At 43.1% G+C, this 245,841-nt stretch overlaps 13 protein-coding genes, 2 long non-coding RNA genes and 1 pseudogene across 32 annotated transcripts; 10 read left to right on the forward strand and 6 right to left on the reverse strand.

Moving 5' to 3' along the window:
- Nucleotides 1-10,751: 10,751 nt before the first annotated feature.
- dao (D-amino acid oxidase) lies at nucleotides 10,752-16,302 on the forward strand. Of its 4 annotated transcripts, NM_001165281.1 has the most exon segments (13): nucleotides 11,030-11,040; nucleotides 11,311-11,357; nucleotides 11,987-12,182; nucleotides 12,491-12,605; nucleotides 13,311-13,387; nucleotides 13,589-13,654; nucleotides 14,071-14,125; nucleotides 14,586-14,690; nucleotides 14,778-14,844; nucleotides 14,847-14,860; nucleotides 15,052-15,169; nucleotides 15,384-15,482; nucleotides 15,620-16,269. In NM_001165281.1, coding segments are annotated over 9 exon segments (744 nt in total). In that variant the 5' UTR covers nucleotides 11,030-11,040; nucleotides 11,311-11,357; nucleotides 11,987-11,988; the 3' UTR covers nucleotides 15,103-15,169; nucleotides 15,384-15,482; nucleotides 15,620-16,269.
- Nucleotides 16,303-16,304: 2 nt separating this feature from the next.
- svopa (SV2 related protein a) lies at nucleotides 16,305-34,905 on the reverse strand. Of its 2 annotated transcripts, XM_014161186.2 has the most exons (16): nucleotides 34,643-34,905; nucleotides 30,675-30,835; nucleotides 30,320-30,405; nucleotides 30,034-30,132; nucleotides 29,731-29,802; nucleotides 29,353-29,477; nucleotides 28,453-28,516; nucleotides 27,991-28,116; nucleotides 27,773-27,901; nucleotides 20,618-20,691; nucleotides 20,301-20,377; nucleotides 19,334-19,438; nucleotides 19,070-19,181; nucleotides 18,785-18,866; nucleotides 18,218-18,307; nucleotides 16,305-18,087 (listed from the first exon to the last, which is right to left on the reverse strand). In XM_014161186.2, the coding sequence occupies exons 1-16, from the start codon at nucleotides 34,675-34,677 to the stop codon at nucleotides 17,872-17,874; spliced, it is 1,653 nt and encodes a 550-aa protein (XP_014016661.1). In that variant the 5' UTR covers nucleotides 34,678-34,905; the 3' UTR covers nucleotides 16,305-17,871. The 2 variants fall into 2 exon arrangements, with proteins under 2 accessions (XP_014016661.1, XP_014016662.1); XM_014161187.2 differs by lacking the exon at nucleotides 27,773-27,901.
- A 17,581-nt stretch (nucleotides 34,906-52,486) lies between these two features.
- LOC106580306 (ubiquitin carboxyl-terminal hydrolase 30) lies at nucleotides 52,487-61,435 on the forward strand. 3 transcript variants are annotated; one of them, XM_014161167.2, is made up of 13 exons: nucleotides 52,487-52,602; nucleotides 53,212-53,321; nucleotides 53,432-53,614; nucleotides 53,793-53,896; nucleotides 56,861-56,959; nucleotides 57,092-57,137; nucleotides 57,223-57,317; nucleotides 57,431-57,490; nucleotides 57,719-57,805; nucleotides 57,921-58,001; nucleotides 59,408-59,630; nucleotides 59,878-59,986; nucleotides 60,125-61,435. In XM_014161167.2, exons 1-13 carry the CDS (start codon nucleotides 52,532-52,534, stop codon nucleotides 60,369-60,371), a joined length of 1,515 nt encoding a protein of 504 aa, XP_014016642.1. In that variant the 5' UTR covers nucleotides 52,487-52,531; the 3' UTR covers nucleotides 60,372-61,435. The 3 variants fall into 3 exon arrangements, with proteins under 3 accessions (XP_014016642.1, XP_014016644.1, XP_014016643.1); XM_014161169.2 differs by having other exon boundaries at nucleotides 52,517-52,589; XM_014161168.2 differs by having other exon boundaries at nucleotides 52,519-53,096.
- Nucleotides 61,436-61,475: 40 nt separating this feature from the next.
- alkbh2 (alkB homolog 2, alpha-ketoglutarate dependent dioxygenase) lies at nucleotides 61,476-64,397 on the reverse strand. Of its 3 annotated transcripts, none has more exons than XM_014161173.2 (4): nucleotides 64,013-64,397; nucleotides 62,439-62,728; nucleotides 62,158-62,356; nucleotides 61,476-61,896 (listed from the first exon to the last, which is right to left on the reverse strand). In XM_014161173.2, the coding sequence occupies exons 2-4, from the start codon at nucleotides 62,710-62,712 to the stop codon at nucleotides 61,587-61,589; spliced, it is 783 nt and encodes a 260-aa protein (XP_014016648.2). In that variant the 5' UTR covers nucleotides 62,713-62,728; nucleotides 64,013-64,397; the 3' UTR covers nucleotides 61,476-61,586. The 3 variants fall into 3 exon arrangements, with proteins under 3 accessions (XP_014016648.2, XP_045559126.1, XP_014016649.2); XM_045703170.1 differs by having other exon boundaries at nucleotides 62,158-62,353; nucleotides 62,439-62,769; XM_014161174.2 differs by having other exon boundaries at nucleotides 62,439-62,769.
- Nucleotides 63,171-75,271, forward strand: unga (uracil DNA glycosylase a). The gene is made up of 8 exons (XM_014161172.2): nucleotides 63,171-63,194; nucleotides 63,750-63,836; nucleotides 64,391-64,597; nucleotides 64,686-64,781; nucleotides 64,956-65,053; nucleotides 67,820-67,908; nucleotides 73,724-73,902; nucleotides 74,013-75,271. The coding sequence occupies exons 1-8, from the start codon at nucleotides 63,171-63,173 to the stop codon at nucleotides 74,151-74,153; spliced, it is 921 nt and encodes a 306-aa protein (XP_014016647.2). The 3' UTR covers nucleotides 74,154-75,271.
- A 694-nt stretch (nucleotides 75,272-75,965) lies between these two features.
- pxmp2 (peroxisomal membrane protein 2) lies at nucleotides 75,966-79,675 on the forward strand. Of its 2 annotated transcripts, none has more exons than XM_014161177.2 (5): nucleotides 75,966-76,193; nucleotides 76,677-76,799; nucleotides 76,910-77,072; nucleotides 79,108-79,227; nucleotides 79,312-79,675. In XM_014161177.2, exons 1-5 carry the CDS (start codon nucleotides 75,985-75,987, stop codon nucleotides 79,378-79,380), a joined length of 684 nt encoding a protein of 227 aa, XP_014016652.1. In that variant the 5' UTR covers nucleotides 75,966-75,984; the 3' UTR covers nucleotides 79,381-79,675. The 2 variants fall into 2 exon arrangements, with proteins under 2 accessions (XP_014016652.1, XP_045559127.1); XM_045703171.1 differs by having other exon boundaries at nucleotides 75,985-76,193; nucleotides 76,521-76,799.
- Nucleotides 79,676-80,190: 515 nt separating this feature from the next.
- isg15 (ISG15 ubiquitin like modifier) lies at nucleotides 80,191-81,428 on the reverse strand. Its single transcript, NM_001141230.2, is given in 2 exon segments — nucleotides 80,191-80,876; nucleotides 81,314-81,428. A coding segment is annotated over 1 exon segment (471 nt). The 5' UTR covers nucleotides 80,868-80,876; nucleotides 81,314-81,428; the 3' UTR covers nucleotides 80,191-80,396.
- A 6,683-nt stretch (nucleotides 81,429-88,111) lies between these two features.
- Nucleotides 88,112-93,697, forward strand: LOC106580309 (serine/arginine-rich splicing factor 9-like; annotated as a pseudogene).
- A 6,349-nt stretch (nucleotides 93,698-100,046) lies between these two features.
- Nucleotides 100,047-111,873, reverse strand: LOC106580310 (uncharacterized). The gene is made up of 4 exons (XR_001322861.2): nucleotides 111,765-111,873; nucleotides 105,408-105,538; nucleotides 100,279-100,329; nucleotides 100,047-100,194 (listed from the first exon to the last, which is right to left on the reverse strand). It is a non-coding gene; the product is annotated as an uncharacterized lncRNA (long non-coding RNA).
- Nucleotides 111,874-117,548: 5,675 nt separating this feature from the next.
- Nucleotides 117,549-128,736, forward strand: rbm19 (RNA binding motif protein 19). The gene is given in 22 exon segments (NM_001140504.1): nucleotides 117,549-117,669; nucleotides 118,543-118,725; nucleotides 118,873-118,968; nucleotides 119,214-119,252; nucleotides 119,407-119,614; nucleotides 119,701-119,954; nucleotides 120,267-120,326; nucleotides 120,467-120,617; nucleotides 120,699-120,905; nucleotides 121,002-121,132; nucleotides 121,230-121,354; nucleotides 121,501-121,597; nucleotides 121,700-121,810; nucleotides 121,935-122,135; nucleotides 122,304-122,516; nucleotides 122,633-122,693; nucleotides 123,111-123,190; nucleotides 123,296-123,351; nucleotides 127,624-127,737; nucleotides 127,852-127,963; nucleotides 128,078-128,198; nucleotides 128,291-128,736. Coding segments are annotated over 22 exon segments (2,739 nt in total). The 5' UTR covers nucleotides 117,549-117,633; the 3' UTR covers nucleotides 128,374-128,736.
- A 59-nt stretch (nucleotides 128,737-128,795) lies between these two features.
- Nucleotides 128,796-141,952, forward strand: LOC106580305 (putative phospholipase B-like 2). The gene is made up of 12 exons (XM_014161166.2): nucleotides 128,796-129,069; nucleotides 130,125-130,218; nucleotides 130,326-130,484; nucleotides 130,652-130,752; nucleotides 130,957-131,171; nucleotides 131,369-131,463; nucleotides 131,544-131,704; nucleotides 132,571-132,666; nucleotides 132,782-132,853; nucleotides 133,022-133,174; nucleotides 140,857-141,019; nucleotides 141,163-141,952. Exons 1-12 carry the CDS (start codon nucleotides 128,864-128,866, stop codon nucleotides 141,331-141,333), a joined length of 1,686 nt encoding a protein of 561 aa, XP_014016641.1. The 5' UTR covers nucleotides 128,796-128,863; the 3' UTR covers nucleotides 141,334-141,952.
- On the reverse strand, nucleotides 137,994-148,621 carry LOC123729148 (uncharacterized). Of its 2 annotated transcripts, XR_006760897.1 has the most exons (4): nucleotides 148,491-148,621; nucleotides 138,612-138,789; nucleotides 138,372-138,469; nucleotides 137,994-138,249 (listed from the first exon to the last, which is right to left on the reverse strand). It is a non-coding gene; the product is annotated as an uncharacterized lncRNA (long non-coding RNA). The 2 variants fall into 2 exon arrangements; XR_006760898.1 differs by lacking the exon at nucleotides 148,491-148,621 and having other exon boundaries at nucleotides 138,612-138,882.
- Nucleotides 148,622-148,762: 141 nt separating this feature from the next.
- Nucleotides 148,763-176,062, forward strand: LOC106580304 (ATPase MORC2A). 4 transcript variants are annotated; one of them, XM_014161161.2, is made up of 27 exons: nucleotides 148,763-148,942; nucleotides 149,649-149,821; nucleotides 151,563-151,616; nucleotides 151,914-151,948; nucleotides 153,158-153,226; nucleotides 153,365-153,455; nucleotides 153,652-153,760; nucleotides 154,080-154,239; nucleotides 154,337-154,448; nucleotides 155,381-155,506; nucleotides 159,098-159,177; nucleotides 159,460-159,542; nucleotides 159,626-159,711; nucleotides 159,810-159,950; nucleotides 160,048-160,202; nucleotides 165,753-165,881; nucleotides 166,343-166,448; nucleotides 166,553-166,772; nucleotides 168,034-168,300; nucleotides 168,439-168,687; nucleotides 169,106-169,231; nucleotides 170,743-170,800; nucleotides 171,008-171,146; nucleotides 174,463-174,636; nucleotides 174,754-174,847; nucleotides 175,006-175,194; nucleotides 175,291-176,062. In XM_014161161.2, the coding sequence occupies exons 2-27, from the start codon at nucleotides 149,754-149,756 to the stop codon at nucleotides 175,357-175,359; spliced, it is 3,189 nt and encodes a 1,062-aa protein (XP_014016636.1). In that variant the 5' UTR covers nucleotides 148,763-148,942; nucleotides 149,649-149,753; the 3' UTR covers nucleotides 175,360-176,062. The 4 variants fall into 4 exon arrangements, with proteins under 4 accessions (XP_014016636.1, XP_014016639.1, XP_045559129.1 ...); XM_014161163.2 differs by having other exon boundaries at nucleotides 148,766-148,863; XM_014161164.2 differs by lacking the exon at nucleotides 169,106-169,231.
- Nucleotides 176,063-177,772: 1,710 nt separating this feature from the next.
- On the forward strand, nucleotides 177,773-189,879 carry aidb (AIDB protein). Of its 2 annotated transcripts, none has more exons than XM_014161098.2 (15): nucleotides 177,773-177,874; nucleotides 178,542-178,833; nucleotides 178,942-179,165; nucleotides 181,695-181,794; nucleotides 181,972-182,089; nucleotides 182,321-182,463; nucleotides 182,659-182,808; nucleotides 182,882-182,976; nucleotides 183,055-183,154; nucleotides 183,294-183,434; nucleotides 183,665-183,757; nucleotides 185,057-185,164; nucleotides 188,811-188,979; nucleotides 189,290-189,356; nucleotides 189,613-189,879. In XM_014161098.2, the coding sequence occupies exons 2-15, from the start codon at nucleotides 178,570-178,572 to the stop codon at nucleotides 189,725-189,727; spliced, it is 1,887 nt and encodes a 628-aa protein (XP_014016573.2). In that variant the 5' UTR covers nucleotides 177,773-177,874; nucleotides 178,542-178,569; the 3' UTR covers nucleotides 189,728-189,879.
- Nucleotides 189,880-190,034: 155 nt separating this feature from the next.
- LOC106580303 (mitochondrial sodium/calcium exchanger protein) lies at nucleotides 190,035-207,896 on the forward strand. Of its 3 annotated transcripts, XM_014161159.2 has the most exons (15): nucleotides 190,042-190,556; nucleotides 196,261-196,413; nucleotides 198,425-198,477; nucleotides 199,015-199,072; nucleotides 199,241-199,346; nucleotides 199,435-199,602; nucleotides 199,859-199,975; nucleotides 200,487-200,555; nucleotides 200,655-200,785; nucleotides 201,001-201,142; nucleotides 203,040-203,161; nucleotides 203,260-203,413; nucleotides 203,523-203,603; nucleotides 203,748-203,812; nucleotides 205,719-207,896. In XM_014161159.2, exons 1-15 carry the CDS (start codon nucleotides 190,359-190,361, stop codon nucleotides 205,905-205,907), a joined length of 1,806 nt encoding a protein of 601 aa, XP_014016634.2. In that variant the 5' UTR covers nucleotides 190,042-190,358; the 3' UTR covers nucleotides 205,908-207,896. The 3 variants fall into 3 exon arrangements, with proteins under 3 accessions (XP_045559132.1, XP_045559131.1, XP_014016634.2); XM_045703176.1 differs by having other exon boundaries at nucleotides 190,035-190,556; nucleotides 196,271-196,413; nucleotides 200,487-200,785; XM_045703175.1 differs by having other exon boundaries at nucleotides 190,038-190,556; nucleotides 200,487-200,785.
- A 331-nt stretch (nucleotides 207,897-208,227) lies between these two features.
- tpcn1 (two pore segment channel 1) lies at nucleotides 208,228-240,562 on the reverse strand. Of its 2 annotated transcripts, none has more exons than XM_014161158.2 (27): nucleotides 239,836-240,562; nucleotides 236,133-236,269; nucleotides 226,240-226,416; nucleotides 226,037-226,150; nucleotides 225,698-225,828; nucleotides 225,513-225,601; nucleotides 225,279-225,313; nucleotides 225,097-225,155; nucleotides 222,417-222,516; nucleotides 222,218-222,334; nucleotides 221,977-222,101; nucleotides 221,827-221,875; nucleotides 217,238-217,301; nucleotides 217,092-217,136; nucleotides 216,894-216,950; nucleotides 216,119-216,172; nucleotides 215,954-216,026; nucleotides 215,737-215,844; nucleotides 215,551-215,622; nucleotides 215,371-215,460; nucleotides 214,651-214,766; nucleotides 212,258-212,304; nucleotides 212,055-212,123; nucleotides 210,330-210,426; nucleotides 210,095-210,234; nucleotides 209,892-209,972; nucleotides 208,228-209,652 (listed from the first exon to the last, which is right to left on the reverse strand). In XM_014161158.2, the coding sequence occupies exons 1-27, from the start codon at nucleotides 239,927-239,929 to the stop codon at nucleotides 209,548-209,550; spliced, it is 2,445 nt and encodes an 814-aa protein (XP_014016633.1). In that variant the 5' UTR covers nucleotides 239,930-240,562; the 3' UTR covers nucleotides 208,228-209,547. The 2 variants fall into 2 exon arrangements, with proteins under 2 accessions (XP_014016633.1, XP_014016632.2); XM_014161157.2 differs by lacking the exon at nucleotides 239,836-240,562 and adding an exon at nucleotides 236,585-238,537.
- Between the last annotated feature and the right edge of the window lie 5,279 nt (nucleotides 240,563-245,841).

Below are 245,841 nucleotides of genomic sequence, written 5' to 3' on the forward strand. Positions count from 1 at the left end.
GAGAGGACAAGTGCCTGGATTAGGACCTACGCCGCTTCCTGTGTGAGGTAGGGTCGTACTCTACGGATGTTGTAGAGCATGAACCTGCAGGAGCGGGTCACTGCTTTGATGTTGGCAGAGAACGACAGGGTGTTGTCCAGGGTCACGCCAAGGTTCCTTGCACACTGGGAGGGCGACACTGTGGAGATGTCAACCGTGATGGAGAGGTCTTTGAGCAGTTCCGTCTTGTCGAGGTTGAGCTTGAGGTGTTGGGCCGACATCCAAGTTGAGATATGTTTTTTATTTTTATTTAACCTTTGTTTAACAAGCGTGAATCAACAAGCAGTTACAGAGGGAGAGAAGTTCTATTTTATTTATTTTATCTTTATTTAACTAGGCAAGTCAGTTAAGAACAAATTCTTATTCACAATGATGGCCTAGGAACAGTGGGTTAACTGCCTTGTTCAGGGGCAGAACAGATTTATACCTTGTCAGCTCGGGGATTCAATCTAGCACCTTTAGGTTACTGGCCCAACGCTCTAACCACTTAGCTACCTGCCACCCCATCTGCCAGGTACGCAGAGATGCATGTCACAACCTGGGTGTCAGAAAGGGGAAAGGAAAAAAGTAGTTGAGTGTCATACGCATAGCAATGATAGGAGAGACCATGTGAGGATATGACTGAGCCAAGAGTGTGCATAGCCTGAGACGCCCAGCCCTGAGAGGGTGGAGAGGAGGATCTGAGGGTTCACAGTGATGAAGGCAGCAGATAGATCTAGGAGGATGAGAACAGAGGAGAGAGAGTCAGCTTTGGCATTGCGGAGAGCCTCCATGACACAGAGAAGAGCAGTCTCGGTTGAGTGACCCATATTGAAGCCTGACTGGTTAGGGTCAAGAAGATCGTTCTGAGAGAGATAGCGAGAAAGTGTATCAGAGACAGCACACTTAAGTGTTTTGGAAAGAAAATAAAGAAGGGATACAGGTCTATAGTTTTTGATGTCAGATGAGTCGAGTGTTGATTTCTTGAGGAGGGGAGCAACTCGTGCCATTTTGAAGTCAGAGGGGATGCAGCCAGTGTTCAGGAATGAGATGAGGGAAGTAAGGAATGGGAGAAGGTCTCCAGAGATGGTCTGAGAAGGGAGGAGGGGATGGGGTCGAGCGGGCAGGTTGTCGGGTGGCCAGACCTCACTAGTCGCAGGATGTCGTCTGGAGAGAGAGGGGAGAAAGAGGTCAAGGTGTAGGACAGTTTGTGAGAGTGAGACCAGTGGACTCAATAGGCTGAGTGAATGAGTTGTGGATGTCATCAACCTTTTTTTCAAAGTGGTTGAAAAAGTCGTCCGCAGAGGGAGGAGGGAGGGGGAGCGGTGGAGGGTTAAGGAGGGAGGAGAGGGTCGAAAAGAGTTTCCTATGGTTAGAGGCAGAAGCTTGAAAAGGTAGAGAGGAGGGAGTGAAAGGATGATAGGTCCTCCAGAAGTTTAGCTTTCCTCCATTTACGCTCAGCTGCCTGGGTCCCTGTTCTGTAAGCTCGCAATGAGTCACTCTGCCACAGAGCAGAAGGGGAGGGCCGAGCCGGCCGGGAGGAAAGGGGACAGTGCGGAAAGGGAGGAGAGTAGGGTTGAAGAGGCAGAATCAGGAGACAGGAGGATTTAGCAGAAGGGAGAGATAATAGGATAGAAGAGAAAAGAGTCGTGAGAGAGAGAGAGAGACCAAAGATTACGAAGGTGCATAACCATGTGGGTAGGGGCTGAGTGGTTAGGGTTGGAGGAAAGGGAGACAGAAAAAGAAACAAAGTAGTGATCAGAGAGACCTGGAGGGGGGTTGCAGTGTGATTAGTAGGCGAGCAGCCTCTAGTAAAGATGAGGTCAAGCATAGTGCCTGCCTAGCTAGTCGGAGGGGATTGGGAAAGGGTGAGTTCAAAAGAGGCATGGAGTTTAAAGAGAGTTGGAAGGAAATTAATCGAAGGCAGACGTTGGGAGGTTGAAGTCGCCAAGTAATAAGAGCGGTGAACCATCGTCAGGAAATTAGGTTAGCTCATTGAGGAACTCTCCAAGGGAACCTGGTGGGCAATAGATGACAATAATGTTAAGCTTGAGTGGGACAAGTGACAGCATGGAATTCAAATGAGATGGACAGGTGAGAGGGGGAGAAAAGAGAATCTCCATTTAGGAGAAATTAGTAGACCCGTGCCACCACTGCAACGACCAGATGCTCTCGGACTATGAGAGAAAACACAGTTAGATGAATAAAGAGCAGCTGGGGTAGCAGTGTTCTCTGTGGAGATCCATGTCTGCTTTTGAAAGTTCTCCAATAAAAATGTATTTATGTAATATTAAGAACGTGCAGTGCAGACACATATCGTTCATCAAGGGACTGAAGGGCAGCATAGGCTGAGATGAACTCAACATTCTCAAACGCAGATCGGCAGTTCCAAACACTGCCAGAGACCCGGAATTCCCCCCCCACAAAATTATTAAATCAGATTTTATTGGTCACAAACACATATTTAGCAAATGTTATTGCGAAATGCTTGTGTTCCTAACTCCAACAGTGCAGTAGTATCTAACAGTGCAGTAGTATCTAAAAACAATTCAAAACAATACACACAAATCTGAAAGTAAAATAATGGAACTTCGAAAATATATAAATGTTAGATTGACTAATGTCGGAGAGGCATTGACTAAAATATAGTAGAATAGAATACAGTATGAGACCAGTAAAGCAGTATGTAAACATTATTTAAACGGTATTAGAGTAGGCCAGTGATTCCAAGTCTATGTATATAGGGCAGCAGCCTGTAATGTGCAGGGTTGCGTAACCGGGTGGATGCCGGCTAGTGATGAATATTTAACATTCTGATGACCTTAAGATAAAGCTGGGACGGAGAGACTGAAAAACAGCTTCTGATGCACATGTACTGACCTCGCCTTCTGGATGATAGCGAGGTGAACAGGCCGTGGCTCTGGTGGTTGATGTCCTTGATGATCTTTTTGGCCTTCCTGTGACATCGGGTGCTGTAGGTGTCCTGGAGGGCAGGTAGTTTGCCCCCAGTGTTGCGTTAGGCAGACCACACCACTCTCTGGAGAGCCCTGCAGTTCCGGGCGGTGCAGTTGCCATACCAGGCTGTGATACAGCCTGACAAGATGCTCTCAATTGTGCATCTGTAAAAGTTTGTGAGGGTTTTTGGGGCCATGCCAAATTTCTTCAGCCTCCTGAGGTTGAAGAGGCGCTGTTGCGCCTTCTTCACCACACTGTCTGTGTGGGTGGACCATTTCAGTTTGTCAGTGATGTGTACCTCGAGCAACTTGAAGCTTTCCACCTTCTCCACTGTGGTCCTATAAATGTGAATAGGGGTGTGCTCCCTCTGCTGTTTCCTGAAGTCCACAATCAGTTCCTTTGTTTTTTAGACACTGAGTGAGAGGTTATTTTCCTGGCACCACTCTCCCAGGGCCCTCACCTCCTCCCTTTAGGCTGTCTCGACATTATTGGTAATCAGGCCTACTACTGTTGTGTCGTCTGCAAACTTGATGATTGAGTTGGAGGCGTGCGTGACCACGCAGTCATGAGTCAACCAGGAGTACAGGAGGGGGCTGAGCACGCACCCTTGTGGGGCCCCTGTGTTGAGGATCAGCGAAGTGGAGGTGTTGTTTCCTACTTTAACCACCTGGGGGCGGCCCGTCAAGAAGTCCAGGACCCAATTGCACAGGGCTGGGTTCAGACCCAGGGCCCCGAGCTTAATGATGAGCTTGGAGGGTACTATGGTATTGAATGCTGAGCTATTGTCAATGAACAGCATTCTTACATAGGTATTCCTCTTGTCTAGATGGGATAGGGCAGTGTGCAATGCGATGGCGATTGCATCGTCTGTGGATCTATTGGGGCGGTAAGCAAATTGTAGTGGGTCTAGGTTGTCAGGAAAGGTAGAGGTGATATGATCCTTAAGTAGCCTCTCAAAGCAGTTCTTGATGATAGATATGAGTGCTACGGGGCGATAGTCATTTAGTTCAGTTACCTTTGCTTTCTTGGGTACAGGTACAGGAAGCAAGTGGGGACAGCAGACTGGGATAGGGAGAGATTGAATATGTCCGTAAACACTCCAGCCAGCTGGTCTGCGCATGCTCTGAGGACGCGGCTAGGGATGCCGTATGGGCCGGCAGCCTTGCGAGGGTTAACACGCTTAAATGTCTTACTCACGTCGGCCACGGAGAAGGACAGCCCACAGTCCTTGGTAGCGGGTCGCGTCGGTGGCACTCTGTTATCCTCAAAGCGGGAAAAGAAGGTGTTTAGCTTGTCCAGAAGCAAGACGGTGTCTGTAGACCCTGCCACATACGTCTCGCGTCTGAGCCGTTGAATTGCGACTCCACTTTGTCTCTGTACTGATGGTTTGTCTGTTTGATTGCCTTACGGGGGGAATAACCACACTGTTTGTATTTGGACATATTCCCAGTCACCTTGCCATGGTTAAATGTGGTGGTTCACGCTTTCAGTTTTGCGCGAATGCTGTCATCTATCCAAAGTTTCTGGTTTGGGTAGGTTTTAATAGTCACAGTGGGTACAACATCTCCTATACACTTCCTGATGAACTCAGTCACCATATCTGTGTATTCATCAATGTTATTCTCAGAGGCTACCTGGAACATTGTCACAAGAATCTTTATCCCAACGGTTGAACTCAACTATCACTCAAGCTTTGTCTATTTCCCCAGAGGTCGTAAATCTCCGGTTTAATAAAGAATTAGACAAAGTCTCAGATTCTGCAATAGATCAATACTTTATTCAGAGAGTACTCTGACTTCAAAATGAGAACACAATCCTTTTATAACATACACACGCACAAATGAACTCACATTAGTAGAAACTCCACCTCTCTTTAGGTGGGCTGTATTTTCCACAATATTAACACATAGTTTCTCATCATCTTCTGCAAGCCTAGCCATTTCTAACAGTTACTCCCCTACCTAGGTTGGGGAGGCCTCTTTCCTGTTATTGGTTTCAGAGTTGTCACAAGTCGACAGTTCAGTTGGCCTTGAGTGTCTCAACTATACCTAGCTCATATTGCGAAATAGTAACACAATGGTCTAGTCACACAGATTATTGAATTATGACTCTTAACACATTTCATACAATTATATGGTTTCAGGGCGGAATACTTTAGTCATTATCTTAAACATACAAATTATTCTATCAAACATATACCAGTCCGCGTGATCAAAACAATCTTGAAGCATAGATTCCGATTGGTCAGACCAGCGTTGAATAGACCTTAGCACGGGTACTTCCTATTTGTGTTTTTGCCTATAGGAAGGAAGGAGCAAAATGGAGTCGTGATCAGATTTGCTGAAGAGAAGGCGTTGAGTAGCAGTGACCATGTTTTACAGTCAATGTCATGGTAGAACTTCGGTAGCTTTTTCCTCAAATTTACTTTGTTAAAATCCCCAGCTACAAAAAATGCAGCCTCGGGATATGTGGTTTCCAGTTTGCATAAAGTCCAGTGTAGTTCTTTGAGGGCCGTCGTGGTATCGGCTTGAGGGGGAATATACATGTCTGTGACTATAACCGAAGAGAATTCTCTTGGTAGGAAATTCGTTCGGCATTTGATTGTGAGGTATTCTAGGTCAGGTGAACAAAAGGACTTGGGTTTCTGTATGTTATCACAGTCACACCATGAGTGGTTAATTATGAAACATAAACCCCCGCCTTTCCCGGAGAGTTCTTTATTCCTGTCTGCACGATATACTGAGAATCCAGATGGCTGAATGGACGGGGACAGTATATCACGAGAGAGCCATGTTTCTGTGAAACAGAGTATGTTAAAAGCCCTGATCTCTCTGGAAGGAGATCCTTGCCCTGAGCTCGTCTACTTTATTATCCAGAGACTGAACATAAACGAGTAATATTCTCTGAAGCGGGGGATGGTGTGCACGCCTCCTGAGTTGGACTAGAAGTCCACTCCGAAAACTTCTTCTCAGTGTTTTGGAGCAACCTCTGGAATAATTTCAATTGCCCTGAGGGGTACGAACAAAGGATACAATTCGGGAAAGTCATATTCCTAGTCGCAATACTAGTGAGTTAAATTTGCTCTGATATCCAAAAGTTATTTCCGGCTGAATGTAATAACACAAAAATAATTCTGGTCTAATAATGTAAGAAATAACACACAAAAAAAAACACTGCAAAGTTGCGTAGGAGTTAGAAGCAGAGCTGCCATATCTGTCAGTGCCAACTTACTTATGGGTTGTGCTCCCAGGGTACACTAAATTAGAAGGGTTGCAGCCAAGGAGTGGGGAGCATCTGTAAAGCCTCCAGGGAGAGGTGTGAACAGGTATAGAAAAAACACACATAGTTGACAAAGCTACAAAAGAGCTAAATTAGATCATCTGTAAATAACTAGGTAAGATACTCAAGTGAGAGAGTGGTGTGGAGCCTTCCTCGAACAACTCCACAGAACCCTCTTTGTTTTGCAACAAAACCGCCGCTGAGAAACAAGGGAAGATTGAAGAACTAACACTAATCGCTGACTGCCTAGGAGAGGTGAAACCACTCTCCCTCCAATAAAGCCACTGATTACCAAAATAAGTCACAAATTGCCCTGCCCCTTGATCCTGGTTGATGTGTCAACGACTATCTGCAAATGATGAGCAGTTCACACACCAAGTAGGCCACTGGGAAGACAGTCAGCACTTAAAGTAGATTGCCCAAACTTGCAAAAAGACAGTACTAGACCACAACAGATAAAGACATACTTATCAGATAAAGATATACTTATCACTCCTGGAGATATTAGGAGTCCTCTAGCTATAGAATATTAGCCTATGTCAGTCTGACAGCGTTATAGGGGAGTGTGGGGTAAGTTGTGCAAAATGATTAGTTGCGCCACCCCTTGATTTATACAATGACTGTATATATGAATGGACAAAGTAATTGATCACGTAACATCTTTCATTCCTATGTGAAGACTCAATAGCGTAATGAAGGCAAATTAGGTCGGTTGTGATTAGGGGTGTGCAGACATGTAGTCATAATCATATCCGTAAATTGACAATTGATAGTCGGATCGGATGAACTCGTGATCGGAAAAAAACGTTGTTTTAATATGCCTAAGTAGATGTTGGCAAAATACCAATCTCCCGGCACGTTTATAGACCAAACAAACTGCATATTAGGAGCCGCGGAAGGGTGTGTGTCTTCAACTTGCAGCAGGCAGACAAGTTTTCTCACAGTCAAAATGTGCGTCTGCATTTCAGCTTTTTCCCTACCCATGCCCCGCTTGTTAGATATTATGCACATTGATATCTTGATAGCAAATGTCCTTGCAATTTGATTTATCATAGTTATGGGCTAACAGGAATGATCAGACCGAAACAGAGAGTGATCGGGTGAAATTACGAAGTGCGGGAAAAGAGAAATGCAGCTTTACTCTATCCAATCAGAGCAGCAGGATCAACGAACAGCCCGCCCTTCTCTTACAGACAGGCAAATTAGCCAGTTGAATTATTTAGACCATGTAGCACCTCAGTTGACTGATTGATATAAAAAGATGCGTGCTGGCACCCGTAAATTACTTTTTTTCCAAACACAGATAATTACAAAAAATACTGGGATCATAATCATGTACAGAAAATTGCCCATATCCCTTATGATACTAGTTTTGTCCAACTACTCGGCACACTTCTAGTTAAGACGGCATCTCATGGAGACATAACTGCACAGTTTGAGCTACTTCAGGAAGTGGCGTTGCAGGCTAGCTCAGCGTTGCCCCCTCTCATTCAATAACTCAAGTCGAAGGACGATCTGGGTACTGCAGTCCGCCATCATCAACTAAATGATCCTTATAACTTCTTCTGTGTGTGATTTTAAAATAATCGCTTCAAGGACAAACATCTTGTGTAATAGAAGCAATTTTTGATACCATGATTGTCTTCTAAAACATGTTTTGTTTACATGAAGATTGACCACGGAAATTGCTATTTTTCCATTCATTGTAATGGATGATCCTGTTTTCTGCAAACAATGCCTGCAGTACCACGGTCGGCCTTGAACTTCCGTGGCTTCAAAGAGAGTGGGTAGTCGTTCTCCCCTGGTTTTACACATCAGTTGGGGTCTCTGTAAGCTACAATATAAGGTCCTCAACCTAGCATGAAAGTGCATCTTTGTAGCTGTGTGGGCTAATATAGTCAAAATGGCTCCACATACCCCACAATACAAATTACAGTGGGGGGGGGGAAAAGTATTTGATCCCCTGCTGATTTTGTACGTTTTCCCACTTACAAAGAAATGATCAGTCTATAATTTTAATAGTAGGTTTATTTGAACAGTGAGAGACAGAATAAACAACAAAAAATCCAGAAAAACGCATGTCAAAAATGTTATAAAATGATTTGCATTTTAATGAGGGAAATAAGTATTTGACCCCTCTGCAAAACATGACTTAGTACTTGGTGGCAAAACCCTTGTTGGCAATCACAGAGGTCAGACGTTTCTTGTAGTTGGCCACGAGGTTTGCCCACATCTCAGGAGGGATTTTGTCCCACTCCTCTTTGCAGATCTTCTCCAAGTCATTAAGGTTTCGAGGCTGACGTTTGGCAACTCAAACCTTCAGCTCCCTCCACAGATTTTCTATGGGATTACGGTCTGGAGACTGGCTAGGCCACTCCAGGACCTTAATGTGCTTCTTCTTGAGCCACTCCTTTGTTGCCTTGGCCGTGTGTTTTGGGTCATTGTCATGCTGGAATACCCATATAAGACCCATTTTCAATGCCCTGGATGAGGGAAGGAGGTTCTCACCCAAGATTTGACGGTACATGGCCCCGTCCATCATCCCTTTGATGCGGTGAAGTTGTCCTGTCCCCTTAGTAGGAAAACACCCCCAAAGCATAATGTTTCCACCTCCATGTTTGACGGTGGAGATGGTATTCTTGGGGTCATAGGCAGCATTCCTCCTCCTCCAAACACGACGAGTTGAGTTGATGTCAAAGAGCTCCATTTTGGTCTCATCTGACCACAACACTTTCACCAGTTGTCCTCTGAGTCATTCAGACGTTCATTGGCAAACTTCAGACGGGCATGTATATGTATTCTTGAGCAGGGGGACCTTGCGGCGCTGCAGGATTTCAGTCCTTCACGGTGTAGTGTGTTACCAATTGTTTTCTTGGTGACTATGGTCCCAGCTGCCTTGAGATCATTGACAAGATCCTCCCGTGTAGTTCTGGGCTAATTCCTCACCGTTCTCATGATCATTGCAACTCCACGAGGTGAGATCTTGCATGGAGCCCCAGGCCGAGGGATATTGACAGTTCTTTTGTGTTTCTTCCATTTGCGAATAATCGCACCAAATGTTGTCACCTTCTCACCAAGCTGCTTGGCGATGGTCTTGTAGCCCATTCCAGCCTTGTGTAGGTCTACAATCTTGTCCCAGACATCCTCGGAGAGCTTTTTGGTCTTGGCCATGGTGGAGAGTTTGGAATCTGATTGATTGATTGCTTCTGTGGACAGCTGTCTTTTTTACAGGTAACAAGCTGCGGTTAGGAGCACTCCCTTTAAGAGTTTAAGAGAGAAAATGTGTTGGAGACAGTGTCAACGTTTAAACTTATCAGTAGATAGATTTTAATGATGGGTCCCGATCCCAATTTTGAATTGCCCACTTAACAGGTTATTTGGTAAAGATCTGTTGATGCAGTGTTTGGTAATTGTGTTACTGAGACACAATCTATTCCTGTATAGTTAAATGAGCCCCCAGTTAAGAAGACTAGACACTACTATGTTTATTGTTATTTATGTTCCGCACCATTCTTGTTTCTCACTTCAGTCTTTCATCACACTTATCTTCACAGATGGTGTTAAAGCACTCCGTACCAGTGATAGTGGTCCAAAGCCACTGCTCCTGTGTTGCAGGAAGTGCTCTGTGTATGCAGACCATGGAGATGAAGAGGGGGCTAGCCATGGAGCCAGTGGCTGTACAGGAGTACTGCACACTGAAGAATGTTAACTTCTTTCCGTGTGTCTTCGTAATGCACCCAGATGCTCCGTGGTTAGGAACCTCTCCAGATGGAATCATATTTGATCCCAGTGTAAGACCACACTTTGGATTCTTAGAGGTCAAGTGCCCAAATGTACCAAGTTATGTTGACTGCCCTTACCTGAAGATACAGAATGGAGAGCTGAAGTTGAAGAGATCTCATGCTTACTGCTGGCAGGTGCAAGGTCAAATCCTTCTCACAGGTTGTAGCTGGTGTGACTTTGTCATCTGTGCACAGGAGGACATCCTAGTTGAAAGGATATATAAAGATCTACAGGTTTCAAAAACTATAAGAGAGAAGGTTGACCACTTGTATTTTTACCACTACTTGCAGAAGTGTCTATCTCGCACCTGAATGGATCCCCTGCATGGGGAAATCTACAGTAGAATAGATTTGTTTAAAAAAAATGTATTTCAGCAAATGTTCAACAGTTCAGTTAATCAATTACACATCTCTAACGTTGTATTCAATCTTGCATTCTGGCTATTCTGTGTTTACTTGATTTTTTTCCCCCACCCCTGTTACACTTTGCCTAATTAAAGCCAATACAAACTCCACACAAACTGATATTCACTACAACACAAATGATTGATAAACAAATAATTATTTTGCTGCTAGCAAATAAACACATGTACGTATGTCCGGAATTTGAGAGTGCTCAAAGCGTTGTCGAACGCCTCTCTGAATAACGGGGTGTGGTTTTGGCTTAACTGCGTTGGGAAAAAGAAAGACGCATAAAAAAAATGGCTCAACATTCGCCTCTCTCCCCTACAGGCCTTATGGGTTCACGTACGGTGAAAGTTTTAAATGTAACATAGTAGAAGTATATGTCATTTTTTTTCATTCTATTAGTTTTAACAAAATATTTTTCTACAGTCGGGTCAAGGCTAATGGAGCCGGTCAAGGCTAATAGAGTGGGATTTTTTTTCTTCTTCATATTCAAGCCTTTATCTGCCATGTAGAGCCTAGACGACTTCTGTACCTTGGACCGACCATGTGACGCTACATTTGGAGGCGGATTGTCAGCTCGAGGGCAAGGCAACAGAAGGTAAATCCAGTTTTCCTGCTGTCTCCATTTTATAATGATTTCTAGTTTACTTTTACATTTCTTGAATTATTTTTTCACCTTCTTTTCTTACATTCTGAATCCAACCAATCGCCATTTCGAGAATGTTTCCTTTTCCAAGTTGCAGCAAAGCCATCAAATATCGAGCAAACAGACACTTCACACTGTTTTTAACCTGCAAGTAGCCTACTTATTAATACCAATCTCTACAGGCTATATTGCTACTTTTTCAGTTTCCAATGTTGTTTTCAGAAGGATTTGTCAGTGTGGACACGTGCAGGCTTTACTTTTTTAACTAGGTAAGTAAATTAAGAACAAATTCTTATTTACAATGACGGCCTACCGGGGAACAGTGGGTTAACTGCCTTGTTCAGGGGCAGAACGACAGATTTTTACCTTGTCAGCTCGGGGATTCGATCCGGCAACATTTCAGTTACTGGCCCAACGCTCACTAGGCTACCTGCCGCCCCAAGGCTGCAGCAATAAAGCTGCTGAATTTGATTGCTTTGCAACTATTATGTTCAACTCTGGCAGCCGTAGTCTGTTTGTTTATAGTCTATTTGTGGAATAAATAAATAAAATAGTTGCTCAGTCAATGTAATGCAACTACACAAACCCTCATAGAGGTATGGTCTGAATATGTGTAATGTTTTGCATAATGTTTTTGTTGTTGTTGTTTTGATAGATATTTATTTTCAGTTTTTTTCCACAATTTTTCACAATTTCAGGTTACTTCATACAGTTAGATGGGTCAGAGGGTCAGGTACACTTAAGGACATGTAAATGTTTGTTCAAAGTTATATGGAATGGTAGCAGATTCTGAGCAGAACCAAGGTCACAAAGAATGGATGCAAATCAGAAACAAAAATAAGTAATAATAACAAGAAAAGCAGCAACAACAGTAAACTGTTGTGTTTGTTATTTCCAGACATGCGTGTGGCAGTGATCGGAGCTGGGGTCAGTGGCCTGTCCACGGCTCAAAGCATCTATGAGCAGTACCACTCCATAGTCAGTCCACTGACCATTGAGGTGTATGCGGACCGCTTCACCCCACTGACCACCAGCGATGGCGCTGCAGGATTCTGGCAGCCATACCTCTACGACAAGGGCAATGTCCAGGAGACGTGAGAGGGCTTTCTGCTTGGCACTATGAATACCAGTGGAGGCTGCTGAGGGGAGGACGGCTCGTAATAATGGCCTGAACGGAGCAAATGGAATGACATCCAAACACCTGGAAACCATGTGTTTGATATATTTGATACCGTTCCACTGATACCGCTCCAGTCATTACCACAAGCCTATTTTCCCCAGTTAAGGTGCCACCAATCTCCTGTGATGAGTACATTTTGTGCACGCCTGTAGTCAGTGACTCAATAGAATGTTTTATAATTGAATGCTTACACTGTATCATTCTGTATGTGTTATTTTGCAGTAAATGGTGTAAGGAGACGTTTGACTACCTGCTGAGCTTCCTGAGCTCCCCGGACTCTATCAAAATGGGGATTTTCCTCCAGTCTGGCTACAACCTTTGCAGTGAGCCTGCACCAGTGAGTATTAGTGTATCTACAGCTAAACATCATGCCATAGATTCACCCTCAGATAACAGTTAACTGACCCATACCTCATCACTTACATGGAGGCAGGGCCTAGCAGTTAAACATTTCAAGATTTTTATTTAACTAGGCAAGTCAGTTAAGAACAAATTCTTATTTACAATGACGGCCTACCCCTGCCAAACCCAGACGACACTGGGCCAATTGTGCACCTCCCTATGGGACTCCCAATCACAGCCGGATGTGATGCAGCCTGGATTCAAACCAGGGACTGTAGTGAAGCCTCTTGCACTGAGATGCAGTGCTTTAGACCGCTGCGCCACTCGGGAGCCCAGTTGGTATAAAGTCCATCTACTTCTGTATAAGCCTTTTGCTGAAGTAGATGAACTTGAGCCCAGGTTCCTGTTCCACCATCTGTGTTATTACAGTGTAGCAATGGTCTATCGTAGCAGTGGCTTCGCTCAGTTTACAATGTTTGTATTTTCTGAATAGTCTGAATACGCTAAGCCCATCTCAATAGTCTACTGTTCAGCATTACAAAGACAGGTCCATGACATAATTAGAAGACATGGCAACTGAGACCACACTGTATGCTCTCTGTAATGAAGCCTCTGCATTACAACTGCAAACCAGCACAGTCATGGATTGTAATGAAAATAATGAGTAACTAATAACTATATTCGATCTCTTTTATTGCAGGATCCCTCTTTTAAAGATAGTGTGCTGGGCTTCAGACAGCTTACCAAGCGAGAGCTGGAGCTGTTTCCTGGATACTGGTACTTTGTTTGGACATATTTGCTATGTTTTTTTTGCATTAGTCCCGTTGGCTGTTGTCATATGTCGACAGGAGTCATGCAACCCTATACAGCTGATGACTTTAGAATGAGTCTGGTCATGCAGCATGTGCCCCTATCAGTTGTCATTGTTTTTGACCCTCACTGTCATTCTCCCCTTGTTTATGTCGGGGGGCCTTTTAGCTATGGGTGGTTCAACACTGCTCTCATGGTGGAGGGAAAAGGTTACTTGCCTTGGCTGATGGACTGGTGAGTGATTTACTTATCTTATCCGTGATATCCAAAAAAAGTGTTGATAGTTCACACACAGGGCCATATGATCAAGCGTTTCCATTTCGTAAGTTAACCATCTATATTTTACATCAATCTATGACCAGTTTAGTTCATTACAAAATATACAATTTTAAAGCAGTTTAATTTTTTACAAATGGTCAAACACAATTTGTTTGAGAATAACTTTATATTGGCACAGCTGTGGGATAAACTGGGTTGATCTAGTGGGAAGGGGAAGCAAAAGATAATGTGTTATTTATATCTTATGGTGGTTTCATCATCTCTCAAGGTCAATATTATGTTTTAGCACCAAACCTAACATCATATAAATAGGTGCAATTTGGGTTCCATATATTACTTATTTTCTATATACCTTTATGTGATGTTTCTAGGTTACAGAAGCGAGGTGTAAAATTTTACCAGAGGAAGATAGAGTCCTTCAAAGTGGTGAGAGTTCTAAATGAATATAATGAACAGTGCGAGTTTGGAATGTTCTAAGACTCCCACCTCACAAGGAGTATGACGATAGAAGGTGCTGTATTTTCTGAGGCCCTCACTCTGTCCTTGGCCTCTTTTGTCCAGATGACAGTAATTGTACTATGCGTATTTAATTTCCATCTAATCCTGGCATGTGTTTTTCTTACCCAACGGGAGTGTCTTACACAGTACAGTGCATTCATGCTCAGAGTGCAGCTCAACCATATTAGTTTTACTCAGTGTTTAATTTTGAGAAATATCCTGAAAGTATTCATATCCAATATTCAGTCATTAATATCCTACAGACCACCCCAGAGAGAGGGAGAGCTTTGGCTTTCATAAACCCCTGTTCATGAATATCAGCAGTGTTTATTTATTTTTAATTCAACCTCCCGACTTTTCTTCCTTCCTTCTTGTCTGTTGAGTTCAGCTTGCGGAGAGTGGGGCGGACGTCATCATCAACTGCACAGGAGTGAGGTCAGGGGACCTCCAGCCTGACCCTGACCTCACACCAGGCCGTGGGCAGATACTGAAGGTCAGAGTGCAAAGGTTGAAAGGTGAATTTGGTAATTACAAAGGGGACATGGCTGATTATGTTACTCTTAATCTGTCTGTGTTTCAGGTGGATGCTCCATGGCTTAAGCATTGGATCATCACCCACAATTTCACTGCTGGAACCTACAATTCACCCTACATTATACCAGGGTAAAGTGGATAAAATATCAGAAATTCCACCTACTGCAGGTGTCAATAAAGCAGTTATTACACATTGTTCAAGTTGTTGCATATAATTACAGCATCAAAGTATACATTTGTCTAAGTATTCAGCTCCTTGTGTTTTTTTATTTTGGAATACAGTGAATTGAAGACCAATAACTTCTGCCCTGTCTCTGTAGGAGTCGTTCAGTGGTTGTTGGTGGGTGTTTCCAGCTGGGGAACTGGAGTGAGCAGAACAACTCTGAGGACCACAAGGAGATATGGGAGGGGGCCTGCCAGCTGGAGCCCAGCCTCAAGGTCAGAGGTCACAGACCTTTGAAAAGATCCCTGGTCTGACAGACATGAATAGAGGGGTTATCACAGCACCTATGTTTAAATGGCTCAGCCATCAAACCAAATCAATGCTTCTCATCCAGTAGACAGAATACAAGTACAGATACAGAATAACTACATTAGCTAGCTCTTCCCTGTCTGTTTATTCATATGGCTCACCTCCCCTCTGACTCCTCAGCATGCCCGGATAGTGGAGGACTGGTCAGGGCTCAGGCCTGTTCGCAGTAAAGTCCGACTGGAGAGGGAGACCATGCAGTCTGGACCAACCACATTTGAGGTGAGTCACCAAGAATAGACTGGTTACTACTTCTTCAGTAACCAAGATGTATTGTCTGGCTATTAGTGTTCGTCACCCTTTAGGCTACAGATTAGAAGTACATAGACATAACACTGATATTAATGTGCTGTTTTCAGGTGATCCACAACTATGGCCATGGAGGGTTCGGATTGACCATCCACCGAGGCTGTGCCCAGGAGGCAGCTCGGCTCTTGGGGGAGATATTGGAGCTGAAGGGCTGGGGGCCCAGGTCTCGTTTATAAACTAGTGGTTTATTACCTAAACAGCATCTCTCACATGACTGTATGGGACCATTTTAAAATCAGAACGGTTTGCGAAGGAACACGCATAGGACACTCCTGGGGCCTTCAGACAACAGTGAGGTTTCATTCATATTTGCAAGAGAACAACTCTAAATCAGAGTTTAGGTAGTGGAGTACCTGATTAACCCAAAACCAGCTAACTTGGAAAACAAAGACTACCAGCCAGCCTTAAAATGGTTTCATTCCATCCATCAGGATTGCTTTTATTGAATGCCAATTTCCTTTGTTGTGTAGTCATAACTATTAGCTAATCGATTTAAATCTATTTTGAAAAGTTAAGATTTTATATTGTAGTTAAAGAGATGCTAATATATAACATATTGAACCAATAAAATGTTTTCCAAAAATGTGATTTGCAAATCTTATAAATGTGACATAAAAATAGGAGTGCAATATCAAACTAAAATGTTAAGATAGAACACGATATCTTATTAATAATATTCTAAAACTTATGAAGTTTGAAAATGAATGAAGAAATAAATACTTCCACAATCCAACATTCTGCTTTTTTGAAATGTAATTTATTGTTGTATCATACACATTTACATCCAGTGTAGTGAGAAGAATCTGTGCACAGACATTTTTAATGCGGTACTAAATTGCAATGGCAGACATGTGGGAAACAGCTTTCTGGACAAGTCCAAGGTTCATTACCATTTTCAACAACAACTTGTTTCATGTGTTACTTTTACAAGGGGACAAAGACCATCCCCGCACCACCTCACCAACAAACAACAACCAAACCAGGTATTGGTATAGTATATACAGAGATGACTTTTGTCCAGTAAGCAAAAGCTGTGCCACTCTGATAAATTGTTGTATGACGGTTTGTGTGTGTTTTGTATTATCAGTATTGTTGAGTGTTCTGTGTTAAATATGTAAATTCAGGTTAACATGATGTTTAGTATTCACAGCCAGCCATTGAGGTGTACCCTGAAAAACCATGTGATTGTTTGCTTTGAATAATTTCACCCATGTGGAGTAAATACTACTGTACCAGACTGACAACTTTAGGTGAATAAGAGGTGAAAGTATAGTACGGTTCAAAGATTTCAGTAGCACTTCAGTTTCATGGCATAGAAAGCCTTCAACATGCACATATAAGCATTGTAACACCTGGCATGATCAGTACCCATCTGCAATTTCCCTAATTTACATCAACTTTGGTCACCGTGCAACAACAGTACAACCCCGTTCAAGTCGGACTACAATATGAGTGCTAATAAATGCTTATACCAGCTGCACAGAGAGACTTTAGGTCGTCATTTTGATTGCCTCACTTATGCGTTTCTAAACTGAAGTGTAACTGAGATTTGTGACCCCACACCTCCTAGAAGTGCCTCATGTCAGTTGACAGCAGGGTGATTACAGTGGCTGATGGTTCCCGTGGTGATGGGGACGTGCAGACAACCCAAGATGTACAGATTTGATTATGTTGAGTGGGTAATTACGGTAACATTAGATAGCAATTCGTTACATGTCATTGTTTTCATTATAGCTTTGCACAAGATAATGGACTTTTTGGGATGTTTCAAAGCAGCTGCCCTCTCATTAGTCAAAAGTCCTCAATTTGTCCCTCATCCAAAAACAAGTAGTAGGACCTGAGTATGATCTCTTAGAGGAAACGGGTTAATAGAAACAATGCAGCAAATCAACGTCCTCTATCACACTCTTCTACCATTGCACTCGCTGTTCTTTTCTCACAATATGACTGTAAAATTCAAATACTGAGCTGGAAGAATGGCAATCCCACCCTGATTGTTTTTCTCCCTGCCACCATCCAGTGCAACTTTGAATACTCCATTGAGCTCTGTCTCACTCAGAGTGAGGTTATCGTACATTAGCAAAAATCATGATAGTGGTCGAAGATTAAAATCGGAGAGAAATGTTTTTGAATAACATTTTGCTGGCAGGCTCTCTCTCAAGCCACTGTGGTGCCTATATACAAACCAGTAATGACACATTTGAGTTGAGAATGGACAAGGGCTTCTTGCCTAGCTTCCTTCTCCTTCATTGCCCCTCTTTTCCACTCCAGCCTCCATCCTCCACCACCTTCTTGCCTGTGTTCAGTCCTCCTGGGACCCAGAGTCGGAGTGTGGGATGCCCCCAGAGCTGTTGCCATGGGCCCGGCCCATCATCTCCTGGCCCCACTCGCGATGGCTGGACTCCTGGAGGCCCCGGCCAGTGGTCTCAATGGGCAGAGCACAGGAGGCGATGGCAGCCAGCATGCAACAGATGCTATACACTGACAGAGTCAGGTACACAGAAGACTCCAACATCACCTGCAGGAAAGAGAGGAGGAATGCAGTAGTAGTGTCTCTCTGTGAAGGCTTGACTGTCTTTCAGTACACATTAAGTACAAAGCAAATATACCTTATATTGGTTGTGGTAACCTTTAAAACATTTTTTTACCTGTGCAACAAAGGGTGTGATGAGGGCTCCCACTCTGGCCATTCCACTGCTAGTGCCCAGACCTAACGCTCTGGTTGCTGTTGGATATACCTATGGAGTCAGGAGAACACCATAGGAATACATCACTCATAAACATTCAGGACAGACACTTCAAGTGGTTTACGCAAAGGGGAATGTCTATTTTACGCCTTATTTGCATTTACAGTATGGTTTAGTTTGTACCATATTGACGCTTATTAGAAACCAATGGGGAAGAAGAGTATCAAGCAAAGAACTAGTCCTTCGTTTAGTCACAAATCTATCAAAGAAATACAACTGAACAGAAAGCTGATGTCTGAAATGTAGTATAATCATGAAGCCATAAATAACCTCAAGACATAGTTATACAATAACAGAGGAAGAGGCAGAGCTACAGTGTTTGATCTGGTTATATATCAAAGTCGTGTTTGTCCACCTCCATCTACCTGTAATTAAGGCCAAGTCACTTCAGCTTTGTTTTTAGAGTATGAGCTGACGTTCTATAGAGTCAATAATGTAGCCATGGGGTTCCATGGCCAATCACCTCACCTCAGGGGTGTAGACATAAGCAGCCTGGAAACCTCCTGCAATGAAGGCCCTGGCGATGAATATCAATACTGTCAACCAGGTCCTGGAGCAGAGACAACAACACTGTTAATAACAACAACAACAATACTGGTAATAACAACACTGTTAATAACAGCACCGTTAAACGCAACACAGTTACTGTGTTGTCAGTTGTGGATCCACCACAGTGTGATGTTTGTCATGTTAAACTTGAGAGTAGTACATTACTAATACTAGTAGTAATAACTCCGTAATGGATGGTCTTACCTCCCTACACAAGCGTAGAGTGGAACAAGGCAGAGAGAGAAGACAAAGAAGCACAGTGCCATGGTCTTCCTCCTTCCCAGCCGATCGATGGCCCACAGAGTCACCAGTAGGCCTGCCCAACATTAATACATCAACCAATCTATTCAGATATTTTTATCAATCAGAACAATTTACAACCTACTTCACTTCACAGTACACTGCTCCCCATACAGCAATTATTGTGTTTAGCAATATACTGACTGAGTTGAGTTTGAAGAAGTATACCTGGGAATTCAGACAGGGTGGTCCACAGCAGATCCTTGTAGTCGTCTGAGGTCAGGTATTTACACTCCAGGCTACACCTGGGCTCCCTCTTACTACCTTTTGACTCTAGAGGGAGACATAACACAAGAAACACGTAATGCACCAGTTATCACTACAGACATCCAGAATCACAACTCCTGAAATGGCCTTGAGACTTACACTGAGTGTACAAAACATTAGATACAATTGCTCTGGCCATGACATAGACTGGCCAGGTGAATCCAGGTGAAAGCTATGATCCCTTATTGATGTCACTTGTTAAATCCACTTCAATCAGTGGAGAGGGGGGGAGACGGGTTAAAGAAGGAATGTTAAGCCTTGAGACAATTGAGACATGGATTGTGCCATTGGGAAAGACAAAATATTTAAGTGCTTTTGAACGTGGTATGGTAGTAGGTGCCAGGTGTACCGGTTTGAGTGTGTCAAGAACTGCAACGCTGATGGGTTTTTCACACTCAACAGTTTCCCGTGTGTATCAAGAATGGTCCACCACCCAAAGGACATCCAGACAACTTGAGAACTGTGGAAAGCATTGGAGTCAATATGGGCCAGCATCCCTGTGGCACACTTTTTGCACCTTGTAGAGTCCAAGCCTCGACGAATTGAGGCTGTTCTGAGAGCAAAAGTGGGTGCAACTCAATATTAGGAAGGTGTTCTTAATGTTTTGTACAGTCAGTGTATATGCTAATGTTACCTAAGGTCAACGGGAGCTATTCTTGGTTAAAGCATGACACAAACATCCTGTTTTTAGTTGTTAAGATGACATGTTAATTGTGTGTCGGAAATGACCTTGGCCTGTGTTGTTCTCCCATTACACTAAGAATTAACTGATTAATAAGATTGTTTGGCCTCAGCAGGTTAATGCTGTCCTTGAGAGTGTTTGTGTGAGTGTTACTAATGATGTCAGAGGAGAGGAGCAGTGACTCACCCCCGCAGGCGCCCCCCTCCTGGAAGAGCTCAGTGGTGAGCAGGACCAGGCCATAGTAGGCAAATGCATTAGAGAACCTGAGACAGATAAAACACAGTGCTCAGTCAATATAAGGATTCCCATAAGGAAACTGGGTTAATTAAAGATGCAACTCTTATGAAGACGTTTAATCAAAGTATGTAACCGAGCAGTACTGGTTATGTTTAATAATGTAGGAAAGTTGAAATTAGTTATCAGATGTGATTTACTATCTTTTAATTACCTGTATTTAGAAATTAGGAAATTCAAACTTTTTCTTTGTTAAAAGGGTTATTTACCAAATAAACCACAGCAGAATTGTGGTCCAGCGAAAATGCGGTGAGAAAAGATCCTGGATCTTCCCACGGTCCTCCTGATTGAAAAACAGAAAAGCAACATGACAGATAAATAACTGAAACAAAACAAACTACAACCATTTTAGTACACCCTATTTTCATTAAACGTGACCTGGCCGTGTCTGGAACTGCGAGGAGTAACAGAGTAACCTACGTTGCTAGCTACCATGACAAAGACCAAAGCCGGCGGGAGTACCGTTGAGGACAGTGGTGTCTCTCTATCATTGGTGAACGATCCTTTAAACGAAACTAAAAGAGTTCTACAAACAATTGTTACAACAACAAGAAAATAGATTCAAGTATTTTGTCCAAATACTGGTGGATTCAACTAATAAAAGAATGGACAATCTGACCAGAGAGGTCCAGGACCTGAAGAACAGCTTGCAGTTCTCCCAGGGTCAGCTCAATGAATTGAAACAGGAGAACGGCAAGATGAGAGAGGACATCAGTTCTGTGTGTGAATCCATGATAACAATGACAATCAAGGCAGAATAACATGGTTGTGGACGGAATTGCAGAATCTCAACATGAGACCTGGAGGGAGCCTGAGGAAAAAGTGAGGGAAATAATCTCTGAGAAATTGAAGTTGGACCACAGGAGATTGAGGTGGAGAGCGCCCAAAGGACTGGAAAACCCACCACCGGCCCAGGTGACAGACCCATGCCGATAGTGGTCAAGTTCCTGAGGTTCAAGGACTGTCAGGCGTGTGCGTACTTGTGGTGAAGTCAGGTGTAGGAGAGCAGAGAATTGTGAACAGGCGCACACTTTATTACGGCAGGAGAGATATACAGATGGACGCAGCTGCGTCAAAAACCTCCTCCAGCCAACAAGGCAAAGTGTATAGCGCACACAAATGTCACACAACATAAATGTATAGCAATACAAATAAGCTTTGTGAAAACACACGGAAAATAACAAACGCTTAGCCTAGCGCGTACAACACGTAACACACAAATAATTTCCCACAAAGACATGAGGGGGAACAGAGGAATAAATACATGTAGTGTGATTGGGGAATGCAAACCAGGTGTGAATGGAACAAGACAAAACCAATGGATAATTGAAGAATGGCGCGGCAATGGCTAGAAAGCCGGTGACATCGACCGCCGAACGCTGCCTGAGCAAGGAGAGGGGCTGACTTCGGTGGAAGTCATGACAGTACCCCCCCTTGACGCGCGGCTCCAGCGGCCCGCCGACACCGGCCTCGGGGACGACCCGGAGGTCGAGGCGCAGGACGATCCGACCGGCGACGGTGGAACTCCCATAGAAGTTCAGGGTCCAACACATCCGCTACTGGAACCCAGCACCTCTCCTCCGGACCGTACCCCTCCCACTCCACGAGGTACTGAAGACCCCCCGCCCGATGCCTCGAATCCAAGATGGAACGGACGGAGTAAGCCGGGGCCCCCTCAATGTCCAGAGGGGGCGGGGAACCTCCCGTACCTCAGACTCCTGGAGTGGACCAACCACCACCGGCCTGAGGAGAGACACATGGAACGAGGGGTTAATATGGTAATCAGGGGGAAGCTGTAACTTGTAACATACCTCGTTCACTCTCCTCAGGACTTTGAATGGCCCCACAATCCGCGGACCCAGCTTTCGGCAGGGCAGGCGGAGGGGCAGGTTTCGGGTCGAGAGCCAGACCCAGTCCCCCAGTGCGAACACCGGGGCCTCACTGCGGTGACGGTCCACGCTGGTCTTTTGGCGTAGCGCGGCCCGCTGAAGGTGACCATGGGCGACCTCCCATGTCTCCTCCACGTGCCTGAACCAATCGTCCACCGCAGGAGCCTCGGTCTGACTCTGATGCCACGGTGCCAGAACCGGCTGGTACCCCAATACACACTGAAAGGGGGAGAGGTTAGTGGAGGAGTGGCGGAGCGAGTTCTGCGCCATCTCTGCCCAGGGCACGAATGCCGCCCACTCCCTCGGCCCGTCCTGGCAATAGGACTGCAGAAACCTGCCCACATCCTGGTTCACTCTCTCCACCTGCCCATTACTCTCGGGGTGAAAACCTGAGGTGAGGCTGATCGAGACCCCCAGACGTTCCATGAACACCCTCCAGACTCTCGAAGTGAACTGGGGACCTCGATCAGACACTACATCTTCAGGCACCCCATAGTGCCTAAAGACGTGTGTAAACAGGGCCTCCGCAGTTTGCAGGGCCGTAGGGAGACCGGGCAGAGGGAGGAGACGACAGGACTTAGAAAAACAATCCACAACGACCAGGATCATGGTGTTACCCTGTGAAGGAGGAAGATCCGTCAGAAAATCCACCAACAGGTGTGACCAAGGCCGTTGTGGAACGGGTAAGGGATGTAGCTTACCTCTGGGCAGATGTCTAGGAGCCTTACACTGGGCGCACACCGAGCAGGAGGAAACATAAACCCTCACGTCCTTAGCCAAGGTGGGCCACCAGTACTTCCCAGTCAGACAGCGCACCGTCCGACCGATCCCCGGATGACCTGAGAACGGAGATGTGTGGGCCCAATAGATCAACTGGTCACAGACAGCAGACGGAACGTACCGACGCCCGACAGGACACTGGAGTGGAGCGGGCTCAGTATGCAACGCCTGCTCTATGTCTGCGTCCAGCTCCCACACGACCGGCGCTACCAGGCAGGAGGTCGGGAGAATGGGAGTCTGATCCATGGGCCGCTCCTCTGTGTCATACAGCCAGGACAGTGCGTCTGCCTTTACATTCTCGGAACCTGGTCTGTAAGACAGGGTAAACACAAAACGGGTAAAGAACATGGCCCACCTTGCCTGACGAGGATTCAGTCTCCTCGCTGCCCGGATGTACTCCAGGTTGCGGTGGTCAGTCCAGATGAGGAAAGGGTGTTTAGCCCCCTCAAGCCAATGTCTCCACCCCTTCAAAGCCTTAACCACAGCCAACAGCTCTCGGTCCCCCACATCATAGTTCCGCTCCGCCGGGCTGAGCTTCTTCGAGAAGAAAGCACAGGGGCGGGGCGTTGGTGGTGTGCCCGAGCACTGAGAGAGCACGGCTCCTATCCCAGCCTCGGACGCGTCCACCTCCACTATGAACGGCAAAGAGGGATCCGGATGGGCCAGCACGGGAGCCGTGGTAAACAGAGCTCTCAGGTGCCCAAAAGCCCTGTCCGCCTCAACCAACCACTGCAGACGTACAGGACCCCCCTTCAGAAGTGAGGTAATGGGAGCAGCCACCTGGCCAAAACCCCGGATAAATCTCCGGAAATAATTGGCAAACCATAAAAATCGCAGCACCTCCAATACCGTGGTGGGAGTCGGCCAATTACGCATGGCTGCAATGCGGTCACTCTCCATCTCCACCCATTATGTGGAAATGCGATACCCTAGGAAGGAGACGGCCTGCTGAAAGAACAGGCATTTCTCAGCCTTGACATACAGGTCATGCTCCAACAGTTGTCCAAGTACCTTGCGCACCAAGGACACATGCTCGGCGCGTGTAGTGGAGTATATCAGAATGTCATCGATATACACCACTACACCCTGCCCGTGCAGGTCCCTGAAAATCTTGTCTACAAAGGATTGGAAGACTGATGGAGTATTCATCAACCCGTACGGCATGACGAGGTACTCATAGTGCCCTGAGGTGGTACTAAACACCGTCTTCCACTCGTCTCCCTCCCGGATACGTACCAGGTTGTACGCACTCCTGGGATCCAGTTTAGTGAAGAAGCGCGCCCGTGCATTGACTCAATCGCCTTGGCAATAAGAGGTAGCGGGTAACTGTACCTCACCGTGATTTGATTGAGACCTCGACAGTCAATGCATGGGCGCAGACCTCCATCCTTCTTCTTCACAAAAAAGAAAGAGGAGACAGGTGAAGTGGAGGACCGAATGTACCCCTGACGCAGGGATTCGGAGACATATGTAACCATAGCCTCCATCTCCGCTTGCAACAGGGGATACACGTGACTCCTGGGAAGTGCAGCGTTTACCAGGAGATTTATCGCACAATCCCCCCGTAGATGGGGTGGTAATTAAGTCGCCTTCTTCTTACAGAAGGCGAGAACCAAATCGGCATATTCTGGGGGGATGCGCACGGTGGAGACCTGGTCTGGACTTTCCACCGTAGTAGCACCCACGGAAACCCCTACACACCTCCCTGAGCACTCTCGCGGCCACCCCGTGAGAGTCCTCTGTTGTCAGGAAATGGTGGGGTTATGACGAGCCAACCAGGAAAGGCCTAATACCACGGGAAACGCAGGAGAGTCAATGAGGAAGAGACTAATTCTCTCCTCGTGACACCCCTGCGTCTCCATGACCAGGAAGATGGTGGCTTCCCTGATTAGCCCGGACCCTAATGGTCGACTATCCAGAGCGTGCACCGGAAAAGGTCTAACCACAGGAATAATGGGGATCGCTAAACTAAGGGTGAACACTGTCTATAAAATTCCCAGCTGTGCCTGAATCGACGAGCGCCTTATGCTGGGAATGCGGGGAAAACTCAGGGAAACAAACAGGTACAAACAGGTTGACAACAGAGGACTCTGGATAAGAGTGGTGCAGACTCACCTGGGGTGACGCCAGAGTGCCCTGCCTGCTGCCTTGACTCCCAGAGGGACCAACCCGGCACCGACCGGCAGTGTGCCCTCTGCGGCCACAGATGGTGCACGTGAAGGCCCCTCCTCCAGCCTCCCTATGCACAGCCCCTCCCAGCTCCATGGGCACCGGAGCAGGAGTGCTGGAAGATGGAACTGACAGAGCCCCCTCTGGACGTCCACAGGTAGCCAGCAGGTTATCCAACCGGATGGACAGATCCACCAGTTGGTCAAAGGTGATGGTGGCATCCCTGCAGGCCAACTCTCATCGGACGTCCTCGCGCAGGTTGTATCAGTAGTGGTCGATGAGGGCCCTGTCGCTTCATCCCGCTCCGGCAGCCAAGGTCCGGAATTCCAGCGCGAACTCTTGTGCGCTCCTCGCCCCCTGCCTCAAATGGAAGAGCCGTTCCCCCACCGCTCTCCCTTCGGGCGGATGGTCGAAGACGGCCCAGAAACAGCGGGTGAACTCCTCGAAGTGGTCCAACGCCGCATCTCCTTCTCCCCACACGGTGTTTGCCCAGTCCAGAGCTCTCCCCGAGAGGCATGAGGCGAGGGCGGACACTCTCTCCCTTCTCGAAGGAGCTGGGTGAACGGTGGCCAGGTATAGGTCCAGTTGTAAAAGAAACCCCTGGCACTGTGCTGCCGTCCCATCATACTCCCTGGGAAGGGAGAGACGCATCCCACTGGGATTGGATCCGGACGGGACGGGTAGAGGTAAACCCGGTTGTGCTGGTCGAGGCGCTGGAGAGACTTCCTGTCTCTCCCAGCGTTCCATGGTTTGGACCACGCGATCCATCATGGCACCGAGATGATGTAGCATTGCCGCGTGTTCCTGGACACGCTCCTCGACTCCTCTGACCGGGGTACCTGCTCCTGCTGACTCCATGGTAGGTGGGAAATTCTGTCAGGCGTGTGCGTACTTGTGGTGAAGTCAGGTGTAGGAGAGCAGAGAATTGTGAACAGGCGCACACTTTATTACGGCAGGAGAGATATACAGATGGACGCAGCTGCGTCAAAAACCTCCTCCAGCCAACAAGGCAAAGTGTATAGCGCGCACAAATGTCACACAACATAAATGTATAGCAATACAAATAAGCTTCGTGAAAACACACGGAAAATAACAAACGCTTAGCCTAACGCGTACAAAACGTAACACACAAATAATTTCCCACAAAGACATGAGGGGGAACAGAGGAATAAATACATGTAGTGTGATTGGGGAATGCAAACCAGGTGTGAATGGAACAAGACAAAACCAATGTATAATAGAAAAATGGAGCGGCGATGGCTAGAAAGCTGGTGACGTCGACCGCCGAACGCAGCCCAATCAAGGAGAGGGGCCGACTTCGGCGGAAGTCGTGACAAGGACAAAGTAGCTGTTCTGGAAAGAGCCAAGAACTTGAGAGGAATGTATATCTTCCTCAACAAGGACTATTCTGAAGCTGTGCGCCAGAAGAGGAAATAACTTATCCCAGCCATGAAAGCTGCCAGAGCGCATGGGGACATTGCTTACATCCGCTATGACAGGCTCATTGTCCACCCTCCTTTCTAAAAGCCTGGAAGGGATGAGAGAGCCAAGCCTATGGGCTCATATCTTCAACCCCGCAGCACACACAGACACTTACACACTTAAATGTGTATATTTTTATCTTGTTTGTTCTTTTCCATATTATGTCTATCTCTGATAAGCTACCCAAGAATGGGCTGAAAATAGCCCATATTAATATATGTAGCCTTAGAAATAAGGTTCATGAAATCAATAACTTGCTAACATCAGATAACATTCATATATTAGCCATTTCTGAGACTCACTTAGATAATTCATTTGATACAGCAGTAGCAATACAGGGATATAACATCTATAGAAGAGACAGAAATGCTTATGGGGGAAGTGTTGCTGTATATATTCAAAGCCTTATCCCTGTAATGCTTAGAGAAGATATTATGTCAAGTGTTATTGAAGTGTTGTGGTTGCAGGTTCACTTGGCATATCTAAAGCTTTTTATTTTGGGGTGTTGCTAGGCCACCAAGTGCTAACAGTCAATATCTAAATAATATGTGTGAAATGCTTGTAGTGTATGTGATGTAAACAGAGAAGTCTACCTTTTTGGGGATCTGAATATTGACTGGTTCTCATCAACCTGTCCACTCAAGTGGAACCTTCTCACTGTAACCAGTGCCTGTAATCTGGCTCGGGTAACTAATCAACATACCAGGGTGTTTACAAACACTACAGGAACAAGATCATCCACACGTGTCAATCATATTTTTTTCATACTATAGAACTTTGTTCTAAAGCTGTATCCGTACCCATTGGATGCAGTGATCACAATATAGTGGCTATGTCCAGGAAAGCCAAAGTTCCAAAAGCTGGGCCTAAAATAGTATATAAGAGATCATACAAAAGTGGGGCGGGGCGGGGCAGGGCAGGGGCGGGGCAGGGCGGAGCGGGGCAGGGCAGGGCGGGGCGGGGCAGGGCGGGGCGGGGCAGGGCGGGGGCGGGGCAGGGCGGAGCGGGGCAGGGCGGGGCGGGGCAGGGCAGGGCAGGCTATACCTGTCTTGCAGCGACGAGTTTGCCAAGGGGCATGGGGGCTCCGTTTTCCTTGGCGATGCGCTTCAGGGTGTTCAGCGCTTTCTCCTGGTTCCCTGTCAACACATCATAGCGGGCACTCTCTGGCAGCCACTGTTTCCAAAACCAAAGGGTCAGTCGTTCAATAGTGTAAAAAAACAGAATTCAAGTGAATTGGTAGTAGCTGTTACTGTCATACTCACAAAAGAGAGGATAGCAAAGATGAAGAGCGGAATGGTAGAGAGGCCGAGCAGCCAGCGCCAGCCCAGAGTGGGCATCACCACGATGGCCAACAGCACCTCAAACACAGTGCCCAACGCCCAGAATATCTGCAGGGGCACAGCAATAGGTACAGGAGAAGGTTGGCATGATGAGTTCCCTGGCACAGTGAAGAAGCTTCATTGATCCAGCTAAGAGTGGAGACCTATCCTGCTCCTGAGGTGCCACAAACCTGGCATCAAGAGGATCACTCACAAACAAGTGGATCAATGTGCATCACACCGACCTGCTAATGTCTCAAATCAATTAAGGACTTGACAGAGTAGAAAGTGGACCTCACAGGACAGCAGAGTTAGAAGGGTAGGGGAAAGGAATTGGGTTGGACAAGCTACAGACAGAAGGTGGAACTGCATACAGTATATAGGATAGTGAAGGATAAGCCATACCTCTATCAGCAAGATGCAGGTGGCTCTGGACCTCATGGGGAGAAACTCTGCATACAGTGTCACCCTGAAGGGAGAAGGACATGTCACTATTATGCCACTTCTAGAATTTTATTTTTTTATTTAGTCACATGCACAGTTGTAGTTGCAGTGTACAGCGAAATTCTTAAGCTCCGAGCTCCAGCAGTGCAGGTGTGAATGAAACAATAAAAATAAAAATAAAAATATATATATATATATATATATATATATATATTTGCTTACAACTGTGACAATGAGAAATATCAATGTCCCTAAGGGGAGCAGCCAGGGTTATATTATGTCACGTCCTGGCCAGTATAAGGGTTAATTGTCATTGTAGTTTGGTCAGGACGTGGCAGAGGGTATTTGTTTTATGTGGTTCGGGGTGGTGTTTTGGAAAAAGGGCGTTTGATTTAGTATTTCTGGGTTTTTGGTTTATGGTCTATGTTTATGTATTTCTATGTGGAGTCTAGTGAGTGTGTTTCTATGGTTGATTAATTGGGGTTGGGACTCTCAATTGAAGGCAGGTGTTTTCTCTTTGCCTTTGATTGAGAGTCCCATATATTGGGGTGTGTTTGTCATTTGTGGGAGATTGTTCTTTGTCTAGCATGTATGAGCCTGAGAAGACTGTCAGTATATCGTGAGTTTGTTTTGTTGTTTTTGGTAATTATTTTGAGTTAATAAATGTTCAAAATGAACAAAACTAGTCCTGCTGCATATTGGTCCTCCTTTTCCGACGATGATTTCGCCATATCGTCTGACGACGAAATCCCTGACAGCCTACTTATAACTGGGTAAATAACATAACCCAATCCTTTACTATGAACTACTACAGTATATACTGTAGCTATTGCTATAATGCCAGAGAGAAGGGACACGTACGACTGTGGTGCTCCTCCGATGCCAAAGCCCACCAGGGCACGGAGGAAGAGTATCCAGCCATAGACGGGGGCAAAGGCACTCAGGACACCATAGAACATGGTCCACGCCACACTCATCTTCAGACCCTGTGTACACACAGACATACACACCCACATCCACAGCTGTGAGCTCTGACACTGAGAGCAAAATACCCCAACTATCTCTACCACGCATCACACTGTCATGGATCTCCCCATCTCTTCCCAATACATTGATATAAAACTGATGTCTCATGAAAGCCTGTGTCTGTTCTGTTGTGAAATTATTAATCAATATAGCTGTCTGTTCTGTTGTGAAAGTCATAACCTCCCCTATAATAAACCCAGTCGTTGAACTTACAGTTTTTCTGCCATATTTGTCGGATATGTTCCCCCAAATGGAAGAGCTGATCATCATTCCAATGAACACCGCCTGGATAAAAGAAACAGAGGGACTAGATATCACTATATGTAGAGGCTTTATCTCTAATGAAAGTGACACTGTAAGACTGCATTAACATCAACAGCTACTGCTATTAAACTCATCACTACCACTACTAGTCCATCCAATCACCACCAGCTTCTCAACAACTACCATTAGCCCACCAATCTAGTCATCATTTAGTATTACTTGTAGTCAGTGTAAGAATGTGTCAGGCATTACCGAGGTGAGTAGCGCCACCCACAGGCTTGGCAGCCTCCATTCACAGTGCAGCTGTGGAGCTAGGATGCTCAGAATCATCATCTCCATAGCATCAGCCATCTGAAAAAACAACAGCCATAAGGACCAGTGTGGAAGGAAACAATGAAGACACAGTGAATTTTGCTCATATACAGTACATTAAATCCACATGTACAGGTTTGTAATACAGAACATACACAACATGTTATGAAACTGTTAGATTTTCCTATCTGACCAGACTAGCCCTGTCTAACACTTGGCTGCTCACCCAGGACAGACCAGTGAGGATGGAGAGTTTCCACTGGAACTTCCCAAAGCCAATGGCCTCCACAGCATCCTCCACCATGAAAGTGTCTGGGGAGAACAACTCAAGTAAGAAATCACATAAAATACAGATGATGACTTGCAAGTATGGATTACAAGTTACTATAATAAATGTGTACAAAATGAGTAACTGTAGTCAATCTCATAATAGATAAAGCCACTTATAAAATCCCAGTGGTCCCCAGGCAGGGAGGGGATAGGTGGACGGAGAGAGGGGGAAGGTGGTCCATGCATATGGGAGTTGTTATGAGTTTGGATGGGAAAGTGAGAGTGGAGGCTGAGGAGGGACCCAGTCATACCATCAGTTGGATTAGCAAACTCCCGAGGTACTGGTGCACCATCCTGAAGTGCCACAGACTCCATGTAAGCCTGCCTCCCATCGATCTGGACCTCCTGCTCTCTGCCCCTGTCGTCATCCTCAGAGCGTGTGCTATCACCCGTGCGACGGAACTTGACCACGCTGCAAGAGAGAAAGCCAGGAAGATCAACTTTGATCAGTTGCCAGTCTACCGTAAGGAAACAGAGCTGAATGAAGCGAGAATGAGAGGCTGTTGCCTAGGTGATATAGCTGTTCCTATGTGCTCTCTGTGCTTTGTGACTGGGTGGTGAAATTCATCAGTGGGTGAGATGTGTCAGGGAAACAGAGGGAAGTTACACACTGCTGTTCACAACTGAGAAACTTGTGTGACTCCTAAAAATTGTGTGTAGATGGCAAATAGATTGGATTTTAGGAAAAATATTAATTCTCAAATTAAGATAATACTTAAAACACCTGTATGTTATCTGTACATGGAGTTTATAAACTCCTCATTTTGTAAAATAACAGATTGCTGTCATGCCCTGACCATAGAGAGCCCTTGTTTCTTTATGGTGTAGTAGGTCAGGGCGTGACTAGGGGGTAGTCTAGTTTAATATTTCTATGTTGTGTTCTAGTTTATATATTCTATGTTGGTGTTTTGTATGATTCCCAATTAGAGGCAGCTGGTAATCGTTGTCTCTAATTGGGGATCATATTTAAGCAGCTATTTTTCCCACCTGTGTTTGTGGGATATTGTTTTTGTGTTTGTGCACCACACCACGTAGTAATGTTTATTTGTTTGTTTATTTGATTTATTTGTTTTTGCTTGAAGTTTCACTTTGGAATAAAGATGTGGAACAAATGCTACGCCTTGGTCCCGTTCTTACGACAACCGTGACAATTGCTGATAGAGGGTGGAACATTGTAAAAGGAACATTGAGGCAGACCACCTTTTTTTTTACCTTTATTTAACCAGGCAAGTCAATTAAGAACAAATTCTTATTTACAATGACGGCCTGGCAAGAGGCAAAATACAGTGAATGTGTGCGTGCAGGAATGTGTGTGGTGTACGTGAAATAACACAACATGCTTCCTTACATAAGGCAATGCAAACAGGTGACAACTAGAAACAACTACATGTCTCAACAACCTGTTCATCTATTTGTCCTTTGAACTCCTCCAGGGACAACAGGTTCTGGAGTGTCAGGTTGGCTTGGAGAGAATTCCAAGACCAAGGGGTTGAGTAATGAAATTACCTTTTTCCATGCGCAGTTCTAATTTTTGGGACTGCTAGCATAAAACAAGATTGAGTTTTTATTTGCTTTCATTTCGAGCTTGAAGAGAGGATAAATTGATAAAATGGCAGTTTTCCTAAAATGGCCTTATAAATAAGAATGTACCAGTGTTTGAGCCTGCTTGTTGCTGGTGATGTCCACCTGACAGCACTGTAGAGATCACAATGTTGAGTTAGACATCTCTGATTGGTTTCAAAATAAAGGGCTGCATGATTCAGAGTCAAGAGTCTTCAGTGTAGAGCTTGAGGAGGGCAGATACATAGTATCAACATTGTCCAACACAGAGAAAAGTACAACGAATCCACTATTTTCTGGGGGCAAAGGAAAAACCAGCTTTGTGCCGGTAATAAAACCCAATACGCAGCTTAAGTTTCTTGACAAGGATCTCTATATGGGTGGTGAAGCTCAACTTCTCACCCACCCAAACTACCAGATATTTGTAAGTTTTGACTTGCTCTACAGAATGTCCTTCCAAAGTAGTAATTACATGGTTTTCAGAGTGTTCAGTATTGGAAAATATCATGCATTTTGTTTTAGAAGAATTAATCGTACAGATTCTGTTGAATGATGTTAAAAGCTGTTTGAGATCTTTCAAAAGCCAAAGTCAAACTGCTGCCACTTGAATAGAGAACAGTGTCATCTGCATAAAAATCTACATCAGCTGTTTCAATATGTCTCCCAATGTTGTTCATATAGATAAACAACAGGGGACCAAAAATGTTTCCTTGAGGCATATCTGAGCACAACTCTACGGTGTATGACTTAAAGCAATCTGCCTTAACACGCTGGGTTTGAATTGACCAGTAGTTCACAAACCACTCCTGAGCATGACCAGTGATCCCAATGCACTTCACACTCTACACTAAGACAGTATGGTCCACAGTGTCAAGTGCCTTTGACAAGTCTATGACTACAGATATACAATGTAGCTTCTTATCCAGAGCACAGTGAATATCATTAAAAACCTTAAATGTTGACTAGGGACTCCAATACCTTTGCGAGAACAAACCATTTAGATTTGGAATTAAAGTTATTTAGTAGAGTCGGATCACCTTTCAAAAGAGATAGGACAAATGCTGATTTCCACAATTTGGGGATTTCATTACATTCTAGGGTGAGGTTAAAGATGCACGTTAAAGGGGGAGCAATTATGTCTGCAGCTAGTGGACAGGGGCCTAGAGCATCAGGGCCAGGGGATGTTTTGACATCAATTGCTTTCAGGCCTGTATGCACCTCTGAGACAGAGAAGGGTGAGAAGGAGAACCAGTGATGTCTTAATCACTGTAATTACTACACAGATTTGCCAAGGGCAGAATAAATACAGCTGGTGGCCCAGTGAGGAGCCTAGAAATCAACATGCCTTGTTTCCTGTACTTCAGTTTCTTTCAGTTCTGTACAGAACAATCCCACATTTATCCCATATATAGATTTGGAGAATGGAAAATGGACAGATCCTGTAAACCTTTGTGTTGGTGGCTTGACACTTTCTGCAATAATGTTTCAATGTGGCCTAATTGCCTCAAAAATCCTCTCCTTTAACATAATAGCTTTAAGATATACAGTATGTATCCTGTTAGGAAATATTATTTGGGGGTTCACACTGCGGAGAAAGGCAGTTCTGAGCATTAGAACTCAAGGTTTGCAGCCACAGTCACTTATTACACAATTTCAGTTCTTAGTTAAATAGTAACCAGGCCTACTGCCAAGTCACTGCTTTACTACCATAGGAACAATTATAAAGAGAATGTTATGCCTTAATTTTATTATACATTAAAAAGGAGAGTCTCAATAGGAACTTTGTTGGAAATTGATAGTGACAGCCAGGTGTGGACATCTGTTTGACTAGCTAAACTAAAGGCTTTACCTAAACTCACTGTACCTTCAGTGAAAAGCATGTTAATCTTTTTAACACTAAACATAAATTAACATAATAGATTATCATGCACAACAGATGACATTGTAGTATGGATATTCTAAATCATGGTCATATTTGTTGCTACTAAATAATGAGTAATAGGCAGCCCCTATACAATAATTGGTAGGCTAAATGCGTGGCTATTACCGAGCAGAAATATTAGGGGAATATGTTTATTTTAATTTTACATTTGCTACATGTTGTGTAACATATTATGTTATCCAATACATACTAACAAACTGGTGCAACTCATGGATGATCAAAATAAAGACATGATTAATGATGTTGTCACAGTAGTAGCTTCATATACAGTAGGCAATGATGTGAATGAACCATTTTACAAATATGCACACTGTCACTACCAGTAAAAAATACCCTGAGATACAAGGGAAAAATAGATACAAATACTAGCCGACCTTGTTGTAGCACCCATATGAGGAGTTGGTTTATGGTTACTGTTTACCGGTCATTGATGCTTTCAAACAAAACGCACCGTCAGTTCCTCGACATGCCACATTGTATTCGCGTAGAGTGGCGTATTGCACGGTGGCTATCTCAACAGAGGAATGCAATGTTGCACATAATATTGTCAAGAGACCATTCTGTCAACCAACAGCTGTGAATCAAACGATCACGAAAATGTGTGCTAAGAAAGGCTGTGTCTGTTGGGTCGGTTTAGCAAATTAGCCCAGCTACGATCAAATTAGAAATTAAGTGTATTTTTTATGTATATACATATATCTTGTTGAGAATACTCACGGGAGTTGTCTTAACTGGAACAAATCATCTTCCATTTTGGTGGTGTTTATTGGGTTCCACAGTGAAGTGTTTCATTGCCGTTACATTGTTATCATAGCGAGGCGAGATTTCAGCACCACGGGCTTGAGGAGAGCGATCCGTTCTTGTTCTCAGCCGAGAGCCAATGAGGAGCGGGGTATTCACAATTTCAGCTTCCAGTGTCGTGTCACAGTAGTGTGCCAGTCAGAGAGGACGGGTGTATCCCTCTGCCCTGGCGTTGCTGACATATACCAGATCTTACAACGCCTGGATAGGTATTTTACGTATCAGCTAACCACATCATATGTTATAGCAATCTGTCAGTCGATGACACGGTCGAGACGTAGCACGCAACCATTGGTTTATGCATGCAACGTCTGAGCAGGGGAACGCGACCGGTGTGTTCACTGCATGGTGCAACACAACTGATGTCTTAGTCTGTTTGATCGCAAATTAAGAACTAAATGTATTTCAAACTGATTGAAGAAAGACACAGGGTAATCACAACGAAGACCACGTTACTGCATAGGCTGCAGTTTGTGAGAAAATGCCAGATCCGCTGCCAATGCAAGGATTTACTATAGGGATTCGATCATTCTTTTCATAGTTTAAGAATCAATGAACATCTATTGACCCTCAGAACTAATCTTTCTCTAATTAAGATGCAGATCTCTAGTACTCTACAAGCTCAGCTACTTCTGCTTAATCCTGAGTCAATGTGCAAATAACATTAGACAAATCTTTGTCTGTCAGAATGACCTTTATTCGCCATGTATATTTACACATACCCATAATTTGCCTTAGTGAGGTGCTGCCAGCAATAGACAACAAACAGAATCCAGACGCATGTCCACATAGACATCATAAAGAATAGACTATAAAGAACAGTAAACATAAAACATTGGAGTATAGGCTGATTACAGAGGGAATATATACTTTACAGAGAGGCTATATCTATATAAGCAGAGGAATGTGTGTGTGTGTGTGTGTGTGTGTGTGTGTGTGTGTTGGGGGGCTGTCATAAACACACACACCTGTAGTGAGGGGACACTGACACCCTCTCTGTCTTTCAAACCAATACACATATCACAAATTCTTATTTACAACGACAGCCTACCCCGGCCAAACCCGGACGACGCTGGGCCAATTGTGCACGCCCTATGGGACTCCCAATCATGGCAGGATGTGATTCAACCTTGATTCAAACCAGGGATTGTAGTGACACCTCTTACACTGAGATGCAGTGCCGTAGACCGCTGCACCACTCGGGAGCCCTAGAACTCTCTCTATATTTGTCTGTCTGTCACACACACACACACATATATATGCAGAGAGAAAATAAGAAGGGACATTGTCACAGGTCTGTGATAGGCTATAGGCTGTAAGCTTTTTGATCCCTTCACAATGATTATGGAATCAATCCTAACAATTTTTTATGCTAGTCAGGTTTGTATTTAAGATGTTATTTAGAACATTTCTGTGGATAAAGTAGAATGCTTTTTTAGCATGTGACAACCTGTGTAATACATTTTAGTCACCCAGGCGCCATTTTAAAATGAAAGCGAGGCTGAGGTGGGTACCCCCGGAAGTCGCTAGTCAAAACAACAATGCACTGGATTTATATCGATACATGGGCAGATGTTAGACTTTTTAAAATGTATTTTTAATTTAACTAGGCAAGTTAGTTAAGAACAAATTCTTATTTACAATGACGGCCAACCCCTAACGACGCTGGGACAATTGTGCGCCGCCCTATGGGACTTCCAATCACGGCCGGTTGTGATACAGCCTGTAACGTTAATCGAAACAGGGTCTGTAGTGACACCTCTAGCACTGAGATGCAGTGCCTTAGATCGCTGCGCTACTCGGGAGCCCTGTCTGCCCAAGGCAGTCAAACTAAGAGGTTACTGTAACTGGATCGAGGGTTACATTCACGATGTACAAGGTAAGATTATGTATTTGTACTTTTTTTTGCAGCTAGCTAGGTAGCTAACGTAACTTTGTAGGTTGAAAAAGGTGTAAAGTTGTTATTTTACATCGCTTATTTGACCATATTACTGAATGTTTTCAGCTATTCCTACATACAACATTTGTAGTTAAGTATTTAGTTAATGTTTCCTGTTGTTGTGCTTGCCATCTTGGTATAAGTATGGTTTCAGTCAGGAGGAGTGAGGCAGGCAGGTGTAGTTTGACAGCAATGTCACACATTGCCCTCACATTATTCGTACATAATTCAGGTAGATGCGGGTCAGTTAGGAAAGTAGGTGTCAATTGAGTAATTCTGTTTCTATCTGCAAATTAGGATAATATTACTTTAGGAACAAACGGATATTCGCTTGGATGCACGACTCTAATGGTAAGTGTGGAGGTATCAGTGTTGCCAACTAATTTTCAGGATAAGTTGCTAGAGGCAGGTTGATTTGTTGCTAAATGACGTTGTGATGTCATTACGTTGAATACACAATAACGTTACAGAAATTGACTGGCCATCTCGGATTTGTTCAGGTCCAGACTCCCACTCTTTTCTGTACTTCTGGCTGTACAATTTTGATTGAGACATGTTGATTGATGTTGTACGTTCTGTTCAAGATCAAACATTCATGACCAACTATATTTATTGGGTTTGGCTCGTCGAACCCGTACTACTGCTGCCGCAGTCAGCCAACAATGATTTGCAATGTACTGAAATTGCTGCTGGCCTGCTGCTGACGTCGCTTACAATGCACTTTTGCAGCCAGGCACGTGTGTTGTGACTAAGTGTGTGACAGAGAAAATCGTTTTTGTGTCATTTAGAGGGAAAATACGAGCATTTTAGCATTTGAGTCACTTTTCAAAAGTTCCAAATAAATGTTTTAAAGTAGCTTAATTTGTTGCTAGGTGCTGTTTGGAGAAAAAAAAAAGTTGCCAGGGTAGTCTGCTAAATCTAGCAACAAAATTGTTAAATTGGCATCACTGTGTTTGTTTGACGATATCCGATCCTCGTTTGCTAAGTCAAACGACACCGCTGGTCCTGCTCACACTGCCCTACCCTGTGCTTTGACCTCTTTCTCCCCTCTCTCTCCAGATGAAATCTCGCGTCTTGTGACGGCCGGCCGCCCAACAACCTGCCCACTTGACCCTATCCCCTCCTCTCTTCTCCAGACCATTTCCGGAGACCTTCTCCCCTTCCTCACCTCGCTCATCAACTCATCCTTGACCGCTGGCTACGTCCCTTCCGTCTTCAAGAGAGCGAGAGTTGCACCCCTTCTGAAAAAAACCTACACTCGATCCCTCCGATGTCAACAACTACAGACCAGTATCCCTTCTTTCTTTTCTCTCCAAAACTCTTGAACGTGCCGTCCTTGGCCAGCTCTCCTGCTATCTCTCTCAGAATGACCTTCTTGATCCTAATCAGTCAGGTTTCAAGACTGGGCATTCAACTGAGACTGCTCTTCTCTGTGTCACGGAGGCTCTCCGCACTGCTAAAGCTAACTCTCTCTCCTCTGCTCTCATACTTCTAGACCTATCTGCTGCCTTTGATACTGTGAACCATCAGATCCTCCTCTCCACCCTCTCCGAGTTGGGCATCTCCGGCGCGGCCCACGCTTGGATTGCGTCCTACCTGACAGGTCGCTCCTACCAGGTGGCGTGGCGAGAATCTGACTCCGAACCATGCGCTCTCACCACTGGTGTCCCCCAGGGCTCTGTTCTAGGCCCTCTCCTATTCTCGCTATACACCAAGTCACTTGGCTCTGTCATATCCTCACATGGTCTCTCCTATCATTGCTATGCAGACGACACACAATTAATCTTCTCCTTTCCCCCTTCTGATAAGCAGGCGGCGAATCGCATCTCTGCATGTCTGTCAGACATATCAGTGTGGATGACGGATCACCAGCTCAAGCTGAACCTCGGCAAGACGGAGCTGCTCTTCCTCCCGGGGAAGGACTGCCCGTTCCATGATCTCGCCATCACGGTTGACAACTCCCTTGTGTCCTCCTCCCAGAGTGCTAAGAACCTTGGCGTGATCCTGGACAACACCCTGTCGTTCTCCACTAACATCAAGGCGGTGACCCGATCCTGTAGGTTCATGCTCTACAACATTCGCAGAGTACGACCCTGCCTCACACAGGAAGCGGCGCAGGTCCTAATCCAGGCACTTGTCATCTCCCGTCTGGATTACTGCAACTCGCTGTTGGCTGGGCTCCCTGCCTGTGCCATTAAACCCCTACAACTCATCCAGAACGCCGCAGCCCGTCTGGTGTTCAACCTTCCCAAGTTCTCTCACGTCACCCCGCTCCTCCGCTCTCTCCACTGGCTTCCAGTTGAAGCTCGCATCCGCTACAAGACCATGGTGATTGCCTACGGAGCTGTGAAGGGAACGGCACCTCCATACCTTCAGGCTCTGATCAGGCCCTACACCCAAACAAGGGCACTGCGTTCATCCACCACTGGCCTGCTGGCCCCCCTACCTCTGAGGAAGCACAGTTCCCGCTCAGCCCAGTCAAAACTGTTCGCTGCTCTGGCACCCCAATGGTGGAACAAGCTCCCTCACGACGCCAGGACAGCGGAGTCAATCACCACCTTCCGGAGACACCTGAAACCCCACCTCTTTAAGGAATACCTAGGATAGGATAAAGTAATCCTTCTAACCCCCCCTTAAAATATTTAGATGCACTATTGTAAAGTGGGTGTTCCACTGGATATCATAAGGTGAATGCACCATTTTGTAAGTCGCTCTGGATAAGAGCGTCTGCTAAATGACTTAAATGTAAATGTAAATGTGTTTTATTCGTGTGCTAGGATTCCATGAACTGCGATCCACAAATGGAAGGTACTATATGTGTTTCAAATTTACCCAATTCCAATTTTCATCTGGAATAATAAAATGGTAATGTAATCCCTTAAATTACATCGCTTTTTACATTTTGTACAATTTATTTTTACCCCCTTTTTCTCCCCAATTTTGTGGTATCCAATTGTTAGTAGTTACTGTCTTGTCTCATCACTACAGCTCCCGTACGGACTCGGGAGAGGCGACGGTTGAGAGCCATGCGTCCTCCGAAACACAACCCAACCAAGCCGCACTGCTTCTTAACACAGCGCGCATCCAACCCGGAAGCCAGCCGCACCAATGTGTCAGAGGAAACACCATACACCTAGCAACCTGGTCAGCGTGCACTGCGCCCGGCCCGCCACAGGAGTCGCTAGTGCACGATGAGACAAGGATATCCCTGCCGGCCAAACCCTCCCTAACCCGGACGACGCTAGGCCAATTGTGCGCCGCCCCATGGGCCTCCCGGGCGCGGCCGGCTGCGACAGAGCCTGGGCTCAAACCCAGAGTGGCACAGCTACTGCGACCACTGCGCCACCCGGGATGCCACAAATGACATCCCTTTATGTTATTTTCAATTAGATATAATAGACCATAATTGAATAATTTTGACCCCACCAGACAGTTACAATACTTAGCAGTATTTTCTTCAAACCCCTCACTAGTGAAAATCCATAAATCTATGCAATAACCAAACCTTAATTTCAGGCAAGTAGCCTTTTTTTTGCATTGTTTTGGGTTCTGCTTTGATTTAGCCTAAGTTAATGCATTATGGAATTGTATGGACAATCCATATCTGTTCTTTGTGTGTCCCTTATGGAAGGTTCTAGTAGTTGAAACGCGTTGCAGTTGTTCGTCCTGATGTTCTAGGCTGACTGCACCCATATGTATTATTTTGTAAATATATTCTGTTAATAGTTAACTAAAGTTTGTCGCAACATCCCGACCGCCTACTCTTCTTCTTTCTTTGGATTACCTGCCATTTAGGAGTAAACCTTCCCACTGCCTTCATCTCACCTTATGGTGTGTTGAAATAAATATTATGTCTAACGTTACTTGTCTAACTTCCCTGGGCTAGGTCCCACCCTAGTCAACAGCCAGTGGAATCGCGTGGCGCGAAATAATGCTATAACTTCAATTTCTCAAACATATGACTATTTTACACCATTTTAAAGACAAGACTCTCGTTAATCTAACCACATTGTCCGATTTCAAAAAGGCTTTACAGCGAAAGCAAAACATTAGATTATGTCAGGAGAGTACCCTGCCAAAAATAATCACACAGCCATTTTCAAAGCAAGCATATATGTCACAAAAACCAAAACCACAGCTAAATGCAGCACTAACCTTTGATGATCTTCATCAGATGACACTCCTAGGACATTATGTTATACAATACATGCATGTTTTGTTCAATCATGTTCATATTTATATCAAAAACCAGCTTTTTACATTAGCATGTGATGTTCAGAACAAGCATACCCACCGAAAACTTCCGGTGAATTTACTAAATTACTCATGATAAACATTGACAAAATGCATAACAATTATTTTAAGAATTATAGATACAGAACTCCTTTATGCAAACGCTATGTCAGATTTTAAAATGGCTTTTCGGCGAAAGCACATTTTGCAATATTCTGAGTACATAGCTCGGCCATCACGGCTAGCTATTTTGACACCCACCAAGTTTGGGACTCACTAAACTCAGAATTACTATTAGAAAAATTGGATTACCTTTGCTGTTCTTCGTCAGAATGCACTCCCAGGACTTCTACTTCAACAACAAATGTTGTTTTGGTTCGAAATAATCCATAGTTATATTCAAATCGCTCTGTTTTGTTCGTGCGTTCAGGTCACTATCCGAAGGGTGATGCGCATTTCGTGACAAAAGATTTCAAAATATTCCATTACCGTACTTAGAAGCATGTCAAACGCTGTTTAAAATCAATTTTTATGCGATTTTTCTCGTAAAATAGCGATAATATTCCAACCGGGCAACGTTGTATTCATTCAAAGGCTGAAAGAAAAAAATGGAGAATTCTCGTGAACGCGCATCTCCAGTGTCACTGTCCCCAGGCTGACCACTCACAAATTCTCCTGCTGTTCTTCGCCCAGAGACAGCAGACACCCCATTCCACTTTCTGGCGGCTTTAGAGAGCCAATGAGAGCCTTAGAAAGTGTCACGTTACAGCACATATGCTGTATTTTCGATAGAGATGCAACAGAAGGACAACAAATTGTCAGACAGGGCACTTCCTGTATGGAATCTTCTCAGGTTTTGGCCTGCCATATGATTTCTGTTATACTCACAGAAACCATTCAAACAGTTTTAGAAACTTCAGAGTGTTTTCTATCCAAATATACTAATAATATGCAAATATTTGACTCTGGGCCCGAGTAGCAGGCAGTTTACTCTGGGCACGCTTTTCATCCGAACGTCAAAATACTGCCCCTTATCCCAAACAGGTTAAAGTTGGTTGCCAACCGCCATATAAAATCCTCAGAAGAAGAAGAAGGTGGAAAGGTGATACCCTGGTGCCATGGTAATAATAAATCATGGTGTATAGTTTATTCAGTGATGTACAGGACTGGACTTTGAAATGTTTGTAATTCCAGTTACATGATTGAAGCTTAAAATATGTCTATAATTGAAGTTAGCCTATTTGATTGAAGCTTGAGCTTTTTAATGAACTGTGAAATTATTGACGCTGGAGACATGTATTTTGATAATTAAATAGTCTTGTTTGAAAAGCATTTGTCATGGTATTCTTCTCAGGTAGAACAGTATATCAATCTATTGTACATCACAGAAATACAGGGTTCTCCCTTAAGCATTACAGTGGCTGTGTACATTGAGGGTTAGACAAATGGATAAATGCTTACAATAAACAATTCTTCATTCATTCCCATATAGTGGAAGTGGGTAGGGCCACAAGATAAGTGTTCTTTAAAAAAGTAGCCCTTGGAAAGTTGAGTACAGCACATACAAACCACAGCTGGTTAACTGAACTGGCGAGTGTCAGGGGGATCACGCTATCAAATATGTCTTCTAAGCCTGGCAATCAGCTTTCAGGGTGTCAGTCTTTAACCCCAGTGTACAACATGATGAACCTGGGATCACACTGGAAACTGAATGGTTGACTTCTTCGTGAGTCATTCTCCTTTGCCAGCCAATCTATTTCATCACGCACTGCCTCCAGCTGCTCTTCTGTAGGAAGGGGCTTCTGTGTAATCATGCTTTGGGAATAGCAGCTCTGCAACCTGGTTGGAACTGAAGATAAGCTGTCACGATATTTGTGAACTTGTATTTTCTGGTAATGTAAAAGAAGTGGGGATAATGTAGGATAATTAGCCTAATATTATAACAGAGATCGGCAGGTGTAAAATAGTTTACCATTTTTTAAATGTCAGTCAATGTGAACAATTCAGAATATTCATTACTGTAACAAAACATGAACTACAGAAATACTCACCATGGATCACCAACTAACTCCGCAGTGGGCTCATCTGTCTATCTTTTCAGCATTGACAGGGGCACTGTAAAAAGTGAAAGCAAATGTAACTATAATGATAGTGTAATTTCATAATCATTAGCATTTTAAACTAGTAGCTCAATTTAACTTACATTAACATTATACTTCTAAGAGGCCTCCTGGAATTGTCTGTTACTACACAAAAACAAAAATAGCCCTGTCAGGGTCCTCATCCAGCTGCCCTCGGCAAAGGGTTTAGAGCACACTTGTGTTTTACATTATATAAAATCATGAATACAGTGCATTCGGGAAAGTATTCAGACCCCTTCCCTTTTCCCACATTTTGTTACGTTACAGCCTTAGTCTAAAATGTATTAAATATATGTTTTTCCTCATCAATCTACACACAATACCCCATAATGACAAAGCGAAAACTGGTTTGAAGATTTTGCTTTTAAAAAAAAAATAAAACAAAATAGAAACACCTTATTTACATAAGTATTCAGACCCTTTGCTATGAGACTCAAAATTGAGCTCAGGTGCATCCTGTTTCCATTGATCATACTTGAGATGTTTCCACAACTTAATTTGAGTCCACCTGTGGTAAATTGAATTGATTGGATATGATTTGGAAAGGCACACACCTTTCTAAATAAAGGTCCCACAGTTGACAGTGCATGTCTGAGCAAAAACCAAGCCATGACGTTGAAGGAATTGTAAGTAGAGCTCCGAGACAGGATTGTGTCAAGGCACAGATATGGGGAAGGGTACCAAAACATTTCTGCAGCATTGAAGGTCCCCAAGAACACAGTGGCCTCCGTCATTCTTAAATGGAAGACATTTGGAACCACCAAGTCTCTTCCTAGAGCTGGCTGCCTGGCCAAACTAAGCAACCGGGGGAGAGGGGCCTCGGTCAGGGAGGTGACCAAGAACCCGATGGTCACTCTGCCAGAGGAGCTCTAGAGTTCTAGAGGGACTGGGAGACTAGTCAGGATCAAGGGAAAGATGAGCGGAGAAAAGTACAGAGAGATCCTTGATGAAAACCTGCTCCAGAGCGCATAGGACCTCAGACTGAAGGGAAGGTTCACCTTCCAACAGGACAACGATCCTAAGCACACAGCCAAGACAACGCAGGAGTGGCTTTGGGACAAGTCTCTTAATGTCCTTGAGTGGCCTGGACTTTAACCCGATTGATCTCTGGAGAGACCTGAAAATAGCTGTGCAGGGATGCTCTTCCTCCAACCTGACAGAGCTTGAGAGGATCTGCAGAGAAGAATGGGACAAACTCCCCAAAAACAGGTGTGCCAAGCTTGTAGTGTCATACCCAAGAAGACTCTAGGCTGTAATCGCTGCCAAAGGTGCTTCAACAAAGTACTAAGTAAAGGGTCTGAATACTTACGTAAATGTGAGTTTATTTATACATCTTTTTTTATACATTTACAAAGAAATCTAAAAAACTGTTTTTGCTTTGTCATTACGGGGTATTGTGTGTGGATTGAGGGGGGGAAAAACAATTTAATCAATTTTAGAACAAGGCTGAAACTTAACAAAATTTGGAAAAAGTGAAAGGGTCTAAATACTTTCCAAATGCACTGTATGTCAAACTTTTAGAATATATTTACCAAGTTACATTATGTGCTTTGGACATACACTACATGGCCAAGAGTATGTCGACACCCAATGCATAAACGGTTCTGTGTTTCCAAATTTGTGGCAACAGTTTGCGGAAGGCTCTTTACTGTTTCTGAGTTTATGGAATAAGCTATTTTCGCTTTAAGTTGACTTAAATGGTGCAGATCTCAGTTCCTTAACGCTTACGTTCACTGCTCCTACATTTTGACTCATCCTACTACAGTTTATACTTTTATATAATCTTTGTTGTTTTGTCTTTGTGTCACGTCCTGACCAGCAGATGGAGCTAGTGTTTTAGTTTTGGTCAGGAAGTGGCATGTTTGTGTTGGGTATGTTTGTATTGTTGATTGGGACTTCCAATTGAAGGCAGGTGTGTTGAGTTGCCTTTGATTGGAAGTCCTATATAGGTGTGTGTGTTTTTCTTTGGGGTTGTGGGTGGTTGTTTTGCACTGCGTTTTTTAGCCTGCAAACTGTTGCTGCTGTCGCGTTTATTGTTTCCTGTGGATGCTTTACTCCTGTTGTTGGGTCATTAAAAAATGAGTATTCACATACCTGCTGCGCCTTGGTTCATTTCAGAAGACAGCCGTTACAGAACCACCCACCAAAGGACCAAGCAGCAGAAGAGGAGGAAGCCACAGGAGAGAAAAAGGGAGGAATGGACATGGGAGGACGTCCTGGACGGCAAGGGAGCCTACACCTGGGAAGAGATCCTGGCCGGAAGGGATCGCCTCCCATGGGAACAGGTGGAGGCACTCAGGAGAGCGGAGGCAGCTGGACAGAGGAACCATCGGGAACGTTACGCTGGAACACGGTTGGCTAGGAAACCCGAGAGGCAGCCCCAAGATTTTTTTTGGGGGGGCACACGGGTAGCTTGGCCAGGCCAGGGAAGAGCCGTAAGCCAGCTACCCCTGACTACAGGGAGGTGCAATTGAGGTGGAGGGCGCCATGTTACGCTGTGGTACGCACCATCTCACCTATACGGACGCACAGCCCAGTTCGCCCAGTACCAGCGCCCCGCAGGTGCCAGGGCAAGGGGAGCATCGAGCCGGAAGGGGTGACGCCAACCCTGCACTCAAGACCGCCAGTGCGCCCTTTCGGTCCGGTGTTTCCCGCTAGACGCACTAGCATGGAGGTGCGTGTCTCCAGGCTGGCACATCCAATACCAGCCCCACGCATTAGGAGTCTAGTGTGTCAGCCCATCCTCTCCAGTCAACAGTCACCCGAGCTGCCCGCCAGTCAACAGTCACCCGAGCTGCCCGCCAGTCAACAGTCACCCGAGCTGCCCGCCAGTCAACAGTCGTCAGAGCTGCCCGCCAGTCAACAGTCGTCAGAGCTGCCCGCCAGTCAACAGTCGTCAGAGCTGCCCGCCAGTCAACAGTCGTCAGAGCTGCCCGCCAGTCAACAGTCGTCAGAGCTGCCCGCCAGTCAACAGTCGTCAGAGCTGCCCGCCAGTCAACAGTCGTCAGAGCTGCCCGCCAGTCAACAGTCGTCAGAGCTGCCCGCCAGTCAACAGTCGCCAGAGCTGCCCGCCAGTCAACAGTCGCCAGAGCGGCCAGACTGCCCTGAACTGCCAGAGCGGCCAGACTGCCCTGAAATGCCAGAGCGGCCTGCCTGCCCCCCGGCCCAGCCCGAGGGGCCATCCTGTCCCCCGGCCCAGCCCGAGGGGCCATCCTGTCCCCCGGCCCAGCCCGAGGGGCCATCCTGTCCCCCGGCCCAGCCCGAGGGGCCCTCCTGTCCCCCGGCCCAGCCCGAGGGGCCCTCCTGTCCCCCGGTCCAGCCCGAGGGGCCCTCCTGTCCCCCGGTCCAGCCCGAGGGGCCCTCCTGTCCCCCGGTCCAGCCCGAGGGGCCCTCCTGTCCCCCGGTCCAGCCCGAGGGGCCCTCCTGTCCCCCGGTCCAGCCCGAGTGGCCCGTCGGCCCGGCGCAGCTATCGGCGCCATCAAAGTGGGCGACGCCGAAGGTGGAGCGAGGTCCACGGCCTGCACCTGAGCCACCTCCAGGATAGGTGGGTTGGGGAGGGAGGGTGTAGCACAGTGCCGTCGGTGACGGCAGCCACCCTCCCTTCCCTCCCTTATTGTTTAGGGGTTATTGTTAATGGGTTTTTTGTTGGTGTTTTTCTGTTGGTAGGTGCATTCCGGGGTCTGCACCTTGAGGGGGGGGGGTACTGTCACGTCCTGACCAGCAGATGGAGCTAGTGTTTTAGTTTTGGTCAGGACGTGGCATGTTTGTGTTGGGTATGTTTGTATTGTTGATTGGGACTTCCAATTGAAGGCAGGTGTGTTGAGTTGCCTTTGATTGGAAGTCCTATATAGGTGTGTGTGTTTTTCTTTGGGGTTGTGGGTGGTTGTTTTGCACTGCGTTTTTTTAGCCTGCAAACTGTTGCTGCTGTCACGTTTATTGTTTCCTGTGGATGCTTTACTCCTGTTGTTGGGTAATTAAAAAATGAGTATTCACATACCTGCTGCGCCTTGGTTCATTTCAGAAGACAGCTGTTACACTTTGTCTATAGTTTCTCTTAATGCTAGGCGGTTACTAAACAATGTGAAGCGCATGGCCTTATTTTTATTTGCTAAACAATTTCGAAAATATTTTTTCAAGAGTCTCACTCAATTTCAGCTGATGCCAACTTCTGGAGGTCACAGTGGGGCAACGATATTTGGCTTTCCCATGGATCTGAACGCTCCGCTGGTGTCACTACAATGAAAAATACTATTGGTGGTAATATTCTACACTCGGAATGTGACCCCTTTGGTCACTTTATTTGTCTTGTGATCAGTTACAATGGCATTACGCTCATTACTGTAAACTTCGACGGGTACAACACCAAACATGAGAATGATGAGTTGCTTGAATCTATAGAGAAACATACTTCATTGGTTATCCAAATTCATTATAATTGATAGGAGGGGACTTTAATATTACTATAGATAATTCAACTGATAGATGGCCCCCAGGTAGGTCAACCAATCAGAATTTGGGTTTAATGCTTTTTATGGAAAAGTTTGATCTTACTGATATATGGAGAGAGAGGTTTCCGGCCGACAGATCGTTCACTTGGAGTAACAAAACAGGTTCCAGACAATCCAGAATAGATTTTTGGCTTATATCCAAATGTATTGATAGTGAGTGTGTTACTACAAATATTTGTACTACTCCCCTCACAGACCATAGGGCCATTTACATTGATATCAAAATATTTACCCCTGATACTAACCTTGGTAGAGCATCGTACTGGAAGCTAAATAGTTTGTTATTAAATAATGATATAGTTACATTTGAGGTTAAAGATCTGCTTTCACACTTTTGGGAAAGGGCTTGTGAAGAAAAATCTTATTGCAAGAACTGGGAGCTCTTTAAATTTGAGGTGTCCAAATACCTTAGAAAATATGGTAGTAATTTTGCTAAGACCAGAAGAACTGAGGAGGAAAAGGTGATCATTAAGGTAACTTCCCTTTCTCAGAGGTCCCCAGCCGGCCCCTCGGGGGAGGAGAAGATGGAACTGATTGAGTTACAAAATAAACTGGATCATATATATAGATTAAATAAACTGGATAATATATATAGATTAAAAGCAGAAGGAGCCTTTATTATATCTAGGAAAAAAATGGATTGAGGAGGGAGAACAGAATTCATCCTATTCCTTTAGACTTGAGAAATTTCACTCTACAAATAACACTATCCATAAGTTAAACATTGATGTTATTACAGATGACCAAAAATGAATCGCTAAATACTGTAGCAATTTTTACAGAAAATTGTATAGCTCTACGTACTGTCAGGAAACCACAGATACGTTTTTTTGACTCACTGAATAATGTTCACCCTATCAGTGATATAGAATCTAAACAGTATGATGAACCCATCAAAGTTGAAGAGATATAGAGTCTATCAAACATCTAAAGAACAATAAATCACCAGGTGTTGATGGAATTACATCAGAATTTTACAAATTATTTTCTGAACAAGTAGCTCCCTTCCTATTTGAAGTCTTTTTAGAGAGTATAAAAAACAATGTTCTCCCTCCTACAATGAGTCTGGGTTAATAACACTGATACCTAAGCCTAAAAAAGAAGTGCTGCTCATCGATAACTGCCGTCCAATTTGTCTTCTTAATAATTACTATAAGATATTAGCCTTACTACTTGCAAAAATAATTAAAGAAGTCCTGGATGCAATCATTGATGAAACAGTCTGGCATTATGAGGAACAGACATATTTCTAACAATGTCAGACTAGTATTAGACATACTTGACTACTCAGACCTAATAACCGAGGATAGCTTCATATTATTTTTAGATTTTTATAAGGCATTTGACACAGTAGAGCATCAGTTCCTCTTCCACTCCCTTGAGAGACTTGGCTTTGGGGATTTTTTCTGTAAGGCTATTAAGACTCTCTATACGAATGGTAACAGCTCTATCAAATTGAAATATGGCACCTCACCTAGATTTGAATTAAAGAGAAGAATTAGGCAAGATTGTCCTATCTCTCCGTACCTGTTTTTATTAATCACCCAACTTCTTACAAATTCTTAAAATAATAGTCCTGTACAAGGTATTTCCATAGCTGGTAAAGAAATTATTATAAGCCAGCTGGCTGACGATACTACACTTTTTCTGAAAGACGCTAACCAAATTCCCATATCGATCAATGTGATACAATCCTTTTCCAAAGTGGCTGGTCTATATCTTAACATTAATAAATGTGAACTCGTGGCTGTGAAAGATTGTGTGACACCTTCATATTATGGTATTCCAGTAAAAGAAGAACTTACATAACCATTACCAAGGATCAGAAGTCTAGAGGCTTACTAAATTTTAACCCTCTTATTAAAAAAACCCAGAAGAAGCTAAATCAATGGCTACAGAGGGACTTATCTTTGAAAGGAAGAGTCCCAATAACCAAGGCTGAAGGTATCTCTAGACTAACATATGGCGCTCTATCTTTATATCTTGACTGTAAAATAAGCAAGGAGAGAGACCAGATGCTTTTCAACTTTCTGTGGAAAAACCGTACCCATTACATTAGGAAAACTGTTGTAATGAACACTTATGAGAATGGTGGGCTGAATTTTCTGGACTTTACTACCTTAAATAATACTTTTAAGATCATCTGGATAAAACAATTCTTAAGAAGACCCACTATGTGGAATTGTATTCCTCATCATGTCTTCTCTACTTTTAGTGGCCTTAACTTCATGTTGGTTTGCAATTATAATATTGACAAAGTTCCAGTGAAACCTTCTGCTTTTCATTGGCAGGTTTTCTTGTCACGGTCCTTAATTTATAATCATAATTTTTCTCCACACAGATATTATATATGGAATAATCGGGATATATTGTATAAAAATACTTCTTTGTTTTTAGAATATTGGTTCTGAAATAATATCCTATTGGTGAGCCAACTGGTAAATGCAGAGGGTCTTTTACTTAGTTATAAGGAATTTTTATCACTTTACAAGGTCCCTGTAACACCTAAAGATTTTGCAATTGTTTTAGATGCCATTCCCTCAGTTGTTGCTTTATTATTCAGGAACGTGTCAAGACCTGACCCTCAGAGCCGACCTTCCGTTGACCCTGTTGACTCATCAGTAGGAAAGATTTGTTTCTCTTTTGATCATTCAACAACAGAGCTATATGAACCTTGTTTCAGCAGGATGTTGTATCTATACCTTATGTCATGCCTTATTGGAATGGATTTATTGATAATATCTGTTGGGAAAAAGTTTGGATGTTGCCACACACATACCTACTTGTTAACAAAATTAAGGAAGTTTCCTTTAAAATTATTTATAAATACACTGCTCAAAAAAATAAAGGGAACACTTAAACAACACAATGTAACTCCAAGTCAATCACACTTCTGTGAAATCAAACTGTCCACCTAGGAAGCAACACTGATTGACAATACATTTCACATGCTGTTGTGCAAATGGAATAGACAACAGGTGGAAATTATAGGCAATTAGCAAGACACCCCCAATAAAGGAGTGGTTCTGCAGGTGGGGACCACAGACCACTTCTCAGTTCCTATGCTTCCTGGCTGATGTTTTGGTCACTTTTGAATGCTGGCGGTGCTTTCACTCTAGTGGTAGCATGAGACGGAGTCTACAACCCACACAAGTGGCTCAGGTAGTGCAGCTCATCCAGGATGGCACATCAATGCGAGCTGTGGCAAGAAGGTTTGCTGTGTCTGTCAGCGTAGTGTCCAGAGCATGGAGGCGCTACCAGGAGACAGGCCAGTACATCAGGAGACGTGGAGGAGGCCGTAGGAGGGCAACAACCCAGCAGCAGGACCGCTAGCTCCGCCTTTGTGCAAGGAGGAGCAGGAGAAGCACTGCCAGAGCCCTGCAAAATGACCTCCAGCAGGCCACAAATGTGCATGTGTCTGCTCAAACGGTCAGAAACAGACTCCATGAGGGTGGTATGAGGGCCCGACGTCCACAGGTGGGGGTTGTGCTTACAGCCCAACACCGTGCAGGACGTTTGGCATTTGCCAGAGAACACCAAGATTGGCAAATTTGCCACTGGCGCCCTGTGCTCTTCACAGATGAAAGCAGGTTCACACTGAGCACGTGACAGACGTGACAGAGTCTAGAGACACCGTGGAGAACGTTCTGCTGGCTGCAACATCCTCCAGCATGACCGGTTTGGCGGTGGGTCAGTCATGGTGTGGGGTGGCATTTCTTTGGGGGGCCGCACAGCCCTCCATGTGCTCGCCAGAGGTAGCCTGACTGCCATTAGGTACCGAGATGAGATTCTCAGACCCCGTGTGAGACCATATGCTGGTGCGGTTGGCCCTGGGTTCCTCCTAATGCAAGACAATGCTATACCTCATGTGGCTGGAGTGTGTCAGCAGTTCCTGCAAGAGGAAGGCATTGATGCTATGGACTGGCCCGCCCGTTCCCCAGACCTGAATCCAATTGAGCACATCTGGGACATCATGTCTCGCTCCATCCACCAACGCCACGTTGCACCACAGACTGTCCAGGAGTTGGCGAATGCTTTAGTCCAGGTCTGGGAGGAGATCCCTCAGGAGACCATCCGCCACCTCATCAGGAGCATGCCCAGGCATTGTAGGGAGGTCATACAGGCACGTGGAGGCCACACACACTACTGAGCCTCATTTTGACTTGTTTTAAGGACATTACATCAAAGTAATCAGCCTGGGCATGTGGTTTTCCACTTTAATTTTGAGTGTGACTCCAAATCCAGACCTCCATGGGTTGATAAATTGGATTTCCATTGATTATTTTTGTGTGATTTTGTTGTCAGCACATTTCATTCAGATCTAGGATGTGTTGTTTAAGTGTTCCCTTTATTTTTTTTGAGCAGTATATTATCCTGCCAACCATTATATGAAGAAGTTTAAGGAAAACATCAACTCAAATTGTTCCTTTTGTAATGACCACCCAGAAACAGTGTTGCATCTTTTTTGGCATTGTATTCATGTAAGAAACTGTGGCAAGACATCAGTAGATTTATAATTGAACACATTTATGAAGATCTGACACTATTATGGAGAGATGTACTGCTTGGATTCTTTACCTACGATAGAAATAAGCTGAAACATTTTATGTAATTCATTTCATTATTCTTTTGGACAAATTTCATATTCACAAATGTAAATTTACAAACAAAACACCACATTTTCTTACCTTACAAAAAAAAATTGAACTGTATTTTAAGACAATTAAATACTCTTGTTAGAATAAGTGTATGTATGTCCCTTAAGGTCCTTGTGTAATGTGATATTGTACCCCCTAGCCCAATTGTCCTTTGTATATTATTTATATATACTTGTGTTCCCACATGTACTTCCTGTATTGAGGTTGTTAATTATAAAAAATAAAAATAAGAAGTCTGCGACAAATGACTTCCTGTACAGCTGTGTTTGGTCCGTCAAAAATCCAAAGACTCCCAATTTAAGTTCCACTACATTAGCTCCGAGAGTATGCCGTGGTGCAGACCAGCGACATCTGAAAAGCTTATTCGGGAGTTCCTGTACTCTGGTACCATTGTCAGGTCAGACCTGAATGTTTTACAAGGTCTTTCTTTTCGCGCATTAAATGTGTGATTGTGTCGGGGTTTAGCGAAGTGTAGTCAATGAGCTTGCTCTTTCTTAGTGCGCAGTTCGAACGACGTTTTTAAGTGGCGCACACACAAACGACGCCAAAGCAATCGAGTACTGTTGATCTGACTGCATCAATCTGAAATTAACGAGTTGACGGACTACTTTTATGGGATTACCATACCACCTGTTAGCAAAATTCCAACATGTTTTAGAGAAGTCGTTGTGCGTTGTGTCGTAGTAGAGGATGTCAAAAAGAGCAATCTACAGTAACTAACGTTTATAGGCAGTCTGTCAAGTCGACAGGACTGCCTGTCGTTGGCTGGCGAACATGTCACATGTTCGGCAAATGAAATTCGACTCACATGAACCAGGAATTATCTAGTAAACAGGGTTATTGAGCTAAATTGGCCTCCGCTGCTGCTTTGGATACATTAGAGTTTGTTAGGTATGGACATACAATATATTCAGAGTAACTAAAGGGAAACGCATTTATTGTCCCAACAGTTCAGTCTTTTCTGTGAGACTGTCAATAATATGTATCACTTCGGAATATTTTTCAGGAACAAAATTATGAAAAACTGGGGAGTCATTGGTGGAATAGCGGCTGCCATGGCTGCTGGAGTGTATGTTCTATGGGGTCCAATTACGGACAGCAAGAAAAGGAAGAAAGGTAAACTTGCCTAATGTCTGTGTAGGCAGTTAAAGATGGGATCACTAATGTATGTAGGTGGATGTTTATGAGGGCCATTGACTGTATACTAAAAAAAGTATCCACCATAGGCATGGTACCAGGCCTGCTGAACCTGGGAAACACCTGCTTCATGAACTCTCTACTCCAGGGCCTGGCAGCCTGCCCTTCCTTCGTCAAGTGGCTGGAGGAGTTCACTAGCTGCAAAGGTGTGTCAGAGGGCGAGCCAGAGAAGGACCCTGAACTTTCCACAACTCTCCTGCAGCTTCTCAAAGGTAGTGATGGGCGAAGAAGGATTCAGAATCCCTGTATGCTCAATTGTTAGACTCTATGGTTGCAACCCACATGGCACCCTATACCCTATGGTGCACTACTTTTGACCAGGGCCCATGTAATGCACTATATAGGGTACCATATGGGATGCACCCTGACAGTACATTCTCTGATTTGCAGCACTGTCAAACGACAACACTGGGGAGGAGGATGTGCTGGATGCAGGGCGTCTGCTGGAGGTCCTCAGACTCTACAGGTGGCACATCAGTTCCTTTGAGGAACAGGTACGTTATCCTTACTTGTTAAGCATTTGGGAGCATTATTTCAGAGCATTCAAGTCAATATTATTGTCTTTAATCTGTTCCCCATAAGAATTCTGCTCCACGTTCAAAACCAAATAAAAGGCAGCCCTTCCAGTCGAAGCTCACATCCACTACAAGACCATGGTACTTTCCAATGGAGCAGCAAGAAATCCCCCTATGGATTTCACATGACTTGGCAGGGGAACAGCCATGGGTGGGCCTGGGAGGGCATAGGACCACCCACTGCGGCGTCAATCAGAAAAAGTTTTATATTACAGACAGAAATACTCTTCAGCACCCCCCCCCCCACCCAGATGTGGAGCTCCTGGGCTTGTGTGGTTACACGTGGTCTGTGGTTGTGAGGCCGGTTGGACTTACTGCCAAATTCTCTAAAATGACATTAAAAGCTATAGTTGACTTCTGAAAAACTCAAAAGGAGGTAAAAACAAGTGGAAAGAGGAACTATGGTAGAAATTAACATTAAATTCTCTGGCAACAGTTCTGGTGGACATTCCTGCAGTCAGGATGCCAATTGCACGCTCCCTCAACTTCAGACATCTGGCCTTGTGTTGTGTGACATTTTAGTGGCCTTTTATTGTCCCCAGCACAAAGTGCACCTGTGTAATGATCATGCTTTTTAATCCGTTTCTTGATATGCCACACCTGTCAGGTGGATGGATTATCTTGGCAAAGGAGAAATGCTCACTAATAGAAACAAATGTGTGTACAACATTTTGAGAGAAATAAGCATTTTGTGCATATGGAACATTTCTGGGATTTTTTTTATTTCAGCTCATGAAACACGGAACTAACACTTTACATGTTGCATTTTATATTTTTGTTCAGTCTATGACTGAGATATGTGGTCGTCCTACCTACACTACATGACCAAAAGTATGTGGACACCTGCTCGTCGAACATCTCATTCCAAAATCATGGGCATTATTATGGAGTTGGTTCCCCCATTTGCTGCTATAACAGCCTCCACTCTTCTGGGTAGGCTTTCCACTAAATGTTGGAACATTGCTGCAGGGACTTGCTTCCATTCATCCACAAGAGCTTTAGTGTGGTCGGGCACTGGTGTTGGGCGATTAGGCCTGGCTCGCAGTCGGTGTTGCAATTCATCCCAAAGGTGTTTCGATGGAGTTGAGGTCAGGGCTCGGTGCAGGCCAGTCAAGTTCTTCCACACCAATCTCGACAAACCATTTCTGTATGGACCTCGCTTTGTGCACGGGGGCATTGTCATGCTGAAACAGGAAATGGGCTTCCCCAACTGTTGCCACAAAGTTGGAAGCACAGAACCGTCTAGAATGTCATTGTATGCTGTAGCGTTTAGATTTCCCTTCACTGGAACTAAGGGGCCTAGCCCGAACCATGAAACCAGCCCCAGACCATTATTCCTCCTCCACCAAACTTTACAGTTGGCACTATGCATTGGGGCAGGTAGCGTTCTCCTGGCATCCGCCAAACCCATATTTGTCTGTTGGACTGCCAGGTGGTGAACTAAAGGTAAAGGAGGACTGAGCACGCCCCCATTCTCATCGACGGGGCTTTGCATCCACATCACCAACAAACTATCATGGTCCAAACACACCAAGACAGTTGTGAAGAGGGCACTACAAAGCCTATTCCCCCTCAGGAGACTGAAAAGATTTGGCATGGGTCCTCAGATCCTCAAAAGGTTTTACAGCTACACCATCGAGAGCATCATAACTGGTTGCATCACTGCCTGGTATGGCAACTGCTCGGCCTCCGACCGCAAGGCACTACAGAGGGTAGTGCGTACGGCCCAGAACATCACTGGGGCCAAGCTTCCTGCCATCGAGGACCTCTATACCATTCGGTGTCAGAGGAAGGCCCTAAAAATGGTCAAAGACTCCAGCCACCCTAGTCATAGACTGTTCTCTCTGCTACCGCACGGCAAGCGGTACTGGAGCGCTAAGTCTACGGCCAGAAGGCTTAACATCTTCTACCCCCAAGCCATAAGACTCCTGAACAGCTAATCAAATGGCTACCCAGACTATTTGCATTGTCGTCGTCCCCCTTTTACACTGTTGCTATGCTCTGTTTATTGTCTATGCATAGTCACTTTAACTCTACCTACATGTACAAATTAGCTCGACTAACCGGTACATTAACTCTGTACCGGTACCCCTTGTATTTAGCCTCGCTACTGTTATTTTACGGCTGCTCTTTAATTATATATATTTTTTACTTAACACTTCTTTTTCCCAACTGCTTTGTTGGTTAAGGGCTTGTAAGTAAGCATTTCATCTGTTGTATTCGGCCCATGTGAAGCGTGACTCATCACTCCAATGGCGGCGAGCTTTACACCACTTCAGCCGACGCTTGGCAATGCACATTGTGATCTTAGACTTGTGTGTGGCTGCTCGGCCATGGAAACCCATTTCATGAAGCTCCCCACAAACGGTTATTGTGCTCATGTTTCTTCGAGGCAGTTTGGAACTCAGTAGTGAGTGTTGCAACTTACCAGCACTCGGCGGTCTTTTTCTGTGAGCTTGTGTGTCTTACCACGTTGCAGCTGAGCCTTTGCACCTAGACGTTTCCACTTCATAATAACAGCACTTACAGTTGACCGGGGCAGCTCTAGCAGGGCAGAAATTTGACTAAGCTACCTGTTGGAAAGGTGGCATCCTTTGACAGTGCCATGTTGAAAGTCACTGAGCTCTTCAGTAAGGCCATTCTACTGCCAATGTTTGTCTATGGAGATTGCATGGCTGTGTGCTCAATTTTCTACACCTGTCAGCAACGGTGTGGCTGAAATAACTGAATCCACTAATTTGAAGGGGTATCCACATACATAAGAGTATCTTAAGATGAATGCACTAACTACGTCACTTTGGATAAGAGCGAGTGCTATATGACTAAAATGTAAATATATAAGGTATATTGGTTTAATCTCTCGTCCCTATTTACTTTTCTTAGGATGCCCATGAGCTCTTCCATGTCCTCACCTCTTCCCTGGAGGAGGAGCGAGACCGACAGCCCAAAGTCACCCACCTCTTTGACATTCAGTCCCTTGAGGTAAGTTCTCAATCCCCTTCCTTTAATACTCACAGTCCTGCTAAGCTTTGTTTCTTTCAGCACAGTGTGTTTTTGATGTAAGTTAATTGTATTTTTGCCTTCTGACTTCTGTTCCTTTGTTTTTGGCATCAGAGTCTCCCAGATATAGATGATAAGACCTTAAGCTGCAAGAGTCGAGGTAAGGAGGCAAATAGTGATGTGTGGAATATTTTACAAGAGAAGTAGGTTTTGGGAAAATGGGAAAACTACATTTGCTCTTCCAGGCCCTCTTCATCCTTTACGAAGTCCTTGGAAGTTTCCACATCCTTTCCATGGCCGCCTAACAAGCAATATGGCTTGCAAGCGTTGCGAACAACAGGTGATTAATGTATTTGTTTATTTTTCTTATCACGTGAATATCAGATATTTGGCAGTGTACTGTCATTAAATCAGTGGTTTGTTTGTGCTAATAATTCATTTTCTTGTTCGCAGAGTCCAGTGCGATATGACTCTTTCGACAGCCTCTCCTTATCCATCCCTTCGCCGCAATGGGTAAGCAGAATGGGTGACGGGAGAAAAAATACATGACGGAAACCTTGAAATCATTCAGGTGAAGGTTTTCCTTGTACCACTGGTGGTACAAATATCATTGATGTGTACACCAAGGTAGCTGGAGCAAAATCTTGCACGAGTACAAGTAACCCTGTTCTACAAGACTGTATGTAAAATAATAGCTTGTGAGCTACAGTATATGCAATGTGCTGAGTATATTTCCCTTAGGGCTGGCCTATCTCTTTGGATCACTGTCTCCAGCACTTCATCTCTTCAGAGACCATTAAAGAGGTGGAGTGTGAAAACTGCACCAAGGTACTAGTCTTCACTTGGTTGGTTAAGAAAGAGGAACTGTACTTCTGTGAGCCTATGGGTATGTTATTTTGGAGCTTTAGAATGAACCTTGTTTTGACATCTTCTCTCCCGTCAGCTTCAACAAGGCGCCTTAGTGAATGGGCATGTCCTGGAAAGCCAGAGGACAACCTTCATCAAACAGCTTAAACTGGGAAAGGTAATGGTCTTTCCCACTAACCATGTTTCTATGCAAGTCAAGTCAAAACGTATACACAGAAATTGCTGTGATAGACACAGGAAGTTTCGGCACAATTTTAGAAATGCCGACAGATAATTTGTTCGTTCGACATGGTGGGATCTTTTTGTATTGGTAAAATTAATTATACAAGAAATGGCGGTGGAAACATCCTTTATGCGCAAATATTGATTAGATAACCATCATATCGAAGTAAACTTTGAGTCACACAATAATATGGTGTGTGGTCTTCCCACTACGACTCAGGAAACCATGCAGTTTATTAGACTACGCTGCCCTACTAAGGCAAAACGCCGTAACTACGAATTTGGTCAGAAATGTTTGATCTGTTGTAATGGCCAGGTATATTATCTGATTTAATGTTGGCATTTAGTTTCTTGACACAAGAACGAGCCAGTTGATCCGAATATATTATGGAGTATCAGAAATTCCTGTCTAGACAAAGGGAGTTACTGCATTTTGCCTTTTGTAGTGCAGTGCAGATGAAACAAGTTATGAACTTCACAGGGTGGTGAAAGTGCACGGTGATGAGCTTGATGCTCCTTTCCAATAAATATCCAGGGTCGTATTTTCAGTAGTTGAAAATGCAATGGAAACACATTGGACTTAAGATTTTTATTCGGTACATCAATCAAATATATTTAAAGCCCTTTTTACATCAGCAGATGTCAGAAAGTGCTTATACAGAAACCCAGCCTAAAACACCAAACAGCAAGCAATGCAGATGTAGAAGCACAGTTGGCTAGGAAAAACTCCCTAGAAAGGCAGGAACCTAGGAAAAAACCGACAGAGGAACCAGGCTCTGGGTGGCCAGTCCTCTTCTGGCTGTGCTGAGTGGAGATAAGAGTTTATGGCCATTAAGGCCAAATCGTTCTTCAAGCTGTTCATATATGACCCACAGGGTCAAAAAATAATCGGTGATTATAGAGAGTGCAACAGGTCAGCACCTCAGGAGTAAATGTCAGTTGGCTTTTCATAGCCGAGCATTGAGGTCGAGACAGCAGGTGCGGTAGGGCGGGAGAGAGATGGGGAGAGGGAGGAAACTACATGAAACGTAAGCAAAAAAGTAAATTTTGTTTGCACTACATCACGGAATGATTTCTATCTGCAACAAAATGTGCCGATTTTAGAATATTCACATGAAAATCTGTCGCCAATTGGATGGAAACCTGCCTATTGTGACCTACTTGATGATATGTGAAACAATTGCTGTGTACTAAATGGTTTCACTGCTTTACTGGTATCCCCCTGCACACATCACTATCAGATGCATTTGTGTCTGGCTTCAGCATATCCTTGTCCTCAGTTATGTGACATACTGTATACAGGTATATGACGGTGTGTGTTTGTGTGACTCCTCCCTCCAGCTCCCACAGTGTCTCTGTATTCACCTGCAGAGACTGACATGGTCTAATGAGGGTACGCCCATAAAGAGACAGGAACATGTCCAGATCTCAGAGTACCTGTCTATGGACCGCTACAAACACCGAGCAACCGTTCAGAGGCTCCAGCGCATTAACTGTACTCCCAAAACCATTAAAGCAGAGGATTCAGGAGAGGCTGCAGATAAGACCCCTCCCAATGGCAAAGGTACGGTGAAATCACTTTCCTGGGACTAAATGGCTTGTCTTATGACCTCTTATTACCTTTTCAGCTTGAGAGGACTGAGAACGGTCATGATTGTTCTTAGCAGGTTCTTGGAAATTGGCCTTAGATTATTTGGGATTTGTTTGAGGACAGATACTCCAGATTACTCTCATAATGTAATTGTTATTTTACAGACCCTTGAAAGGCCTTGTACAACAGTAAGATCATACTGTATTCTACTTATTTTCAGATATAGAACACCATAACAAGAACAAGCCTCTGTCCAATGGAACCTGTTCGTCTGTCTTTCTCCATTCTCCTGGGTTGAACCCACAGGTCAACCTCACATATGACTACAGGTAAACACAACCTGATCATCTTAAACAGCCTTTTCATATCAATAAAGAGAAGAACCAATTATTCAAAATCAGATAAATTGTCTTGAATTATAGTGTGTACTCTGATAACACTGTTGAATACACCATGTCTCTCCACAGCTCCTCAGAATACCACTTTCAACTGATGGCTGTGTTGGTTCACCATGGTGACATGCACTCAGGACACTTTGTCACTTACCGCCGCTGCCCTCCCTCGCCCCGCAGCCCCTCTCCATTCAGCTCCCAGTGGCTGTGGGTTTCAGATGACTCTGTACGCAAGGCCAGTCTGCAGGAGGTGCTGTCCTCCAACGCCTACCTACTCTTCTATGAGCGGGTGAGACGGCTCCGTCTACTGTTGGAGGAGTAGAGCCCCGGAGCACTGAGACAGACTGGACACCTACTCCCCTGCCAACCCATACCACCACAGCCATGAGTGCCACAGAAAACACCCCTCAGAAGTGTAATTCTCCAGCCCAATGGCTTACCTGTAGGATTGTGCTTTAACAGTACAAAAGATTATGCTGCTCTACTTTGACCTGTCATATTAAAATCATGAATGTACCCCTGGTCTTTTACAGCGATTTAGGAGGCACTGCCTTTTAGATCCCAGAGATTGCCTACCTGTAGGAATGATTGGACTGTTGTCAAAAACATCTCAGAATACTGGTAGTCGTTTCACAAAGATTTGCGTTACTTCAACCAAGATGTTTTACGCTTAATGGGTGTTACTAGATTAGGAAATGTGGAGGTACTTGATATGTAATCACTGTCCTCAGCCATTTCAGTCTGGAAATAATCACTCAATATATTGTAAAATGTAGGTTTATTTAAAATAATGCAATGTTTAAATTGACATTGTATATAAGCTGCTGTATATTACATTTTTCTACGTGTGTAACAAATTCAGAATACTGTAATAACGTGCAGGTGGTTTGGATTGTAGTCTAGCTCCACATGTCTGCAGACCAGTTACTTTCGTCTAGAATCATTTCTGCAGTTGTTGCACAAGATCTCATGGTATCAAGCTAATGTGTATATTGTTATTTTTGTTCCTAAATGATATTGAAGCAACATGAGTTTTACAACTCTTTTATAGAGCAGCGGAATTGGAATTGATAGCAATGTAACAAATTTACCCCAAATATTGTCTGATTTGCCAAAGTGTTTAAAGTTGTGGTGGCAGTGTGTACAACTACACAATCTAAGTGTGTATTGCTCAACAAGCATACCAGTTGTTATAAATACTGCCATTTACTCACTCTCCTCCTAGTATTGAATTAGGATGCAACCTCTAAATAACCCTCTAACCCATTTTCTGATCAATTTGCACTATTGTATATTTTGAAGATTTGTGTGTGTGTGAGATCTGTCAAAAAGTTGATTGTTTTCATAGATACAATTATGAAAATAAAAAATCTATGTAAAGAGTTACCACATGACTGAATTGTATGAATTGGACCATGAACAAAGATACATTCAGAAACTAGTTTAATCAATATTGCAGTGGGGACAGTGGTTAGATAGTACGTCCCCTGACGTCAGCCACAATGAAGTGAGACTCCCAACGGACCATGTCTGACCCTCATTTCTTGCCGTCTTGGAGGATGCGTCTGAAGGTAAGGTTGATGCGGGGTGTGAGGACCCTCTTGCGGGCTGGCAGGCTGTGGTACCAGTGGGTGTTTGTGGGAGAATTCATGAGGAGCAGGCTTCCGTGGGCCAGTTCCAGCTTCACCGGGTTGATCTGCCGCCGGCACTGTTTTCCCCGTGACTCCCGGTGTCTGAAGACAAAGTCCCGGACCGCCCCCAGGGATACGGAGGCGATGGGACAGAGGGGGTCCAGTTCCCGCTCATCATCACGGTGCTCACCCATGTGATCATGTCCATCTTTGTACCTGAGAAAACCAGGAGCAGCTACAATGGAATCACAGTCGCACAGTCCTAGAGTGTATTTATTACACCGAAACCGTTTACTCCAAACAGAAACCGTTTTGCAACGAAAACTAGTTTCTATTGGATAAATTCAAATAGGTCCCTCCCTGTTTTGCTCTATTTGCATCTATTTGGTTCTTAAACGGTAAACTGTTTCTGTTGCAAGACGTAATGAATACATCCTGTAGATGTAGAATCTTCTATAGCAGTGTAGACAGACTCACCTGTTAATCAGGACAAAGTTGAAGGTTTGCCCTGTTGCCTTTGTAACAGCATCACGAATGTACTCCAAGGTTGGAGTCCACGGGCTAGCCTGAAGACTCACTCCAGAATAGTTGTAGGTTAGTCCTGCGTCCCCACAAGTCGCCTGCTTTCTGGGGACATTGTAGACCTTTCCAAACACCTGAATCTTTGTTTTATCTCCTGTAACAAAAGAATGGCTCATCTACATACCAAGAAAAAATGTATCTGAACTGTCACTGAATTGAGTGTGACAATTGTATACCTGTGAGGTAGACTACCTCCTCCTCCAGCTGTGTGTAGAGGCAGTCTGCTTCCTCTTTAGGAAAGAGTAGAGCATAGTCACAGTCCAGTCCCTCTGCTTCAATCTTCTGCCAAGGCTGAGAGAACTCAGTCAAATAGGCATCCTCCTTCACATCCTCCTTTACAATCCCCTGATTGCATTCTTCCTCTTTAAATTTTTTCCACACAGGTTCTCTCTGTTCATCTGTTGTCCCATCAATATAGCGCTTCCTGGTTTGACTCACAAATGTATCCATCAGTCACCTTCTTGCTCTGTGCTCACCAACATGAGAAAACTTCATTGTAATAATGTCCTAGACCAAGAATGAAAAGAGAACACAGGAGTACGGATAACAGGAGGAATAGGCCTACAGATAAACGTATAGCATAGGATAATTAATTACTAAATACATGAGTGGAAAGTTTACAATATATCACTATACTTGGCCATTACAGTTTAATACCTTGCTAATCTCAAGTATGAACATTGAACTATAACCATTGACGTAAACAGGTACAAAATGCACACTATGATGGACAGTGCCACCCGGGATCCTTGGGACGTCCCTACCCTTAAACCCTAACCTTAACCTCTACCCTTACCCAGTGTTTCCCAAACTCGGTCCTGGGGACCCCAAGGGGTGCACTTTTTTGTTGTTGCCATAGAACTACACAGCTGATTCAAATAATCAACTTATCATCAAAACGTGCACCCATGGGGTCCCCAGGACCGAGTTTGGTAAACACTGCCTTAACCATTTTAAATGTCAACTTCAATGGTTGGTCGTGGTGAATGGGTTGGCTTAAAAACGACTTACTACTTTTTAGCTACTTTGCAACTACTTAGCATTTTAGCTAACCCTTCCCCTAACCATTTTAGCTAACCTTTAACCAACGCCTAAACTTAACCCTAACCCTCAACCCTAGCCTAGCTAACATAACATTTCACTTTTTGCAAATTCGTAACATATAATACGAATTGTAATTTGTAACACATCATACGAAATGGGCGATGGACTGCCACAAATGTAAACATATCATACTAAATAGGGTGTCGCAAATTTACGTGCAGAATAAAACTAAATGTTCTGAGACCCGGTTGGATAGCGCCGACCATACTATGACCGAAGCCCTGCGCCTTCACCTTACCAATACGTCATCGCAAGTTGGCGGGAAATGTTCTGTCAGAGAAGTGGTTCAAAACAAGCGGGACTGTGTTAGTGCTGCTGAACAATAAGGAAAGCAAGCTCGAATTCAACTACTACCAAATTAATCAAGGTTACTAAAATGATAGGGCAGACCTATCAATTCTTTTTTTTCGCCCATTTCGAAGAAGAGAGCTTCGGGAGAGGAAAATGAGAGAGAGGATGCCCAAGAACATGTGAGAATTAGCGCACTATTCATTTATAATAATTGTTTGCACGCGAGCTGCATGAGTACAAACCGGTGCAAATGTGTAACTAATTTAGGTAACTAACATTCTGTACATAACTTTTAACCTAAAGTTGCATGTATACACATTGAAATCAGGTTATATACAGTTTCACCAGCACGTACCTTGTTGTCTTGACGCTGTTATTACAATAATATTCTTGCTAACTAACAAAATCATTGATTCAATTGTTACATTTTATGTGATAACATTGAAAAGACCATACAACATGGGTTTCAAACCAGGATTCTAAACCATCTTTGACCGTAACACACAAATCCCGCGATATCTTTACCATCAGCGATCACAGGGGGTGGGCTCACTGGCGTCAGTGTTTAGGAAATTTGCTCGAGTTTCGTAGCAGATTTAGAACATGTTGCTAGCTAGCTAAAATGCTTGCAATGAATGTACCGTATTTGAGACGTTGTCCAATAATGTTTTTAACTGCACTATTAACAGCCACACGTGTTTCACCAACCTTGCATTTTGCTCAATATATCAAGGTTGGACGGGTGAAGAAGCTGAAGCTATCAGGCAACGGAAAGACGGAGTCACCCACTTCTTCAGTGTGTCCAGAACTGCTGGCCCGAATCGCCAAAAACAAGCAAGCAGCGTTGGAGAAACTGTGCGCCAGTAACACACCGGATGAATTTGGGGAGAGTTGGCGAAAGAGTTTGGGCTCTGAGTTTGGAAAGCCTTATTTCAGAAACGTAATATGAGTCTACCCACACATAGGTACATCGTACAGATTATCAGAAATGTGCATAATCTAATTCCCTTCGCTCCTTACTGTTACAGTTGATGTCTTTCGTTGATGGAGAGAGGAAACTGAACACTGTCTACCCACCCCCTCAGCATGTTTTCACCTGGACACAGATGTGTGACATCCAAGATGTAAGTTTAGGTTTTTGACAACAATGGCACATGTACAGATTTTCATATTAAGGGACAGAAACCCTCTAATGTACAGTATGAGCCAACTCATAAGGTTAGGCTGTACAAGTTATTTCCAGGGGGAAGAACCACTGCACTGCCCATAATGATCAGAGCCATTTCTCCTTGGTACAGGTCAAGGTTGTAGTCCTCGGCCAGGACCCATATCACGGTCCAAACCAAGCCCATGGATTATGCTTCAGTGTGCAGAGACCTATCCCACCTCCACCCAGGTAGCCTACAGTATTATTACGTTGTAGACCATATTGAACATATCCAGGCAAGGGGAATATGTTTCCTGCAATAAAATGTATGGTGTAATAAATACAGTGCCTTTAGAAATGTATTTTAATTGTCTTTTTTGTCAATGATCTACACAAAATACTTGAATGTCAATGTGGAGGGAAAATTCTAACATCTGTAAAAAATTATGAAAAATAAAACCCTGTCTTGATTAGATTGGCATTCAACCCCCTTGGTCAATACATGTTAGAATCACCTATGGCAGCGACTATAGCTGTGAATCTTTCTGGATGTCTTTGTATTTTACCCCCTTTTTCTCCCCAATTTCGTGATATCCAATTGCGATCCTGTCTTGTCGCTGCAACTCCCCAACAGGCTCGGGTCATGCGTCGAGTCATGCGTCCCCCGAAACATGACTCGCCAAACCGAGCTTCTTAACACCAGCCCGCTTAACTCGGAAGCCAGCTGCACCAATGTGTCGGAGGAAACACCATTCAACTGACGACTGAAGTCAGCCTGCAGACGCCCAGCCCACCACAAGGAGTCGCTAGAGCGCGATGAGCCAAGTAAAGCCCCCCCGGCCAAACCCTCCCCTAACCTGGACGTTGCTGGGCCAATTGTGTGTCGCCCTATGGGACTTCCAGTCACGGCCTGGGATCGAACCCAGGTCTGTAGTGACGCCTCAAGCACTGTGATGCAGTGCCTTATACCACTGCGCCACACGGCAGGCCCCGTAACCTGAGTCTTTTAACCAAAATAACAGATGAGACGACAAATGTCACCTACCCCTTTAAGGGCGAGAGGTTACTGTGGTAGCTCAAGTCATGTTTGTTCCTGTGAGATTGAGTCTGACTAGTAGAAGTGTTGTCTTCTCTTCCCTAGCAGTTGAAACTCAAACATAGAAAAACAATGTAAATAGCCAAGAAACACAAGTACAAAGTCTAACTTCAGTAGACTTTCTTTTCAAGTAAATTAGACCAGTGTTTATGCTTGTGCGCAGCGCTTCTAACACCTTGATGACACCGACAGCGTCATTACTCATAATGTTACACATCATCTTCTGGATGTGTGTGCAACAAAATGTCAACATTCACCTTCTGCTACCATTTCTGTCAAGCCGTCTACACATACAGTTTGACACATACGTTCAACGTATGCACCCCAGAACGCACTGCAACTGCCTCTGCAACGCAATGCTGCAAGACAAATGCAGCGTTCCATTGGAAATGAATGTACTTCTGGTGTACCAAAATGCAATGATGCTGTCGGTGTGATCGAGGTGTAAAAATGAATCTTTCACTCAGCTCTTTACATGCGCACAGCCCCCAGCCAGGCAGTGTGACGTGGAATAGGCTATATAGGATTCATCGTTCTTTGACTTTGTGCGATTTAAATTGACAAACTATGAAACAAAACGGCAGAAATACTTTGAAGACAGCTACTGCACCATTTATTTTACTATAAATGTGATCATACTTTACTTTTTATTCACATGTGAGTGAAATGCTCGCACTGTTGAGCCCTGACCATCTGTCAACGTGGTTGGTGAAATAGACATCTTACACACCAATGCCAAAATGTACCCACATTTGGCAGGTGGCGGGTGTTAATTTTAGGCCCTGGTTGTGTTGGATTTGCCCCAAACATAACGCTTTGTATACGGGACGTAAAGTTAATTTCTTTGGCAAATTTTTTGCAGTTTTACTTTAGTGCCTTATTGCAAACAGGATAAATGTTTTGGAATATTTTTATTCTGTGCAGGCTTCTTTCTTTTCACTGTTTAATTAGGTTAGTATTGTGGAGTAACTACAATGTTTATCCATCCTCAGTTTTCTCCTATCACGGCCGTTAGTCTCTTTAACTGTTTTAAAGTCCCTATTGGCCTCATGGTGAAATCCCTGAGCGCTTTCCTTCCTCTCCGGGCAATTGAGTTAGTGACTTTGTAGTGACTGGGTGTATTGATACTAGTGGAGGCTGTTGAGGGGAGGATGACTCATAATAATGGAGTAAATGGAAACCATGGAAACCATGTGTTCTATGTATTTGATACCATTCCACTAATTCTGCTCCGGCCATTACCACGAGTCTGTCCTCCCCAATTAAGGTGCCACCAACCAACTTATTGATACACCATCCAAAGTGTACTTAACTTCACCATTCTCCAAGGATATTCGATGTCTACCAATAGGGGCCCTTTGTGAGGCATTGGAAAACCTCCCTGGTCTTTGTGGTTGAATCTGTTTGAAATTCACTGCTCGACTGAGGGACCTTAGGTAATTGTATGTGTGGATACAGAGATGACGTAGTCATTCAAAAAATCATGTTAAACACTTATTGCACACAGTGAGTGCATTTAACTTATTATGTGAGTTGTTAAGCACATTTTTTCTCCTGAACTTATTTAGGCTTGCCCTAACAAACGAGTAGAATACTTATTGACTCAAGACATTTCAGCTTTTCATTTGCAAAAGATAAATAAATTGAAAAACATAATTCCACTTTGACATTATGGGGTATTGTGTGTTGGCCAGTGTAAAACAAAATCTACATTTAATAAATGTTTTAATTCAGGCTGTAACAACAAAATGTGGAGAAAGTCAAGGTGTGTGAATACTTTCTGAAGGCACTGTATCTATCTGTGTGAAGGACATTTTGCTTTTTAGCCTTTTTTATTCGGTGCTGTATTGGATTTAGTTTTTCATATCATTGACACAGTTGCCACATCCTCAAATGTAGAGCCTCTTCTTTTTTTTCAGCTTATTGAATATGTACAAAGAATTGGCGTCTGATATAGAGGGCTTCCAGCACCCTGGACATGGAGATTTAACTGGATGGGCTAAACAAGGTACTGTTGGCACAATAGTCTAGCACACGTCCTCGAGGACATAATGACTCCAGTCCTCGAGGACATAATGTCTGCAAGTGTATGCTCCTCCCTTCTACCTTATTGATCAGTTAAAGTCATTGATTAGTTAGGAACTCCCCTTGCCTGGTTGTCTAGGTCTTAAGTGGACACTAATTGAAAGCAAATAAAGAAAGCCAGCAGAGAGACAGCCCTTGAGGAATTGAGTTTGACTAGGGCTGGGTGGTATACTGTATTTGACGATATACCGGTATTGATGCACGGACCGGTTTGGGTTTTACTTTACTTTCTATAATGTTATTTCAATGTTGTTGTTTTTTTCTATTAATATTTTTTGGGAAATGTGAGACGCTACTCCACCGTGTGTAGCGTCCGTTTTTATAGTTTACTCCGCTACTTGAGTCGTGTCTCTCCTCTCATTCCGCTTTCCACACAGACCAAGCCCTGCCCCCTGTCACTCAAGGAGCGCAGTTGTTTTTGCTCGACCACGAGACCACTTGCTTGATCTAGTCTGCATGGAACAAGATGTTGATAACGATGCTGATTTCCACTTTGCGTCTTAATATATTCCACAAGTGTAATATAATTACACAATTAGTTTGTATCGTACTGTCTGCAACTTCTTAGAAAGTTGTGGCTAAAATGAATCGTTTTAGCCTCATGCTAATTGCTAGTTAGCTAGCTAATAAATGTACTGAGTCAGAGCAAACGTAGCTAGCTAATATAGCCTGATTCCATTGATTGTGTAGGCCTAAATCAACATGTTTGTGCAACAGTATCTTCTAAATTAACTTCTCTAGGGTAGGGGGCAGTATTTTGACGTCCGGATGAAAGGCGTGCCCGTAGTAAACTGCCTGCTACTCAGGCTCAGAAGGTAGGATATGCATATAATTAGTAGATTTGGATAGTAAACACTCTGAAGTTTCTAAAACAGTTTGAATGATGTCTGTGAGTATAACAGAACTCATATGGCAGGCAAAAATCTGAGAAAAATCCAACCAGGAAGTGTGGAAATCTGAGGTTTGTAGTTTTTCAAGTGATTGCCTATACAGTATACAGTGACTTAGGGTTCATTTTGCACTTCCTAAGGCTTCCACTAGATGGCAACAGTCTTTAGAACGTTGTTTCATGCTTCTCCTGTGACTGGGGAGAGAATAAGAGCTGACTCAATAAGTGGACTGCCTGAGGCCAATGAGTTGTTTACTGCGCAGGCACGCCGTTCCTTCTTTTTCCTCTGTAATGAATACGCTATTGTCCGGTTGGAATATTATCGAAGATTTATGATAAAAAGACCCTAAGGATTGATTGTAAACATTGTTTGACATGTTTCTACGAACGGTAATGGAACATTTTGACTTTTCGTCTCTGGTTTTGCGCTCGCGCATTGTGCCTTTTGGAATAGTTATCTGAACGTGCGAACAAAACGGAGGTATTTGGACATAAATATGGAGTTTATCGAACAAAACAAACATTTCTTGTGGGAGTCCTGGGAGTGCATTCCGACGAAGATCAGCAAAGGTAAGTGAAGATTTATAATACTATTTCTGAGTTTTGTTGACTCCAGAACTTGGCGGGTAACTGTATAGCTTGCTTTGATGGCTGAGCTCTGTACTCAGAATATTGAACAATGTGTTTTCGCCATAAAGCTATTTTGAAATCTGACACAGCGGTTGCATTAAGGAGAAGTGTATCTATAATTCTTTCAATAACTGTTGTAAATTTTATCAACGTTTATGATGAGTATTTTTGTAAATTGATGTGCTCATTCACCGGTGGTTTTGGAGGCAATACATTTTCTGAACATCACGCGCCAATGTAAAATGGGGTTTTTGGATATAAATATGAACTTTATCGAGCAAAACATACATGTATTGTGTAACATTGAGTCCTGGGAGTGTCATCTGATGAAGATTGTCAAAGGTTAGTGATTAATTTTAGCTGTATTTCTGGTTTTTGTGACGCCTCTCCTTGCTTGGAAAATGGCTGTGTGGTTTTTCTTGTCTCAACGCTGTCCTAACATAATTTAATGTTATGCTTTCGCCGTAAAGTCTTTTTGAAATCGGACAATGTGGTTGGATTAACGAGAAGTGTATCTTTAAAATGGGATATAATAGTTGTATGTTTGAGAAATTTGAATTAGGAGATTTTTGTTGTTTTGAATTTGCCACCCTGCTATTTCACTGGCCGTTGAATAGTGTGTCCCGCGGGTGGGACGCTAGTTAACCTCTCTAGGGTATGTGGGACGAAATCGTCCCACCTACGCAACAGCCAGTGTAATCCCGTGGCGCGTTATTCAAATTCCTCAAAAATGCAAAAACTTCAATTTTTCAAACATATGACTATTTTACACCATTTTAAAGACAAGACTCTCGTTAATCTAACCACACTGTCCGATTTCAAAAAGGCTTTACAACGAAAGCAAAACATTAGATTATGTCAGCAGAGTACCCAGCCAGAAATAATCAGACACCCATTTTTCAAGCTAGCATATAATGTCACATAAACCCAAACCACAGCTAAATGCAGCACTAACCTTTGATGATCTTCATCAGATGACAACCCTAGGACATTATGTTATACAATACATGCATGTTTTGTTCAATCAAGTTCATATTTATATGAAAAACCAGCTTTTTACATTAGCATGTGACTAGCATTCCCACCGAACACTGCCGGTGAATTTACTAAATTACTCACGATAAACGTTCACAAAAAGCATAACAATTATTTTAAGAATTATAGATACTGAACTCCTCTATGCACTCGATATGTCCGATTTTAAAATAGCTTTTCGGTGAAAGCACATTTTGCAATATTCTCAGTAGATAGCCCGGCATCACAGGGCTAGCTATTTAGACACCCAGCAAGTTTAGCACTCACCAAAGTCAGATTTACTATAAGAAAAATGTTATTACCTTTGCTGTTTTCGTCAGAATGCACTCCCAGGACTTCTACTTCAATAACAAATGTTGGTTTGGTTCAAAATAATCCATAGTTATATCCAAATAGCGACGTTTTTTCGTGCGTTCAAGACACTATCCGAAAGGGTAAATAAGGGTGACGAGCATGGCGCAATTCGTGACAAAATTCGAAATATTCCATTACTGTACTTCGAAGCATGTCAACCGCTGTTTAAAATCAATTTTTATGCCATTTTTCTCATAAAAAAGCAATAATATTCCTACCGGGAATCTGCGTTTAGGTAAACAGACAAAAGAAAATAAAGCATGGGGTCGACTCGGGCATGCGCCTAAGCCCATAGTACTCTGATCGGCCACTTGCCAAACGCGATAAAGTGTTTCAGCCAGAGGCTGCCTCGATATCGTTCAGCTTTTTCCCGGGCTCTGAGAGCCTATGGGAGCCGTAGGAAGTGTCACGTTATAGCAAAGATCCTCAGTCTTCAATAAAAAGAGCCAAGATGAAACACAACTTGTCAGACAGGCCACTTCCTGCATGGAATCCTCTCAGGTTTTTGCCTGCCATATGAGTTCTGTTATACTCACAGACACCATTCAGTTTTAGAAACTTTAGGGTGTTTTCTATCCAAAGCCAATAATTATATGCATATTCTAGTTACTGGGCAGGAGTAGTAACCAGATTAAATCGGGTAAGTTTTTTATCCGGCCGTGTCAATACTGCCCCCTAGCCCTAACAGGTTAAAGAGTTATATGCAAAGCATGAATGCTAGTATTGGCGGATCGCAACCAACTGAAAGGTGCATGCACCGCCACCTACTGTACTGGAGTGTGAAGCCTGTTATGCCCCCCCCCATTCATCTATTTCTCTGATCTAGCCCTTTGTTTCCGCCTACTGTTAATGAGTGTGAATTCATTACACTTTGTGAAACAAAGGGGAAAAGTATGGGGAAAAGAAATGGCTCTACAGCCATTAACCTCACCATTATTCCACTAATTGTCCCTATCTGATCCTACACCAGGCTGGGAGGACGGGACACTATCATTCAACACACTTAGTAACTCCTCTGCAGTAAAATCTTGTGCAACAAAGTACTTCCCTGCAGCTGCCACCACAACATTATATTCTGTGATTGACGTTCCATTTCTGCAGGACAGTTGATAACCATGGCTATGAACGCTAAGAAGCCAATCTTACTGAAGTACATGTTATTTCTATTACTCTCCATTTTGCCTCCACTTACTCTCAGGGAACCTCTTAGGATCACTCGCCCTGGACCCATCTTCCTCTACTACTCCCTTCACAGCCTCAACATAAGACACCCTCTGTACTACTCTGACCCAGTCAACCTCGACCTGCCTTTCTCTCACCGGACTCTTCTGATCTCCAGCAACATTAACACACACAGATTTTCCCACCGGTATTACACATTCCTTTGTCTCATGCCCTCCTGCACACTTCTCTAGGAATCTCCCTCCTTCACACTGCTGCAACATGACCATAAGCTTGGCACCTACAACACTGATCGGTTCGGGACAAAAGCTCTCACAGGATAACTGACACATCCTAACTTGACTTTGTCGTGTAAGGACTGCATCAAAACTCAGCAGGACAGACCGTGTCTTCTGTTTCATTACGCTCTCCACCGGGTCTGCTTCGCACCAAATGGCGGTCGTCACAGACACCAGGAATCTTCCATTTCAGTTGATCCTCCTCAACACTTAATGCGATTCCACTTATCGCTCCTTTTAGCGATGCCCTGCTCCTGAGAGCAAAGCAAAGCACTTCAAGGTACTTTCACAGATTCAACAGTCCCCAAATTCTTCTCCACCCAACCTGACACCACGTATGGATCAGCCATAAGACAAGGATCCATTCTCTCAAAATCTCACTCTCACTGGGCCACAATGATCTTTATCATCATCGGGACAAGGCTCGACCTCGGCGGTCTTCACCACACCTGCCACCGCAGGTAATTCATTCTCTCTCGTCGGGTAAAATCTTTGAGCTACTGGGGTACGGTTTTTCCTTTTTGTAATTAATGTCAATCTTCTCCACCATACCGCTTCCCTCTACAATCCACTCCTTTCTTTCTTCCTCGCTGTCCATTTCCACATCTCCACAACTGTTCAAATGGTTCTTGTGTCTTGAAATTTGTCACCATGTCACGTCCACATGAATAGAAGTAGCTATGAAAAAAACTAACATTTAATAGAGTCAAAGATTAACACTGACCAACACATTGGTTACTACCCTGTCACAATAACTCCTCATTCTATTTCCATTCCAACAGTTCACCCAAGTGTTTTGATGTAAATTGCTAGTCAAATTGCAATTGCAATATTTGGTTAAAACTAAGGCCTAGATTTGTTTGCCCATATCATGCAACCCAACGTGGAAATGATCTCAAATGAGTGCAGGAAATGCAGAAAGGGATGAAAATGGTGAATAATTTTTGGTTAAAGTTTGTTTTACACTGTTTAAATCAATCAGAATGGAGAAAGACCCATTGACATCTCTTAGAATGTATGTGTTGCCACCCTAGGATCATGCACTACTCATAAAGGAAATGTAGAACTTTTTATTATTACAAAACATCAAATATTGTCCCAATTTGTTGTAATATTGTGATATGATATTTTGGCAATATAGGCCAGCTCTAAGTTTGGCACCCCTGGTCTAGCAAGTTTGGCTATAAACATACAGTATAAATATCAGACTCCTGATGCAATATCTTAGGACTGTCATGAATGCAGGCACTATTCAGGATCATGCAGATAATCAGAACAAGTCAATTGAAGTATGGATTGGGCATTGATGTACTTCAATGCCTTGATGTGCAGTTATCATGAGCCAACTGGCGTAATGCTTCTCTTTCCAGGTGTCTTGTTGCTCAATGCTGTGCTGACCGTCCGAGCGCACCAGGCCAACTCTCATAAAGACAAGGGATGGGAAACCTTCACTGACGCTGTGGTGCAGTGGCTCAGCTCCAACCGGGAGGGCCTCGTCTTCATGCTGTGGGGGGCCTATGCTCAGAAGAAGGGAGCAGCTATTGATAGGGTTGGTTAAATTTAATTTAATATTGTATTAATAGTGAAACAAACACTTCTCTATTCTTGACACAATCCACTGACCTCAGCTTAATGGTCTTTTGTCTTTATCCTCTGTAGAAACGTCACCATGTCCTCCCCACTGTACACCCCTCCCCTTTATCTGCTCATCGAGGGTTCTTCGGATGCAAGCACTTTTCCAAGACCAATGAGTTGCTGGAGAAATCAGGGAAGGAGCCCATAGACTGGAAGGCACTTTGAGATGTCCCACACGCCTTATTTTCACGGTGTGGATTCCAAAATGCAACTAACTAGATTCATCACTACTGTTACCAAACCATAAGCTTATGGTATTATTTTTGTTATCAAGTATCTGGGTGACGTGTGTAAATGTGTACTGCAGTGGGCAAGACCATACTATATTCCTTTATTGGCAGATTATAGTTTTCACTCTGGTTTGCAGTTTGCACCCTTTAAAATGTAATTGGATTTGATCTACATTCAAGCTAAGTAATACCTCATCAACAAGTATCACTTTGGTATGTCAAAACATAGCAGCTACATCAAGGTTTCCCAAACTCAGTCTTGGCCCTACCTCTGGGTGCACATTTTGGTTTTTGCCTTAGCACCAGACAGCTGATTCAAATAATCAAAGGTTGATGAGTTGGTTATTTGAATCAGATTTTTTTTTAGGAAACCCAGGACTGGGTTTGGGAAACCTTGAGCTAAATGTGGCTGGTTTGTAAATATGTAATTATTCTGTTCTTGGTTTTTAGTAGATTTTGTATTATTCTTTTCTACTTTAAAAATAAACATACTGTTATTCAAGGCTGTTTTGTGATACTGTAATCAATAAGAAGAATATTTTTAGAATGTTTCCTCTGGGATTGATGCCTCTATGTCAGGGTTTCCCAAACTCAGTCCTGGGGACCCCATGGGGTGCATGTTTTGGTTTTTGCCCTAGCAATACAGAGCTGATTATAAAATAATCAACTATTCCTAAAGTGTTGATATATTTCAATCAGCTGTGTAGTGTTAGGGCAAAAAACTAAATGTGCACCCTTTGGGGTCACCAAAACCGAGTTTGGGAAACGATGCTCTAAGTTGATGACATGTTTAAGGTAAAAAAAAAAAATGTTTAAAAGTGATGTGCTGCATGAGGTGAGGGGGGGATTCGATTGCCTGGGTGTTTTGCGCCGGGTGAAAGTTGATTGTATTTGTTTTGGAACCGGCTGCCTCGCGGGCTTGAGCCTGGTGCCCAATTTTATATGTAATGTAAGTGCTTTAATATGTTTGGACCCCAGGAAGACTTAATGGGGATCCCTAATAAATACAAAGCCCACAACTACATTGGCAAAAGAGAAGTGGTGTAAAAATCATGTGGAATAATGAGTCGGATTCTGTTTTCAAATGCAAAACTCATTGCTTTATCTGTCTTCCCAATGAACACTTGTTGACAAAATGGCCGAGCGGTGCAGATTAGTGATCGATATGCTTCTCCCTCACCGTTTTTGCACTTTCACTGTCACGTGCCATACATGGTGGACAGCTCAGTGTAATCGAATCCGCCCACTGTCAGGTTACGTTCCAGACCTTGAGTGGCCACTGGCCAGACCAATGACTATAGGGCCATATCAATGATTTATATATACACTAGAGGACGAACATGGGGTGCTGTTTTGAAGCCACCGCCCCTCCGTCTTCGCACTCCACGTTGTAAAAAAATATTTTGAAAGCTATAGATTTTTTTTATTTTTATGCCTGCATTTGTTTGTTCCACGTTTATTATATTATTGACAACTTAATGTATACTTTTACATTCTATTATGTGAGCTTAACATAGAAATTAAAATATATATAAAAACATTTACCTAAAGTATGATTTTGTAATGTTACTGTCACCTCTACAAAAAAAACGTAAACACATGTAATTTTGTCCTTGAAACATTGAATTAAAATACTGTAGAATTCCATCCACTCCTATGGAGGACTGCTTCTTATTCTAGGTAGTGCCAATATGGCCGACAGGTGGCTTCAAATTCGCTCATTGGCCATAACATAGCTTCAGCAATCCAGGGTTTATATACATCATATGTCCAAACATATCTGTCATAGGGCTGGACACATCTGTGCGGTGGTGGTCCTTCAAACACAAAACGTATCGTCTAAATGCAACATTTCTACCGTGACAATGCCTGTACAAAGTTTACCGATTCGAGACTCTGCCTTCCATGTGCGACTGCTGCATCAATACTTGATTCTGCTGAAGAAATACCCAATTCTTACCAAATCCGTGACGAGGTCAGTATAGCTAACGTTAGCTGGCCTTTTCAAATAGTTTGAATATAATGGGATTATTAGCTAGTTAGCTTGCAGGGGTCATTATCGTTATTGTATAGCTAACTAGTGTAACACCTAACAATTGACAACAATTACTACTGGTCACGCATACAGAACTTGTTCTTAACTGACTTGCCTAGTTAAATAAAGGTTTAAAAAAATGCATTAACTCATTTGTGGTAGACATCGTAAGGGTATGGAGCTACTTGATCATTTGCAAACTATGCCTAGGCAAGGTAAACATATCCTTTTGCCAAGACCTTTCTACTTTGCTCTGTCTGTTTTCAGCCAATCAGCCTCTGCTCTAAGAACCTCCCTCATCTTTCCTGGCAACAGTTGCTGTCATAGTTGCATTGTTTCAATGCACTTAAAGAAAAACACTTTCTTCAAACTTTGACCACTACCATGGCATGACTACAAATAAACGGTCTACATCTTTTTCAGTGGCATTCTCTCAGCAATGGGAAATCTTCTATCTCAAGCATTGGAAGCAAAACGAAAGGCCAAAGAAGGGATCCCAGTGAAGGAGATTGACATTTCAGGACCTGCCCGCTTTGCCATTTATGGGTAGGCATGTGATTAAAATCAGGTCCAAATCACTTGAATTGTTTTTTTTAATTTATTGCAATGTACTGTACAATGAACACAGTCATTGAAATTTCCTGTTTTTGTTTCAGGTTGCTCATTACTGGGCCTGTAAGCCATTACTTTTACCAACTTATGGAGGTGTTGATGCCTACCACTGTTCCATACTGCATGGTGAAACGCTTGCTCTTGGATCGCCTTATCTTCGCCCCTGCATTCCTGCTACTTTTCTTCTTTGTTATGAACATCCTGGAGGTAAGTCAGCTTCTCCACTATTTTACATTTACGTCATTTAGCAGACGCTCTTATCCAGAGCGACTTACAAATTGGTGCATTCACCTTATGATATCCAGTGGAACACCCACTTTACAATAGTACATCTACATCTTTTTTTTGGGGGGGGGGGTATCCTATCCCAGGTATTCCTTAAAGAGGTGGGGTTTCAGGTGTCTCCGGAAGGTGGTGATTGACTCTGCTGTCCTGGCGTCGTGAGGGAGCTTGTTCCACCATTGGGGTGCCAGAGCAGCGAACAGTTTTGACTGGGCTGAGCGGGAACTGTGCTTCCGCAGAGGTAGGGGGGCCAGCAGGCCAGAGGTGGATGAACGCAGTGCCCTTGTTTGGGTGTAGGGACTGATCAGAGCCTGAAGGTACGGAGGTGCCGTTCCCCTCACAGCTCCGTAGGCAGGCACCATGGTCTTGTAACAGATGCGAGCTTTAACTGGAAGCAGTGGAGTGTCCGGAGGAGCGGGGTGACGTGAGAGAACTTCGGAAGGTTGAACACCAGACGGGCTGCGGCGTTCTGGATGAGTTGTCGGGGTTTAATGGCACAGGCAGGGAGCCCCGCCAACAGCGAGTTGCAGTAATCCAGACGGGAGATGACAAGTGCCTGGATTAGGACCTGCGCTGCTTCCTGTGTGAGGCAGGGTCGTACTCTGCGAATGTTGTAGAGCAGGAACCTACAGGATCGGGTCACCGCCTTGATGTTAGCGGAGAACGACAGGGTGTTGTCCAGGGTCACACCAAGGCTCTTAGCACTTTGGGAGGAGGACACAATGGAGTTGTCAACCGTGATGGCGAGATCATGGAACGGGCAGTCCTTCCCTGGGAGGAAGAGCAGCTCCGTCTTGCCGAGGTTCAGCTTGAGGTGGTGATCCGTCATCCACACTGATATGTCTGCCAGACATGCAGAGATGCGATTCGCCACCTGGTTATCAGAAGGGGGAAGGAGAAGTCTTTCTGTACCATACACCTGACTAGCCCATTCATAGACGCTACTGACTTTAGCGCCTATTGACGATAGTATCTTCTAGCCGGGGGAACATACATTTCTTCTGTTTCTTTTATTTTCCAAAACTGTATCTTTCATATCAGCGAGAAATCATTTTCAAAAACAAAAGTTTATATTACTACACAAATTTATAGAGTTCCCACGCGGACATATTTCCATGTTACAGCGTTTGTTTATAGAAAACAGACGCAAGACAGTCGACTACCTGTGCAAATTATATGCATCACCTAACACCTATGTGTAAACCGAAGATGGATGCCACAAACGTGATGTCACTGAAAAATAGTGTTGGCTGCAACTGTGTTAACTGGTTAATACAGTGTACAGTAAGTGAATGCCGAGTGTGTGCTCAAGGGAAAGGGTGGCTATATTGAAGAATCTCAACTCTAAAATATGTTTTGATTTGTGTAACACTTTTTTTGGTTACTACATGATTCCATATGTGTTATTTCATAGTTTTGATGTCTTCACTATTATTCTACAATGTAGAAAATAGTAAAAATAAATAAAAAAGGTAAAACCCTTGAATGAGTAGGTGTTGTAAAACTTTTGACCGGTAGTGTATGTTTTCCATTTGTGACATTATTTTGATGTGATATGAAAGTAGAGGGCTTTAAGTTTAGAACCGTACCGCAATTGAGAATCGATTCACATTTAGAGTATTTGGTTGTTTTGCCTGCCAGAGCCAGTAAGCCTCTAAACAGAACATGTAAGGTCCTTGGACTATAAGCAGTAACATTAGGTTCCTTTAGTCCATTATTACTGACCAACTCTCCCTGCTTGGATCAGATAGCACTGTCTCATATAAAAAAAATATTACTCTGTGTAGTTCAAACTTTATGCAGGGACTGCCTCCTAGTCTGTCAGTTTATGTTGGTCCTAGTGAAATTATGCAGTACTACTCAGACAGTTAATTTCCATTAGTGGTTCATTAATTACATTCTAATCCAGACTATTGCCATGCCTGTACATTCATTTTCATCCATTCTAATGCTATTTTAGGGTAAGAGGTGGGCAGACTTCCAGAGCAAAGTGAATAGTAGTTATTGGCCTGCCTTGAAGATGAACTGGAAAGTGTGGACCCCCTTCCAGTTCATCAACATCAACTATGTGGCTGTAGAGGTGAGCAGTTCTCACTGGCTTTTCTTTTATGCATTCATCTGGAATGTAGTTGTGCTCTGTTACCAATCTGTGTTGTGTTTTCAGTTTCGAGTGCTGTTCGCCAACATGGTGGCCTTATTTTGGTATGCTTACCTTGCGTCTGTGAGGAAGTGAAGACTCCCAAGATCTTTTCCTTGATTGCTGAAGTAAGAAGGCACCGGGTGTGCCTCTGGAGCTACAGAACGTTACAAGGACAGGCCTGTGAATGCCAGTGCAGCAAGCTGGTACAACCAGGCAAATTGACTGGGGTGATGTGTAGGACTTCACTCGCATACTACAAAAGTACTACACTAAGGAAATTGTAACACATCTAATGTGTTGCTCACATGCAGAATAACCGATAACTAAAATGTTCAATGTTAATTCTTACTACTGATATTTCCAATCTTAAATTAATTGAAATACTTGAGTATCTTTGTGCGTGGTGTATTTTGGTTTGAACAATGGTAAATATATGTTACCTATTCTTGATAGATACAAATGTATATTATAATTTAAGATGAAGCAAATTTGCTGTAGGAAATTAATATCAGTAACTGTTTCAACCTTGAATGCAATTCATTTAACACCATCTTAATATTTATTTATTTATTTTTTTATTTAATATGCAATGTTAAGATTTATCAGACCATGAAGCATTGTGTATATTGCTGACAAGACTGGCCTGTAGTTTCCTCATGTGGACTGCCTTCAGTTTAGTTTGAGTCTCAACTCAGCTGTAAATCTTACTGCTGTCTTTGTCTCTATCAGGTCAAATAAGGGAGCAACAGCACATCGGACTGAAACTGCCAAAGTATTTTACATCCTGATGCATTTGATTTAACTGTATTTTATAAATGAAAACAAGAACCAGTCCATTACCTTATGTTGCTTTAACTTTTGTTTTGAGTTGGAGCCATGACAATGATGGTAGACTGAGTTTTATACTTGGTTATTACTTTATTACAATCTCATTTACATTATTTCAACAAAAGCCAATATCAGCCATGCTTAATTTAAAAGTTTCAACTGAATACAAAAGTAACACTAATCATTTTTTGGACAAGATAGCTTTTTCTCTATAGACATGGAATGCATAATAAGTTAAGGGCTTCAGGTGACCGGTGGTTTCAGGTCGATACTGGGTGTCTTCAGCCTCCCCTTAGACGGAGCGTCAGGTGAATAGTGCTTAGATTTCTGACACCATAGTCTTCCAGTTTCTTGTCGTCATCGAGCTGCTTGCCCTGGTGAATCAGCCTCTGTTGGTTGGCTGGGACTCCCTCCTTGTTTTGGACTTTGGCTTTGAACTGGGTAACAGTCTCACCTGACACCACCTCATATGTGTGAGTCTGGCCCTTGTCGTTTTTCAGGAACACCTGGATATGAGTGGGTTCTGTAATCAGCAACATCAGTTTGGATCCTGAATGCAGGCCATAGTCACTCAAAGTTTTTGAATCATCGCTGAGACTGATGTTGTTCCCATTGACACCTGACAGCCTCTGCCTTCCCATGGCCACTCCAAAGTGTTGCTTGATCAGACTCTTGAGGGACCCCAGAGTGGTGTGTGGCTGAACCATCAGGGGACGTGACTCCCCATTCAAAAGTGTTATAGTGAGTTCCATGACAGATATCTGAAAGAGGATTTAATGTATTATTTATTTGGCCTTACAATAGCATAGCTCATTTGAATGATATGAATGAATTAGTCTTTACTTAAAGCCTGCTGGTATAATGCTTTATAACTGGTTAAAAGCATGTATGATCCTTTGTCTTATAAGGCTTTCAATATATAATGTCCACTCTCTATCAACACTTCTGCTGACTCAAATGGCTGGAATTTAGTGAGAATCATTATGAGATGATTGAAAGACATAAGGGGGTATTATCATACATGCTCATGACAATTTATACAACATATTATAACCTTTATATTAACCTACAGGCTTCAAGGTTACCATTGATTCAGCCCATTGTAATAACTAAAATAATGTGTAAGAGAATTGCTTGATAGCTTTAACAGCAGAGTTATACAAAGTATTATAGCCTAATGATTAAACAAAAGACTCACCTTTTCAGTAGATATTGTTGAGAAGTCCTTGTTGTGAAGTCTTGCAAACTGTTTCAACAAATAGTTTTGAGAAATCGGTATGTTGACAAAAACAACTTCTACGATTGAAGATGGTGACCGTGTACAGCTGAGCCTGGTATATAACGGCTGATCTGCCCCGCCCCTCATATTCAGATTCGTTTTCCCTCTTTGCCTCCCACCACTTTTGGTTTCTATTCTCTGATAATAATGATGTAGTCTGCTGCTATTTATAGAAAGTTGTCGGCAATAGTTTTTGTTATTGTTGAGTTAATACTTAGAACAAAGTACTAGGCTAAACCCCATGAAATAAAGTAGCCCAATGACTTGCATCCATTCCAAGAATGTAGTAATTCTTTTACAGTACCAGTCAAAAGTTTGGACACCTACTCATTCATGGATTTTTCTTTATTTTTACTATTTTCTACATTGCAGAATAATAGTGAAGACATCAACACTTGGGAAATAACACATATGGAATCACGTAGTAACCAAAAAAAAGTGTTAAACAAATCTAAATATGTTATATTTGAGATTCTTCAAAGTAGCCACCCTTTTCCTTGATGACAGCTTTGCACACGCTTGGCATTCTCTCAACCAGCTTCACCTGGAATGCTTTTCCAACCGTCTTGAAGGAGTTCCCACATATGCTGAGCACTTGTTGGGCGCTTTTCCATCATTCTGCGGTCTAGCTCATCCCAAACCATCTCAATTGGTTTGAGGTCGGGTGATTGTGGAGGGCAGGTCATCTGATGCAACACTCCGTCACTCTCCAGGTGACAACCTCATAAAGCTGGTTGAGAGAATGCCAAGAGTGTGCAAAACTGTCATCAAGGCAAAGGGTGGCTACTTTGAAGAATCTAAAATATATTTTCTGGTTACTACATGATTCCATATGTGCTATTTCATAATTTGTTTTCACTATTATTCTACAATGTACAAATAAAGAAAACCTCTTGAATGAGTAGGTGTGTCCAAACTTTTGACTGGTACTTTATTTCATTGGTGTAAGTGTTTATACATACACTCAAGTTTACAAAGCTCATTTCTTATAATTCTATACATTTCTCTCATTCTAGACAATTTCCTATCATTCACACAGATGCTGTATGTCGGACACGAGAAAGAGAAACCTAATGTCATTGTCGATGAAACTCAGGCTCAGATGATAATGACTAACAATTGCAGGTATTTAGTGATACGTCAGACATACGTGAGTGCAGAGGGAATTTTAACAGCAATACAAATAGACACACCCTGCCTCACCTTTCCCAAAATGATAAGTCAGCAGTTGAACCATCACATGTTATTGTCAGCAGTTGAACCATATTGCTTTCGGACTTCACATCTCAGACTACCCAAAGTTATTCACCCTTATCTTCTCTAGTACAAACTGTAACCAGTGGAAGTACAGTTACTTGCATGTTCTCCAGTAAAGCCTATTTTATTTCTGCATCTGTGGACATCTCCAAAGGTCAATGACCTCTAGTAAAATGCACAATGTAATTCTAATGAGTCAGAACTGATGTCTGCCATGTCAGCTGAGGTAAGTGGTATTGAAAGCTGTTAAGAAACTTTTATTTATTTATTTTATTTCACCTTTATTTAACCAGGTAGGCAAGTTGAGAACAAGTTCTCATTTACAATTGCGACCTGGCCAAGATAAAGCAAAGCAGTTCGACAACATACAACAACATAGAGTTACACATGGAGTAAAACAAATATACAGTCAATAATACAGTAGAAAAATAAGTCTATGTACAATGTGAGCAAATGAGGTGAGAAGGGAGGTAAAGGCAAAAAAAGTCCATGGTGGCAAAGTAAATACAATATAGCAAGTAAAACACTGGAATGGTAGATTTGTAGTAGAAGAAAGTGCAAAGTAGAAAAAGAGTTAATGGGGTGCAAAGGAGCTAAATAAAATAAATACAGTAGGGGAAGCGGTAGTTGTTTGGGATAAATTATAGATGGGCTATGTACAGGTGCAGTGATCTGTGAGCTGCTCTGACAGCTGGTGCTTAAAGCTAGTGAGGGAGATAAGTGTTTCCAGTTTCAGAGATTTTTGTAGTTCGTTCCAGTCATTGGCAGCAGAGAACTGGAAAGAGAGACGGCCAAAGGAGGAATTGGCTTTGGGGGTGACCAGAGAGATATACCTGCTGGAGCGCGTGCTACAGGTGGAAACTACTGAGAAGTACAGTGCATTCAGAAAGTATTCAGACCCCTTGACTTATTCCACATTTTGTTACTTTACAGACTCCCCCCCCCCCCCCCATCAATGTACACACACTACCCCATGACAAAGCAAAAACAGGTTAAGAAATGTTTGCAAATTTATTAAAAATAAAAAACTGAAATCACATTTACATAAGTATTCAAACCCTTTACTCAGTACTTTGTTGAAGCACCTTTGGCAGCGATTACAGCCTCAAGTCTTCTTGGGTATCATGCTACAAGCTTGGCACACCTGCATTTGGGGAGTTTCTCCCATTCTTCTCAAGCGCCATCAGGTTGAAGGAGGAGCGTCGCTGCACAGCTATTTTCAGGTCTCCAGAGATGTTCGATCAGGTTCAAGTCTGGACTCTGGTTGGGCCACTCAAGGACATTCAGAGACTTGTCCCGAAGCCATTCCTGTGTTGTCTTGGCTGTGTGCTTAGGGTCGTTGTCCTGTTGGAAGGTGAACCTTTGCCCCAGTCTGAGGTCCTGAGTGCTCTGGAGCAGATTTATCAAGGATCTCTCTGTACTTTGCTCCATTCACCTTTTCCTCGATCCTGATTAGTCTCTCAGTCCTTGCCGCTGAAAAATGTCCCCACAGCATGAAGCTGCCTCCACCATGCTTCACCGTAGGGATGGTGCCATGTTTCCTCCAGACGTGACGCTTGGCATTCAGGCCAAAGAGTTCAATCTTGGTTTCATCAGACCAGAGAATCTTGTTTCTCATAGTCTGAGAGTCCTTTAGATGCCTTTGGTAAACTCAAAGCGGGATGTCGTGCCTTTTACTGAGAAGTGGCTTCCGTCTGGCCACTCTACCATAAAGGCCTGATTGGTGGAGAGCTGCAGAGTTGATTGTCCTTCTGGAACAGGTATTCCCAAACAGGGGTACGCGCAATGCCGTCGGGGGAACGCCAAATTAAAATGTGATTCACGTTATAAAAAATAATGAAGGAAAAAGGAAACCGCACACTGCTCTTGATATTAAATATCAGTGATACTAAGCTTACGTATCGGCCTCACGGCCTTCGTCAGAGCTTTTGTGAATTTTCTGAAAACAGCACCTTTATAAAAAAAATTATATATTTTTTTATATATATATATATATATATTTTTTTTTAAATGGTCTTTACATTTTCAAACAGCACATTTATATTTTCCAATTATACATTTGGGTGAATTTTTTTCCCCCTCGCCTGAGTAGCTTTGTTTCACTGCCAAAAATAAAATTTAACCATCTAGTGTTGAGCGAAATAACACAATGTCAGAGGTAGCCTAGTCAAATGTTTGAAGGGGCATGGGACTATAAAAAGTTTGGTAACCACTGTTCTGGAAGGTTCTCCCATCTCCATAGAGGAACTAGAGCTCTGTCAGAGTGACCATCGGGTTCTTGGTCACCTCCCTGACCAAAGCCCCTTCTCCCATGATTGCTCAGTTTGGCTGAGTGGCCAGCTCTAAGAAAAGTCTTGGTGGTTCCAAACTTCTTCCATTTAAGAATGATTGAGGCCACTGTGTTCTTGGGGCCTTTCAATGCTGAAGACATTCTTTGGTACCCTTCCCCAGATCTGTGCCTTGACACAATCCTGTCTCGGAGCTCTACGGACATTTCTTTCGACCTCAAGGCTCAGTTTTGCTCTGACATGCACTGTCAACTGTGGGACCTTATATAGACAGGTGTGTGCCTTTACAAATCATGTCCAATCAATTGAATTGACCACAAGTGGACTCCAATCAAGTTGTAGAAACATCTCAAGGATGATCAATGGAAACAGGATGCACCTGAGCTCAATTTTGAGTCTCATAGCAAAGGGTCTGCCTACTTATGTAAAAAGCTATGTTTTTTTATTTTGTATACATTTGCAAAAATGTCTAAAAACCTGTTTTCACTATGTCATTATAGGGTATTGTGTGTAGATTGAAGAGGGGAACAATTATTTAATCGATTTTAGAATAAGGCTGTAATGTAACAAAACATTTCACCTCTGATGTCCTGTTAGTAAAATACAAATACATTTTACATTACAGATGTGCCTTGAGGCAGAATTCTTGGTCATTCTAATTTCTGTAATGAGCAGAGTACTTGGGTGTTGATATTTTCAGGCATATGACTTCAGTTACAGTCATGGTGTAAAATGCTCAAATTTAACTAAAAAGGCCGATTGTGAATGTACGTATGGCATACTTATGCTACAACAGCTAACTAGGGAGTCTATATGAGCCTCAGCGGGTCTCAGAGACTTATCAAGGGGCCTGGGACACACACACACATTGGCTGGCGAACACTATTTGGCATGACAGACCCTCAAGGAAAAAAAAACGAACAAACCAACATATCTCACATTTTAGTTTGTTACCGTTCGACCTGCAAAACATGACACGCAGCCCTCGAAACGTTTGTGGATTAAAAGTGTTTGTGTCCAATGGCGCCACCTGATGAATATGGTAGGAGCTTTTTGACGGAACCTGAAGTAACGGAACCGGAAGCTAGCCTAGCTAACTTAAAGCAGCATAGAGATCCACCGCGATACATTTGAGGCTACCGTTCTCCGGAGATAAGTGAAAAATAGTATTATACGAGTTTTTGAAAATAACAACAGCAACCACAAGGGTTGCAGATCTGGTCAGCGACACAGGAAGGTAGGTAAGCTATCGTGAGCTCTTCCGCAAACACAAAACATGACACACGAGTCAGCCAGGCTAGCTAACGAATTGTTGTCGACAATTTGGTGTCTATGTACTGAATGAATGGGCTAACCTGGAGTAAAGGTGAGCACAGTTTGGGAATGCAGGGAATGTAGGTAACTACTACGAGGCGATATGCTACGTATTTCTGTTTGAAATATATTAACAAACGTAACTAGTTAGTTAGCTAACTACTGTCCCGACCCCAGCCATGTTATCCCATTTTGGAAGGGAATATCCCATGAATAACTAAGCTAGCTTTAGCGTAGTTAGTTAAAAATCTTACCGAGCCTGGCTGGGGTTGAAACTTGGACATGCGTCGGGGTTTCGTTAATCAAATTGGTCGCATACACATGGTTAGCTGATGTTATTGCGAGTGTAGCTAAATACTTGTGCTTCTAGTTCCGACAGTGCGGTAATATCCTAACAATTCCACAACAACTACCTAATAAACATATCTAAGTAATGGGATGGAATAAGAATATATAAATATGTGGATGAGCGACCGAGCGGCATTGTCAAGATGCAATAGATGGTATACCAATACAGTAAATACATATGGGATGACTAATGCAAGATATGTAAACATTAAAGTGTTATTATTGAAGTGACTAATGATACATCTATTAAAGTGGCCAATGATTTCAAGTCTGTATGTTGGCAGCAGCCGCTCTGTGTTAGTGACGGCTGTTTAACAATGATGGCCTTGAGATGGAAGCTATTTTTCTGTCTCTTGGTCCAAACTTTGATGCATCTGTACTGACCTGTCTTTTGGATAGTAGCGGGGTGAACAGGCAGTGGCTCGGGTGGTTGTTGTTCTTGATGTGTTATTTTTTTTAATATTTTTTTTGTCATTCCTGTGACATCAGGTGCTGTAGGTGTCCTGGAGGGCAGGTCGTTTGCCCCCGGTGATGCGTTGGGCAGACTGCACCACCCTCTGGAGAGCCCTGCGGTTGCGGGCGGTGCAGTTGCCGTAACAGGCGGTGATACAATTCGATAGGATGCTCTCAATTGTGCATCTGGAAAAGTTTTAGGTGCGAAGCCAAATTTCTTCAGCTTTCTGTGGTTGAAGAGGCGCTGTTGCGCCATCTTCACGACACTGTCTGTGTGGGTGGACCATTTCAGTTTGTCAGTGATGTGTACGCTGAGCAACTTGAAGCTTTCCACCTTCTCCACTGCTGTCCCATCGATGTGGATAGGGGGGTGCGTTCTTTGTTTCCTGAAGTCCACGATCATCTCGTTTTGTTGACGTTGAGTGAGGTTGTTTTGCTGGCACCACACTCCCAGAGCCCTCACCTCCTTGCTGTAGGCTGTCTAGTCGTTGTTAGTGATCAAGTCTACTACTGTTGACGTCTGCAAACTTGATGATTGGGTTGGAGGCGTGCATGGCCATGCAGTCATGGGTGAACAGGGAGTACAGGAGAGGGCTGAGCATGCACCCTTGTGGGGCCCCAGTGTTGAGGATCAGCGAAGTGGAGATGTTTCTTACCTTCACCACCTGGAGGCGGCCCGTCAGGATGTCCAGGACCCAGTTGCACAGGATGGGGTTCAGACCCAGGGTCTCGAGCTTGGAGGGTACTATGGTGTCTTCCCTGTGGCTCAGTTGGTAGAGCATGGTGTTTGCCACGCCAGAATGGTGTGTGCAATGCCAAGGTTGTGGGTTCGATTCCCACGGGGGGCCAATACAAAAAATAAATGTATGAAATGTATGCATTCACTACTGTAAGTCGCTCTGGATAAGAGCGTCTGCTAAATGACTAAAATGTAAATGTGTTGAATGCTGAGCTGTAGTCATTGAACAGTATTCTTACATGGGTATTCCTCTTGTCCAGATGGGATAGGGTAGTGTGATGGCGATTGCATCGTCTGTGGACGACATTTTGGGGCGGTATGCAAATTGAAGTGGGTCTAGGGTAGAAGGTAAGGTGGAGATGATATGAACCTCGACTAGTCTCTCAAAGCACTTCATGATAACAGAAGTGAGTGCTACGGTGTGATAGTCGTTCAGTCACCTATGTCATCTTGGGTACAGGAACAATGATGCCCATCTTGGAGCATGTGGGGACCTAGCTCGGTATTTGAGTTTTGTGTCTATGCAGTCTTGATACATTTGACTTGTAGGGGTTGTATGAAGTGTTAACATTTGTTTAGACATTATGAAGGGCAGATATTGGGGGGGGGGTTCTTTGAGTTCAGGAAGTGTTAAGTATTGATAACCTTCTCTTTATTTTTTCCCATCAGGATCAGTTCTGGTAACATCATGGCAGAATCTACGTGGGGAACCTTCCGGCTGATGTGCAAGGGCGGGATATTGAGGATATATTCTTCAAATATGTTAAAATCCGCGACATTGAGTTAAAGAATAACAGAGGCGCTTTGAAGATACACGGTAAGATAAACCACTATCCATGAATGGCATTCTCAATTGTTGACCAATAAGACTAGATCAATAGTGTTTGTAGTTTTGTCATCTGTGACTGACTCCCATATGACTGCCGCCACATTCTCACACGTTCTTATGCATTAGGGATGCAGTCTATGGGAGGAATGGTTATGGATTTGGAGACTGCAAGCTGCGCGTTGAGCACCCTCGCTCTGCCTTCTCTAAATTCAACGGTACAATGGGTGGTGGTGGGGGTGGTGATGGAGGTCCCGGTGGTCCTAAAGGGAGGTTTGGGCCTCCTACTCGGAGATCAGAGTTCAGAGTTATTGTGACTGGTAAGTGGATAAAGGTGCTTATTTGTTTAATGAAAGCTTATCTCTTCCTTCCATCAATGTCAGTGTGCGCTCATTTCCCTCTTTGTTTTTTATATGCTGCATTTCTCAAGGTATCCGTGTAAAATAATTCCCATCATAGGTGTGAAATTTACATTTGACACTGTATGCCAATGCAAGGTTATGTACCCTGGTATTGTTGGGGGTTGCCTATAACAGTTTCCCAACCCTAGTCCTCAAGTACCCACAACAGTACACATTTTTATTGTAACCCTGGACATGCACACATGATTCAACTAATCAAATCCAATTGTATTTGTCACATGCGGTGAATACAACAGGTGTAGACCTGACAGTGAAATTCTTACTTACAAGCGCTTAACCAACAGTGCTTTATGAATTTAAGAAAAATAAGTGATATGTAAAAAAAAAAATAGAAAATTAAAGTAACAAATAATTAAACAGCAGCAGTAAAATAACAATAGCGTGGCTATATACAGGGGGTACCGGTACAGAGTCTGTGCGGGGGCACCGGTTAGTTGAGTTAATATGAAGATGGCTGCCGTTTTATTGGCTCTTAACCAACCGTGCTATTTTGTTAGGTTTTTTGCGTTGTTTGTAACTTATTTTGTACATAATGTTGCTGCTACTGTCTCTTATGGCTGAAAAGAGCTTCTGGACATCAGAACAGCAATTATTCACCTCGAATTGGACAAATAATTTTTCTTTAATGAGTCGGACGGGAAGGATATACTCCAAACACCTGAACAGGCCCTCATCCCCGTCATTTGCTGGAGAAACAGATTTTGTGGAAAGAGATCGGGGTGCTTGTGAGGATCAGGCGACGAGTGGCTAATCTGCCTTTGCCATACGTACTGTTAGCCAATGTTCAATCGCTGGAAAATAAATTGAAACGAATTGATGAATTGAAAGCACGTATATCCTACCAACGAGATATTAAAAACTAATATTTATGTTTCGTCGTGGTTGAACGACGACATTAATAACATACAGCTGGTGGGTTATACACTGTATCGGCAAGATAGAACAGCACTCTCTGGTAAGACGCGGGGGGCCTGTGTATATTTGTAAACAACAGCTGGTGCACGATATCAAAGGAAATCTCATGGTTTTGCTCGCCTGAGGTGGAGTATCTCATAAGCTGTAGACCACACTGTCTACCAAGAGTTTTCGTAGCTGTCTACATACCACCAGACCGATGCTGGCACTAAAACTGCACTCAATGAGCTGTATACTGCCATAAGCAAACAGTAAAACGCTCATTCAGTTTTACCTAATTTCTATCAGCATGTTAAATGTGGAACCAGAGGGGAAAACCTCTAGACCACCTTTACTCCACACACAGAGACGCGTACAAAGCTCTCCCTCGCCCTCCATTTGGAAAATCTGACCATAATTCTATCCTCCTGATTCCTGCATACAAGCAAAAAGTAAAGCAGTAAGCACCAGTGACTCGGTCTATAAAAAAAGTGGTCAGATGAAGCATATGCTAAACTACAGGACTGTTTTACTAGCACAGACTGGAATATGTTATGGCATTCTTCTGCTGGCATTGAGGAGTACACCACATCAGTCACTGGCTTCATCAATAAGTGCATCAAAGACGTCGTCCCCACAGTGACTATACGTACATACCAGAAGCCATGGATTACAGGCAACATTCGCACTGAGCTAAAGGGTAGACCTGCCGCTTTCAAGAAGCGGGACTAACCCGGAAGCTTATAAGAAATCCCAGTATGCCCTCTGACGAACCATCACAGACAAAGCGTCAGTACAGGACTAACATCGAATCGCACTACACCAGCTCAGACGCTCATCTGATGTGGCAGTGCTTGCAAACTATTACACTACAAGGGAAGCACAGCCGAGAGCTGCCCAGTGACACAAGCCTACCAGACAAGCTAAATAACTTCTATGCTCGCTTCAAGACAAGTAACACTGAAATATGCATGAGAGCATCAGCTGTTCCCAGACGACTGTGTGATCACTCTCTCCGCAGCCGATGTAAGATCTTTTAAATAGGTCAACATTCACAAGGCCGCAGGGCCAGAAGGATTACCAGGATGTGTACTCCGAGCACGCCCTGACCAACTGGCAAGTGTCTTCACTGACATTTTCTGTAATACCAACATGTTTCAAACAGACCACCATAGTCCCTGTGCCAAAGAACACCAAGGTAACCTGCCTAAATGACTACCAATCCATAGCACTCATGTCTGTAGCCATGAAATGCTTTGAAAGGCTGGTCATGGCTCATATCAACACCATTATCCCAGAAACCCTAGACCCAATCCAATTTGCATACCGCCTCAACAGATCCACAGATGATGTAATCTCTATTGCACTCCACACTGCCCTTTCCCACCTGGACAAAAGGAACACCTATTTGAGAATGCTATTCATTGACTACAGCTCAGCGTTCAACACCATAGTGCCCTCAAAGCTCATCACTTAGCTAAGGACCCTGGGACTAAACACCTCCCTCTGCAACTGGATCCTAGACTTCTTGACGGGCCGCCCCCAGGTGGTAAGGGTAGGTAACAACATTCTAACAGCACATCCGCCACGCTGATCCTCAACACGGGGGCCCCTCCTGTACTCCCTGTTCACTCATGATTGCACGGCCAGGCACAACTCCAACACCATCATTAAGTTTGCTTGTGACACAAAAGTGGTAGGCCTGATCACCGACAACGATGAGACAGCCTATAGGGAGGAGGTCAGAGACCTGACCGTGTGGTGTAAGGACAACAACCTCTCCCTCAACGTGATCAAGACATAGGAGATTATTGTGGACTACAGGAAAAGGAGGACCGAGCACGCTCCCATTCTTATCGACGGGGCTGTAGTGGAGCAGGGCATCGACATCATCAACAAACTAACATGGTCCAAGCACACCAAGACAGTCGTGAAGAGGGCACAACAAAACCTATTCCCCCTCAGGAGACTGAAAAGATTTGTCATGGGTCCTCCGATCCTCAAAAGGTTTTACAGCTGCACCATCGAGAGCATCCTGACGGGTTGCTTCACTGCCTGGTATGGCAACTGCTCGGCCTCTGACCGCAAGGCACTACAGAGGGTAGTGTGTACTGCCCACCACCATCTGTAAACTTAATGATGGTGTTGGAGTCGTGCCTGACCATGCAGTCATGGGTGAACAGGGAGTACTGGAGGGGACTGAGCAGACACCCCTGAGGGGCCCCATGTTGAGGATCAGCGTGGCTACCTATCCTTACCACCTTTTGAATGTTACTCACATTGGCTACGGAGAGCATGATCACAGTCGTCCAGAACAGCTGATGCGCTCATGCATGTTTGTGTTACTTGCTTTGAAGCGAGCATTGAAGTAATTTAGCTCATCTGGTAGGCTCATGTTACTGGGCAGCTCTCGGCTGTGCTTCCCTTCGTAGTCTAATAGTTCGCAGGCCCTGCCACATCCAACGAGTGTCGGAGCCAGTGTAGTACGATTCAGTCTTAGTCCTGTATTGACACTTTGCCTGTTTGATGGTCCGTCAAGCCCTCAATGAGTTGAATGAGGGTGTTTGTCAAGGGCTACAACAAAACTGTGCTGCTAGGCCTATAAAGTGCTTCATGGTTTGGTCTCTGTTCCCACAGGCCTGCCTCCGGCTGGAAGCTGGCAAGACTTGAAAGATCACATGAGGGAGGCGGGAGATGTTTGTTTCACAGATGTTCAGCGGGACGGGGAAGGGGTGGTGGAGTACCTGCGCAGAGAGGACATGGAGTATGCCATGCGGTGCCTAAACAGGACAGAGTTCAGATCACATCAGGTAACTAAACACTCAGATCCTCAGCTCTACAGTCTTGAAGAAATTTAGCATTTTCAGGACATTCTCTGACATGGCGGACATTTTTCAGGGGGAGACTTCATCTATCCGGGTCCATGGAGAGATGGGGGCCAGCAGAGGACGCTCCCGATCCAGGGGACGGTACTCACCCGCTTATCAAGGTCGCGGCTCTCCACCCCCTCGCTATCAGTCGCCCCCTGCTCGCAGGTTGTCTCGCAATAGCCTCCCTCCACGTCGCCACCCTGCAGCACACCATAGCCCACCCCCCCGCAGCCCTCCTCCCCGTCACTACCGATAGGAGGGAGCAAAGACTGGTGATTTGCTTTTTGTTTTAGGCTGTCATGTGCATTCCACTATGAAGACTGTCTACAAATGAGGACTTTTTAAAATAGCGTAGACAGAGCAGATGGACAAATATGCATTTGCCTCACATTCTAATTGGTTCATTCTCAGACCGAGGATATAGCTAGTTAGGGATATTTGTGAAGGAGACTGCATACTAGAGGGATACAACATAATACAGCTCTTTAGTAATGTAGTGTTTCTTCACTTTAAAAAAATTCTGTATGAACCTGTCTAGACTACCCTTCCTTGTAAATGGTTGCCTTGCAAATGTGTTTGTGCTGGTCTCAAATTTGTTCCTCTTATTTTACATGAGTGAAATAATTTTACTATTCCTGCCCCACTCACAAAATAATCTTTATCTCGTAACAGCTTTGTAAAAAGTTTTTACATGTTTTTTTATAAAGTGAAGAATGTGGAATGTTTGTTTTAGTTTCGCAATGCATTCATTTTTCATCCATTAGTGGCCTCAAGTCCTTGAAGCATATGTACCATTGGGAGTTATGGATTTCTGCTTTTTCAACATAATGATACTGTACATAAACAATGTTCATAGTGCATACAAGGGAGTAAACAAATATCCACAACTCTGGATGATGTTTCGCTTCAGTTTCTGGTTTGGAGGCGCAATGAAGCCAAGCCCTGACCCTCTTTATGGTTGGACAAACAGTTTCTCTATCTATTTCGGGGCAATACCGAGTGGGGCCCGAGACCAGGAGGGGGACAAGGGGGCCCGACACTGAGTCCAATTCAAGACTGTTTGAAATTTTGTCAAATCAACATGGCCAGTATTTCTGTGTTAATTTTTCAGAACAACATATGGATTCTCTAGACATTCAAAATGGTGAAAAATTGCATGCTGAGGGAAAATAAAGCCACTACAAATTTACTAACCCAAACACAGTGGGGAACAATGCGCCTTCAGAGAAGGGCTAAGGATTCATAAAATATTATTTTCAATGATGTTCTGATTTAACATCTTCAGTTTTTGTTGGAAAGTGTTAACCATGAAGCGAAAAATCAGGATTTTTCCTTTGTTGGTCTGGGGAGATAAATCTAGCTAGCTCAGTCAGCCAGGAGCTAGGCCATCATAAGCAAGATAAAGCTTTTTGACTTAATGGATGGGACGGTTTTTACTTAAACTTATGGAAACTCTATCACTAAACCAAGAGACCACGGCTTGTCGTTTCCACTGGGAACAAATGAGCCATAGTGGGCAGAACAAGCACGCGCTGCATATTCTGAAGTGCGCAAAAGTTTTCACATTTTTACGAAGGGTAAAGTCTACAATTTTATCCACTCTGTTCATAACATTCTAGTTTTGGGAACAGAAAACTATTGAGATCAAATGTTTACTGGATGAGAATTTGCAGAATGTCAGCTAAAATACACCTAGTTCCATCTTCTCCCACTGCCCGCCAGTGCCATATTTGGTAGTGAGTGGAAAAGCCAACCAGATGCTTCACATTTATAAACTCAGCAAAAAAAAGAAACATCCCCTTTTCAGGACCCTGTCTTTCAAAGATAAATCGTTAAAATCAAAATACCTTCACAGATCTTCATTGTAAAGTGTTTAATACTGTTTCCCATTGCTTTTTTAAAACTAGGCAAGTCAGTTAAGAACAAATTATTTTCAATGACAGCCTAGGAACAGTGGGTTTACTACTTTGTTCAGGGGCAGAACGACAGATTTTTACCTTGGTGATTCGATCTTGCAACCTTTCGGTTACTAGTCCAACACTCTAACCACTAGGCTACCTGCCACTTGTTCCATGAACCATAAACAATTAATGTACTTGCACCTGTGGAACGGTCGTTAAGACACTAACAGCTTACAGACGGTAGGTCATTAAGGTCACAGTTATAAACTTAGGACACTAAAGAGGCCTTTCCACTGACTCTGAAAAACACCAAAAGAAAGATGCCCAGGGTCCCTGTTCATTTGTGTGAACGTGTCTTAGGCATGCTGCAAGGAGGCATGAGGACTGCAGATGTGGCCAGGGCAATAAATTGCAGTGTCTGTACTGTGAGACGCCTAAGACAGCGCTACAGGACGGACAGCTGATCGTCCTCGCAGTGGCAGACCACGTGTAACAACAACTGCCCGAGTTACACCAGGAACGCACTATCCCTCCATCAGTGCTCAGACTGTCCGCAATAGGCTGAGAGAGGCTGGACTGGCCACACCAGATACTGACTGTTACTTTGGATTTTGACCCATTATTCCATTTCTGTTAGTTACATGTCTGTGGAACTTGTTCAGTTTATGTCTCAGTTGTTGAATCTTGTTACATTCATGCAAATATTTACACACGTTAAGTTTGCTGAAAATAAACGCAGTTGACAATGAGAGGACGTTTCTTTTTTTGCTGAGTTTACATTCAGTTAAATATCTGTCATTGTTCTATCTGTGGCCAACCGGTCACTGAGCAAAAGCGAACAGTATTTTTGCAACGGTCTAGCTAGCTACCTAGCTTTTGTTGTCGGCTAGTTTGCAGCGGCTGCCGCAGGTGTTATCAAATAGGACGTTGATGCTAATTTGTTAGCTTCTACCTTTTCAAGAAAATAATCAGCTGGTGAGTGGAACTGTGTTTGTTGCAGCGCACTTGCTGTTGTTAGCCATGTCTTTGAAAATAACTTGTGTGTGAAACATTGTTGCGTTTAAAGTGGAACTGACAGCATTTTGGCAACATGAAATCTTATTAAAATCTGTTCGTATACACCCCCAGGAAGAATGACACTTCTAAACATTTTCTGACAAGCGACCACTAAGATATGGTCATTTTCATATATATTTTTTTAACGTTTGGCAATTACGTATACTAAGGCATTTGTGAAAATTATATAGCAATATAGTGTGAAAGCGGCCATGCGTTTGGAAAAGTAATAGCCTCTGCAGTAAATAAAACCGAATAAAAACATCCGTCTTGTCCAGGACCAGAGCCTACACAGACCGCTGCGCTATAGCCAATCAGAACTACAGCAGGCCTTTATACAAACAAGCCATTTGCCACTCGGCCCTGCCATCATTCACTTTGACCTGGACTGTGTGTTTATAGGCAGTTGCAACAGCGTTACTTTAGATTTTGTGGCCGAAAGCCAAAAAATACACCTGAATGGATTTCTGAAAATATGTAAACACCACGGGAGTCCTCTTACATTCAGGAACTTTACAGTCCTATTGATCAAGCATCCATGCAATGGTAGGCTCTCTCCCTCAGTTGTGCACATCAACAACAAGATCAACTACTAATGCTAGCCAGAGCAAGATGAGCTGAAATCTAACGAAGGAACATTAGATAAACCCTCAAACTTTTTCAGCTAGTTGGCCATCAAAATTGCACTGATAAACGATGGGGAATTGTAGCCTCCTCGTCCTTCTGCAGCTTGCGTGCCAAAGCATGCTTGCCCCACCCAAGCTAACTGGATAAAGTTGGCTAGCTTGCTACTTCCAGGCACATGAGAGAACACCTCACTCTGACCATTTTACTCGCCATAGCAGAGCTGGTTAGGCTGTTTACATGTTAGCTAGAGCGTTCTTGACTAGCTATTACTTTGTCTATGTTTACTGACACCTGTCATATTCAGCAGGTGTTGAGCGTTAGTAAATGCTTCAGTTGTTCTGAGCTCAGGCACACTCAGATGAGTGCTCTAAAATCGGAGTAGATAGCCAGAGTGAATTTGCAAACGCAAGAGATATGCTAAGTGGATAACAGTCGTTCACGTTCTTGATAACTAACCAAATGACACCTGCATCTCTAGTTGTTTATAGCCACTGAAAAACGATATGAGGGGGAATAGTCAGTCACTCACCCACTCCTCCATTGGCATGACATGCAGCTAGCTATCAAGCTAACGTTAGGCGCCGTGTTTTTAGCTTGGTACATAAATATATACGCTAGCCTATTAGCCACATTATGACTGACTTATAATCATTGCACTTGATAGTTTGATTTTATTGACATTCCCAGCCTTAGTTACATTCATCAATTTTTTCCAGAATATTGAGTAATTGAAACTGAAACAGTGAATCCCGAATGGAGGCAACAATGTACCAGGTCAGCTGTGATTTACAACCTGATAGCAAAAGAAATTGGAATACCAAAAAAATGGTAATTATATGAATCATGCTGCAGCAACAGAAGGAGGGGAAGATGCCAGAGCAGAAGAGGGAGGAGAAAGTGCCATCACCAGCACCAGTGCTGCCTCTTCCTCTTGTAGTTGGGGCATCACAGGAGCCCAGACTGGCCTCGCCAGCACTCGGGGCAGCACCAATACGACAAGCATTGGAGTCATTACAGTTCATTATTAAAGGTTAGAGCAGTCTCTCTCTCGCTCTCTCTCATATATATATATATATATATATATAATATATATATATATATATATATATTGTACTATATATATATATATCTCTATTGTACTATATATATATATATATATCAGTTGGTAGAGCATGGTGTTTGCAACACCAGGGTTGTGAGTTCGATTCCCACGGGGGGCCAGTACAAAAAAAAATAAGAATTATGAAATGTATGCATTCACTACTGTAAGTCGCTCTGGATAAGAGCGTCTGCTAAATGACTAAAATGTAAATGTAATCCATTGAACTGCATCCATATATTCTGCCAACAATGACTTAGTGTACGTCGTGGAATGTTGAGTCAAATAGAACCTATTTAGCATAAACTGGATATTTATTATTTTATGATTGTCTGTTTCATATCTGCAAAGTACTTAAAATGCTGTCAGTTCCAATTTAAACTTTTAGGTCACCGGTTACTTTGTGTGCTAAACGTGAAATGTGTTTTGCAATAGGAAGTAATAGTTGTCCATTTGAATTGGGAGATGCTTAATGGTTGTGTTTTTGTATTCTTATGATTGGGACCTACTGGCTTATTATGTCAGAGTTTGTGGACTGCTTATCCGTTAACATCATGCTGTGTGTGACTGCTGTCTTTACATAGGCCCTATGCAAAGGTTAAATAAATAGAAATAAAATAGTGGTGCCTGGAGAAGTGGGTAAACTCATTTTGTCCAAAAGTTCCCAAACGACCCACCCTGCGAAGGAAAGGCACCCTGTGTAAAAAAAAATCCTGTTTTCCTATGTTTTTTTATGAGTCTTCCTATAGATTTTTCAAATTTTCAAGCTGTAAAGCACTTTTTTTTTTTCAATAACAATGCTTAAACCACATCAATCTCATTGGGTGGGCCTGTGAAGGCCTGGCTCCCCTCCCAGGCCCTTCCATGTCTAGCCCCTGATGCAAACAGCACATGATGACAATTGCACATCACAAATAGCCTAACAACCAACACTTCGGACTAACCTTTTCAATACCTGGTTTGCCTACCCATTATTGGCTTAGTTATCATTTACTGGTAGATATAAGTTGAAAAGTATTTCCGACCCTACCGGCTACCAATGCCATTCTTCTGTGAGCTGCTCCATGCCAAAACTAGTCGTGCACTGCACACGCTTGCTGCCTGTAGATGTTATTCTGTTGAAACTAGGTTGTGTGCGGCGCACATGTGAATTAATTTCACGTGCTTTGCCGATTGTGTAGGCTACTTTGTGCATGATTTCTCTATTGTACTACATAATTGATTAGTCGTATACCTCCACTACACTACTTTGATACGCTTCCGCATCAGGAGGGATTAAGAAGTGAGTATACGCAATGCTCACTGGGGGGAAAAAAACGGGAAAAAAGTGGGTATACAGTTTATACCTGCGGATGCCCCAATAAACAACCGGAGAGGGTTTTCAATAATGGTAGGGCTGGAGATCCAACTTTTCTGGACCGCTCTTTTTGCCAGCTAAGCTCCCGAAGCTTCTATGCATCTTTTTATTTGTTAGTCATTTAGCAGACGCTCTTATCCAGAGTTACTTACAGGACCAATTTGGGTTAAGTGCATTGCTCAGGGGCAAATCAGCAGATTTCTTCACCTAGTTGGCTCGGGGAGTCAAACCGGCGACCTTTCGGTTATTGGCCCAATGCTCTTAACCGCTAGGCTATCTGCTGCACGTGCGGGATTCTCTACTTTACACACCGTCTCTGCTCTACTAGTAAAGAACAGGCTGGCTACTGTGGCGAATGGTGCTTGTTTAATAAAGTTAGATCAAAGATGAATCACTGTCTGCAAGATCGCAATGATCGTATTCTACATAACATAACCTAGTATAGTATAACGTTACTGTTAGACAAAAAACATCTAATTTCTTATGAGATTTTAGGATGATTGTGCGAATGGTCACGTTTTTCTCTCATGTGGCCAAAACAGAACAACGCATGCCACTAGGCAAAATGTGTTTTGATTGAAACTAAACACTGGTAGGCTATGCTACAATTTAACACCATCTGCTAAAACATTCACTCACTACATAATTCAAAACAATGTATAACTCTGATCTAAAAGCATATCCCAATGGAACTGACTGAGATCAAATGGTTGGTATGCAGATGCTGCATGGACGTTTCACCTGTAAATCTTGAAGAATTATCATTCAGGTTTGACAATCAAAAATGTGAGGGGAGGGGACCACAAAAATGTGTGTAAAGTTGAGGTAAAGAAACACATGTGCAGTAAATGATTTGGATCTTCAGCTCTGGGAAAAAGGGATACGGGGACTGGGCGGTTACCTATGGATCAGCAGCTTCTGCTTTTCAATCATCTGTGAGACTAATCAAGTGACCTTAAGTTTAGGTAGGCAACACTTGGGGCCATGTCTAAAAATGACCCCTAGCCCAATCAGTATTTGTAGATCTGAAGGGAATGGATAGGGCGGTAAGCAACGTGAATGCTCCAGAAACCTTCCAATGGAAACTTCCAATGGCTTATCACTACCTGATTCTGTCAGCTATGCAAACAATGAAGGGCTAGGGGTTACTTCTGGATCTGCCTGGCCTGGGTCTCTAACCTGTCCTCCAGAACTGAATCCTTTGGGTCAACCCCCTCTGTGTCTACAACATGGAGCTGATCTGCAAATCGGATGGCTTTCTCCAGACAGGCCAATCCCTCCTGGTTGCGGAAGTCCACCAAGGCTAGTCTCTCAAATTTGTCAACGAGGTCTGCAGGGACTTGGCTCGGCTGTAAGAAGAATGTGACAGCTTTGTGAAATGATCAATGAGTCAGTCACATAGTATTGCCATTTGATTAAGAACGTATACTCACTGGGGGTAGCTGGTTCACCAGTACAGGCTCCCATGTTGTTACCCTGGCCACCTGGGATAAGAAAATTAACATGGTTAATAACGCCTACTGGATTCACAGGTGTACTCTCCATTAGCTAGCTAATAACTCACTTGCCATATCTTTAATTTAAGTCGACTAGAAAGTGTGTCCCCTCAGGCCTGGCGGGAGGCAAAAGTTATTCCCCTACCTAAGAATAGTAAAGCCCCTTTTTTATTTTACCTTTATTTAATTAGGCAAGTCAGTTAAGAACAAATTCTTATTTTCAATGACGGCCTAGGAACAGTGGGTTAACTGTCTTGTTCAGGGGCAGAATGACAGATTTTTACCTTGTCAGCTCAGGGATTTAATCTTGCAACCTTTCGGTTACTAGTCCAACGCTCTAACCACTTGGCTACCTGCCCCGCCCCCCCCTCTTTACTGGCTCAAATAGCCAACCAATCAGCCTGTTACCAACCCTTAGTACATTTTTGGAAAAAATGGTGTTTGATCAGATACAATGCTATTTTACAGTAAACACATTGACAACAGACATTCAGCACGCTTATAGAGAAGGACATTAAACAAGCACAGCACTTACAGAAATGACTGCCAATTGGCTGAGAGAAATTCATGAAAAACAGATTGTGGGGATTTTGTTAGACTTCAGTGCGGCTTTTGACATTATCGATCATAGTCTGTTGCCGGAAAAACACATGTGTTATGGCTTAACACCCCCTGCTATATTGTGGATAAAGAGTTACCTGTTAACTCTATGTATGTACAGTTGAAGTCGGAAGTTAACATACACTTAGGTTGGAGTCATTAAAACTTGTTTTTCAACCACTCCACAAATTTCTTGTTAACAAACTATAGTTTTGACAAGTCGGTTAGGACATCTACTTTGTGCATGACACAAGTCATTTTTCCAACAATTGTTTACAGACAGATTATTTCACTTATAATTCACTGTATCACAATTCCAGTGGGTCAGAAGTTTACATACACTAAGTTGACTGTGCCTTTAAACAGCTTGGAAAATGTCATGGCTTTAGAAGCTTCTGATAGGCTAATTGACATCATTTGAGTCAATTGGAGGTGGACCTGTGGATATATTTCAAGGCCTACCTTCAAACTCGTTGTCTCTTTGCTTGACGTCATGAGAAAATCAAAAGAAATCAGCCAAGACCTCAGAAAAAAATTGTAGACCTCCACAAGTCTGGTTCATCCTTGGGAGCAATTTCCAAACACCTAAAGGTACCACATTCATCTGTACAAACAATAGTGCACAAGTATAAACAGCTTGGAACCACACAGCCGTCATAGCGCTCAGGAAGGAGGCATGTTCTGTCTCCTAGAGATGAACGTACATTGGTGCAAAAAGTGTAAATCAATCCCAGAACAACAGCAAAGGGCCTTGTGAAGATGCTGGAGGAAACCGGTACAAAAGTATCTATATCCACGGGGGTGGCAGCATCATGTTGTGTGGGTGCTTTGCTGCAGGAGGGACTGGTGCACTTCACTAAATAGATGGCAGGAAAATGATGTGCATATATTGAAGCAACAACTCAAGACACCAGTCAGGAAGTTAAAGCTTGGTTGCAAATGGGTCTTCCAAATGGACAATAACCCCAAGCATACTTCCAAAGTTGTAGCAAAATGGCTTAAGGACAACAAAGTCAAGCTATTGGAGTGGCCATCACAAAGCCCTGACCTCAATCCTATAGACAATTTGTGGGCAGAACTAAAAAAGCGTGTGCAAGCAAGAAGGCCTACAAACCTGACTCAGTTCCACCAGCTCTGTCAGGAGGAATGGGCCAAAATTCACCCAACTTATTGTGGGAAGATTGTGGAAGGGTACCCAAAATGTTTGACCCAAGTTAAACAATTTAAAGGCAATGCTACAAAATACTAATTGAGTGTTTAAAATAAAGTGGTGATCCTAACTGACCTAAGACAGGGAATTTTTACTAGGATTAACTGTGTATGTATGTATGTATGTATGTATGTATGTATGTATGTATGTATGTATGTATGTGTGTGTGTGTGTGTGTGTGTGTGTGTACAGTGCCTTTTGGAATGTACTCAGACCCCTTCACTTTTTCCACATTTTGTTACGTTACAGCCTTATTCTAAAATGGATTTTTTTTTAATCCTCAGCAATCTAAACACAATAACCCACAATGACAGAAAACAATTTTTTAGAAATGTTTTGCCAATGTTTAAAAAACAGAATTACTTAAGTATTTACACCATTTACTATGAGCCTTGAAATTGAGCACAGGTCCACCCTGTTTCCATTGATCATCCTTGAGATGTTTCTACAACTTGATTGGAGTCCACATGTGGTGAATTCAATTGATTGGACATGATTTGGAAAGGCACACACCTGTCTATATAAGGTCCCACAGTTGACAGTGCATGTCAGAGCAAAAACTAAACAATGAGGTCGAAGGAATTGTCTGTAGAGCTCAGAGACAGGATTGTGCTGACGCACACATTTGGGGAAGGGTACCAAAACATTTCTGCAGCATTGAAGGTCACCAAGAACACAGTGGCCTCCATCATTCTTAAATGGAAGAAGCTTGGTACCACCAAGATTCTTCCTAGAGCTGGCCGCCCGGCCAAACTGAGCAATCGGGGGAGAAGGGCCTTGGTCAGGCCTTGGTCAGGCAGGTGACCAAGAACCCGATGGTCACTCTGCCAGAGCTCCAGATTTCCTCTGTGGAGATGGGAGAAACTTTCAGAAGGACAACCATCTCTGCAGCACTCCACCAATCAGGTCTTTATGGTAGAGTGGCCAGATGGAAGCCACTCTTCAGTAAAAGGCACATGACAGCCCACTTGGAGTTTGTCAAAAGGCACCTAAAGACTTTCACGCCATGAGAAACAAGATTCTCTGGTCTGATGAAACCAAGATTGTACTCTTTGGCCTGAATGCCAAGCGTCACGTCTGGAGGAAATGTGGCACCATCCTTACGGGGAAGCACGGTGGTGGCAGCATCGTGCTGTGGTGGTGTTTTTCAGCAGCAGGGACTGGGAGACTAGTCAGGATCGAGGGAAAGATGAACGGAGCGAAGTACAGAGAGCTCCTTGATGAAAACCTGCTCCTGAGCGCTCAGGACCTCAGACTGGGGTGAAGGTTCACCTTCCAACAGGACAGTGACCCTAACCACACAGCCAAGGCAACGCAGTAGTGGCTTCGGGACAAGTCTCTGAATGTCCTTAAGTGGCCCAGCCAGAGCCCGGACTTGAACCCGATCGAACACCTCTGGAGAGACCTGAAAATAGCTGTGCAGCAACACTCCCCATCCAACCTGACAGAGCTTGAGAGAATCTGCAGAGAAGAATGGGAGAAACTCCGAAAATACAGGTGTGCCAAGCTTGTAGCATCATACCCAAAAAGACACTAGGCTGTAATTCCTGCAAAGGTGCTTCAATAAAGTACTGAGTAAAGAAAAAAAAAAAGTATATTTTAGAATAAGGCTGTAACCTAACAAAATATAGAAAAAGTAATGGGGTCAGAACTTTATAACATAGAAATAGCTGTTCTATCATTCAGCCTACAGTAGCAGACGTGTGGTGTTCAATGTAGGCATACATTCCAATACAACTTTTGAAAAAAACATGCAGGGTGTCCTTCAAAAAAGGAGGTGACTGAAAATGTTGTTGTGGTGTTTGATGCAAGAAACCACTTTACAAAATAAAATGCGTTATTATTCCCATACCATTATTAGAGAATCAGACAAATTATGCTACCCTCTGCCAATAGGCTTGAATAATTTAAGTAGCCAGTCTCAAAATACAACGCTGCCCCTTTAAGACAAAAAGCTCTTTACCTGACTCGCTTTTCAAAGATACCTGGAAATGTACATGTTTTGTGCTCTTGTAGGAAGCAACTCCCCTATTGCTGACTACAAATGATCTATAACTGGGCTAAAAACTCAAACTAGCAAAGGATTTGAACAAAATGTGCACACGTGGCTACATGCAGTTCTCGCTTTGATCTCAAAACAAGTGCATCTACCCACGACCACTCATGCTGTAAATACAGTCCACTTCAAAGTAAATGGCATAGATCCATATATGGCAATGGCCTATTTGCAAATAGTCCAGTGGTGATTTTATCATGTAAATCTTGGTGGGGCAAAATATTATACATTTTATATATATATAAATAAAATGTTTGATGCATGCCAGCAAAGTCACAACACTAAACAATAAATTAATGGCACTATAACGGTGACAAACGGTGCCCACAAATTGTTAGGGCCGACATAAAGCTGTCCCAACAGCAGAGTCCCAACATCTTACCACTGCTACACCTGGCTATCTGTCAGGGAAACAGTTCATTCAGCCTAATTTACTGCCTTTTAAAAAAAAACAGCTGATATGGCTGATACTTGCTTAAACAAATGTGGTTTCTACTGACAATTGAGATGTATAAGCTATGGCATAAGGGGACAACGAACGGATAAGAGGCAATCCGTAATTATGATCAAGACATTGCACGAGCTAGTTCGGACGTAGTCAATATAATTCGTCAATATAACTCAGGCGGCAGGTAGCCTAATGGTTAGAGCATTGTGCCAGTAACCGAAAGGTTGCTGGATCGAATCCCCCAGCTGACAAGGTAAAACTCTGTCGTTCTGCCCCTGAACAAGGCAGTTAACCCACTGTTACCCTGTAGGCTGTCTTTGTAAATAAGAATTTGTTCTTCACTGACTTGCCAAGTTAAATAAAAAAACTATTTGTTTAGCACTTTTGAAATGTACAGTGACAGAATTCAGAACATGGGCCGTTCTTACAGTATTCTCCCTGTACATCAAGTCAGAACCGTAGGATAAATAAAGGGGGCATATAAGCAGACAATGAAAGCTCTTACAATATTCAATGATTACATTTTTCTAAAACAGGCTATAGGCTACATGTGCACCACCAACTCAGAACAGTATGCAAAATTAAGAGGGGAAAAGGGACCAAATGATTAGGGTTAGGATTAGAGGCACATGGGCTACTAACATCGTACTACACAACGTACGCTAAGTATTACTTTCCTAGCTACAATATACATATCTCCCTGGCATATTACATAATTTATGCAGCAGCATACAATACATTTTTGGACTCACCTTGTTGTTCTGTGCTCACTTGAACAGGAATGTGGCGCGGCGGTCCTTCGTGGGCAAATACTGTCATCAAACTTAGTCATCAAAGTCTGGCAATTTCTGTATTTATGGCGCTTTCAGGAAAACTGGGAACTCTGGAGAAGAAGAAAAAAGTTGAATCATGATGACGTCAGTGATCTTCACGTTGGAGCTCTAGAAAGAGGCCCAAGTTCCTGACTTGCAATTCCTAGTTGGATGACTGTTGAAAATGTATAACTCACTGAAATCAGATTTCCCAGTTCCGAGTATCCAGTTGTTTGGAACGTGGTAGAAGTCATGCTGGATTGACAGCATGGCCAGTATTGAATGTTTATCCATTTAAGCTTGGAAGAGACCCTTAAACCCAGACTTGGGACCACACACCCACTCCACTGAATAGCAGGTTAGTGATTGCTTTGCAGTGCTTGCAGTTAGCCACTGATTCCTTACACTTGTTGTGTAATGTTAATGTCCAATGGCCGATATGCACCGATGCGTTTTATCTATAATTTCTCTTCATTATTTCTCTTCATATGACAAGGACTAAAAAGGATTTGCCAATAGATTGTCGACCTGATTCATGACTGCTGGCCTAGCTAAGATTTTGAAAGTATGATGTTGACATGATCAGTCCAGTCAAAGCTACTGTAGATATAACGAGATTTGATGTCATTTGATCTGTGGCCAATGACCTTGAGCCTTCTTGGATGGGCACTTCTAATGTAACTCTATGGCAGCACCCAAGGGGCTTGAATTTTCGAGCTCTACCCTTAAATTTGGCTGTAACAGCCCTGAATGACAGGTCGCCACTAGTTATAATTATATAGCGTACCGCAATGGTGGTACTGGCTATGTCGGGCTCCCGAGAGGCGCAGCAGTCTAAGGCACTGCATCTCAGTGCTAGAGGCGTCACTACAGACCCTGGTTCGATGCCACGCTGTATCACAACCGGCCGTGATTGGGAGTGCCATTGGGTGTCGCACAATTGGCCCAGCGTCGTCCCGGTTAGGGTTTGGCTAGGGTTGGCTGTCATTGTAAATAAGAATTTGTTCTTAACTGACTTGCCTAGTTAAATAAAGGTTAAATAAAACAAATAGTAAATGTCTAAAGATAGCTTTATTGTAACCTTCAATACTTATAGGATAAAGTTGTAACATATTCTGGCGAATTAAGATATTTGTGAGGTATAAAAAGGCTACAGACAGATCATGCCTTCCATTCAGTCCTGCAACCTCCCACTGCATACAAGTAGGAGATATAATCCTGCCTTCTCCGTACTCCAGAGAAGTAACAATGTGACATATCCCTAGTTGATATTGACTGTTAACATGAATGATTTTCAGCCCAAAATGCAGGTGTAAAACTCAGTTTATTTCTGTATCATGTGTTTTGAAAATGCATCACCGTTTATGGTGGTAATGACAGGCTACATTTGCTGTGTTTGTGTGCACGTGTTCGCTCTGTGTACACGTGCATATTTGTGCATGGGGTTTGCAGGCTTTGAACCACACCTTTTTGGGGTTAGCTTGTCAAAAAGTTTGAAAACCTTTGATCTAGCGAACAAATTGTTGATTTGCTGTACAGCTATATGACCGGGTGCAGCACAAATGTCAAATTGTAGGGAGATGGGATTGCCATAAATGAATATGCAGATCCCAAAATGGTTTAATCAGGAATATTAATCACCATCAATTGGGCATCACGCAATGATCATGCTGTTTAATCAGCTTCTTGATATGCCACACCTGTCAGGTGGATGGTTTATGTTGGCAAAGGAGACTTGCTTGTGACTCGAATAATAGTGACTTGGTCCCACAGTATTTTCGAGTGGCCTTTTATTGTCACCAGCACAAGGTGCACCTGTGTAATAATCATGCGGTTTAATCAGCTTCTTGATATGCCACACCTGTCAGGTGGATGGATTATCTTGGCAAAGGAGAAATGCTCACTAACAGGGATGTAAACAAATTTGTGTACCAATTTGAGAGAAATAAGCTTTTTGTGCATATGGAAATGTTCAGCATTTTTTTATTTCAGCTCATGAAACATGGGAGCAACACTTTACATGTTGAATTTATATTTTTGTTCAGTGTACAGTGCCAGTCAAAAGTTTGGACACACCTACGCATTGAAGGGTTTTCTTTATTTCTACTATTTTCTAAATTGTAGAATAATAGTGAAGATATTGTCGTGGAAATTCTTACACAGGGACACTCGAAGTCAATCTTAAATGATCATCCTTTATTTGTCGGCATGCTGGAGAGGTTCCAACCAACTCAATGCACCATAGTACAGCTCTCCCTGGGCAGTCCCACAGTTGTCTTATATACGGCTATACACAGACAAGTTATATTTGCATGATTTAGTCATCATTAATGTTTTATTTCATTCATGTGACCGACCAATACTGGTTTATAACTTGACAGACCAATACCTCACAAGGCTTCTTCTCTCTAAGCTCAGACCTAGAAACTGAGATCTTTCGTTCGGGCTGGGCGCACTGCAAAATTGCAGCTACTGATAGTGAGGATTTGTTCAGTCAGCCACAGAAATTAGTTTATAGAACAGCACATAAATAGAACACAGAAATTAGTTATAAGAAAAGCACAAACAGTAAAATTCCATTACAAAATCCAAACTATTAAATAACACATGGAATCATGTAGTAACCAAAAATGTGTTAAACAAATCAAAATATATTTTATATTTTAGGTTCTTCAAAGTTGCCACCCTTTGCCTTCATAACAGCTTTGCACACTCTTGGCATTCTCTTAACCAGTTTCACCTGGAATACTTTTCAAACAGTCTTGAAGGAGTTACCATATATGCTGAGCACTTGTTGGCTGATTTTCCTTCACTCTGCGGTCCAACTCATCCCAAACCATCTCAATTGGGTTGAGGTCGGGTGATTGTGGAGGCCAGGTCATCTGATGCAGCACTCCATCACTCTCCTTCTTGGTCAAATAGCCCTTATTCAACCTAGAGGTGTGTTGGGTCATTGTCCTGTTGAAAAACAAATGATAGTCCCACTAAGTGCAAACCAGATGGGATGGTGTATCGCTGCAGAATGCTGTGGTAGCCATGCTGGTTAAGTGTGCCTTGAATTGAATTGTAAATAAATCACAGACGGTGTTACCAGCAAAGCACCCACATACCATAACACCTCCTCCTCCATGCTTCACGGTGGGAACCACACATGCGGAGATCATCCGTTCACCTACTCTGCGTCTCACAAATACACGGCTGTTGGAACAAAAAATCTCAGATTTGGACTCATCAGACCAAAGGACAGATTTCAACTGGTCTAATGTCCATTGCTCATGTTTCTTGGCCCAAGCAAGTCTCTTGTTATTGTTATTGGTGTCCTTTTTAGTCGTGGTTTCTTTGCAGCAATTCGACCATGAAGGCCTGATTTCACAGTCTCCTCTGAACAGTTGATGTTGAGATGTGTCTGTTACCTGAACTCTGTGAAGCATTTATTTGGGCTGCAATTTCTGAGGCTGGTAACTGTAATGAACTTATCCTCTGCAGCAGAGTTAACTCTGCGTCTTCCTTTCCAGTGGTGGTCCTCATGAGAGCCAGTTTCATCATAGCGCTTCATGGTTTTTGCGACTGCACTTGAAAAGTTCTTGAAATTTTCCGTGTTGACTGACCTTCATGCCTTAAAGTAATGATGGACTGTCGTTTCTCTTTGCTTATTTGCGCTGTTCTTGTGATAATATGGACTTGGTCTTTTACCAAATAAGGCTATGTTCTGTATACCACCCCTACCTTGTTACAACACAACTGACCGTCTCAAACGCATTAAGAAGGAAATAAATTCCACAAATTAACTTTTAACAAGTGTCGTGTCTTTGGGCACCATTAAACTGAAGACATGTTTATCAATTAACTCCCTGTAATTATTATTATGCGATTAAACTGATTAATCGTTTAACTGTAATTAACTAGGAGATCGGGGCACCAGGGAAAATATTCAGATTACAAAGTTATAATTTTCGTAATATAACTTTCCTATATTATAACATTATATATTATATTATATAATAGTATAGGCCGATTATCTTCTGGTTTAAATGGTCACGTCCAGTCTCATTCCAAACGTCGTAAATTGTTGTATCTGCACAAATCCAGCCTTTACTAAAGTCATCCATACATCAATTGTCTTAAAATCATTTATTTACTAAACTAAGTAATTCACAGAAAGCATACAAACAGTAATTATCGTCACAAAGAATTGGTAGAGTAATGTGCCCTAGTGGGCTAAACAGGCATGGCTGGTGTCTTGTTAAAACAAAGGGTCATAAAGGGCAGCTGAGAAGGCACACACAGTTCATTAATATTAACAATTGATATGCTAATCCTTTGCACATGAACGCTCACTCATTCGGGAACAATTGCAATCAATATATATTTACGCTCAGTGTGTGTCGGGATCCTTGTTGGAGAGTTCTGTTCTGTTGGAGAGTTTTGTCCGCGTTCTCTCTCTCTGTTAGAATGGATCTTTCAAAGCGACATTCATTAATGTCGTTATAGAATGGATGTTTCGTCGGTCTTCGCGTTCGATGATATCGAGTACTTAGCTGCAGACTAATAATTAATATCAAAGACTTGTTCTTATTCTGTCGGTATCGGTAGTCTAGAAGTTAACTTTCAGTAGAGGAATTGGATGGTCAAACCTATTGGCCAACTCGCAATGGAGTGGAGGCCTGGTCTGAAGAAAGTAAATCAGGGTGGGGGTTTTATACGTGAACATAGAACAGGCTTGTCACATGACACCTGGTCCTGTCTGTGTCCCTGGGGGCGTGCCGATGACTGATTTAAGCTTTGAACAGAAATACATTCTATCACATTAACATCAGTACATAGCATCTCAACGTATTACAAATAGCTTTATCCTTATTAATACATTTTATACAACCATTTAGATGCAAGTCCCATAGCTGAGGCTATTATATAAAAAGTATTATGGTAATATGGCTATATTGTCTCTTCTGAGTATCACAAAATTGTACCAAGCAGACCAGTTCATAGCTGGATTCTTCACCGATCTTTTATACCTTCTCCAGAACATAAATGTCGTTTGGTTCCCCAATTCTGTGAGTTGGAAGAATTTCCTGTGTCTCTCTATGAAACCCCTCTGTGTCTCAACTGGGCCAGGCGGCAGGACATTTCCTTTGGAATTTACGACCGCCTTCACTGGGCCTGGGTAGGGAGAGGTAGGTAGGGGGATGGTGCAAGGGGGAGGGGGTCAACTGTGCTCCCTGTACTCAAAGAGAGGGCAACGTCATGACACAAGGCACACCTGTTAATTGAAATGCATTCCAGGTGACTACCCCATGAAGCTGGTTGACAGAATGCCAAGAGTGTGCAAAGCTGCAAAAGCTGTCATCAAGGCAAAGGGTGGCTACTTTGAAGAATCTCAAATATAAAATATATTTTGATTTTGTTTAACACTTTTTTTTTTTATTACTACATTATTCCATGTGTTATTTAATAGTTTTGATGTCTTCACTATTATTCTACAATGTAGAAAATAGTAAAAATAAAGAAAAACCCTTGAATGAGTAGGTGTGTCCAAACTTTTGACTGGTACTGTATAGAGCCTATTCCACCTTGCGCTGCAACATTGTCTGGCAGGGAGCTGTGCGTGCTAGCGGAACACCTGCTCCAATATCCAATGATGGGCGTGGCTCGAAATACATACTCCTCTAAAATACAAAAACTTCAATTTTTCAAACATATGACTATTTCACAGCATTTTAAAGATAAGACTCTCCTTTATCTAACCACACTGTCCGATTTCAAAAAGGCTTTACAACGAAAGCAAAACATTAGATTATGTCAGCAGAGTACCAAGCCAGAAATAATCAGACACCCATTTTTCAAGCTAGCATATAATGTCACAAAAACCCAGAAGACAGCTAAATGCAACACTAACCTTTGATGATCTTCATCAGATGACAACCCTAGGACATTATGTTATACAATACATGCATGTTTTGTTCAATCAAGTTCATATTTATATCAAAAACCAGCTTTTTACATTAGCATGTGACGTTCAGAACTAGCATACCCCCGCAAACTTCCGGAGAATTCGCTAACATTTTACTAAATTACTCACGATTAACGTTCACAAAAAGCATAACAATTATTTTAAGAATTATAGATACAGACCTCCTCTATGCACTCGATATGTCCGATTTTAAAATAGCTTTTTGGTGAAAGCACATTTTGCAATATTCTAAGTACATAGCCCAGGCATCACGGGCTAGCTATTTAGACACCCGGCAAGTTTAGCACTCACCAATATCAGCTTTACTATTATAAAAGTTTCATTACCTTTTGTTGTCTTCGTCAGAATGCACTCCCAGGACTGCTACTTCAATAACAAATGTTGGTTTGGTCCAAAATAATCCATCGTTATATCCGAATAGCGGCGTTTTGTTCGTGCGTCCCAGACACTATCTGAAATGGTAAATCAGGGTCGCGCGCATGGCGCAATTCGTGACAAAAAAAATCTAAATATTCCATTACCGTACTTCGAAGCATGTCAACCGATGTTTAAAATCCATTTTTATGCAATTTTTCTCGTAAAAAAGCGATAATATTCCGACCGGGAATCTCCTTTTAGCTAAACTGAGGAAAGTAAACAAAGCTTTCGGTCGACGCGGGCACGAGCCTGAGTCTCACAGTACTGTAACCAGCCACTACCCAAACGCGCTACTTTTTTTCAGCCAGAGCCTGCAAAGCCACGATTCCGTTTTTTGCCGCCTTCTGAGACCCTATGGCAGCCGTAGGAAGTGTCACGGGACAGCTAAGATCCTCACTCTTCAATAAACAGAGACAAGAAGAACGACACCTTGTCAGACAGGCCACTTCCTGCCTGAAACCTTGTCAGGTTTTTGCCTGCCAAATGAGTTCTGTTATACTCACAGACACCATTCAAACAGTTTTAGAAACTTTGGAGTGTTTTCTATCCATATGTAATAAGTATATGCATATTCTAGTTACTGGGTAGGAGTGGTAACCAGATTAAATCGGGTATGTTTTTTATCCAGCCGTGAAAATACTGCCCCCTAGCCATAACAGGTTAAAGAGCTGAGTGAAAAATACATTTTTAGAAGCGCTGCGCACAAGCTTAAAAGCTGGTCTAATTTGCATATGAAACATTTCTGGGATCTTTTACGTCAGCTCATGAAACATGGGACCAACACTTTACATGTTGCATTCACATTTTTGTTCAGTGTATGTATTTGTGTTCCTCTTCATCAGACAGCAGCTCGCCTTTTCACAAGAGGCTGTGTTTACATCGTAGATAGAAGCAGGCCATTGGCTGCCTTCATCACGAGGGGTATGTACGGGAGTTCTGATTTGGTTCCAAGTTTATTAGTCCTGCAATTTTTCCTGTGCGGGTGAGTGTTGAGAAAATGTTCAAGAATTGAAGGTTCCGAAACATGTTATAGTCATCAAAAGAATGTTTTACTGTCATTTACAAAAATCAGCTCCTCCCTCCACGGGATCGATCAACTTAACGTTTTAAGGCTTCCGCCTATATCCAATAAACCCATTTTCCATAACGTTATCGAGCGAATAAAGAAGGAATATCGACGTAACTTGTAACAACAAAAGAATAAAAATGTGGTTCTCCATCAAAATAATCATTCTTGCGAGCTAACGTGACTTAATAAATTAAATGGAATATAAGAGAAAATAATTTGCCCTTATTAAACTCCCCAGATAATTTTCCATAAATGGATGTCGATTTAACTCGTTTGAATGCTATGATTAAGCAATAAGGTACGGTGGTGTGTGGTATATTGGCCATATACCACAAACCCAGAGGTGCCTTATTGCTATTATAAACTGGTTACCAACTCAATTAGTACAATAAAAAGTACTTTTTTGTCATACCCATGGTATATGGTCTGATATACCACTGCTTTCAGACAATCAGCATTCAGGGCACAAACCATGGTTTCTAATCTTAAATAAATCAGTTTTGCACATGTTCATAACTAAATCTTACAGGAGAGTTTGAGTGATGAATCATGGGCACCCTCATAGATATCATTCTAACCAACTTGCCCTCCAAAAACACCTCTGCTGTCTTCAACCAAGATCTCAGTGATCACTGCCTCATTGCCTGCATCCGTAATGGGTGTGCGATCAAATGACCACCCCTCATCACTGTCAAACGCTCCCTAAAACACTTCACCAAGCAGGCCTTTCTAATCGACCTGGCCCGGGTATCCTGGAAGGATATTGACCTCATCCCGTCAGTAGAGGATGCCTGGTTATTCTTTAAAAGTGCCTTCCTCACCATCTTAAATGAGCATGCCCCATTCAAAAAATGTAGAACCAGGAACAGATATAGCCCTTGGTTCACTCCAGACCTGACTGCCCTTGACTAGCACAAAAACATCCTGTGGCGTACTGCATTAGCACCGAATAGCCCCCGTGATATGCAACTTTTCAGGGAAGTTAGGAACCAATATACACAGGCAGTCAGGAAAGCTAAGGCTAGCTTTTTCAAACAGAAATTTGCATCCTGTAGCACGAACTCCAAAAAGTTCTGGGACACTGTAAAGTCCATGGAGAATAAGAGTACCTCCTCCCAGCTGCCCACTGCACTGAGGCTAGGAAACAATGTCACCACCGATAAATCAACTATAATTGAGAATTTTAATAAGCATTTTTCTACGCTGGCCATGCTTTCCACCTGGCTACCCCGACCCCGGTCAACAGCCCTGCACCCCCCACAGCAACTTGCCCAAGTCTCCCCTATTTCTCCTTCACCCAAATCCAGATAGCTGATGTTCTGAAAAAGCTGCAAAATCTGGACCCCTACAAATCAACCGGGCTAGACAATATCGACCCTCTCTTTCTAAAATGATCTGCCGAAATTGTTGCAACCCCTATTACTAGCCTGTTCAACCTCTCTTTCGTATCGTCTGAGATTCCCAAAGATTGGAAAGCTGCCGTGGTCATCCCCCTCTTCAAAGAGGGAGACACTCTAGACCCAAACTGCTACAGACCTATATCTATCCTACCCTGCCTTTCTAAGGTCTTCGAAAGCCAAGTTAACAAACAAATTACCGACCATTTTGAATCCCACCGTACCTTCTCCGCTATGCAGTCTGGTTTCAGAGCTGGTCATGGGTGCACCTCAGCCACGCTCAAGGTCCTAAACGATATCTTAACCGCCATCGATAAGAGACATTACTGTGCAGCCGTATTCATCGACCTGGCCAAGGCTTTCGACTCTGTCAATCACCACATTCTTATCGGCAGACTCAACAGCCTTGGTTTCTCAAATGACTGCCTCGCCTGGTTCACCAACTACTTCTCTGATACAGTTCAGTGTGTCAAATCGGAGGGCCTGTTGTCCGGACCTCTGGCAGTCTCTATGGGTGTGCCACAGGGTTCAATTCTCGGGCCGATTCTCTTCTCTGTATACATCAATGATGTCGCTCTTGCTGCTGGTGATTTTCTGATCCACCTCTACGCAGACAACACCATTCTGTATACTTTTGGCCCTTCTTTGGACACTGTGTTAACTAACCTCCAGACGAGCTTCAATGCCATACAACTCTCCTTCCGTGGCCTCCAACTGCTCTTAAATGCAAGTAAAACTAAATGCATGCTCTTCAACCGATCGCTGCCCGCACCTGCCAGCCCGTCCAGCATCATTACTCTGGACGGTTCTGACTTAGAATATGTAGACAACTACAAATACCTAGGTCTCTGGTTAGACTGTGAACTCTCCTTCCAGACTCACATTAAGCATCTCCAATCCAAAATTAAATCTAGAATCGGCATCCTATTTCGCAATAAAGCCTCCTTTACTCATGCTGCCAAACATACCCTAGTAAAACTGACCATCCTACCGATCCTCGATTTCGGCGATGTCATTTACAAAATAGCCTCCAACACTCTACTCAGCAAACTGGAGGCAGTCTATCACAGTGCCATATGTTTTGTCACCAAAGCCCCATATACTACCCACCACTGCGACCTGTACGCTCCCGTTGGCTGGCCCTCGCTTCATATTCGTCGCCAAACCCACTGGCTCCAGGTCATCTACAAGTCTTTGATAGGTAAAGCCCCGCCTTATCTCAGCTCACTGGTCACCATAGCAGCACCCACCCGTAGCACACGGTCCAGCAGGTATATTTCACTGGTCACACCCAAAGCCAATTCCTCTTTGGCCGCCTTTCCTTCCAGTTCTCTGCTGCCAATGACTGGAACGAACTCCAAAAATCACTGAAACTTGAGACTCATATCTCCCTCACTAACTAAACACCAGCTGTCAGAGCAGCTCACAGATCACTGCACCTGTACATAGCCCATCTGTAAATAGCCCATCCAACTACCTCATCCCCATGATGTTATTTTTTATTTTTATTTTGCTCCTTTGCACCCCAGTATCTCTACTTGCTCACTCATCTTTTGCACATATATCACTCCAGTGTTTAATTGCTATATTGTAATTACTTCACCACCATGGCCTATTTATTGCCTTATCTCCCTTATCTTACCTCATTTGCACACACTGTATATAGACTTTTACTACTGTATTATTGATTGCATGTTTGTTTATTCCATGTGTAACTCTGTTGTTGTATGTGTCGAACTGCTTTGCTTTATCTTGGCCAGGTCGCAGTTGTAAATGAGAACTTGTTCTCAACTAGCCTACCTGGTTAAATAAAGGTGAAATAAAATAAATAAAAAATGAAAGTTGGACAGATGATCTCAATCTCTGCACAAGAAACACTTGGACAAACTTAAAAAAAACAAATGTTAGGCTATTTTGTGGCAATTGTGCCATTATTATGTGCCAGATGTTAAGACTACAAAATGTTGTAAATTGTATATTTGCTAGATTGACTTGTCATTTTAATAGGCATAGGCTGACTAAAATCTGTGTTTATGATTGTGTAATTAAACTTTGCCATGGTTTGCTTTGCTAGATACAGGTAGCCTATAGCCCCTGATAGGTCTACGTCTAATTTCAGGTAGCCTAGGCAAGATGTAGGTAAGATCTAGACTGAACGATTTCGCAAATTTACGGACTAATTTATTCAACATTAATAGCAAAGCTATTTCGAGGTAAGATGCGCTTGTGTTGCCAAATAGCCTGCTCGAATAGGCTACTGAGGATGGGGTCATAATTTAAATCACTCAATCAAATATTAATTATTTGGATATGAACTGAATGTGATTGTCAACAACACAGTGTTTATTTTTTACCTGTAGCCAAATATAACTGATTTTTACCATCAATCTAATGCATTCTAACAGCTGATCGGCAATTAGGACAGAGCTCCAGCTGTGACCATGATCTCAATTGATAACTTTAAATGTAATTAGCCATGGCCTTTAATAATTGCATAATAACACAAGGCTATAACAACAAACTGAAGTTATAGGTTATTTATTAAATTCGTTTGCAAGCTCCTCTGGGTAGGCTACACAAGTGGCACAAATGGATTTGCAAGGACTAATCATATCTTCATTTCAACATTTATTGTATCAAATGGTAGGCTAGAGTAGCCTACAATTGCATAGAAATAGTCTACTTGATGGCCAACAGATGCAAATGTATAATTTTCCACATTTACTGTCAGTTTCATTGTGGACTTTTCCCCATAACAGAAGTATGTGAGGGAGTTCCATAATTTCCATTTCAAATTTCCACTCGCGCAGCGCCCGAGACCAAAAACTGACACTCATCCCGCGACCAATACGTTTTCAAAGTAGCCCAATACTACCGACATGACAACCCGGTCATGTTTGTTCTCGGTTAAACAGAAAATATCCTTTCTACACGCGCGCCCAGATGGCGCTGGCGCCCCCCTGTCGGTAGAGCTAAAGACTTTCAATCTGAGGGTCCAGGATTCAAATAAATTATGTCATTTGTTGTGGTATATTGCATGAAAAATACGTAATGTAGCCCACTGTTGCCCACGGACAGCCAGTGATGTGAATTCAAGCTATTAATGCCAATGTACCGCACACATCTTTCGGTAAGGACTTTTATTTTGAAGACTGAAGGTTCTTTGTAATTGACACGGAAGTGATTCCATATTATTCTGCAAAATGTTTCCAGGTTACCAATGCCCACCAAGACAGACGTCCACGCGTGTTTGTTGTTGACATTTATATTCCCCTTTATTTCAGTGTTTAGACGGGATATAGGTTTCCAAAAATGTCGAGATTAATCGTCAAAAACCTTCCAAACGGGGTAAGTTATGTTAGAATGTGTTGTTGGATGGAGTTTGAACCAGTTTCTGGGCTTGAGAAGACGAATATGATGAGATCTTTTCTGACGCCCAGGATCCTTTAATTCAAAGACCCAATAATAAGCTCTGCAAACTTGATAATGTTCAAATACGTTAGGTATTTCGCATAGCAACTGTCGTATGTACTTCCAAAAAAATGTATAATTTAAATATCAATGATTTTTCGGGTTACTGTACTGCTGCTGGATCAGCCGACCTGCGTGGCATTAATGAGTGATTTGCGCACTTGGTCAAAAACTAAACTTTTTATACATACATTTTGTTGATGTACATACCGTAATAGCGAAAGTCAATGTTTTGAGTACCGAACGTATTTTGTCATTATTACGTTTGCAGATCGGGTTAATGGGATATTGAATTTATGGTACTGGTTCAGATGGAATGTAGCTAACGTTACAGATCTAAGCTAAACGTAAAGGGCTAAAACTACACAGCAAATAATTGTATCTACTATTTCGTTGAATTACAGGGGCTAATGTGTGGTAAACTGGAGATGAGTTTGGCTTACGTTTGTGACTGAATTTACTAAACCTAAGTTTAGTTAATGACCGCGTTTACATTTACCCTTAGTTCAAAATTAACTTCTAGCCCCTACCCTCTTAGGCACTTGGGTATCTGAAAGGATATAATAATATATGTAACTATGTCTGAAGTGGTAGCTCCATCTTGCCTGCTGATAGGCCAAGTGGAGTTATCAATCCTCTTAGATTTTTTCTCCACAAGTGCCGATGGAGTAGTGGCTAGGTCTGGGTTGATTTGTTATTCAGGGTTTGTTAAACTGAGTTTAGGTTACTAATGACGAGCTTTGCCTGCAGATGAAGGAGGAGCGGTTCAAGGAGATGTTTGCCGCCTTCGGAACCTTGACAGACTGCGGCCTGAAGTTCACCAAGGAGGGCAAGTTCCGCAAGTTCGGATTTGTGGGCTTCAAGACTGAGGAGCATGCGGACAAGGCGCTGAAGCATTTCAATAAAAGCTTTGTGGACACGTCCAGAGTAACGGTGAGACAGTTAGCCACCCATACTCCTGAGTAGTGGTGAGATAGGCAGCTAGTCAACCACAGATTGTATGCCAAATTGGATTCGCTAGCCTGGTTGACACATAGTGCCATTGTCTTCTCTGATAGTGTGTGTTGTGCTTTTGCCCAGGTGGAGATGTGCAAGTCGTTTGGGGACCCCACTAAGGCCAGAGCCTGGAGTAAACACTCCCGTGGCCCAGCCACAGCCCCCAGGGAGAATAACAAGGTACAGTATAAGGATAGGGCTGCAGTCAAGTGTTTGATGTTTTTGAATGCTTCACACCATGGGATGTTCCCTTCATCTTCAGGTCATGTCTAGACACAGGGTCCTGGGTAACATTGGGGAGTTATTATATTGGGTGTTGATGTACCATAATAACAGGGTATTTACTATGATGTATTTTGTGCTGAATTGTTGTGAGAGATCATATCTATTCTTAAATTTTTCTCTTGTGTGTTTTTTTCCACCAGGAGAAGAAGAAAAAGGAATCCCCCAGTATTCTAGGCAAAGTAAGTCCTTGTCTGCCTGGCAGAGGAAATACACTATGGATGGCGTGTAAGATAACGCAAATGCCTGAAATGTTGACAATTATTGTCTTCCTTGACGTTCTGGTGCTCTGTTTAATATTGTTTCTGTTTAAACTTGTGTGTCTGTGTGTGTCAGCTGGAGGATGACGAGGGTTTCCAGGAGTTTGTGTCGGTGCATCAGAACCGCAACCAGGTGTCTACCTGGGCCAACGACACTCTACCCCAATCAGCAGCCCCCGAGACCGGACAGGGGAGGAGTCAGGAGAAGAAGCCTGCCTCTGATGATTACCTTAACTTTGACGAGTCAGATGAGGAGGATGTGGAGGAGGAGGAGGAAGATCAGGGTAGGTACACATGCCTACATAGACCCTTTGTCTTGACAGATGCCGGTAAGGATCTGTGTGTGTAAACGGTGTGTTTTCACTGTCAGGTGCTGATAAGGAGGCTCTGAAGTCTGGCCTGTCTGATATGGAGTACCTGCGCTCCAAAGTGGCACAGACAGAGGGTGCTGCTGTGGAGGAGAACAATGACGATGAAGATGCGGAAGACGAGCCTGCCGCTGTGCAGCAGACAGATGGTGCCTATGGGAGTAGGGACAGAGACTGTATCCAGAGGGCCACTGCACCAGCCTCTTCACTGGATCAAAGCCAGGGCAAACCTAGCAAGCCTGGCAAACAGCAGGAGGTAGGGCAGACTCCTAACCTTTAACCCCTAGCACTTGACGGGCACCACTGACCCTCAAACTTTGGGATTGTATATTTGACCTCAAATCCAACCTTAACTGCTAACCTCCATCAGTTTGATTAAAACAGCATAATGGTGTAGCATTCTGACAGTGCAATTAGGGTTGAGGGTTTTCATTGCCTTATTCCCTTTGGTAATGTGTGTGTGTGTGTGTGTGTGTGTGTGTGTGTGTGTGTGTGTGTGTGTGTGTGTGTGTGTGTGTGTGTGTGTGTGTGTGTGTGTGTGTGTGTGTATCTCTCTTGTGTTCCACAGACTGAGCCCACTCCTGAGTTCACAGTGAAACTGAGAGGATGTCCCTTCAATGTCAAAGAGGTAAGTGTTTGGGTGTTTGGGCATGGCATGGGGGTGTGATGAGTTCAGATGAGTGGGAAAACGGAGATGTGTCCTTCTATTATGATGCAGTTGTTTGTTTATGTATGACTTCTTGGGTTGTTAATGTATGAAATCAACAGCAACAAGTACGAGAGTTCATGACTCCTCTGAAGCCTGCAGCCATTCGAATCATCAAGAATGCCACTGGCAACAAAACCGGATATATATATGTGGACATGCGGTCAGAAGAGGAGGTTGAAAAGGCTCTGAAGAAGAACAAAGATTACATGGGTGAGAATCAGACTGTTGTGTGTGTGCATGTTGGTGACCTCACTGAGAATATAGACATGTATTGTGTTTGTTTGTCCTAAGGGGGGCGCTATATTGAGGTTTTTCGGACGAGTGTGAAGGGTGAGGGGCGCGCAGTGAGGCGGGAGAAAGGGAGCGAGAGGAGCTTCACCAGGGAGCTGAAGGACGATGAGGAAGAGGAAGATGTTGCAGAGTCAGGAAGACTCTTCATAAGGAACCTGCCCTACACTTGTACAGAAGAGGAGCTCCAAGACCTATTCTCCAAGCACGGTGCGCACACACACACACACACACACACACACACTGTATACCTGCACTGAACGGGAGTTCACACACACACCCCTGACCCCTCAGCCTGTGTTACAGGTCCTCTGGCTGAAGTGGTTTTCCCCATTGACAATCTGACCAAGAAGCCTAAAGGATATGCCTTCGTCTCTTACATGATCCCTGAGAATGCAGTGACAGCACTGGCTCAGCTAGATGGACACATATTCCAGGTACTAATCTCACACCCTTACCCATCCTGTGTTTCTGACCTTTAACCTGTAACATCTAACCTCTCATCTTCTATACCCCCATCTCTCTCTCTCTCAGGGCAGGATGCTGCACCTGCTTCCATCCACTCTGAAGAAGGAAAAGGCTGACTCCGCCCACTCTGGCCCAGGCTCCTCCTCCTACAAACGGCAGAAAGATGCCAAGAATAAAGCCAGTAGTACCAGGTCAGTTACAGTCTAAAGACATCTCTCCTTAGTTTAAAATATCTCTAAATTGTACAAGTTTATGTTTACAACCCAGTACTGGAATTGTCCAGTAATCTTATTGCCTTTTTGTGTTTGTTCACATTGTGATGTTTGTCCCTCTACAGCTCCCATAACTGGAACACCCTGTTTCTGGGTACCAGTGCTGTTGCAGATGCTATCGCTGAAAAATACAACACCACCAAGAGCCAAGTCCTGGACCATGTGAGTTCTACTCTCCCGTCTCCTCGGCCCCTTTCACCCGTCTCCCCTTACCACCGAATACACCTTTCCCCCATCCTCTTTAATGATGTGATTCTCTCTCAGGAGTCTAAGGGGAGTGTAGCAGTGAGGATGGCTTTAGGAGAGACTCAAATTGTCCAGGAGACTCGACAGTTCCTGTTGGACAACCACGTTTGTCTGGACTCCTTCAGTCAGGTATGTTGTAAAACACTCTCTAGGATGTGCTAACCGTGCATAAAGAACATAACATTATATAAAGTTTAGAACATTATTTAAAGTTATAATTTTGGATTCTGGTTATTTGTGTCTGTGTGTTTAGGCAGCAGGGCCTCGTAGCATGTCTGTGTTCCTGGTGAAGAATCTTCCAGCGGGAGTGACGGTGGAGAACCTGGAGGAACTGTTCTCGCCGCATGGCACCCTGGGTAGAGTGCTGCTGCCGCCTGCAGGCTTGACTGCCATCATAGAATACCTGGAACCAACTGAGGCCAAACAAGCCTTCACTAGACTGGCATACAGCAAGGTGTGTGTGTGTGTGTGTGTGTGTGTGTGTGTGTGTATTCGTTCCATACAAATGTGGCCTATATAATGTAAAAATAGAACGCTGTCTGAGGAAGACCATGGTCCCGTTCAGGGGAGTATACTGTAACATATACTGCCTCTCTCTCCCTCTGCCTGCCTCACTCTCTAGTTCCAGCATGTCCCCCTATATTTGGAGTGGGCCCCTACGGGAGTATTCTCAGCAGCCATGCCTAGCAAGACACTTACACCAGATCCGGAGCCCACCACCAAAACCTCAGCACAGGAGGAAGAGGAGGAGGAGGAGGAGGAGGAGGAAGCACTGGGATCCACCCTCTTCATCAAGAACCTCAACTTCACCACAACAGAGGAGACATTGCGTGAGGTAGGGTTAGCGTTAGATGATGAGGAATAGACGATGAGTGATGCATAGTTAGAGGATGCAGTTAGGTCGGAAGTTTTGTTGAATGTCTCATGTTTTTGGTTTGTGTCTTTCTATAGACCTTCTCCAAATGTGGCACATTGAAGACCTGCACCATCTCCAAGAAAAAAGACAAGACCGGTACTGAACATGACATTTTAAAGGCGCTGCGTGGCCAATCCCACGTCTGCATTGGCAGTGCAGCATTTATGGTTATACGGCCTCTGCAGAAGTCGGGGCGTTGATACTTCTTGTGATTTGCAGAGCAGCGCAGAGCTGTTGTGAAGGAAGTTGTCAAGGGCTTGAGTTTGTGTTTATACAGGACCTCCCGCCCCCACCTACTGTCAATTAAATCATTTCAATGCGGAGCTATACAGAGCCCTCCGTCTTGTTACATACATTTGGGAGGTGCACAGCAATGTGAAACGGAGCTCAATTTGGCCTCTGCGTGCCTCCGGAGGCTCCGCAATTGCGTCAGTCTCCGACCACATTTTCGGATCAAGCATAAATTGAACATTTGTGAGGTTCAGTAATGTCTGTGCTGTTTTGTCCCTGTAGGTCAGCTGTTGTCCATGGGGTATGGCTTTGTCACCTATCGGACGCAGAAGGCAGCAGAGAAGGCCATAAGGCAGCTTCAGGTATTGACCCTAGCCCTGATCCTTAACCTTTAACCTCTACACCTATAGATACTGACCTCACACCTCTTTGTTTCTCTCATCCCCCATCTCTCTTCTTTCTCTCAGCACTGCAGTGTGGATGACCACCAGTTGGAGTTGAAAGTGTCTGAGAGAGCCACCAAGTGAGTCACTCCATCACACTAACCATGGTTACATTTAATTAACAACAAACTGATAGGAGTAATTACAGTCCATTCGAAAGTATTCAAACCCCTTGATTTTTCCCACATTTGGTTACGGTATAGCCTTTTTCTGAATTGAATGGGAGAAAAAAATCCCTCTACAGGGAATAGAGTGTTGGACTAGTGACCGAAAGGTTGCAAGATCGAATCCCCGAACTGACAAGGTACCAATCTGTTGTTCTGCCCCTGAACAAGGCAGTTCCTAGGCTGTCATTGTAAATAAGAATTTGTTCTTAACTGACTTGCCTAGTTAAATAAAAGGAAAATAAAAAAATACCCCGTAATGACAAACCAAAAACAGGTTGACATTTTGAGAAAATCTATTAAAAATGAAATACTGGAATGTAACATTTACGTAAGTATTCAGACCCTTTACTCAGAACTGTGTTTCAGCACCTTTGGCAGCGATTACAGCCTCGAGTCCTCTTGGGTATAATGCTACATGCTTGGCACACCTGCAAAGTTTCTCCCATTCTTCTCTGCAGATCCTCAAGTTCTGTCAGGTTGAATGGGGATTGTCGCTGCACAGCTATTTTCAGGTCTCTCCAGAGTAGAGGTCGACCGATTAATCGGAATGGCCGATTTAAGAATAGTAAAGCCCCTTTTTTATTTTACCTTTTTATTAAACTAGGCAAGTCAGTTAAGAACACATTATTTTCAATGACGGCCTAGGAACGGTGGGTTAACTGCCTTGTTCAGGGGCAGAACGACAGATTTTTACCTTGTCAGCTCAGGGATTCAATCTTGCAACCTTACGGTTAACTAGTCCAACGCTCTAACCACCTGCTTTACATTGCACTCCACGAGGAGCCTGCCTGTTACGCGAATGCAGTAAGAAGCCAAGCTAAGTTGCTTGCTAGCATTAAACTTATCTTATAACTCAGTCAATCAATCATAATCACTAGTTAACTACACATGATTGATTGATATTACTAGTTTATCTAGCCTGTCCTGCGTTGCATATAATCGCTTAGGTACACGTTGCTCCAACCATAAACATCAATGCCTTTCTTAAAATCAATACACAAGTATATATTTTTAAACCTGCATATTTAGTTAATATTGCCTGCTAAGATGAATTTCTTTTAACTAGGGAAAATGTGTCACTTCTCTTGCAAACAGAGTCAGGGTATATGCAGCAGTTTGGGCCGCCTGGCTCGTTGTGAACTGTGAAGACTATTTCTTCCTAATAAAGACAGCCGACTTCGCCAAACGGGGATGATTTAACAAAAGCGCATTTGTGAAAAAAGCACAATCGTTGCACGACTGTACCTAACCATGAACATCAATGCCTTTCTTAAAATCAATACACAGAAGTATATATTTTTAAACCTGCATATTTAGCTAAAGGAAATCCAGGTTAGCAGGCAATATTAACCAGGTGAAATTGTGTCATTTTGCGTTCATTGCACGCAGAGTCAGGGTATATGCAACAGTTTGGGCCGCCTTGCTCGTTGCGAATTAATTTACCAGAATTTTACCTAATTATGACAACATTGAAGGTTGTGCAATGTAACAGGAATATTTAGACTTATGGATGCCACCCATTAGATAAAATATGGAACGGTTCCGTCTTTCACTGACAGGAAAAACTTTTTGTTTGAGATGATAGTTTCCAGATTCTACCATATTAATGACCTAAGGCTCGTATTTCTGTGTGTTATGTTATAATTAAGTCTATGATTTGATAAAGCAGTCTGACTGAGCGATGGTAGGCAGCAGCAGGCTCGTAAGCGTTCATTCAAACAGCACTTTCGTGCATTTGCCAGCAGCCCTTCGCAATGCTTCAAGCATTGCGCTGTTTATGACTTCAAGCCTGTCAACTCCCAAGATTAGGCTGGTGTAACCGATGTGAAATGGCTAGCTAGTTAGCCGGGTGCGCGCTAATAGCGTTTCAAACGTCACTCGCTCTGAGACTTGGAGTAGTTGTTCCCCTTGCTCTACATGGGTAACGCTGCTTCGAGGGTGTGGCTGTTGTCGATGTGTTCCTGGTTCGAGCCCAGGTAGGAGCGAGGAGAGGGACGGAAGCTATACTGTTACACTGGCAATACTAAAGTGCCTATAAGAACATCCAATAGTCAAAGGTATATGAAATACAAATCGTATAGAGAGAAATAGTCCTTTAATAACTGCAACCTAAAACTTCTTACCTGGGAATATTGAAGACTCATGTTAAAAGGAACCACCAGCTTTCATATGTTCTCATGTTCTGAGCAAGGAACTTAAACGTTAGCTTTCTTACATGGCACATATTGCACTTTTACTTTCTTCTCCAACACTTTGTTTTTGCATTATTTAAACCAAATTAAACGTGTCATTATTTGAGGCTAAATTGATTTTATTGATGTATTATATTAAGTTAAAATAAGTGTTCATTCAGTATTGTTGTAATTGTCATTATTACAAATAAATAAATAAATAAAAAAATCGGCCGATTAATCGGTATTGGCTTTTTTCGGTCCTCCAATAACAGGCATCGGCGTTGAAAAATCATAATCGGTCGACCTCTACTCCAGAGTTGTTTGATCGGGTTCAAGTCCGGACTCTGGCTGGGCCACTTAAGGACATTCAGAGACTTGTCCCGAAGCCACTCTTGCGTTGCCTTGGCTGTGTGCTTAGGGTCGTTGTCCAGTCGGAAGGTGAACCTTTGCCTAAGTCTGAGGTCCTGAGCGCTCTGGAGCAGGTTTTCATCAAGGATCTCTCTGTACTTTGCTCCATTCATCTTTCCCTTGATCCTGACTAGACTCCCAGTCTCTGCTGCTGAAAAACATCCCCACAGCATGATGCTGCCACCACCATGCTTCACTGTAGGGATGGTGCCAGGTTTCTTCCAGATGTGATGCTTGGCATTCAGGCCAAAGAGTACAATCTTGGTTTCATCAGACCAGAGAATCTTGTTTCTCATGGTCTGAGTCCTTTAGGTGCCTTTTGGCAAACTCCAAGTGGGCTGTTATGTGCCTTTTACTGAAGAGTGGCTTCCGTCTGGCCACTCTACCATAAATACCTGATTGGTGGAGTGCTGCAGAGATGATTGTCCTTCTGGAAGGTTCTCCCATCTCCACAGAGGAACTCTGGAGTTCTATCAGAGTTGACCATTGGGTTCTTGGTCACCTCCCTGACCAAGGAACCTTCTTCCCTGATTGTTCAGTTTGGCCTGACGGCCAGCTCTAGAAAAAGTTTTGGTCGTTCCAAACTTCTTCCATTTAAGATTGATGGGGGCCACTGTGTTCTTGGGGACATTCAATGCTGCAAAAATGTTTTGATACCCTTCCCCAGATGTGTGTGTCAACACAATCCTGTCTCTGAGCTCTACGGACAATTCCTTCGACCTCATGGCATGGTTTTTGCTCTGACATGCATCAACTGTGGACTCCAATCAAGTTGTAGAAACATCTCAAGGATGGTCAATGGAAACAGGATGCACCTGAGCTCAGTTTCGATTCTCATGGCAAAGGGTCTAAATACTTTTGTAATTGCGGTATGTTTTTTTTTTTTTTTTTTTATACATTTGCAAAAATGTCTAAACCTGTTTTTGCTTTGGCATTATGGGGTATTGTGTGTAGATTGATGAGGGATAATGTTCTACTTAACACATTTTAGAATAAGGCTGTAACGTAACAAATTGTGGAAAAATGGAAGGGGTCTGTATAAGCCACTTATGATGACACAATGCAGCGTTTATCCTTTGTGGCAGACCAGAGGGTTTGGTCAAGACGTTTACACAGATCAAACATGGACAGAGTATGATTAGCTTGGTTTCAAGAGTGTTTATTCAAAAAATAAATACAAAAGAAAAGGATAGGTCTCCCCCATGAGACCCTCCGGGATAGCGTCTTCTGGGCTCCGTGGTCTTGCTGTATCCTGTCAGGCACAAAAACTGAACTCCCTGCACATACCTCTGCAACCGTACTCAACTAGGGAGTCCTTTCTTCCCCCGCTCTCCTTTATGTGCTGCCCTTCTGGCTGCTTTATGGGCCTTGCACAGCTGGTGAGCAATCAGCCCATGATTACTCACCAGTTCCCAATTAGTCCTGGCCGGAGAGCCCGTCGAGACCTGGCACGTCCAGCAGATGGAGCCATCGCCTCGTGATGTATACTCCGTCTGTCACTAGGCCCCGACGAGTCTCCCCCTGGTGGCTGACCTGCTGTATGCCACACCTTATAGATACGTGAGTATTTTGTAATTTTTTTGTATTTGTTTATTTTGTATAGGTCTGCAATAGTGTCTCGTAAGAAGCAGGCAGAGAGGAAACAGACCAGCTCTAAGATCCTTGTACGCAATGTCCCCTTCCAGGCCACAGTCAGGGAGATACGAGAGCTCTTCTGGTATATATATATATATATATACACACACACTCACACACATCCTCAGAGCTTTCTCACTGAGACATTGCATTTCTAATCACTCAATTATGATGATAATATGTATATCCCCTCCAGCACGTTTGGGGAGCTGAAGACTGTTCGCCTGCCAAAGAAAGCGTCTGGTACCGGCACGGGTCCTCACCGCGGGTTTGGCTTTGTAGACTTCCTCACCAAACAGGATGCAAAGGTGAGTGAGGATGAATGAGCACGGTGTGTGTTATTTCTTGTTTCCCCTTTAAAATGTGTATTGTTGCTGTACAGTAGTGTTGACCGGTGTTGTTATTTCTTGTGTCCCCTGTAGAAAGCGTTCTCAGCACTGTGCCACAGCACCCATCTGTATGGGCGGCGGCTGGTTCTAGAGTGGGCCGACGCTGAAGACACTGTGGAGACGCTACGCAGGAAAACAGCAGAACATTTCCATGGTAACACCCAGCGTACAGATACAGTAATACATTTCAGATTGATGTTTTGAGAAACCTGTTCTCTGATGTCCCTGTTTCTCTCTTTCTCTTAGACATTCCTAAGAAGAAGCGGAAGGCCGAGGTGATGGAGGGTATTATGGAGACGATGGAGGCCGGGGGGACAGAGGATGACTGACCTCTCAACCACACACCCTAACCCCAACCCAGCCCCGATTTGTTGCTCTGTCGACCCATGTGGGTAGGAGTGACTGCGTAATCTGGACCTGAGTGACAGGAGAAGAAAGAATCAGACCAGAACTCGACAGAAGCCAATTATTTTGTCAGTGATTCTGCGCAAAGCCTTGACAATCAAATCCTCTCAAACACGCTGAGGGACTTTGACAGAGCGTTGTTGTTACAAGGAACGGGTGTGGGTGTGTGAGGAGAAAGCGTGACAGAGAGAGAATGTCTGTGAGAGAGCTCTGATGATGCATGGGACTCTGATGACATGATTGATAGGATTATTTGTACACAACAATTAAATGTTACCCATCTGCTACTGTGGCTTTAAGTTTTTATTGAATTGTATTTTATCAGAGAATTTAACATATTTATCTACGTTAGAGAGGTTGGACTTTTATTTTGAAATTCCTTCATCTTTGGTCACATGAACCACATTGATAAAGATGGCTGACAGGCGCACACAGATGTCAGTAACAACAGAGAAGATGTTTATGTTTTTATGTGTTTTTTATTTATCATGGACGTCTGTTGGGGCCGAGATTCATTCTGCAGTTCTCGATAAACAAACTGGCCAGCTGTCCTTGGAGGAGGGGTTCCGAGACGACTTTGTAGCCTGGGCGAACTTTACCGACGACATCAAGAACTCGGGGTAAATTCAGTCATCTGATGTAGCTGTATCTCTGGGCTAGAGCGTTACCGAGTTCCTCGGCTAACGCGCACCAACTCCCTGGACCAGAGCTAATCTAGGTTCATAGACGATGTAGGAATAAAAATATGCGTTTGGGTAAACAGCGAGTTACCACAACCATTTTAGCAGAATATAACTACTGAATAAGTCTAGACAATAACGTTGGATTGATAATTGGGTTATGTCAGGCTATGTTGTCCCCATGTTGCGGAATAAAGAGATTTGAAAGTCTAGGTTTGAAATAAAATGTAACCAATTACTGTTATAAATTCCAATATGAACAGAACAATTTTAAAACCACAAGGGCCTCATTTATAAATGGTGGGCAAATTTCACACGAGATTTAAATGCACCATTTCTGAAAAGACTGCGCATGTACAGAAATACTGAGACGTATAAACCTGGCGCACGCCATACATACGCATCAGACCTGCCATAAAAAAAAAATATGTATACATGAACGAGGATTAACGCTGCCTGAAAATACGCCCTACATTCACTTGTTAAGTTTACAATAACACCCTTTATTTGCGGCATAGTTTGGTACGATTCATGCAAAAGACGAGTTGTTGTTCGAGATTTACTTATCAATATATTATTGAGTTTCTATGTCCTGCCTTGGAGCCTGGACTCATAGACTAGACGTAACATAGTAAATGTAAATCCGGTACACTGAAATTACAATGATATGTTACATTTGGTGTGGTTCCATAAATCTTAAGGCAAAACATGGCAAGTTGATTGTGACACCTGTAAGCATAAAGTTTTTTGCATCGACTTTTCCCCCAACCTAAATGTGATGGACTGCAAGGGAATTCTTAAACATTGTAGGGCAGGCTACAAAAAAATATGTAATTACAGTAGCTTCCTAAGGCCTACTTCAATGTAAAAATTTGACTGTATACCGGTATTACAAACCGCAATGCCTATGACAGTCCAAAACAACCATTCGGAGTTGAACTCCTCACCCAAACAAATTTGATCATGATGTATTTACTAAGTGTTCTCTCCCTCAGCTGGGCATATCTGGAAGTGACCACTAGCGGACGCTATAATGATAGCATCCAGGCGTATGCTGCCGGAGCCGTTGAGGCTGCAGTCACCTCCCAGGTAAGGTAGAGACCGTCTGCCCCAACCCCTAACCTAAAACCATATCCTGCTGGGGCAGTGGAGTCTAAATCTATAGCCGATTGTGTGTGTATTTGTGTTTGTCTCAGCTGATCTATAAGCACTGGATGAACACTCTTATGGGGTACTGCGGCCCGTTTACCTTCGAGTCGGGATTCTGCCAGAGACTGAAGGATTACATCACTTCCAACCTGCAGTGGGTCAGTCAGCAGATAGAGGAGCATCCACACTGTCCCTACTGGCACCAGGTACTGTCTGGGTCAGCCAGCGTGCTAAATTATGAAGTGTCTGCTCCTTTTCTCTATGTGTCTAAACAGTAAAGAATTCTTGCTAGAGTGGCTCATTCAGTACACATTTGGGATCTAAGAAGAACATCTTAGTAGAGAATATTTTTCATTTAGACTTTCTCTCTCAGGTGCGGTTGGCGTTGCTGCAGCTGAAAGGTCTGGAGGACGGCTACAATGATCAGCTGTCATTTCCCAGAGGCCCTTTCACTCTCAACCCCTTCGGCTTCCTGTAAGTGTGGTCTGTGATCTCTGTGATTGGTGGGTTTGAGTTCACCCCATTAGTGACAGTCTCTGTAAGCGCCCTTGATTTAATGTGGAGTACCCATCTCTGGAGCAATGTAAATGGTTCCAATGGGGTGAGCTAAATTAACTGTGGCCAATCATGCCTTGCATCACAGCTCTGACAACCCTCCATTTTTATGTGGCTATTCAGACTTTTCCAGATGGGAGGAGACCTAGAGGATCTTGAGGGGGCCCTAAACAAATCCAGCCATTCACGGACTCTTGGCTCCGGCTCCTGCTCCGCCCTCATCAAGCTGTTGCCTGGCAACAAGGATCTACTGGTGTCTCATGATACCTGGAACATCTACCAGGCCATGCTGCGCATCCTAAAGAAGTACCAGTTTGCCTACCGTGTCTCTCCTACAGGTAACCCTAACCCCTAAACCTCTCATAAGGATAACTTAACTCTGCCTACAGCGTCTCAACGTCCCCCCTTTCCCCCGAACATATACACTCTTCATGAAACACTCCTTGAAACCATGCATGTGAACACAGGGAAAGTCCAAACATGAGTTATGTGGTTCAGAGTTCTATATTTTGAGTTTGATTTCTGTTGTTCTCAGACAGTGATATGATTCCTGGTGGAACCCAGGCGTTCTCTTCCTACCCAGGCTCCATCTTCTCTGGAGATGACTTCTACATCCTTAGCACTGGGCTGGTGAGAGCTGTGTGTAATATGTGTGGACATAGCATATACAGTGTGTGTAGTCTTTTTATTTAAAAGATGTCCCTCCTCAGGTTACTCTGGAGACCACCATCGGCAACAGTAACCCCGCCCTCTGGAAGTTTGTTCAACCAACCGGAGCAGTGATGGAGTGGCTGAGGAACATCGTAGCCAATCGGCTGGCTACAACTGGCAAGGCGTGGGCAGAGATTTTCAGCAAACACAACAGCGGAACGTAAGTCTCTGTGGTCCCTCTGGTTGACATTTTCCCCGTCTTCCTGTAGATGTCCACCATGTTGGTTATCTCTCCGGTTCGGTCAGGCTGGAGCTCTGCAAAGCAACTCTCGTACAGGCTTTTGAACTATCCATTTAAAGGAAGCTAGGAGAGGAAGAGTGAAGGGAACAATTTTTTAAAGAATGAAGGGAAGTAAAACTATAAGAGTTTATAAAACATCACATTAAATATCATGAGTGGGGGTAGGACAGAGTTAAGTCAGCTGATAAAGTAGTGTCTCTAAAGTGCTGAGTCGTCTTTTATGACACACACACACACACACACACACACACACACACACTTTAGGCAGGCATGGGAAAGCAGGGCTGGGACTTATCAGTAATGCCCACTCAGGCCAAAGTCCCCTGAGATCAAAGGTGACGCACTCATGTTGTTTTGTATGGTTACATTTATCTGTCTTCTGCGGCTTATTTGTTTATTTATCTAGCCTATCTAGGTCTGTCTCTATCAGTGGAAGCTAGTGGGAGGAGCTATAGACTTTGTAATGGCTGGAATAGAATGGAGTCCAACATGTGGTTTCCATATGTTTGATACTGTTCCATTTATTCCATTCCAGCTATTAAAATGAGCCCGTCCTCCTATTGCTCCTCCCACCAGCCTCCTCTGATCTCTAGAATATCTACACAGTGTCTTATCAGCCTCAGTCACTCAGCACAGTGGAACCTGAGACTGACTAGTGTATCATCGTCATTAATTACTCAGCCTTTAAACAGATCCACATACCACGTAGTGTCTACCTTTAAAGCTAATCTATTCCCTCGCATGTAGGTATAATGTGTGTGTGTGTGTGTGTGTGTGTGTGTTAGGTATAATAACCAGTGGATGATAGTGGACTACAGGCATTTCACTCCAGGGATGACAGAGACTAAGGAGCAGCTGTTTACTGTACTGGAGCAGATCCCGTAAGACAGGCAACACACACACACACACACCACAACCTCTCAACACATACATTTTGAGAAATGGCCTGGTTATTTATCAGTAACAATAATGGGTGTGTGTGGTTCTGTTCTGTAGTGGGCTAGTTGTTCACTCTGATAAAACCCAGGAATTGCTGCAGAAAGGCTACTGGTCTAGTTACAACATCCCGTAAGTACCAATAACATCTATAACTACCACACATTAGTAATGACTATATTATTAATAAAAAGAGCATTTGACTGTGTCGGTCTTGCAGGTGTTGGAGATGGTGGTTATAATTTGTTCAGCTTTAACGTGTATATGTGTGACGCACACTCTCGCTTTGTGTTTGTGTAGGTACTATGAGGAGGTGTTTAATGCCAGCGGCTGTAGACAACTGGTAGAGCAGTTTGGTCCGTGGTTTTCTCTGGACATGAATCCTCGAGCCCAGATCTTCAGAAGGAACCAATCACACGTCACAGACATGGACTCCATGGTCCGCCTCATGAGGTACATGCCTGCATTGAGGCCTCAATCCAAATGTGTCATAAGAAGGAGATGGACAGACCTGCTTTTATACACAGTCATTTCCATGTAAAAGGACCCATGAGCACCAATGTGAAGTTTATACGAGCATGTCAAAATCTATATAATTTTTTTTAAATGAAGGCATACATTTGGAATAAGCAAAGGCTTTGATAAGTGGTCAAACAGATGGACAATGGGTCCAAATCAAAGTTTATTTGTCACGTGCGCCGAATACAACAGGTGTAGACCTTATAGTGAAATGCTTACTTACAGGCTCTAACCAATAGTGCAAAAAAGGTATTAGGTGAACAATGGGTAGGTAAAGAAATTAAACAACAGTAAAAAGACAGGCTATATACAGTAGTGAGGCTATAAAAGTATCGAGGCTACATGCAGACACTGGTTAGTCAGGCTGATTTGAGGTAGTATGTACATGTAGATATGGTTAAAGTGACTATGCATATATGATGAACAGAGAGTAGCAGTAGCGTAAAAGAGGGTGGTGGGTGGGACACAATGCAGATAGCCCGGTTAACCAATGTGCGGGAGCACTGGTTGGTCGGCCCAATTGAGGTAGTATGTACATGAATGTATAGTTAAAGTGACTATGCATATATGATAAACAGAGAGTAGCAGCAGCGTAAAAAGAGGGGTTGGGGGGCATACAATGCAAATAGCCCGGGTAGCCATTTGATTACCTGTTCAGGAGTCTTATGGTTTGGGGGTAAAAACTGTTGAGAAGCCTTTTTGTCCTAAACTTGGCACTCTGGTACTGCTTGCCATGCGGTAGTAGAGAGAACAGTCTATGATTAGGGTGGCTGGGGTCTTTGACTATTTTTAGGGCCTTCCTCTGACAACGCCTGGTGTAGAGGTCCTGAATGGCAGGCAACTTAGCCCCAGTGATGTACTGGGCCGTACGCACTACCCTCTGTAGTGCCTTGCGGTCAGAGGCCGAGCAATTGCCGTACCAGGCAGTGATGCAACCAGTCAGGATGCTCTCGATGTTGCAGCTGTAGAACTTTTTGAAGATCTCAGGACCCATGCCAAATCTTTTTAGTTTCCTTAGGGGGAATAGGCTTTGTCGTGCCTTCTTCACAACTGTCTTGGTGTGTTTGGACCATTCTAGTTTGTTGTCCAGTGGCGGAACTAGAATTTTATACATGGGGTGGACAAGGCTACTTCAGGGGGTCCATAGACCATGACAGAAAATTAGTGTGTAACCCTAACCTGGTATCTAAGGAGCATTAATTAACCCTATGATTGCTCATTAGAGGTAAAGTGGTAATTCACTTAACCCAGAGTTCTTCAATGTGGCAGATAGTGTGGTCCAAAAAGGTTACTTCACTGCAATTCTTTAACATACTATTAATAGTTAGTGTCAATACCTCGGAACTGAAGCTCAATTTCTTTCTCTCTCACACACACACACTGTACTCGCATACTGGAGAGACTTGGGTCACTCTGTTTTCGTGTGTGTGTGAGAGAGAAACACACACACACACACAGTTGAAGTCGGAAGTTTACATACACTTAGGTTGGAGTCATTAAAACATTAACTTGTTTTTCAACCACTCCACAAATTTCTTGTCAACAAACTATAGTTTGGTTAGGACATCTACTTTGTGCATGACACAAGTAGTTTTTCCAACAATTGTTTACAGACAGATTATTTCACTTATAGTACACTGAATCACAATTCCAGTGGGTCAGAAGTTTACATACACTAAGTTGACTGTGCCTTTAAACAGCTTGGACAATTCAAGAAAATTATGTCATGGCTTCATAAGCTTCTGATGGGCTAATTGACATCATTTGAGTCAATTGGAGGTGTACCTGTGGATGTATTTCAAGGCCTACCTTCAAACTCAGTGCCTCTTTGCTTGACATCATGGGAAAATCAAAAGAAATCAGCCAACATCTCAGAAAAAAAATTGTAGACCTCCACAAGTCTGGTTCATCCTTGTGAGCAATTTCCATACGCCTGAAGGTACCAGGTTCACCTGTACAAACAATAGTATGCAAGAATAAACACCATGGGACCACGCAGCCATCATACCGCTCAGGAAGGAGACGCGTTCTGTCTCCTAGAGATGAACGTACTTTGGTGCAAAAAGTGCAAATCAATCCCAGAACAACAGCAAAGGACCTTGTGAAGATGCTGGAAGAAACAGGTACAAAATTATCTATATCCACAGTAAAACGAGTCCTATATCGACATAACCTGAAAGGCCGCTCAGCAAGGAAGAAGCCGCTGCTCCAAAACCACCATAAAAAAGCCAGACTACGGTTTGCAACTGCACATGGGGACAAAGATCGTACTTTTTGCAGAAATGTCCTCTGGTCTGATGAAACAAAAATAGAACTGTTTGGCCATAATGACCATCGTTATGTTAGGAGGAAAATGGGGGGGGGGCTTGCAAGCCGAAGAACACCATCCCAACCGTGAAGCACAGGGGTGGCAGCATCATGTTGTGGGGGTGCTTTGCTGCAGGAGGGACTTGTGCACTTCACAAATTGATGGCATCATGAGGAATTGAAGCAACATCTCAAGACATCAGTCAGGAAGTCAAAGCTTGGTCGCAAATGGGTCTTCCAAATGGACAATGACCCCAAGCACACTTCCAAAGTTGTGGCAAAATGGATTAAGAACAACAAGGTCAAGGTATTGGAGTGGCCATTTACAAAAAAGTTAATTTTCAAAAACACTGCAATTTGACATACCAGGTATCAAGCACACACACACACACACATATATGTGTGTATGTGTGTTAACTAATAACAAAGAAATGTTTTGGAATTGGCCTAATCAAGACTAAATTAAATTGTGTGACATGATACCCTTTGGATTTATCATTTTAGAATGTCAGTGTACTAGTTAGTACATAGTGCAGGTTTTAATCATGACCAGAGGGACCGCCTAAGTGCCAAATTATCCTAGGTAGATTTAAAACAGCATAAATCCGAGGTGACTTAATCTGTCATCAACCATTGTTGTCCTAATGTGGGATTAAATCAGTTTTAAAGCTGAGAAGCTTCTCTTGCAAGAAGCACTGCTAACTGGTGTAATAACAGAAATCTTACAAAGTCGAAATAGCTCATGGAAGACCTCGTTTATAAGGTTCTAGAAACACAACAAAGTCAAGGAGAGTAGACGGTCTGTCCCTTCCACTTTTCTCTCTCCTATCAAGAAGCCACTTGGTTTGATGAACCTCATGTTTGAGGTCCTCTAAATCTGACTCTAAAGGTCTGAGCAAAGGCAGAGAGGCTCCTCATTCAAGAATGTTGTGCTCTTTGGGTTGAGAGACTGGACCCCTTGCATTCTCGCAATTCTTCTTTGAAAAACGCCTCTGCAGCTCAGCTGTGAGACTGTCAAACACCTGATAGAAGATAGCTCTTTGGAAGCTCTCACCATCACTTTGGTCACTATTTTTCTGTCTTACAGTGCTCATCATCAATGAGTTGTGAAATATTAAGCTTGTTTTAGGCTGTTGTTTACACACTGTTTGTACACCTATTTTGCAGTGCTCGCAATCTCTTCAACTTCTTTCCATAGTTTTCCAAAGTAACCCTCACTTCTGTAGTCCTGTAATGTGTCTGTAAGGGCACCTACTAGATCCACAGCCCTTCCTAGGTCAAGAGAGCTTGATTTGGAGCATGTCAGAAAGACATTTGGCATCACCAACCACATTACAAAATGTAATCAAAAGCCCTATGAAATGTAAATCTATCTGAGAAAGAAGGCCCCCTGCCTCCACTGAACTATCACCACTATTATCAAGTGTGATACCCTGTAGCACTCTCAGAACTGCTGGAATCCTGTCCCTCAGATTACGGCATGCCATGTATCTGCATGTCCACCTTACATCCCTAAGTCTCTGTAGTTCTCTGGGCTGCTGCTGTGGATACAGCTCTTTCTGAACTGCAAGCCACTTGAGATGAACGTACGAGCCATAGACCCCTCCTGCTTCTGCAGGAGAGCAAAAAAGTTAACTGCCTCAGGCACTGATTTTACAGCATCGACAAGAACCAAATTCAAACAATGTGCATCACAGTGCACATAAAATGCAGATCTTGCACTGTTTTAATCCGTGCAGACACACCAGAATGCTTTCCGCTCATGACGGATGCACGGTCATAGCCTTTCCCCACAAGATAATTTCTGTAGTCCAGACCATGTTTTTCAAGGCAATCAATTATCATTTTTGTGAGACCTGCTGCATCTAAGCTTTCAGCTGACTGAAAGTGTAAAAAGCTTTTGTGGATGGCCCCGTTGTAATAGTACCTCACAACGAAACACATTTGTTATTTTTTCTTTAAATCTTTGGTTTCATCTGCAATTACACTAAAAACTTCACTTTCTTTTACTTCTCTTATTATTTTACTTAGTACCATCTCAGCTCAGCCCTCAAGAACTTCCTTCTGGATATGGTGGTTTGTGTACTTAGCATTTCCACATGCATTCATCCTTTTCTCTATGAGAGGGGTTATGCTTTGCTATTTTTTCTAAGATTGTCAAAAAATGACCCTTGTTGTGAGAGTCATCAGACTCTCTGACCTCCTGCGCTATATTTTGAGTGGCAGTTAATAGGAGCACATCTGCAATTGTTTTAATGTAAGTACTGCTGTTGAAAGCCCTTTTCCTAGTACCATGCTGAGTTCTGTGAAATGTTTTCAAACACGGCTATACAGGACACTCTTACATTTACGTCATTTAGCAGACGCTCTTATCCAGAGCGACTTACAAATTGGTGCATTCACCTAATGATATCCAGTGGAACAACCACTTTACAATAGTACATCCGGAAGGTGGTGATTGACTCCGCTGTCCTGGTGTCGTGAGGGAGCTTGTTCCACCATTGGGGTGCCAGAGCAGCGAACAGTTTTGACTGGGCTGAGCAGGAACTGTGCTCCCGCAGAGGTAGGGAGGTGAGCAGGCCAGAGGTGGATGAACGCAGTGCCCTTCTTTGGGTGTAGGGACTGATCAGAGCCTGAAGGTACGGAGGTGCCGTTCCCCTCACAGCTCCGTAGGCAAGCTCTTCTCTGGATCTTGAAATATTCTGAAATGCACATTAAATAACGTGTCATATCTCTATGGAAATGTATAATTAAGGGATCCACAAGATTAGATACTAACAGCTGCTAACTAAAATGTGTAGTTTAAAGTATAGGCCTGGCCTACCATTGAGTCCTTTTGGAACAGCATATCTGGTGCTTGATGCAGTTGGGAGGGGCTCAATGACATCTCCACAGAGGTCTCTGTGTCATCCCTTAATACATCTATTACATTAAAATAACACAAAAATGCCACAGCCATAAAAATAAGAACACCCATGAATCAACAACCAACATTTTAAAGTGAGGCTTCATCTGACAAAATCATATAGTACAAGCTGAAGCTAAACTTAAATTCTGAACTGACCTGGTGGTGGTAGACTGGGTCCTTGGGAAGTCTGACCACTGAGTAGCCTCGGGTAGGGAGCTGCTCTGGGGTCCGGTGGTGATGCTGGGGTCTGTTTGCACCTGATCTGCCTGTTGGTGCTTCTTTATCTTTCCCTTTCTTTTCATGTTTAATTGACCCTATGCAAAAATAAGACCATCTGAAGCGAGAGAGAGTGTATATACTTAAATTCACACAGGACACTGGAAAAGACAGGAGAAATACTCCAGATATGACAGACTGACCCTAGCCCCCCGACACAAACTATTGCAGCATAAATACTGGAGGCTGAGACAGGAGGGGTCGGGAGACACTGTGGCCCCTTCTGACTATACCCCCGGACAGGGCCGGCCAGCCAATCAATCAATCAATCAATCAATCAATCAAATGTATTTATAAAGCCCTTCTTACATCAGCTGATGTCACAAAGTTTTGTACAGAAACCCAGCCTAAAACCCCAAACAGCAAGCGATGCAGGTGTAGAAGCACGGTGGCTAGGAAAAACTCCCTAGAAAGGCCAGAACCTAGGAAGAAACCTAGAGGAACCAGGCTATGAGGGGTGGCCAGTCCTCTTCTGGCTGTGCCGGGTGGAGATTATAACAGAACATGGCCAAGATGTTCAAATGTTCATAGATGAATGTAAATGTCAGTTGGCTTTTCATAGCCAATCATTCAGAGTATCTACCGCTCCTGCTGTGCCTAGAGAGTTGAAAACAGCAGGTCTGGGACAGGTAGCACATCCGGTGAACAGGTCAGTGTTCCATAGCTGCAGGCAGAACAGTTGAAACTGGAGCAGCAGCACGGCCAGGTGGACTGGGGACAGAAAGGAGTCATCAGGCCAGGTAGTCCTGAGGCATGGTCCTAGGGCTCAGGTCCTCCGAGAGAGAATTAGAGAGAGCATACTTAAATTCACACAGGACACCGGATAAGACAGGAGAAATACTCCAGATATAACAGACTGATCCTAGCCCCCCGATACATAAACTACTGCAGCATAAATACAGGAGGCTGAGACAGGAGGGGTCGGGAGACACTGTGGCCCTGTCCGACGATACCCCCGGACAGGACCAAACAGGCAGGATATGTCCATTGCTCGTGTTTCTTGGCCCAAGCAAGTCTGGAGCTAGGGGAGTTAGAGCCCTGTCTAGGCAGGATATAACCCCACCCACTTTGCCAAAGCACAGCCCCCACACAACTAGAGGGATATCTTCAACCACCAACTCACTACCCTGAGACAAGGCTGAGTATACATGGAGCCAAAGGTGTAACGTTAACTTACACAGCGACTCAACTTTCGTAGAAATTGTTCAGGAAACCTAAACCCGATTCTAAACCTTAAAACCTACTTCGCGATTGGCGAAAGCATCATATTTGAAGAGCTTGTGGAAATATTCTCTCTTCTTCTGTCTGTTATTCTTATTCTACTGTATCTCGCAACCAACGTTAATATTCTCTCTTCCCTGTCCTCGATTTGAAAACGTCAAAATAAATGCTTCTTTCAACGAGGTGAAATGAGATGTCAATCAGTATCAAACTGCCAGTAGCAAATTCAATTTTGGTAGATGTGTACTGTACATTGATGTCTAGACTTGTGAAATGTAGACGTCTATGACTGGTTCAGATTTGGTCTGGACCAACTGAATTTTGTCTTGTTTGGGGCAGAGCTCATTAAAATAATAGCCACTGTGTAGAATAATACCCAAATATGCAAACAAGGATATTGCATATTTATACCTTTTTGTACCTATTTAGAAAGCATCACCATGAAGAGAATTAAATTCATAGTTACGCATTTCTTTGTAGTGCACATCAGGAACCCATGATTCCGTTATAGGGTGTAAATCCACTTCACTTACTGTAGTTCAATATCCAAGAGATTTTTTTCAATGTGTCATGTCATAGCTGACACCCCATTCGTTCTGCAGACATTGTTGAATCTTAATTCAGAGCAGGTATTTAAGAGTTTTTGGAAAATGTGGACACACAAACTGAGGAAGATGTTTCCAAACTTTGCATCTGTACAGTTCTTCCAGTAAATGTTTTGTAAATTGTTAAATGTAGTCCTTGTGCATAGAGTTATATGTTTTGTTTGGCATGCCTTTTTAAGTGAAAAATCGGAGTCTCAGCGCAATTTCGTTACTGTGGAATTGTCCACACCTGACCTGTATACCCCTACTGACATTTTAGCCTATGTATAAAAATATCCCTTCCCGCTCTCTCTGCGTAGGTATAATAACTTTAAGGAGGACCCATTGTCACGGTGCGAGGGCTGCGACCCGCCTGCTAACGGGGAGAACACCATCTCGGCCCGCTCCGACCTGAACCAGGCTAACGGGACATATCCCTTTGGAGCGCTGAAGCAGAGACCACATGGTGGAACTGATATGAAGGTAAGGCTGTCCTCCCTCTACTTTTGTCTTGCTCCTCCTCTCTCTCCTCCATCTATCTAAGTATGAGTTAGGTGAGCTGTAATGTCATGCCTCCTGTGGGTATCACTAATTGGCTGTGTGTGTGTACCTTTGCGTGTGTGTAGGTGACGTCTTATGGGCTGTGGCGTGAGTTTGGGTTCTTGGCAGCGAGTGGACCCACGTGGGACCAGGTACCTGCTTTCCAGTGGAGTTCCTCTCCCTACTCAGATCTGATGCACATGGGACACCCCGACACCTGGGCTTTCACACCTATACACGTCACATGGTCTACCTAATCCGTAACCTTTAAATGAACCCTACACGCACACATCCATTAGTGTAAGAAAATAAACTATGGGGTGCTGGATTTCATTTGATAAGGGGAAATTATTACAAATGTAATGCAAATGGATATACAATACAACAGTAAGCTCAGGGTTAACATATGTATACTGTTTACTGCACTGCTGTTTGAGATAAGGGAATGTGTTTTAACAGTTTAAAAAACAAAATCATGTTTTGCTCAATCATGTTATACCATCTCACATTACATTCAATATGAGACAGCCAGTCTCATATTGAATGTAATGTGAGATGGTATAACTCTGTTTGAAATGAGACTTACAATATTGAGGTAGGAAATTGTACCTCTTAGACGCACAAAAAATACTTTGTTTGGGCAATAGAGAATGATTTTTGTTTTCCATTTTAAATCTGTTTTCAATTTGAATCCTAAAGTATTCTACAATTTGATTCATGCTGCTAAGGCACTGGTCAATTCATATCAACGCTATTAAGACCGTAATCAGATCAAAATATGTATTACATTTCTCATTTGACAGATAAAGGCTTAAATGTGTCCAGTTTTTTATATTCAATGGTCAATGGTTGTCATTAAATTAGTTTTGAACTTCAGTTGTGTACTGTAGCTTATTCATAAATACAAAGCTGGCATACTGTCTTTTGTTGTCTGACACTGTTCTATCAGATGGCACAGACTTTCTGAAGCCTACCTGAAAGCAAAAGAGAAACATTCTTTTCTCACCACTTCGATACGGGAGTGACTTTTTCGTAGCAGGTTAGAAGACTGAGGTTGTTAGGAAAAGGGTTCTAGTTAGAGTTAGCGAAAATGCTCTCCTAACCTGCTACGAAAATCACTTTGTATCGAAGTGGTGTGAAAAGTGTGTCCTGAAAGCAAAACAAGTCTGACTGAAAGAAGGGATACGGTCATCACACCTTTTAGATCCAATGACAATGCAGGTGCTTTCCACCAATCAACCGTTTATCTGAGTTGGATCTTTCCGGTTCCTCTGCCTTTCAAATCAATGGTCATAAATATTCCTGCATAAACTGAGTTTGAAATGTAACTACCAGTAACTGTTACTAGTACTAGCTAGTTTTCTCATGTGAACTGCTTACTTCAGATGTAGCTAGTTTAGAGATGGATGGTCATGATTTAGTTTGCAATTGTATCAAAGCCTGCTTGCTAGCTGGTTGACTTCGGATCCGAGTTAGCTAGATAGTATGGGGCTGTATGGCTAGCTAGGTGCTACACTTTTAATATCAAGAAAAGCACAGATACGGAAGTTGTACTTTGACTGGTAAATTCTGTTGTCTGTCTTAACCTTGACAACATGGCAAGCAATGTGCGGTAGTATTGCAGAGAACAACTCGAGGCTTGATGTTGGACTAAGCCTACGTCATCCCTGTGGACCTGTCTCTAAATCACGTGGCGAATGCAATGCTCTTGTGGTTTATTTGTCTGAATCCTGTGTAGCCGTCAGTTTTTATAGCAGCAATCTGTTGTGATACAGATGTGTGTGTGTTTTGTATTACAGGTGTGTGATGGGTTCCTGGCAGTCTGTCTGCTCAATGCATTTTGGGCGTGCAGGTCAAAACATTCCCTGTTGGGGTAGCAGACTGCAGACTACTGTAGATTAACAGGAAAATGGAAATGCATATTTTCTTTCAAAGGACTGGAACCACTTCCTGGCCTCATTGGCCCACCTCAAGTTCTGTGCGAGAGCCAATGTCACAGTAATGGAGATGGGTTTCCTCTCCTCCATTCAGGCTGGAGGAAGTAGGTAGAACAGCATTGCCTAACTTCACCCAGAGCCCTCAAGCCATCACCCATTTTATTCCTGTGGGTGCCGCTGGCTGTAAAGGAGAGCTCAGACATCCAATTCCTGAGCAATCTCCAATCCCTAAGCGACCTCCACCTCCATGCAATGGTATTGGCAAGTCTAACAGCTAATGCTGCACATTTCATGTTATTGTTAATTGGTTTTATATGAAACCATTCTTTATAATACATAAATGAGATGTCCAGTTTTGTCAAGCTGAAATAACTAGCAGCAATAAAAGTTGACAATTTCCTTAGGTAAAGAGGCTGAAATGTGACGCAGGTGTTCTCTCCATCTGTGTGGGGCAACTTGCACACTTGCCTTACTGTCAGCGCACCTGCACAAATTCTACTTCCGATACTGTGAGTCATACAAACATACTTAGTCTTACATACACTGATTCATTCACCTGTTGCATACAACTCTGTAGAGTGCCTGGATAGCACTTCTGCCTTCTCTCCTTTGGTGTGTCTGTGCGTAGTCTACCTTCTCTAAAACGTGTCTGACTATGTATGTTCAGACTGCCACCTGTGTACCCTGCCAATGAAGGGGACATCCTCCCGTCAGAGCGGTTGCATGGGAGACAAGCAGCCAAAATCCCTGTGTTACAGTCTACAGTACACACCTGATCTGATCCTACACTCATCATCATGCTAACACAGGAACACATACACACGACGGTCATGACCCCTCGCTCTCAAAGCTCCATTGACACACCCACAAGTCATAACCTACTCACCGCCATGCACAGCGAGAGGGATAACTGGGCCCAAAATCTGTCTTCTCCAGCAAGTGGTGGTTTTTTTCCTATTTTTTTTCGCTCACCAAGCAAGACGTTTTTGGAGGTCAATGAGTGTCGAAATTGGTCAACAAAAAATGTTATGGCTTATTTGATAGAATAGAAGTTTCGTAATGCTTAGGTTGTTACGAGTGAACAGATATAAGTAGGACGTGACATCCTGGCAACTTTGAGAAAAAAACACTATATCGGAGATGTGCCTGTTGTTCACACATATCTACCCTCTCATTGGCTAGAATGGTCCCACGTGATCTTGCCTCCAGACTGCCTTCCATTTTTGAAGACATTTATTTTCATTGTTAGAGCAGCCATTTGAGCATCTGGTCAATATAATGGACACTCTGTTAGTACCCAGCAGAGAAGGAAGGAAGAAAATAGGGAGGATGGTTGGACTCTTTCCGAGTCTGCTGCTTCTGTTGTTGATCAGTTTGATGGAGTGTCTCATATTAAACTGCTTGCCTGCTGTTATTAATCTTAACCCTTGCCCTGTCCACAAACACTGCCCTCTGATAGACTTTTGACTTTCTACACTTCTCTGACATGTGATCTGATGGGTGATGTAAACGTTAACAACATCTTGGTACATCTAAGGTGTCTATTATTCCTCTCAGGCCTCTAGGCACTTCCATCGATCAGAGCCGCCTGCAGCTGTTCATCCCAGTCCAGCTCCTCTCTCTGCAGCCACCACAGTGGTGGAGCATCTTTCCCACCACCGTCAAGAAAAGTGGAAGTCGCTGCCCATCTTCTGCCACAGGCTGAAAATCCATCTCGTCATGCTGCACCTTGGCTCCCGTACTGCCTTCCCTAGCTTATCACTTCTCCTACAAAGATCACTTGTGGTGGGCACTAAACTCACACAATGACAGATAAAACTTGTGTTTAATCTTGCAGTTTATTCAGCGTGCCGCTGCTAAATGCATGTAGGGAAAACACTGCCTATTGCCTGGGGCAAGTGAACTGAGCAGTCACACAAGTTGAGCCTGCTACGAGGTTGGCGATTTGTTCTTTATTTTTTAAGTAAAAACAACCAAACTGCAATGAATTCCAGTAGACTAAAACTGATATTTATGGTTCCTCTCCATTTTTAAGTAAAATACAATTTATGGCATTTATTGCAGTCGTGGAAGTTGAGCCTGCTCTGAGAATTGTTTTACTGATAAAAAAAATACCAAAAATTCCATTACTGATCTCTTACATTCCTCCCCTATGTGTAGGTGAAAGGCAGACAAAGTATGGCCCTACTGATGCTTATGTTAATCCCTGGAGGTGAACCATTCTTTTCACCCTAGCTCTTCAAATGGTAGTCACATAACAAAGGACCGTTGGAAGAGACCGGCCAGGCAGAGACCGCCCTTGCTGTCTCTGCCTGGCCGGTTTCCCCTCTTTCCACTGGGATTCTCTGCCTCTACCCCTATTACGGGGGCTGAGTCACTGGCATACTGGTGTTCTTCCATGCCGTCCCTGGGAGGGGTGCGTCACTTGAGTGGGTTGAGTCACTGACGTGGTCTTCCTGTCTGGGTTGGCGCCCCCCCTTGGGTTGTGCCATGGCGGAGATCTTTGTGGGCTATACTCGGCCTTGTCCCGGGATGGTATGTTGGTGGTTGGAGATATCCCTCCAGTGGTGTGGAGGCTGTGCTTTGGCAAAGTGGGTGGGGTTATATCCTACCTGTTTGGCCCTCCGGGGGTTTCATCGGATGGGGCCACAGTGTCTCCTGACCCCTCCTGTCTCAGCCTCCAGTATTTATGCTGCAGTAGTTTATGTGTCGGGGGGCTAGGGTCAGTCTGTCACATCTGGAGTATTTTCTTGTCTTTTCCGGTGTCCTGTGTGAATTTAAATATGCTCTCTCTAATTCTCTCTTTCTCTCTCTCGGAGGATCTGAGCCCTAGGACCATGCCTCAGGACTACCTGGCTTGATGATTCCTTGCTGTCCCCAGTTCACCTGGCCGTGCTGCTGCTCCAGTTCCAACTGTTCTGCCTGCAGCTACGGAACCCTGACCTGTTCACTGGACGTGCTACCTGTCCCAGACCTGCTGTCCCAGACCTGCTGGAACCCTGACCTGTTCACCGGACGTGCTACCTGTCCCAGACCTGCTGTTTTTAACTCTCTAGAGACAGCAGGAGCGGTAGAGATACTCTCAAAGATCGGCTATGAAAAAGCCAACTGAAACTTATTCTTGTGTTACTGACTTGTTGCACCCTCGACAACTACTATGATTATTATTATTATTTGACCATGCTGGTCATTTATGAACATTTGAACATCTTGGCCATGTGCTGTTATAATCTCCACCCGGCACAGCCAGAAGATGACTGGCCACCCCTCATAGCCTGGTTCCTCTCTAGGTTTTGGCCTTTCTAGGGAGTTTTTCCTAGCCACCGTGCTTCTACACCTGCATTGCTTGCTGATTGGCGTTTTAGGCTGGGTTTCTGTACAGCACTTTGATATATCAGCTGATGTAAGAAGGGCTATATAAATACATTTGATTTGAATTAAATGTTGGGAGTTGACAATTGACATTTTCCAGTAGCCTACTTAAAATAGACAGTTGGGCAAAGATACAGGTGTAATGCTCAACTCAAAAAAGTAAATAAATTACAAGCACACATGGTTAAACTAATTATTGTATCAAGCAAGGACACGGGCAGCCATTTCAGAATTTGCCTGAGTGACAAGCAACATGGCTGTCTAGTAACTAACAACAACACACACACAAAACACACAGCTAAAAACACTTAATTTCACCTAGGTCCTAAATGAACAAGCAAAAGGATTCAAACAAAGGAATATTATTGAAACAAGTTAAAGCCTGTTCCATTATTAGCAACATTTCAGGGAATTCTTTACTGGTGTATAAACCGTTAACTAACAGTTGCTAGTGCAACAAACTTACCATGGGAAAAATAGAGAAAAGGCCAAACGTCCAAACGAAAGATAAATGTTTAGTTTTGGCTAAAAACAGAGTTGAAATTGAGAGCTAGCCTAGGACTATGGTAGAGCAGCATAACGGGCTCCCTGAATTCCTCAGCTACCTAGCTAGCTAGTAGGCTTCATTATGCATATTAAAATAGTAATATTCAACAATAACTTATTATTTATTTATTACCCCCTTTTTCTCCCCAATTTCGATATTGTCTTATCGCTGCAACTCCCCAACGGGCTCGGGAGGCAAAGGTTGAGTCATGCATCCTCTGTAACATGACCCGCCAAACCGTGCTTCTTATCACCCGCCCGCTTAACCCAGAAGCCAGCCTCACAAATGTGTCGGAGGAAACACCGTTCACCTGACAACCAGGGTCAGCCTGCAGGTGCCCGGCCCGCCACAAGGAGTCGCTAGAGCGCGATGAGCCAAGTAAAGCCACCCCGGCCAAACTCTCCCCTAACCCGGACGACGCTGGGACAATTGTGCGCCGCCCTATGGGACTCCCGATCACGGCCGGTTGCGAAATAGCCCGGGATCGAATCCGGGTCTGTAGTAACTATAGCTACTATCACACAGCTCGGACACCCATGAATACCCCACAAAACATGCCACCAAAGGTGTCTTCACAGTCCCCGAGTCCAGAAGAGACTATGGGAGACGCACAGTACTACATAGAGCAATGACTACATGGAACTCTATTCCACATCAGGTAACTGATGCAGTAGAATCAAATTTTAAAAAAATAGCTAAAAATACACCTTATGGAACAGCGGGGACTGTGAAGAGACACACACAAAAGGTAGACATAAACTAGCACATGCACTCTCTAATATTCTAGTATGGTTGTATTATAAATTTTGTATTGTAGATATCTAGTGGTGTAACAATGTTATATGATGTACTTTTTTATATTTTGTTTTATATGTAATGTAAGTGCTTGGACCCTAGGAAGAGTAGCTGCTGCCAAAGAGGATCCCTAATAAATACAAATATTTACAACGTCCGTCCTAGCTCGCTCATTAGTGTCGAAATATTGCTTCTTATCTGCTCGTCGTCCCCTTATGCCATAGTTTGTACATCTCAATTGTCAGTAGAAACCACATTTGTTTAAGCAAGTCAGCCATATCAGCTGTGTTTTTTTTAAGGCAGTAAATGAGGCTGAATGAACTGCTAATAGCCAGGTGTAGCAGTGGTAAGGATTCACTGAACAGAAAGCTCCGGTTTTGGGACAACTTTATATAGGCCCTAACAGTTTGTGGGCATCGTTTGTCACCGTTATGGTGCAATTAATGTTTTGTTTAGTGTTGTGTAGTGGCTTTGCTGGCATGAATGTACATATTTTTTGAGTGTGCCCCACCAAGAAATGCATGCTAAAATCGCCACTGCATGAGGCAAATGGTTGTCACGCCAGATTCTGTCTGGTTTTCTGATCCACCGGGGCTACCTTTTCTTCTAAGGTATCTGTGACCAGTCATGTGAAATCCATAGATTAGGGCCTAATGAATGTATTTCCTTATATGAACTGTGACTCGGAAAAATCTTAGAAATGGTTGCATGTTGCGTTTCTATTTTTGTTCAGTATAGTTAGGATTTGTACAAAAACGTTTACCTGACCGGTAGTTTAGAGGGTAGAGTAGGAAACTATGGAACATTCAGGTAATTGACGAGTAATGAACCGTTTTCCGGCACAATTTGTTGAAAGCGCCAATGCCTTCTGAAAGCCTCGTTTTCCAACCCGTTTCCCATCAATACTAAAAACCGGAAACAATAATCCCCGCAATTTGACCCCTGTGCAAGTAGCACGAAGATTGACAAATCGGAGTAATGTAAATAAATCAGATATGTTCCTATTGGTGTTCTGATGCATGGTAGAGGCGGGCGTACTCGTCGGACCCGCCTTTCCGCTGTGCGCAGGACCGCGAGGGAGGGGAGAAAGGCGAGGAGGTTTTCGCGGCCTGCGGTGTGGTTCTATTCGGAAATCAGTAGTTATCGCTTCATTCTGAACCGACGGATGTTTTACACGGACCTAAATTCAATTTGAAGCTGCGGGTGCTCTAAACGGTTTGCATATTGGATAAATATAAACGCTAATATGTTCTTTACATGTGTTTTCACAACTAGCTTGCTACATGGGGATGGGTAACGTTATCAGAGATTGTGAATGTGAGACAGCCAGGATCGGTTACTAGCTACTGTAGTAACTAGCTTGGTCAGTAGACTAACCATTTTTAAAGCATTACTGGACATTGCAACTCACCATCACTGACAATGACCTTGTCTCTTTAATCATCAATACTCGATAATAAAATGACGTCAAGATTTAGCCTAGATGAGTCTTCTGGAATGATCCAAATAAGACTCACGTGGGAGGCCTGTTTGTGCTGTTATCTTGGCGGCCGGTTTGAATGGAGGGTTACCTGGCTCATGGTTTATTGTAGAGTGGGAGCAAACAGAGGGGGGCATGTGTGTAGATAGACTGTGTGATGATAGTGATAACATGTCTTAACCTCTTAGAAAAAACCCTCCTAACCAATCATGTTTTGCCAGAGGTTGTCAATCACCACAAGACTTATTCTCAAGTTTGAACACTCATACTGTTCAACAGGACTTATTCCCTCTATTCAGATATCTAGATGCTTTTCCTTCAGTGGTATTTGTGCTTCTTTGCTCTTTATGAAAGCTCATTATATTCCAGGCACCATCATAATGTCTTTGACACCATTCATACTGTTGACCAGTGGCACTGACTGCTGCTGTGATTCTGTAGGTGCATGAAGCTCTTGAATAAAGCTCTTGAAAAGCCACACCGGACTGAAGGGAAGTCAGAAAGAAGACCAGGAAGAGAACAGGAAATAGCTTTTAGCAAGTGGAGATGGCCTACTCTAACTACAGCACACTGAACAGGGCTCAGCTCACCTTCGAGTATCTGCACACCAACTCGTAAGTACCGCCTGGGGTAAATACATAACATAGCTACACACTCCACAAAATCACACTCCTGCTACACATCACATGGAGGTCACAAATTGCCATAGGGCAGCGCTCAACTCAGTGGGAATTCTGTTTTGGGGTGAAAAAATACATCACATGAAAGTGTTTTTTCAATGTGCACATTGTAAAGAGGAGAGGAATGCCATTGTGCCTGGCAAGTGATAATGATCTACAGATTGGCCACACTATGGAGCAGGACATTTCATGCCTTGGACACTGACTGTCAAAAACATGAGTGACTAAAATTGTGCCTTCAGATATTTCACAAAAGATGGTTGAATAGACTACATAAAAATAAACTGCTAAAAAGCCTTTTTACAGCAAAATATTGCTGCATCATATGGTTGAAAGACCTTCGTGATCAAAACACAGAGGAGGAGAAAGTCAAATGGTTGCTAATGGTACCTACATAACCAAGTCATTGATGAATTCAGCTGATACAGGACAGCTGTCCACTGTGTCTGAACTTGTGTTACTTCCCTGAAAACACTGCATGAACAACTACTGTTGGACAGTTAAGGGCTCAGAAGGCCAGTGGTATGAGTGACATCTGGACAGGAGAGATGCACTTTGGACTAGGGCCAAGATGAGCTGAGAAAGAGAGACTAACACCACCAAATAGCACAACATAAATAGCTGCTGCAACTTGTAGATCATCACACTCCCCCCTCAAGTCGTGAAGTTATGTCACTGGGGGCTTGAACATATGAAGCCCTGTTGACATAAAATGGCTATCAATCATACTGCCTGACTATGTAGGACTCATGACATCACCAGAGAACAACTGTTCATGTTTGATGATGATGCAGGCAATGAGAGAATTTCATTTGAGGAAGCGTAACACACACATACTGTACTTCATGTGCTGTCGAACTCTGGCAACACATAATCAACACCACATTCATGGGTTGTCAGAGCAAGCAATAATATCCCCGCGTGTATTTTATTTATTTTCTCACGTTTAGAGAGGATAGAGATTATAGCAGGTGTAATGAGGTTAGCCTCCTAAAGCCTCTTATACATTATGCCCATGGTTATACTTCCTTAACTCTACCCTTCCCTATGGCAATTCCTCTCAAACAACAAAATGAAAGGATGTGATACCTTCACTGGAATAAATTAACGGAACGGCCGAAAGATGAAGGATACAAACTGCATTCAATCCTGAATTGTCCATCCCTGTTGGCCGACTGAGTCAAAGCCTTGGCATTATTTCTGGGAGCATGTGTCTTCAGGACTCAAGCAAGGTTACTCAGTTTATCAGAACACCATTGCTACACAAGTGCATTAACATGAGACTCCAGTAGAGAATCTCAGACAAAAACTCAAATCCACGGAAAAGTATAAACGGTATCCGTGGGACGTCCCAACTCTGACGTCACCCCATTGAAGTTAAAATTTTAAACGGTTTAGGGTAGGGATGTTCCAAGGATCCTAGATAGCACTAACCATTATGCCACCCGTCAACTTTCACCAATGATTTGGCCACACCCCATAACTCTCACGATGTTACCCAACCCCCGGCCTGATGATCTCACAGGGCCCAAACCCCATGTTAAACACACTGTTTACACTGACTTGCAATTGTGCTTGCTCGCATGCACTCTCCTTACCTCAGCCAAGCGTTTTTGGAAATTGAACTTTTTAAGGACCAGAACTGTAGGTTGATTGGTTGGTTATTTGTTTCCAGGACAACCCATGAGTTCCTGTTTGGAGCTCTGGCTGAGCTGGTGGACAACTCCAGGTACCAATGATGCATTTCTCTCTATTGTTATCCACAATTCTCTGCTTTTCTATCTCTACCCATCCAAAAATGTTTGTATGTATGTGGGACATCATCTGTAGGTGTTAGTAAATCACAAGGGGTCAATTGCAGCGAAACAATAGTGAACTGATCCAGGATTAAACCTATGGGATTTGTATAAGTGTTATTATTAACTGTATTCTGAAATAAAAGGTAAAAGCCTAGGAACCACATCTAACCACACTGGTTTTTATCTGTCTTCTGATTGGTCTGTCACCTGCCAATCATCTCCTACAGGGATGCCAATGCCACCCGGATTGACATCTACACAGGTACACACATGCATACACACAAATATATTGGTTCTCATACACAGGTACATAGACACAAATCTACATACACTGAACAAAAATAAAAGCGCAACATGTAAAGTGTTGGTCCCATGTTTCATGAGCTGAAATAAAAGATCCCAGAAATGTTCCATATGCACAAAAAACTTGTTTCTCTCAAATTTTGTGCACACATTTGTTTACGTTCCTGTTAGTGAGCATTTCTCCTTTGCCAAGATAATCTAGCCACCTGACAGGTGTGGCATATCAAGATGCCGATTAAACAGCATGATCATTACACAGGTACTGGGGACAATAAAAAGCCACTCTAAAATGTGCAGTTTTGGCATGCAACACAATGCCACAGATGTCTACAGTTTTGAGGGAGTGTGCAATTAACATGCTGACTGCAGGAATCTTCACCAGAGCTGTTGCCAGAGAATTGAATGTTAATTTCTCTACCATAAGCCGCCTCCAACTTCATTTTAGAAAATTTGGCAGTATGTCCAACCGGCCTTTAAACCGCAAACCCCATGTATGGCGTTGTGTGGGCGAGTGGTTTGCTGATGTCAACGTTGTGAACAGACTGCCCCATGATGGAGGTGGGGTTATGGTATGAGCAGACATAAGCTACGGACAACAAACACAATTGCATTTTATCAATGGCAGTTTGAATGCACAGAAACACCGTAACGAGATCCTGAGGCCCGTTTCTTTTAAGGTACAGTATCTGTTACTAACAGATGCATATCTGTAATTCCCAGTCATGGGAAATCCATAGATTAGGGCCTAATGAATTTATTTAAATTGACTTGTTTCATCATATGAAATGTAACTCAGTAAAATCTTGGAAATTGTTGCATGTTGCCTTTATAATTTTTGTTCAGTGTTTATATACGGAAACATTACATTCCTCACCTATAACCCCTCTGACAATACTATACATACCACACACTGCCTATCAACAATCTAGAATACCTGGAGTGCCAATGATTACCTGACTACGGATTTTAATTATAAGCTACACCCAGACTTTGACTAGTTCTGATTTTAGAAAGTATAGTTTCCGCTATTGAAAAAGCCATTATGTCAGGACTAGTTCTGTGTGTTAGGCTCTCTCTCCCCCTATTGTATCTAACCTGTGTGGCTTTCGATGTCATCCACCTCCTATTCTAACCTGTGTCTAAACTCGCTTCCCCTCGTGGCCAACAGAGAAGAAACAAGACTTGCGTGGAGGCTACATGCTATGTTTCTTAGACGACGGCACAGGAATGGACCCCAGTGAGTTCCACTCAAAAGATAATGACTAGAGTAGACATGTACAGTAATCGAGTTGATCCATATAGCTATGATAAATACCATAGTAAGCAACAGTCAACCATATATGACAGTTATATTTCCCTCTTATCTCTCTCTCAGACGAGGCGACCCATGTGATCCAATTTGGGAAGTCCAGTAAGCGTACACCAGATTCCACTCACATTGGCCAGTATGGGAATGGACTCAAATCGTAGGAAACTCTTTAATCTTGCCTTACAATCAAAAAATGCTATTTTGCAGACACTTTCATTCAAAGAAACCTACTGTACATACATTTATAGTGTTTTTATGTGATGCCCGCTGTAATTGAACCTGCAACCTTGGGGTTGTAAGCACCAAGCTCTCACCAAGTGAGCCAAATCATTTGTGTGTGTGTTTTTGTCTAGGGGTTCCATGCGTATTGGGAAAGACTTTATTCTGTTTACCAAGAAGGACAACACACTGTCCTGCCTGTTCCTGTCTAGAACATTCCATGAAGAGGAGGGGCTTGACGAGGTGAGGGGTCAGCTGCAGCAGGCACTCTCCCATCCAGCGATGTCAAGTGTCTTAAAAAATAGTGTATTTATTTTGAGGAGGAGGGGCTTGACGAGGTGAGGGGTCAGCTGCAGCAGGCACTCTCCCATCCAGTGATGTCGCACATCAAGTGTCTTAAAAAATAGTGTATTTATTTTGTGAATCATGTTAGCCTTCGACTTTCTGAAAGAGGATTTACTATGTCCAGCTATTTGAAACGACACTCTGCATCATCATAACATCACCTCTTGGGAAGTGTGTCTGTGTGTATCTTAAGGTTGTCTATCTGTCTCCCCGTCAGGTGATCGTACCCCTGCCCACCTGGGAACTGCTGACCAGACAGCCAATCACAGGCGACCCTGAGAAGTTCGCCATAGAGACGGAGCTCATCTACAAATACTCTCCTTTTAAAAACGAACAGCAGCTGATGGAACAGTTCAACAAGATAGAGGGCAGCAGCGGTGAGACGTGTGGCTGTATGTGGGTGTCTGAGTTGGCGTGTGTGTGTCAGTGTGTATGTGTAGTTGATAATCTATAATCCTAACCGTGTGTCTGTAGGTACTCTGGTCATCATCTATAACCTGAAGTTGATGGACACCAGAGAGCCAGAGCTGGATGTGGAGACAGACCACCAGGATATCCTGATGGCTGGAACCCCCTCAGAGGGAGTGTAAGTATGGTGTGTGCTAGAGGTCTTCACAGGGCCAAAAAGTTGGACTCGTTCCGAAATGGACCTGGGGCTTTCCCACCCGGACACGATATGCATAAAAACATTTTTAAAATAGAGACCTGTTATGAACGAACCCGAGGATAACTATACCCGTTCAGTATAGACCTGGTTAGATCCGATCCGAGTGAGGGAATCAGCAGAAAAGTCATTTTTTAAGCTACTTTATTAACCGGAACTGATAAAGCGCGAGAGAAGGGAGAGAGCGGTCAAGATGCCGCTCTAGCAGGCGGTGGAGGGGCCGTACTGTGAAACGGGGAGGAGGGAAGGAGAGATGAGAGATGGCAACCAACCAAGCCAACTCGTACTATAGTAGACTATTTGCTGCCATAGCTAGGTTATTTATCATCAAATATCATTACGTAGCACCTGTCTTGATTGCATCAAACCAGGAGAATGCTAGTCAAGCTAGCTAACATTAGTTCGATAAGTTAATTGAGGCTGCAGTACATGCATTTTCTCATCCTACAGTTACAAATAACAACAACTCCATTCAGAATATTAAGGAGCAGCCTACCTGTTGGCTCTTGGTCGTTGTAGCCTGTTCTTCTCCTTTAACTTTTAATTCCGTCATTTTAATTCCATTTTCCATTGATTAGATATCTCCTAACTTTTGCCACACACTGAGGCTCTATGACTGTAGCCTATTGCTGCTTTGATGATTTATGATTGGCCAACAACAACAGCAAGCTACAACACCAGACCACTCGGGTCCTGGATTGGGTATTGGGATACAGGTGGATCCCTGAAGACCTCTAGTGTGTGCGTGGAAGTATGTTTCAAATAAAAATATTTAAGGCTTTTTCTGTGTCACATCACCGGAAGACTACCTAGGACTTTGTGTTTATGTTGATTGCATCACTTCTCTCATACAGGAAGCCAGAGCGTCGGTCGTTCCGAGCGTATGCCGCTGTCCTCTACATCGACCCCAGGATGAGGATCTTCATACAGGGACACAAAGTTAGGACCAAGAGACTGTCCTGCTGCCTCTACAAACCCAGGTTAATATATATATATACAGTTGAAGTTGGAAGTTTACATACACCTTAGCCAAATACATTTAAACTTAGTTTTTCACAATTCCTGACATTTAACTCTGGTAAAAAAATTCCTGTCTTAGGTCAGTTAGGATCACCACTTTATTTTAAGAATGTGAAATGTCAGAATAATAGTAGAGAGAGTGATTTATTTCAGCTTTTATTTCTTTCATCACATTCCCAGTGGGTCAGAAGTTTGCATACACTCAATTAGTATTTGGTAGCATTGCCATTAAATTGTTTAACTTGGGCCAAACGTTTCGGATAGCCTTCCACAAGCTTCCCACAATAAGTTGGGTGAATTTTGGCCCATTCCTCCCGACAGAGCTGGTGTAACTGAGTCAGGTTTGTAGGCCTCCTTGCTCTCACACGCTTTTTCAGTTCTGCCCACAAATTGTCTATAGGATTGAGGTCAGGGCTTTGTGATGGCCACTCCAATACCTTGACTTTGTTGTCCTTAAGCCATTTTGCCACAACTTTGGAAGTATGTTTGTGGTCATTGTCCATTTGGAAGACTGATTTGCGACCAAGCTTTAACTTCCTGACTGATGTCTTGAGATGTTGCTTCAATATATCCACATAATTTTCCTGCCCCATGATGCCATCTATTTTGTGAAGTGCACCAGTCCCTCCTGCAGCAAAGCACCCCCACAACATGATGCTGCCACCCCCGTGCTTCACGGTTGGGATGGTGTTCTTCGGCTTGCAAGCGTTCTCCAAAAAGTACGATCTTTGTCCCCATGTGCAGTTGCAAACCGTAGTTTGGCTTTTTTATGGCGGTTTTGGAGCAGTGGCTTCTTCCTTGCTGAGCGGCCTTTCAGGTTATGTCGATATAGGACTCGTTTTACTGTGGATATAGATACTTTTGTACCTGTTTCCTCCAGCATCTTCACATGGTCCTTTGCGGTTGTTCTGGGATTGATTTGCACTTTTCGCACCAAAGTACACTCATCTCTAGGAGACAGAACGCGTCTCCTTCCTGAGTGGTGTGACGGCTGCGTGGTCCCATGGTGTTTATACTTGCGTACTATTGTTTGTACAGATGAACGTGGTACCTTCAGGCATTTGGAAATCGCTCACAAGGATGAACGAGACTTGTGGAGGTCTCCAATCATTTTTCTGTGGTCTTTGCTTATTTCTATTGATTTTCCCATGATGTCAAGCAAAGAGGCACTGAGTTTGAAGGTAGCCTTGAAATACATCCACAGGTACACCTCCAATTGACTCAAATTATGTAAATTAGCCTATCAGAAGCTTCTAAAGCCATTACATAATTTTCTGGAAATTTCCAAGCTGTCTAAAGGCACAGTCAACTTAGTGTATGTAAACTTCTGACCCACTGGAATTGTGATACAGTGAATTATAAGTGAAATAATCTGTCTGTAAACAATTGTTTGAAAAATTACTTGTGTCATGCACAAAGTAGATGTCCTAACCGACTTGCCAAAACTATAGTTTGTTAACAAGAAATTTGTGGAGTGGTTGAAAAATGAGTTTTAATGACTCCAACCTAAGTGTATGTAAACTTCCGACTTCAACTGTATATGTATATACACACAGTACCAGTCAAAAGTTTGGACACACCTACTCATTCAAGGGTTTTTCTTTATTTTTACTATTTTCTACAATGTAGAATAATAGTGTAGACATCAACACTATGAAATAACACATATGGAATCATGTAGTAACCAAAAAAGTGTTTAACAAATCAAAATATATTTTAGATTCTTCAAAGTAGCCACCCTTTGTCTTGATGACAGCTTTGCACACTTTTGGCATTCTCCCAACCAGCTTCATGAGGTAGTCACCTGGAATGCATTTCAATTAACAGGTGTGCCTTGTTAAAAGTTAATTTGTGGAATTTCTTTCCTTAATGCGTTTGAGCCAATCAGTTGTGTTGTGAGAAGGTAGGGGTGGTATACAGAAGATAGCCCTATTTGGTAAAAGACCCAGTCCATATTATGGCAAGAACAGCTCAAATAAGCAAAGAGAAACGACAGTCCGTTATTACTTCAAGACATGAAGGTCAGTCAATACGGAAAATTTCAAGAACTTTGAAAGTTTCTTCAAGTGCAGTCGCAAAAACCATCAAGCGCTATGATGAAACTGGTTCTCATGAGGACCGCCACAGGAATTGAAGACCCAGAGTTACCTCTGCTGTAGAGGATAAGTTCATTGGAGTTACCAGACTCAGAAATTGCAGCCCAAATAAATGCTTCACAGAGTTCTCAAAATCAACTGTTCAGAGGAGACTGTGTGAATCAGGCCTTCGTGGGGTGAATTGCTGTAAAGAAACCACAGCTAAAGGACACCAGTAAGAAGAAGAGACTTGCTTGGGCCAAGAAACATGAGCAATGGACAATAGACCGGTGGAAATTTGTAATTTGGTCTGGAGTCCAAATTGGAGATTTTTGGTTCCAACCGCCATGTCTTTGTGAGACGCGGTGTGGGTGAACGGATGATCTCCGCATGTGTATTTCCCACCGTAAAGCATGGAGGAGGAGGTGTGATGGTGTGGGGGTGCTTTGCTGATGACACTGTGATTTATTTTGAATTCAAGGCACACTTAACCAGCATTCTGCAGCGATACACCATCTGGTTTGGACTTAGTGGGTCTATCATTTGTTTTTCAACAGGACAATGACCCAACACACCTCCAGGCTGTGTAAGGGCTATTTGACCAAGATGGAGAGTGATGGAGTGCTGCATCAGATAACCTGGCCTCCACAAACCCCTGACCTCAACTAATCGAGGACAACCGTCTTCCTCGGTTGCAACACTCTACCAAGTTCCAAACTGCCTCTGGAAGGAACGTCAGCACAAGAACTGTTCGTTGAGAACTTAATAAATGTGTTTCCATTCCCGAGCAGCCACACAAAAGCCTAAGATGACCATGCGCAATCGTCAGCTGGAGTGGTGTAAAGCTCGCCACCATTGGACTCTGGAGCAGTGGAAACATGTTCTCTGGAGTGATGAATCACGCTTCACCATCTGGCAGTCTGACGGACAAATCTGGGTTTGGGTATGCCAGAAGAACGCTACTTACCCGAAATGCATAGTGCCAACTGTAAAGTTTGGTGGAGGAGGAATAATGGTTTGGGGATGTTTTTCATGGTACATGCTAGACCCCTTACTTCTAGTGAAGGGAAATCTTAACGCTACAGCATACAATGACATTCTAGACGGTTCTGTGCTTCCAACTTTGTGGCAACAGTTTGGGGAAGGCACTTCGATCGGTATGGCAGAACTTGACTGGCCTGCACAGAGCCCTAAATCAACCCCATCGAACACCTTTGGGATTAATTTTGGACACCAACTGCGAGCCAGGCCTAATCATCTAACATTAGTGCCCGACCTCACTAATGCTCTTGTGGCTGAATGGAAGAAATTCCCCGCAACAATGTTCCACCATCTAGTGTTCATGCCCTTGATTTTGGAATGAGATGTTCGACGAGCAGGTGTCCACATACTTTTGAGAGAGAGCGAGATCTCTCTAGGCAGGAATCTCTAAATCCTGTTTGTCTATTCAGCTAAGTGTGGGTCTTTCTGTCTCAGGGTATATAAATACACATCGACTCGATTCAAAACCCGCGCTGAGCAGGAAGTAAAAAAGGCTGATCACCTCGCTAAGTTAGGTGAGTTTCCCATATCCACGCATGTGTGCACACACACATACACACACAGATTACCTGGCCAAGATAGGCAAGGTACACACACACACACACACACACACACACACACACACACACACACACACACACACACACACACACACACACAGAGAGAACCAGGTCTGCCTTTAGAACCTACTACCCCCACTGACTGTGTGTGTGTGTGTGTGTGTGTGTGTGTGTGTGTGTGTGTGTGTGTGTGTGTGTGTGTGTGTGTGTGTGTGTGTGTGTGTGTGTGTTTTCCAGCTGAAGAGAAGGCTCGGGAGGCAGAGAGCAAAAGTCTGTCTCTGGAGATCAAACTGGGAGACGACATGTCTAGAGAATCACGGGTAAGAACCAACATACGCACACCATTCTGCAAGATGAACAATATCTTGACCCAATAGTCTGACTCTGTCTCTGTCTCCTCCAGGTCATGTTGCGTAAGGCTCAGGAGGGGGCCATGATGCTTCGCCGGGAGGCAGAGGTGAAGAAGAAGATTCAGGAGTCCAAACAGAAGTCAGTCAAAATATTAAACTTTACAAACTAACTTTATAAACAAACTAAAGTTAAGGCAAACTATACAACTTTAACACCTCTCTCTCTCCCTCCCCCAGAGCGTTGAAGGACCCAAAGGAGCTGAGTTTTATCTTTGGGGTGAACATTGAGCAGAGAGACCTGGACGGGATGTTTGTGTATAACTGCTCTCGCCTCATCAAGATGTATGAGAAGACTGGACCTCAGCTGGAGGGAGGAATGTGAGTAACACACACTCCTTTCTTATTGACTATCGTCTGTGACCAGTGTGATGACCAGAAATGCTTTCTAATGATGTGTGTGTGTGTGTGTGTGCAGGGCGTGTGGAGGTGTTGTGGGGGTAGTAGATGTCCCATACCTGGTTCTGGAGCCCACTCACAACAAGCAGGACTTTGCGGACGCTAAAGAATACAGACACCTTCTGAGAGCCATGGGAGAACACCTAGCCCAGTACTGGAAGGACAGCAACATAGGTAACACACTTAACGTACACGGTGCCTTCAGAAAGTATTCACACTTCTTAACTTATTCCCCTTTTTGTTGTGTTACAGCCTTAATTCAAAATTGATTTAAAAAATAATAATTCTCTCACCCGTCTACACACAATACCCCATAATGACAAAGTGAAAACATGTTTTTAGAAATTTTTGCAAATGTATTGAAAATGAAATACAGAAATCTAATTTACATAAGTATTCACACACCTGAGTCAATGTATGTTAGAATCACCTTTGGCAGCGATTACAACTGTATCTTTCTGGGTAAGTCTCTTAAGAGCTTTGCACACCTGGATTGTTCAATATTTGCACATTATTCTTTAAAAATGATTCCAGCTTTGTCAAGTTGGTTGTTGAACATTGCTAGACAGCCATTTTCAAGTCTTGCCATAGATTTAAGCCAACTGTAATGAGGACACTCAGGAAGATTCAACGTCGTCTTGTATTCAGAACAAAAAGTGAATTGCTTTGCCACATTTTTTGCAGTATTACTTTAATACCTTGTTTTGCAAACAGGATGCATGTTTTAGAATATTTTATTCTGTACATGCTTCCTTCTTTTCACTGTCAATTTAGGTTAGTATTGTTGAGTAACTTCAATGTTGTTGATCCATCCTCAGTTTTCTCCTATCACAGCCTTTCGTCTCTGTAACTGTTTTAAGTCACCATTGAATTGGCCTCATGGCCTCTTCTCCGGCAACAGTTAGGAAGGACACTTATATCTTTGTAGTAATTGGGTGTATTGATACACCATTCAAAGTGTAATTAATAACTTCACCATGCTCAAAGGGATATTCAATGTCTGTTTTCTTTGTGTTTTTTTACACATCTACCAATAGGTGCCCTACTTTGCAAGGCACTGGAAAACCTCCTTGGTCTTTGTGGTTAAATCTGTGTTTGAAATTCACTGTTTGACTGAGGGCCCTTACAATTATCTGTATGTGTGGGTTATAGAGATGAGGTAGTCATTCAAAAATAATGTTCAACACAGCGAGTCCATGCAACTTCTGTGACTTGTTAAGCACATTTTTACTCCTGAACTTATTTAGGCTTGCCTTAACAAAGGGGTTGAAGTCATTTCAGCTTTTCATTTTTTATTAATTTGTAAAAAATAAAAAATAATTCAGCTTTGACATTATGGGGTATTGTGTGTAGGCCAGTGGGGGAAAAAATGTAAATGTAATACAGTTTAAATTCAGGCTGTAACACAACAACATGTGGGAAAAGTTGCTGACTGTGAATACTTTCTGAAGGCACTGTACATAACCATAGTAGTGGTTAATCAGAGATGAATTAGGCTTCAGGGTAACAATACATTACGGTAATTCTAGCATTAGAACGTTGACATTCTCTGCTTTTCAATAGTATACAACTGACATTGTAAGTTAACGGCTTGATAGTGTTTTCAAAGTGTTCATAAATGAGTACAGTCAAAACAGTTCACCCCTACTTAAGTAGCATACCATGCCCCTTCTATGTCAAGGATGCAACATTAGAGGGACAGTGGAGAATGCAGGCAGATTGTTTGGTAGGCTAAATAAGCAGATCGTAGAAAAACAATGTAACTATTTAATCAGGTGAATAGCTCTAGTAAGAGACACACTACTGTTCATGAGCATAGTTGGGTCGTTCTATAAATTAAGAGGCCAATGTGTGACATCCGGGTCAAAATTTCAAAATGGTTAAATAAAAATGTAATATACACTGCTCAAAAAAATAAAGGGAACACTAAAATAACACATCCTAGATCTGAATGAATGAAATAATCTTATTAAATACTTTTTTCTTTACATAGTTGAATGTGCTGACAACAAAATCACACAAAAATAATCAACAGAAATCCAATTTATGGAGTCACACTCAAAATTAAAGTGGAAAACCACACTACAGGCTGATCCAACTTTGATGTAATGTCCTTAAAACAAGTCAAAATGAGGCTCAGTAGTGTGTGTGGCCTCCACGTGCCTGTATGACCTCCCTACAACGCCTGGGCATGCTCCTGATGAGGTGGCGGATGGTCTCCTGAGGGATCTCCTCCCAGACCTGGACTAAAGCATCCGCCAACTCCTGGACAGTCTGTGGTGCAACGTGGCGTTGGTGGATGGAGCGAGACATGATGTCCCAGATGTGCTCAATTGGATTCAGGTCTGGGGAACGGGCGGGCCAGTCCATAGCATCAATGCCTTCCTCTTGCAGGAACTGCTGACACACTCCAGCCACATGAGGTCTAGCATTGTCTTGCATTAGGAGGAACCCAGGGCCAACCGCACCAGCATATGGTCTCACAAGGGGTCTGAGGATCTCATCTCGGTACCTAATGGCAGTCAGGCTACCTCTGGCGAGCACATGTAGGGCTGTGCGGCCCCCAAAGAAATGCCACCCCACACCATGACTGACCCACCGCCAAACCGGTCATGCTGGAGGATGTTGCAGGCAGCAGAACGTTCTCCACGGCGTCTCCAGACTCTGTCACGTCTGTCACGTGCTCAGTGTGAACCTGCTTTCATCTGTGAGGAGCACAGTGGCGAATTTGCCACTCTTGGTGTTCTCTGGCAAATGCCAAACGTCCTGCACAGTGTTGGGCTGTAAGCACAACCCCCACCTGTGGACGTCGGGCCCTCATACCACCCTCATGGAGTCTGTTTCTGACCGTTTGAGCAGACACATGCACATTTGTGGCCTGCTGGAGGTCATTTTGCAGGGCTCTGGCAGTGCTCCTCCTGCTCCTCCTTGCACAAAGGCGGAGGTAGCGGTCCTGCTGCTGGGTTGTTGCCCTCCTACGGCCTCCTCCACGTCTCCTGATGTACTGGCCTGTCTCCTGGTAGCGCCTCCATGCTCTGGACACTACGCTGACAGACACAGCAAACCTTCTTGCCACAGCTCGCATTGATGTGCCATCCTGGATGAGCTGCACTACCTGAGCCACTTGTGTGGGTTGTAGACTCCGTCTCATGCTACCACTAGAGTGAAAGCACCGCCAGCATTCAAAAGTGACCAAAACATCAGCCAGGAAGCATAGGAACTGAGAAGTGGTCTGTGGTCACCACCTGCAGAAACACTCCTTTATTGGGGGTGTCTTGCTAATTGCCTATAATTTCCACCTGTTGTCTATTCCATTTGCACAACAGCATGTGAAATTTATTGTCAATCAGTGTTGCTTCCTAAGTGGACAGTTTGATTTCACAGAAGTGTGATTGACTTGGAGTTACATTGTGTTGTTTAAGTGTTCCCTTTATTTTTTTGAGCAGTATAGTAATATAATACAATGGGTTCTAACAATAATAATATTAACCAATAACGAAATCATTATCCTTAAACTCTTCAAGCAAGTGTGTGTGAACTAGACATCACTTTCTTGCTTCCTCTGTCCTTGTTTCCTCCACTCCTTGCCTGTCCTTGAAAGTGCATTGGAGCCCGAGGGGAAGAACCTTCCCTCCTCTCCCCCAATGTGCTTTGAGAGGGAGGTGAGGAATGGAGGGAACAAGGGAAGAATCTTAATTGCATTTCCTTCATTCCTCACTTCCTTTCTCCTTGCCTCCTTCTCAAAACCCATTGGATAAGAAGGTGAAAGGGTAGGGACCTCTGACCTTATCATTCAATGGGTTTTGATAAGGAGATGAGAGAGGATGCAATGAATCAAGGAAATGCAATTGAGATTCTCCTAAGGACAGAGAAAGCAAGTATTTGACAGCTATTAAGAATTTTTGACAGTACCAGACTGACTGACTGAGCTACAATAATACCAATGGCCTTGTCAGAAACAACCCCTAGCCCCTACTGCCCAGAGTCTAGACACTTGTGGAGATCTCAGAGGGATTGATGGGTGGTGACATGTGAGAGGTCAACCTTAACCTCTGATAGGCTTGGTTGAATTTTGGCAGGATTGCTTGCACCTGTCCAATTCTCTCAGATCTCCACAGTGTCTAGGGGTAGGGGCTAGGGGTTGTGTCTGGACAGGACCCTACAACCCTCCAGGTGTGAGTTGGACCTATAGCACTACACTTGAGGCATTGGTTGGATGTTTCATTCCATTGCTATATACACACAGATTTGCACAGGTGTAAGCTGGACACACCCACGACACCCTACTAGGCTGATCAGACAGGTCTGGGTAGCTGGAGACCTGCTGGAATCACTGAAAGGATATATTTACATATCTACTATTCACACCCTTGCTTAATTTCAGCTAGTTAGATGTGCAACCACTGACTAACTATAGCTAGGGCATATCTCTAGTCTAGCAATAGATACTGTTGTTTTGGCTGTATAGCATCATTTAATAAGATTACCCATGGTAGCTAGGTTATATCAGTCAGCTAACCATTTACAGTATCAGCAGTTCATTAATACACAGTCTTATGTAGAAATTGAGAACTCTTACCTTATATTGGCACTGTGGAACGGTACGGGCAGCTATTAATGAATAGATAATAGATGTATAGAAGGGTGACCTGCTTTGAAAGGACAGGAAGTGTTGGCTGTGCACTTGACCAGGCATTCCACATTTAACCCCTACCCACATTTGAACATCGAAATAAAACATTGTGTTTTTTTGGTTTTATATGCAAAAACAAATAAACAGGCTGTTTTCACATTCCCGTTTGCTCTGTTTTAACTTGGAAAGCAAACGATCAAAACGTACACGGACCGTAATCTTACCTCAGAAATCTTGATTTAATGTTGTCCACAAAGCAGGCTTATTATCTTGATCGCTGTAACAGACACCAAAATGTTCTGTCAATTCTCCAGTTCCTCTGCACTTCGGCTGTTGTTAAATGGCGTGCAGTATCACGCCAGCTCTTCATCACTTGACAGTCATTCAGAAAATCCTTTCCTGAATCAGCTGATGTTGCTCAGTAATGTCCCCACGTAACTAAACAGCTAGACATCAAGGGTTCATCAAACAACTTATGCATAATTATTTTACAACCCTGTTAATGACGTATCGATTTTTGTTTTATTAATCATTAAAGTTACTCTTTCTGTTTTAAAGTATTGGATTTTGCAATCGAGATGTGTGCCCATGAAAACTGTTTTCACACTGTAATATAGGGAGATACGGAATGTTACGAGGTTACAGAACACTTCCGAGATCTCCATACAAAAAGAGAGTCCGACAGCAATATCCAGGAATTTCACAGGATCAAGGTCATTGTGTAATTCAATTGTTAAATGCTTAGTATATGTTATAACAACAAACCGTATCATAAATGTAAGGAAAGAAAGGTAGTGTTTTATGTCACACAATCTTTTCCAAATCTGTGGAGACGCCAAGTATGAGAATGGGTTTAAACATAGGTTTTGATTCAACTAATGAATTATATTGAATGTATCGGTGTTCCCCCGCTATTTCTTAACGTGGGGACAAATTGCAAATGATTATTCATGACTTTGTAACAGCTCCAAACAGATGTCCACTACAAGAAATGCTCACTGGTACCCTAGTTTATAGAAAGACTCAGTTATGCGGTTGTATCGTTTCTGAGACATCCCTAGTCCATATGTTTCTGCTTTTCCCTCTTTTAGCTCAGAAGGGCATAGTGAAGTTCTGGGATGAGTTTGGGTACCTGTCTGCCAGCTGGTCCTCGCTCCCCTCGCCAGAGCAGAGGTACAAGAGACGCCGCGCCATGGAGATACCCCTCACCATACAGTGTGGTGAGTTGTACACTCACAGAGACACTGCTCACTCTTAACGTGTTGAGTCTCACACACACACACACACACACACACACACACACGAACAAACGCAAACAAACAAGCTCTGATGTTATTCTCTCCCTCTCTATCTGTAGATAAATGTCTGAAGTGGAGGACTCTGATGTTATTCTCTCCCTCTCTATCTGTAGATAAATGTCTGAAGTGGAGGACTCTGATGTTATTCTCTCCCTCTCTATCTGTAGATAAATGTCTGAAGTGGAGGACTCTGATGTTATTCTCTCCCTCTCTATCTGTAGATAAATGTCTGAAGTGGAGGACTCTGATGTTATTCTCTCCCTCTCTATCTGTAGATAAATGTCTGAAGTGGAGGACTCTGATGTTATTCTCTCCCTCTCTATCTGTAGATAAATGTCTGAAGTGGAGGACTCTGATGTTATTCTCTCCCTCTCTATCTGTAGATAAATGTCTGAAGTGGAGGACTCTGCCATTCCAGATGGATGCGGTGGATAAACGTTACCCGGACAGCTGGGTGTGTCTGATGAACCCTGACAGCACTCAGGACAGGTACACACACACACACACACACACACACACACACACACACACCGACACACACACCCGCAGGGACACCAAATATATCACCAATATCTTGTTTGTGTGTGTTGTAGGTGTGACGCGGCGGAGCAAAAACAGAACCTTCCGTGTGGGGTTCTGAAGAAGGACAGGCAGACGGCCGAGGACAAACAGAAAGAACTGACAGAGAAGATCAGACAGCAGCAGGAGAAACTAGATGTTCTGCAGAAAACCAGCACCATCAGATCAGCAGCAGATGTGAAGAAGTTACCTCTGGACGTCAGCATGAGACCCATAAATGAGAGTTCCTCCCAGGTACCCACACACACAGTCACACACATACTCCCCCTCTACAGGTAAACACACACACACAGTCATACAGACATACTTACCCTCTACCCCAGGAATCATCAACTAGATTCTCTTTTATTGAGCTGATGGTCAAGGGGCCGGAACATAATTAGAAATCATTTGTAGTCTGCTAATTGACCGCCAGAAGCCCAAACTAAAATAATATTTCACAAAACATAATAATTTCAAACCTTACAAAATGTAAGTATATGATCACATATATACTACATGGCAGTCGGTGTTCCAATTCATCCCAAAGGTGTTCGATGGGGTTGAGGTCAGGGCTGTGTGCATGCCAGCCAAGTTCTTTCACACCAATCTCGACAAACCTTTTCTGTATGGACCTTACTTTGTGCACGGGGGCAGATCTCATGCTGAAACAGGAAAGGGTCTTCCCCAAACTGTTGCCACAAAGTTGGAAGCAAAGAATCATCTAGAATGTCATTGTATGCTATGGCGTTAATATTTCCCTTCACTGGAACTAAGGGGCCTAGCCAAACAATGAAAAACAGCCCCAGACCAGTCCTCCTCCACCAAACTTTACAGTTTGCACTATGCATTGGGGCAGGTAGCGTTCTCCTGGCATCCGCCAAACCCATACTAGTCCGTCTGACTGCCAGATGGTGAAGCTTGATTCATCACTCCAGAGAACGTGTTTCCACTGCTGCAGAGTCCAATGGCGGCGAGCTTTACACCACTCCAGTCGACGTTTGGCATTGTGCATGATGATCTTAGGCTTGTGTGCAGCTGCTTGTTGAAGTTAGTATCGTATGACGGTGCTACGTTGAAAGTCACTGAGCTCTTCAGTAAGGCCATTCTACTGCCAATGTTTCTCTATGGCGATTGCATGGCTGTGTGCTCGATTTTATACACCTGCCAGCAACGGGTGTGGCTGAAATAGCTGAATCCACTAATTTGAAGTGGTGCCCACATACTTTTGGTCATGTAGTGTATCTCTATTATGCATGGAAATACTTCAAATTAAAATAAGTTGGAGCTGATTTTTCTGGTGTTTTTAGTGTTCTGTCCAACAATATTCTTAACTCAGAAAACTTGGGGGACCAAATTCGGCCTTCGGGCTGCCAGTTGGGGAACCCTGCTCTACCGGTTACACACACACACACACACACACACACACACACACACACACACACACACACACACACACACACTGTCTCCCTGATTATCTGAATATAATGCGTCTCCTGTTTTCTCTGTTTCTTAGGGAACCAGGTCGTCAGAGCGTGTGTCACGCCCTCGCTCCCCCCCTCTCCCCGCCCTCCTCAAGAACGCCCCCAGCCAGCCCCCAGCCCTCAACCGCAAACCCACAAATTCCCCTCGACCGACCACCCGGCCTGCTGCCCCTCCCCCGGCACCCAGAGTTGACCAATCCAGAGCTGCAGCGAAGCAGTCATCCGCCCCAGCAAAGCCCGCCCCCAAAACTCCAGCCAAAGTCCCTGCCAAACCCACCCCTTCAAGCCGTACCTCACGGGTTAGTGTGTTGTGTTTTTAAGCTGTCCTTTATCAAATATAAGGGTATATGTTAATGGTTGAAGCAGATATTTACATAATAGCTGTTCATATCTATTGTCCCTTAGCAGTAGCAGTAATATCTATGGTGTTTCTACAGACTCCAGCCAAATTGTCTCCTGGCAAAGCAACCACATCTGCTAGCAGCCAGCGCAAGAAAGTGATGGAGCAGGAGGAGAGTGAAGAGGAGGAGGAGGAGGAGGAAAAAGAGGAGGAAGACGAGGACGACAGCGAGGATGACAGTGAGGAGGAGGAGCCTCAGCCCAAGAAATCCAAGATGGCAACTGCAGTGGGGAATCGTGGGAAAGCTGTTGAGAAAGCGCCACTCAAACGGGGAAAAGTGACAGAGGTACAGTCTTTCTCACTCGATCGCTCTCTCACACACACACACACACACACACACACACACACACACACACACACACACTTTCACTGCTCAGACTATCACAGTGTCAATCTATAGCGTATTTCTATACAACATATCACACAGACAGAGGGAAGCACTGAATTTGTTAGAGGGAACAGAGAAAAGGGAAAAGGAGATGTTTGGAGGAAGAGGACAGGCAGAAAGATGTCCCCTTAAAACGAGTCAGGACGGAGAGATGATGTTAGGTACAGAGAGGGGGAGAGATCTTTTGGAGGTAGAAACAGACAATGGTTCTTTTGAAAGAGGAGAGGTGATGTATGAAGAACAATAGACTAACACATGGAGCAGTCCAGAAGTCAGGCCACTGTACTGTTGACCCAGATGTCATCGAACCCTGCAGGTCCATACCCCCCCACCCAGCACCAAACCCCCGCCGCCTGAGAAGAGGAGCGCTATCATGGCAACACGGCTGCCCCCCGCAACACCATCCCTGGCTAAACCCATCCCCACCCCCCCTAGAGCCAAGGTACCCATCTGCCACGGAGAAAGAGGCTACACTTACCTTCTCTACTCATAATGGAATCGGCCCTATCCTCTCTTAACTCTAATCATAATAGAATGGATCATACCCTTCTCTCGCAATTGTACACTAAATGGAATGGGTCCTATCTGTCTCCTAACTCTACTCTTAATCGAATGTGTCCTATCCTTGTCTCCTAACTCTAATCATAATATAATGGGTCAGGTTTGTCTCCTAACTCTACTCTTAATAGAATGGGTCCTATCCTTGTCTCCTAACTACACCAAATAGAATGGGTCCTGTCTGTCTCCTAACTCTACTCTAAATAGAATGGGTCCTGTTTGTCTCCTAACTACACCAAATAGAATGGGTCCTGTTTGTCTCCTAACTCTACTCTAAATAGAATGGGTCCTGTTTGTCTCCTAACTACACCAAATAGAATGGGTCCTGTTTGTCTCCTAACTCTACTCTAAATAGAATGGGTCCTGTTTGTCTCCTAACTACACCAAATAGAATGGGTCCTGTTTGTCTCCTAACTACACCAAATAGAATGGGTCCTGTTTGTCTCCTAACTACACCAAATAGAATGGGTCCTGTCTGTCTCCTAACTCTACTCTAAATAGAATGGGTCCTGTTTGTCTCCTAACTACACCAAATAGAATGGGTCCTGTTTGTCTCCTAACTACACCAAATAGAATGGGTCCTGTCTGTCTCCTAACTCTACTCTAAATAGAATGGGTCCTGTTTGTCTCCTAACTACACCAAATAGAATGGGTCCTGTTTGTCTCCTAACTACACCAAATAGAATGGGTCCTGTCTGTCTCCTAACTCTACTATAAATAGAATGGGTCCTGTCTGTCTCCTAACTCTACTATAAATAGAATGGGTCCTGTCTGTCTCCTAACTCTACTCTAAATGGAATGGGTCCTGTCTGTCTCCTAACTCTACTCTAAATAGAATGGGTCCTGTCTGTCTTCTAACTCTACTATAAATAGAATGGGTCCTGTCTGTCTCTTAACTCTACTATAAATAGAATGGGTCCTGTCTGTCTCCTAACTCTACTCTAAATGGAATGGGTCCTGTCTGTCTCCTAACTCTACTCTAAATAGAATGGGTCCTGTCTGTCTTCTAACTCTACTATAAATAGAATGGGTCCTGTCTGTCTCCTAACTCTACTCTAAATAGAATGGGTCCTGTCTGTCTTCTAACTCTACTATAAATAGAATGGGTCCTGTCTGTCTTCTAACTCTACTATAAATGGAATGGGTCCTGTCTGTCTCCTAACTCTACTATAAATAGAATGGGACCTGTCTGTCTCTTAACTCTACTATAAATAGAATGGGTCCTGTCTGTCTCTTAACTACTATAAATGGAATTGGTTGTATGCTGTTCCCCTGCTGCTTTTTTTCTCTCCTGCTCTGTCTTTTCTCACAGTACAATAACACACCACTCTTCCTGGTATTTCCTTACACTTACTGTTAGTTTGAACATTGTGTTTTCTGTGTGTGTGCTTTCAGGTGACAGACAGCACAGAGAATGAGGACCCAGAAAATGAACTGAAGAATGCTCAGAAAGGTGATTTATTCAATTATTGATGACAGTTCCAGCCATACATTTTGATTGGCCAAGAAGATTTCCGATTAGCAATAGGTCCACACGGGAAAGTGACCGTTTCACAGAATATCACGGACGCAATCTTTCCCCATTGAAAGCAGTTCAGCCAAGCCTGAATTCAGTTTCAGGACAATGCTTCATAAAACTTCTATGTGTTGTATCCTGTAGATAAGGGTCTGTTGGTGGAGGTGCGTGTGAATAAGGAATGGTTCACAGGCAAAGTTGTTGCTGTGGAAACCAGTAAGCAGAGCGTTCGCTGGAAGGTGAAGTTTGACTACGTCCCCAGATCCACCCCAAAGGACCGATGGTAGGCGCACCAACTCACCGTGTCGGTGCTCTGTTCTCTTACGTTTGTGTATGTGCTATACCAGTAGCCTGTGGTGTGCCAGTTTCTGGGTCATTTCCAAATGTTTATTTGTGTATTGATTTGATGACTTCGTGTTCTCAGGAGTTTTGGGGTGTTATTATGATGGTTAAAGGCAGTGAGGAGGTGAGGTTGTTGTTAGTATATAATTTATTGTTGTAGTTTTTAGGGTTTTCAAAGGCAGTGAGGAGGTTTTTATTTTATTTATTTTTTCACCATTATTTAACCAGGTAAACTAGTTGAGAACAAGTTCTCATTTACAACTGCGACCTGGCCAAGATAAAGCGCGACACAAACAACAACACAGAGTTACACATGGAATAAACAAACATACAGTTAATAACACAATAGAAAAGTCTATATACAGTGTGTGCAAATGAGGTAAGATTAGGGAGGTAAGGCAATAAATAGGCCATAGTGGCGAAATAATTACAATTTAGCAATTAAACACTGGAGTGATAGATGTGCAGAAGATGAATGCGCAAGTACAGATACTGGGGTGCAAAAGAGCAACAAAAAAAAAATAACAATAAGGGGATGAGGTAGTTGGGTGGGCTATTTACAGATGGGCTATGTACAGTCATGGCCAAAAGTTTTGAGAATGACACAAATATTAATTTTCACAAAGTCTGCTGCCTCAGTTTGTATGATGGCAAAAGGACCAGCTGACATCATGTCAGTGATTCTCTCGTTAACACAGGTGTGAGTGTTGACGAGGACAAGGCTGGAGATCACTCTGTCATGCTGATTGAGTTCGAATAACAGACTGGAAGCTTCAAAAGGAGGGTGGTGCTTGGAATCATTGTTCTTCCTCTGTCAACCATGGTTACCTGCAAGGAAACATGTGGTGTCATCATTGCTTTGCACAAAAAGGGCTTCACAGGCAAGGATATTGCTGCCAGTAAGATTGCACCTAAATCAACCATTTATCGGATCATCAAGAACTTCAAGGAGAGCGGTTCAATTGTTGAGAAGAAGGCTTCAGGGCGCCCAAGAAAGTCCAGTAAGCGCCAGGACCGTCTCCTAAAGTTGATTCAGCTGCGGGATCAGGGCACCACCAGTACAGAGCTTGCTCAGGAATGGTAGCAGGCAGGTGTGAGTGCATCTGCATGCACAGTGTGACGAAGACTTTTGGAGGATGGCCTGGTGTCAAGAAGGGCAGCAAAGAAGCCACTTCTCTCCAGGAAAAACATCAGAGACAGACTGATATTCTGCAAAAGGTACAGGGATTGGATTGCTGAGGACTGGGGTAAAGTCATTTTCTCTGATGAATCCCCTTTCCGATTGTTTGGGGCATCCGGAAAAAAGCTTGTCCGGAGAAGACAAGGTGAGCGCTACCATCAGTCCTGTGTCATGCCAACAGTAAAGCATCCTGAGACCATTCATGTGTGGGGTTGCTTCTCAGCCAAGGGAGTGGGCTCACTCACAGTTTTGCCTAAGAACACAGCCATGATGAATAAAGAATGATACCAACACATCCTCCGAGAGCAACTTCTCCCAACCATCCAGGAACAGTTTGGTGACCAACAATGCCTTTTCCAGCATGATGGAGCACCTTGCCATAAGGCAAAAGTGATAACTAAGTGGCTCAGGGAACAAAACATCGATATTTTGGGTCCATGGCCAGGAAACTCCCCAGACCTTAATCCCATTGAGAACTTGTGCTCAATCCTCGAGCGGCGGGTGGACAAACAAAAACCCACAAATTATGACAAACTCAAGCATTGATTATGCAAGAATGGGCTGCCATCAGTCAGGATGTGGCCCAGAAGTTCATTGACAGCATGCCAGGGCGGATTGCAGAGGTCTTGAAAAAGAAGGGTCAACACTGCAAATATTGACTCTTTGCATCAACTTCATGTAATTGTCAATAAAAGCGTTTGACACTTATGAAATGCTTGTAATTATACTTCAGTATCCCATAGTAACATCTGACAAAAATATCTAAAGACACTGAAGCAGCAAACTTTGTGAAAATTAATATTTGTGTCATTCTCAAAACTTTTGGCCACGACTGTACAGGTGCAATGATCTGTAAGCTGCTCTGACAGCTGGTGCTTAAAGTTAGTGAGGGAGATATGAGTCTCCAGCTTCAGTGATTTTTGCAATTCGTTCCAGTCATTGGCAGCAGAGAACTGGAAGGAAAGGCGCCCAAAGTAGGAATTGGCTTTGGGGGTGACCAGTGAAATATACCTGCTGGAGCGCGTGCTACGGGTGGGTGTTGCTATGGAGACCAGTGAGCTGAGATAAGCCGGGGCTTTACCTAGCAAAGACTTATAGATGACCTGGAGCCAGTGGGTTTGACGAATATGAAGCACATGCCAGCCGACGAGAGCATACAGATCGCGGTGGTGGCTAGTATATGGGGCTTTGGTGACAAAACGGATGGCACTGTGATAGACTACATCCAGTTTGCTGAGTAGAGTATTGAAGGCTATTTTGTAAATGACATCGCCGAAGTCAAGGATTGGTAGGATAGTCAGTTTTACGAGGGTATGTTTGGCAGCATGAGTGAAGGATGCTTTATTGCGAAATAGGATGCCGATTCTAGATTTAATTTTGGATTGGAGATGCTTAATGTGAGTCTGTAAGGAGAGTTTACAGTCTAACCAGACACCTAGGTATTTGAAGTTGTCCACATATTCTAAGTCAGAACCGTCCAGAGTAGTGATAATGGGCAGGTGTGGGCAGCGATCGGTTGAAGAGCATGCATTTAGTTTTACTTGTATTTAAGAGCAGTTGGAGGCCACAGAAGGAGAGTTGAATGGCATTGAAGCTTGTCTGGAGGTTAGTTAACACAGTGTCCAAAGGGCCAGAAGTATACAGAATGGTATCGTCTGCGTAGAGGTGGATCAGAGAATCACCAGCAGCAAGAGCGACATCATTGATGTATAGAGGTTGTTGTTGGTATATAATGTATTGTTGTTGTTATTAGGGTATTCAAAGGCAGTGAGGAGGGGAGGTTGTTGTTAGTATATAATTTATTGTTGTTGTTGTTAGGGTTTCAAAGGCAGTGAGGAGGTGAGGTTGTTGTTAGTATATAATTTATTGTTGTTGTTGTTAGGGTATTCAAAGGCAGTGAGGAGGTGAGGTTGTTGTTAGTATATAATTTATTGTTGTTGTTGTTAGGGTATTCAAAGGCAGTGAGGAGGTGAGGTTGTTGTTGGTATATAATGTATTGTTGTTGTTATTAGGGTATTCAAAGGCAGTGAGGAGGTGAGGTTGTTGTTGGTATATAATGTATTGTTGTTGTTATTAGGGTTTTCAAAGGCAGTGAGGAGGTGAGGTTGATGCGACCGCCCTCTCCCCTCTCCCAGACCCCTGACACACAGCAAGGGGAGGGGACTGAGAAAGGCCCCCCCCCCATGGAACCTGACACCACCCAACCAGGAACCAGTCGAGAGGTGACTGACAACCTGGTCACCATGATGAGGTAACCATGATCACCCAATGCTCTGTCATTGAGTCAGAACTGTTGGATTTTGGCCTCTAATTCCCTTTTTTCAAAGGGGATGTCATAGCTATAATTGTTGGTGTGTGATCTCTTCAGGACAGTGCTGCGTTATTTCTTCCCTCCTGATTTCCGGATCCCGAAGGAAGATGTCAACAGCATGACTGCAGAGGAGCTAGTGGCCTTCCCTATGGTGAGACTGACCTTTAACTCCTGACCTCTAACCCATGTCTTCTCGAGTCCGACCCTGGAGTCTAGCCTGCTGCAGTCATTGTAGACAGTCATATCATGTAATTCATACCAGAGCAATGTCTGTGTATGTATCTGACCTGTGTGCATGTGTTTCTGCAGAAAGAGTATTTCCAGCAGTATGAGCTGGGTCTCCAGTCTTTGTGTAACTCGTACCAGAGCAGAGCTGATGCCAGAGCCAAAGCTGTGGAGGAAAAGAGTAGCAGCGCTGAGACCAAACTCAGGGAGGCAGACGAAAAGCTACAGAAACTACGAACAAACATTGTACAACTGCTGCAGAAAGTACAGGAGGTAAGACACAAACACACAGCAACATCGAAGCTTTGCTACAGAAAAGATACGAGATAACACACACTGAATACTAATGTCTCTCCTTCCCTTCTGTAGGACATTGACATAAACACAGACGATGAACTGGATGCCTACATAGAAGACCTGCTGACCAAGGGGGACTAGAGAGGAGACAGACAGAGAGTATGTCTCTCCACCCGGTGCCTGACTCAGACAGCACCACCCCATCTGATTCTCAGAACTCTGGTCCGTCCGGCCTTCCCAACGTACTGTAGCTCTGTAGCTCCTCTACAGACGCCCTTTACCCATAACCCCCTCCATGAGGCCTGCCCGCCCCTCTCTACACAGTCTACTCCGTCTTCTGTTAGATCTACAGATGGAGGAGAGGAGAGGCAGCTGCTGCCTGAACTGGTGCTGTTGCTGTTTGGTCCCTGAGTTTGTTTTTATAAAACTGCAGTATATGTTTTTCTGTTTCTCTTTCTGTTCCTATTTAGTAAGCATTAGCATGTTCTCATAATGGACGTGTGTTTTGATTTAGTCCTTTTATATATCAACAATGTATGTTATATACAAGTTATGTTAAGCTACTGTAGGTTAAGCCAACCAGTCCTGATTGACTGTAGAACTGAACTGTCATCAATCTGTAGGTGGTAATCAGATACTGCACAAACACACACACACACACACACACACACGCCAGTCTGAGTATGTCACCAAGCATCCCCGATCAAAGTTCCTGTGATGTAGATGACAGGCGTTTGTGTGATTTCAGAAGAGGGTCTGATGGTGAACTAAACCATGGAGCAGTGAAGATTCATATGTATTCTCCATATTGATCTGTGATCAGGTGGAGAGAAATGAAATTAATCATAAACCAATAATCGGATAACGTCCTGACCTCTAATCCTGACCCACAACCCCTTTATTACCACCAGTCAGTCAGATGCAAATCCAGTTCCATTGAATCCCATATTTGATGTTAGCTGCTATCACTCTGCTCTAGCCTTTTAAAGCATGTTAAAGCATTAAGTTTCATCCATTATCCCAGTGTTGATAAATCAAATCAGTATTTCCTAGTTGTTTTCAACCTTCTTTCTCATACCCTGCTCTCTCCCCATCCTACCCTCCTCTCTCCCAAACCTACCCTCCTCTCCCCATCCTACCCTCCTCTCTCCCAAACCTTCCCTCCTCTCCCCATCCTACTCTCCTCTCCCACCCTTCCCTCCTCTCTCCCCATCCTACCTTCCTCTCTCTCCCATCCTACCTTCCTATCTCTCCCACCCTACCCTCCTCTCTCTCCCACCCTACCCTCCTCTCTCTCCCCACCCTACCCTCCTCTCTCTCCCCACCCTGTCCTCTCTCTCCCCACCCTGTCCTCTCTCTCCCCACCCTGTCCTCTCTCTCCTCACCCTGTCCTCCTTCTCCTCACCCTGTCTTCTCCTCCTCTCTCCTCAACCCTGTCCCCCCACCCTGTCCTCTCTCTCCCCACCCTGTCCTCCCCTCTCTCCCCACCCTGTCCTCCCCCACCCTGTCCTCTCTCTCCCCACCCTGTCCTCCTCTCTCTCCCCACCCTGTCCTCCTCTCTCCATCCCCACCCTGTCCTCTCTTTCCCCACCCTGACCTCTCTCTCCCCACCCTGTCCTCCTCTCTCTCCCCACCCTATCCTATTCTGACAATGTAGTCGTCAGATTTACCAGCCAGCCTATTGAGGGTGTTTGGTTCTCCCAACGCCCTCAAGACTGAAGTACTTACTGGGTTTTATCAGTACGACTATCTATAACGTTTCCTCAGTACAACCGTATTATGTCCCAATTGTTTCCTCTTGCCATTGTGACCCGACGGTTCACTGTTTTCATTTAGTTCTCAAAGTTATCTGGATTCTGAGTTTATAGTTCTTTGTTCATATTATTCAGTGGTCATGTTTCTTCTAATAAGTATTTTTAACATGTCAAGGAAACATTTTATTAAAAGGTGAACGTTATTTTGTCTTGTGTGTCCTCATTGGGGGGGGAAATGCAGTATTTGTTACCTCTATATGGAGAAATAATCAATTTGGTTCCCAAACAACTACACAAAGGCATATTTAGAAGTAATTATGTACCACACATGCATGGTTAGTTGGTAAATCTACTACAAATATCACACAGAATTCAACATAATGTACCGCACATGCATAGGCTCCTGCCCTATGAGCTTACTATCTCCTGTTCCTATAGTGTAAGGCAGCTTGATGTACAAGTACACCCCTAAGACACTGGTCTATCACGGCCTTACCCCCGAATTTATACATTTAAAAAAAAAATCTCTTTATCTCTCTTACTTTTCTCATTTTAACAGTCTTTGGTATGACTCGGCCAGGGATCAAGCACACAACCTTCCAATCTCAGGGTGGACACTGACCACAAGGCCACTGAGTTGGTCACACATGCATGCATGGTTATTGGTTTTTGGTTATTCTTTGTATTTCACTGAATATGATGTTTTTCAACTGAGAGTTCTAGATCTTTACTATAGGGTTGTCATTTATTTCATTGTAGAAGCTATGTGTATCTTCTGAAAAGCAGCTGTCTAGTCTGATGTTCCAGACTTTTATTTTGAAGGTTGATAGACTTACAACGAGACCAGAGGTTGCTCCATTATTTTGAAGAAAAGTAGGAGGGGATTCGTTGAAGTCTGAACGGTGTGTAAAAACAAAATTTCAGAAGGGATTGTTAAGTAAGGCATATTTATTCATTTTCCTTCAAGCTTTTCTAACCACATATTTTGTAAACGTTTGACAACCATTGGTAGACTACCGTGCAGCATAGATTGCTCCGTTGCTACAGTGCCTGAACTTTGACACACTTTTGAGTCACAAGCTGATCACACGTTGGCATTGCATAATGTTTTTTTTTAGCGTTTTTTATTCGAATTACTAAACTAAATGTTGAAATAATTTTTGACCACACATGACATGAGGTGTTGACTGTTAATTTCATTCATTCGTTTTTGTAGACTATTATTAAAGCTGCAGTCCATAATATTTCCTACCGCAAATACGTGTGATTTGTTATTAAAAGGCCCACTGATATTTACAGATATTTATGATCATTTAAATGAATTTTTTATATATGATCATTTAAATGAATTTTTTTATATATGATCATTTAAATGATTTTTTAAATATATATATATATATTTAAAAAATCTATTGATTCTTGGTGAATATCACTTATAATGTCTAGCTAGTTTTATAGAAGTGACGGCTGGTGTTTGTTATTTTTCAAATCAAGGAGTAGGCCTTTAATGTAACTAAAGAAATGCAGCTGCTGTTTTGAAGAAATCAGTTTACTTTGTATCATATTCAGGCCAGCGGCGTGAAGTCTGAGCTGCTGGATGATGGCTGTGAACCGACAGGTAGCTAGACACAGTTACCGGGTGTGTACCGGATTGTATCGGCCGCTGTCACGCAGCAGTTCTGTGAGCATGGTTCAGAAGGTCCTGGTTCGGCCTCCCCAAGATGTCCCCGGAGCAGAGGAGCAGGCAGAGTTCTCCCGGGCCGGGATTGGAGGGTTCTTCCAGGAGAGGCCAATGCTGAAGAACCCTTTCCTGGAGGACGCTCTGCTACAGGGATACCTGAGGAGACACCTGCCCAGTGAGGTGTGTGTGTACTGTGTATGCCATAATGTTTCAGAATGGATTGAAACTATGACGATGATGTTTTATCTTTTTAGTCACTGACGATGATGATGGTGTGTGTGTTCCCAGGCAGTGTATTCCGACCTGCATGTGTTTGGGGAGCGATTGGTGCGTGAGGTGGATGGGTGGGGTCGGGAGTGTGAGGTCACACCCCCTCGGTTGGTGACCTATGACCCCTGGGGTTGCCGTGTTGACCGCATTGTCACTTCCCCTGCCTGGCAACGCATGAAGGACCTATCAGCACAGGAGGGGCTGGTTGCCATCGGATACGAGAGGAGCTACGGGGAGTGGAGGTGGTAGACACACACCTGAACCATACACACTGAATCCTTACCTAAACCCTAATACATATACACTCACCTGACAAACACGCAGCGAATCCTTACCTAAACCCTAATACATATACACTCACCTGGCAAACACACACTGAATCCTTACCTAAACCCTAATACATATACACTCACCTGGCAAACACACACCGAATCCTTACCTAAACCCTAATACATATACACTCACCTGGCAAACACACAATGAATCCTTACCTAAACCCTAATACATATACACTCACCTGACAAACACACAATGAATCCTTACCTAAACCCTAATACATATACACTCACCTGACAAACACACAATGAATCCTTACCTAAACCCTAATACATATACACTCACCTGGCAAACACACAATGAATCCTTACCTAAACCCTAATACATATACACTCACCTGGCAAACACACACCGAATCCTTACCTAAACCCTAATACATATACACTCACCTGACAAACACACACTGAATCCTTACCTAAACCCTAATACATATACACTCACCTGGCAAACACACAATGAATCCTTACCTAAACCCTAATACATATACACTCACCTGGCAAACACACACCGAATCCTTACCTAAACCCTAATACATATACACTCACCTGGCAAACACACACTGAATCCTTACCTAAACCCTAATACATATACACTCACCTGGCAAACACACAATGAATCCTTACCTAAACCCTAATACATATACACACACCTGACAAACACACACTGAATCCTTACCTAAACCCTAATACATATACACTCACCTGGCAAACACACAATGAATCCTTACCTAAACCCTAATACATATACACTCACCTGACAAACACGCAGCGAACATAAAAACATCACAAGTGACAGTAATCTCAGAAACAACTCATTGGCATTTTGTGACTTGACATTATTAGAATTTCATACACCAATAGTATGTGTCAGCTAAGGTTAAATATAAACTCAGCAAAAAAAGAAACGTCCTCTTACTGTCAACTGCGTTTATTTTCAGCAAACTTAACATGTGTAAATATTTCTATGAACATAACAAGATTCAACAACAGACATAAACTGAACAAGTTCCACAGACATGTAACTAACAGAAATGGAATAATGTGTCCCTGAACAAAGGGGGGGTGAAAATCAAAAGTAATAGTCAGTATCTGGTGTGGCCACCAGCTGTATTAAGTACTGCAGTACATCTCTTCCTCACGGACTGCACCAGATTTGCCAGTTCTTGCTGTGAGATGTTACCCCACTCTTCCACCAAGGCACCTGCAAGTTCCCAGACATTTCTGGGGGGAATGGCCCTAGCCCTCACCCTCCGATCCAACAGGTCCCAGACGTGCTCAATGGGATTGAGATCCGGGCTCTTCACTGGCCATGGCAGAACACTGACATTCCTGTCTTGCAGGAAATCACACACAGAACGAGCAGTATGGCTGGTGGCATTGTCATGCTGGAGGGTCATGTCAGGATGAGCCTGCAGGAAGGGTACCACATGAGGGAGGAGGATGTCTTCCCTGTAACGCACAGCGTTGAGATTGCCTGCAATAAAAACAAGCTCAGTCCGATGATGCTGTAACACACTGCCCCAGACCATGATAGACCCTCCACGTCCAAATCGATCCCGCTCCAGAGTACAGGCCTCAGTGTAACGCTCATTCCTTCGATGATAAACGCAAATCCGACCATCACCCCTGGTGACACAAAACCGTGACTCGTCAGTGAAGAGCACTTTTTGCCAGTCCTGTCTGGTCCAGCAACGGTGGGTTTGTGCCCATAGGCGATGTTGTTGCCGGTAATGTCTGGTGAGGACCTGCCTTACAACAGGCCTACAAGCCCTCAGTCCAGCCTCTCTCAGCCTATTGCGGACAGTCTGAGCACTGATGGAGGGATTGTGCGTTGCTGGTGTAACTCGGGCAGTTGTTGTTGTCATCCTGTACCTGTCCCGCAGGTGTGACGTACGGATGTACCGATCCTGTGCAGGTGTTGTTGCACGTGGTCTGCCACTGCGAGGACGGTCAGCTGTCCGTCCTGTCTCTATGTAGCGCTGTGTTAGGCGTCTCACAGTACGGACATTGCAATTTATTGCCCTGGCCACATCTGCAGTCCTCATGCCTCCTTGCAGCATGCCTAAGGCACGTTCACGCAGATGAGCAGGGACCCTAGACACCTTTCTTTGGTGTTTTTCAGAGTCAGTAGAAAGGCCTCTTTAGTGTCCTAAGTTTTCATAACTTAATTGCCTACCATCTGTAAGCTGTTAGTGTCTTAACAACCGTTCCCCAGGTGCATGTTCATTAATTGTTTATGTTTCATTGAGCATGGGAAGCATGGGAAACAGTGTTTTAGACCCTTTACAATGAAGATATGTGAAGTTATTTGGATTTTTACGAATTATCTTTGAAAGACAGGGTCCTGAAAAAGGGACGTTTCTTTTTTGCTGAGTTTAGTACTAATATAAAGTGTGTGTGTGTGTGTGTGTGTGTGTGTGTGTGTGTGTGTTCCAGTCGTGTGTACCAGATGTGTAAGCTATATCTGTACTCTCCCTCCTCTGGTCTCTACACCTGTCCTCTGGCTATGACTGATGGAGCTGCCAAGGTTATACAGGTGTGTGTATGTTTGTTTGTGTGTGTCTGTCTGTCTGAATTAACTTTAATGGTTATCACTGCTCATGTTGGAATTGATGATTTGTTGATTTGTGTTACCCACACAAACACAAAACCACTACAACTTGTGATATTCTGATTCATAAACTTGTCTGCGTGTCTGTGTGTGCATGCCTAGTCTCTGGGTGTGTCATGGCCAGTAGCAGACGCCTTCAGCCGCCTGACCTCTCGTAACCCTGAGCACTTCTGGACGTCTGGACAGTGGATGACTGAACGCAGGGGCGGATCTGATGTAGGTCAGTGTGTCTGTATTCTCTCTGGTTGGTTACATACACTGTATTAGATGATGATAGGTTCCATGCCTACTGATGATAATGGTATTTGTGTGTGTGTGTGTGTGTGTGTGTGTGTGTGTGTGTGTGTGTGTGTGTGTGTGTGTGTGTGTGTGTGTGTGTGTGTGTGTGTGTGTGTGTGTGTGTGTGTGTGTGTGTGTGTGTGTGTGTGTGTGTGTGTGTGTGTGTGTCTAGGCAATGGCACAGAGACCATAGCGTTGCCTCAGAGTGATGGTACATACAGACTGTCAGGTTTCAAGTGGTTCACCTCGGCTACAGATGCAGACATGACTCTCACACTGGCCAGAGTCACAGACGTAGACGGACAGACCACATCGGTACCACTCAATGTTCATCAGCCCTCATTTTTTCAATTCTTTACTCCTTACTCTTCTGCTCATACTAACACCAAATCCCTGACCCCTCACCTCTTACTTGACCTCCTCATTCCTGATTCTCTGACCCCTCAAACCCCCCCCACCCATCTGTCTTCCTCCTCCTAACTGGTGTGTGTGTGTGTGTGTCTGTCTCAGGGCAGTAGAGGTCTGTCTATGTTCTATGCTGCAGTGCGTGATGAGCAGGGGATGGTTCAGGGCATCGAGGTCCAAAGACTGAAGGACAAACTGGGAACCAGACAGATGCCCACTGCCGAGCTGCTGCTGGACGGCCTGCCTGCTCACAGGGTCAGATTCTCTCTCTCTCTCTCTCTCTCTCTCTCACACTCACAGACATTAACATTCCTCCCTTCTTTCTCAGCTGTCAGAAGAGGGGAGAGGTGTGGCGTGTATAGCCAACATGCTGACTGTGTCTCGTATCCATAACAGCGTGTCTGCTGTGGCTGGTATGAGGAGGTAGGACATCTATTCACTACTACCCACTGCCGTAATGACGGTCAAGGGTGTGTATTGATGGTGTGTGGGTGTGTGCAGGGTACTCCAGCTGGCTCGTGACTACGCCACACGTCGCTCTGCCTTTGGGAAGCTCCTAAGAGACCATCCCCTTCACATGCAGACCCTCGCTAGGATGGAGGTCAGCTGAAAATAAAGTTGTAAAATAGAATACCCTACTATAACCCCTAAACCTACCACTTGTCTTCACCTTGTCTTCACACACCTCAGCTCTCTTTTTCTCTTCTTCCCTCCCTCCCCTCAATACCTTCCTCCTATAGGTGGAGACTCGAGGAGCGTTCCTGCTGGTGATGGAGGTCTGTCGTCTGATTGGCCGAGAGGAGACAGGCCACGCCTCCCAGCTGGAGACTCACCTCCTTCGCCTGCTCACACCTGTGGCTAAACTCTACACTGGCAAACAGGTACGCACAGACATACACACTCTGTTTTTGTTGACAAACAGGTAGCCAATTACATTACACCAGAAAACAGTACATAGACATTGGTTAATACTGGCAGATGGCAGTGAAAAACTGGTGTGTGTATTTAATCATTTTTGTTGTTGTATAAAGGCATTAGAGATGTGTGTGTGAGGTGATGCAGGATGTGTGTGTGTGTGTGTGTGTGTGTGTGCCATCCCTGTGTGTCTCAGGCGATTGCTGTGATTTCCGAGGGGCTGGAGAGTTTCGGGGGGCAGGGCTACATCGAGGACACGGGACTACCTGCAATGCTCAGAGATGCTCAGGTAGGTAGTCACATGATGTACACAGACTTACTTTGTGTTATGTAATGGAGTAAAGTTATGTTGCTGTTAATGGATGAAGTAGTTTGTTACTTTCAGTCTGTTACTTAACAACAACAATTGAGTGGCAATACTTGTAGTGCAAAAGTACCCAGGTCCAGACTACTGCATTTGGGGCCCTGACCTCCAGGGTGCATATTTTCTGCAATTCAACACTTTTTGCCATGGGTCAGAGAGAAAAACTATATTGTTTTATAGCTCATCTCATGCCATTGTTCACCTTGTGCCATGAGGCTGAGAGAAAATTGTGCAGTTTGAAAGTGAATATCCTGCAATTCTACACATGTTTCTATCATACACAACCAACCCCCCAAAAAACATATTTTTGGTTGGGGGCCCCATGGAAGTCGGGGGCCCCGGGGCCAGGGCTCTAAATTAAAATATGTCATTGGTAGCACTGGTGCTCCCAATTGGTGCTCACCACATAAAATGTAGAAGCCACAGAAAATATGATAGAATTTTTTTTATTGAGATATAAACTGTATTGGGATTATATGAATTCAATCTACTTTTGAAGCACATGTTGTGCCCGATAAACTAATATTTAACACTATAAAGACATTAGTTAAGCTAAGATGTTGATACGAATACCTGTCCTTGAAATTACAAAGTCATTTGTGGAATATTAGGTTTCTACATTGTGTAAAAGCACTGTTTTCCTATTGATATGGACTACATAGAAAATTGTACACTGTCTCTTTAAAAAAGTCAGGTTTGTGATGATGACATGCAAGAGATTTGTCATTCATTCATTGCTATGATCATTGATCTCCTGAAGAAGCTATCCCCTTTCCTTTCTTTCTGTGCCCCAAAATGTTTGGATATACTGGTAAAGTTACCAGGTTGTTAGCTAGCTAACCCTTTGAGATAACCTGACTCAACAAAGTGCAAACAAATGGTTAACCACGCGCAAGTAGTTTTTGAACTGCCTACAACATGGTTTATGAATGTAAAATGCGGTCCTGGCAATTCAGGTAATATGGGTCAGATCTTTTGACCTGGTTGGGCTACAAGCAATCCGTTTTCACTGTAGTAATGGTGCAACCAAGACGCTATCACATCTGCACACTTTTTTTTCTCTAGGGCACTCGTTAACAACGGTACAGCGTAGCCTTAAAATTCAAATATTTTTCCTAGTCACACAGTGCTCATTTTAGAGCCCTGCCCAGGTCACATGCCCTTCGCTCCTATTCGGTAATGCAGCCCTGACAGTACCTCTTCTTTCTCACTCTCTATTTCTAGGTGTTGAGTATCTGGGAGGGGACCACTAATGTTCTGTCTCTGGATGTTCTGCGCTGCGTCTCTCGGAGCTCAGGCCTCGTACTGCAGGCCTACTTCACACACACTCAGGTCAGGGTCCCTTAACCCTCTACTGACTAAGCCTTGTCTAAGCCGGGGGTTGGGGGGGGGGGTTGAACTAAGCTATTTCGAATTGTTTTAAGAAGGTCATACCAAGGATCATTTAGCTATTTGATTTAGAATTTTAAGACCTATTGAAGTATAAAAAAAGTATAATTATTATATGATGAACATTTTTATTTGGCCTTACTGCTATTAGCCCATACAAAAGCATTGAATAACAGATTCACTACATGGAACAACAGATATCAAAAGGAAGTTTGTTCTGAAGTGTCTGTCCTATATCTGAGAGATATAAGAAAGGTCAGAAAACATGTATTTAACCCCTTATTTTTGGCACTAAACGGTCTCCATATATACTTCCATTCATTTTTCCAACTGGTACCGGGGATCTTCAGGCCTGTAGGCATCCTAGAGCAGAACCACCAACATGTTAGTGTGTAGCCCAAACTGTTGGGACGTAACAGACCATTTTGTGAGATTTTTGGGATGTCTCATGGTCTGACAAACACCGCTCTAGCTCTGTCACCTTTCACCTTTCACGAGGAAGTACGACATCGGTGGAAGCGGTGGATTGAGATGCATCCAATGCAAAGCAAAATATCTCTAGCTTAACCTGACAGTTTTTTATGGGGATTTTTTTATTATTCTGATTACACTGAACAGAAATTTAAACACAGCATGTGAAGTGTTGGTCCCATGTTTCATGAGCTGAAATAAAAGATCTGAGAAATGTTCCATAGTCACACAAAGCTTATTTCTCGAAAATGTTGTTTACATCCCTGTTAGTGAGCATTTCTCCTTTGCCAAGATAATCCATCCACCTGACAGGTGTGGCATATCAAGAAGCTGGTTAAACAGCATTATCATTACACAGGTGCACTTTGTGCTGGGGACAATAAAAGGCCACTCTAAAATGTACAGTTTTGTCACACAACACAATGCCACAGATGTTTTGAGGGAGCGTGCAATTGGCATGCTGACTGCAGGAATGTCCACCAGAGCTCTTGCCAGAGAATTGAATGTTCATAAGAATTCTCTACCATAAGCTGCCTCCAACGTTGTTTCCAAGAATTTGGCCTCACAACCGCAGACCACGTGTAACCACGCCAGCCCAGGACCTCCACATCGGGCTTCTTCACTTGCGGGATCGTCTGAGACCAGCCACTCAGACAGCTGATGAAACTGTGAGTTTGCACAACTAAAGAATTTCTGCACAAACTGTCAGAAACCGTCTGAGGGAAGCTCATCTGCGTGTACGTCGTCCTCACCAGGGTCTTGACCTGACTGCAGTTCGGCGTCATAACCGACTTCAGTGGGCAAATGCTCACCTTCGATGGCCACTGGCATGCTGGAGAAATGTGCTCTTCACGGATTAATCGTGGTTTCAACTGTAACGGGCAGATGGCTGACGGCGTGTATGACGTTGTGAGGGCAAGCGTTTGCTGATGTCAACATTGTGAACAGAGTGCCCCAAGTTGGGATTATGGTATGGGCAAGCATAAACTACGGACAACGAACACAATTGCATTTTATTGATGATCATTTGAATGCATAGAGATACCGTGACGAGATCCTGAGGCCCATTGTTGTGCCATTCATCCACTACCATCACCTCATGTTTCAGCATGATAATGCACAGCCCCATGTCACAATTCCTGGAAGCTGTAAATGTCCCAGTTATTCCATGGCCTGTATAATCTCCAGACATGTTACCCATTGAGTATGTTTGGGATGCTCTGGATCGACGTGTATGACAGCATTTTCCAGCATTTTTCCCTATTTTCTACATTGTAGAGTAATAGTGAAGACATCAAAACTATGAAATAACACATATGGAATCATGTAGTAACCAAAAAAAGTGTTAAACAAATCAAAATATATTTTATTTTTGAGTTTCATCAAATAGCCACCCTTTTCCTTGATGACAGCTTGATGAACGAAACAACAATGAAAATAATGGACACTCTGGCCTAGCTGCTAAGGACCACAGCTTCTCTAAGAAGGCTAGGTCTTTGGCAGCTCTCTGTGTAAATAGCATACTTCAAACACTTACTTCACCTGGAATGCTTTTCTAACCATCTTGTAGGATTTCCCACATATGCTGAGCACTTGTTGGCTGTTTTTCCTTCACTCTGCTGTCCAACTCATCCCAAACCATCTCAATTGGGTTGAGGTCGGGTGATTGTGGAGGACAGGTCATCTGATGCAGCACACCATCACTCTCCTTCTTGATCAAATAGCCCTAACACAGCCTGGAGGTTTGTTGGGTCATTGTCCAGTTGAAAAACAAATGATAGTCCCATTAAGCACAAACCAGATGGGATGGCGTATCACTGCAGAATGCTGTGGTAGCCACGCTGGTTAATTGTGCATTGAATTCTAAATAAATCACAGCCAGTGTCACCATCAAAGCACCCCCACACCACCACCTCCATGCTTCATGGTGGGAACCAAACATGCGGAGATCATCCGTTCACCTACTCTGCGTCTCACAAAGACACAGCAGTTGGAACCAAAAATCTCAAATTTGGACTCATCAGACCAAAGGACAGATTTCAACTGGTCTAATGTCCATTGCTTGTGTTTCTTGGCCCAAGAAAGTCTATTCTTCTTACTGGTGTCCTTTAGAAGTGTTTTATTTGAAGCAATTTGACCATGAAGGCCCGATTCACGCAGTCTCCTCTGAACAGTTGATGTTGATGTGTCTGATATTTGAACTCTGAAGCATTTATTTGGGCTGCAATTTCTGAGGTTGGTAACTCTAATGAACTTATCCTCTGCAGCAGAGGTAACTCTGGGTCTTCCTTTCCTGTGGCGGTCCTCATGAGAGCCAGTTTCATCATAGCGCTTGATGGTTTTTGCGACTGCACTAGAAGAAACTTTCAAAGTTCTTGAAATTTTCCCGATTGACTGACCTTCATGTCTTAAAGTAATGATGGACTGTCGTTTCTCTTTGCTTATTTGAGCTGTTCTTGCCATAATATGGACCTGGTCTTTTACCAAATTGGGCTATCTTCTGTATACCACCCCTACCTTGTCACAACACAACTGATTGGCTCAAACGCATTAAGAAGGCAAGAAATTCCACAAATGAACTTTTAACAAGGCACTCCTGTTAATTGAAATGCATTGCAGGTGACTACCTCATGAAGCTGGTTGAGAAAATGCCAAGAGTGTGCAAAGCTGTCATCAAGGCAAAGGGTGGCTACTTTGAATAATCACAAATATAAAATATATTTTGATTTGTTTAACACTTTTTTGGTTACTACATGATTCCATGTGTGTTATTTCATAGTTTTGATGTCTTCACTATTATTCTATGTAGGAAATACTAAAAATAAAGAAAAACTTTTGAATGAGTAGGTGTATCCAAACTTTTGACTGGTACTGTATATATTTTTACTGAGCTTAGTTTTTGTTGATAGACTTAGACAGTTAAGATTTACATTTGGGATATTTAGTTAGTTTCCACAGCCTTTATCTAGCATCATCCTCCTTGCACCAACATTGAATGGCAGGCATGAAAGACTGTTACTATTAAAAAAAGAAAAAAACCCTACAACCTCTGTTGATTGCTATACAAATTCAGACTTTCTCCCTCTATCTGCGTCTCTCCCTCCCACTCATTTCCCAGTCCCTGCTAGCAGCAGCCTCCCTCCCCTCACTGTCTGTGGCTGTGAGATCAGTAGACAGCGCTCTCTCTGGTCTGAGAGAGTTCCTGCAGGCCGCTGCTCTCAAACCACCTGGCTTTATGGAGCTGGCAGCACGAGACCTGGCATACAGTTTGGCACGCATTTATATGGGTACTACACACTTTTTATTTGATATTTTTTACTCTACATCATTGGGAAGAGCCCGTAAGCAAGCATTTCACGGTAAAGTTTACACCTGTTGTTTTCGGCGCATGTGACAAATACAATTCGATTTGACTGAGCATTGGCATAACAGGAGTAACACTTACTGTATAGCCCGTCACCTTTCTCAGTTAACCATTGCCAGAGTTGGCTTGCCCTGAGGATGTATTGTGACCCCATCTGTGTGTGTGTGTGTGTGTGTGTGTGTGTGTGTGTGTGTGTGTGTGTGTGTGTGTGTGTGTGTGTGTGTGTGTTTCAGGGGCTCTGCTCATTGACCACGCCTCATGGGAGGGAGCCTCTCAATCTGATGCCTATGCTGCTCTGCGGTAAACACGCATCCGTCCCCACAACTAGTCCATAGTCCAGGGCTCTCCAACCCTGTTCCTGGAAAGCTACCCTCTAGGTTTTCACTCCAGCTAATTATTAGAATCCGGTGTGCTAGATTAGGGTTGGAGCGAAAACCTACAGGACGGTAGCTCTCCAGGAACAGGGTTGGAGAGCCCTGCCCTAGTCCTTATTACTTGTAGGCTAATAGTTCTAACAGTAAATGTGTGTATCTGTGACTGTATGTGTGTGTTACAGGTGGTGTGAGCAGGACTTGTGTCCAGTGGTAAGTAAGGCGGCCATAGGATGCTACAACATGAAGACTCCGCCCCTGGATGCTGCGCTGGTCTATGAAGAGTCAACCAGAGACTGAGGGGGTGTGGGGTTGGGGGGGGGCAGGCAATATTCATGTTCTCAAGGCGATGTAGTCTATGTAAGAAAGGGTACTTCGTGATTAACCTATTATGTATGACTGCATGCTATTTCCTGACCTGTGTTAAAATAAAGATTTTCTGATGGAGAGCACTCACTCACCACCCAGACTGATTTCTGTTTGATCTGAGACTGCAGCTGTCAAGTGGGTCGCACACACACGAAGGCGTCTGCCTGGATCTCACTACAATTGTCGGATGGGTTTAAGTGTGGACGTCACGTATTTTAAGGAAGTAACACTGATGACGCAGGCTTGGAGAGTCCGCGAGTTAGAGGATTTATACATAATGTTCACGGACTTTGCTAACACTCAAACAGAAATGGTGTCAACAACTACAAGAAGAAGAGCTTTGCGCGTATATTTGTAAGGACTACATAATAAAGAGGTGGCTGTAACAAAGGTTTGGTCAAGCTGTTAATTATTGCTGATCAGGCAGCCTTCAACTTTTCATTGCAACATTTAGTTTACAGCAATTAGTGACACTTTAATTTCTTCTCCAGTATTCTAAGGTTTGATCTAAACCGAACCCACCCAGTCTCGGAATGGACGCAATCCTTGAACGGAATAAATTATGAAATCTCGGGTAGTTTTTATCTCCATGTTGCTGCTGTTGTGTTTTCAATGTATTTATGGCTTAGGCTCCGGAGAGTCGGGTACCGCGGTAGTTCCGTCTCCAGACCGATCCTCTGACGGTGCTGACCTGCGCTCGTCCGTGAGTACTATGGTGGGCACGCACATCGCGATGTTCCATCAGGAAAACACAGACAAGGTTAGTGAGATACATTTGGTCATGTAGTGTATGTGGACACCTGCTCGTCGAAAATATCATTCCAAAATCATCAGCATTAATATGGAGTTTCTCCCCCCCCCCTTTGCTGCTATAACAGCCTCCACTTTTCTGGGAGGGGTTTCCACCAGATGTTGGATCTTTGCTGTGGGGACTTGCTTCCATTCAGCCACAAGAGCATGCTGAAACAGGAAATGGCCACAAAGTTGGAAGCTTAAGATTTCCCTTCACTGGAACTAAGGGGCCTAGCCTTAACCATGAAAACAGCCCCAGATCATTATTCGTCCTCCACCAAACTTTACAGTTGGCACTATGCATTGGGGCAGGTAGCTTTCTCCTGGCATCCGCCAAACCCAGATTTGTCTGTTGGACTGCCAGATGGTGGAGCGTGTTTCATCACTCCAGAGAACGCGTTTCCACTGCTGCAGAGTCCAATGGCGGCGAGCTTTACACCACTCCAGCTTACGTTTGGCATTGCGCATGGTGATCTTAGGCTTGTGTGGGCTGCTTGGCCATGGAAACCCATTTCATGAAGCTCCCGACAAACAGTTATTTTGCTGACGTTGCTTCCAGAGGCAGTTTGGAACTCGGTAGTGAGTGTTGAAACCGAGGACAGACGATTTTTACGGACTATGCACTAGAGGTCGACCAATTATGATTTTTCAACGCCGATACCGATACCGATTTATTGGAGGACCAAAAAACCCTGATACCGATTAATCGGCCGATTAATTTTTTTAATTACTATTTATTTATTTATTTTAAATTTAAAAATGTATTTGGAATAATGACAATTACAACAATACTGAATGAACACTTATTTTAACTTAATATAATACATCAATAAAATCAATTTAGCCTCAAATAAATAATGAAACATGTTCAATTTGGTTTAAATAACGCAAAAACAAAGTGTTGGAGAAGAAAGTAAAAGTGCAATATGTGCCATGTAAGAAAGCTAACGTTTAAGTGCCTTGCTCAGAACATGGGAACATATGAAAGCTAGTGGTTGCTTTTAACATGAGTCTTCAATATTCCCAGGTAAGAAGTTTTAGGTTGTAGTTATTATAGGAATTATAGGACTATTTCTCTCTATACGATTTGTATTTCATATACCTTTGACTATTGGATGTTCTTATAGGCACTTTAGTATTGCCAGTGTAACAGTATAGCTTCCGTCCCTCTCCTCGCTCCTACCTGGGCTCGAACCAGGAACACATCGACAACAGCCACACCCTCGAAGCAGCGTTACCCATGTAGAGCAAGGGGAACAACTACTCCAAGTCTCAGAGCGAGTGACGTTTGAAACGCTATTAGCGCGCACCCGGCTAACTAGCTAGCCATTTCACATCGGTTACACCAGCCTAATCTCGGGAGTTGATAGGCTTGAAGTCATAAACAGCGCAATGCATTGCGAAGGGCTGCTGGCAAAACGCACGAAAGTGCTGTTTGAATGAATGCTTACGAGCCTGCTGGTGCCTACCACCGCTCAGTCAGACTGCTCTATCAAATCATAGACTTAATTATAATATAATAAACACACAGAAATACGAGCCTTAGGTCATTAATATGGTCGAATCCGGAAACTATCATCTCGAAAACAAAATGTTTTTTTCTTTCAGTGAAATACGGAACCGGTCCGTATTTTATCTAACGGGTGGCATCCCTAAGTCTAAATATTCCTGTTACATTGCACAACCTTCAATGTTATGTCATAATTACGTAAAATTCTGGCAAATTAGTTCGCAACGAGCCAGGCGGCCCAAACTGTTGCATATACCCTGACTCTGCATGCAATGAACGCAAGAGCAGTGACACAATTTCATGTTAGCAGGCAATATTAACTAAATATGCAGGTTTAAAAATATATACTTGTGTATTGATTTTAAAGAAAGGCATCGATGTTTATGTTTAGATACATTGGTGCAACGACAGTGCTTTTTTCGCAAATGCGCTTGTTAAATCATCACCCGTTTGTTGAAGTAGGTTGTGATTCGATGAGAAATTAACAGGCACCGCATCGATTATATGCAACGCAGGACACGTTAGATAAACTAGTAATATCATCAACCATGTGTAGTTAACTAGTGATTATGTTAAGATTGATAGTTTTTTATAAGATAAGTTTAATGCTAGCTAGCAATTTACCTTGGCTTCTTGCTGCCCTCGCGTAACAGGTAGTCTGCCTGCCATGCAGGCTCCTCGTGGAGTGCAATGTAAGGCAGGTGGTTAGAGCGTTGGACTAGTAACCGGAAGGTTGCAAAAACGAATCCCCGAATCCTCCCTGAACAAGGCAGTTAACCCCCGTTCCTAGGCCGTCATTGAAAATATGAATGAGTTCTTAATCTGGCTTGCCTAGTTAAATAAAGGTGTTAAAAAAAAAAATTAAATCGGCAAATCAGTGGCCAAAAATACCAATTACCGATTGTTAAGAAAACTTGAAATTGGCCCTAATTAATCGGCCATTCCGATTCATCGGTCGACCTCTACTATGCACTTCAGCGGTCCCGTTCTGTGAGCTTGTGTGTCCTACCACTTCACAGCTAAGCCGTTGTTTCTCCTAAACTTTTCCACTTCACAATAACAGCACTTACTACAGTTGACCAGTGCAACTGTAGCAGGGCAGAAATTTGATTTACTTGCTTGTTGGAAAGGTGTCATCTTATGAGGGTACCACGTTGAAAGTTACTGAGCTCTTCGGTAAGGCCATTCTACAGCCAATATTTGTCTATAGCGATTGCATGGCTGTGTGCTCAATGTTATACACCTGTCAGCAACGGGTGTGGCTGAAATAGCCGAATCTGCTAATCTTATGGGTGTCCACATACTTTTGTATATATAGTTTATCTAATTAGATTTCAACCATATGTCTGACTTTGTAACTCAGTTTTCCCCGACAAGTGCCCCTTTAAATGTGTCTCTTCTTCTGACAAAATCATGTTGATTTGATTATATTTGGTGATGTGCGGCTAACTGCCTAACTGGGCAACTCTTCAAGTAGCGCGGAACGCTCTACTCCATTATCCTATATACAGGCAGAGTTGAGTATTGATAACTGGTCGCGCGATTTGCTAGCAACAACAATGAATCACCAGCAATCGATACTTGTAAAAATGTCAATTCTGAAAACGCTTACCTGTACCTATGTTTGTCCTGTACAACTGCGGTCCTTCCGAGGGGTGCTGAAATTCATACTTTTAATAAAAACATATCCAATACAACCACCGACTTTTTCCTTGTTTGTGTTGCTCAACTTGAGACATAGTGGCCTTGATATACTACGTAAACGGAGAATAAATTGGCACAAACTCATTTGGGTTGAGCAACGAAAGAAGAAAAATTGTGGTTGTAGTCGATACAAGTTTTTATTAAAAGTATGAATTTCCGCAGTTTTACTGGACAAACGTTGGTACAGGTAAGCATTTTCAGAATTATTGACTGATGGTGATTCAATGCTGTTGCTAGCAAATCGCGCAACCAGTTATCAATACTAAATTCTGCCTTGATATAAGAGAAACTGAGTCCGGCTTTACTCAGCTACTCTTCCAAGTAACATAAGGCATGGACATGCCTTTTTTTATTTGATCGTGATTGGTATATGTGAGCAAAAAACCCAATTTTTTTTTAAATTCACATTTTGGGTGCATCTCAATAATCTAGAATAGCTCTCCTCTTTCCTTTATCTACACAAACTAAATCCAACTATATTGTTTTCACCAGCCCAATAGAGTACCACAGTATGACTCAAAATACCCATAAAACCTAGCAGTCAAATAAGGAAATGGATAGGTCAGGATAAAGATGAGTCTGTGACAGTAGGGTTGAAGTTGTTGGAAAAAGTGGACCCTTGCCTTTTGGCTGATCCATTTTGTGGTTTCAGGGTGGGTGAAAACAGAGTTGGGTACTGTGGAATCGGTCAGGGTAACCAGAAGTGGTCTTGTGATAATTGTTTGTGTTTCTGCTGGTCAGAGGGAGAAGGCACTCCATGTTAAACGAATGGGGGCAAGAGATGTGAATTGTTTCGCTCTCAAGAAAAGGGCGCCATTGAAAGGAGTGATTACTGGGGTAGTGGTAAATGTAAAAGTTGACCAACTGAAGGGGAAGATTCCCGGTGTTTGTGATGCTCGTCGTTTGGTGCGACAGACAGGGTTGCGAGAGTGGTGAAACAGAAGAGTCATTGTCTGTTCTTTTGAGTTCTGATGTTGAGCCTTTGCCCGACAAAGTGATGTTAGGATATATAAGTTGTTCTGTACAAGCTTTTGTGCCGAATACATTACGTTGTTACAGGTGTCAAGCTTATGGGCATGTGGCAGCAGTGTGTAGGAGGGAGGTTCCTAGGTGTGAGAAGTGTGCAGAAGGGCATGAGAGAAAGGAATGTGTAGCATTGGGGAAAGTAGTGGTATGTGTTAATTGTAGGGGTTCCCATGTGGCTGGGGATCAGAAATGTCCCGTGCGAGAGAGGCAGGTTGAGGTTTCCAGGGTTAGAGTAATGCAGAAGTTGTCAAATGCTGAGGCAGTGAAGAAAGTAGAGGAAGATGGGTCAATGGGGAGAGATCCTGAGAGGAGTGGTGTGAGTAGTAGATCTGTACCAGTACAGAGGGATGAACCAACAAGTGATATATGTTTCAGTAAGATTGGATTTTTAGCATTTATAGCAATGGTTACTGCAGGGATGGAACGTAAGTCCCAGAACATTGTGGTTGTGGTGGCAGCTGCAGAGAGGTATTTGGGTGTGCGAGACTTGACATCAGAATAGTTCCAGGGTGTGTTAAGTGGTGATGTCCCACCCTTTCAGGTTGTTGGCCTGAGGTAGGACTAAATATATTTAAATAGTGGAGTAGGGTGGTGTTATTTTAAAAAAAAAATAATAATTATGAGTATAGTGTTAGATTGTAGGCTATTTGTTTGTTTGTTTATTTATTTATTTTGTTCAAGCAAAGTATAAAGGAGTTGTACTCAAGTCTAGTAGGTGGCGGTAATGCAACATATTGAATGCCAACCGCCATTAAACTTCATCGAAGAAGAATTAAATGGTTCCAATCATTTTTCCACCATTCATTTTTCCTATAGGGGAATTTAGAAACACTTAAAATTAGGGCTGTGTTTCTAAAATTTCCTATAGGAAAATGGTTTTATGGGTATTATGACACCTTCACTGTCAGCCTGTATAGAGGGGTTGGTTGTTTAGCAACGAAACGACATGTGCGCAACTAGGGGCAAAACAGACAGGGTTGACTTAGATTGTTGACAACATGTAAACATCTCCAATGTTTATTGAAAACATAAATAAAGTTGCACAATGGGCACTTGTTGTCTGTCAAATACATCATTACAGTTGTTGGTTAGCTAGCTAGTGAATTTTTGTCATTGTTGCAAGCTACTGTATCTGGCCATCCAGAATCACAACAACACTAGGCCTTCTGTCCCCTTAAAGCGCTGCTTTGTTTTCATTAGGTTCTCAGCTAACCCGTCTGTGTTGAGCTCAGTGTGAGAGATGATGGTCGCCATTATCCAGATTTAACCATTATTTCTTTGTAAGCTTATCCCCCCTCCAGTGTGATGTGTGTGTGTGTGTGTGTGTGTGTGTGTGTGTGTGTGTGTGTGTGTGTGTGTGTGTGTGTGTGTGTGTGTGTGTGTGTGTGTGTGTGTGTGTGTGTGTGTGTGTGGGCATGCAATTGTCTTTCAGTGTGCCATAGTGATGAACCTGAGTGCTGTTGATCGCTGTGCGTTTGTGAAGACCACCCCAGACTGCAGTATGGAAGACAGCTTCATCAACTACCTCAAGATGACCTTCTGTCTACTACCACCCGACCTCACACCCCTCACCATCACACTCTGTGTAAGTGTGTGTGTCTTGTCATTAGCAGGTGCTCTTACTACCCAGAATGACTTACATTGAAATAAGGAAGCTGAAGAAACCTCAATAGAAGCTAGTAATGGATACTTCCCTCTGTTCTGAGTAGAACTTCCTCTAATAAAGCTGGATTTACATCAGCTTTAACTGAACCATGCAGTAAAACACATGAAATCATGAGTCATGAAATCAGGCTGTGAGGGAAAAATTACATATTTACCTGCTTTGTTGATTATATCTGTATGAATATTGATAGTTAACAACTATGTGCCTGGCAATGGTAAGAGATTTTCATAACTACCAATGCTGTGCTTCTGCAAAAGGATGGTTCCCCTCTAGCTCCCCGAAGACCCTCTGACTGTATAGTCAAGGACATGGGGCAACTCAAGATAGATAGCCTGAGGAACAGAACAAACCTGCTATTGTTTCTAATCAACTTTGCTTCTGACAATCTAAGCCAAATGGAGGGGGTGAACATCACCTGGTACACATAACCACAAGATGAACACAAGGTAGCTTGTGATGCCCCGATCTGCCGGGCAGGGGTGGAACCAGCCATGACTAAGCATTTTTAGGTCTGCTATAAGACCTCTGTATTTTTTGTATGGTTGAGCTCCCAGCCTTCCACTTCAGAGTGTATGATTGGCCAGCTTCATTATTGCAATTCTTATTAAATAAAGATGATTGTTTGAAGAAATGACAGTCTCTCTCACTTGGTTAATATCTGGTGAAATTGCAGAGCGTGAAATTCAAACTACAGTATTATAAATATTTAACTTTCATAAAATCACATGTGTAATACATCAAAATGAAGCTTAACTTCTTGTTAATCCAGCCGCTGTGTCAGATTTGAAAAAGGCTTTACGGCGAAAGCACACCATGCAATTATCTGAGAACAGCGCCCCGCATACAAACACATGAAAAACATATTTCAACCAGGAAGGTGCGACACGAAAGTCAGAAATAGCGATATAAAAAATGCCTTACCTTTGATCTTCTTCTGTTGGCACTCCAAAAGGTCCCAGTTACATCACAAATGGTCCTTTTGTTCGATAATGTCCTTCTTTATATCCATAAAAACTCAGTTTAGCTGGCGCGCTTCAGTCAATAATCCACCCAGTTTCCCTCCATCAAAATGCATACAAAATGAATCCCAAACGTTACTAATAAACTTTTCCAAGTTTATTTTTCCAATAAACTTTTCCAATAAACTTTTCAAAGTCAAACAACGTTTATAATCAAACCTTAGGTACCCTAATACGTAAATAAATGATCAAATTTAAGACGGAGAATCGTTATTGTCTTTACCGGAGAAAAATACCAAAGAACGCACTCTCTTCCACGCGCTTGGAAACACTACAGCCAAAATGGGAGCCACCTAGAAAAACTACAATTTCTGGCTCATTTTTCCAAAAACCAGCCTGAAACTCTTTCTAAAGACTGTTGACATCTAGTGGAAGCCCTATGAACTGCAATCTGGGAGGACTTGGCCTTATAATAAAAGTGATAGCCATTGAAAATAGTGGTAGGCTGAATTTCGTTTTTTGGGGGGGATGGTTTGTCCTCAAGGTTTTGCCTGCCATATCAGTTCTGTTTTACTCACAGACATAATTTTAACAGTTTTAGAAACTTGAGTGTTTTCTATCAAAATCGACCAATTATATGCATATCCTAGCTTCTGGGCCTGAGTAACAGGCAGTTTACTTTGGGCACGCTTTTCATCCGTATGTCAAAATACTGCCCCCTACCCAAGAGAGGTTAAACATTTTCACGACAAGTGTTTAACTGAGGATTTCTCCTCAGGGTGTCCACCCAGTCACCCCAGAGGCCCAGGCTGTACTTCATAGGCCTAATAGTAGGCTGCACTAGTTATTTGTGGGGAAGAAGAGATGCGACACCCGCCCATTTGATATAAAAGTAATTTAATATTTATACATTGACATTTTGGCCATGTCAGAACTAATCTTTCATCTCTATCCCTCTCCTTTCTCTACAGATTATTTGGTTGTTGTTCTTGTTCATAGTTCTGGGACTGACTGCATCAAAGTTGTAAGTTTCACTCACATGTTCTGTTTATAATGTCTTTGCTGCCTGTAAGTTAAGTTTACAGACTGTATAAGACTGAGAAACATGAGTTTCATAACAGTCTCTGTCTCTCGCTGTACGCTGGCTGTAAAGAGAGAGGTGTTTGTGGTTGTGTTCCGTTGACTGCAGAGTTACAACAGTGTTATCTTCAGCAGTTCAAGTTGATATGGTCACATCCCACTGGGCACACACTGGTTGAATCAATGTTGTTTCCACGTCATTTCAATGAAATTACATTGACTTGACGTCTGTGCCCAGTGGGATGGGCCTAGTCACTTGACCACCTGAGATGAGTGTGTCATGGTTAAGGATTCCACTCAGGGAGATAAGACTTAATTTAATGTTTGTGATTTGGTCATGTGCCTGATCACGTATCACAGACAAAGCAAATGTCCTCCAGACTGTGGTTACATGCTGTGTGTGTTGGAGGCTGGGGGGGGGGGGGGTTCTAGGTTACCTATTGATTGACTTAAGGTGCATCTATGTTTTTTCTATCTTCAGCTTCTGTCCCAACCTCTCAGCCATCTCCTCCACCCTTCGACTCACACACAACGTGGCTGTATCCCTCTACAGCACATACACACTGTATTGCATTCAACATATTTTCATGAATTTTTCTTTAAATCTGCTTAAATTATCACCTCGTCAGACACACACACACACAAATACACTCACAAACAAACTCTACTCTAGCACCAAAAGTGTTTTCCCTAACAGTGTGTGTCAGGGTGTGACGTTCCTGGCGCTAGGTAACGGAGCCCCAGATGTCTTCAGTGCTACAGTGGCCTTCTCCCGTCCACACACTGCTGGCCTGGCTATAGGAGCACTGTTTGGTACGTACACATACAACTCCTTGCTATAGAAGCACTGTTCAGTCAGAGTAGACCTGCTCCTTTAATCCCTCTTTCCCTCCGTCCATAGGAGCGGGTATCTTCGTAACCACTGTGGTTGCCGGGGCTGTGTCATTGGTCAAACCCTTCACTGTGGCGTCCCGCCCCTTCCTGCGTGATGTCATCTTCTACATGGCCGCTGTCTTCTGGACCGTCGTCATCCTCTACAGAGGAACTATATCACTGGGAGAGACACTGGGTAAACACACACACAGTTGGGTTAGACTTCTTGCGTCAGAGTTGAATAAGAGTTGTGTCTGCCCTGGGAGCTACACATCACCAAACCTCTCTCTATTTCAGGTTTGTCTATCAGTTATGCCTCTGTGTGTCCCTCAAGCTTGAACCCAGTCAAAATATTTCAGACCTAGACACAGTATTCAGTGTACTTCAGAAGTTAGGACTATTTACACTGGGGTGAATGGGGTGAAATAAGAAGTGTTTGTTTCTCTGTGTAGGGTACCTGGGGTTATATGTGGTGTATGTGATAACAGTCATCGCGAGTGCCTACATCTACAGTCATCAGAAACACTCAGCGACCAGAAGTTCCATCCAGACCTCAACACATGTACCAGGTAACACACACACACACACACACACACACACACACACACACACACACACACACACACACACACACACACACACACACACACACACACACAACAAACTCTGCATTGTTGGGAACGGCCCGTAAGTAAGCATTTCATGGTTAGTCTACACCTGTAGTTTACGAAAAATGTGACAAATAACATTTGATTTATTTGACACACACACACACAGTGAGTGTCACCTGGTAGACGTGTTTAACGATTCTGGTCCCCACTAGAATAGTAAACAAACAAATATTTGACCAATTGGGGACATTTTGTTAGTCCCCACGAGGTCAAATACTATTTCTAGGGGTTTAGGGTTAAGGTTAGAATTAGTGTTAGGGTTGGAATTACATTAAGGGTTAGGAGCTAGAGTTAGGGTAAGAGTACAGGTTAGGGAAAATAGTATATTGAATGCACTGAATTGTGTGTCACCACAAGGTTAGCTGTACAAGACTGTGTGTGTGTGTCTGACAGTCATATCTGTCTGCAGAGTTCCAGTCGTCTGAGTCCGATGATGAGGCAATTCTTATATCTAATAGCAGCATCCAGGAAGACTATGGTAACAACCACAATCACTGTGTACATCCTACTAAGCTTTTCCGCTGGGGTGTGCTACGAGAATCAATCCAGTCAAGTGTTTGTGTTTGTGCGTGTATAGACAGTGAGTACTGTCCCCTGCTGCCCTACTGTGAATCAACCAGTTCCATCCTGTTGAGTTCTCTCAACCCGGTGGACAGCAGGATCTGGAGGAGGAAGTCCTGGCGCTGGAGGGCCATCAAAATACTAAAGGTGTGCATGCATGACTGTATGTGTGTTTTTCTATTTGCAGATCTGAATTTGTGTCTTTGCACTTTTCTATTTGCAGAACCGTAATAATTAGGGGTAAGTGTTATGACAGGGGTTGTAAACAGAGCCAGACCTTGTGTTTTTGTTTGGACAGGAGGAGCATCAATGTGTGCTTGAATGTGTGGTTACTGAGCTGCAGTTTCTCCCCTGTCCACCAGATGCCACTAGAGGTGCTGCTGCTGCTGACTGTTCCAGTGGTGGATCCTGATAAAGAAGACAGGAACTGGAGAAGACCATTAAACTGCCTCCACCTCACCACCGCACCACTGGTGTGTGTGCTCACCTTCCGTTCTGGAGAGTGTAAGTCTACATGCCTGTGTATTAGTGAAGCGCAGGTTGACTCATTATCTGCTGCCCGCCTGGGTTTAATTCCTTAAAAAATCCACCAATGTATAATTATTGTGCTATTTATATCTATAGGTCACATTTAGCCTAAAATAGTGAAAGATAAACCTATCTGGTATTAGTGCATATGTGTAAGCTTTACACCTCGATCACACCGACAGCATCATTGCATTTTGGTACACCAGAAGTACATTCATTTCCAATGGAACGCTGCATTTGTCTTGCAGCATTGCGTTGCAGAGGCAGTTGCAGTGCGTTCTGGGGTGCATACGTTGAACATATGTGTCAAACTGTATGTGTAGACGGCTTGACAGAAATGGTAGCAGAAGGTGAATGTTGACATTTTGTTGCACACACATCCAGATGATGATGTGTAACATTTTGAGTAATGACGCTGTCGGTGTCATCAAGGCGTTAGGGTCTAACTGTACGCACGCCAAATAGCCTACATGCCAATCAGCAAATGCCTTTGCGAACAGGCAGAGAAAGTTAATGTCAATCTACTGAGGCAGAGTTTAATTAAGAGAAAAGCTGTGAAATGGAGAGTTGAAAATAAAGAGAAAGGACGGCCAGAAAAGTCATGTTTGGGAAATATTTGGTGAAGTGGTAAAAGAGGATGACAGCATTGCCAGCTGTGTTATGTGTGATGATTGTGAGGCCCTATACAAATTCGACAGTCACAAGACGGGGACTTCAAATTGGCCTATGGCACACCAAGGGAACTGTACTGCCTACTGTTGATGGGTTAAATGGAAACTGAAATCTGGACACTGACTGTAGGTCTATAACCTCTCACATAGCCTTAATATTAAAATAATTAAGCATTTCTTGCAGTAAAATTATACACCAAATGAAGGAAAAATGTGGATATGGGAACAGGAGTGGAGAAATATGATTTATTTCTTTCAGCATCTTGACAGAATGTGAATGTGCAGTTAGATACAGTCTGTAGAGCACAGGAGGTTGGTGGCACCTTAATTGGGGAGGACGGGCTCGTGGTATAAGCTGGAGTGGAATTCGTGGAATGGTATAAAATACATCAAACACATAATTTCCTGTTGTTTGATGCCATTCCATTTGCTCTGTTCCAGCCATTATGAGCCGCTCTCCCCTCAGCAGCCTCCACTGCTATAGGGGCGATATCTTGATCAGTATCATAAAAACTAGTATTTAAACCACATAAAATGTGCATCCAAGCCAAACTGAAATCTTATCAGAAACATGTTTGGTCGTTTTCATAGCTTTGTTTCCTTACAACTGGTCAGACTGATGCCATTTGGAAATTTTGCACAGAAAATCTTTCCGTTTTTTTAGTTAATTTATTTTCTCCCCGGTCCCTAAACTTCTTTGCTCCACGAAAGAATCAGAGATGACTAAGAACGTTACCAATGTCAACTAGATTGAAACATTAATTCTATCAATTCCTGACATTATTCTGGTGAGCAGGGGTTTATTTAGTCTTCTGGGGCAACATATAATGACAGAAGAGAAGCTGCATGTATATAATTATAGACAAGTTGACTAACAAATAGCCTACCAAAATGTCAGAAATAAGCAGAAATGTATCTAAATCAGGCACCCCTGTCAAAAAAATAGTTCCGACCATCTCTGCCTGTAGCCTAGAGCACATGTTCTATATTAGAGGGTTAGGGTTGGGTGCAGGGCCTCAGATTTCCCTTTATCACATATAGTCTGGCGGTTGCGGATGTGTTGTTAGCAACAGCTGACCTGCGTGCCACGACTGTGTATGGGTGTGTGGTCAAAGAACCTCAATCTCTATTCTGTAAAGTGTGACATCCTCTCCAGAAGAAGTGTGCTAACCCACTGGACTGGTGTCACTTTCTCTCTCTAGACGGGATGTATCGGATCGAGGATCAGTTTCCTGTCTGGGCGTTGACGTTGCTCTTTGGCCTCTTCCTCTCCGCCATAGTCTTCCTCACCACCACCAACAACCACCCCCCGCCATACCACTCAGTAAGAACACATACACAGACACATTCCTTCTTTCCATAACTGTTGTTGTCTCTGTTAGGTGTTGTGGTGTGTATGATGTGTGTGGGTTTTCTCCATAGCTGTTCTCTCTGCTGGGCTTTGTGGTGAGTGCGATATGGATCAGTGCTGCGGCCTTGGAGGTGGTCAGTATCCTGCACATGCTCGGTGTGGTCTTTAGTCTGTCCAACAATTTACTGGGTCTCACACTGCTGGCCTGGGGAAACAGCATAGGGGGTGAGACACATACACGCAAACTGAGGTTATCTGCACTCCCCTACTAATCATTCAACAGAAGACAGACTGACTGCTTGCTTGCTGTAGTGTTGAATCTGTTTATTTCCAGATAGTTTTTCTGACGTCACCATCGCTCGCCAGGGCTACCCTCAGATGGCAATATCAGCCTGCTTTGGGGGAATCATCTTTAGTATCCTTTTGTGTGTCTTCTGGACATGTTTGTGCAGGCATAATGCGAGTGTGTGTGTGTTTGACTGTGAAACGCATTATGCGAGTGTGTGGGTACCTCTGCTATGTGTATGCATTATGTTTCTGCCTTGACCATGTTCCTCAGACATGCTTATTGGAGTGGGCATTGGCTGTCTGATGCAGATGTTTAACAACGAGCCAGTGGTGACAGTACGTCTGCTCTTAGCTTCAGTACCCTTTCATATATATATATATATATATATATATATATATATATATACACAGTTGAAGTCGGAAGTTTACATACACCTTAGCCAAATACATTTAAACTCAGTTTTTCACAATTCCTGACATTTAATTCTAGTAAAAATTCCCTGTCTTAGGTCAGTTAGGATCACCACTTTATTTTAAGAATGTGAAATGTAAGAATAATAGTAGAGAGAATGATTTATTTCAGCTTTTATTTCTTTCATCACATTCCCAGTGGGGCAGACGTTTACATACACTCAGTTAGTATTTGGTGACATTGCCTTTAAATTGTTTAACTTGGGTCAAACATTTCAGGTAGTCTTCCACAAGCTTCCCACAATAAGTTGGGTGAATTGTGGCCCATTCCTCCTGACAGAGCTGGTGTAACTGAGTCAGGTTTGTAGGCCTCCTTGCTCGCACACACGTTTTCAGTTCTGCCCACAAATTTTCTATAGGATTGAGGTCAGGGCTTTGTGATGGCCACTCCAATACCTTGACTTTGTTGTCCTTAAGCCATTTTGCCACAACTTTGGAAGTATGCTTGGAGTCATTGTCCATTTGGAAGACCCATTTGCGACCAAGCTTTAACTTCCTGACTGATATCTTGAGATGTTGCTTCAATATATCCACGTAATTTCCCTACCTCATGATGCCATCTATTTTGTGAAGTGCACCAGTCCCTCCTGCAGGAATTCACCCCCACAACATGATGCTGCCACCCCCTTGCTTCACGGTTGGGATGGTGTTCTTCGGCTTGCAAGCCTCTCCCTTTTTTCTCCAAACATAACGATGGTCATTATGGCCAAACAGTTCTATTTTTGTTTCATCAGACCAGAGGACATTTCTCCAAAAAGTACGATCTTTGTCCCCATGTGCAGTTGCAAACCGTAGTCTGGCTTTTTTATGGCTGTTTTTGAGCAGTGTCTTCTTCCTTGCTGAGTGGCCTTTCAGGTTATGTCGATATAGGACTTGTTTTACTGTGGATATAGATACTTTTGTACCTGTTTCCTCCAGCATCTTCACAAGGTCCTTTGCTGTTGTTCTGGGATTGATTTGCACTTTTCACACCAAAGTACGTTCATCTCTAGGAGACAGAATGCGTCTCCTTCCTGAGCGGTATGACGGCTGCGTGGTCTCATGGTGTTTATACTTGCGTACTATTGTTTGTACAGATGAACATGGTACCTTCAGGCGTTGGACCAGATTGTGGAGGTCTACAATGTTTTTTCTGAGGTCTTGGCGGATTTCTTTTGATTATCCCATGATGTCCAGCAAAGGTAGGGCCTTGATTTACATCCACAGGTACACCACCAATTGACTCAAATGATGTCAATTAGCCTATCAGAAGATTCTAAAGCCATGACATAATTTTCTGGAATTTTCCAAGCTGTTTAAAGGCACAGTCAACTTAGTGTATGTAAACGCCTGAGCCACTGGAATTGTGATACAGTGAATTAATCTGTCTGTAAACAATTGTTGGAAAAATTACTTGTCATGCACAAAGTAGATGTCCTAACTGACTTGCCAAAACTATAGTTTGTTAACAAGAAATCTGTGGAGTGGTTGAAAAACTAGTTTTAATGACTCCAACCTAAGTGTGTGTAAACTTCAGACTTCAACTGTATATATATATATATATGAGCTGAGTTTGTAATTGGTTGTCATAAACATTTTGTAGAGGTAGTGACCAGAGAAATGTCTTTGTCTGAAGTGCATAGGATAGGAGTTTTATCAGGAAATACATTAAAATGTTTATCAATGAGCGAGAATAGCAGCCGTCCCGATATTGAACTCTGTGCGATACCTTTTTTCAGTTTCCACATGATTGGACTTGCATAACCCTATTTCACCCCCTCCCACCCCCCAGTTTGAACCAGCGGGTTTGTTGACCTGGGTTCTAGCAGGTTCTCTGGGTCTCTCTCTGGCCCTCTCCTTCATCCAAGTTCCTCTGCGCTGTTTCCACATGGGCCGGTCCTATGGAATCTTCCTCCTGCTCTTCTACGCGGTCTTCCTCTTGGTTGCGCTGCTCACTGAGTTTGGCTTTATCCACACCTGAAGCCAGTAAGGAATGGTTTGGACCAGTCTGGTGGAGCCGCCTGCGAGTACTGAGTGACTTAAAGCCAATAACACTGGGCCTTAATTGAGTTGGAGCAAATCACCCTGTGGCGTTACTTTAGTCTGTTTGCACTGACTGTATTTTTATATTTAGATCGCTATTAGCTGTTACATGAGCAACAGCTACTCTTCCTCGGGTCCACACAAAACAATTATACACACACATACAGAAATGACTGTAGGGACAATTGTTTTTACAGGCAGCATAGTGTGAATCATATGTGAAAGCAGTATAACACTGTTTTAAAAGTAACCCATATACCAACAAGGAGAAAAAATACAAGACAAAAGCTGCAGTAGCACTAGGGAATTCTCTCATTTAAATCAATGTGAATGCAGTGTCTCCTATCTTAGCGAGACACACTGCTGTTTGTAATGGTTGATGTGAGTAAATTGTAAAATGTGCTCTATGCATTTATGGCATAGAAATACCTATATAGTTCCAACTTCTGAAACATGAAACAGCAGGGCGCAGCTGTTAAAATGATTTGAAGATGGCCCTAAACAAGCTACTTTACGTAGTAGCTTCAAAAAAATGTTTTATTAAGAAAGTTTTCTTTACTATGACAGATGTATGATAGATATAGAGGTAGTACATTACTGCCCCTGATAGATATTTGCACCTTTGGTAAAGGATGCTCTTATGAGAACTTTGTCTGGGCTGTGTGTATATGTGTTAAAGGAACTGAGATCCAGGTAAATCACAAATCCCTAGTGAACTCAGTAAAAAAACCCATCTTAATTGAAAAGAACATCCTAAGCAGGGTTCAGTCTGGTTTTAGATCAGAGCACAGCACCACAACTGCAGCTATGGCAAAGGACATAAATGCACTTAAACAGAGCAGCACATTGTTGCTTTTTATCGTTGATTTATCAAAGGCATTTGATTCAGTTGACCATGAATTGTTGCTGGCTAGACTCAGTAACAGGTCTCAGTGAAGGGGCAGTAAACAGTTCCTAAACCAATATGTATATGCTGACAATCACAAGTCTAGCTTTCTTGAGATTAATAGAGGTGTGCCCCAGGGTTCCATTTGAGCTCCTGTGTTGTTCTCAATATTCATGTACTCACTCCTCTGGTTCAGGCTGTTGAAGAGCTCAAGTCTGCTTTTCAGTCACTGCAGGTCTCCCTTTATGGTCTCAAACTGGTATTGAATGTACAAAAACTAAATTCATGACCTTTACCAGAGCTAGCACTCAGCCAGAGAAGGTTAGCATTGTCACATCTGGCAGCTTATCCATTAAAGTGTCATCCTACAAATACCTAGGTACATGGTTGGATGACAAGTCCTTTAAAGTTCATATGGATAATCTTGTGAGGAAGCTTAAATTGAAATTGGGGTCATATTTTTGTAATAAGGCTTGCTTCCCGCTTATGGCCAGAAAGAAGATTGTTTAGGCCACTTTTTTCTGTAATTGATTATGGTGACTTGTATATGCATGCAGCCTCCTGTCATACATCCTTACGCTTTATTACAAATGCCAAGTCACTCACCCACCATTGCACCAAGTAGTGGGTTGGACCTCACTTTATATGCGCAGAAAGCTACATTTGTATGTGTTAATCTACAATGCCTTTTAACTCTGTAGTCTAGTCTCTTTCACCACCAGCAGTTACCATACCGGGTCTGCTAGGTGATTGCTACTTACAGGGGCATGGAATAGTCTGCAACCAATGCTTCATCTAGATATGTTAGTGCCACTGACTGAATAAAACAGATAAATAAGGGAGACTGTTACAGAGGAGTGTAGATGCTTTTTTTTTCATGTTGAATTGTATTCAATTGATATGTTTTAATTCTAATATATTGATTGTTTGTAGCTACCTTGTCCAGGTCTCCCTTGAAAAAGAGACTCTGGGTCTCAATGGGATTTTCCTGGTTCAATAAAGGTTAAAGGAAATAAATAAAGGCTCTTATGTGTAGACTCATGTCTAGGTGCTGAGATGTTGATTATTGTGTGTGGTCTCTGTTAAAGATAGAAATAAAAAAATCCTTCATGTAACAACCAGATATTGTTAATAGACCACCATATCTCAGGGCTAGTCTGAGCCTGACCTCTCCCGAAGTCGTGCAGCGTTCTAAGACACGTCACTACAGGCACCTTGGTTCAAATTCAGGCTGTATCGCAACCGGCCGTGATTGGGAGTTCCATAGGACGGTGCACAATTTGCCCAGTGTAGGTTGTCATTGTAAATAAGAATTTGTTCTTAGCTGACTTGCCTATTTAAATAGGAAAGTAAGCTAAGTTAGCTATGCAAATGCACTTGACAAAGTGAAACATTTATTTAAATTATTCCTAATTTAATACACTGACAGAATAACAAGTTATAAAAGTAAAGTACTGTCTTAGGTTTGTTGAAACACTGGTTAGGAGATATAGCTGTAGGTTACTGGACAGGTGCAGGGGTTTGAGGGGTGTGTGTAGTGGCTTTTGTGGGGGCTTAGATTAGTACTGGCAGACAGGGCGGGTGTGTCTTGATGCCAGGACAGTCCGATGACCACTGACCTCAGAATGAACACAGAAGGGGTAGTGGCTACAAAAATAGGCTGTAGAGTGTATCTACATGCAGCAGTGTTCATCTCATAGAGATGGAGGACGCAAAATTGTATCTGTCCCATTACGGCGTCTGAGAGCATTGGCAGCACCATTCAGGCAGTCTCCATTTTGAAGTAGTCCATTTTCTTATTTTACTACTTCTACAAACTTAAAGGGAGTATAATGCCACCTGGAGTGTTTGAACAGGTATAAAGCCAAGGTTAGCAATTTACTGCCACATGCAGTTATGGAATGTCTGGGTACGAGTATAATTAATTGGCTGATCCTTCCTGATGACCTGGCTAGAATGATTTGATCCTTCCTTAAGCCATAGAAAGTCCCACCCAGTTGACTACTTCAAAATGGTGAAAGTCGTCAATGGCACTGCCCAGGCTACATCAGGCTTTTGGGCACTAGAGTCCTCTATTTATCTCTATGGTGCGTGTCCTTTATCTACAGGTGTGTGTCCTTTCCCTGTCCAGATGTGTCCTCTCTGTGCAGTAAAAAAAAAAAAAAGAGTACTGTGAAATCCCAAGTCCATCCTAGTGTCTCGTCGTACTCAGGTCCTGAACATCAGCTCTCTGTCTCACAGCTAGAGGTCCTAACCCTAACACTTAAAAACCCTGACCTCTAACCCATCCATCGATGCTCTGCTTCTCCTATCCATGCATCAGCAGACTAAGTCCTGTAAGGGTTGGGGTTAGATAAAGCTCTTAAACCTGTTTGAACACTGCGATCCAGTCAGAGAGAACATGATTTATATCAACACAAATCACTGCTGGGATCCAGGCTGTAGTCCAGTGACATCATCCCATCTGTCCACATTCCGACTGTCCAGCAGGATGCCAGGGTACAATCCCTCAGGATGGGTGGAGGGAGGGAGAGATGGAGTGTTGAGTGGGTCTCCGTATTGTCATTGTGGAAAACATTTAGTTCAGAGTGCTCTGTGGCATGATGACTGAAGTCAAAGAGGTGTGTTTGAAGAGAGAAACAGTGAGTGAGTATTAGTTGGTGCTAAGTAGTCCTTGTGAGTTGAGCTTGGGTTAGGATTCATGTTCAGGGCAGGGAGGAGGGATGTCCAGCTCTCTCCCCACTAGGCTTCTGTCTGACTGGGGTAAATTCTCTCTGGAGTACTCAGCATACCACTCCTACACACACACACACACACACACACACACACACACACACACACACACACACACACAAAATCCATTTAAAAAAACGAAGTGTCAGAAATATAGTCATTTGTATAATCCCATTGGTTAGACAGTGAGGGAAGATCAACATCCTGTCTTCAGCTAGATCAAGTCATCTCAAGTCTCATTTAAAGTGACATCTAAGATGGAGCAGTCTGCAGGGTTCTGGTTGTCATGGCAATGTGACTCACCTGAATCTCCTCCTCGTACATCTTCATGCTGAGGTCACTCTTGGTCCGCGACCTCCGACCCAGATACACCAGAGACGAGCTCTACACACACACACACACACACACACACATACATACACACACACACACGTCAGTCTATATTTGTAAGAGTGTAGGATGGGGTTTGTGTGCGTGTATGTGAGTGTAGGTCTGTGTGTTCGCACCCCACTGCGGTCCATGGCCAGCAGTACTCCCTGTAGAGAGTTAAGTGAGGAGAGCCCAGGACACGTCTTCTTATAAAGCTCCAGAGTGGCCAACGCCTCGTCACGACTCACCTCTGCCTCAAACACTATACCGTTCTCATCTACAACACACAAACACACCATCTTTACACGCACATCTCAAGCACTACAGCGTTCTCATCTTACTTTGACCGTTCACTCGCGCACACAGACTTACCCTCAGGGTCTAACAGTGGTTCTTTGTTCTTCCGGCTGTAGTTCATACGGAACACAAACGCATCCAAGATGAAGGCAACGATGATGGTCATCACCACCTAGAGAGGACAGAGGGAAATTATTACACACGCTTGCGCACACAAAAACACAAACAAGCATATACTACTGGTCAAAAGTTTGGGGTCACTTAGAAATGTCCTTGTTTTTGAGAGAAAAGCACATTTGTCCTTTAAAATAACATCAGATTGATCAGAAATACAGTGTAGACATTGTTAATGTTGTAAATGACTATTGTAGCTGGAAACAGCAGATTTTTTATGGAATATCTACATAGGCGTACAGAGGCCCATTATCAGAAACCATCACTCATGTGTTCCAATGGCATGTTGTGTTAGCTAATCCAAGTTTACCATTTTAAAAGGCTAATTGATCATTAGAAAACCCTTTTGCAATTATGTTAGCACAGCTGAAAACTATTGTGTATCTGGAGCATCAGCATTTGTGGGTTCAATTACAGGCTCAAAATGGCCAGGAACAAAGAGGTTTCTTCTGAAACTCGTCAGTCTATTCTTGTTCTCAGAAATGAAGGCTATTCCATGCGAGAAATTGCCAAGAAACTGAAGATCTCGTACAACACTGTGTACTACTCCCTTCACAAAACAGAATAGAAAGAGTGGGAGGCCCCGGTGCACAACTGAGCAAGAGGACAAGTACATTAGTGTCTAGTTTGAGAAACAGACACCTCACAAGTCCTCAACTGGCAGCTTCATTAAAAAGTACCCGCAAAACACCAGCCTCAATGTCAACAGTGAAGTGGCGACTCCGGGATGCTGGCCATCTAGGCAGAGTTGCAAAGAAAAAGCCATATCTCAGACTGGCCAATAAAAATAAAAGATTAAGATGGCAAAAGAACACAGACACTGGACAGAGGAACTCTGTCTGGAAGGCCAGCATCCCAGAGTTGCCTCTTCACTGTTGACGTTGAGACTGGTGTCTTGTGGGTACTATTTAATGAAGCTGCCAGTTGAGGACTTGTCAGGCGTCTGTTTCTCAAACTAGACATTAATGTACTTGTCCTCTTGCTCAGTTGTGCACCGGGGCCTCCCACTCCTCTTTCTATTGTGGTTAGAGCCAGTTTGCGCTGTTCTGTGAAGGGAGTAGTACACAGCGTTGTACGAGATCTTCCGTTTCTTGGCAATTTCTCGCATGGAATAGCCTTCATTTCTCAGAACAAGAATAGACGGGCGAATTTCAGAAGAAACGTCTTTGTTTCTGGCCATTTTGAGCTTGTAATCGTACCCACAAATGCTGATGTTCCAGATACTCAACTAGTCTAAAAAAGGCCAGTTTTATTGCTTCTTTAAAATCAGAACAACAGTTTTCAGCTGGGCTAACATAATTGCAAAAGGGTTTTCTAATGATCAATTAGCCTTTTAAAATGATAAATTGGATTAGCTAACACAACGTGCCATTGAAACACAGGAATGATGGTTGCTGATAATGGGCCTCTGTCGCATATGTAGATATTCCATTAAAAATCAGCCGTTTCCAGCTACAATAGTCATTTACAACACTAACAATGTCTACACTGTATTTCTGATCAATTTGATGTTATTTTAAATGGACCAAAAAAATGTGCTTATCTTTCAAAAACAAGGACATTTCTAAGTGACCCCAAACTTTTGAACGGTAGTGTACGTGTGCACACAGACACAACCGGTCTTACCATGGTGACGATGTAGAAGGTCATGAAGTAGAGGCGGCTCCAGTGAGTGGTCATGGATGTCACTCCTTCCTGTGGGGTAGGGGACAGCAGCTGTCAATCAACCTCAGCAACCAATCACAATGCTGGACAAGCTTGACAGTCAGGCAGCACCAGAGGTTTAATCAGATAGGCAGCATTCATTGTGAGGACGAACAGAGTATTACCATGGTGATGTACCAGTTGTTTACCACAGTCAGCTCAAACAGAGTCACTGCAGAGAGGAGAGGGAGAGAGATCCTGAATTCCAAATAAATCCCCAGCACTTTATTACACTGAACAAAAATATAAAACACAACATGTAAAGTGTTGGTCCCATGTTTCATGTGCTGAAAAAATATATATTTTTTTTCTATCCAAATGCACAAAAAGCTTAACTTCTATGGGCTAGGTGGGACGCGGGACACAGCCAGTGAAATATCAGGGCAGAAAATTCAAAAACAACAAAATGTCATAATTCAACTTTCTAAAACATACAACTATTTTACACCATTTTAAATATACACTTCTCCTTGATGTAACCACATTGTCCGATTTCAAAAAGGCTTTACAGCGAAAGCAAAACAGATTATGTTAGGAGAGTACATAGACAAAAATAATCACACAGCCATTTTCCAAGCAAGGACATGTGTTAATAAAACCCAAAACACAGCTAAATGAAGCACTAACCTTTGACGATCTTCATCAGATGACACTCCTAGGACATTATGTTACACAATACATGTATGTTTTGTTCGATAAAGTTCATATTTATATCCAAAAACAGCATTTTACATTGGCACGTGATGTTCAGAAAATGTATTCCCACCAAAACGTCCGATGAATGTGCACATCAATTTACAAAAATGCTCATCATAAACGTTGACAAAATATATAACAATTATTTAAAGAATTATAGATAGACTACCCCTGGATGCAACCGCTGTGTCAGATTTTAAAATAGCTTTACGGAGAAAGCACATTTTTTAATATTCTGAGTACATAGCTCAGCCATCACGGTGAGCTATTCAGACACCCGCCAAGTTCGGAGCAACCTAAACTCAGAATTAGTATTAGAAATATTCTCTTACCTTTGCTGATCTTCGTCAGAATGCACTCCAAGGACTGCTACTTCCACAAGAAATGTTGTTTTTGTTCGAAATAATCCATATTTATGTACAAATACCTCCGTTTTGTTCGTGCGTACAGATCACTTATCCAAAGGCATAACGCGCGGAACGAGAGACGAAAAGTCAAAATGTTCCATTACCGTACTTAGAAGCATGTCAAACGCTGTTTAAAATCAAATCTTTATGGTATTTTTAATGTAAAGTTGCGATAATATTCCAACCGGACAATAGCATATTCATTCAAGAAGAAAAAGAAGGAACGGCGTGCTCGCGTATATCCAATCCCTTTGTTGCCAGGCAGACCACTCAGTAACTGAGCTCCTATTATCTGCCCAGTGACAGGAAAATGCTCAAACCACTTTCTGAAGGCTTTAGACAGCCAATGGAAGCCTTAGGAAGTGCAACGTCCCCCACAGACACTGTTTCTTCGATAGAGAATCAAAAGAAGAACTACAATTCTCAGACTTTCCACTTCCTGCTTGGAATTTTCTTAGGTTTTTGCCTGCCATATGAGTTCTGTTATACTCACAGACACCATTCAAACAGTTTTAGAAACTTCAGAGTGTTTTCTATCCAAAACTAATAATATGTATATTATATTTTCTGGGCCAGAGTAGTAACCTGTTTAAATTGGGTACGTTTTTCATCCGGCAGTGAAAATACTGCCCCCTAGCCCAGACAGGTTAATTCGCTCAGATTTTGTGCACAAATTTGTTTACATCCCTGTTAGTGAGCATTTCTCCTTTGCCAAGATGATCCATCCTCCTGACAGGTGTGGCATATCAAGAAGCTGATTAAACAGCATGATCATTACACAGATGCACCTTGTGCTGGGGACAATAAAAGGTCGCTCTAAAATGTGCAGTTTGTCACACAACACAATGCCACGGAAGTCTCAAGTTGAGGGAGCGTGCAATTGGCAAGCTGACTGCAGGAATGTTCACCAGAATGTTCATTTCTCTACCAACTTCGTTTTAGAGAATTTGGCAGTACGTCCAACCGGCCTCACAACCGCAGACCACATGTAACCACGCCAGCCAAGGACCTCTACATCCGGCTTCTTCACCTGCGGGATCGTCTTGGCGGGAGTGGGGGGATCTGAGGAGTATTTCTGTCTGTAATAAAGCCCCTTTGTGGGGAAAAAATTATTCTGATTGGCTGGGCCTGGCTGCCAAGTAGGTGGGCCTATGCCCTTCAAGACCCACCCAAGGCTGCACCCATGCCCAAGTGGGTGGGCCTATGCCCTCCAAAGCCCACCTATGGCTGCACCCCTGCCCAGTCATGTGAAATCCATAGATTAGGGCCTAATGAATTTATTTCAATTGGGTTTCCATATATGAACTGTAACTCAGTAAAATCTTTGAAATTGTTGCATGTTGTGTTTATATTTGTGTTCATTATATATAACAGGGAACTGCCTAGTATCGACTACTGTGTGTGCATGTGTTTACCAAAGCTGCTGAGGATATTGTTGAAGTTGTTGAGATAGTAGTAGCCCTCGTCCAGCACCGTCCTGTTGCCTATGGTTACATTGATCTGCCTGTAGGAATCAGCTACTGTACTGGTACTGATAGGGGGGGGTATGAGAGAGAGAAATAGAGTAGAGAGAGAGAGGAGAGAGAGAAATAGAGTAGAGCGAGAGAGAGAAATAGAGAAGAGAAATAGAGTAGAGAGAGAGAAATAGAGTAGAAAGAGAGAAATAGAGTAGAAAGAGAAATAGAGTAGAAAGAGAGAAATAGAGTAGAAAGAGAGAGAAGAGAAATAGAGTAGAGAAATAGAGGAGAGAGAGAAAGAGTAGAGAGAAATAGAGTAGAGAGAGAGAGAAATAGAGTAGAGAGAGAGAAATAGAGTAGAGAGAGAGATAGAGTAGAGTGAGAGAAATAGTAGAGTGAGAGAGAAATAGTGTAGAGAGAGAGAAATAGAGTAGAGAGAAATAGAGTAGATAAAGAGAGAAAGAATAGAGAGAAATAACATAACTGAAACCCATGTGAACCACCCTGACCAAGATAGCCATCTTGTAGTCATATTACTAGAGCTCCAATATCCTTTGTAGAATTCATAGTCTGTGGTAGGCTCTGCTTCGAACAACGTGTCAGGGTAGACTTACAGGTTGGTGTGTGGAGTGTGTGAGGAAACTGTGTGTATGAGGAGTGTGTGTGTGTGTGACTCACTTGCAGCAGTTAGGGTAAACTACTTCAGCGAAGAACTCCATCCCCACGATGGCAAAGGAGTAGTAGAAGATGATCAGTGTCAGCCCCAAACTGAGAACACACAAAGGTTCATACCTGCCTTGTATGTAAATATAGTGGGTTATGGTTCAGAGGTCAGGAAGTAAGGAAGCAAGGCGTTACCTTGCCATCCTTGGGAAGAGTTCAAACATGGTGTCCAACACGTTGCGATACCTCTGCTTTATCTTAAACAACCTGAGAGAGAAAACACACACTTACACATGATGATCAATACAATATTTATAAAATCTACATGTACCTAACAAAATACCCCTGAAAACATAGATGTGTGTTGTCATAGTAACCCACCTGAGTAGCTGCAGCGGTCTGAGCACTACAATGAAGTAGAAGGGCTCCATGTCGAAGGCCAGGGCAATCAAGCCCAGAAAGGCAAACACCGTCACAGAGAAGTCAAACCTGGTGAGGCGAACACAGAGACACTGATGGCTACTAGGCTACTAGATAATCACAGTGGACATGCTAATGGTTGAGGGTAAGGTGTTAGGGTTTAATGGTCGGTACTCACAGGTTCCAGCCAGAGCTGAAGTAGGCCAACGGCCCCAAGCCTGTTATTTTCAACAACACCTCCACCCCATAGACTAGAGATTGAGAAAGAGAGAGAGGGGGGAGTACAAATGTGTGTTCTCACTAGTGACAAAGAGGAGGTGGCTCTGTGTGTGTGTGTTCTTACTGGTGAGGAAGATGATGTAGCTCCAGGGAACCATTCTGGACCAGGAGAATCCACCTGCAGGGGGAGGGGCCAGGACAGAGATAAGAAACAGTCTAGTCCTGAACTAAAAAGCATGCTCAATAGAGAATCTGCATTAAATGTACTTTATAGTTTGGGAATAGGTTTAGTTACTATTCAACATATAGGTCTCTACTAAGACTTACTATTCAACATGTAGGTCTCTACTAAGACTCCTACTATTCAACATGTAGGTCTCTACTAAGACTTACTATTCAACATGTAGGTCTCTACTAAGACTTACTATTCAACATGTAGGTCTCTACTAAGACTCCTACTATTCAACATGTAGGTCTCTACTAAGACTTACTATTCAACATGTAGGTCTCTACTAAGACTCCTACTATTCAACATGTAGGTCTCTACTAAGACTCCTACTATTCAACATGTAGGTCTCTACTAAGACTCCTACTATTCAACATGTAGGTCTCTACTAAGACTCCTACTATTCAACATGTAGGTCTCTACTAAGACTCCTACTATTCAACATGTCGGTCTCTACTAAGACTCCTACTATTCAACATGTAGGTCTCTACTAAGACTCCTACTATTCAACATGTAGGACTCTACTAAGACTCCTACTATTCAACATGTAGGACTCTACTAAGACTCCTACTATTCAACATGTAGGACTCTACTAAGACTCCTACTATTCAACATGTAGGACTCTACTAAGACTCTTACTATTCAACATGTAGGTCTCTACTAAGACTCTTACTATTCAACATGTAGGTCTCTACTAAGATCCACACTCCGTTAACGGCCACCACCACATCTAGAGGGGAGAGAGAGGAGAGTTAGGCTGTCCTAGAGTAAGTTTTGTCCTAGAGTAAGTTTTGTCCTAGAGTAAGATTTGTCCTAGGATGACAACACAGATCATAGTACTATAAACTACTAATAATGGATGTCCACTTACACATGGTATACTGGAAGGCTTTAGACTTGACCAGCAGGTTGATGCCTGTTAGAAACAAACAGAAGGAGGTCAGTCAGTCTGAGTCACCCCAGATAAGAACACAGCATTAGATGGATAGAAGATAGAAGGGAAAAAGTAAGAATCACCTTTGAAGATAAGAAAAGTAGTGTGTGGAAGATCATCAAACCAGTGTTCCCCGCTCCGCCGTGCCTACAGAGTACAATCACACACACAGACGGCACAGAGAGGTGTGTATATAGGTACAGGTATCCACACAGAGAGATGGGAAAATTGTGTGTGTGTTGTCATGACTCTATCCTGGGTGAGGATGAAAGGTTCCAGATCAGCTTGGCAAATGGCTGACAGATAGCCAGGGGGGAGTTGTGCCGGTTCTGGAACCTTAACACCCGGTCATAAATTGTGTGCCGCAAAAGGGTCTTTCCTGCCCTGGAGTATTGGGAAAAGAATGTGCTTTGTGTAGAGAGACTTTGGCCGCCAAAACCTTTTTGTGCAGAAAGTGAAAATGGGAACAATATTTATAAGATAGGAATGGTCAGTGGGGATCAAAAGAATAATCATGTCATAATGTTTATTATTTTGTGATGTCATTAACCTCTTGAGGACCTCTTCGAGATAAAATCCCGTTAACGGGATTGGTTGGACAACAGCCAGTGAGATAGCACGGCGCGAAATTCAAAACACAAAAATCTCAAAAATAAAATTGAAGTATTATATGGCATTTTAAAGATAATCTTCTCGTTAATCCAACCACATCGTCCGATTTCAAAAAGGCTTTACGGTGAAAGCAAAACATTAGATTATTTTAGGATAGCACCTTAGCAAAAAAACTACAAAAAAAAACAGCCATTTACCAAGCACAGATAGCCATCACAAAACCAGATACACAGCTAAAATTAAGCACTAACCTTTGACAATCTTCACGTTAGACAATACATGCATTTTTTTGTTCGATCAAGTTCATATTTATATCTAAAAACCCCATTTTACATTGGTGCGTGAGGTTCAGAAAATGTTTTCTCCCCATTACTCCCGGTGAAAGGGCACATCAATTTACAGAAATACTCATCATAAACGTTGACAAAATGTATAACAATTTTTTAAAGAATTATAGATAATCTACTCCATTATGCAACCGCTTTGTCAGATTTCAAAATAACTTTACGGAGAAAGCACATTGTTCAATATTCTGAGTACAGAACTCAGCCTTCAATGCTAAGCTATACAGTTAGCCTACAACCACGGCGTCGACAAATCTCTAAAATATGTTCGAAATATTTTCTTACCTTTGCTGATCTTCGGCGGAATGCACTCGGAAGGACTCCCACAATAAATGTTCATTTGTTCTGCAAAGTCCATCATTTATGTCCAAATACCTCCGTTTTGTTGGCCCATCAGAACACTATTTGCCCACCATGAGGCGTGGGCGCACATCCATAGACGAAAAGTTCAAAAGTTCCATTACCGTTTGTAGAAACATGTCAAACGATGTTTACAATCAATCTTTAGGGTATTTTTTTACGTAAAATTGCGATAATTTTCCAACCGGACAATGGGTATTCATCCCAGAAGAAAAATAACGAACAGCGAACTCGCGTGCATGCGCGTCACGAGACACCTGTCTTCAGACTGGCCACTGATTGACTGAGCCACAATTTTCCGCCCGGTAACAGGAGACGGATGAAACCAGTTTCCAAAGATTGTTGACAGCCAATGGAAGCCTTAGGAGGTGCAACGTAAACCCTATGTCACTGTAGTTTCTCAAGGGATTCAAAAGAAGAACAACTACATATCTCATTTCTCCCACTTCCTGGTTAAATTTTTCTCAGGTTTTTGCCTGCCATATGAGTTCTGTTATACTCACAGACACCATTCAAACAGTTTTAGAAACGTCAGAGTGTTTTCTATCCACATCTACTAATAATATGCATATTCTATTTTCTGGGCCAGAGTAGTAACCTGCTTAAATTGGGTACGTTTTTCATCCGGCCGTGAAAATACTGCCCCCTAGCACTAAGAGTTTTTAAGGATGGTATAACTAAATAACTGTAACTTGGAAAGGCTACGCATTCTATTTGTTAAGTTTACATCTAAATGTTGTATAAAATATATGATTAAGTATGAGAGTATTTCTGTTAAGTTATACATGTGATTTTAGTCTTCTAAATTAGATGATTGTTTTTCATAACTTTTGCCCAGTCAGTAACCATGCCCATGTGAGCACAGACATTGTATCAGCGTGATGGAACGCCCCCTTTTTACCCGAGGATAAAAGCCTTGGTAACGAAAATTTACATTCAGACTAGACAGCGTGGAGTGGTGGCAACACGGCTGAAAATGGTGAGGCCAAAAGACGTGACACCATGGTCCACACATTGAAATGGTTGGAAACTCTGAAAACCAACACGAAGTGAGAAGATAACCTCCACTACGAGGCCAGAAACATTCACAGTCTGCAGCTGTGCATGTAAAAGTGGTCCTAGAACTTTGACTAAAGACGTGAGGTGGGAGGCAAGAATCCCATCTCAGACAACCGTTGGTACAACTGAAGTATCTCTTCTAACAAACACTTCACTACCAGAGAAGCTCTACAACTAAGGAGGACATTGTGACCTCTGGTGGACAACCAGAGCCTTACATCAAGCCATACCCCATAGACGGATCGATTGGTTTCAACAGAGAGACGACAGAGAAAGACATTACGCATAAATATATACATTGCATTTCTTATCCGAATGAGCAGTGGTTCATGTGCAAAGTATTACTATTCCTTTGAGCGTAGGTTCCAAATGTATCCAAGTGTTGTCTCTCCGTCTCTCTTTACCTACCCCTCCCTCTCCATATGTGTAACAAGCCATCATATCTTGTCAGTCCACTAGGGACTTTTATCTCATGTAAGTGTGTATGTGTACTCTGTGTTATTATTTATTTAGTAAATAAATTATTAAATCAATTGGTGTAGAACTGAATAATCAGAAAAGGCTGGAGTTCTTGCAGATTCAAGAGGTCTACGACGTTCAGAATGAGACTGATATGAGGTAATGAATAATAAGTGACTTATTGATGTAAGAGATATCTATACATCTTTTGAGTTTAATTTGGGAGATGGTAACTCTTCCCGTGGTTCCCCAAATTCCTAATGAATGAATTGTTACATTATTACATTTAATTGAGTAACAGTTAACCTCTATGGGACCGGCGGGACGAATTCGTCCCACCTACGTAACAGCCACTGCCATCCTGTGGCGCGATTTTCAAAATCTTCAAAATCATATTACTTCAATTTCTCAAACATATGACTATTTTACAGCCATTTAAAGATAAGACTCTCGTTAATCTAACCACACTGTCCGATTTCAAAAAGGCTTTACAACGAAAGCAAAACATTAGATTATGTCAGCAGAGTACCAAGCCAGAAATAATCAGACACCCATTTTTCAAGCCAGCATATAATGTCACCAAAACCCAGAAGACAGCTAAATGCAGCACTCACCTTTGATGATCTTCATCAGATGACAACCCTAGGACATTATGTTATACAATACATGCATGTTTTGTTCAATCAAGTTCATATTTATATCAAAAACCAGCTTTTTACATTAGCATGTGACGTTCAGAACTAGCATACCCCCCGCAAACTTACGGGGAATTCGCTAACATTTTACTAAATTACTCACGATAAACGTTCACAAAAAGCATAACAATTATTTTAAGAATTATAGATACAGACCTCCTCTATGCACTCGATATGTCCGATTTTAAAATAGCTTTTTGGTGAAAGCACATTTTGCAATATTCTAAGTACATAGCCCAGGCATCACGGGCTCGCTATTTAGACACCCGGCAAGTTTAGCACTCACCATAATCATATTTACTATTATAAAAATGTCATTACCTTTTGTTGTCTTCGTCAGAATGCACACCCAGGACGTCTACTTCAATAACAAATGTTGGTTTGGTCCAAAATAATCCATCGTTATATCCGAATAGCGGCGTTTTGTTCGTGCGTTCCAGACACTATCCGAAATAGTAAAGAAGTGTCGCGCTTGGCGCAATTCCTGACAATAAAATTCAAAGTATTCAATTGCCGTGCGTCGAAGCATGTCAACCGCTGTTTAAAATCAATTTTTACGTCATTTTTCTCGTAGAAAAGCGATAAAATTCCGACAGGGAATCTCCTTTTCGGCAAACAGAGGAAAAAATCCCAAAGGCGGGGCGGTCGGGGTCACGCGCATAAGCTAGTGTCTCTTGATGGGCCACTTGAGAAAGGCGATAATGTGTTTCAGCCTGGGGCTGGAATGACGACATTCTCTTTTTTCCCGGGCTCTGAGAGCCTATGGACGACGTGGGAAGTGTCACGTTAGAGCAGAGATCCTTAGTAAATGATAGAGATGGCAAAGAAGTTCCAGAAATGGTCAGACAGGCCACTTCCTGTAAAGGAATCTCTCAGGTTTTGACCTGCCATTTGAGTTCTGTTATACTCACAGACACCATTCAAACAGTTTTAGAAAATTTAGGGTGTTTTCTATCCATATGTAATAAGTATATGCATATTCTAGTTACTGAGTAGGAGTGGTAACCAGATTAAATCGGGTATGTTTTTTATCCAGCCGTGTCAATGCTGCCCCCTAGCCCTAACAGGTTAAACACAGTTAGTTGATAAGATAACAGTCATCAGATTAATAGTAGTCACGTCACGACAGTATGTTAGGCTTACCTTCCATTTGAGACCGATGACTTCATAGAACTTATAAAAGTCATCCAGGCTGCAACAGAACATCACAAAGACTTCTTTAAAACAACAACACTTACAGTATGTGTGTGTTTTCTTGTTATGTCTGCATGAGTGTATGTGTGTGTGTGTTACCTGAGCATGGGTGCTCCTGCAGTGTTGAGGGCCTTGTATGTGAGGAAGCGGTCTCTGGATGACATACGAGGTCTGTAGAAACGCATTAGACCATCGAACTGCTTCAGAGACACACCCATTGGCCTCTGGGGAGACAACACACAAAATGCAACAGTTATACATAAGTTACAACAGCTTACAGACACTTTAGGTGGGGGCTAAACGTGTGTGTGTGTGTGTGTGTGTGTGTGTGTGTGTGTACCTGTCTGCTGACCAGAAGTTGGAAGGCATGGTCGATAGCAGAGCGTTTGTGAAGCAGGAGAGATTTAAACTTCATCTTCTCAACACCGTTAAACGTATCGAACACCACCGCCAGGAGCTGCAACACACACAGTGTTATACCATGGCCATAGGGTGCACAGGGGGGAAGCAACATATTGTGTGTGTCTGTGTGTGTATACCAAGTTCATGATGAAGTAGAGTTCTATGGAGAGGTAGACGATGAAGAAGACACAGGACCAGCGGTTGCGAGAGTACGCTGGCATCATCACATCTGGGAAGCTAGAGGAAACAGGACACACTAGAAGTCTCATAAGGCTCTATATTGTCTTGAGAGAGTAATACAACCTCCTCAGGCACTATGCTGTCTTGAGAGAGTAATACAACCTCATCAGGCACTATGCTGTCTTGAGAGAGCAATACAACCTCCTCAGGCACTATGCTGTCTTGAGAGAGCAATACAACCTCCTCAGGCACTATGCTGTCTTGAGAGAGCAATACAACCTCCTCAGGCACTATGCTGTCTTGAGAGAGCAATACAACCTCCTCAGGCACTATGCTGTCTTGAGAGAGCAATACAACCTCCTCAGGCACTATGCTGTCTTGAGAGAGCAATACAACCTCATCAGGCACTATGCTGTCTTGAGAGAGCAATACAACCTCCTCAGGCACTATATTGTCTTGAGAGAGTAATACAACCTCCTCAGGCACTATATTGTCTTGAGAGAGCAATACAACCTCCTCAGGCACTATGCTGTCTTGAGAGAGCAATACAACCTCCTCAGGCACTATGCTGTCTTGAGAGAGCAATACAACCCCATCAGGCACTATGCTGTCTTGAGAGAATAATACAATCCCAACAGGCACAATGCTTAGAGAGTAATACAATCTCATCAGGCACCATTCTGTCTTGAGAGAGTAATACCATGGAGTTTTCAAACCCAGAGGCGCAACATCGCGATACTTCCGTGAAACACGTCGTGAAGCAGGCTCGACAGACGAGACCGGGGTTTGGCAAGTTAATGGGAGAAGTGAAAAAAAGTGTCCTTACTTGTTAATTTTATCTAATTCTAAAAGGCAAAACAGATGAGAATGTTTTAAGTAGCTGAAACTGTCATTACTCCAACCTTGTGAAAGTGACTAACTAAAACTTTTTTATTTTTGTCAAAAACAACTTTATATGCACGGCCTGCAAATGTGCAGTTCGACACGGCACGACCGTAAGACCCATTTACTTGTTTCTGTGCATGAGCTATGCTAGCTAATGTCACCATGACATTGCCTACAAGTGTGATTGGGGATTTGTAATGGAGAAGCAGTTTCTGCATATATTCATAGTGTATTGTTTTTGGTAATACAATATCATCAGGCCAGTGTTAGTAGCAGTGGGGGGGGGGGGGGCATTGTATTCCAAAATGAATAACTATTTTAATTAGACAGTGCGCTACCTGCCCTACCCAATAGCCTACTCTCTCCCTGTTCTGACAACTGGAGCTGCAGTCCAGTCTATTTATTTTTGGTTGGGGGGCCCAGATAGCATATGAACATGTCATAAGCCATTGCAAAATGGAAATTAGCTGTAAATTAAACGTTCTCTCAGCCTCATTGTAGAATAACATGAAATTAGCTTTAAAACTGCTATTTTTTCTCTATGCCCCTATTTAAGATTACTCTGTTTTTCGTACGATGTACCCAATGATTAATGAAAACTTGCTATGTCCTCATTGTGGTTTTACAGACGTGTTTAATATGTCTTATTTACACACTATTTCGAATATTTATGATATGCATATTGTTATATTTGGTAGCACGTATATGTTTTTCCTTTGCCTCCAACCCCTTTCCATGCGTGGATCGGATGTGGGTGGAGCTAGGTCTACATAAGGGTGCTAATTTTAAAAAATTCACAAAAGCTCTGAGGAAGGCCGTGAGGCCGATACGTAAGCGTATTAAAGATCAGTGATACTATCAAGAGCAGTGTGCGGTTTCCTTTTTCCTTCATCCTGTTCAACTGTTGCCATGCACCTGCAAAAAGATTGCTCTGATGTGCGAGTGCCTTTTGAATGTTCTATGCTCCATGGTGAAATGTGTAGAATTGCACGAAGGTTGCTGCTTTTGTTTGGTTGTTGTTTTTTGCTCTGACCTTGCAGGGGGCCTCGCAAAACTGTGATACGCCACTGGTACTTGACACCGAGTATTTGACTAGGGGAGGGTGAGGCTTGAGGAGGGGTTAGACTTGACTAGTGCAGGGTTGAGACTTGAGTAAGTGAGGGGTGAGATCTGGGTGGCCTAATATGGCGCGTTGTCTCTCCGACTGAAGGCGGTGCACTCTGAAGTGATTCAAGTAACCTGTGTTTCGCGCCGCAGGTCTCTCCAGTGACTAGCGTGCTGTTTGCAGGACGGTGCACTGTGTTTCACGCCGCAGGTCTCTCCAGTGACTAGCGTGCTGTTTGCAGGACGGTGCACTGTGTCGCACGCAGGTAGGTATAGCTGCTACAGTGGCCCAAAGCAAACAGCTAAATAACCTTTAGAATGAGTGTTGTACCCAGACAGATCTATTTACTGAGGAAAAGCAAATGTGCATAACAAAACTTTACTGAAAGTTTCTATGATGTTAAACTGTTATTTTTTGCAGTGGCGGCAATTGTTTTGCCGTGGCGCAGCGCCACAGCTAAATGAATTCAGCAGAAACACTGCATCAGGCAATATATTGTCTTTAGAGAGTAATACAATATTATCAAGGACAATGCTTTCTTTAGAGAGTATTACAATCAAAACAGTCACAGAGTATGAAACATCAGACTATTAGACAGACTGATGTGTAAAGCAGGAGTTGGTGTGTGTGTGGTATCGGAGCCTTACTTTGCGGTGGTCACGAGCACAAAAAGACTCACGATGCTGTTCTCCAGAGTGTTGAAGTACTGAGGAGAGAGAACACCAGACAAAACGATATGAGACCAGTATAAGATAGACCACTCCAGTTAGCACAAGACTAGCAGTCTTCTACAGAGGCACAAAATACAGCAAATGTCATTCTCACTCACCGGATCAGAAGTATTAGGGGAGAACAGACAGAAGCCTGTAGAGAGAGAGAACAGAGCCATACTCACACAGGCACAATAGAACAGAATGGATTTTATTAATATTGAGGTTGTTTATATAAATAATTTAATTTCCACTGTTCAATTGTCCACTGTTTTTGGAGACTCATCAAGGATTTTCATCTAGGATCAATGTCGTTATCAACCTTGAAGAAATGGTGTGTGTGTGTGCCTCACCCAGGATGGCAAAGATGACCATAAAGAAGAGCAGCAGCAGCAGGATGTCTATAAAAGGGGGAAGGGACTGGAAAATTTGACGCAGGTTTCTGATTGGACAAGAGGATGACAACACACAGCAGTTATTCACGCTTTGCAAACAACATTTCTCAGTGACTTAGTTAAAAGAAAATGTGTGTGTATACCGTCGCACGGCACCACAGTATCTGCAATCCACCAGGAATATGGGTCTGAGAGCTCTGGTCACACGCAGGTGCGAAGTCTGCCGGATCAGAACCACTATGGCCTCCACAAACTGGAGCAGCAACACACAAGTCTACACACAGGACAGACCAGGTGTCAGACATATGAAATGGTGAAAATACAAATGTTTTTAAAACCAACTGACAGGCAAGAGTTTGTCACTCTTGTGAGTAAAAAAAGGTCACAAGGGTTCCCTCAGGGCACTGTTCTGGGACTATTCTTATTTGTAATCTATACAATATGTTTGGGATGCTCCAATTTTTATGCAGATATGTATTTACCTTCACCATGGTCCTCTTGTGTCTGATGAATGTGTGGAAGCCGAGCCAGCGCAGCTTCATACAGAGTTCAAACGCCACCATAACCAGAGCCAGTAACTCCAGAGTGGCATGGACCTACAGAGACAGAACACAACCTTTAACCTCTAACCCAGCAGCTCCAGAGTGATGTAGACCTGTGTCAGTGGTAGTATGTGTGTACGCACGTAAACATCCAGGCGTAGTGATGGTACAGCGGGAGCCTCACAGAGTGACAGGACCATCAGTAGGACTCCTGTTAGCAGCTCCATCATGTAGAACAGGTGGTTGTGAGCAAACAGGTACGCTGCCAGCGCCTTGGGGTTCCGAGGGTGTGTAAAGAACTTATCATTGTTCTCTCCTTCCTATTGACCACACACACACACACACACACATCTGAATTTTGTTTGATAACACAAGTGTGAAAATATGATACATTTGTTCTACAGCTCTTTACCATTCACCTGAGCTATACCTGTAGCTACCAAAAAAAGGTACAACGTTTAGCACTTAAACTCACATGATCTATCTGTCACATGATGCTGATTAGTCCCTCCATAGCTCGGCTTTCTTACAGTCAGCCACCTGCCCTAAACTGCCTCTAAGGTAGTTAGAGGCAGTGTAGGGCAGGTGGGGCAGAGCTACACCTGTTTTTAGCCCCACATTTTTTGCAAAAAACACAAAAAATATATAATTTTGTAAGTCGCTCTGGATAAGAGCGTCTGCTAAATGACTTAAATGTAAATGTAAATAATAAATTGTTGTGGGGGGGCTTGCCTGTTTTGCATGTTATTTTGGCATTAATACATGTCACATAGTTTGCAAACAATGTAAAAAATAACATAAATGTCATTGAGTTAATAAAGCCACATACAAACATGATCTCTTTTTTGTTTTCTTCAATAAAGGCAGCTCCAAAATGCAGGTGTTGTTAAAACCTCTCGGACTTACCTCGCCAACAGCCAGTGAAATAGCAGGGCGCCAAATTCAAAACAACAAAAATCTCATAATTCTAATTTCTCACACATACAAGTATTATACACCATTTTAAAGATAATCTTCTCGTTAATCCAACCACATTGTCCGATTTCAAAAAGGCTTTACGGCGAAAGCATAGCATTAGATTGTGTTAGGACAGCGCCTAGAAAAGAAAAACCACACAGCCATTTTCCAAGCATCAGAAAAACCAGAAATACAGCTAAAATTAATCACTAAACTTTGATGATCTTCATCAGATGGCACTCATAGGACTTCATGTTACACAATACATGTATGTTTTGCTCGATAAAGTTCATATTTATATCCAAAAACCCCATTTTACATTGGCGTGTAATATTCAGAAATGTTTTGCCTCCAAAACCCCGGTGAATGAGCACATCAATTTACAGAAATACTCATCATAAACTTTGACAAAAGATACAAGTGTTATGCACAGAATTATAGATAAACTTCTCCTTAATGTAACCGCTGTGTCAGATTTCAAAAAAGCTTTTCGGCAAAAGCAAACTTTGCAATAATCTGAGTACAGCGCTCAGATATTAAAACAAGCCATACAGATACCCGCCATTTTGGAGTCAACAGCATTAGACATTAGACATTAAATAACATTATAAATATTCACTTACCTTTGATGATCTTCATCTGAATGCACTCCCAGGAATCCCAGTTCCACTATAAATGTTTGTTTTGTTCGATAAAGTTCATATTTTATGTCCAAATACCTTCATTTAGTTCCCAGTTGTTTGTTGGGGCTTGCCTGTTTTGCATGTTATTTTGGCATTAATACGTGTCACATATCAGTTTGCAAACAATGTAAAAAAAAATATATATATATATCATTGAGTTAATTAAGCTGCATACAAACATGGTCTCTTTTTTATTTTCTTCAGTAAGGCAGCTCCAAAATGCAGGTGTTTCAGCCTAGCTCAGTGCTTTATGTGGTGGTGGGGCAAGCCAGCAGAAAATATGGAGCGTTGCGCCGTGATTGGCTCAGTGTTCTGTCAGTCATGGGGGGACTACCTCACCGCCAAGTCTAAGGGGAGAGCTGGAAAATTCTATCCCCTTGGGTGCTGCCATAGAGTTACATTAGAAGTGCCCATCCAAGAAGGCTAAAGGTCATTGCCCACAGATAAAATAACGTAAAATCCTGTTATATGTACAGTAGCTTTGATTGGACTGATCATGTCAACATCATACTTTAAAAATCTTAGCTAGCAGTCATCATCATGAATCATGTCGACAATCTACTGGCAAATCCTTTTTAATCCTTGTCATATAAAGATAAATAATGAAGAGAAATTATAGATAAAACTTATCGGTGCTCATCTGCCATTACACAACAACTTGGAAATCGCAAATTCAACAATGAGTGGTTTGGAAGGAATCATTGACAGTGGCTAACGTTAACGGCAAGCATTGCAAAGCAATCACTAGACTGCCATTCAGTGGAGTGGCTGTGTGGTCCCAATTCTGGGATTAAGGGTCTCTTTTCCAAGTTTAAGATGATAAACATTCAACATTGGCTCAAAACAACTTAACTCGGAAGTGTGAAAACTTAACTTCAGCGAGTTCAAGACTAGGTTGCACGATATATCGGTGAGCATATCAGAATCGGACGATATTAGCTAAAAATGCCAACATCTGCATCAGCCCGATGTCTAGTTTAACACCGATGTGCAAAACCGATGTCAAAGCTGACGTATATAACCTAAGTAGATGACGTAACGACGCCATGAAAAATACGGCACTACACAGCACAAAAGCAGAAAAATACTAAGTGCACACTTCCAACAACTAAACAAGTTCAAGTTGAGCAGTCATTTGAAAGAGTAAGAACATTTCAGCGAGACAAAGGCAAAAGCTATTAACGGCAAGATAATGGAATTCATTATGCTACTTGCGTTCACGACTGACATTTGGACCAGCGATGTCAGCCCCATGAGCATGCTGAGTCTGACAGCACAGTGCGTTGACGAGGATTTTGTACTGAGGAAAGCCGTATTGAATACTCAAGAATGTGCTGGTTCTCATATCACTGCTGCCATTTCAATGGCATTTGAGAACATGTTTGAAACTTGCAAACTGAATCGAGAAATAAGCGTCTGCAGCAGACGTGATACCCTCTGTCATGGCATTGAAACACCTGCGCAACAAAATTGCTGACAGACCGTGGGGTTAAAACTTACAAAAGTACTCAAGGGTGTGAACAAGCAATTCGGTGGTATTCTCTCTGAGCCTCTTTACTGTGTTGACACCATGCTCGATGCTAGGTATAAGGACCGCTACTTCGATGCAGACAAGAAACAGGGTTTACGTGAAATGTTACATACACAGCTGGACGAGATGGAAACGGACACAGTGACAGTGCGTACCGAGGACGAGAGACCACGGACCGACAGAGCTGAAACTTCACTGCTTGACATGTATGATGAAATTCTGGTTGAATGAAACGACGAAACAGCACAGCAAGTAAGTGAAAGAAATAGGTTTTGATTATGTTTTACTGGTAATGGGGACATATGGAAATGCCAACAAAATAACTTTTTGGTCAGTGTGGTGTGGTGTGTGTGTGTAACCTTTATTTAACTAGGCAAGTCAGTTAAGAACAAATTCCTATTTACAATGACGGCCTACCCCGGTCAAACCAAGACGACGCTGGGCCAATTGTGTGCCGCCCTATGGGACTCCCAATCACAACCGGATGTGATACAGCCTGGATTTGAACCAGGGACTGTAGTGACACCTCTTGCACTGAGATACGGTGCCTTAGACCGCTGCATCTACGTGTGCGTGTTAACTATTTAGCTGCACTAGAATGCTTAAAAGGCAGCTAAAATTTTAAATATCGGTTATTGGTATTGTTTCTTTTGGCAAGGAAAATATCGGTATCGGCAAAAAATGTCATATAGGTGCATCCCTACTCAAGACACCTTGGAAGTCGGGAATAAACAAGCTCTGACTGGGAAAATACGTTTTGAACGGTCATCCAACTCTGAATTGTAAATCCAGCCTATGATTTGCCCATGAAAAAGACTGCCGCGCCACCTTCCTGTTCAAGTGAGCACAGCACAACAAGGTGAGTCCAACATGTTTTGTATGCTGCTGCATAAATGATGTAATATGCCAGGGAGATAAGTATACTGTAGCTAAGAAAGTAATACTAAGTGCATGTTGTGTAGTAAGATGTTAGTAGCCCATGTGCCTCACCCTAATAATTTGGTCTATTTATCTGCTTGTCATCCCCTTATACCATAGTTTGTACATCACAATTGTCATTAGAAACCATTGTTTAAGCAAGTCAGCCATATCAGCTATGTTTTTTTAAAAGGCAGTAAATGAGGCTGAATGAACTGTTTCGCTGCCAGACAAGACTCCGCTGATAGCCAGGTGTAGCAGTGATGCTGGGACAGCTTTATGTAGGCCATTTGTAGGCAGTGTTTGTCACCGTTATAGTGCAGTTAATGTATCGTTTAGTGTTGTGGCTTTGCTGGAATGCATTGCACTTATTTGGCAGGCGAAACCCCGAGGACAAACCATCCAGGATGCTTTTTTTTTTTTAGGTCACTCTTTTCAATGAGTTTTCATTGAGAATCCATAATTCTAAGGCAGATGCCTGCAGTTCCTATCGCTTCCACTGGAAGTCAACAGTCTTTAGAAATTGGTTGATGTTTTTCCTTTGTGTAATGAAGAAGTAGCCCTGTTCAGAATGAGGCTCGAGGGAAGTGTACTGTTTGATAGAGGCGCGTGACCTGAAAAGCACTCTCCACTTTGTTTTCCTCCGGTATTGAACGCAGTTTATCCCGTCTTAAATTTTATTGATTATTTACATTAAAAAATACCTAAAGTTGTATTAGGAAAGTTGTTTGAAATCTTTGGACAAAGATTACAGGTAACTTGAGATATTTTGTAGTCATGTTGCACGAGTTGGAACAGGTGTTTTTCTGAATCAAACACGCCAAATAAATGGACATTTTGGATATATAACGACGGAATTAATCGAACAAAAGGACCATTTATGATGTTCTTGGGAGATATTGGATTGTCAACAGAAGAAGCTCGTCAAAGGTAAGGCATTAATTATATCGTTATTTCTGAGTTTTGTGTCGCGCCTGGCGGGATGAAATATGATTCTCTGTGTTGTTTGATGGGGTGCTGTCCTCATATAATAGCATTGTTTGCTTTCGCCGTGAAGCCTTTTTGAAATCTGACACTGTGGCTAGACAAACAAGAAGTTCAGCTTTAATTTGGTGTATTGCACTTTTATGAAATTTCAATATTTTTTATTTTAAAAAAAATAATAATTTGGCGCTCTGCCATTTCAACAGTTGTTGTCAAATCGATCCCGTTAACGGGATTTGAGCCTTAAGAAGTTAATTAAGTTTGCCGACGACACAACAGTGGTAGGCCTGATCACCGATAACGATGAGACAGCCTATAGGGAGGAGGTCAGAGCCCTGGCAGTGTGGTACCAGGATAACAACCTCTCCCTCAATGGAATCAAGACAAAAAGGGGATGATTGTGGACTACAGGAAAAGGAGGACCGAGCACGCCCCCCATTCTCATTGACGGGGCTGTAGTGGAGCAGGTTGAGAGCTTCAAGTTCCTTGGTGTCCACGTCACCAACAAACTATCATGGTCCAAACACACCAAGACAGTTGTGAAGAAAGTACGACAACACCTATTCCCCCTCAGGAGACTGAAAAGATTTGGCATGGGTCCTCAGATCCTCAAAACTTTATACAGCTGCACCATCGAAAGCATCCTGACTAGTTGCATCACCGCCTGGTATGGCAACTTCTCAGCCTCCGACCCTAGGCACCACAGAGGGTAGTGCGTACGGCCCAGTACATCACTGGGGCAAATCTTCCTGCGATTCAGGACCTCTATACCAGGCAGTGTCAGAGGAAGGCCCAAAAAATTGCCAAAGACTCCAGCCACCCTAGTCATAGAATGTTCTCTCTGCTTCCGCACGGCAAGCGGTACCGGAGCGCCAAGTCTAGGTCCAAAAGGCTTCTTAACAGCTTCTACCCCCAAGCCATAAGACTCCTGAACAGCTAATCAAATGGCTACCCAAACTATTTGCATTTCTCCCCCACCCCCATTTTTACGCTGTTGCTACTCTCTGTTTATTATCCATGCATAGTCACTTTACCTCTACCTACATGTACAGTACTAGTCAAAAGTTTGGACACACCTACTCATTCAAGAGTTTCTTTATTTGTACTATTTTCTACATTTTAGAATAATAGTGAACACATCAAAACTATGAAATAACACATATGGAATCATGTAGTAACCAAAAAAAAGTGTTAAACAAATCTAAATACATTTTATATTTGAGATTCTTCAAAGTAGCCACCCTTTGCCTTGATGAGAGTTTTGCACTCTTGGCATTCTGTCAACCAGCTTCTCCTGGAATGCTTTTCCAACAGTCTTGAAGGAGTTCCCACATATGCTGAGCACTTGTTGGTGTCACGTGTGCTCCCTCTCCGGCCGCTAGGTCACCAGACTGCTCGTTACGGCGCACACCTGTCACCATCGTTACGCGCACCTGTGCGTCATCAGAACCACCTGGACTCCATCCCTTCCCTGATTACCTTCCCTATACATGTCACTCCCTTTGGTTCCTTCCCCAGGTGTTATTGTTTCTGTTCTGTGCATTGTTCGTGTTTCTTATTTTTGTATTATGTGGTGTTAATTTATTAAAACACTCACTCCCTGACTCTCAGCGCACATCGTCACAGTTGGCTGCTTTTCCTTCACTCTGCAGTCCAACTCATTCCAAACCATCTCAATTGGGTTGAGGTCGGGTGATTGTGGAGGCCAGGTCATTTTATGCAGCACTCCATCTCTCTCCTTCTTGGTCAAATAGCCCTTACACAGCCTAGAGGTGTGTTGGGTAGAGGTCGACCGATTAATCAGAACGGCCAATTAATTAGGGCCAATTTCAAGTTTTCATAACAATCGGAAATCGGTATTTTTGGACGCCGATTTAAAAAAAAAAAAAATGTACACCTTAATTTAACTAGGCAAGTCAGTTAAGAACACATTCTTATTTTCAATGACGGCCTAAGAACAGTGGGTTTACTGCCCTGTTCAGGGGCAGAACGACAGATTTTTACCTTGTCAGCTCGGGGATTCAATCTTGCAACCTTACGGTTAACTAGTCCAACGCTCTAATCACCTGCTTTACATTGCACTCCATGAGGAGCCTGCCTGTTACACGAATGCAGTAAGAAGCCAAGGTAAGATGCTAGCTAGCATTAAACTTATCTTATAAAAAACAATCAATCAGTCATAATCACTAGTTAAACTAGTAATATCATCAACCATGTGTAGTTATCTAGCCTGTCCTGCGTTGCATATAATCGATGCGGTGCGCATTCGTGAAAAAGGACTGTCGTTGCTCCAACGTGTACCTAACCATAAACATCAATGTCTTTCTTAAAATCAATACACAAGTATATATTTTTAAACCTGCATATTTAGTTAATATTGCCTGCTAACATGAATTTCTTTTAACTAGGGAAAATGTGTCACTTCTCTTGCAACAGAGTCAGGGTATATGCAGCAGTTTGGGCCGCCTGGCTCGTTGCGAACTGCGAAGACTATTTCTTCCTAACAAAGACAGTCGTCTTCGCCAAACGGGGGAGGATTTAACAAAAGCGCATTTGCGAAAAAAGCACAATCGTTGCATGAATGTACCCAACCATAAACATCAATGCCTTTCTTAAAATCAATACACAGAAGTATATATTTTTAAACCTGCATATTTAGCTAAAAGAAATCCAGGTTAGCAGGCAATATTAACCAGGTGAAATTGTGTCACTTCTCTTGCGTTCATTGCACGCAGATTCAGGGTATATGCAACAGTTTGGGCCGCCTGGCTCGTTGCGAACTAATTTGCCTGAATTTTACGTAATTATGACATAACATTGAAGGTTGTGCATTGTAACAGGAATATTTAGACTTATGGATGCCACCCGTTAGATAAAATACGGAACGGTTCCGTATTTCACTGAAAGAATAAACGTGATAGTTTCCGGATTATTAATGACCTAAGGCTCGTATTTCTGTGTGTTATTATGTTATAATTAAGTCTATGATTTGATAGAGCAGTCTGACTGAGCGATGGTAGACACCAGCAGGCTCGTAAGCATTCATTCAAACAGCACTTTTGTGCATTTTGCCAGCAGCTCTTCGCAATGCTTCAAGCATTGCGCTGTTTATGACTTAAAGCCGATCAACCCCCGAAATTAGGCTGGTGTAACCGATGTGAAATGGCTAGCTAGTTAGCCGGGTGCGCGCTAATAGCGTTTCAAACGTCAATCGCTCTGAGACTTGGAGTAGTTGTTTCCCTTCCTCTACGTGGGTAACGCTGCTTCGAGGGTGGCTGTTGTCGATGTGTTCATGGTTCGAGCCCAGGTAGGAGCGAGGAGAGGGACGGAAGCTATACTGTTACACTGGAAATACTAAAGTGCCTATAAGAACATCCAACAGTCAAAGGTATATGAAATACAAATCGTATAGAGAGAAATAGTCCTATAATTCCTATAATAACTACAACCTAAAACTTCTTACCTGGGAATATTGAAGACTCATGTTAAAAGGAACCACCAGCTTTCATATGTTCTCATGTTCTGAGCAAGGAACTTAAACGTTAGCTTTCTTACATGGCACATATTGCACTTTTACTTCTCCAACACTTTGTTTTTGCATTATTTAAACCAAATTGAACATGTTTCATTATTTATTTGAGGCTAAATTGATTTTATTGATGTATTATATTAAGTTAAAATAAGTGTTCATTCAGTATTGTTGTAATTGTCATTATTACAAATAAATACATTAAAAAAAATATATATATATATATATAATAATAAATTAAAAAATAAAATACGAATAATTAAAAAATAAATCTACAAAATATTAAATATAAAAAATAAATAAAAAAATAAAAAATTATAGAGAAAAAATAATAATAAAAATAAATAAAAAAAATTAAATACAAAAATATAATAAATCGGCTTTTTTGGTCCTCCAATAATCGGTATCGGTATTGAAAAATCATAATCGGTCGACCTCTAGTGTTGGGTCATTGCCCTGTTGAAAAACAAATGATAGTGCCACTAAGCGCAAACCAGATGGGATGGCGTATCGCTGCAGAATGCTGTGGTAGCCATGCTGGTTAAGTGTGCCTTGAATTCTAAATAAATCACTTACAGCGTCACCAGCCAAGCACCCCCGCACCATCAAACCTCCTCCTCCTCCATGCTTCACAGTAGGAACTACACATGCAGAGATCATACGTTCACCTACTCTGCGTCTCACAAAGACACGGCAGTTGGAACCAAAAATCTCAAATTTGAACTCATCAGACCAAAGGACAGATTTCCACCAGTCTAATGTCCATTGCTCGTGTTTCTTGGGCCAAGCAAGTCTCTTCTTCTTATTGGTGTCCTTTAGTAGTGGTTTCTTTGTAGCATTTCGACCATGAAGGCTTGATTCACGCAGTCTCCTCTGAACAGTTGATGTTACTTGAACTCCCTGAAGCATTTATTTGGGCTGCAATTTCTGAGGCTGATATCCGTAATGAACTTATCCTCTGCAGCAGAGGTAACTCCGGGTCTTCCTTTCCTGTGGCAGTCCTCATGAGAGCCAGTTTATCATAGCGCTTGATGGTTTTTGCGACTGCACTTGAAGAAACTTTCAAAGTTTTAAAATATAAAATATATTTATTTTCATTCGTTTAACACTTTTTTGGTTACCATATGATTCCATGTGTTATTTCATAGTTTTGATGTCTTCACTATTATTCTACAATGTAGAAAATAGTACAAATAATTAAAAATGCTAGAATGAGTAGGTGTGTCCAAATTTTTACTGGTACTGTACATTTTATGCCCCAAAGAATTTAGGCTGTTCTGGAGGCAAAGGGGGTTCCCGGTACTAGATGTGTGTATCTAATAACCTGTCCGGTGAGTGTATAACTACGCCGTAACATTATAATGTAGCTAATCATTACTATCAAAATGTAAGTAAATACCAAGTAAGTACCGTGTGTGTGCATGGGGGGGTTACCTGTAGATAGATCGCTGCCTCCTGGTAGTTCATCTCCCAGCTTTGTTGAAGTAAGGCATTGTGTGATCTGTAGTTTGGTGGTGGCCCCGGTGTTGCTATCACCTGGTTATTCACGATGTCATACCCCCCTCCTCCATCTACACAGTAGAAAAAAACAACATTAATACAAATTTGTAAAGAGCCTCCAAAACATGACAAAGAGTGATTTAGTGGTTTCGTTCACTGTACTGCATTTTCACAACATATTCCCCCCCCCACACATACTTTTTGGGGACTAAGAATTGATTCCCATTCAAAATCCTATTTTCCCTAATGCTAACCTAGAATAGCCAAGTGGGGACTGGCAAAATGTCCTCATTTCACTGAATTTCAGTTGGTTTAGTATTCTTGTGAGGGCTTCTGGTACTCACAAGTATAATGAAATGTGTACACACACACAGACACACACCCACCCATGCAGTCTAGCTCGCTGCAGAATGAGGAGATGAGGGCTGGACTCTCCTCTACACTGTTGTCATGAATACCAGCAGTCTCCATCAGCACGGACGAACACTCCATGGCTCTAATGGCCTCCAGCGATCCAGGACTGTGTGTTTGTTTGGGTATGTGTGTTTGGACGTGGTCCCCTAAAGCAGTGTGTGTGTGTGTGTGTGTGTCATTCACAGTCCACAGGTCCAGCATTCACACACCTCCAAGGACATGCAGGGGCTAACATGCTACTGCACATGGATGCCGCCAGAGAGACAATTTAAAAAAAGATCCCTCACAGGGATACTCAGACAGAGAGGTCCTCCACAGTTTAGAAACTGATCCTGAAGTCTTCACAAAGCACACAGGGCCAGACACATGCAGAGCTGGTGTTTCTCCCTGTGTTCTTAGAGACCGTTTTTTCCTCTGTCCCAGGAACAAACCATTCAATAAAAACAAGATGTTGCTGGGGCGTCTGATGACAGCTGGTGAAGAGATGAACCATCCAGAGTGTGTCTCTCCTGTCAAAGGCCTAGGGTAAAATCCCACAGCCTCAGTCAGCAGCCTGCCTCACTCTGGCCTCAGCCTGGGAGACAGGGAAGTCCAGACTGCACAGTCACACTCTCTGGAGGTACAGCTTCTCTCTCTCCCTTCCTCTCTGGGCTCCTCCCTCCCTCTGCTCAGTGCGGTTTCACCTTTGACCTCAGCACTGCTCTCTGTGCACACGGGTTTTATCACCCACAACGCCGCTCTTCACCAATGTTAGCTTGAGGAATGTCCTTCAAGTTCTAGACAGGAAGTGAGCTCACCTCCTGATGGTGAGAGACACCAGACTGAGAATGAAGAAGGTCCTGGTTAGATCAGTGTGATGTCTGGTTGTGGCTGTATGGAGCCTTAGCAGGCTGAGGGGAAACTAAGCTATGGTCTTCAACTTCCCCTAAGTACTTACAATATGACTTCAGTCTCTGACACCATGATAGATATAATCCTTAAATCAAACCAACTCATCTTTTAATCCAACTATGTCATACTTGCTAAAGATAATATACATCCAGTTCACCACTGACCATTAAAAGACAGATCTACAAACAGATTTTCAAAAGTTCCTCATAAAATCAAGCAGTAAAAATGTAATCTTAGTAGATGCGTAGAAGATGCGTCTCCGTCCTCTCCTTAGGAATTACAGACAGACATCTGTGATCACTGGATCTGAGTGCCAAGTAGGCAGGGCTCACAGAGATTATGCCAGCCAGCTGTCCAGTAGTCAGTCAATCAGTCAGCCGGATCCTGCACATGGAGGCCTCTGCAGGTGCTCTGACATTAGCGTGTTCTTAGCTCAGTCTGCTGCTGTGTAGAGATCAGACTCCAGTTTAGGGATAATCCTAGGTGAGGCTCCTGTTCTCTCAGGCCTCTGAAGTGGCCTAGTATATGCTGTTGTCCTGACAGCACTGTGTCTGTGGGTAAAGTCCCAGCCATTCATTTGTTTTTCAGAGAAATAAAATGTTGGAGCTCCCGTCAACAACTCACTGAGGTCAGGCTCCGTGCCTGCCTATGGCTCCCCAGGCCCATACAAACACACACAGGGCAGTCCTGGTCTGTCCTCCGGGCTAACAGGAAAATACTACAGAAATCCTCTTTCCTCCATGGTGGCTCCTCCAAGCGGCCTAAATCACAAGAACAAAGCCAGCAGCTGTATCGTGTCCTGTCGTGAGCCAGAGCCTGAGTGAAGGTCTGCTCCAGGCTGTGTGTTTTAGAGCAGGCCTTCCTTTGCTGTGTCCTGCTCTCCACCACCTGTGGAACAATCTTCGCCTCCCCTTCTCCCAGGCCTCAGGGAAGTCACTGCTCTGCCCGCTCCAGATATCCTGGAAAAACACCCGTACTTTTCCTGTCCACTTCCAAAGGAGGGGAAACCGAGAGCTCACACACACACACACACACACACACACACACACACACACACACACACACACACACACACACACACACACACACACACACACACACACACACACACACACACCAGAGAGGGCCGGGGGGGCTTAGAAAGACACACACTGCCCTGCGTGTGCTTCGGGTGGGAGGCAGCGTGGCGCAGGGGGCCACTCACACAGAGGTATCTGCATCTCTGCTGAGGCTGCAGTTTCCAGCATGTATGTGAGAGGCAGTTTGCAGTGTGTGAGAGGTACAAAGGCTACAGGATTACTGAAGTGGAGACACGACACGCACGTGATCTCTGGGTTATGGGGAAACCTCTTTCTTTTAATTTAAAGCGAAAGAGCAGTGAGCCAGCGCTGTGTTCATCTGCTCTGATGACAATCAGCAGAACCTCCCCAACTACCATACCCGCTAACAACAAAACCTCCCTCAGCCAAACCCTATCATTAGCCTGCAGAGGAGCTGCCTCTCTGGTGAGTCTCTATGGAAGGGTTACACCCTCTTTTATCTTCAACTACAGTGGCTGTTAAAGTAGAAGATACATTTGTTTCTGTACTCCTTTCTTCATTCATTTTTCCACATTAGATTCATTTGGCAGTGGTTCTTTACAGAAGTTGTTTAGTGTGGTCATAAGAAAAAGTATCACGTGATCATTTGATAAATCTCTTGAACAGATTATATAGCCGTTTTTTTTTATTGCACCATTTAGAGAAATGCAGAAAATCTTAACATGAATTCATAAAAGCTGTTCTTTCTAGTTTGAGTAATTTAAAAACAGACTTTCATAGTACCTAATTCACTCATAACCTATTCATCATAAACTACTAAACCAGTAAACAAAGAATAATGAAGTAATAAAAAGTCCTTGAAATTCAGAAAGTTCAGGACATTTGTAAACACTTAGAGTCATCATGATACGTAGAGTCATCATGATAGTTGAGTTATCAATGTCAATAAACAACCAACAAACCCCAAACAGGCCAGGTCACCAAGACAACAAACTCATATTTTTTTCGAGCAGGCCTAATCTGATATATGCGGAACATTAGAAAGAATAGAATAGAATTTGACGGCATAACGGAAAAGTATGCAAATTAGCTAATGAGCATCATTATGATGACGCCACAAAAATTACAAACCGATCAATGACAAAACCTAAAAAGTATGATACCCATTATGAAGAGGCTGTGCTAAATGACATTCCAATGTCATTGGCTGCAGTCTCGTTATCTAGCTAGATGGGTCAGCTATCCTTGCTAGCTACCTACGCAGTAAAATGGGGATGTCAACAAAAACTTACTCTCGTCTCCCCTCTCTGTCTCCTCACTCAACAGACCGCTGTTCGCATCATCCCAGGTCAGGATGAGGGGCACGTCATCGTCGGTATCCTCCATTCTCCCGGCCGTAGAGATTAAATCCACAGAGGAAAGCAATTTAGTTAGCTAGTAAAACTACCAAAAAGTCCCAGCTACCTACCGTTAGTATCTGATAATTCCGTCTAGCTAGGCTAGCCTTAGTTACTGGCTAACGCTATGGTCAAAATATACACGCCATACCTAGTTAGCTAGCTTCTGTCTTTTAGCTAGCTATCGTCTTCAGATAACGTTAGCATATTGACACATTTAGCTAGCTAGTTAGCTAACTGGATAACTAACTTTCCAGGTAACTAACATTAATAACTCCACTAAACTAGGTAAGAGTGCTTTCCATTAGCGACTGTTGATGGAGTTATGTAAACCATGACACTTAAGCATTGTATTGGCACCACCATCGACTAAGGTTCGTATCCAAAGTCAAACTAAATATGAAATATTTTCAAATAATCTCCAAATACTAATTTATGCGAGCTGCGTCTCGTCAGCAACACAAAAAAAAAAGTACTTCCGGTTCACGAAATGTCTGAATTGCTCAAATTAAAAGTCCCCGTGTGAGGGAGTGAACGTTATTAATAATAAGGGTTTCATGTAGAAAAATCTGACCTCTCTGAAATGAAATTGGATGGACCTCCCTTCAGCAAAATATATTTTACCAAAACCCTCCCTATCATTAGTCACTTTAAATAACGCCACTTTAATAATGTTTACATTACTCATCTCATATGTATATACTGCTCTATACCATCTACTGCATCTTGCCTATGCCGCATGGCCATCGCTCATCCATATATTTATATGTGCATATTGTTATTCATCCCTTACATTTGTGTGTATAAGGTAGTTGTTGTGAATTTGTTATATTACTTGTTAGATATTACTGCATTGTCGGAACTAGAAGCACAAGCATTTCGCTACACTCGCATTAACATCTGCTAACCATGTGTATGTGACAAATAAAATTTGATTTGAACGCCTGAATTTTTTGTTGTTGTTGATAATAATACAAACAAAGTCGATGGCAAGTGTTTCCCTAAAAGTTGTCTGGGTTTAAACATCTTCTATTGTACATAAAGTCAATAGCTTAATTAGGCTAATTGGTAGTGACATAATTAGATTACTTCCCAAGCAAAGTCAGCCTCTGAATGTCAAAGAAACGAAACAATGATATCCCCATATGCATCTGAGTCACTTATTTTACAGCATAAAGCGCTGTTATAGATCACTTTATAAAATCATAAAGCGCTGTTATAGATCACTTTATAAAATCATAAAGCGCTGTTATAGATCACTTTATAAAATCATAAAGCGCTGTTATACATCACTTTATAAAATCATAAAGCGCTGTTATAGATCACTTTATAAAATCGGATCCGTTTTATTTTCTTCAAAATCTTAAACTAGGCCTGTGCTTTTTGCCATTTTCTTTAATAAAAGATAGACCTGTAGCATACCCTCTCATCCCCCCTCAATTTGAGTCTTGGTTTGAACTTAACAACTCTTCACTGACACAGAGGTAGGCTATTTAAAATAAAGAAATTGAAATGAATTATGCCTACTTGATTTTGCCTACTTTCACCACCATGAGCTGTCCATTTCCGATTGATTTTGCCGCAGCTGCTGCTTCAAGTTTCAGCACCACAATGTAAATTACTCTAATCTGGTTTATTGTTAGGCCAATAACTCCAATAAATACATCATGGGCAAGAAGCATATTGTTTTTAGTAAAATAATTTATAGTAGTAGCAAGCTACCAAAGTTGTCCTCCGTTCCTCCTTCTCATCTTCGCGCTCTCCTTCTCAAACTGAACAGAACATAGGCTATAGGCTCGTCCACACGCAAGACAATGCATTTTTTGGGGCTAGACCTAATCAACAATAATTTTTGGAAGAAACCTTTGACTCTCCTCCTGAACTGCCACCGTAGCCCTACACAGCACAACAATTGGTTAAGCAGCACTCAAAAAAGTTTTTGATCAACATCCCAGCAGCTATTTTAAAAATATAACTTTGTTCTGTGCTTCTCATAGCACGCACTTCGTAGCCTATAGGTTATGGATCATTTGATTGAGGCCGCGCTAAATAGCCTAAATGCGCGCTTGATATTGCATGCCCAGTGGAGAATAAGAGATGGCACAAATCGATATAGTCTAATAAGCAACTCATAAAAAAATGATAAACATTGATATTTAATCAAATTCAAATTACATTACCCTCCTCTGGACTCGATTTAAAAAATACATCTACATACAAAAGTATGTGGCACCCCTTCAAATGAGTGGATTCATCTATTTCAGCCACACCGTTGCTGACAGGTGTTTAAAATAGAATACATAGCATTGCAATCTCCATGGAAAAAACATTTGCAGTAGAATGTCCTTACTGAAGAGCTCAGTGACTTTCAACATGGCACCTTCATAGGATGCCACCTTTTCCAACAAGTCAGTTAAATTTCTGCCCTGCTAGAGCTGCTCCGGTCAACTGTAAGTGCTGTTATTGTGAAGTGGAAAAATCTAGGAGCAACAAAGGCTCAGCGCAAAAAAATTGTCTATCCTCAGGTTGCAGCACTCACTACCGAGTTCCAAACTGTCTCTGGAAGCAACTTCAGCACAATAACTGTTCCTCAGGGGCTTCATGAAATGGCTTTCCATGGCCGAGCAGCCGCACACAAGCCTAAGATCACCATGCACAATGCCAAGCATCGGCTGGAGTGGTGTAAAGTTCGCCGCCATTGGACTCTGGAGCAGTGGAAACACATTCTCTGGAGTGATGAATCACAGTTCACCATATGGCAGTCCGATGGACAAATCTGGGTTTGGCGGATGCCAGGAGAACGCTACCTGGAACAATAGTTGGGGCTGTTTCTCATGGTTCAGGCTAAGCCCGTTAGATCCAATGAAGGGAAATGTTAACGCTACAGCGTACAATGATATTCTAGACGATTCTGTGCTTCCAACTTTGTGGCAACAGTTTGGGGAAGGCCATTTCCTGTTTCAGCATGAGAATTCCCCCATGCACAAAGCGAGGTCCATACAGAAATGGTTTGACGAAATCGGTGTGGAAGAACTTGACTGGCCCACACAGAGCCCTGACCTCAACTCCATTGAATATCTTTGGGATGAATTGGAACTCCGACTGTGAGCCAGGCCTAATCACCCAACATCAGTGCCCAACCACACTAATGCTCTTTTGGATGAATGGAATCAAGTCCCCGCAGTAATGTTCCAACATCTAGTGGAAAGCCTTCCTAGAAGAGTGGAGGCTGTTATAGCAGCAAAGGGGGGGGGAGAATTTATATCAATGCCCATGATTTTGGAGTGAGATGTGCGACGAGCAGGTGGCCACATACTTTTGGTCATGTAGTGTACTTAACTCTCCCCTTGACTGTAATTGAAAAAGTATTGCCCTCCCCCATATTCCTCCAGGTAACCATTCTGTAAATTTTGATCCCTTCCTAGTAGTAGAAAGTGTCAATAATCTGTATTTATTCATGTTAAATGAAAAATAATTGTCTAAACATTCACAATGAATCATATTTGTTCATATTTAAGTGACATTTGCAAATAAATGCCCCCAATGCAAATAATTGTATATGAAATACATACAATACAGCAAAAATTATTCTAGGTGCCGCAGTAAAGGTATTGTAGGGAATACTCCGTAGAGTCTGTAGAATGTATATATGGTGTCATTTCATGGGGCTCTGAATAATGCAGTGTTACTGGCCTTTTACTCTACCGATTCCATTGGCCACAACCTTAACCTAATTCTCCTAACCGGCTACGTTAATTCTCCTAACCTGCTATGAAAAACTCACTTCCGGTCATAGCTGTATTCCACCTAGTCAGAACCCTGAGCTGCTTGTGTATTTGACACTTTTAACGTAGTTCCACCTCTGACACGCCAAAACAACCACAATGTGGATGTCAGCTAAAGTGGATCTGACTGAATCAGGCCCTTAGAGAAGGGTGGATGGGAAAAGATGGGAGGTTGAGATAAACTTTGCCTGGGTGGGTAAGGGAGGGCAAGAATGGGAGGGTGGGACAAGTTTGGCTTGGGTGGGCAAGGGTGGGTAAGAATAGCAGGTTGGGACAAGCTTGGCTTGGGGTAAAGGGGGAGAAAACTGGGAGGGGGAGATGGAAGGGTTATCTTTGGAGAGAGAAAAAGAAGAATTTGACTATACTACATTGTCATTTTATTCTGGACAGATTAGGAAAGGATGTTGAGTCATTATTATTCCTTGTTTGTCATTATAGCTAAGATTCACTGTTGGTTATTGATGAGAGTGGAGAGGGGCCCCATCCGCGGGATTGAGATGGGGTGACTGGGAGGGCATCAGACACTGTTGCAGTCGGTGCCGTTTAAGATGAGGGAGGACACATTTTTCTTTTCATGAGCATGGCAGTTTTTCTATTGCAGCATATTGGATGACTGTCATTGGGCTGGTCATTCATACTCCATTCACCCAGTTCAATGTAACATCGATAGGTTTAGGCTACTACATGATACTCAAATTGTCCCTATACCCATCATGAGGTTGCTACAACCTCGCCTATGAATGAAAGTTTACGACGTAGGTTCACACAGGTCGAGAGAAAAATTTGAGGTGACAGACAGTGACACATTGACAGACAGTGACACATTCAATACCGCCCTTGCACACTCTTGCCTGCATCTAGTTGATCTAGGGTGTAATCATTAAACCAACTGTTGCAAACGAGAGTGGCTTAAAAAATCCATGACATAGTGATATCGGAAAAATAAAAGAATAACGATCTAGAGCAATCCTTTAAGTGGACTACAAAAAATATCAAAGGCTTAGGATGCTTAATAAGTGACGACAAAAAACAAATATTTTAATAAAGCTTCATCCCATTACTCAACAATATGAAAGCAGACCTAATTAAATGAAACAATCTTCCCATAAATCTAACTGGTAGAATAAACCTCTTCAGAATGGCATGGCTCCGAAAGCTGTATACTTATTCTCAGTAATAGCAATTACTCCACCGAAGACATTCTTTAAGAAAGTATACTAGTATAACAGACTTTATATGGGCAAATAAAACTCATAGAACAAAAAGGAATGCTTTACATCTTCCTAAGTCTGAGGGTTTTAACCTTCCGATTGTATAAACTCGCCACCCAAGCCTTTTACTTGCGACATATAGTTAAATGTACTAAAGAGCAACAATGGGTACATTTTGAAGATCCGCATGCTCACCCCCAGAATCTTTTCATGTGTCTATTGTGAAAGGATAAAGTTAAAAACATTAACAACTTCATAGTTAAGAACACTATAGCAGCATGGAAGAAAATGAAATGCATTCTACCCCACTGCATCCCACTGCTAGCTTACCTCTGAAGATTAGCAGGGTTGGTCCTTGTCAGTCCCTGGATAGGAGACTAGATGCTGCTGGAAGTGGTATTGGAGGATCAGTAGGAGGCACTCTTTCCTCTAGTCTAAAAAATATCCCAATGCCACAGGGCAGTGATTGGAGACATTGACCGGATGATAAACGGGTGTCCTGATTCTCTGTGGTCACTAAAGATCCCATGGCACTTATCGTAAAAGCAGGGGTATTAACCCTGGTATCCTGGCAAAATTCACCATCTGCCCCTCATACCATCATGGCCAACTAATCATCCCCAGCTTCCAATTGGCTCATTCATCCCCCTCCTTTCCCGTAACTATACCCCAGGTTGTTGCTCTAAATGAGAATGTGTTCTCAGTCAACTTACCTGGTAAAATAAGGGTTATACAAACATTTTAAAAAACAATATCATTCACTAAAAACACAATCCTTGGATAGCTTTTCAGAATTATCCGATAAATTGGTCCACATGGAAAACTAAAGGCATAAAAACTGTAAATTACTTTCCATGACAGCATATTTATTAGTTTACAAAAATGTGAATTGTCTGATCAATGAC

This window comes from Salmo salar, chromosome ssa20, assembly GCF_905237065.1.
Source record: "Salmo salar chromosome ssa20, Ssal_v3.1, whole genome shotgun sequence".
NCBI classification, from domain to species: Eukaryota; Metazoa; Chordata; class Actinopteri; order Salmoniformes; family Salmonidae; genus Salmo; species Salmo salar.

What these genes read in the sequence shown, in the direction of transcription:
- dao (XM_014161106.2), top strand. Translation starts at nt 11,989, where the DNA reads ATGCGTGTGGCAGTGATCGGAGCTGGGGTCAGTGGCCTGTCCACGGCT. An exon ending in AAGGGCAATGTCCAGGAGAC is followed by an intron (nt 12,183 to 12,490) that starts GTGAGAGGGCTT and finishes GTTATTTTGCAG; the next exon opens with TAAATGGTGTAAGGAGACGT. An exon ending in TCACCCTACATTATACCAGG is followed by an intron (nt 14,861 to 15,051) that starts GTAAAGTGGATA and finishes CTGTCTCTGTAG; the next exon opens with GAGTCGTTCAGTGGTTGTTG.
- svopa (XM_014161186.2), bottom strand. Translation starts at nt 34,677, where the DNA reads ATGGAAGATGATTTGTTCCAGTTAAGACAACTCCC. An exon ending in ACAAATATGGCAGAAAAACT is followed by an intron (nt 29,478 to 29,730) that starts GTAAGTTCAACG and finishes GTGTGTACACAG; the next exon opens with GGTCTGAAGATGAGTGTGGC. An exon ending in CTCTACGCTTGTGTAGGGAG is followed by an intron (nt 18,867 to 19,069) that starts GTAAGACCATCC and finishes TCTCTGCTCCAG; the next exon opens with GACCTGGTTGACAGTATTGA.
- LOC106580306 (XM_014161167.2), top strand. Translation starts at nt 52,532, where the DNA reads ATGCCGTGGTGCAGACCAGCGACATCTGAAAAGCTTATTCGGGAGTTC. An exon ending in TCTCCTGCAGCTTCTCAAAG is followed by an intron (nt 53,615 to 53,792) that starts GTAGTGATGGGC and finishes TCTGATTTGCAG; the next exon opens with CACTGTCAAACGACAACACT. An exon ending in CCATCCCTTCGCCGCAATGG is followed by an intron (nt 57,491 to 57,718) that starts GTAAGCAGAATG and finishes TATTTCCCTTAG; the next exon opens with GGCTGGCCTATCTCTTTGGA.
- alkbh2 (XM_014161173.2), bottom strand. Translation starts at nt 62,712, where the DNA reads ATGGATACATTTGTGAGTCAAACCAGGAAGCGCTATATTGATGGGACA. An exon ending in GGAGGTAGTCTACCTCACAG is followed by an intron (nt 62,357 to 62,438) that starts GTATACAATTGT and finishes CTTTTGTTACAG; the next exon opens with GAGATAAAACAAAGATTCAG. An exon ending in AACTTTGTCCTGATTAACAG is followed by an intron (nt 61,897 to 62,157) that starts GTGAGTCTGTCT and finishes TGGTTTTCTCAG; the next exon opens with GTACAAAGATGGACATGATC.
- unga (XM_014161172.2), top strand. Translation starts at nt 63,171, where the DNA reads ATGGGGTCCCCAGGACCGAGTTTG. An exon ending in GGTCCCCAGGACCGAGTTTG is followed by an intron (nt 63,195 to 63,749) that starts GTAAACACTGCC and finishes CTAAAATGATAG; the next exon opens with GGCAGACCTATCAATTCTTT. An exon ending in CCTATCCCACCTCCACCCAG is followed by an intron (nt 65,054 to 67,819) that starts GTAGCCTACAGT and finishes CTTTTTTTTCAG; the next exon opens with CTTATTGAATATGTACAAAG.
- pxmp2 (XM_014161177.2), top strand. Translation starts at nt 75,985, where the DNA reads ATGTCCAAACATATCTGTCATAGGGCTGGACACATCTGTGCGGTGGTG. An exon ending in CTTACCAAATCCGTGACGAG is followed by an intron (nt 76,194 to 76,676) that starts GTCAGTATAGCT and finishes CATCTTTTTCAG; the next exon opens with TGGCATTCTCTCAGCAATGG. An exon ending in TCAACTATGTGGCTGTAGAG is followed by an intron (nt 79,228 to 79,311) that starts GTGAGCAGTTCT and finishes TTGTGTTTTCAG; the next exon opens with TTTCGAGTGCTGTTCGCCAA.
- LOC106580305 (XM_014161166.2), top strand. Translation starts at nt 128,864, where the DNA reads ATGGCTGACAGGCGCACACAGATGTCAGTAACAACAGAGAAGATGTTT. An exon ending in AGCAAACACAACAGCGGAAC is followed by an intron (nt 131,705 to 132,570) that starts GTAAGTCTCTGT and finishes TGTGTGTGTTAG; the next exon opens with GTATAATAACCAGTGGATGA. An exon ending in ATGGTGGAACTGATATGAAG is followed by an intron (nt 141,020 to 141,162) that starts GTAAGGCTGTCC and finishes GCGTGTGTGTAG; the next exon opens with GTGACGTCTTATGGGCTGTG.
- LOC106580304 (XM_014161161.2), top strand. Translation starts at nt 149,754, where the DNA reads ATGGCCTACTCTAACTACAGCACACTGAACAGGGCTCAGCTCACCTTC. An exon ending in GGAACCCCCTCAGAGGGAGT is followed by an intron (nt 154,449 to 155,380) that starts GTAAGTATGGTG and finishes TCTCTCATACAG; the next exon opens with GAAGCCAGAGCGTCGGTCGT. An exon ending in TGCTGCCTCTACAAACCCAG is followed by an intron (nt 155,507 to 159,097) that starts GTTAATATATAT and finishes TTTCTGTCTCAG; the next exon opens with GGTATATAAATACACATCGA.
- aidb (XM_014161098.2), top strand. Translation starts at nt 178,570, where the DNA reads ATGATGGCTGTGAACCGACAGGTAGCTAGACACAGTTACCGGGTGTGT. An exon ending in TAGACGGACAGACCACATCG is followed by an intron (nt 182,464 to 182,658) that starts GTACCACTCAAT and finishes TGTCTGTCTCAG; the next exon opens with GGCAGTAGAGGTCTGTCTAT. An exon ending in AGACCCTCGCTAGGATGGAG is followed by an intron (nt 183,155 to 183,293) that starts GTCAGCTGAAAA and finishes TTCCTCCTATAG; the next exon opens with GTGGAGACTCGAGGAGCGTT.
- LOC106580303 (XM_045703175.1), top strand. Translation starts at nt 190,359, where the DNA reads ATGAAATCTCGGGTAGTTTTTATCTCCATGTTGCTGCTGTTGTGTTTT. An exon ending in GGACTGACTGCATCAAAGTT is followed by an intron (nt 198,478 to 199,014) that starts GTAAGTTTCACT and finishes TTCTATCTTCAG; the next exon opens with CTTCTGTCCCAACCTCTCAG. An exon ending in ACAACGAGCCAGTGGTGACA is followed by an intron (nt 203,813 to 205,718) that starts GTACGTCTGCTC and finishes CCCACCCCCCAG; the next exon opens with TTTGAACCAGCGGGTTTGTT.
- tpcn1 (XM_014161157.2), bottom strand. Translation starts at nt 236,813, where the DNA reads ATGCTGGACCTGTGGACTGTGAATGACACACACACACACACACACACT. An exon ending in AGGCAGCGATCTATCTACAG is followed by an intron (nt 226,417 to 236,132) that starts GTAACCCCCCCA and finishes TGTGGTCAATAG; the next exon opens with GAAGGAGAGAACAATGATAA. An exon ending in TGTACGAGGAGGAGATTCAG is followed by an intron (nt 209,653 to 209,891) that starts GTGAGTCACATT and finishes GTGTGTGTGTAG; the next exon opens with GAGTGGTATGCTGAGTACTC.